Genomic DNA, 250,787 nt, shown 5'->3' on the forward strand with positions numbered 1-250,787 from the left:
CCTTTTAGAAGAAGAAAATGAGTAGGGAGTTGGTGGGAGGTGGGTGTCTTGAACCATGTGATAAAAGAAGGCACAATTGAGTGGGGGCCGAATAGCTACAGGGAGAGATGTCAGCTCAATATAAAGAATGCTTCTGAATCAGTGCCATCAAACGGGATGGGAAGCACCCCAGACACATGAACTGGAGTTTCTATTAGCATGTGACCCTAGCATTCCTGAAAAGACCTCCTGGCCCTTTGAATTGGACTCAAACTATAGCAGTGAGAGGAGACATACAGATTTACAAATGCCTCACAGAATAGAGGGGCCCCCTAAGCAAGGAGAAGCTCCTTGCTCCAAATTCACAGGATGCCACCAGTCATTAGAATAGAAGTTCTTAACTGGGGACCATGAACTTGTTTTTATAAATAGTTGGCAATTATTTTCATGAAACTGGTTTCCTTTCTAATCTGATATAAAATTTTATTTTATTAAATTAAAAACATGAATCTGAGGACTCCAAAGACTTCTCCAGACTGCCAGGACCCTCAAAAAAAAAAAAAAAAGACCAAGAGGTCTCCAGGTGGTGGTGTGGCTAGAGGGCCAGGCCTCTGACACTTACTAGCTGTGTGACCCTGGACAAGTCACTCACCTCTGCTCCCCTACCTTTCCTCATCTGTGAAATAGAAGGGGCAATAACAGCACCTACCTCCCTGGGGGGGGGGGGGGCAGCGAGATAATTTAATGCACGTGCTTGGTAAACTTTAAAGGGCTAGGTGAGGGACGGGCAGGACTCTTCTAGTCTGTGAAACAGGGCTCTTCCTGCGGTGCTCCCACGAGTGACCGTGAGGACAGGAGGCGGTAAAGGTTCCTATTTCCACAGCGCTCAAACGTAAACGGGGCACTGTCTCCCCCGATCACCGACGGTTTGGTGAGGAGCGGTAAAGGCAAATGTTTAACCACCGGCTCTCCGAAGAAAAGGACTCAAAAGGCACTTTTAGGTTTAATTTCCATCACTGTCTCACTTACACAGTAAATCGAAACTCTGTTCGTGGCATCTGCTGGCCCTTACACGGCCTTCCCCGGCTCCTTCCGTCTCGATCCCCAGCACCCCCCTCCATCCTGCGGCCGGGGCGCCCCCCATGACCGCGCCGTGGCCACCTCCAGCTCTCCGCCTGCCATGCCCGCTGCCCGCCATGGGGCCACGTGCTGCCTCTGGTGCCTGGCACTGACTGGCATCCGAAGAAAACTGTGCTCTCGGGCCAGAAGGCGGCCGCCTCCCCGGAAGCGCTGCGGGTGCCTTCCAAGCCTGACACGCCGATCCGAGGCCCTCGGGGGTTCTGCAACACCGCGGGCGCTTATGAACGTTCGAGGACATTCTGCAGACCCGCGCACGTGGCTCGCCAGCCCAGCATCCACGTGACCCCGACGCTACGGTCCGCGCAGGCGCACTTAGCAGAGCCTCGGCTTGGCCCGCTCCCGGGTGCGCGTGCGTGAGCATGCGCAGAGCCCGCTCGCCTCCTCCTTGAGCAGGTGCAGGTGCCGGCCGGCGTGCGGACTGGATGGAGGCGACTCCCGAGCTCAGAGGCTACGAGGAGGCAGCGGGAGCGGCGCTGCTGCTCTACGAGCGGGTCCATTTCCGCCACGACCCGCGCTGGCTGCTGCCTCGGCCGCCGCGCCTCTGCCTAGCCTGCGCCCTGGAACTGCTGCAGCCCACGAGCGCCGTCTCGGTGCGGCTCTCTACCGCGCCTGCGCCTTCTGAGCCTCCCTTTTCCCCTCCCCCACCGCTCCTCACCCTGGCTTTCGGCCTCGGGAGCTTCCCGACCCACCGCGCCTGCGCCTTCAAAGCCCCTCTCTCCTGCGGCGCAGCCTGGTTTCCTCATCTCTAAGGCTCAGGGATGACTCCATCGGCTCTGGAGCTCTATCGATCTTTCTGTTGATCATGTATGTGCCTGCGAGCATGGACGTGCACATGTGTGCTTATGCACACATACAGAGTTACATTTTGTGAGCCTCATCAGCAAAAGAACGCAAGTATTATTGGTATTATCCCTGCTTTACAGATGGGGAAACTGAGGCTCACAGAGGTGGACTCCCCGAGGGGCACACAGTACGTGACTGCGGTGGGATTTGAGCCCAGGTCTTCTGTTTCCAATCCACGTATCAGTAAACCTGGAGCCCGCTTGGACAAGCCTCAAGCCCCTCCTTTTCTGGCTGAGCCCCTCAATGCAGCAGCCCTCCAGAACCTCACTAAACCCTTTAGCCACTGCTCAGAGGCTCTGGGAACTTTGTGTCTCCCACCCCAGCTAAGGCCTTCTGCCTTCCCTTTAGCCTCATTCCGAGCACCCCCAGCCCAGCGCCTTGCTCGGACCCAGTCTTCTCAGGCCCAGCTCTCCCTGCACTTCCCACTTTGCTCTTTCTGTAGACCTTCATTCAACAGGCCGGTGCCAGACGCTGTGCTAGGGACCCAAGTTGCTGTCAGTATTCTGTTCTGCCATGTGTTGTGTGCAGGGGAGATGGAGATTCCTTGCCCAGTACTTCCCTTAGTAACTAGTTCACCTGACTACTAAGCCTTCTCCTGTCCTGTTTTATTTTCCCCCTTAGTCCCTGGGCATCCATTCCCTACACCATCTAAGCCACTTTTCAGTGTCAGCACCCAGCTCTCAGTGCCTCCTTTCATTCAGACCCTGGTGTCCCTTCAATACTCAGTCAATTCCTCAGCCTCTTTTCCCTTTCTGAGTCCTCTCTCCCCAACAAAGTCTGCTCTCATAATGATTTCCATCATAGAGATGAAATAGATAGGTGAATGACCATAAAGGGAAGAGAGTTGATAAGAAGGGCAGAAAAAAAGGAATCCTAGCCTCCAAAGTAGCTTGAGCTTCCACGATTTAATGCCCAGACAACTTTTCCCATTAATTGATGAGATGGGTTCAGCAGCCAATGGATTCCTGTTTGGGTTGACTCTTGTCATATCTGATTTTTCAGGACCCCATTTGAAGTTTTCTTGGCAAAGATACTGGAGTGGCTTGCTATTTCCGTCTCCAGCCCATTTTATAGATGAGGAAACTGAGGCAGGGTTAAGTGACTTGTCTAGGTCACTCAGGCTCAATTTGAGCTCGGGCCTTCCTGACTCTAGGCTTGGCTGCTCTGGTACCGGTGAGCTTATGAAGTCATCTGGTTCTCTCTCTGTCTCCTGGAGACTTTTACACTTTTCACCACAAGGTGTTACTGCTGCTCCATTCATTGCGTCAGTTGTCAGCATTTGCTTTGGGATTGTGTTTACTTTTGTTGGAGGCTTCCATTGCTCATGGGATTTAGAGTCACAAAAGATGACAAAGAGAAAAGTAGGTAACAGATTCTTAACTTGGGGTCCATGGGTAGATTTCAGTGAATGTGGATGGAAAAAAGTTATCTTTATATTCAGTAATGGTTGGTTTTCTCTGTAACCTTATGTGTTTTGTGCATTTAAAAGCATGATTCTGAGCAGGGGGCCTTAGGGTTCATCAGTCTGACTGCCAGAGGGGTCTGGGCCACACAGGGAAGAATCCCCTGCTCCAGTCACTTTCAGAAAGCAAATGAATGCGGTGGGGTGAAATGACTTCCTCATGTTCATGTGGGTGTTAAGTGGCAGAGCTGACGCTTCTAGACCCAGTCTACTTCTCTGCCTACCTCCTGTGCCATCTCCTTGTCACATAAGTTGTATAGAGTATGCCCAGTGTAAAATGGGGAGCCCTTTGAAATGGTGGCCCATCTTTTGAGTTTAATTAGATGGTTTCTTGTATTTAACCCCAACATCCCCGTGAAATAGAATCTTAAGTCAACAATTAGCATCCATTAAGCAATGGTGCTTAATGCTGGATCTGATCCAATTCCACAGACATTTATTAAGCACCTAATATTTGTAAGGCAAGTATTCACAGATAGAAATGAGAGTCAGTGGGATGAAGTAGACAGAAGGCTGGCCTTGGAGTAGGGAAGCCCTGGATTCAAACCTGCTCCTGACACGTATACTGTATTTGTGATCACAGATAAGTCATTCAGCCTCTCCTCCTATGCAACTCCACACAATGCACCAGGGGCTTCTCATCAGCAGAGGGAATTTCTGCCTTTGGAGTTCCCAGTCCCAGACTCACTGTCCTGACTCCCATGTGCAAAGGCCTGCCTTGCATTAAGTGTCAGTCACAAGGTGACCCACTCTATGCCATCTTGTGATGAGAGTATGAAATGGGAGGAGATGAGAGGAGCTGCTTCAAATGTAGCCCTTGCTTACTTGGCCATGGAACTATTTTCTTTTTCACCCTCAAGGTGGTTCGCAAGAAGCACATGTTGTCCTGCTTCCATGATGCCCTCATGAGGCACACCACGTCAGTCACACAGCTCTTGACTCAGAACGAGACAGTCTGCACCCACCTCATAGGCATCCTTTTTGGTGAGCAACAGCGGGTGTCCCGAGGGGACCTTCAGAAGCATCTGACCCATCGGGCTCCTTGGAGATCACGGAGAACTTGTGTCCAAGCCCATTGACCATCCCTGGCTTTGGTGGAAGGAGGAGGGGGAGGTACCTAGAACAAGGAGAGGGCTGAGAGATGTCTGTGTTGAGAAATGTCTGTGTTTCTGCCATGCAATGACCCCCTCCGGGGATGTCAAGTTAGGGGATGTCAACTTGGGTGCTAGAAAGGCTGACTTTGTGACTAGCAGGTAGTGAATTCCATCCCACTTGACAAAAGTAATATTAAATATCTACTCCTAAGTGGTTGTTTAATTCTGCAAGCACCTGCTGCATGTAAAATACTCCACTAGGTGTAGGAGCTTCTGTCCTGTTGGATGCTACACATAGAGCTGTAGGGAAATCTGAAGGAATTGGAGGGAGGAAAAGATGGGTAACAATTGGAGGAACCAGGGAAGGTTTCCTTGAGGAGACAGGGCCAGACTGAGCCTTAAAGGGAGAGGCAGAGAAGAGGGAGGACATGCCAGTCACAGGGCCTGGCTTATATCAATGCACAGGGGCAGGAGAGCGAGGTGGGGGTGGGGGGGTCCAGAAACTAGCCAGCACCACTTGGGGTGAAAGAGAGTTATATGATAAGGCTGGAGACGTATGAGGGGGCAGAGTGGGGGCGGCCTTACATGCTGCACTGAGGAATTGCTTCTTCATCCAAGGGGCAGTATAGTCAGGCCCACACCTTAGGAAGAGTACTTTGTCAGCTCTGTGGAAGATGGATTGGGCAGTGGCTGTGTGGATGGAGAGGAAGGCAGATGCAGGCAGCTTTGTGGGGGCCGGATTGTTTGTAGTTTTGGAAAGTATTTTATTTATATGCTTTGTTTTTTCCATTGCCTTTGTTTCTGAATCTCTCCTTCCACTCCCGCAGCTGTGGAATTAATTAGAACTTTTTATCCTGAACCTTTCCTTTTCTCACTCCTGTCTCCTGTCACTCACTGAGGCCTGGCTGTTCTTTTTGGTTCTGGCTGCACCACCTTCTCTTTAATTCACTGGCTGGGGTGGGGGAGCCCGGATGCTCCTTGGTCACCATGGCTGCTTCTAGACTCCCAGAAGTGGCCATTATTTAGTGATTCCTCTTCTTTGAGGTTCACCCTGTCCAAATTTACTCCCCAATCCAGAGCCTAGTGACCATCATCTACAGAGCTCCAGGATATCCTTTCTTCTTCCCCCATAAAGTTAGTGCTGGCCCCACAGTTTTCCATCCCTACCCTCAAACTATGGATTTCCTCCTTCCTCCTACATTTGGACATTCCCTTAAATATGCTAACTTCCCCATTCCTCTGTCTGTTCAGCTTCTGTGGATTACTTTTCCTTTCCACTTCAGTTACACACAAGGATGGTCAGACCCTTGATTTTGCTCTCATCCTCAGTGTCCCATTTCCAGTTCTGAAATTCCTTTATCATCATTGTTTTTTATCATTCTGTCTTTCCCTATGCCTTATGACCTCCAATACCTTTACACCCCTGTATCTTCCCAGACAGTTGCCCTCCTCTGGCTACACTCTCTTCCTTCCCAATTTCAACCCCACACTCCTCTGATCTTTAATCCCTTGCCCCGTTTTCTTTGCTTTCCCCCTCCTCTTACAACATATATTCACAGTCAGGAAAAACAAATTCTCACATTGTTGTGCATCTTCTGCATCTCTAATCCATTGTTTCTTTGTCTGGAGGTGAGTGACATAGATCAGCAGTCCTCTGGAATTGGGTTGGGCATTCAACTGATCAAAGATCTTAAGTCTTTCAGAGTTGTTTGCCTTTACAGTGTTGTGTAAGTTGTTTTGGCTCTGCTTGTCGCCCTGTAATAGCTCATACAAGTCTCACCAGGTTTCTCTGACCCATCCCTTTCATCATTCCTTAAGCTTGCCCCCTACCTTGCCAAAACTAAGCCCTGGATTATGCCTGTCATCTGCCTCTTTCCCTCACACGCAGCAGAACAGAGCTGGAGGAAGTTGTGAAACCTGTGAATCTATGTTAGCTGGTCTCACCTGGACTCCTGTGGCAGCAAGAAAACCTCCTACTCCATGAGCCTCTGTTCCACAGTGGCAGTTCCAGACTTCCTCTTCTCTCCTCAACCTTCTCATAGCCTTGACCTTCTCATAGCCTCTTTACTGCCAACTGGTCAGCTCAGGCCCTCACCTTATACTTCACCACACAGATTAAGACAGTTTACTGAGAATGTACCCTTTTGTTTTCATTGTACATCTCTCTGTCATCTTCCCCAACTGCACCCTCTGGTCTGTGATAAAGAGCTAATCCTTGTCCTTGCCAAGGCCAGCCCTTCTACAAGTACTCTTGAACCCATCTCAACAGACTGCCCCACAATTGCTCCCACTCTTTAATATTCAGTTCTCCCTGTGAATTTACTGGTCACTCGCTGTTACCTACAGACATACCCGAGTCTCTTCATTCCTGAAAACCTGCCCTAGACCCCACCCTCTCCACTAATTGCCCTCCTCCTCCATCAGCTAAACTCCTTGAAAAGGCTGTTTAATTTGGCTTCTTACTTTACCCTTTAGTGATCTACTCTCTCCAAATTTACTAATGATTTCTTAATTGCCAAACCTTCTGTTATTTTCCTGATCTTCCTTCTTGGTGACTTCTGGGCACCATTCAGCAGAATTAATGCCTTTTCCTCCCGAGTCCATTTTTCATCCCTTTTTTTCTTTGCCCCCTTGCCTCAGTTGTCTGACATGGGACTTTCTTCAGAGTCTGGGCTTTATCACCTTGGAACATCCATCTTGGCCCATAGCCTCCTCACCCCAGGACATCCCTCTGCCAGGTCAGTCCCCAGCTCTTACAGGCAAGAGGCCTTCGCTTTTGGGGGGGCCCTCCCAACTCTACTTCTAACCTTCCCAACTTTGGTGCCAGCCGGGTGTGGGTCCCTTCCCCGCTTCGACTCCCTTTTGTGTGTTGGCTGTGAGCCACTGGAGGACAGGGGCTGTCATTCTTTTTGCTGGTATTGCTGGCCTGGTGCTTAGCACACTGCCTGACTCTTTCTATAAATGCCTTTTGCCACCTGCCTTTTCTCCTGAATACTTTTTTTCTCTGTGTTTCTGTGCTTTGGCCTCTTGGTTCTCCTTCCACCTTCGTGTCTTGCCCACTCCTTCCCTGTTTCCTTTGCTGGATCTTCATCACAGTCATGCCTCCTAACTTTCGATGCCCCAAGGGCTCCTCCTGGGACCTTTACTGTCTCTCCTGGCTATCATCTGCTGCCATGGATTTAGCTGTTATCTCCATGCAGGGGGAAGACTCCCAGGGCTTGGTACTTACAGCCTTCCACTTTCTCCTGAGCTCTGGGCTGGGATCATCAACAGTCTTTTGCACATCCCAAACAGAAGCCATCCTCTTTCCTTCCTGACTTCCCCAGCATCATGGAAGGTACCATCATCTTCTCAATCACCAGGCCTTTCAGTGTCACCTCCTCACTCTCCTGCACCCCATGCACCACTAAGCTGCCAGATCTGGTCATTTCCATGTTTGCCTCCCTTGTGCATGTCCCCTTCTCCTCATTTACCTGACCCCCATCCTCATTCAGGCCTACACCACCTCTTAGTGAGCTATCTTAGTGATTTTTGTAAAGTACAGAGCTAATCCCATCACATCCCTCTGCTCAATAAATTCTAGCGACTTCCTCTAAGGACTGGATCTGGGATCTTATTGATATAGGAAACTCCCTGGTAAGGAAACTCCCTCCACCAATGCAGGCTGGTACCTCCTCTGCACCTTACAGTCTTAGTGATATCTGGAGCCCTGAGAAGTCAAGTGACTTGCCCAGGGTAACACATCCAGGATGGGTATGAGGAGGAACTGGAACCTCTGAGGTCTTCCTGGTCTCAAAGCAAGCTTTCTATTCATTTGTAACACTCCATCTTCTTATCAAACTCATGTTTGGCATAAAGATCTTCATAGTTCTTCTGGCTTTTCCATCTTGTATCGTGAATCCTTTGTATTGACATGAGGGATGGTGGTGCCACCAGCAGAGATAGGGAACTTTGGAGAAAGAATATATTTGGGGGGAAGATGATGGATAATGTTCTGGATGTGTTGAGTTTAGGATTATAGATTTGAGCCCAAAAAGACCTTCAAGGCCATCAAGAGCAGCCCTGTCATTTTATGGATTAGTAAACTAGGGTAGAGAGGGGTTGTGACTTGCCCACAGTCACATAGCTGGGCAGCTGTCTTTGACCTGTTTGACTCTTTCCTACTTATTATCCACCGAGCTAGGAGGAGGCTTTGTGGTAGGGTATGGACCAGTCAGCCATGTTGGTCTCCCAGAGAATAAGGGCTTTTGAGTCAGGATGGGAATTCATCAAAAGGCTGGGTCTGAGGTATTGCACAAGGGACCTTAAGTGCTCTGTGGGAGCCTCTGCTGAGGGTGTTGTTATCCTCCTTGGGGTTTATTCTCCCGTTCTCCCCCCAGGGCTCCTGCGCAGCATAGACGATGGCTCCGTGCTGGAACTCTCCATGGAAGGTGAGACCTCAAAGCTGTCAAAAACCAGGCTGAGACTTCCACAATGGCACACTACTGTTATTTCACATACGTTTTTGTTTTTGTGGACATCCTTTGTCTTAACATCTTCATTTCCACTGTGTCCCATCCCCCAGCAAGCCAGCCTTCAAGCAATAAGTAATAATAAGTAAAAAGTGATTATTACTTCAAGTAATAAGAAGACAGAAAAGGTTGTTGAGCAAAGCCAACCAGTGGAGCCTCTGAGTCAGACGGTGTATGCAGAGACCTCCACCTCTAAAGAAGGGAGGGAGGTGCATTTTCTCATCTCTCCCTTAGGGCTAAGCTAGATTGTTATACAGGGTTCCATTTAGGGTTTTTGTGGTTGTCACAATGACACTTTTGTGGCCCTCGTGTGCATTGTTTTCCTCTGTTTACTTTGCATCATTCACATAAAAGTCTCCTAGTGCTTCTCTGTTTCACCCACATTTAAGCCAACCTGTTTCTGTGCTTTTTAAGCCCACCCTAGAGACTTGAGTTAGAAGGGACAGAGGGGATGCTCAAAGTGGGCAGGCACTGTGGCAGCATTGAGAATTGACAGCTGATAGTCTGAAAGCAAGGAAGAGACAGGAAAAGTATTAAATGGATGCAGAACATCTGAGAGCATGAATGCCACAGTAGGTCATGAGGGTATCACTGCATTATTTTACTGCAGGATATGCAATGTTCATAAGGATGATCTCCTGTCATTGAGAAAGAGCATGGTTGAGGGCTCTTTGGACCCAGGCGGGAGGAATGGGCTAGTCTGCTCCCCTACCTGAGGTTTTGGGTGGAAGACTGCATGGCCTAGTGAAGAAACCCTGGATTTAGAAATGGGAGTACTAGGTTTGAATCCTGCCCTGCTCCTTATTACTTGTGTTACCAAAGGCAGCCCCTGCAGCTCCCACATGGAGTGTGGGCCCAGCTTGGATTAAAGTCATAATTTGGCAAGAAATAGAAAAATTGAAGTTGAGAGCTATCTCTGATAGTCTGCCCTGTCCCCTTGTCCTTCTCACCCCTTGTCAAGTGCTCTCCTCATTCACTCACACTAGTCTGTTTAGATTTTCGCTGTTTTACTCTGTTCTCCCCCCCACCCCCCAACCGCTTGCCAGATTAGGGGATAAGTTCCTTGAGAGAAAAGATCATGTCCCATGACCTACCTTTGTTTCTCCCGCAGTGAGTATGGCAGGTGTTTGGCTAATTTAATTCTTTCCTTTTAGTTCTCATTCAGCTCATCGTACAACTGAAGCTGGGGCCGTTTGTCCACTGCTTGCTAGAAGAATGCCAGAAAGAGGTCAGTGATGTGTGTGTTTCCTCCTTGCTTCAAGCAGCTGCTGAAAATTTGCTCCCAGATGATAGATGCAAGTCAGCCTTTGCCCCTGCCACCTGACTGCTGGCATTTCTTTCAGGGTGCCATGTCTTGCAGAAAGCATGCCTCGATCTGCTCCCCTAGGATTGAGTCCTTCTTACCTTCTGATTTGTGCTGTCATTCTTAGGGTGCCCATCTGCCTCAACCTTGGCATTGGCGCTCTCTCACATCTTTTCGGTCTTGGCATGCCTAGGACCTGGCACCCTGCCCTTCCCTTAGCAGATACAGTAGACTGCACCATCAGTTCATGGTTTTATCCCATGTTTTTTTTTCTGTTACTTCCATGGGCCCTGGACAGTTGTCTTTGTTAGTCTTACTTGCATTAGATACTCAGCTGCTGGAAGACAGGCTCTGTTTTGTGTGTGTGTACGTGTATGTGTGTGTGTACGTGCGTGCGTGCGTGCATGCGTGAGAGAGAGAGAGAGAGAGAGAGAGAGAGAGAGAGAGAGAGAGAGAGAGAGAGAGAGAGAGAGAAAGAGAGAGAGAGAGAGAGAGAGAGAGTTGTCCTTACCCAGTTCAGTTAGGAATGTAATAAATGCTTTTGATGCAATGATGGACAAGCTTCCTGGACTTACAAGGTGACCCAGGCAGGTCTCTGTGGTCTTCTCATTTTCTGTCTTCCAGCTCACTGGGGCTTGAGATCTGTGCATCTCAGCAAACTCTGATGTGCCTGGCATTACCTGTGAGGGCCTCTTCCACCACCTGGGCCAGGTGTGACCTGGCATCTTGGCACATTTCTTCCTTTGGAATGGACCTTACTGGGATGTTTTATCTTCTTCAATCTGTTTCTTTCTCTGAAAAGTGGGAAAACGAGTCCTTGCCCACCTACTGTCCTTTACAAGGTTGTTGTGAGGAAAGTGCTTTTTCAGCCTTAAAGTACTAAAGAAATGAGAGCTTTTGCTATTCCTTCCTTCACAGCTTTGTAACATGCCCAGCATGAGGGGCAGCCTGGCCACAGTGACCCTCCTGGGCAAAATGGCCGATGCCATCCCTTCTCTGGCTGAGATTCTTGTGATAGAACATGGTGAGTGCTGCTTCTCTCCCTGCCCTTGAGGTAGCTTCTGCTTCTCCACTGTCTTCTGTTCCTCAGTATATGTCTCTCCTCTGAACCTCAGTTCTCTAGAACTGGGTCATAAATCTAGGAAGACTTTTAGGAAAACACTTTGTAAACTTTGAAAAGCATTGGAAATGGGAGCTCCTGTCTTCACCATTTTAATTGGGTACCTGTTCATATGGTTTTTGGCAAGTGCTTTTACATTTTTTCACATGCCCCTTTTCTGTCTTCATTAAAGTTGCAGATTCCCTGAGATGGTGAGGTTAAGAGGGAAGAGTATTGAGGGGCCTGGGAGGCAAAGCCCCCTCTGGTGCTTCCTGCCTCAGGCAAATCATTGGCTGATCACTGACTTTTTAGCCTTATTTGCCTCCTCCCTAGAAATGTGGGAAGGGAGTATTGAACTAGACGCAGGTGCCTCCTCTCTCTGAAGCCAGTCCTTCCCCATCTAGAACCCAGGGCTTCTGATTCCCATCAACTTTCCTTATGAGATTTTAGAATATCAGTAGTTTCCTCATCTGTAAAATGAGAATAACATTGATTCTACCTCGTTAGCAGAGCTGTTGGGTGAATGTTAGATAACAGGGTGATGATGTTTTTGCATGTGGTCTGAATGGCCATCACTCCTACCAGCATCCATGGGTCCGTGTGCTGTTTCCTTGGTCAGGTAATCTCGTGGAGCATCAGTTGAGGGGTCTGATGTACCCCAATGAGGCAATGAAGGCCGCAGTCTGCTATCTGTATGGGAAGCTGTACTCCTCCCCAACTGTGGCAGAAAGATTGGCAGGCCATTTCAAAGAGAAACTGTGTCCTCTGTTCCTGACAACGCTGGACAAGGCCCAGACAAAGGAGCTGCAGATGAACTGCATGGGTGAGGCGTGTTTAGAGAGGAAGAAGCTGAGGACACCAGAGAGCTTTTTGCCTTAGGACTTCTGCTGTCATCCGTGTGCAGGACTTTGGGGGGCAGACAAACTGAGAAGGCTTCCTTGGGTGCCATCCAGGTGTCTGATCTCAGATTGGAGGTGATCCTGGGTCCTTGGAGGCAATGGCAGACGAGATAAGCGGTCATTTCAGGGTGGAAAGGCTTCCTTATAGGCTCAGTGTCTGTCGTTGGGGGCCAGCCTTGCTTAGTCAGGAGAGGCTCACCCCAGGACTGGTCATCAGCTGCTGTCAAACAAAGACCTCTTGGAGTTGAGATGACCTCTGTTAGGGGTGGGGATGACCACATGAATGAAACCAGGGATTTTCTGAAGCCTTGACATATAAGAGGGGGCATCCAAAGAAAGAGAAGGAAAGGTTCTAGAGTGCCCAGTTCCTTTCTGATTGGACTTGCCTTGGCGATCAGACATTAGCTCCATCAGTGTGACATGGTGGTACCTACTTCTGTGTCTGGAACATAGTGGGCACTTCGTTGAATTGTATTGAGAGTGAGTAGACTGCTTGAAAGTTTATTCCTATACTGGAAGCCCAGGAGGACCCATTTATCCATTCTTTCCTTCAGAAGTTTATGGAGTGCAAGGAAGTGCTGTCCTGAGTGAGGGTAATTGGGTAGAAAGCCAGACAGAGTTTTCCTCGAGGGGTGGCTTTGGGGGTTTTGACATCTTGTCCTCTCAAGTTCATGCTCTTCCTCTTTATTTTCCAGGTTTACTGAGACAGCTACTAAAGTATGACCTCTTTGTATCCGTTATAATGAATAAATCAGGGCCAGTGGGGATTTCTGAAAATACTGAAGTACTACAAGAAGAAAATATTCTGCCTTTAGCGCTTAAAAAGGTAATTCCTGTGCAGGGCTCTGGGTTTACTGATCAAAACCTGTCCTCTGCTGTCACCATCACGAGCTGCTTCCTGTAACTGTTTACTGATTCTGTTTATACTGGCATTCTGGTCTGTTGAGTTCTCTCTGATCATTCTCTTTTCCATGCAGAGACACTGGGGAATTCAGGATAGAATCACCCAGATGTCTCAGGGTCTGTGCAGGCTGGCTATCTCTGGACTCATACTCTGGAGTTGCTAGTGGAGACTGGCATTAGGCACAATGGTCACTTTTGCTGGGATGTAGAATCCACTCAACCCATGTACTTTCAACTTACGATTATTCAGTCTTGTCATTGCAAAAAGGTTTTTGTTTACTGCACTAAAATTATCCGTGTTATCCTCTGTGGTGACTTCTTTTTTATAGTATTTTATTTTCCCCAATTATATGTTGAGACAATTTTTTAGTATTCCTTTTTACAAGATTTTGAGTTCCAAATTTTTCTCCTTCCTTTCTTCCCTCCCCTCTTCCTAAAATGGTAGGTGATTTGATATAGGTCATATATGTACACTTCTGTAAAACATATTTCTATTTTAGTCACAGTTGTGAAAGAAGAAACAGACCAAAAGGGGAAAAAACACAAAACAGTACACTTTGATCTGCATTCAGAGTCTATGACTTGTTTATAGGGATGTGGACAGCACTTCCCTGTGTGAGTCCTTGGTGCCTGTCCTGGATCGCTGTGTCGCTGAGAGGCGCTGAGTCATTCAAGTTGGCCATTACATGCTGCTGCTGGTATATGCACAAGCTCTTCTGGTTCTTTTCACTTCGCTTTGGATCAGCTTTTTCTGAGTTTACTGTGCTCATCATTTCTTATAGCACATAGTTTGCCATCACATTCATACACAACTTATTCAGCCATTCCTTAAATGATGGGCATCCCTTCAATTTCCAATTCTTTGCCACGATAAAAAGAGCTACTGTGAATATTTTTGTACATGTGGGCCCTTTTACCATTTTAATGGTCTCTTTGGGATACAGTCTTAGAAACGGTGTTGCTGGGTCAAAGGGTATGCACAGTTTTACAGCCCTTTGGACAGAGTTCCATATTACTCTTCAGAATGGTTGTATCAGTTCACAATTCCACCAGCAGTGCATGAGTGTCCCAGTTTTCCCAGATCCTCTCCAGTATTTATCTTTTTCCATTTTTGTCATGTTAGCCAGTCTGATAGATGTGAGGTTGTTTTAGTTTGCATTTCTCTGATCCACAGTGATTTAGAGCACTTCTCCATGTACCTGTAGATAGCTTTGGTTTCTTCATCTAAAAACTGCCTGTTCATCTCTTTTGACCATTTATTCATTGGGGAATGGCTTGTATTCTTATAAATTTGACTTAGTTTTCTCTGTATTTTAGAAACAAGCCTTTTATCAGAGACACTTGATGTAAAGATTGTTGCCCAGCTTTCTGCTTTCCTTCTCATCTGCTTGCATTGGTTTTGTTTGTGCAAAAGCTTTTTAATTTAATATAATCAAAATGATGTGTTTTTCATTTTGTAATGCTTCCTTCACATAGATCTGACATCTAGACTCTTCCTCACTCTTCTGATTTGCTTATGGTGTCATCCTTTGTGTTTAAATCACACACCCATTTTGACCTACTCTTGGTATAGGGTGTGAGATGTTAGCTGTGATGACTTCTGGCCTTGGTTCAGTTAGGAATTCTAGCTTTAGTTGGAAAGCTATCTGCTCCTCTTCTCAGATCTGTGCATGCTGTGGCCTTTTACACCCTTTTGGAGCTCATCGTGGTGTATGGCACAAGGTGTTTGTCTAACCCTCATTTCTCCCAAATTGACTCCCAGTGTCCCCAGCAGTTTTGTTGAGCAGCAGATCCTTACCCAAGGCTTGGCATTGCCAGTGTTACCATTTTCTTTTGCTCCAAGTCTTCCTAATCCATTGAGCCACACTTCTGTTTTTCTGACCAGGTGGTTGCTTTACAGTGCAACTTGACTCACTCATTCCCTGTGAACGCAGGACTGGCTGATCAGTCCACACCTGGAACCTGCCCTCTCTCACAAACTCAGCTTCGTTTTCTCCTTCCACCTCAGGCTGCTCAGTGACTGCTCCAAGTTCCTGTTTTCTCTTTCTGTCTCTCATGTCTCATGCTCTGGTTCCTCTTGCTCTCTCTATCTCTGCTCCAAAGTCCTGTCACAAACTGCCCAGGCCCACCACGCTGAGCCACAGTCAGTGCCCCCATGAGGCCAGGATGCCCCTTTATAACCATGGGGTGTTAGTACTCAGATGCATCTGTCCGAATGCTGCATATTCCTTCTGCCCTTGTCAGCCTTTCCTGGGGGCTCTCACCCACAAGAGCTGCTCACAGCCTGAACCCTGAAGACCTGCCTTTTCACTGGGTAGCGTGTGGGAGGCTCTGCTGGGGTACCCTTCTACAGGGCAGTAGAAACAAAAGCCTTTGGCATCCTCCACTACTCTGTCCCTGCTGATACAATGGAGGCCTGGCAGCTGAGTCCTGTTCCTGCTCTGCCTAGAGAACTCTAGACTGCCCACCAGGCCCAGCAACAAACAAGCATGTGCTTGCTGGCAGAGCTGCTGCTGGGCCTGGTCAGATAGGGCTGTGCCTGGAGTATGCAGCCTCAGAAGGGTGCTTTCACCCTTCTTCCAGGGCATTGTGGGGACCTGAGTCCCTGCATTTCAGCAGCACCCATCCCTGGACTTGCAGAACTCATGACTTTCTCAAATTGCCACATTGTGGACCACCTGTCTTCACCCCCCAGCCTACATGGGCATGCACCTACAAAATTGTCTGCTTGGCAGCTGCCTTCTCCCCCAAATACTTTTTAACCCTGGTAAAAGAAGGCCTCCTTACACACACCAGCATGTGCAAGGCATGTACTCCATCCTGGGCACAAGACCATAAAACCTGACTGTCTGAACTCAGAGGGTTTGTGCTGTAACAGGCAGAGGATGAAAGACCAGAGACACCCAGATAAAAATAATGTAAGGCAGGATGCAGTCCCCCGAAGGAGGGTCAGAGGCCTGTGGGATGACTCCTCTAAATTAAGGGATTGGGATTGACCTCGTGGAGGAGGTCAGAGGAAATGTGCATAGCTAGAGATGGGGGAGCAGAGCAAGCGATTGAATGGGGATGGGAAAGAAAGACCAGAGGAAGGCCAGGCAAGTAGGTCCAGTTTGACTGGAATGTTGGGAGGATGTGTGTGTGTGTATGTGTGTGTGTGTGTGTGGGGGGGGGGGTCACTGAAATTATCCTGGAGAGCTGTGGGAGCTGGGTCAGGCCAACCTGCGGTGTTTGTGCTTTATTCCACTGGTGATTGGAAGCAGCTTAAGGTTGGCAGCGCTCTGTGTAGCTGCCTCCATGATTAGGAAGACAGGTTGTGACTGAAAAACAGTGGCATGATGTTGATGCCTTCATGGTACGCATGTCAGAGAATATGTCAGGTGATGGCCAATGAGGAGGAGAAATAGACAGAGTTCTGGAAGGAACTTCGTGAAGTTCATGCTGAGTGGAGCACCAGGTGGGAGGGAGGCCCAGGGCTCAGCTGGACTGCCTAGAGCAGAGGGGAGTGGATGGGCCGAATGAGGGTCCTGGGGGATGCGCAGACAGCCTGTGGGGAAGCCAAAGCGTTCCAAAACACCTTAGCTGTGCTGCTGTTCATTACTCAATTTATAGCAAAATCATTTATTTTTAAAAAGAGAGCTACCGAGGGCTGCTGTGATCAGGCAGATTTTGGCAGTTGGGTTAAAGAGGAGGATGCTGTAGGGGAAGCTGGGTGACACAGGGCACCAGGCCCAGAGGCAGGAAGACCTGAGTTCTAATCCAGCCTCAGACATTTCCTAGCTGGGTGACCCTGGGCAAGTCACTTTACCCTGTTGGCCTCAGTTTCCTCATCTGTAAAATGAGCTGGAGAAGGAAATGACAAACCTCTCTGGAATCTCTGCCAAGAAAACCCCAAATGGGGCCATGAAGAATCAGACAGAACTTAAAAAGATTCAACAACAGAGGAGGCTGGAGTTTGCAGCAGTTTAACTTAAGGGCCCAGAGAGGCAGGGAGTACCTAGACTGAGGAGGTGAGAGTAAGACTGTGGAGAGGGATTGTGTATGTTTTCATTGCCTTTGTCGTGAACTTACAAAAACAAATTCTTCAAACCCTTAGTATTTCAAAAGATAGAAACAAATGAGTTGACAATGGACAGGCCCCTTCCAGATGTGTCAGAAATATGGCTACCCCTGAAATGCGTATACTGGGGGGGGGGGGGGGCGCTTTGTTTCCCGTCTGTGTGATTTCCCATTCTGCCTCTGCTCCCCATCCCTCTTTACCATGCTGTTCCACACAATCTGTTGTAACAGCAAGTGGTCTCTGACCTGCCTGCTCCCAATGTCAGGAAACCCTTCTCTCCTTCTCCCCCCCCCCCCCCAGGGGCATTTCTAGGAGCTGCTGCCTGAAAGTCACAGAGAAAGTTTAGAGCCTCTGTTGGGGCTAGGGTAGAAATGACTTGATTTCCAGCCTCTTGGGGGGGGGGGGCATCCTCCTGAGGCCCAGTGCCACAAGTGCAGGGGAGCCTTTCCCTTCCAGCCACCTTGGTATGGGCCCGCATGCCCAGCTTCCTTTCTGAAAGTTCTGCACACCAGATGCTATTGGCAGCATTAATGGGTTCATTTAGAATGAGCTACTTCTCTGGTGGTCCGTGTGTGTGAAGTTGAGCCGATGCCACTCTCCTTACAAGTTCCTTTCCATAAGAAATGCCTGTGTCTTTCTAACCAGGGGCTGGCGGTGACTCTAAGTCATGTGCTCTCTGTCTTTTTGTTAGCTGCTGCTGTCCAGAGATGAAACCTTGCAGGTGGCCAGCACTCACTGCATGGTGGCAGTGTTGGTACATTCGCCTGTGAAGTATGCCCCTGCCTTCATCCACGCAGACATTCCAGGTAGGAGGCTGGCTGCCTTCTTTCTGTGGGACCCTAGGCCCTGGTGATGGACATTAAGGTGAGGTGGCAGCTGGCTTCCAGGGGAAAGCCTCACTGACACCATCCTGTGTGATTGGCGCTCAGGCTTTTCTCTCTGGGGACTCTCACAGAGGAAGCCCTGTGGAGGGAGCCCAGAAACACCCTACCTTCTTTTGCTTTTTTACTGGCCTGTGTTGTCTCTTCATCTAAAAGACTTTATTTCCCTGCTTTAATGTGTCTTAGGCTAGAAGGGACCCTGGTCATTGTCTAGTCCAACCTCCTTTATTTGATAGATGGGTACACTGAGGTTCAGAAAGGGAAGGGACTTTCTTGAGATCACACAGTAGATTTGAGGATTTCCAGGCAGCAGAAGTCAGACCCCCCAAGGAACATAAAATGTAAAGCAGGAAGTGACCTTAGGGGTTATCTAGAGAAACTGCAAGAGGTTAGTGGGAAGAAGGGATGATGGGCTGAGTCAGGAGAGACTTGGCTTTGAGTCCTTTATCTTCTGTTTGCTGGCTGGGCTGCTCTGGGCCTGTTTCCTTGTCCCCAAAATGGGGACAGTGGGATCAGTAGTATTTCCTCCTGGGGTTGTCATGGGGCTCAGCTATGGTCAGGTAATGTCCATGATGTGCCTTATAAATCCTGAAATGTTCCGTGCACCTGTTATCTGATGCAGTCCTCACATCTCAGATTCAAAATACAACAGAAGGCTTAGGTTGGTGCTGTGGCCTGTCCAGGGTCGGCTGTACGCATGGTAAATAGCAGGGGCAGGGACTCCTTTCTCCTCCCCTTCTAATGTCCTTTTAACTACAGGATTACATTGCTGGCTCCCTTTTCTTTCACTTGAATAAAACAATCTGGATATGAAAATGCCATCTGGCTTCCAAAGGAGCTCATTAGAATAACAGGATAAAACTTTCATTTGGGCACAAGAAGCCTTGATGATAACTGCTCCCCAAGAAAGATCGAGGGTGGGGCCCTGCCCTCCCCCCCAAACCAGCGATGCCATTTGGGCATTGCCTCCAGGAGCCCTCCCTGCCCTGGACACAGTCCATGTTTGGCTCAGCTAAAGGATGGGGGGTCAGGCTGGCTGTTTGAACGGGAAGCTCGTGGGGTGGGGCCTTTCAGGGGCCCCTTCGCCTGACAAAGCCCTCTCCCTTCCACAGAGTTCCTGTTTGAGCACCTCTCCTGCACCAGCGAGGCCCTCCTCTGGGCCTCCTATAGCTGCTTGTTGCTCCTGACTCAAGAGCGCCTCCTCTTCTCCAAGTGTCACACCGTGTATGGTCAGTGCCCGGCCCCACCCATCCTATTCCTCTCACTCGCCACTTCCTTTCAAGGTCTCTGGGTCATGCCCTTTCTGCCCTGCTGCCCTGGTCCAAGTCCTTGGCAGTTAAAACAGTCTAGGAATGAAAAGTATGGGACCCTGGGCCTGGAGCAGGGACAGTGGAGTTCAGATCTGTCTTCGTGACCTTGGGCAGGTCCCTTCATGTGTGTCTGCCTCTGTTTCCTCATCTGTAAAATGGGGCCCATAGCCACACTTCTCTCCCAGGGTTGGGGTGGGGATCAAATCAGATAACACATGGACAGCATTTTACAAACTAATGTGCTGTTGGTGCCACCAGGGCTCACTGCCTCCACGCCATTCTCTGTTCCTCACCCTTAGTACCCCCTTTGCCAGAGGGAACTCCACCAGCGGTGTTGCTATGGACCTACACCCTCCAGACCAGATGGGCAACTTAGGAAGTGCCCCCAGTCTGCCCCAGGGGCCATGGGGGACTTCTAGTCCAAGCCAGCAAACACTGAGCACATGCTGTATGCCAGGCATTGTGCTAAGCTCTGAGAATACAAAAAGGGGCAAAGAACTGCCCCTGCTTCCATGGAGCTCCATCTCTACAGGGAGAGACAGTCTTCCAGTACCATTCTGTAGACAGTGTACATGGTGGACACATGCAGATTTATCCAGAAGAGGAGGGCTGTAGCATGGGAAGGGGGGTGGGCAGTCAGAAAAGGCTCCTTGTAAAAGGTGAGGTTTTACCTGAAACTTGCCAGGAGTAGAGATGAGGAGGCATGGGGGATGTAGGGGATGCCAGAGCCAAGAGAGGGCACTCTGAGGAGGCAAGAACATAGAAGGTGTGGAAAGGGAGCATTGAACACCAATGGATTTTATACTTGATCCTGGGGTTGGAGTGGGTGTGTGTGATTGTGGGGATGAGTGTGTATGTGGGGAAGTGAGTGTATGAGTTAGTGGGGGTGAGTGTGTGTGAGGGGACAGAGAGAGGCCCCTCACTGTTCACTTTCTTCTCCATCACCATCCCTGTCCTGCCTGGCAGCCCCTTTGAAGGGGCTGGTGTCCAGGGTCTCTCACTTCCCCAGGATCCCACAGGTTGTCTAGAATGTTTGCCTTGAGGCCCAGGTTTGTGAAGCTTGTCCCAGGTCCCAGGCTCTGTTGTCTGGGAGGTGGGACCAGAGTCCTCTTTGTGTCCCTCATGCCCTCAAAGATAAAGTTTTGTGAAGTTGCCAGTTATTGGTGAGAGTCCCTAGAAAGGAAGCTACCTCTCTGGGCCTCAGTTTCTTCATCTATAAAAAGGGTTGAGTGACCTCCATGAGTCTTCCCCACTCTGGATTTGTGATGCATTGATTCAGAGATGGCAGGGTCCTGAGATGAGCCCCTCTGGCCTGCCCCCCCCCCACATTTATAGGTGAGGCAGCTGAGGCCAAGGAGGGTTGTTCCCAGAGTCCACCAGGCCATACACAGAGAGATGCCCAAGCAGCATTGGGTCCTTAGATAACACAGCTTGACAAAGGCCTGGAGTTGGAAGGGACCTGGGTGGGGCTGACCTGTCTGATCTCTTCGTTCACAGAGGAGGAAAGTGGGGCCCAGAGCAGGTATGAACCAGGCCTTCTGACTCCAGAGCCAGTCCAGCTTCTACCATGTTAGGTGGCCGCTTTGGCCTTAGGTCTTGCATACAGTTGGTACTTCATAAATGTTAGTTGAATTGACTTGGTTGCCCAGGTATGTTCTATTCTTTTTTTTTTTTATTTAACTTTTAACATTTATTTTCACACAATTTTGGGTTACAAATTTTCTCCCCTTTTATCCCCTCCCCCCCCCCAAACCCGAGCTTTCTGATTGCTCCTGTGACTTATCTGCTCTCTCCTCTATCCTCCCTCCCTGCCCTTGTCTCCGTCTTCTCTTTTGTCCTGTAGGGCCAGATAGCTTTCTTGACCCTTAACCTGTATTTCTTGTTACCCAGTGGTAAGAACATTACATTTGGTCCTAACACTTTGAGTTCCAACTTCTTTAGCTCCCTCCCTCTCCACCCCTTCCCCTTGGAAGACAGGCAATTCAATATGGGCCATATCTGTTTAGTTTTGCAAATGATTTCCCTACTAGTTGTGTTGTATAGGACTAACTATATTTCCCTCCATCCTATCCTGTCCCCCTTTACTTCTATTTTCTTATGGTCCTTTCCCTCCCCATGAGTGTCGACCTCGTATTGCATTTTCCTCCCCATGCCCTCCCCTCCATCCTCCCCCCCACCCTGCTTGTGCCCCTGTCCCCCACTCTCCTGTATTATGAGATAGGTTTTCCTATCAAAATGAGTGTGCATTTTATTCTTTCCTTTAGTGGAATGTGATGAGAGTAGACCTCATGTTTTTCTCTTGCCTCCCCTCTTTATCTCACCACTAATAAGTCTTTTGCTTGCCTCTTTTATGAGAGATAATTTGCCCCATATAACTTCTCCCTTTCTCCTCCCAATATTTCTCTCTCACTGCTTGATTTCATTTTTTTTTTAAGATATGATCCCATCCTCTTCAATTCACTCTATGCACTCTGTCTCTATGTATGTGTGCGTGTGTGCATGTGTGTGTGTGTGTACTCCCACCCAGTACCCAGATACTGAAATGTTTCAAGAGTTACAAATATTGTCTTTCCATGTAGGAATGTAAACAGTTCAACTTTAGTAAGTCCCTTATGACTTCTCTTTGCTGTTCACCTTTTCATGGTTCTTCTTCATTCTTGTGTTAGAAAGTCAAATTTTTTTTCCAGCTCTGGTCTTTTCATCAGGAAAATTTGAAAGTCCTCTATTTCATTGAAAGACCATTTTTTCTCTTGAAGTATTATACTCAGTTTTGCTGGGTAGGTGATTCTTGGCTTCAGTCCTATTTCCTTTGACTTCTGGAATATCCTATTCCATTCCCTTCTATCCCTCAATGTAGAGGGTGCCAGATCTTGTGCTATCCTGATTGTATTTCCACAATACTTGAATTGTTTCTTTCTAGCTGCTTGCAATATTTTCTCTTTCACTTGGGAATTCTGGATTTTGGCCACAATGCTCCTAGGAGTTTCTCTTTTTGGATCTCTTTCATGCGGTGTTCTGCGGATTCCTTGAATATTTATTTTGCCTTCTGGTTCTAGAATCTCAGGGCAGTTTTCCTTGATAATTTCATGGAAGATGATGTCTAGGCTCTTCTTTTGATCATGGTTTTCAGGTAGTCCCAGAATTTTTACATTGTCTCTCCTGATTCTATTTTCCAGGTCAGTTGTTTTTCCAATAAGATATTTCATATTATCTTCCATTTTTCGAATCTGCGTGGTATGTTCTGAGATATCTGTCTTTCTCATAAAGTCCTTAGCGTCCATCCGTATCATTCCAGATTTGAAAGATCTATTTTCTTCAGTGAGCTTTTGAATCTCCTTTTCCATTTGGTTAATTCTGCTTTTGAAAGCATTCTTCTCCACATTGGCCCCTTGCACCTCCCTTGCCAGCTGAGTTAGGCTAGTTCTCAAGGTGCCAATTTCTTCAAGATTTTTTTGGTTCTCCTTTAGCAGGGAGCTGATCTGCTTTTCATGCTTCTCCCTCATCCCTCTCATTTCCCTTCCCAGTCTTTCCTCCACCTCTCTAACTTGATTTTCAAAATTCCTCTTGAGCTCTTCCATGGCCTGAGCCCATTGGGTGGGCTGGGACACAGAATCCTCGATTTCTGTGTCTTTGCCTGATGGCAAGCATTGTTCCTCCCCATCAGAAAGGAAGGGAGGAAGTGTCTTTTCTCCGATAAAGTACCCTTCAATAGTTTTATTTCTTTTCCCTTTTCTTGGCATTTTCTCCAACCAGTGGCCTGACCTCTGAATGTTCTACTCACACCCACCTCGCCTCCTGGTCCTCCCAGCCAGCGTTTGGGGACTGATATTCAAATGCTGCTTCCCGCCTTAGGGTTTTTGGCGGGGGCAGGGCTGCTATTCAGTGTGAGAATTAAGTTCAGGTGGTCAGGGGCAGGGCTGCCTCTCTGGCTCTGTTCCCTCAGGGGGTTTATGCACAGACCTTCCACAATGGATCCAGGCTCCAGCCCGTTTGGGGAGCCCCTGTCTGCAGCTGCCTCTCAGCTTCCATCTCCTGGGGGGGCTCGAGCCATGGGAGCACCCCACTCCCCTCTCAACCCGCCAAATAGACTCTCTCACCTACCCCCGTCAGTCACCTGTTGGTGGGGGGGCTTGTGCCGCTGCTGAAGATCCCGTCTCTGGAGCCCTCCCAGATCCGTGCCTCTCGGAGCCGCAGCCGCCGCTGCCGCCGCAGGTCCGGGCTGGGCTCCGCGTCTGCAGCGCGATGGACCTTTTGCGAGAGGTTTGCAGGTCCCTCTGTGGGTGGGGGGACCCACGTGGCCGCTGGAGATCCCGTCCCCGTAGCCCTCTCGGATCTCTTCCCCTCGGTGTCGTGGCCGCAGCGGGGCTGCACTCTGCTCCCCGTCCCGGCGCCCAGTCCACAGCGCGAAGGACCCCCGCGAGAGGTTTGCAGGTCTCTCCGGAGCAGAAATCTCCCTCGCTCCAATACTCCGTGGTCTCTGGGTGCAGAATTCGCCCTGGCTTGGTCCCCTCTAGCCGCTCTGTGGTTTGTGGGCTCGGAGCTATGTGTATGTGCGTCTTTCTACTTCGCCATCTTGGCTCCGCCCCCCGGTATGTTCTATTCTTGTGAAAATACCCTGTCCCTTCTTGCTCATGACCCTCTTTTTGGAGGGTGGTGAAGGGAAGCCTGCCCGAGGTAGGGGGCAGCTGGGATGGGGCCAGCCTCCAGACCTTGTCCACATCACTGCAGGGATTGAGTCGCTGGTGCGGAGCCTCAAGGGGATCCTGCAGCTGAACAATCCAGAGCTCCTCAAGCAGGGTCTACTGCTCTTCACGGAGATTCTGAAGAGGTGACAGCTGAGGGTGGCCCTGGCTGGGCCAGGGGGGTACAGGGGGCGTAGGACAAGAAGCAGGACTGGGAGATGGCTCCAAACAAATCACTGCATCCTTTGTCACTTCCCAGGCAGCCAGAAGAGATCAAGCTTTTTCCAAACTCGGCCACCTGCAAAGATGCCAGTAGGGTTCTCCAGGAGGCCATCAGCAGCCCTGTCCTGGAGGTCATGGTGGAGGCAGTCAGTGCTGTGGCAGCTTTTTTCAGGTGAGGAGCTGAGGCTGTGGAGCCTTCTCTGCCATACATGGTCCGAGGGTGTCAGGTAGCTTTGGTTTCTCTCCCAGCCACTTGGGTTGGCCCGTGAGCTCTCCTGCTGACCTTTGACCTGGGGTGTTTAGAGGAAGGCAGAGTTTGTCTGAACCAGGGCAGCCTTGTGGGATCATAACTCACATTTCTGGAGCACTCTAAGCTAGCAGCCCTACTGGGAGGTGAGCTCCCTGTCAGGTGAGGTGCTCAAGCAGATGTTGGAGATTCAGCGCATTAGTGGAGTCCTATGGCAGCGATTCTGCTTCAGTTGTACATGACTGTTCAGGTCGCTTACAATCCATGAGATTCCTGGTTACTTTGGTGGATCAAGTGAGAGTACCACTGTGGAAATGGTGAGGATGGACCTGCTGCTTCAATGGCTCAGGGATTCCCTTCATCCCTTCATCAGTGCAGATCACACCCCCTCTCCCCCTGGTCTCTACGAGAGCCGCCCAGTCCAGTAGACACCATCCTCTTGTCTTTCAGTGGCCTGGCTGGCTGTTTGGGTTCCTTCTGCTCCCTGCAGGTCCTGTTTCATTGGCACAGTGCTTCCCCTATGGATGAGTGAGGGCATGGGTGTGCTTGTAGTGGGGGTGACAGGGCCCAGGCCCTCCCACCTCTCCTCAAAGAGAGTAGTTTTGTGTTTAAACTGAGGATCACTCTGCACTCTCTCTTTTTAAAAAATGATTATTTATTTATTTTTAGTTTTCAACATTCATTTCCACAAAATTTTGAGTTCCACATTTTCTCCTCATCTCTCACCTCCCCCACACCAAAACACCATGAATTCTGATTACCCCTTCCCTCAATCTGCCCTCCCTTCTATCACACTCCTCCCTTCCCTTATCCCCATCTTCTGTCTTTTCTCATAGGGAAACATAGATTTCTATACCCCATTACCTGTATTTCTTATTTCCCAGTTGCATGCAAAAAACAATTCTCAACATTCGTTCCTAAAACTTTGAGTTCCAACTTCTCTCTCTTCGTCCCTCCTCAGCCATCCCCACTGAGAAGGCAAGGAACTCAATATAGGCCATATATGTGTAGTTATGCAAAAAAACTTCCAAAATAGTCATGTTGTGAAAGACTAATTATATTTCCCTCCATCCTATCCTGCCCCCTATTTATTCTGTTCTCTTTTGACCTTGTCCCTCCCCTAAAGTGTTTACTTCTAGTTACTCCCTCCTCCCATTTGCCCTCCCTTCTATCATCTCCCCCCACTTATTCCTTTCTCCCTTCCTTTCCTTTAGTGTAAGATAGATTTTCATACCAAATTGGGTGTGCATGTTATACCCTCCTTAAGCCAAATGTGAAGAGAGTAAGCTTCACTTTTCCCCTCCATTGAAAAAGCTTTTTCTTGCCTCTTTTATGAGAGATCGTTTGCCCCATTGCTCCCTTTCTCCTCTCAATATATGCCTCTCTCACCCATTAATTTTATTTTTTTAGATATCATCCCTTCCTATTCAAATATATATATATGTATATATGTATATATGTGTGTGTATAATCCCTCCAACTACCCAATACTGAAAAAAGTTTCAAGAGTTACAAATATTATCTTTCCATGTAGGAATGTAAACAGTTCTGTTGGGGTCCCCTAGACCATTTCGAGGATCCCCAAAACCCGAGCCAAGGCTCTTGTCCAGCAAGAGGCCTTGATCTAGTGAGTAATGAAATGAGGCGGGAGACAAGGTGGTGAGAGCTCCATTTATTCCAGCTAGCTCACATGCATATATAGTCTTAATTACGTGAACATTCCTAAGCCCATACATTGAACCTATCACCTAACATTATTCCTTATATGGGTGTCTTCTCCACTGGACATCCGGAACTGGACAAAGAACTGCCACGTTGCCAACAAAGACGATACCCTTCCTTCTGAAATCCATCTAGTTCCACCCCTACTGACAAGCCCCCAGGTTATCTAGGCAGGCCCTCAGTGTGGCGTCCTGCGATGGACAGGGGTCAGCTCTAACTTGTCCCGTTACACCTCCCTCTTTTTGTTTTGGTACAGTTGTTCTTTCATAGCCAACACAGTATGCTTAGTGGAGAAGAAGGAATTACGAATTGTCAACAATGTTTTAATAATATTGGTATAATAACAACTAATATAAGCAATGTTAGTAATCCTGATCCCAATGAAATTAGCCAAGTTTTTAGTGAGTGCCAGGGATCAGCATGTTGGAAAAAATCTAAGATATGTTGAGCAGTTTTTTGTGGAAGTAGGTTTTCATGGGAAGCCTGATTGATATATTCTGCCAATTGAATCAATTGTTGGAGCTCTGAGGTCATATTATCATTGACTACACCTTGTAATTGAGCCCGAATCTTTTCCCATGTTATTTCAGTTGCATTATATTGTTTTGGAGTAAGACAAAAAGTATTGTTTACCTATAATCACATTGCAACTTTGATTGTAATTCTAGATATGCAACTTCATGTCCCAAGAACAGTATTGCTTTCTGTAAAGCACGAATAGCATTGTAAAATTCCTTATCCATTTGAGCCTGACGTTGAAATCCTTCTGAGACATTGCGCATGAGATCATTAAGAGCACTCGCTTCTTGGACCCTATTCTGTATGTTAGAGACAGACATTGCGAGAGCAGCAGAACTAACAATTAGCTCAGCTAATAAGGTTATACCTAACACTACACATGAGATACATCTTTTGAATCGCATCAAACTTGTTATCTTTTGATCTAATACTGACATAATATTGTCAGCCTGAGTGCGATACCATCCTTGTGTTTTCACTACTGTGAGTGCATACTTTGGCCTAGTAATGATGGAAAGCCTTCCTTTATCAAATTGTGGCCCTATGCATTCATGTACCGAACAATTCGGACAAGTTAAATTGAATATCCCTGTCATATTCATATGTGGCACGAGTGTAGACTGACTTGCACGATCCCACATAAAGGCATGAGACGATCCTAAACACACTCGCGCCGTAAGACTAATATGGTTTGTAATTATAGTACCGTTTGGTGCTACAATAATAAATGGTCCTACAAAACTTTGTACTGTCTGTCCCCCAATAGCGGCAATCACCCGTTCAATCCCTGCTGTATAAGGACCCTTGTTAGTAACATATCTAGGACTAGGATATCCTGAGACATAGCGATCTGGACTAAAATATGATAGGTTGTGACAGGAAATAAGGCTGTCATTATAATGCTCTAAGAATAACACAGTCTGTTGACATTGATGTGACTGACAATCTTCAAATGGTACGAAACCTGAATAATTACGATAAATGGAGACATAAGGATCATTCCTCTTTCTACCTTGTGGTCCAGATCTAGAAATCACTTCTCGTTTTTGTCCCATGTCTCGTGCCCCATTCATTTTTGTACAATATGGTCTATTTCTCAAACCTAGTTCTTGTTTTAGACCCATATCTTGTCCCTCAATGACCCAAGTCCATAGGTGAAAGAGTCTAGAGTCCCCTCGATAAGCTAAAGTCTCATGTCCCAGAGTTATGTTTGCACACCATGTCATATTGGCCGCTACATTATTAAAAACCCATGTAGTGCCAGTCCATCGTCCATCAACCTTCTTTTGAAGACAGAGCGGTAATCCTGCGATCAATCCAGTAAAGTTCATCCTTGGCTGTGAACCATTTGATTTACCTATAGATTCAAAACCTGTACCCCCAAACATGTGTGATAAACTGCCATGTAATACTGGTGTTGGTATCTTTTCACCCCATCTTATGACCCTCACCCATAGAGGATTCGGGATGAACGCCCAGTGATGGGCATTCCCACTTGTTTCCTGGGTCGGAGTTGGACGTTCTCCAACCCCAAGAGTCAGTAAGAGAAACAGAATCAACCTCCTCATTTTGAAGACAAAGACTCCTTATTTGTTCTTCCAGCTTCTTTCTCCACTTTGCTGCTCTCAGTCTCTTGCCCTGTGATTTTCCTCCCGTTGTCTCTTTTTTCTGTTGGCCGAAGCCTGCGTACTGGGACCCACTGTTCTTTCTCTTTTCCTGTGGAAACATAAGCATAACCCTTTCCCCATATGATTATTTTTCCCGGATCATGCCATTGTCCTTCTACATCGTGCCACATTGCCTGTTTTCTTTCATTCTCTATTTGTGTTTTTTCTAGAAGTGAAGTTCCTCTTGATGTTTTTATAGCAATAGCATATTTCATGGCTGCCGAAAGATTCTTATCATCGAATTTTAAATAATTTAATGAGTATAAGGCTAAATTGAGAGATGCCTGAGGGCCTTGTGTAATTCCCCCTTTTTGTTTTTGCAAGTAGACCTTGAGGGAACGATTTACCCTTTCAGCAATGGCTTGGCCTGTAGGGTTATAAGGAATGCCAGTAACATGATAGATGGAAAATTCATAGCAAAAATTTTTAAATGCAGCTGATATATAGGCTGGGCCATTATCTGTTTTACATGTATATATTGAGAATGTCCAAATGACGAATCCATCTGCCAAATATCGTTTGGGCAGTCACCTGTAGGATTTTTTGGGTGTATAGGTGGTGGTGGAAGAAACGGAGCACATTGGGTGCATGCCTTTACAATCTGCCTTGCTTCCCTTTTTGTTATGCCAAATAAATGTCTAAGAGATCATTCAGACAAATGAAATTTGGAATGAGCTAATATTGGAGGTGACTCCGCATGAAAAACTTGCAAGGCTTCATCAGCAATTGCATTGCCTTCAGTTAAGGGATCTGGTAAATTAGAATGTGATCGAATATGTAAAACATGGAATTTATTAAATCTACCTCTAATAGCCTTTTGTGTTTCTAAGGTAAGATGTGTGATAGAATCCTGACGTGTAGGAATATAGACAGTCTCTAAATTAGGTATTAACCCTGATACATACTTACTATCTGTGATAATATTAATAGGGACATCAATTAAAAGAGCTTGAAGCACAGCAAACAGTTCATTTTGTTGAGTAGAGGTAAATGATGTCTCAAACACTTGTAACCTCTTTTCAGATGGTATGTATAAAGATGCTTGTTGATGTTTTATGGCATCTGTAAAAACATTGATCCCTACTACAGGCGACTCAGAATGCTTGTCTGACCAAGACCATGGCCACGCAGTGAGTTGATCAGCAAGTGGCACAGGATTGCCATAATGATAATCCTGTCCAATTATAATTTGCCAATCTACATCTTCCATAAAACATTTTTCTAATTGTTGAGAGGTATAAGAAGTAAAAATACTTGCAGGGTCCATACCACTAAGAGCTCGTGCCTTCTGTATGCCTTGCCAAATCACCTTAGCCACTAGGTTTGTATAAGGAGAACATGTTCTGTTTTTTACCTGTGGTAAATGAATCCACTCAAGGATTCCTAATTGCTGATGTAAAATCCCAGTTGGTAAGTTTGGAGTGAAAAGTATAGTTAAATTTATTTTCTCTCCCTTATCATATCTTTGAGTGGTTTGTTGTATGAGAGTATTTTGAATATTCTTAATACATGTAAGAGCTTCAGGGGTCCAATCCCTACTTGAATTAAGGTCAGGAGAGCCTTTCAATAGTTCATATAGTGGTGCTAATGCAGAGGTAGAGATACCAAGCCTTGGCCTGCACCACTGAATTTCTCCTATCAGTTTTTGGAAATCATTCAGAGTTTTGACCTTTTATATATCAAAATTTGGAAACTTAACTTGAATCTCTTTATCTGATAACTTATACCCTAAGTAATCAATTGGTAGTGCCTTCTGTATTTTTTCTGGTGCTACCTGTAGCCCATGCTTGCTAAGAGTTTGTATCCCTTCCTGTAACATTTTTTCTAGCAGTTCACCATCTCTGTGTGCTGCCAAAATATCATCCATGTAATGTATTATTATGGCCTCCTTATATTTCTCTCTCATAGGTTGAAGCACTTTATGCACATACCATTGGCACAATGTAGGACTATTCTTCATACCTTGTGGCAGTACTTTCCATTGATACCTCATATAGAGTTCCTGCAAATTGATGGAAGGTATGGAGAAAGCAAATCTCTGCCAATCCAGAGGATGAATAGGAATACTGTAAAAACAATCTTTAATGTCTATAACCCATATTTTATAATCTTTTGGTATCATATTTGGTGAAGGAAGTCCTGGTTGTAATAAACCCATAGTAAGCATGGATGCATTAACTTTTCTTAGGTTTGTTAACATTCTCCATTTGTCTGATCTCTTTTTAATAGCAAACACAGGTGAATTCCAAGCACTGAAAGATTCCTCTATATGTCCTAAACTAAGTTGTTCTTTGACAATCTCCTTTAAGGCTGCTATTTTATCATCACTCAAGGCCCACTGGTCAACCCAAATTGGTTCATCATTGATCCATTGTAATTGTGGAACAGGTATGGGTTGTGCAGCCATTCCAGGGGGCCCCACTAAAAATTTTCTATTGTAGATATGGTAAGGCCTATTTGTGACAACAGATCTCGACCCCATAGAATGATTGGGAGTCCTGGTAATACATGTGGCCAAACCTTTCCTGTTTTTCCTTCAAATTCCCATCTCAACGGCCGTTTTGCTTCGACCGCTGCCTGAACACCCCCTATACCATATAAATTTTGTGCTTGCCCTAAAGGCCAAGCAGAATTCCACTGCTCTAAAGGAAAGACTGTACGATCAGCCCCAGTGTCCATGAGGCCTGTACATCTCCTCCCTTCTATAATGACTGTAAGTTGTGGCCTCTCCAGAGTAATTTGCTGTGTCAAGAATACTTGTGAATCTGCCATTTTTGGAAATAGTAATAACACTGCTATTTTTTGTCCTGCATTTAATAAACTCTTCATATTAGTAGTATTCATCATTGGAATATATTGAAACTCCATATCAGGTGGAAACATATGTGTTATGGGTATCATGCCTGTATATTCATGAGCTGCGGGTGCTAATAGTATTCCTATGCTATCTGGTTTGAGCTTGATTTTTTCCTGTATGGGAACCATGACTGTAGTCATTGGATTAATAGAAAAATATCCAGCACTATGTAGGTCCTCTATTTGAAAGGACACATTCCCGCCAATTCCTGATATCTCTGGCACAGTGCCATTGTGCTGGCATTGGGATTGTCCTGCCATTGGTCGGCAGAGGGTGGTAGAAAGCCCATTCCTCCCCTTTGTTCCTGGCCTGGGGAGGGGCCTGTTAGGGTGTTTAAATATTGCTGAGGTGGGCCATTACGACATTCTGACGCCCAATGCCCCGGTTTTCTACATTTTGGGCAGGGTGTCTTGGGTCTGGCTCCCCCACTTTGTGTCGGCCTTGCTTTGCAATCCTTTTTGAAATGTCCCAACTTGCCACATTGAAAGCGTTTTTTGTCTGGTTTTTCAGTTGGCCTATTTTTCATATCATGAAATGCCTGGGCTCGAACTTGTGCAGCATAGACCTCACTACCCACTATCTCACATCTTTGTAACATCTCTTCCAACCCAGCATCCTTTTTCAATCCTGTCATGGTCTTTTTGCAGTCTGTATTACAACTGTTTCTCAAGATATCCTTGATTACAACTACAGTCCCTTCTACTTCCCCCATGATCTTTGTCACAGCATCTTGAACTCTTGCACAAAAGTCAGCGAAAGGCTCATCGGGTTTTTGCTTTAAAGCACTCAATGAAGTTTTACTTTCTCCTTTAACTGGCAACTTGTCATAAGCCCTCTCTACACATTGTGCTAGCCGCTCATATAATTCCACAGGGTGCTGAATTTGTGCCCTATCTGTGCTATAATGTCCACCACCGAATAACATCTCATAATATCTTTGAGCATTTTGAGGGTTATCAGGATTATGGTGTACTGCCATTAATCTGCATTCTTCAGAAAACATCCCTAACCATACTACCATCTCTCCTGGCATGAGGATGGCCCTCATAACAAGCTTGCAGTCATTGGGGGTAAGTACATGTGAGGCCAAGTCTTTAATCCTGACTTTCACATATGGTGATTTAAGTCCATAGTCTGTTATGGCTCTTTTGAGCTCTTTTATCAGATATGGAGACACCATAAAGTGTGTTCTTTGTGCCGGATTATTATCATCTCTAGGTGTTTCTAATACAGGGAAAACATTTTGAAAGCCAAGATGCTCTAGAACCTCGTCTTTACCTTCCTTTTGTAATTTCCTTATCCCTCGTTGTAATGGCGACAAGTGCTCACTAGGGGTCTCCTCATATTCCTTCAAAAAATTCTTTTTCTGTAATACCTCTACTTGTCCATCAGATGTCTCTATTCCTTTAACCAGAATTTTTTCCTTTTGCAATGTCTTTACTTGTCCACTAGGGTTCTCCCTTGCGCTCTCTCTCCCTGGAGACCGTGCAGGTTCCCTTTGTTTCCCGCTAACTTCTGCTCTTCTCTTTGTTTCAGTGTCCTCCCTTCTGGCAGGAACCCTCGCTTCCTCCTTGAACTTAACCAATTTTTTCTTTTCAGCTTCTAAGTCCCGTAGTCTACTTTTTAGCTCATCTATCTCCTGTTGCATTCTTTCTCTCTCCTCCTCCCTCCAATTCTGCTCCTGCAGCTGCCCTAAATTAGGATAACTTGAAGGTGGACTGGGAGAATTCGCACGGGATAGTTCGGGGGAGGAATCTGGTGAAACGGAAGGTGTTGTTTGTGCGGAGGCTGGGAATTGCCTGGGTTGCCAGTCACAACAGCCATCCGCAGCCTGAAGGGCCGCTTTTACTATATTATACAGAAAGAAACTTGTTAGCTCCAGATCCCCAGGATTTCCAGAGTTATAGCTAGTTAACTGTTCTCCTACAACTTTCCACGAGCTTATAGAGACCGGAGGTCTCTCCTTTGTCCAGGGACAAATTCTTTCTACTTCCTTTAAGAACTCCCTGATCACTTTCAATTGAATGACGACCCCCTGTGTCTTAGCTGATTTGTAAATTATCTTAACAAAAGTTTCTCTGTTGGCTGTCTCTATTGATTCTACTAGCCCCATAGTAAGATTTCTTTTCTCTCTTACTTCACTGCACAACGAACAGGTTACTGACAGATTGCTGTCTCCCTTTCCTTGTCCTCCTGAGGTTGAGTGCACCAAAATTCGTCTCAGACTGGTCCTGGTCCCGAGGCTCCTCAGGGCACGCAGATGTGTCTTTTCCCCTGCTAAAGGACTACACTTTTGACCCTGCACTGTGTTCTGTAGATTTTTTCCTCCCAGCATATGGGCGCCAGTTGTTGGGGTCCCCTAGACCATTACAGGGATCCCTAAACCCCGACCCAAGGCTCTTGTCCAGCAAGAGGCCTTGATCTAGTGAGTAATGAAATGAGGTGGGAGACAAGGTGGTGAGAACTCCATTTATTCCAGCTAGCTCACATGCATATATAGTCTTAATTACGTGAACATTTCCTAAGCCTATACATTGAACCTATCACCTAACATTGTTCCTTATACGGGTGTCTTCTCCACTGGACATCCGGAACTGGACAAAGAACTGCCACGTTGCCAACAAAGACAAGATCCTTCCTCCTGAAATCCATCTAGTTCCACCCCTACTGACAAGCCCCCAGGTTATCTAGGCAGGCTCTCAGTGTGGCGTCCTGCGATGGACAGGGGTCGGCCCTAACTTGTCCCGTTACACAGTTCAACTTTAGTAAATCCCTTAGGATTTCTCTTTCCTGTTTACCTTTTCATGCTTCTCTTGACTCTTGTGTTTGAAAGTCACATTTTCTATTCAGCTCTGGTCTTTTCATCAGGAATGCTTGAAAGTCCTCTATTGCATTGAAAGACCATTTTTTCCCCTGAAGTATTATACTCAGTTTTTCTGGGTAGGTGATTCTTGGTTTTAATCCTAATTCCTTTAACTTCTGGAATATCATATTCCAAGCCCTTCTATCCCTTAATGTAGAAGCTGGTAGATCTTGTGTTATTCTGATTGTATTTCCACAATACTCAAATTGTATCTTTCTAGCTGTTTGCAGTATTTTCTCATTGACCTGGGGACTCTGGAATTTGACCACAATATTCCTAGGAGTTTTTCTTTTCAGATCTCTTTCAGGATTTGACTGGTGGATTCTTTCAATATTTATTTTTTCCTCTGATTCTAGAATATTAGAGCAATATTTCTTGATAATTTCATGAAAGATGAAGTGTAGGCTTGTTTTGATCATGACTTTCAGGTAGTTCCATAATTTTTAAATTCTCTCTCCTGGATCTGTTTTCCAAGTCAGTTGTTTTTCCAGTGAGATATTTCACATTATCTTCTATTTTTTTCATTCTTTTGGTTTTGTTCTGTGATTTCTTGGTTTCTCATAAAGTCATTAGTTTCTATTTGCTCCATTCTAATTTTTAAAGAGCTACTTTCTTCAGTGAGCTTTTGAACCTCCTTTTCCATTTGGCTAATTCTGCTTTTTAAAGCATTCTTCTCCTCATTGGTTTTTTGGACCTCTTTTGCCATTTGAGTTAGTCTATTTTTAAGGGTGTTATTTTCTTCAGCATTTTTTTGGGTCTCCTTTAGTAAGCTGTTGCCTCTCTTTTCATGATTTTCTTGCATCTCTCTCATTTCTCTTCCCAATTTTTATTCCACCTCTCTTACTTGATTTTCAAAATCCTTTTTGATTCCATGGCCTGAGACTGTTGCACATTTTTGGGGGGAGGTTTTAGATGCAGAAGCCTTGACTTTTATGTCTTCCTCTGATGATATGCATTGTTCTTCCTCATTCAAAGGGATGGAAGAAAATACCAGTTTACCAAGAAAGTAAACTTATGTAGTCTTATTTTTTTCCCTTTTTTGGGCATTTTCCCAGCCAGCTATTTGACTTTTGAGTCCTTTGTCAAGAGAAGGGTGTACTCTAGGGATCTGTAACTTCTCAGTTCCTCCAAAGTGGCACAATCAAGGGAGAGGAGTTTACTTCTCTCCTGGCATGTGCACTGGTCTGGGAGCAGCCAAAAACTTTCCTGCTCAGGATCTGTGAGTAGAATTCCCTCTCTACAACTGCCTCCAGCTCTACCACGCTAGCACTCCTCCTCATCCCAGGGCTGCCACTCAGGGCTGAGATGCAGATCAGCCACTTAATTCCCCCAGGGTCTTTAAGCATAGGGCTCCAAAAATGGATGTTGCCACTGCAGTGGCTGCTGCTGGCGGGGTCAGATTGCATTCCCTTCTCACCCAGGTGAAAGCGCTTTCTCACTGAACTTTGTAGCTGTCTTTGGCATTTATGGGTTGAGCAGTCTGGGAACCGCAACTGCTGCCGGGGATTCAGACCCCTGAGACCTACTCCAGTCCTGTCATGCTGCCCTGGGCTGCACTCCCCTCAGAGCTTGGTGTGATAGACTTTTCCTGTCGGCCTTCCAGGCTGTCTTGGGCTGCAAATCTCTTTCACTCTGTTGTTTTGTGGCTTCTGCTGCTCTAGAATTTGTTTAGAGTCATTTTTTCAGGTGTTTTATAGGCTATGGGGCAGAGCTTTTACAGGTCCATCCTTCTACTCCACCATCTTGGCTTCGCTCCCCCCATGCTGCACTTTCTTAAAGGAGAGTTTGTCCTGACCATGAGCATTATGCTCAAATTGAGTCAAGTTATAGTTTCTTCAACTTGACAAACAAAAGTAATGCCCTTTAGCACTGATTATTCAGTAAACCTTTGACTTGCAAATAGGACTGGGCACAACCTGGTGATTTGGCAGTCCTCTGCTGCTGTGGGGGAGCACAGGAACAGCAGGGAAGATGGGGGCGGCCTTAGGCCCCTACAAAGAGGCAGGGAGTGAGAGTTTGAGAATTGTCCCCTATTATTTCCAGAACTAGAGACAGTGGTGGTAAGCACTTAATAAATGCTTGGGACTTGACTGATGACTGACTGAGACCCAGAGGTCCTAAGAACATAGAACGTGAGGGCTGGAAGGGTCCAACCCCCTCACTTCACAGGTGAGGAAACGAAGGCCTGGAGGAGGCAGTCACCCAGGTAGGAAGGAGTAGATCTCACTTCCTAGAAGGCCAAAGCCTGTGACCTTTGAAATGAGGCACTTCCTTTTCACGCCTTCCCTCCAGCAGCAGGACCCACTTCCACCTTCTGACCCTTGGGGTGAGGCTCTGGGATGTCCTTCTTCATCTTCAGGACAAAAACCACCCACCTGCCTTTGGTTTCATACACATTCAGAGGCCAGAATGTGGCCAAAAGGGCCATGGGTGTCCCCCAGCGGGCATCTAATTCCAGTCCAGGCCTGAACCCCACTGGGCACATGCCTGCTTTCCTCTCACCTCCACAGGAAGCACCACCTGAGTTTGCCACCAGTGCCTTATGGAGAACTGCAGGCCTTGGTCCGAGCCCTGCTGGACCGCTGTGCTGACCTGTCACCGCCTGTGAGCCAAAGGCCTTTCCGTAGCTGTGGTCTGCTTCTCCCAGGGGTAATGTGGGGTGGAGATAGTCAGAGGGCTCCCTGATGGGCATGGGCGGGGCAGTGGGGGGCATACTATGTGGTTCCATTGAACCACCCTTCCCTTCAGGAAGCTTCTAGTCCCATAGGGGGTGAGTGTGAACAGCAGTTGGAAGGTTCCCATGTTTATGGTGCTGAAGATTTAGAGCTGAAGGGAGCCTCGGTTGAGCCAGTCCAACCTCTCCTACCCCCACCCCCAGTTACGGTGGAGGAAACTGAGACCCAGTGGGGCAAGATGACAGACTTCCAGTCCAGGTCCCCTTGGGGCTCCAGATCATCTTCCCTTCTCCAGTGCCCCACTGTAGCCATGTGCCTTGTCTCCCCAGTTGTACTGCAGGCACTGGGAGGGTAGGGGCTAGGATTCTCTTCCTGAGGCTGAATCTCGTCCTGTCACATCATCCCCTTCCAAGAACTCCTCACTGCCAGCCTGGGGATGCTCGTGAAACAGGTGGAGAACAGCCCTTATAACTTGGCCAGCTTTACAGATCACCTCATTGGAGCCTAATAGACCCTGGGAGTGAGGGCCTGGTATTATCTCAATTTTACAGAAGAAGAAACTGATCTAGTGAGCACCTGAGGGAGTCACATTGGAACCCAAGTCTTCCTGACTCCAGACCCTGTTCTCAATGAGAAGGTGCTGTCCCAGGGGAGAAAGGCTGGGCTTGGCTCCAGGCCCAACTGTCCGACTTGGTCATTTCCCATCTCCTTGCATGGATGTGAACCTCATGTTAGGGCACCAAGTCTGGCATGCTGGAACTTGGAGCCAGAAAGCCCAGGGGCCACTGAGCCCAATCCTCTCCCTTCACAGATAAGCAGACTGAGGCCCAGAGAGGTTACTCAGGGAACCAGCATGAGCACCAGAATTGGACCCCGAGCCTCGACTCCCACTCCACCATTCCTTCTCTCCCACCAGGCCCTTCCTTCTATCTCACAGGGGCACATGTCTCCTTCCAGGGCTGCCCACCCAGCAGAGGGCCCAGCAGAGCTGTGCGGCGGCAGGAAGAAATCCTGCGGGGGGCCCTTGAGGGCTTCCAAAATGCCTGCAGGTAAGGGGTTCGTGTTGTGTGTGATGACTATCTCACCTTGGTCACATTTCTCTGGTTCTTCAGATTCTCAGAGCTCTTTCCTCCCAACTCTGGGAGGGCAGCAGGTGGTGTAGCATGTCTTTATTCCATCTGACAGAGGAAGAAATTGAGGCAGTGCATGTGCTCCCAAGAGGGGTCACATTATGGGGCTGGTATCCTTGGAGCTGGATAACTCTTCTCTCTTGTTGAGATCCTCTGATGCCTCACGTGTTATGGAGGAGCCCAGGGGTTCTTATAGGCTACCCCTGAGAGGCCCAGCTGGCTGGGGGAAAGGGCTTGGAGGACAGCTGATGTCAGATACCCAGTGACACCCCTACAGGCTGTAGGAGTTTGATCAGCTGGTCGGTAATCATGTTTATAGCCATTCCAGTCCTGAAGCTGTCTAAGGAAGTAAGGCCTTGGAGGGAATGTAATTAGGATCAGTGGAGGGACCACACACCTTTAGAAGGGTGGAATAAGCTATTGTTTGTGTTCATGAACACAGACTGGTCTTGTCCAAGTGATACCCAGGGAAGGGCTTTGCTGCTTTCTGCTTCCCAGACTTGCCGTGGAGTTTCAGAATGAGCCCTCAGCCCAAGAGAACCCCTTTACAGCTCCCAGCACTGAGAAGGAAGACACGTTGGAGACCTTCTGCGAGTTCCTGCTGAGTACCTGTGACTCCCTCTGCATTCCCACTGTGATGGTAGGGTGGCTGAGCAAGGCTAGGGGCAGAGATGGTGGAGGAAGGAACCTGTGGTCTGGATGGCAGGGTCAGGAGGCCCTGAGGCCCAGAGGGACAGAGGGCAGGGTCAGAGGTTTTGCTCCTGGCAGGTCGGGTCCATCCTGACTCCCTGGCTCGAGGCCCAAGGGTCTTGCTTACAGTGTTGGGTAAGGGGCTTCAGGGCCACCTCCTCATTTCCTAGAATGATTTCCAAGTCGAATTATGTTTTCATTGTTTCTTCTGGTTTGTATCTCGGGTGGGGGGAGCTCCTGGTATGAGAACTTCTTCCACTGGAGCATGCACCTCCCCCAATTTATAGGTGGGGGTCTGGGCCGAGGTCTGGGCCCTAAGAAGTCCAGTGAACTGCCATAGGTCACACAGCCAGCAGAAGGCCAAGTTTGGTCTTGAGACTCCTAGGCTGGCTCTCTACCCCCTAGGTCACACTGCTTCTCTCTGCATTAAGACTTAAAGCACTGGGGAAGCCCTGGGAACATGGGACTTTCTTCTGAGAGGAGAGGATGTGGTTGATGGGTTGGTATCTTAAGTGGAAGGCTCTGTGGGTGAGTAGCAGAGTGTGCTTGATCCCAGCAGCCCACTGAACTGGCTCTTTGACCCAGGAGGTCAAGGCTAGTGAACGACTAAGAGCCTGACTAAGTATTCTAATAGACAGTTTGGTTAATACAAATGTATTCAGCCCTGCCTGGGTAAAAGCAGCTCTCCAGGCAGGTGGGGAAGATAAAAAGCTGCCAGCAGGAAGTTTAGAAAGCAAACAGTGAGGAGGACCCAGGAGTGCCCAGCCAAAGCCCTAAAATCGCTTTTCAACCCTTCCTGGCCCAAAGGCCCCCCGCTGGTCCTCACATCCAGACCCTGGGGGCAAAGTAACCCCAAACCACCCCAGGTCTGCGCCACAGCTTCCTGGACTACCTTGGTCCCTGCTGATGCAGTGGGCATGGCAGGAAGGGGAAGAGGGGGGTAACTGCTGCCCCCTCAGTTCTGCCAGAATCCTGGCCCACAGTGCACTTGGTATTTGGAGGGATGGGGAATGTCCTACAGTGACTCAGAGCAACAGCCCCTGGGGGAAAAGCTAAACTTAAATCTAATTTTGGTGGGTAATTATTTGTTTGATAAAGGGCCCTTTCTTTAATAAAAGTATTCACCCCAGGGTTTCTCCTGTCTTAGGCTTCCCTTGTTCCTCTGACCTGGAGCTGATTCTTGTTTCATTGACAACTTTTAGGAGATAGAGCTGTTGTATCCAGGGAAGCCTGCACTGCCCAAGGACTCCACTGGCAGGGGGAAGCCTGTGTTTGGGCTGACCTTGGGCACTGGCAGAGTCTAGTGAGCTGGGCTGGTTGGCAGCAGTCAGGCCTAATTCCACTGGGCACTCTCTGCAGAACCAGTCCAGATGGAGGCTTGTTTCAGTGCTGGTGACTCTTCCTCCTGGGGTTCCGGGGTCCCCAGAAGCTCAGGCATAAAATCTGGGTCTCAGGATGACTCTGGTCAGGAATGTCCTGCTATGTCAGCCTTCGGTGATTTATGGCTCTCTCCCCATCTCTCTTTTCTCCCTCTGCCTACAGAGGCATTGTGAACAGGCCACGAATCCTGCTCTGATGGAGATTTTCCTCTCAGTTCTCAACAGCTTATTCATCATTGTACCTCACATGAAGGAGAAGTTCTCCAAGAAGCTGGGTAGGGAGCATCGAGGCCCCGGGCTAGCTTAGGGGACCATCCTCAGCCTGGCTCAGCCCAAGCCCAGCTCAAAGCGCTCTTCATTCATGTAGGAAACTTCCCAACAGGGTGGAAAGGAAGTTGGCTGTGGTTGTCATTTGACTGTTCCTTGTCAGAGTTCATGGGTTCACACTTGTAGACCTGCCTGGGATTCCAGAGTCCCTCTCTTCCACCTACCTCATTTTGGAGAGAGGAAGCCAAGTTAGCAGCTGCCTTCCTCCCAGGATACGGAATGGAGAATCTTGCAAAGCTGTTTGAGCTTAGAAAGCATTTGGGGGATTGATCAGTCTGTACTGACCCAGTGGTTTGGGTCCGGGTCACCAAACTAAGGCTGTGACTTTGATTGGAACCAGGGCAGCATGTAGGACTGTAGAAAATGCCCCTTCCTCAAGAGCGTTCAGAGACACAAGCCAAAGAGTGGATTTCTCCACCGTCTCCTGACATCTGGAGCCTCTGCTTGTCTTTAATAAGGACCCAGGCCCTAGTGCACCAAGTGGGATGGGAAGGGGCTAGGGGGGCGGGGCTCATCTACTGGATGAGGCTGAAGGGATATTGGGGGAGGCTTTGAAAACCCACCACTTGGAGAGCCCATCATCAGAACAGTTCATTTCCTCCTCTCCTCCAGCCTCGTCTTCCTTCATCAGACTGAGCCTTGAGCTGAAGGCCCGCTTCTGCAGTGGACAGAGGTAGGTAAGTCCCCAGGGCCTCCAGAAGCCTGGGGCAGGAAGGAGAGGGAGCACTCCCTGCTCTAGTCTGTCAGAGTGGGGTGCTAGCCATGGTGTAGGATGCATCAGGATGAGGGGCTTGGGTCAGAACTGAATGAAAACTGAGCTGCTTTTGGTATAACTCCTGTGCTTTTCTCTTGGGGCAGCAGAGGCTCTGGCCTGAGCCATGGCCCCCCTACGTCCTGTTGGCACTCAGCCCTCCATTATTTTCCCAGCTGCCAGCCCTTGGTCCTTTGTGGGTTCAAACCATATTTTTATGAGTCCATCAGCCATTTCCTACCAGTGGTTGTTGCTTCTTAAAGCAGCCTCTGGTACAGTGGCACACCTCTACAATCCCTGCCCCTGGGCAGGCTGAGCTGGGGCTGAGGCTGGCACATCACTCAAGCTCAGGAGTTCGGGGCTGTACTGAGCTAAACCAGGTGTCCACACTAAGGCAGGTGCCAACCTAGTGAGCCCCAGGGAGTAGTTGACCACCAGGCTGCCCAAGGATGAGTGAGAGGCAGAGCATATCAAAGCTCCCAGGCTGATCAGCCCTAGAATTGGGCCTATGAGTGGCTGCTGTCCTCCCAGTCTCAAAAGAAAAAAAATTAACCAAACAAAACCCAAATCAGCCAACTTCTAAAATGGCTGCTTCCTTCTCCATCCCCTTCTTGCAGGGGTTCTGTTCCTCTTGCCTTCTCCCTGGTACCTGGTTTCAGGAACCCAACAGATCCAGCTGTGAGGCAGATAATCACTAACTGCCAACCCCCTGCCCACCCCTGCTGTGGGAAGTAGGGCTGGCCAAAGTAGGGATCTTAGACATTTGGTTAAACTGCTGTAGAGCAGTAGGTTCTGCAGTGACAAGGAGGAAGAGGTAGTGGGATGATTGAGGGGGAGACAGAGGTTGCTGCTTCAGCTCCCATCTCATTAAATTCCTTACAGCCTGTGCCAACCTTTTATGAGCTGGTCCCTGCCTCTCTGCTTACAAGATGCCCAGTGTATTCTGGGCCATTTGGAGGCTATGAGGTTAGCATAGTTAGTAACCCCTGCTTAGGAAACCCAAGCCCTTGTGGACAGTATTGTAGAGGAAACTCTGCCCTTGAATGGATCAGGTGTCTCTTGTTTGTCCTTTTGCCCTCAGCTTTGCCTCAACCCCATTCTTGCCCCTAACCAGGGCACAACCTCCCCGACCAAAGGAAACTTCACAGAGTTCTCCTTGGTTGAAGGCAGTCAGAGGCTACCAGGTGTATAGGGCTCATTGAGCATGAAGGGAGAGCTTAGCAGGTCTCTAGAGGGTTGTGACCTACACACAAAAGGTGTCCATCAAACAGAAGACTTCCCAGCACCATATTAGGGAATGGTATCTAATAGAAGTTTGATCCCGTCTCTCATCTAAAGAAGGTCACGAGCCTGGACCAAGGGAGACTTTTCAGGGGCAGGGAGGAAGGAGGTGGAGGAGAGCCGGCCAAAACCCTGCTGGTTCCTCTTTGTGAATGTGGGACAATGTGGTGTTGTCTGTGGGGAGTTTCTAAAAGGCGTGCTCTGTGAATGGAGCCAAGGATTCCCAATCTCTCTCATTCTCTCTCTCTCTTCTTCCACTAAGTCACCCAGCCCTGAATCAGGCTTGTTCCAGCTTCCTCTACTCCTTGTGCCTCAACCTCTTTTCAGCTATGGAGGAGATGGGACCACCACCCAGAGAGGGTAAGATGCACAATGTTCCCCTTGGGATGGTGACCTTCCTTAGAGGTCTGAACACCCACGTGCCTACACTGGGATTCCCAGATTGCTTCGGGACCAACATTTGCCCCCATTCGCTGCCTCATGATCTCACCTGAACCCCCACCCCTAACCTTTTTAGTGAATACTACCTTAATTTATAATATAGGGAGGAAGAGCCCCACCCAGTCGGTAAAGGAAGCGACAGGCTCCCTGACTGGCCTGCCTGTACACCAGCACTGCTCTACTACTGTACAGTAGTACTTCCTCTACAGTACTGTATACTGTACTGGGTACAAAGGCAAAACAGGAACCAAGCCTAGAACACAGTAGGTGCTCAGTAAAGGGTTATTGACTGGAGATGACAGCTGTTCCACAGCTGAGTATAAATAAGGTGATTTGAGGAGAGATGAAACATTCCTACCTGGGAGTGATCAAGAGTGTCTTCCTAGAGGAGGTGGTACCACAAAGGAGGCTAGGGATTCTGAGAGCAGGGAAGAGTAGGGAGGACATTACAGGCATGAGGGATGGCTTGTGGGGGTCAGAGCTAGGAGTCCCTTTGGGAGAAAACTGTGTGAAGGGCGTTAATGTGAGGATATGCTGGAAAGGTTGGTGACCTGTGAAAATGCTACCAGCAGAATGGCCGGTGAGTTCCTGTGCTCAGTTCAGACTGTGCCTGGACACTGCAATCCTCCAGGTTATGCTGCTGTACTCCCAAGGTCACTAGCGGCTCCTGATCTGTTATGGGGTGGTTTTTTTATGCTAAAATAGGCTGCTAAGAATAACAGGCCCTAGGCTTAAATGTCTGGATGAATGAAGCCCTTACTTTGTGCCAGGTGTTGGGGATACAAATACAAAACCCTTTATTTCAGAGAGCTCACCTTCTCCTAAGGAGAGACAGTCCATGTAGGAGGGTGCCCTGATGAGACCTGGGTGTCCTTGTTGGCTGGTCCAATGGCCATGCTCTTCGATCTGGAGGGTGTGGCAGGTGGGTGGATGGCAAGGCCCCGTGGTCTACCATCTTCTGGGAAGGGTTCTAGTTGGTGACTCCCTGCTCATCCCCACCATGTGAGCATCCATGTCCCTGACCCATAACTGTTAGGAAGAAGGAAGTGGGTCTGAGGGTCAGAGTGGACTCAGCCTTCTTTATAGATGAGTTTTGAGGCAGCATTATCTTCCAAGACCATACCATAAGTTTCCACCTCTGCAAAAAAAGGGCATTCATCATTCAGCTGTCATAGCATGGGTGCAACATTGAAGGCCTTTTTTTGTTTTTATCATTGTAAAACTGCTGATTTTCCTTCAGAGTTGTGTGTGGGGTCCTATCCATTTCAGGGAACCTGGAATGAACTGTCTGTAAAAGATCCTCATTCCTAGAAAATGTTCCAGAGCCTTCATTCTCCTGGCAGATGCCAGTACTGGTGGGCTGACACACATGGTGGGTCTGTTCCTGGCCTCCCTGGAGCTGGCCCACTCCCCCAGGAGGGGCATGGAGTGACCACAGAGGTACCTTCCTGCTCTGAAAGTGAGTGACTGTCTCTGGCTGTACTTCCCGATGGCCTGGTTCTTGGCTGAGCATCCTGCCCGCTGGGCATTGTGCCCACAGGGCAGGGTCATCTTCACAGGTTTCCCTGGTTCCACAGCCCATCAGCCTTTCTTCCCTTCTATCATATCCATCCCCTTCATAGGTTTTATTGCAAGATGCAATTCTCAGACTTGTGGTACAGAACATGGATGATAACACGGTCACTGAATGTTTCTGTGTGATTTGCTCTTGTCTACAATGAGAAAAAAAATCAGGCCATGTCTAGTGACTGAGAAGAGACTCTTTTTGTTTGTTGCTATCCAGTCGTTTTTCAGTCATGTCTGACTCTTCATGACCCGATTTGGGATTTTCTTGGCAGAGATCCTGGAGCGGTTTGCCATTTCCTTCTCCAGCTCGTTTTACAGATGAGGAAACTGAGGCAAACAGAGTCACGCAGGTAGTAGGTGTCTGAGGCCAGATTTAAATTCAGGAAGATGACTCCTCCTCACTTCGGGCCATGTGCTCTGTCCACTGCCCCACCCAGCCTCTGAAACCTCATTAATCTTGCTGGACAGTTACATAGGCACTAATCAGTTTGAAGGCATCACCAGATCTCATGGTGGCCAAGCTGTTCCACAAGGCTGCCATGCATGGCTCCTCCTCCTTGTCCCAGTAAGATGCTGTGGCCCTGCTATGGCCAGTTAGGTCTGAATCCAGCCAAAATATCTGAGATCCGGGGGACAGAGACCTGGCTGACTGGGGAATGGACACCAGGACACAACTTGTCTCCTTTTTTAGAGACACTAAAAAGAGATGGGAAAAGACTAGGAATACCTAATGAGTTCCTCATTAATATTCATTGTGCTCCTTCTTGCAAAGCCCATGTCTCTTATTTAATGAAATCGTGTGTACACAGTAGCATGCTGGGTAGGGGGGTCTTTGGGACAATGGCAGTTGTGATGTGTAGGCAGAGATCTCCTGTGGCAAACTGTGGTCCTCAGCGGGGACCCCAGAGAACAGACAGAAACCTTCCATTCCTTCTGGGGTGCTTAGGTGGGCCTGACTCCAGTGACGGGATCTTGGCTCAGTGCTCAGGACAGGCTGCTTGTTTTGAGGCCCTTTTTTGTACCCCTGTATTGGCTGTGTCCTGGGATACTTCCTATGTGGCTTTAATCCCCCCTTGTAGGGGTAACCTCCCATTGCTGCCACTCTCCTTAATGTGGGGATCAAAAGACCCCCTCATTTCTTGGCCTGATGCCAGGAAGTGTAATTAACTGAAGCCCCAGAATCAATCAGCATTTGGGTCCTTACCTTTTTCCCATTTGGGTGGGGACTCTCAGCCAGCTCACTTCAACACTGTCCCTTCCTCCCCATCCACTGGGCCCCAGGCCTAGTGCCATCCCTTGTCACCTCCCACCTGTGCTCTAGGAATGGCCTCTGGAGCCACAGGCTACTTGTCCCTTCCCTCTGCAGTCTGTTCTGCACATAGTTTGGTCATGTGAGTTTCCAGCTCCAGAAACCTCCAGGGCTCCCTATGGCCCCAGGATAAAATACCAAAGCCTCAGCATGGCATTTCAAGCCCTTCACAACCTGGCTCCAACCTACCTTTCCAGGCTTATTGCCCACTGCTCTCTGGCATTCTTTGGTCTAGTCAGTCCAGCCTATTTGCTTTTCCCCTAAGTAGGCATTGTGTTTCTCACCACCGTGCCTTTGCACAGGTTATTCTTCATGCCAGATGTGTATCCCCTCCCTAATGGCTGCCCCTTAAAAGACTCCCTCCTGCCAGGAACCTCTTCAGTCCCCAAGTAGTGAGTGTTTTCTCTCTCTCCTCCTGCAGTCATCCTGTGTACATGTCATTTCCCCTGGTGGGATGGTTTGTCCTAAGGGAGGCACCTTTTCATTTGGTCTCTCTATCCTGGCTTCAGTACGACTACCCTATACACTTTGGGGGTCTTCAGTGCCTGGTAGGTTAGACTGAATGTGCTGATGTTGACAGAGGGCCTGCCTCTTCCTTTTCCATTCTCGTCTCAGTTACTTCCCTGACCAGAACTGTTGCCTGATCCTCCCTCACCTTTCCTTCTCAAGACTTGTAGAAGAATCCTTCACCTTGGGTATTCTTGTCTACACTACACAGTAGTCAGGGCATCAGAGTGTGCTCCCACACTCTGGAATCTGGGACCCAAAATGAACCCCCCCCAAGGGATTCTGGGATCATATGGACCAGGGTCCATTCTAAGGGCTCAACTTCAAAGAGTCAATTTCTCTCCTTAGTCCACTGCAGGAAAGTCTCCACTACCAGGGTATGTTCATGTTTGTCATGGTTCGGTTATTTTCAGTCAGATCCAGCTCCTTATGACCTCTGTTGGGCTTATCTTGGCAAAGATACTGGAGTGTTTGCCATTTCTTTTTCCAGTTCATTTACAGATGAGGAAACTGAGGCACATAGGGCTAAGTGACTCACGCAGGCTCACACAGGTAGTGAGAGGACTCTTCCTGACCCCAGGCCCACCTTGCTCTCCTGTGTTCATGTTCAGGCTGTCCCAAATGTGGGTGTCAGGGTCACCTGTGGGTGCACAGAGCCCTAACATTCGAGCAGGTTCAGGTTGGGCTGGACATAGCAGCTGTGGCCTTGTATCAGTTCACACTGCTCTTGAAAGGCTAGGGCCCAGATGATAAAAAGCATGGTGGGGAGTGAGTAGACCACCCTTGCAGTCCCCACTTGTAGCCAAACTGATGGGGAAAGGCCTGTATCTATTGTGTAACTGGGGTGCTCAAGCCCTAAGAAGAAGGGGTACTTTTATTCCCATGTCAGAAAACTCGCTGAACTGTATCTGAGCAGCCTGGTTTTCAGAGATGGGCCTTGAGGAGAAGGTGCCATGTGCAGCCCCAGCATGCCAGAGGCCTAGGAGAGGAAAAACCCAACAGCCATCCCTCTGGCCCTCTCAGGGAGGAGGATTAGGTTTTCTGAGCCTCAGTTTCATAGTCTGGAAAATGGACATAGTAGCATCTGCAATGCCTACCTTATGGTGCAAGCAAAGAGTTCGTGAGAACCGCAAGAGACAAAGCATCTGACTCACCACACAAGGGGTCAGAGGCTGATGATTCTGAGAAATGCAAGCTTGGTTTGTCCTGTTCCCTTCCCAGCTCCTGGCTCTGGCTCTCTCCTTGCGCTCATCCATCCCCAGCTGGTGGGTGTGTCTGCCTTGGCAGGACTGTCTCCTCTTGCCTTCACTTACTCCCTACCCATCCTCCAAGGACCAGCTTTATTCCTCTTTCCTCAGTGACGCTGTCCCTGACCACTCATCATAATATTACCTTGACTTCCTAACTCTTGTTATAGAGCCAAAAGGAGCTTGGGAGTCATCTGGTCCTACTGGGAACCCCCTCTGTGCCCTGCCCAACAAGTAATCATTCAGCCTCTTCTTGAAGACCTCCAGGGCTGGGGCACTCAGTACCTTTAAGTATCCGAACACTTCTCCTAATGGGGGAGACTGCCCTTTTTCTGCTTGGCTGCAGAGGGTTGTACTTGGAGGATCATATGGGGAGGAGGAGGAGGAGGAGGAGAGTTACAGAAGCAGGCGGGTCCTGGCTTTCTCTAAGGAAGGCCTTTGAGGTATCGAGATCATCTGCTTTAAAGCCTCATTCCCCTTTAGACATTGTTCTTGCCCTTCTTGGGATGCCCCTGCCCCTGGGTGACCCCTGCCCAGAGCTCTTTGTAAGGGTCTGACACTCACCCAGTCAGCAGACTTTTTAGACACAGCCCTTGTTTATTTGAGTTTCTCTTCAAGCCCTGATGCAGTGGAAGGCAGAGTGGGACATGCTGGGAAAGTGGGGGTCTACCTCATCTCAGAGACCTTTCTTTTTCTGAGGGAGTACCTGGTGTGCTGATGATGCAGAGGTGAAAGGTCAGACTCCCTGTTGTCCCTGGAGTTTGAATGTTATCTCCTTTTCTGGATCTCCAAGCCTGGCATGGACCTCCAAGGTCTTGCATGAACCTAACTAGAACTCTCATCCACAGCATACCCAATAAAGTGTCATCTGGCCTCTGCATGAAGACCCCCGGGGCAAAAATCAAGGCTTATCAGCCCATGGGTCTGTATCTGGAAGAGACTGTCATCTGGTCCAATTCTTTCATTTTACAGATGAGAAAACTGAGGCCCAAGGGTGATAATTTTCACAAGTAAGGTCTTACTAGCCTCCAAAGGAGAGCATGCCACTTGAATTGTTAAGTTTTTCCTTAATAGAGCTAAAGTCTGTCTCTGTAACTTTTAGCTGTTGCTGAACATGTCTGATCCTTCTTTTATATGACAGATAGCCCTCAAGTACTTGGAGAATTCTCTCCTTTCCATCCCCACCTAGCCACACATATACACAAATCTCCTCAGGGCTAAATACCCCAGGTTTACAGAATGCTTTCTTCTCAGCCACCCTGTAAGGTATCAAGTGCCAATATCCTCCCTATTTTATAGGCTCAGTGAGGTTTGGGAATTTGCTCAAGGTCACAAGGCTGTTGTCAGAGCCAGGTCTCTGGACACCAGGGCCCAGTCTCTGGACACCAGGGCCCAAAGTGCTTGAACGGCCTTTCTCAAGGCCCACACGAGCCTCTGTCTCTATGCTTGGCTTGTTTCTAGGACTATCCATTGTGTCCAGCATCCTACAGCATAGTCTACCCCAGGTAAATACTGGACGCTCCGAAAGCCTGGTGCTTCTGTCTGATTCCCTGTATGTGGATGAAGCAGCTCGTCAGCGCCAGTACTGCCTCCTCCTCCTCCTCTACCTTGCTTATATCCATGAGGACAGGTGAGCCCAGAGCGAGGTATGGTGTAGGCACCCAGAGGATGGGCAAGAGAAAAGTGGCAGCCATGCCAGAGGGCATTACTTGGGCCTGGTATTTCCTTAACTGCTCCTCAGGGGAGGCTGTGGGCCCAATGGAGAGACCCCCTTTCTGGTCAGCAGGGAACCTCTTGGGAGTCTGGTGACCTGGGGGACTGAGGAAGGGGCTCTTTCTCATCCTGTCTCTTGTGTTCTCCTGCTTTGTGGGTATCATTGGCAAGGTCTTGTGCCCTGCTTAAGGTCTTAGGCTCGTGGAACAGCAGGACTGAGCACTGTCATTTGGGCTCTGGCAGCAGCCTCCTTCTGGACCTTCCTTTTCTCTTGAGCATGCCCATGTCCAATGTGGGGGACTCTAGAAGTTAGTGGCCACAGGCCATGACAGGTTGGCAGGGCTGAGCAAAGCCCCCCCAGCTGGTCATTCTTACTGGCTCCACTTTGGTTGTCAGGTTTGTGCCTGAGGCTGAGTTATTCTCAGCTGTGAGAAGCCTGCTCCTGTCAGTCCAGGACCAGGGTGAGCGTCCTCCTCCTGCAGTTTTCCGGGCAGCCCTTTACCTCCTCACGATCTGTCAGGACAAAGCAGAACCATTAGATAAGGTATCGCCAGTTTTCTTTTGGCTTACCCAGCCTGTGGAAGGTGCAAAGTCCCCGGAACTGGGAAGAGATCTGGCATTTCCAGCACTGACTGGCTGCCAGTCTTTTCCAGCTGGGGCCTGTCCCTTATTACTGGGAATGATAACTGGGGAGAGTAGGGGGAACATGGAGAGTTCAGGGGAGGGAGCCACTATGTGAGGCTCCCTCTCTGCAATCTTGAAAGAGCAGCTATGTATAAATACCAGGTTATTGTTATTTCTGCCTCCCATAATAAAGGTCATGGCAGCCATGGCAGCCACCAGTGCTGTTCAAAAAATCCTCCTTGAATGAGCTGCCTTTTCATCCTTGCCCTGAGGGCCTTTCCAGGCCTCTCTCCTTTGGCCCCTAGAAGGTTCGACTTTGGGGGTGATAGATGGCCTTCAGGTGTTATTTGTGGAGTGTAAGGAGGTCTTCTTGCCCCCAGAGGTCCCCTGCAGTCCAACCCCGTAATGTTCCACCTGAGGAAACAAGCCAGGAGAGGTCACACAGGGAGTGCCTGCATGGGGATTTGAACCCAAATTCTCTGACTGAAACCCAGTGTGTTTTCTTTGAGTAAAGGACCTAATTCCTGCCACAATGTGTTACCCTAGGAAGGGTTAAATTCCATTAGTGGTCAGTTAGTAAAGAAACATTGATGAAGTACCTACTATGTTCTAGGCACTAGTGCTGGGGATACAAAGAAAGGTGAGAAACAGCTCCTACCCTAAAGGAGCCCCCAGTCTACAGGGGAGACAGCCTACAAATGCAGGGTACAAAGGAGCTTGAGATGAAGAAATTGGAAATAATCACCAGAGGGAAAGCAGGAGAATTAGGGGAGTCAGGGAAGGCTTCCCGTAGGAGGGGGGCTTGAAGGAAGTCAGAAGGGGAAGATGAGGAGGGAGGACATTCCAGGAGGGATATGCCGGGAGTTGTCCCTGAATTAGAGGGTGGGTGTGAGGTGTAGGATGACTGGAAGGCCAGGAAGGGTCAGATTATGTGTGCCAAAGTGAAGGTTTTATGTTTGATCCTGAAGGTTTGAGTAGTGTAGAGAGGGTTGCCATGCTTAGACCTACACATTAGGCAGCTCATTTTGGGAGCTGAGTGGGGAGATCTTTGGAGCAGGGAGGCCCAGCAGACAAGATGATGAGTACCTGCCCAGCATAGTGGCAGGTAAAGGGGAGCATATAGAAAAAGTGGTGTGATGATGGGCAGGCCTTGGCAAAAGCTTGGGGAGTTCAGGATGACCCTGAGGTTGTGAACCCAAGTGTCTGGGACCACGCACTGTCTTCACAGTGATGGGAAGAGAGAGTTTGGGGGGAAAAGCATGACATACGGCATTTAAGTTGTTCTTGTACATTCATTTGGAAATGTCCAGTGGGTAGCAGGAATGGATATCCTTCCCTCCCATCAGAGATGGCCCTTCAGTGAGTTTTGGAGCATAGGGCACAAGGTGCCTTGCTCATGGGCCCCAGCAGCCTCCTCAGAGCATCCATGGCCAATGGTCTTCTCCTCCAGGTTCCCCTAAATGCCATCAGAAAGATGCTAGAGGGCGTTCCAGACCTCCGCCTGGTCTACAGCCACCATCCCTGCACCCTCAAGTTCTTCCTGATGTACCCAGACTTACTTAGTAGATTTGGCCACTGTGTGCTGGAGCTTTGGCTGTCCAGGGAGGATGGCAGTGGCCAGGAAGCTGAGGACCCAGTCTCCATCACACCTGCCAGGCCTCTTGCTCTTGCCAACCCTGGGGACCCCTTGCTGCCCATCCTGAAGAGTAGTTCCAGTGTCCTGCTCATTTTACTGGTAGGTGACTGAAATGATAAGGGGGACTGGCCCCCTTTTACTTTCTTCCTCTGTTGTGAAGGAAGTACTGGGGCTCAGGCCCCGCATTCTGGCTCTGTGGCTCTTGCTCAACTAACCTGAGCCACCAAGAGGCGTGGTTTGTGATCCATAGAATTCAGGGGTAAGGCATGAAGAAACTGAGACCCAGAGAAGGCATGGGGCTTGCCCAGTGTCCCACAGAGAGCAGGGCCAGGGCCAAGGTTTTAACACACTTCCTAGTCCTCTAGAGTCCTGGCTCATTCATCTGCACTGACCTGCTTTCTAATAGGGTCAAGCTCTTTAGTCCTTGGGAGTCCTCAAGCTTAAAGAGCGTCCTCAAAATTGGGGGCAGGACTCTCTACCTTACAGGAAGCGTGACTTTCTGAGAGTGACCAGGGTCACAGCCTCTCTCTGGCCCTCACTGTGATCTTCTTTCGGCCAGTGGTTCCCAGCCAGAAAAGCCGAACATAATTCCCCGTTCACAGCGTTCCAGAGGAGGGGAACAAGACCCAAATCCTCATTTGAGGAACCTCTAGTGCCAAGGATCTGAGAATCCCTTGTGGTCCCAGTGTGAGGACTGCCCCAGCAGAGGCCCTGCCCTCCCAAGTCCTCTGGCCTCAGGCTCCCTGTGGTGCCTAAGAGGGTCAGGGTCTCTCTGTCTCTCCAACTGCCTGCCGATCATTATTTTCTTGGACAGTCCAGTCTCTAAAAAGTCCTCCAGATTTTCAGGCTCTCTCTTGGGTGCAAGACAAGGTTTAAAAAAATCCGACAAGCTCCAGACCCTCCTCAGTCATTTTTTCATTATGGTGAGGAGTCCCTCACTTCTAACCCAGCTGCTGCCCTCCATGGTTTCCCCAAACAGCAGCCCTGCCCATCATCAAGAATACACCCTGGGCAGGAGCCTTGTAGCTTCTCCTGTTACAAAAGTGGGAAGGCAGGGGGAATTCTGATGGGATGAGATGCTTCTGTTCCCAGCCCTAATTCTGGTGGGATGGAATGTTTCCACTCCTCCACCTGGACACATGAGCTCACGTTGCCCATCTATCTGTGTAGACATCGCCTGGGCCCAGCCTCCACTCTCTCCTGTTGTCTTAACTCATGCCACCATGCTAATTCTCCTGTGTGAGTAAGAGGGTGATAGAAGCAGAAATTGTTCTAAAATAAGATATGTGTATGCACATGTGCGTGTGTATATGTGTGTGTGTGTGTGTGCGCGTGCTGGGGGTTGGGGTGAGGAGTGGGGAGCACTTCCTTTGGAGTGACCACTATCAGGCCACTCTGGATGCCTTGCCTTGACCTGGCCTCTGATGCCCTCAGTCTCACTGCATTGTATTTGCAGCCTCTCTCAGATCCCTCCTCTCTTTTCTCTCCTTCCTGCTGCCACCCTTGGACACACTCCTGGCCTTGCTACCCATCTGGCTTCTCCTAGCCCCTGGCACAGAACTGGACCATCCCAGTCTCCTGGTTCTCCCCCAAGGAGCCTCTCATCCTGTCTATGCCTCCTGCTTGGCTTTGACTTTCTTACTGTACCAGAGCTTTCACTGATATAGGGATCTCCTGGGAAAGAAACCCCCTTCACCAGTGTAGATCACTGCCTGCCCTGAGCCTTGAGGACACTGAGAGGCAAAGGACCTTCCTGCCCAGGAACACGTCCCACCAACTCCTTCCATACTGGACACTCTCCTGCTAAAACTGCCTAACCGTCCCATTGTCACACTGTGGGTTCCTACTGAGCTTGCAGGGCGCCCCATCTCGTGTGGTTGTGAGTTTTGGCCCTGAGTGCCCTCCATTTTGGTTCTGTCCTTTCCAGTCCAAAGAGCATTTTCCTGAGCAGAGAAGCCCAAGGCAACATAGAAGTTGGGCAGCCCTGTCTGCTCCTCCTTTCATTATTCCCTTTTCCCTGATCTAGCCCAAAGACTCTTTGTTATCCTTAACTTTCCTTTCCAAGCCTAGCTCAGTGGGAGTGTGAGAGTTTCTGACACAAGGCTCATGCGCTGTGTTTGTCCTTCGTTTTCAGAGGATCATGACATCAGAGAACTGATGACTTGCACTTGACTTTGTTTTGAGTGAGTGAAGGCTGTGCCTCACTTTTTTCTCTGAGCCTTCTGGGTCTAGTGGCCTGATATTCATCAGGATGACCAAATCTAGGCAATTTGGGAAGGCTCTTCAGAGGTGTGGAGGAGATGCAGTCTCCCTTTCTGGAAGGAGCCCCCACAGGGTTGATAAAATTGCCATATGAGACAATTTGGCCAATTCTGTTCGAGTCAAAGGAGGCAGATGAGGAACCTGGGCCAAACTTACGGCTAAATGGAACTTATTCTACCTTCTACTCTCTCTGTCTCTTTCTGCTGCTTCTTTTCCTTCATTTTTCTTCTTTTATCTCTCTCTCTTCCATTATTCTCCCTCCCCCACAAATTTCTTCCCATTCTTTCCTCGTCTTTTCTTTCCCCCCACCTTTGTCTTTCCAGATGGCACAAGCGTCCTTCTCTTCCATTTCTCCCCAAGTTACAGTGAGTGATTTTCACTACGTCTGCTTGCTGGTCTCCCCCAGCATGTATCTCTGATCATGCATCAACAAAATAGCTTGTGGGTTTAGAGCTTTTATCTGTGGCTATTTTTCTTGATGTGAGGCAAACTGTCTGCTGGGGGATTGATCCTGTGATCCGGACTTCATTAGTATCTTGTGTCTAATAGGACACATTGGACAGCCATGTGATCCAAGAAGCGTTCTGAGCTTTTGGATCCTGCTGCTGCTGTTTAATTAAATAAAACAGCTTTTAAAGTGTAATAAGAAATAACTCTCTTTTCAACCAGCCTGTGCTCCTAAAAGCTAGTGCAGACAGCCAGAGAAAGGTTGTCCCCCCAGGACAAGAGGAGATGGAATCTCTTCTCCTCTGGCAGACCACTGGGCCTCATCCCTTCTGCTTTGCTATCATCGTCATCGTCTGCCTCTTCAGCAGCCTCTCTGCCTTTCCCTAGAGCAGGGGGTCTTACCCTGGAGTCCACAAAGTGACTTTCTCAAATATTCTGATCGTTGTATCTTGGTATAATTGGCTTCCTTTGTACCTTTATGTATTTTATTATATGCATTTTAAAACATTGTTTCACAAAAGGGTCCGTGACGCAAAAAAAGTTAAGAACTTCTGCCCTAGAGCTTTGTACCAGACAGGAGTCAGTAGACTTGGCTTCAGGTCCTGGATCTGGGATTAATTCCTTAGAGCATTAATTCGATGTGCCCTATTCTCAGATACCATCTGAGCCAGCTGTTCAGTTCCCAGACCTGCCATTCTCTCCCACTCTGCTACTTCCCATTGGTAGCTGTGTGAAAATTCTACTTGTGCCCCGCTGTCCTCCATTTTTGGATCAGGACTTTGTCAGGCATTCTTGGGTTTTTCTCTGCTTTCATTTTACCCCTTATGGACCACCCGAATTAGTTTGACAGTCAGTCAACAAGCATTGCTTTATCATGCTCCTACTATGTGCCTCTGCTAAGTACAGAGGAGTCAAACAGAGAAATGATCCCTACTTACAATGAGTGTAAGTTCTGATAGGGGAGAAGACAGGCCTCAGGAGGCCCTCTAGCGCCTCTAGCAGACCTTTCTGGGTCTTAGTTTGCTAATCTGTGAGATAGGGGACTAGACTAAATGACTTTGAAGGTCCTGTTTACTGTTTTATCTTCTTGTGAGAGAACAAAAATACTTGTTTTTTTTTCTAGAGAGCTCAAAGCACTTTACATCTTACTTAGATTTTTTCATTTAAAAATACATAAAGGTATCTTCCAAAATTCCCAGAGAAGAAGGACCTATTTTAGTTTCAACTTACCTGTAAGGAAATCAACACAGAGGAGCTAGATCACTCGCACAGGTATGGAAAAGACACTCTATCCAGAGTCAAAAGATCCGAGTTTGTATCCTGCTTCAAACACTTAGAGGCTGTATGACCCTGGATGAGTGTCATTTAACCTCTCTGGGCCTCAGTTTCCCCATCTGTAAAACTGGGGGTTTGATTCCCTTCTTAGTCCTATAAACCTAATGAATTTGAAAAGACCTTTTTGGCTTTAAAAACCACATATAGATGCTGCTCTCTTGACCCTTTTGCTGCCTCCAAACGTTGATCATGTGAGCTGTAACTTTGCTCTCTCCTCCTTCTCAGGACCTTGTCTATTCCAGTCCTATGGACATAGCCCGAAAAGTGCTGATGGTCCTGAGAACCTTCCTTGAGGAAAATGAGAACATTCAGGTGGGGAGCCTTCTCCGGGGCCATTTTCTGCAGATCTTGCAGCAGCTACTGGTGGACAGTGGAGCTGCCCCACTGCAAGGTGAATTCCTGTTTGTCCTGAGGCCTGTGGGCTCATGGGAGAGCATTTAGAAAAGGCGGAGCTCTCTGCTAGGCCTCCTTTCTGACTTCGCCTTCATTTTTGAGTGTGGCACCTGGGACATTCCCTCACTTTCACCCGAGTCTTCCTAGGCAGACTGTGCCAAGACCCTCTGGGTCTGTATTCACTGAAAACTGGAGCTGGTGTACCCCCACTGCTAGACTCGCTTTCGCAAGTCAGCCAGAGGGCACCATCTGTTCAAAGCAGAGACATGGAATGAAATTGTATGGGAAGAAAATTAGCAGCAAAACGCTTCTCCTATAAACCTGTGGCTCACTTTTCCACAAATACACATGCCATGAGTGGGAAGAGGGGCTGTACCCAGAGAGTATTTGTGGAGCAACCCATGCCCCTGACAATCCTGGGCTGCCCCCAGGCTGATCCCCCAGGAGGGTTCAGAGGCCTTGCCACTGGCACCGCTTGATGGTCTTTCCTGATTACTGTGGGGCCCTGGGCTGCTGGATTGATGGTGCAGAGCTGCAGACGAGAGGGATGGGAGAGCTGGTTCAGATGGGAATGAATTCACTTAGATCTCCTCTGTAACCAGTGGGAGCTTTATTGATGCAAAAGGAGGGGGTCAGAGATTTAGGATCTAAACAAAGGCAGTGATATAGGAAAAGGACCAGACATATACATAGAAAGGATGTAATTTTTTTGGTTTCTAATGGTGTTTGGAGATTTAGGGACAGGATGAGGAAGATGGATGACACAAGATAAGGGGGATGGTAAACTTTACAACCCAGGATGGGGGAGACAAGGAATTTTATGGTCCAGGATAAGGAGAAAGTTTTATGATTTATGACACACACAGACACACACATACACACAGACACACACACAGACACACAGAGATACGCACACAGATACACACATACAGACACACTCATAGACACACACATAGACACACATACAGACACACACAGACACACAGAGACACACACCCACAGACACACACATACAGACACACATACAGACCCACACAGACACACATACAGACACACGCAGACAGACACGCAGACACACACAGACACGTAGACACACTCAGACACACATGCAGGCAGACACACAGACACACAGAGACACATGCAGACACACACGCAGACACAGACACACACATAGTCACACGCAGACACACACAGACACACACATGCAGACACACAGACACATGCAGACACACACACGCAGACACGCATATAGTCACACACACAGACATACTCGCAGACACACACAGTCACACACACAGACATACTCGCAGACACACACATAGTCACACAGACAGACACACATGCAGACACACACATGCAGACACACACAGACAGACACACATGCAGACACACACATGCAGACACACAGAGACACATGCAGACACACAGACACATGCAGACACACACAGACACACGTGCACACACAGGCACATACACAAACACACACAGAGACACATGCAGACACACACAGACACACGTGCACACACAGGCACATACACAAACACACACAGAGACACATGCAGACACACACGCAGACACACACAGAAACATATACAGACACACACATAGTCACACACGCAGACACACAGACATACACACACAGACACACATATACAGACACACACGCAGACACATGCAGACACACACGCAGACACATACAGACACACACATGCAGACACACTCAGACACACACATGCAGACACACTCAGACACACACATAGACACACACGCAGACACACACACAGACACACGCAGACACACAGACATACACGCAGACACACACATAGTCACACACACAGACATACACACACAGACACACACACATATAGACACACACGCAGACACACACAGACACATGCAGACACAGACACGCAGACACAGACATATACACACAGACACACACACATACAGACACACACACAGACACATGCAGACACAGACACACGCAGACACACGTACAGACACAAACACACACACAGACACACACACAGACACACACATGCAGACACACACACAGACATATACACACAGACACACACAGACAGACAGACACACAGACACATGCAGACACACACAGACACATACAGACACAGACACACACATGCAGACACACAGAGACACGTGCAGACACATGCAGACACAGAGAGACACATGCAGACACATGCAGACACACATGCACACACACAGACACACATGCACACACACAGACGTACACATAGACACATACACAAACACACACACAGACACACACACAAACACACACACATACACAGACATACACACAGACACACACACATACCACACCACAAAGGGTCTGAGTCTGAATAGTTCCCTGGGCCTCCAAGATGCTTTGGTTTCCCTAGAACATCCTCCCCAAGCCTGACCTTTTCTCTCACTCCTTTGATCCAAATTCCTAATTTTATTTTCTGTCTGTGGAGCGTCCCAGGCTCCCTGAGGCCCCACAATGAACATTCCTCAGTTGTTATTCCATAACAAACAGTTCATGTCTCTTTATTGCTTCTGGGGCAGCTAACTTCCCTGAGCCTCAGTTTCCTCATCTGTAAAACAGCCTGTCAGCCATGTGATCCTGTGATTCCCATATCGCCCCCAATTTACAGAGGAGGAAACTGAGGCTCAGAAACATAAATGACCTGCTTGTCAGGGTCAGGGTCAGGGTTTCGGGCCATGCCAGACAAGGGAGGTCGAGGTCCGTGCATTTCCCATAGCTTTCCTCACCATCAGTGTGAAATCCGCAGCAGGTAGGACCCTGTCTGTTGGCCCCAGGTGCCCTTGGGAACACTTTGTTGTTTCCTCTTTGTTTATTTATATTTAGTTGTGTCTCCGTGTGTATGTGTCTCTGGTTCCTTACCTGTCTTTTCTTTCTCATGGCTTGTGCTCTGAACCCCAGCTAGAAGAAAGAAAGAGCTGCAGGGGAGGGAAGCCTCAGGTTTCTTGGCAGAATAGAGAATGGTTTCCAGGCCAAATTGGGCCTCTCAGTGGTAAAGAAACTCATTCAGGCTCCCTTGCCCTGGGGAGTGGGGATGGCTTTAGTGAAGTGAAATTGTACAGGTTTGTTTAAAAGAGAGGTTGAGGTTTAAATCTCCCAGGGAATTCTGTCTCTTGGTCCTAAAATAAGATGAAGACTTCCCAGCTCAGGAAGCTGTCTGAATGGCTGCTCCTGCCCCAGGAGCTGGACCTTGTGTGAGGGATGGGGAGAAACAAGGGAGGAAAGGAGTCTGGTTTCAATAAGTAGGGAATGCAATAGGAGCCATCCTATGATAGCTGCTCTGGCCAGCCCCTTGAGCTCCCCTCCAGGAGAGGAGAGGCCAGGCGCTCCTAGAGGCTGTGGTCAGGGCCTGGGGCCTCTCCCTTCACTTTTCTCCTCTGGTCCCCTGTCTCAGCCAGCAGTAACCTGCCTCTACTGCTCAGTCTGCTCTTTTTGGTGCAGCCAAGGAATGAGACCCAGAGAGAGCTGGACAGCACAGACCTGAAGCTGCTTCATCAGGGTACGTGAACCCTTTGGGTGGTGGGGACCTCTCAGGGGGCAGAGACCTCTCATGGAGCTCTTGCTTGGTCTGTGTCAGGGATCCTTTGGTGAACCCCATGAAACCCTTCTCACAATAATGTTTTCAAATGCATAAGTACCTAGGATTACAAAGGCAATTCATCGTATCAAAATACAGCTATTGAAATATTGACATGCAAGTCTATGGCTCCCAGATTAGAAGGAGGCCTCTAGGAGGCCATGGGCCAGAGGCTCTCCAGTGGGCTTCCAGGACTCTTTCCTGGCCCTTTCTGTGATTCCTAAAGAGGCTCCCCTGCCCCCTGTCCAGTTCACCACAGCTCTTGAGTTATCTGAGCCCCCTAACATCTCCCTCCAACCCCCAGTGACTGACTTTAGATCAGCTATGGCTCCTTCATGGCAGGTGAGCAAGGGAAGGAGGGGAACCGCAAGCTGACTCATTTAGCAGCAGCCAAAGTTCAATGGGAGAGGTTTAACTGAATGCCTCAAATATAATTTGGGGATCCCTCATAGATTTCACCTGTCTGCTCCCCTCCCCTGTGTTTCTGACAGCTCCTGTCCCTGCTTAGAGTTTAGGCTCTCTTGATTAATGAATGAATGTCAGTCTGAAATGCAGTCCCTAGAGATGAACCACAGGACTCTCTCCTTGGCCTTTTATAGACTTAGAAGACCATACCTTACCAAACTTGAGGTTGACACTGAGCTGGGAGAGACAGCCAACATATTGACTGAGTCAGGATCCCAAAATACTTTCATAGGCTAGAATGATGGGCTAAAGTTAATGGGTGAAATTCAGTGGGTGTCACTGTAAAGTTTTGCATTTGGCCTAAAGAAAAAATGATCTGTAAAAGTAGAGGCCTGGGGGGACCTGAGTGAAAGAAGAGCTTAGGGTCTTAATTGGCCACAAGCTGTGGTTTGACATCACAGAAGCTAAACAAGCTAACAGGGTCTTAGATGGGTCTGTGGTCTTGTCCTGTGCACCTTCCTCTGTCCCACTTCTGCTCTGCTCCTGGGAGGGTCTTGCAGCCCCCAGAGCCTGTCCCCACTCTCCCTACATTATCTGCCCCCCTCCCTTTCTGGCTTAGGCACCCTGGAACATGGCTACAGTTTATGCAGCTGCTTGTGCCCATGTCCTGAGCCTTTGGTCATGGGACCAAGGAGGCCTCCTTGCTCCTGCCTTGGATTCTCTGTTGCCATTTGGGCTCTCTGTCATTAAAAGATTCCTCTGAGCTGGTGCGGGCCCAGGGATCACAACTCTAGTGCCTAAGAGGGAGAAGAATGATGTCAGATAGATGAGCATCCTTAGAAGCCCAGCACAACCTCCCTGCTACCGCCTTCTCCCTCCTTCCTTTCCTCTTCCCTCCTTCTTCCTGGGCCATGTGTCAGATGCCCCCTTCCCCAGACACACGTGATGCTGACTCCCTACCTGGGCTGGAGTTTTCTTCATCCTCCATCCTCGTAGATGTGACTTTGTTGAACTCTGAAGCTGGGAAAACAAGGTTCAGCCTTAGTCTGCATTAAAAGAAGCTGAGGGTCTGGGTTAAGGGAGGAAATTGTGTCCCTGAGACCTGCCCTCACTGGCCCCCAACATTGCTTGTTAGCAAGGCATCACTTGGTAACAAGAACATGGAAAACTTAGTGTGTTGGGTTAGGGTGGAGAAAGGGGCCCTGAGCTTGAGGGGTCTGGAAATTGTGTGTCCGGCGAACCAAGGTGGGGGAAGGAAGCTGAGGGACTTCACTAAGTTGGGAAGCTCAGTGGTCAACTCCGCTCCGTGGTGTAGGCAGAGAATGGATGGGGCTGGTGCAGTGTTGGGGGAGGACACAGTGACCAGGTCAGAAATGCATCCTGCATTCATCCTGTCAGGACATGTTTTCCCACAATCTTCCCTGGCCTGTCTCCCCCTAGCCTTCGTGGTCATACCAGGCTGTCTAGGAGCACAGCTAGCACAGGCCTGGGTCCTGCCCCCACACAGGGCAGTCCTCTGCCTGCTGCCTGCAGGTTGTTGTGGGAGGCTGCCCCTGTTTTGCAGTGAGTAACCTGTGTGGGAGGTGCACCCTGGATCATGCAGAGATGTTGCTGTCCTCCTTCAACTTATTGTACTGCAGTCTCCACCAGACCACCCCCAGCAGCCGGAAACAAGGTACCAGAGAGTCCTGGCTGGGGCTGGCTGAGGGAAGGGGACGGTGCTCAGCCGTGGGGGCAGGAGATGCCCGCCTTGTTCAGGAAGGCCCTGCCTGAAGCCTGCTACCCACCTCTCTGGGCCAGCCTGGCAGAGTTTTCTGAATCACTGAGTGTGGGGAAGCAGAGCCATGTGAGGGAAGGAGGGCTTGGAGATCTGGTGCCTGAGGGAGAGAGGGTTGGGCTCCAGATTCTTGCACACTGGAGCCCTTTTAACTCTAGCAAGAGTGTACCTTTGAAAATGGGTACAAAAAGGGACAGCTAAGTGGTGCATTGCATAGAATACCAGCCCTAGAGTCAGGAGGACCTGAGTTCAAATCTGACCTCCATACTTACTAGCTGTGTGATCCTGGACAAGTCACTTAACTCAATTGCCTCCAAAAAAAAAGAAAGAAAAGAAAAAAGAGAATGGGCTCAAAAGAGGGAGTGCATTTGCACTGAGGCAAAAGGGCAAGAGGAGGCTGTCCAGTGGCCAGGGTTCCAGCTGGGCTATAAGCATGAAGGCTGGAAGGGGAGGCCTGCAGAGGATGGCAGGAAGTCTGGAGTGCTGGGGTCATCACAGCAGACACCGGGGATTGAAGGTGGGCTTCCTGCCAGAGGTGTTTTCAAAACATTCTGGAATAATAGAGCAATATAAGAGAAAGACCCCTGGACTCAGTGTCAGAAGAGTTGAGCTCAGATCCCAGCTCCATGGCTCATGAGCTCTCAGGTACATTCTCCTTCTGCGCCTCTGTTTTTCTCATCTGTAAAATGAGACTCCGTAACTCACAGGGTTTATGTGAGGAAAGGGGTGGGAGGAGGCCTCTGATTTCACGGGCACAGGGAACTCCTGGATGAGGATGCCCCCTACTTTAGAAGGTCAGCACCTTCTTGGTAACTTACAAACCTTGGGAGTTGCTAGAATACCAAGGAGGTAAGTGATGTTCCCGGGGTCACATAGTTAGTCTGTGCTCAAGGCAGAATCTGAACCCAGCTCTTCTGGCTCGGAGGTCAGCCTTGCAGCCACTGTAGACACATAAGCTATAACTGTGTCACATGAACTTTTCAGAGACCTCCTTGTGGGCAGGCGTGCTCCTCACTTGGGAAATGAAGAGGGTCTTTGGAATGATTCCTGTGCCTGTTCATTCAAGTAGTTACATATTTATTTACCCAGACTCAGACTATCAGAGCTGGGAGCTTGGGAACATCTGCTCCCACAGCTTTGGTTGGCAAGTGAGCAAACAGAGGCCCATGGAAGTGATGGCATTTGTCCAAGGGGGGATCTGAATCCAGGTTCTCTGGCTTCGAACTCAGTGCTCATTCCACTGTGAAAACAAAGGCATGGGGAGCTTGGGACATGAGATATCAGTAAAGAATATATAGTTTGGAGATGGAGAATCCTGGCTGTGACCGTACTATCTGTGGGATGACCAAGAGGGAGCTGAGATTGAATTATCTCTCAATCAATCCTTCCCAACTCTAGAATCAACCTTCCTTCCTTCCCTCCTCCTTCTTCCCTCCCTCCTTCCTTTCTTTCCTTCCTTCCTTCCTCCCTTCTTTCCTCCCTCCCTTGGATATTTACTGAGTGTCTGTTGTGTGCCAGGCACTTGGCCTGTGTTTATGCCTCCAGTCCCCCGGGTGCTTTCCCTGGCAGCTGTGGCCTTGCTCTCTCATGAACATGCCGTGTCCACCTTCTCCTTCCACAGTGGTGGCCGTACTTCTGTCTAGCACCCCGCTTCTCACACTGCTGCAGAAGACTCTGAGGCTCACGTGGATGGAGCCAGTCCCTGTCTCTGCCCTTCCAGGCCCCTCCACAAAGGAGGCAGCCCTCCTCTGCTCCAGTTGGCTGCTCACGGCCTCTCTCTCTGCTCAGCAGCACCTTGGAGGCTTGGAGGTGAGTCTCTTACCTCGCCTTCCACCTCAACCCCCAGATCATTAGCTATGGGGCTAGAAGGTGAGCCCTGGGAGAGGAGAGGCATCAGGCCTATCTCAGAGGACCAGCCAAGGATAGCACAGGGTCCTAGGAGGGGGGCCTCAGAGGTCCTAGAGTCAAGACGGCTAAGGCCCAGAGAAAGCCAGGGACTGTGGCCTAGGGTCATGTGGGGAGTGGGCACTGAGGCAAGCTTGGGACTATGTCTGGGCCCCAGCCTGTGGGCTATCAAGCACCTACTATGTGCAGATTTGTGGTGCCCAGTAATCCAGGAGGTGCAGAGTCCCTATTTCTGTCTTCAGGGAGCACCAGGATGCCACATATATAAGTCTGATACACAGTCAGTACTTGAAAGGCACTGATTTCATGCAGTGTGGGCATGTGGTCCTGCCTGCAGGCCTCAGACCCCTCTTTAGGCTCAGCTGGAGGGTCTCAGGGGTGGTCTGAGGGCCCCTGAGGGTTGCTGACACCCTTCCAGGGGCTCCTGGAGAGCAAAGTGATTTGCATCATGGTACTAAGACATCATTTGCCTTGTAAAATACTCCTTCCTTTTCCAACTCCATGTCAGTGTGAGGCTGGGTTTTCTTCACGTTACTTCAACCAGAATAACTCATCCCAACAGACTGAAAGCAGAAGCAGAGAGTCCAGTTGACTTCTCTTAAGCTAAATGTTAGAGACCTTGGCAAAAGTCAGTAAAACAACGCAGTGCTTCTCACTGAAACTTGTTTGGAAAATACAGTTATTTTTCATAACAAATGTGATCTATGTATTTTATTTTTCTGTCTCTATTACTTGTTGAATTGAATACAGTGGAATTTTAGGTTTTGACCTCTGAGATAGCCAGCATGCAGTGGTTTCTTTGACACAGTATCACTGAATCTACCGTGCTGTTGTGGAAAATCGGTCAACATGCATTCATTAAGTACTTTGTAGGGGCCAGGCAAGACTTGAACCCAGCTCTTCCGACTCCATCTCCAGAATTCTTCCTGGCAGCACTGAGCATCAGAGGGAAGCTCTGAACCTGGGTCTTCATGATCCCAAGTCCAGTGTTCTCTCCTCTGCCATGCAGCCCTGGTATGATCAGTGGTCCTGGACACTGGGGGCCATAGCCCTATAGCTCTGTGTTTGGGAACCTAGATGAGGAAAGAAGGCTGCCAAGCCTTGGATTAGACTGGACCCTGAGGAGAGAGATGACATACTTTGGAAAGACTGTGGGAAAGCACCTGGGACCTTGAAGGATGGGCCAGTCTAGGGGCCAGAGAGAGGAAGATGCATTGTCAGAGAGGAGGGAAGGATGGTTCACAAGGGAGCACCCAGAGATGGAGGAGGTGGGGGAGGGAGACCTCTCTGGGGCCTCTTCGCCAATTTCTGGATTCTTTCTTGTCGATGTAGGCAGAAGGGAAGGGAGGCAAAGATCTGATCCATGATCCCTGCAGACTTCTCTGGGTTCTCTATGATGCCTGGTCTGGCTTTCCTCCTTTTCTCCTTCCCCCACCTACCTCATGTCCCCCTCCCCCCCATTGGATGGTGAGCCCCTTGAGGACAGGGATGCCCCTGCCCAGGGTCTTGCACATAGGGAGCACTCCCCTTACTCCCTCTTCATAGCTGGGTCATTGATCTCTTCTCTTTGCTCTGAGCAGGTCCACCAGACACTCATAGTGGAGCTGGATAGAGTGCTGCACATCCTCACTTTCAGGAAGAAGAAAGCAGCCTTGTTCTCAGGTGCGAGGTGGGAGGAGGGCGGTGGGGAACAGCCTTCTGTCCTGGGTACTCACAGTAACCAGCTGATGTGGAGGATGTGTGGTCTGGGTGGGTGTCGGTGGAGGTGAGGCTGCTGATCTGGGGGCCTGAGATGGAGGATGGTATTCTCTGTGCAGCCAGCATCCTCAGATTCCTGCGGACAGCTCTGGAACAGAATTTCTCCTCTTCCCTGGTGATGCTGGTCAGCTCAGACTTAGGGCGGTTGCCCTCTCCGGAGGATTCTGCCCTTTCCCCACTGTCCCTTCAGCAGATCCTGTCCCTTGTGGTCAGCCTTCAGAATCTTCTGGTGCAGGTAAGTGCCTGGCGCAAGAGGGACACAAGGCTTCTGTCTCCTGCCCACTGTCGAAGAGCCAGTGAGGCCTTGGGTGATTGGTCTTTCCAAGTCCATCCTTTCCTCTAGTGCTGCTGAGGCAGATCATTGCTCACACTTGATTCTGAGGACTAGAAGGGCCATTAGCAGCCCTCTTTTACAGATGAGTAAACTGAGGCTCTGGAAAGGATCTAGAGCTTTTGATATTATTAAACCCTGGGCATTATCATGAGCAGGAGAGAGTGAGGAGCTCCCCCAGGGTTGAGGGAAGCTTCATTTATTTAACTAATCCAGCAAACATATATTAGGGGCCTTCTGTCAGCAGAGCACTGAGGCCTCTCTAGAGGACACACAGCATTTCAGATAAGCTCATTGGACAGGGGAGACTAAAGGCCTGCTTGTGGTCAACACAGATGAAAGGTCCCCCCCAAGGGGAAGGCCTTGGGAGAAGGGATCCTCAGAAGCCAAGAGCGGAGGGGGAGTGGGAGGTGGGACTGACTTCTGGCATGCCTGCTTGGGCAGAGAGGGCAGTAACAGGGGCCGAGCTGGGCCCACATTGTAGAGGGCCTGGGTCTCCTTGGTAGGGAGTTCCTGAAGATTCTGATTAGAGAAGTGCTATATTAAGCCTTAAGTGAGAGACAGATGGTTTTGGTAGTCCTGTGAAAGACTAGAGGGAGGAGCAAGTGGCAGGAGCTGGCAGGAGCTTGCAACCCATGCCAGGGGCCCTGAGGGCTGAGACTGGTGACCAGCACAGGGAACCTGAAGAATTGAAAGGCAGGCCCGTGAAGTGGGTAAGGAAGGGATCAGAGGGGGAGGGACAAAGGATGCCCCATGGTTTGGGTGAACCCAGTGGTTGAAGAAGATCATTAGGGCTTGTGGGAACTGCAGGTGTCCTTGCTGATAAGCCAGTGACTCAATTTGAGAGCTTAGAAGTAAGTTTCTGCGTCAGGGATGCGTTGGGAATGGAGAAGTGTTATTCACCATCCTCCACAAGCTACTAGAAACAACCAAACATTTCCTCTTTCTTTTTTTTTTTCATTTCCTCTTTCAGCTCCCATCTGCATGTCTCTGCTGCTCTTGGCCCTTGACTTCCTGTTCAAACATGTCCACACCCCAGAGAAAGCTTAATTGGTGGGGCACAAGACAGACTGGCGTGTGGAAGGGGTGTTGGATGTGTTCTGTTCTCAGAGGCCAGAACAAGGAGCGGAGGGGATGTGGAAAAGAGGCAGATCTGGGCTGGAAATCAGGAAAACTTCCCAACAGTGAGAGCTGTCCTAGGGTCCAGGCTGCCTCTGGGGCAGTGGGTTCCTCCTCAAAGGCCTTGAAGCATAGGCTGGAGGACCCTCTGTTCTGGTTGGGGTGGAGCAGCTGACCACTGGGGTCCCTCCCACTTCTCCAGTCCTGTGATCCTGAATCTTGTATGTGCCCAACATACCAGCCTGTTCAGCTACTCTGTCCCCAGGAGAATTTCTTCCAGGAAACTTTCCCTGGCTGCTGATTTGTTTTTGTTTTTGAAATCTTGGGCTCAGTGTCCTGGTCTCTTCCATGCTCAGCCTGTGAAGAGGAGACTTTCGGGGCTCCCTTCACTCTGTCCTTGCCGTTAGGGACATTGTAGAAATGTGGGCAGAGCCTTGGCCTTGGCCACTTGTGGACAGGGTTCACATCCTAGCTCAGGTACTTTAGCATCGCTTGGTGGCCCTGGGCAAGCCAATGAGCAGCTTGGAGCCTTGGTTCTCCTTGTAAAGGTTTTGTGGTGGTTGTTTGGTTGCTTTTCAGTCATGTCTGACTCTTTGTGACTCCATTGAGGTTTTCTTGGCAAAGATACTGGAGTAGTTTGTGTCATAAAATTAGGGGAATAATATTGACATCTTCTACCTCCCAGAGTTGTGCAGAAAAAGTCTTTTGGAAACACAGGTAATTATTATCACTGATGACACTGTCATGACTAGCCCTCTTGGGGGCAATCTCAAAAAGGAGTTTGTCTTCGGGGCAGCAATTAGAGTGAGGGCTGTTGATTGCCTCAATTAGACAGTCTGTCCCCTGGGCCCTGTTCCCTTTCAGGGCCCCTTAACCTGGTTCCCCAGCACAGTCAAGCACTCACCTCCCAGGGCAGCTGTATGGGTGTCCCAGATTGAGAGGTGCTATTGCCTCAGCTTAGCTGGAAACATGTTTGGGGAGACAACGATGACTGTCCCCAGGGTCACCACACTGAGGAAACAATGCACAGTGTTTTTGAACGCATTCTTTCACTCATAAGCATCGAGCTTTCAGACTTCAGACTTTGAGCTTCCAGGACTCTATGAACTGTCATCTCCTTTTGAATGCCTTGCTCCTTGCCCTGTCCCTCTCATGTGGTGCCAGACCACATGCTTGGGTTCCCCCACAATCTTCCTTCTCCACTCCTTCTCGTGTATTTCTAAATATTACTGGAGAAGGCTGCCCAATTGGGCCAATTGAGTCTACCAACAGACATCTGTTATCTTATTTTATCTCCTATCACAATAGGAGTCTTTTCTCAATCTCCCCAGTAGAAGTTCAAACCCTTTTTATCTGATCAAGCCCATTCCACATTTCCTCTTGCCTCTCAGATAGACAGGGTAGAACAGCCACTCAGAGAGAGCTAGGGTTGGGTCATAGGTTCCCAAAGTGGATGATACTGCTCACTGAGGGGTACTGGAAAGTTTCAGGGGGCAGTAGTAGCCTCAGGTACAGTTGGGGGGGCATTGAATAAAAATAAGGAAGTGGTGGAAGCATAAGGAATGAAAAGAAGGTAAAAACATTTTGAAAAACCATTCATACATGTTTCATCTGTTGTGTAACAAAGTTAAAGTCACAGTGATTACATTATTTTCCACATAAACCCACAAAATGCAAGTTATAACCAATCAGTGTTAAAGTCCACTGAGAGGTCTTAATAAGCAAGTGTTGGCAGGTAAGTGTGTAGCAGTTCCATGTGCATGGGTGGGAATATGTGCGTGAGTGATTTATTTACAATATGATACTGTACAGTTACATGATGTGCTATTGCATCATCAAAATTTCAATGAAGGAAAAAACCCAAAAATTCACACTAAATTGTTAAATTTAAGATGTGTCATTTAAATAAATTTATATATTTTAAAAATGATGCCAAAAAATGTTAAAGGGGTAAAAAAAGTAGATTTCCAGGGCTGCACTGAGTAATTTTTTTTAAAGGGGGCAGTAGGCCTAATAAGTTTGGGAACTTCTGGGTTAGGTGATGAGCCTTGTGCTAACTGAGTACCGTGGAGAACTTGCCACTTCTCTCGTGCTTGTACTCAGCAGAGGAGAGCATCAGAATTGCCAGGATGAGTGGGCATGGCCCTATTCCTGAGCCTGCTGATTAAACAGGAGCAGGTTAGTGGTTAGCAGTGCCACGTGATGTTCAGATGTGAAAATAGAGGCTGTCATCAGCTCCTCTGCTATTCCACACCTCAAAACCCCTCTCCATCACTCTCTTTTCTCTTTTTTTTACTCCAGTCTTGGAGGAAGAAGTGATTCCTTTCCTTTCCATGGTCATCCCCTCTACTTTGCCCTTGATTCCACACTTTCCTTTCTTCTCCATACTCTGCCCCTCACCCCGTTGCCCTCTCCATCTATGTCTCTTTCTCTCTCGCTCTGTCTCTCTTTCTCTCGTATTCAATCTTTTCCCATCTGCTGGCTCCTTCTCTTCTACTTAAAAAGAGAACCAGGTTTCCCCTATCCTTAAAACCCTTTCACTCGGCCCTGCCATCCTCATCCCCACAAGCCATTGTTTTATGCCTCTTCTCCCTTTCTTAGCCAGACTCCTGGGAAAAGTCATCCATACTGATTTCCTTCACTTCCTCACCTCCCACTCACATCTCACATCCTAGCAGGCCAGCTTCTTTCTGACCATACAACAGGACTAAAATTGCTATCTCCTAGGTTACCAATGATCTCAACTCCTAAAGCAGATGACCATTTCCTAGTCCCCATTCCAGCTGTCTTCTCAGCAGCTCTGGATACCACCAACTAGCCCCTCCTCCCCATTACCATCTTCTCTCTTGACTTCCATGGCAGTGTTTGTGGTTCTCTTTCTTCTGGTTCTTCATCCACCTCTTACCCCTCACATGGGAGTGTCCCACCAGGTAAAGTCCAGGGCCTTTTTTTCTCTACATAGTTTCTCTTGGTGATTTCTATGGATTCAGTGAGCATATTGTGATCTGAACTCTCTCCTGAATTCCAGTCCCACTTTGCCAGCTATCTCTCTGGTATAACCACCTGGTTATCCCATCAGTGTCCCAACACAACATGCCTAGACCTGAATTTATCTGCCTTTCCCCTAAGCTCTTCCCTCCATCAAAGTTCCATGTTCTGTTGAGGGAACCACAATCCTTACAGCCACTCAGATTTGCAATCTAAGAGTTCTCTTTGGTTCTCCTCTGTTCTTCTGTTGCCAAGTCTATTAATATCATCTCCGCAGCTTCTCTCTCCTTTCACTGCTCAGTTATTTGGAGTCTCTTCCCTTCTTGCTTGGACTGTTGTTTTAGCTGCCAAGGAGCCCCCCTAGCTACTACCTAATTCTGTTCAAAGGAAGGCTCAGGACCCGTGCTCACCCTCATAGTTACGTGCTTTGCCCACTCTCCAGCCAAAGTCTTGGGAAAATACCAAACTTACTTCATTTCCCCTGATCTGTTCTCTTCCGTCCAGATGGCTATGACAGCTCCTCAGGCCGGGGATATGTTCAGTGTGCCTTTGACTGATTGCATTCCTCTGAGACCTTATCCTACCAGAAGCCCCTAACCCTAACCCTAAATGCGCCCAAGTCCCAAGATCTCAGGATAATGGAACCAGCTCTCCCTTGGGAACAAACAGGCGTGCTCTTGTACTGTATGTAGTGTTTCATTTTTTGCACTGAATCAATGAAAGTATTAAAACAGTATAGAATGAAAAAATCTGTCACACATGCCTGCAGCTTCTCCAAACCAATCCAACTTGCAGAGAGTACGTAAGTCAAAAAAGTTCTAAGAAAGGTTCCTCTCGCCATGGGCAAAGAAGTATAGACAATACCACACCTATTCCAGATATTATTTGACCTGTGCCAGAAGGCATGAAGTAAAGACTCAGGGACCCTGGACCCAGAATGTGACTCCATGAGGGAGGTCATGGGCTTGGGCTCTGAGCACAGACAGTGAGGGCCTCCTGGCCGGCTCGTTGCTTCTAAGCTGAAGTACCTCTTGTTGTCTCTTCGAGTCACTGGCTCCTCTTTGGTCCATTCTGATTTCAAGGGATCTGTTGTTTGGGGAAGGTCTTGTGCCTCTTGGGCCAAACTGTTAATTCTCTGTAGTCTGTTTCTTTTCCTTTCCACTTTCCCCCTCCTCCCATTTCTCTTCCATTTCTTTCTCCTAGTGCTCTTATTGACAGATTTGTTTGAAACTCTCTTAAGAAAAATCAAACCTCTTCCTCTCTTCTAAGAATTTTGGTGGAACTTGTGCCCAGGTTGTGTTGTGCTTTGAAGCTCTGCCTGAAGATATTCTGGCCTTCTCCTCCTCAGGGCTTGTCTTGGGCAGTGTTGTTCATGCTGAGGTTCTTTATGGCTTTGTTTGTTTGTTCCTCTACCTTCCAGATTGGGGACTTTATATTAGGGCCAGGCTCCCCCACTTCTGCAGGGAATGTGTGGCTCTGTTCAGTATTGTTCTGTGTTCTCTTGAGTCCTGCTGCTGCTTTCTTAGGGTATTGAGTGTAGTGCTTTTCCAGAACCTCAAGGACAGCTTATCTTGTAGACAGTGTGCTTCAGGCTTTCAGTGTACCCAGAGCATTTTGATCCTGGGTGAAGTCTGAGGTCCACCGCTCCTAGTCTGAGCTTTGCACGTTCCTGATGTGGGTTTGCGTTTGAGTAACACAACCGTGGGCTTGACCTAGTCAGACCTCCAGTAGCCTATCTGCTAGGTGAAAGGCCCTACAGGTTCTGCGTAACAGAACCTGGTCTAGGCTTCCTGCCCTGGTATTCTGCTACAGGCTTCAGATGAAGCTGGTGCTGAATCTGACACCCCATTCTGCTCCCATAGTCAGAGTCACACAGGTGATGCTTGCTTTGGGTCATTAAAGGCTCCTTGCCCTGGACCACCCTGCTGTTCTCCTCTGCTGACACATCCCCAGCATGTGCCACTCTGGATCTAAGCAACAGAACTGCCACTTGGTGCTTGATCCTGCTTCGGGCACGAGGTCAGGGACCTCTTCTTGCTTTGTGCACAGCCTTGGGAAGGCCCTCTGTAGTGCCTGACCTGGAATGTTCCGCATGGTCACTCTGGGCTTGGACTGCCACAGCATCCACTGACCTGTCAAATGATGCATTGTGATTTTTTTCTTGAATTTTCCCATCGGTTCTCAGGCTGGTGCTTTGTCTAGGTTTTTGTGGAGGAGTTGTGGGGGAGAGCCGCACTGAACAGCTTCCTGTTACTTTGCCATCTGGGCTGGTCTTCCCATCTTGTTGCTTCTGGTGCTGGAGGACAGACTGCTGGACCCCACAGCAGGCCCTACTGGGAAACTCCTCTGGTCACCAGCTCGCCCTGGCATCTCCCTGACCTTGAGACCTTTGCCTCAGCTTCGTCCTGCTGGGTCATTTCTGCTTGTCCCCTCCTTCTCCTCCTCCCCCATCTCAGAGCCAAAGTCACCTCCCTACCCAGAAATACAGGAGAGGCAGGTGGTTGGGGGAGTGCTCCATCTGAATAACGGAGTTGGTCTCTAAGGAACTCAAAATCTCTGCCCCAAGCGTCCATATGATTTAGGGTTAGAAAATCTTCCTAATAATACCTGTTTAATTCCCTGCTGGGCACCTTGTGCCCCCAGTACCATTTTAGGGGACTCTGGCACACTCCACAGGAGCCGGAGGGGTCTGAGACCCTTTGATTGATCCTCACTTCAGTCCCTTTTCCCAAATTCCTGCTTTTATTGTGCATTTGTGGCTGGCAGCAAACTTCCCAGGCTTCATGCCATTCCATACCCATCCGCTGTCCTAGTCATGCTCTAGTCTGTCCATGGCCCAGCACTGAGTGCAGCCAGTCTGCCCCTCCCTTGTTCTAGACATGCACCATTGTGATCTGTGTTCAAAGCCTCCCTGCTTGTGGAGCCTGGGTGTGTCCACTTCTGTGGCTTGCTGTCCCTACCCAGAGGGATCCTTTTGGAATCACTCACCTGGCTTGATTTTGCAGGCTGGATCTGGTTGTGTTGACGCTATCCCTGTTACCGCCTCTTTTTTCCTTATCTTGTCACTGAGTATGTCTGGTATCTCTCCATTTGTTCTCCATCTCCCAAGTGGTTCTGCGGAAGCTGGGCTGGGCTGTGCAGATACCCTCCAACTCCTGTTTCTGAAAGGTCTCCCAAGGGAGTGGGGAGCTCGGGGTTCTGAGTGAGTGTTCCCCTGAACTAGGACTCCAAGGAGGGGGCAGCCCCACCCCCTACTTCTGTCCCTGGCACTGAAGGGGGCATTAGCTGCTGGGTCACAAAGGTGACTCCTGCTGAGCTTGGAGTCACCCACCCTCCCTCCCCAGGCTCTTTGTTCAGCAGGCCCCCCCCCCCCCTTATTACCTTCATCTGTTGGACCCTCTCCTTTGAGGTGAAGAAAGTGAGGCACAAGTGACGTTCCTGTGGAAGTCTGTTCCCCCTCTATGAATACAGATTCTGTGTGCTTTCCCAGGGTGCCCACCCCTCTGGGCCAGAGTGCAGGGCTGTGGCCGCACCTTTCTCCATCTCCCAGCAGCTCCTAATACAGGCCCTGTGTGTCAGTGATGGACACTACCAGAGGGGGAGTTTCGGCTCAGCAAGCATTTGGGAGGCCACCAGGGCATATGGACTGAGAGGCAGCCCTCCAGAAGTCATGGAGCATGGCCAGAAAAATGAACCAGCCAGCCCTCCTGCCACCTGCCTGCCTGCCTGCCCCCCTGCCTTGGCTTTGGGACCTTGCTTCAGTTTACCCTGGTCCTCTTCCATCCTGCCAAGGAACTCACTTCAGACAAACCAAGCCAGCTCCTACAAGGTTTGATTAGCTGTAAACATTGAGCACTGACTGTAATGCAGGATCCTGGGCCAGGGCAGTGGAAGAGCCCTAGTTCGGGAGGCAGAGATGATGCCCACAGCACCAGACGGCACGTGCCGAGTGCCCCAAGTGGAGCAGGCCATGAGAGGGAGCCTACAGGGCTCCAAAGGGGAACCTTTCTGGATGAGGGGCTGGGGTGAAGGAAGGCCCTCCAGGGAGACATTTCCCCTCTGCCATGTCATGTAACTTCTCTTCAAGCACTCTTGCTAATGTGTGAATGGGCTGGGCCAGGTCTGTTTGTAGACAGCTCTGATTGTTAGAGAGGGTTCAGATGAGAGACAGTCTGGAGGCCAGGCCAGCCTGGCCTTTATCCAGTCTGGCAGTAGAAGGCGCTGAACATTCATACAAAGACAGGTTTTAGGAAGATGAATCTGATGCCTGGGGATCCGTGTGACTCCTGCAAGTTTGTTCCGTTCTCTGGGCCTCAGTTTCCACATCTGTGAAAGGAAGGAGATGGGCCAGATACTTTTCAAGGTCCCTTGTGATTCTGAATACCCACAAGCACTTCATTCTGAATGTAATGGGGAGCACCCAGCAGGCCCAGCCTTTCCTTTTCATGATAGAGCCCATCCCTGGGCTAGGGGACATTCCTTCTTACAGGCTCATCTCCCTCTCTTCCCCACCTCCTCCACACAAGAGAAAGCACTCAGTAGGAGATGCCCACAGTCTGGGGAGAAGAAGGCGGCAGGGAAGAACATAACTAGGATACAACCCCTGGAGACCTTTGGAAGGGCTAGATTCAGCCAGGAGCCAGGCTCTGGGTATGGGACTGGGCCCAGTGTCCCAAGGAGAGGAGGTGTGTCTCCTGGCCTGGCACCTGGGCAATGCCAGGCTTTTCCTGCTGTGCTCAAGTTGGCACAGGCAGCCCTAGGTCCAGCCCCTGGAGCAGAAATCAGCAGTGGGCACCATGGGGAGAGCCCTGTTGCTTGGTGTCTGTGTGACCTCGGGAGTCACTTGACCTTTTTAGATCATGGTTCCCATTTGGAAAATGGGGAATTGGCCAGAGAACCCATGGAGTCCCTGTGGCTCTGAGCCAGTGAGCCCCAGGTTGCCTTCTGATACCAGGAGCCAGCTGCTTCTGAGGGAGAGGTAGGGTCTTGTCACCTGTGGTTTTCCCAAGTCTGTTGTCATCAACTATGGAGGAAACTGGAAGTTCTGAGCAAGGAAGATTCTAGAAGGGAGGGTTTGCAGGGAAGAGGCAGGCTGAGCTGGGGACATCAGACTGAAAAAGGGGCTTGTCTAAAGTAGAGAGAGCCTAGAAAGCCTGCGGCTCTTCAGACTGTCACAGGAGACACAGGAGACCCCTGGGATAGTAGCAAGGCCTGGCTTGTGCTTCTGGCAGGAAGGACACTTGGATTTTCTGTGTGAGGATGTCTTGGAGACAGTCATAACCATAAAAGGACTGCCCCTGCCCTGCACCCTGCCCAAGGCAAGGCAGGCTTGTGGGCACCCAGTGAAGGAACCTCTTCCTCCCCATGGCTCTGGCCAGGTCGTTCTGGGCACATTTTACGTCTTCATGCAGTTTCCTTTCACCAATTTAATTGGTGTCTACCTAGGTTTGCCCAGTGATCTTCCAAGAAAGGGATGTTGTTGAAGGTGTCTTTCAGAAGCTAAAGGAATTAAAAGTCCTCTTGTCACATGGGCTGGAGAGAGGTCTCGGATAAGCCTAGGAAGAAATCTCTGCAAGTTTGGCACATGTCACCTCTGAGCAGCTTGTCAGGCCAAGACTGCCTTGAAGTGGACCTGCAGCTCAGGCTTTCTTCCCTGGGGAGATCAACCAGGAGCCCAGACCTTTTCCCATCCAGGGGAGCAGCCCCAGGGCAGCTGCCACCTCATGAGTGGTGTCTCCATTGGAGACTGTGGCCCAGCAACCTCTGCTTGTGTTGGAGTAACCAGGGACATGGAAGGGAGAGCCACCTTGACTCTGTTTCTCTAAGGGACTAGAAGCTCTTATGTCACTTGGTCACTGGACGCAGGATTACAAGAAACAATGTCTTCAGCCTGCCTTATTAGAGGGCAGATTAATCGTTAGAGGAGGGTTCCTGGCCCTGAAGGGATGTGAGACACTGGAAAGGTTTCCCTGAGAATCATCTCCCAGGGATACAGGTACAGGCCACACAACTTTCTGCATTTAGAAACCCCTCTAGCAGAGATGTTGGAACAGATCTCAGAGTTGCCCAATCAGAAGAGAGCTCAGGGGCCATCTTCACCAACAAACCCCACCATCTGCCCTTTGCTTAAGTACCTGGAATGCAGCCTGCCCAGGTACATACCAAGGAATTCTATGGAGGAGATAAAAGCATTGAGGAAATGTTTTACCAGCTGTTTCAGGAGACAATGGAAGCCATTGTCGTTCAGTTCTGTCCAACTCTCCATGACTCCATTTGGGGTTTTCTTGGCACAGATCCTAGAGTGATGTGCCATTTTCTTCCCCAGCTCATTTTTCAGAAGAGGAAGCTGAGGCAAGCAAGGTTGAGCCCAGGGTCATACAACTAGTAAGTGTCTGGGGTTGGTTTTGAACTCAGGCCCCTGCTCTATCTATTGTATCACCCAGCTGCCCATGGATACTATTAATGTTCCCCACAATGGAGTTGAGAGGACATCAGTAATTACCCTACCACATGCCTGCTTTCTTGTCTTTATAAAATTTTTACAAGGACATCCTCTGTGCAAATCAAGGATAGCCTGTGTGAATGCCATGTGAATAGCAATGCCAGAAAGGCATCAGAACACAAGGCTCTGCTGTGTTCATAGCTTATTGATTACCAAAAAGCATTTGATTCAGCAGACTCACTGAGGACTGTCTTCCAACTGGGAATCATACAAGACTCCTTGCAGAAAACAGCCACAGGCATCAGCCTGTGCACAAACAATTACCAAGTGGCTGCTTCCATCCTGGGCACTGTGCTAGGCTCTGAGCATACAAAGACAAAGGGGAAAACAGCCCAGCTGTCAAGGAGCTTTGATTCTCAGTTGAGTCTCTGCAGTGACCTCTCTTTAGTGACACCAAGTGAGGCCTAAACTGGGCACCCTACATATGCTCACCAAAGGCAGTCACCACTGTCATCCAGATAGAAGAGAGACTCAGTATAGTTGGCAAACCACCCCAGTCTCCTGCCAAGAAAACCCCAAAGGGGGCCACCAAGGGTCGAATACAACTAAACTGCAACAAGTCCGTGTAGTTGGGGAGGTCCTCCAGACGTCTCTGTCTCCACATGATTTCCTGCTGATTGTATCAAGCCCTCAAGCATGACAGGGTTTTCTCGGTGATAGGCCAGGAGGCCTAAGGGGGAGGTGGGGGTTTGGTCTGTGTAGCACATACCAGTACAATGCAGCTTCGGTGAGGCTAGTTTGCCTGCTCTTTAGTGGCAGTATGGATGGACAGTAATCCATGGGAATATTACAGTCAAAGGAAAAATTCCCCAATGATCGGAAAGTTGGACAAGTAGGGGTTGTTGTAGAGGGCAATTCTACCCAAGATGAGTTGGACTAAATGTCTCCTAAAGGCCCTTCTAATCCTTAGAGTCTGGGAAGGGCCGTTGGAGATTTGACAGATGACGAAGACAATGGTAATGACCCATGGACCCAGAGTTATTTAGGGTGCCAAACAGGCCTAGAACCAAGGCAGCCCGAGTATACACACTCCCCAGTCTGGTGCTCTTGTCCTTACTACACTGCTTCCTTAATTCCTTGGGTGGGAGATAAACTCTTAAGTTCAAAGGCCCCAGCAGAGAGATTCCTGGGAAAAACCAAGCAAGGTTCTATCAAGACAAAACCAACAGCATTTATCTGGGGCCTTCAGGGCCCTAACTACTGGTTTACCTTACCATAGGCCATACCTTCTCTAGCAAATATTTTTAACCCAGGCTTCTGATAGAGTTTCCTTCTTTCCCAAAGGGAACATCATTCTGATTTTATAGTGGAACAGAAAAGTCATTCACTCTGCCCCCAAATAGCTTTACAGGTTGTTTTATTAGGTAAAGCAAAGGATACTCTAGGAAGCCAGAGATCAGATGAAAGTGAGGGATGAATTTCAGAATCAGAGTAATGGGAATCTTCCTTTCTGTGCAGAGTCTGGGGTCCAGTGAGTCAACAGGAACTCAAGGCTCTGCCACTGAGAGATGAAGGCTTCTGGGTTTATACCTACTTAAGGAAGTAGCTAATCAAGTGACTATCCCCAGCTGTCTTTCAAAGTTGCTCTTTTGGAAAAAGGGAGTCAAAATGGAGCAAACCAGTCTGGCCATTTAGCCGTTAACCACAAGCAGACTCTTTGCGCCTCTGTCTTCCAGCTCTTATAGAGCTCTATAAATCAGGGGGGTGTCCTCACCTCTTAGTAATCTTTCTGTGTGTCAGTGTGAGCCCCAGGGTCCTGGACTCATTCAGATTGGAATCTCTTCATCCTGCAATGGCAGCTGAGGATTTGCCTGTTTCCTTTGTTATTTTCAGGACACCATGTTCCTGACTTCAGAGATTTCTGCTCACCAAGCATTTTGTTAAATGCCTACTCTCTTTGAAGTGCTACTATGTTCTAGGTGCTAGGGATATTCCATTATGCTAATGGATCTATGATATCGTCCAGGTAGGCTTGCCCATCCCCTGAAGGTCTTGTTCAGGTCCTCCCTGAGGTGCTGGGGGCCCACCAGGCACTCATCCCTCATTCTTCCTATGTGAACTGACTGAACAATTTTTTTTTTCTAATCATACCCCTAAGGTGGAGAAGATTGAAAGACAAAACCAAAATAGTCCCTGCCCTCCAGGAGTTTATGCGAAGAGGTCTTTTGGCTGGAGCTCCTGGCAAACTCCTTACTATTGTCTCACTGCTATAGGAATCAGGCTCTTTGAGGGCAAAAGCTGATTGTTTCTTGTGTGTGTGTTCCAAGTGCCTACTACAATGTGTGTCCTAGAGGAGACCCGACTTATAACAGGGACTTCATGAATGCCTGTTGATTGGTTAACTCACAGTTAGTGAAACATGGTGGGGTATGATTGGTAAAATGCTGAACTTGGTGTCAGGAGACCTGCCTCACTTATTATCTATAAGACCATGGGCAAGTCACATCCTCTCAGAGTCTCAATTTTCCTCATCTGTAAAATGAAAACAATTATTCTTACACTTACTTTATAGGGTTGTTGTGAAGGAGACATTTTGTAAACCTCAAAGTTCTATGTAAATGTATATTATTAGAACGTCTCCCCTTGGGTTTTACTTGCCCAACTCCTCCTGCCACTGACAGGTTGGGGCCCCAGAGGGTGGCTGTTCCTAGGGATGACACTTTCAGAGCTCTCCCCTGAAACTAGCTCATGAGCCTCCACCGTTGTGCTTTTTCTTCGTCAGTCAGTGGATTCAGTTATTTGGCAGAACCCTGAGAGCACTCAAATGGCATGGCAGGGGCAGCAGTGACAAGGAATTTCTTCTCAACATGAGGGATACCCTCTCTTGCAAGTATACTCAGAGAACTGGAGGGGGGATAGCCTTGCCATTTAGTCTATTGCTCAACTAGTGTCTCCAGCTGCCTTTCACACATCTTGAATTGGAGCTTAAGTTCAATATGTCCAAAATAGAACTCGTTACCTTTCCCTCTAAATCTTTCCCACTCCTACTTTCCTTATTAACTATTATGGAGAATGGCACCATCCTCCCATCCCTCAGGCTCCCACCCTTGGAGTCAACTTGGGCTCCTCACGCTCTCTCACTCCCCCATGTCCAAGCTGTTGCCAAAGCCTGTTGATTTCCCCTCTTCAGCATCTCTTGAATACACCCCCATCTTTCCTGACACTGCCCTTGCCCTTGCCCTATGGCAGGCCTCATCACTGCATGCTTAGATTATTGCAGTAGCTAGTGGTGGCAGGGTGGGGTCTGCCTGCCTGGACCCTCCTTACTCTAATCCATCCTTCATTCAGCTGCCAAAGTGATCTTCCTAAAACACAGGTCTGATCATGTCACACATACCCTCTCCCTAACTTAATAAACTTCATTGGCTCCCTCCCACCTCCAAAAGCTCTGTTTGGCATTCAAAGCCTTTCATAACCTAGCCACCTTCTACCCTTTCAGTCTTCTCACATCTTGCTCTCCTACATGCATTCTTTGATCCAGTGACATTGGCCTCCTTGTCTTCTGCAAACAAGGCACTCCTCTTGGTTTTCGGTGTTTCCTCTGGCTGTCCTCCGTGCAAATCTCACATTGTATGGGAAGCCTTCCACAGCCCCTCTTAATGCTGCTAATGATTTCCTGTTTATCATGTATAAAGCTTGCTCTGTCTATATTTGTTTGCAGTCATCTCTAGACTCTGAGCTCCTTGCAGGCAGGGCCTGTCTTTTGCCTCTTTTTGTACCCCCAGGGTTTAGCCCAGTACCTGTCACCCTGTCACATAGTAGGTGTTTAATAAATGTTGATTGATTAGGCTGGGCTGACTCTTTGCAGGGTTAGCTCTTTTCAGGATAGTATCTCTGCTGAAAACACTGGCACCTCAGCTGGGCTTCTAATCTCTCTAATCCATAGAGACCATTCTGCTTCTAGGCCAGATGAGGCATTTGGGGGCTGCCCTACTACTACTGACCTGGATCAGAGGGATTGTTCTGCCTCTGGGACCAGCAGCTCTGCTTGGCAGGTAGATCCAGTGATTGCTCTTCAAGGGCAGTAATGGTCTTTTTTTTTTTCTCTTTTCTCCCTCTGTCTTCTGTTACTGTCAGGGCTAGAAGGTACCGATCTTTCTTTAGCTAAAGTATTAGCTCACAAAATGCAAAAGCTTCTTTCTTTTGATGCCATTAAATCTTTAGCTTTGAAGTCATTTGTCACCTGGAGGCCAGAGGTATGGGAAGGCTAGCCTCTCCAAGGTCACTTCCGTCTTTAAGGCATTGGATGTTGGGTTAGGTTGATTGGTTTCAATTCAGCCATTTTCACTTCTTATGGGAATGTTACCTAGATGCACAAGTGGCTAGGGATAAAAGTATGCCTGGAGTCTGTGACCTAGAGGTGTGTTTATCATCTCACTGGCCTCTTCTGGTGCACTTAACCCTTTCCAGGGTGGAGAATGTCTATTTTGCATCAGTATTAGAGTTAGGAAAGCTTTTGCCTTTACTTTAGTCTCATCTTTTAGCCTCTGAAGATCTTCAGCTTTTGCTGAAGTCTTACTGGGACATGGATCACACCATGAGTTTTGAAAGCAACTCTTTCATGTGAAACATGACAGAGGGAATCCATTCAGCATGGAGGCCAGGTTGAGGAAATATTTCCTATGAATGGAGAAGTCCTTCAGATGCTGCTGGATGACATTATGTTGATCACATCAAGCCCCAAGACACAAAGTTCCATCAAATAACTGTTTAACAGAATGAGAAGTCAGCACAAAGAAGACAGCCAGAGAGCACTGGCATTGGTGATGTCAGGAAAAATTGAGGAATGCCTCCCACATGTTGAGCAATCCCTGGGGATGGGGGATGGGGTAGGATTAGGAGATCATGGACAGGAGTTGAACTGGATGGGCAGGCATAGACAGGGTTTGATCTTCTTCACTGGAAGGATCTCCTGAATTGGCAAACCATGGATTGATTGGAGGATTCTGAGCATCCCCGTCTCTTCCACTGTGTTTCAGCCAGACTGGACTCTTAGCTTTTCCCTTGTCTCTCTGCATCCAAGCTTTCTTGCTGAGCATTTCTCATATGTGGAACACAACAGCCCCATCATATGTCTGCTGGTTATAATGATAACTTACGTTTACCCAGTGTTTAAAGATCGACAGGCACTTTCTTTTCAAGTCAGGTAATGCCAACATGATTACTCCCATTTTACAGATGATGAAATAGGCCCAGAGAAGGGTAGTGACTGGATAAAGATCACACAGCTAGTGAGAAGCAGAACTAGGATTTATTGAAATCCAGGTCTTCAAATTGTAAGCTAAATGCAATGCCTTCCAGATTTTCAAAAAGGGGGAAAGAGTGGATTCTGCACACCACAGGCCAATTAGGTTGACTTGAATTGCTAATGAAATTCAGAATATATCATTCAAGAGATGGTTGGTAACTATCTAGAAAAGGCAGCAACAATTCTAAAACCTAGAATGCCTCCATCGAGAATAGTCAGATTAGATGAGTCTTGTCCTTTTGGACAAGCTCACTAGACTGACAGATTAGGGGATTGCTATAGACAGAGTTTACCTGGATTTTTGAGAAACTTTTGACTGAATCTTTCATGCTCTTTTTGTGGACGAGATGTTGGTATGGGGACTAGATAACTATATGGTGAGGTGGACTCAGGACTGGTTGGATGGTCTATTGGAAGAAGGTCTCCTGTAGAGTTGTCCAGGATACTACGCTTGACCTGTGCTGGTTCTCATTTCTAATGGTAACTTGGATAAAGTCTTAGATGGTGTGCTTGGCAAACTTGCACATAACATAGAGTTTGGAGGGATAGTTAGTACTTTGGATAATAGAGTCAGGAGCCTAGCAGGTATTGACAGGTTAAAACACTGGGCTGAGTCTAATAAGATGAAATTTAATTGGAATAAATGTAGTCTTACACTTGGGTTAAAAAAATTCAACTTCAGAAATACAATTTGGGAGAGGCATAAGTAGACAGTTGTCCTAACCACTGGATGAAGAGCTAGGGTTTTCAGCAGAGGGCAAGCTCAGTGTGATTCTAGAGGCTAAGTGTCTGACATGAGGGGTGTAGAGACGATTTTAAAAATGATTATTTGTTTCCCTTTAACATTCATTTTTCTAAATTTGGAGTTCCAGATTTTCTTCATCCCCCAACTCCTCCCCCAAAGTTTTACTGGGGCCTTTTTAGCCACCTTAGTCATTACTGGAAGAAAATCCCCTGCCCCCTCCAGACTGAACCTTTCCTTATGACGATAAAAACCATTAAGTGGAAGCATCTGATTGGGTGTCTGCATCTGACTTCCTGCCCTGTGAGGAAGGAGGCGGATTTCAGGACCTTTGGTGTAGTTTCCGTGGCGCAGAGTTTAGTGTTATTTCAGCCGTCCTTTCACTTATGTTGAGATGGATGACAGTACCTTGTCCTCTTGTTTCTGCATATTTCACCCTGGGTCTATTCACACAAGCCTTCTCAAACTTCTCCAAATTCCCATATTTGTCATATCTTACTGCACAATCATATTCATTTGTCTTAATTTGGGGAGTCGTTCCCCTCCTGATGGCACTCACTTTGTTTCCAGATCTTTGCCATCACAGAGAGGGCAGTTGGGAAATTTTGGGTCCATGGTGGATCCTAAAGGTAGAGATGCTTTAGTCACATTCCTTGCAAAATTCTGAATTGAAATCCAGGACAGTCAGAGCAGCTCATAGCTCCAGAGGCTAACTCACAGCCCCTCCAATGTGAATGTTTCTATTTTTGTAACCACAGCCAATCTGAATCCTTCCAGTTTAGGTTTACATTTTGTGTACTTTTATACAGCCTTCTTTCAAATGGTCATTTATTGTTTGTAATTCTTTTAAAATCTCTTGGGTCATCTCCTTCGACCACTTAATTTTGCATCAGATTCATTCACTCAGTAAACATTTATTAAGCACTTGGGTGCCAGGTACTGTACTCAGCCCTGGGGATACAAAAAGAAGCGAAAGACGAAAGACGGTGGAGCCCTGCCCTCAAGTAGCTCACAGTCCAATGGCAGAGACAATACACAAGCAAGTACATACGAGGCATTCTGTAGATAGGAAAAACAGGAAATAATGAAGAGGGAAGGCTTTGCCTCTTGTCAGAATCCTCCCTCCCTCCCTCCCTCCCTCCCTTCCTCCCTTCCTCCCTTCCTCCCATGCCAAGTCTCCCTGAAATCTTTTTGGATCCTCCCAGACAGAAGTGGTCTTGCCCAGTTCCTTGTATTGTTACTTCTGTGACATGGTCTCCAGGCCCTCAACCCTCCTGGTTGCCTTTCTCTGGACATTGTTATCCTCAGGGCCCGGAACCAGGCCCAGAACTTCAGATGAGCGCTGACAAAAGTAGAGGACCACGGGACTCCTACGTCCCCCTTCTCAGAAGCCTTGCAGCCCAAGATTGCATATAAACTTGGCCAAGGCCATAGACCCAAGTCTCTAGGCCCACAACGAGAGTGTCCACAGGACTTCCAACCCTCTGCCTTCCATATCTACCCCCTTCTCATCTCCCTACCATGCACTGCCTGTTCTGTATGGATGTGGCTGTTCTAGATGCCCAGAAGTCTTGGGATATCCACAGTCCCCTCCACCTGTCCTGGAGGTCACTGACCAGAGCCCTCACACAGACCACTCTCTCTCTATTCCAGAAGGACCTGCTGCTGTCACAGGCTGTGGTTGGCTGCCTGGAGGCCCTGGTGGACTTCCTGCAAGCCAGGAGCCCGGATGTAGGTAAAGCCCCTTTGCCCTCTGCCCATCCCCTAGGCCTCTGGGATCAGGACACAGTGATGGCCAAGACTAGTGCTAGACAGCGATTTCAGCTAGACTGCACTGAAGGCCTGTGTCCCTGAAGACAGCTGATTTCCCTTGATTTTGATCCTTTTCTCTTTTGTTCTGTTTTATCCCTTCCTCACCATTGCCCCTTCCCTCTCCCATGCCCTGTTCCTCTCATTGCTGTGAGTGGGTTTGGACTGTCTGCCCTGCCTATGAAACTAATCACCTGCAATTAAGGGGGTGCTGGAAAGAAACAGACGGCAAGACCAGAGGACCTTAAAGGTCTTCTAATAGGGGGAGGGTAGTGTCTGAACCTGTGGTTTCATCATTGTGCCCTGCCTTCTGAGAGTGTCATCAGGGACACTGAGAGGGGCACTTTTCTGGATCATGGATCATAGACCCAGAGCTTCTTGGGGCCTCAGCCCATCTCATCCAACCCCCTTATTTTTCAGAGGAGGAAACAGGCCTAGAGAGACCTAGCCTTCTAGACTTTTGACCTTGCTCTGGCCCTGTCCAAATGGCCTTCTGGCCATCTTTACCACCATCTTTACCTCCAGTCTTTGTACACATTGTCCTCCGGGCCTGGTGGGTCTTCCCTGCTCCCCTCTCAAGCCAGCCCCCTCCCCCTCTTACCACCTTCCATGAATACCACAGGGTCCCTCCCCAGGGCTCCTGGAGGACCAACACTGACTTTTACCTTTGCTCTCCTAGCCTCAGCTTCCAGTATAGTCCTGGCACAATGCTGGCCCTTAATCAGTTCTCGAGGGTAGTTTTAAATCTTATAATCTACAATCATGATAGCCTTTGAGCCTCACAGCAACTGTGTGAGGTGGGTTCTCCCAGTGTTACGGCAAGAGGAAAGGCCGCCCATCTAGTGGGTGTCAGGACATTCCAGCCCTGTGTCCCGGCCTCTTTGAATGTGTCCTAGTCACCCAGGGCCAGATGATAGAGGCGATTTCTGCTCATCTCCTGGGTAATCCCCACAAACAGGGAAAGGGTCTGCCCTGTGCTTAGGGTGGTAGGCTTGGTATGTTGCTTCCTGCAGCCCTGCATGTGGCCGCCCAGCCCTGGAATCGATTCTTGCTGTTCACCCTTTTGGATGCTGGAGACAATTCCTTCCTCAGCCCTGAGATCCTAAGACTCATGACCCTGGTGAGTGCAGAAAGGAGCAGCCTGAGGGCCCCAGGACATGGGGCATCCTGGCCACCTGTGGGGACTGACCCTGTTTGTCTGCAGCAGGAGGCAGGTTAACTCTCTCTTCCTCCCCTCGGTGGCCCAGTGCTCTCTTCCTCCACAGCTGAGGTTCTCAACCTTTTTGTGCCATGGACACCCTGGGTAGTCTGATGAAACCTACGAATATTTTTTTAAATTCATAATCAAAGGAAATTCTAAATTTCAGTTAGAAGTTAGTGAAAATAAAAATGTAATTTCTTTCTGTCCAAATTCATGGACCCCTTAATTGGGAGGACTCCAGTTAAAAACTCCAGACTCTATAGTTTGGGGGTAGGGTGAGCCCAGCTAGCCAAGAGAAGGGGGAGAAAGGTCTGGGGGAACCATGGAGGTATGGGGTGATGACTCCATTCCTGGCACCCTGGGAGCTTAGCTGCAAAACCATTCAGATATTTGGTTCCAAGAATGGGTTCTGTCTGTGGCCTCCTCAGTCCAGGGCAGAGGGGGTGAAGGGCACTAGGCTGAGAACACAGTTGTGGACATCTGCCTCCTCAGCACTTCTGGGATGGCCAGGGGTCCTGGAGGACTGTCAAACCAGATATGTGATCTCTGCCTTGTCTGGGAGAATCAGGTGCCACACACGTTACTGTAACACATAAACATAACACATAAACACAGGTGACACATGCGTGATGGGGGACCTGTTGGAAGGAGGGGGATGGTCAGTGTCTGTGGGGCTGAAGGGATGATGGAACTGCCCTCCCTTCCTGCCTCCAGGGCAACTTTGGGAGCAAAGGCCTTCCTGCCTTATTAGCATTTACCATGTGGGGTCCCTGCCCCCAGGCTGACCAGAGATGCCCACTGGCTGGCCAAGCCATACTCACTTGAAGGTGTTTGGGGCTTTCTTTCTGGCACAGTTTGTGAGGTTCTGGAGGAGCGGCATTCTCTCCCAGGATGACATTGGGCATGTTCTACAAGAGACGGCCAAGGTCAACTTGTCTGAGCTCCCAACAACCACGCTCCAGGCTCTGTCCTGCTTCCTCCAGCAGGTATGACAGGGTGGGAATTTCCTAGAGAGGAAAGGGCCAGCCAAGAGTGTGGGGGAGGGTGGGAAGGCACTGAGAGGACAGGGCAGCCACAGCTCATGACTCAGCTGCCTAAAGTCAGCAGGGTGAGGATGGAGGGACAGGTGTCCTGGGAGGAAGGATGGGGGTCTCTGCAGAGACTGGAAAAGTAGGTGTGGAGTGGGACGAGGTCTGACCAGGGTACTGCCAGAGTGTGTGTGTATGTATATGTCTGTGTGTATGTGTGACTCTGTGTATGTGACTGTGTGTATATATGCTCATGTCTGTGTGTGTGACTATGTATATATGACTGTGTGTCTGTGACTGTGTGTATGTGTGCATGCATGCACATGTCTGCGTGTTTCTGTGTGTTTATGTGCGTGGCTGCCTTTTGCCAGTCTGTAACAGGAATGACAGATCCTCCACGTTCTAAGCCTCCCCTCCTGTGGCAGCACTGACTGGCCCCAGGAGGGCATTGGAGGCAGGCAGAGGAGCCCCCCCACACCCCTCTCCGTGAGCTGTATTCTCTATGTGGCCTCCCCAGTACTGCTGTGTCCCTCAGGGCCAGTCACCCGCTCTAGCCAGTGAGCTGTACAGCTCTTCAGACCCAGCTCACAAGGCAGGTACGGGGCTCAAGAGGCAGGGCCAGCTCCATTCTCTGTAACACTTTCTGTGCTCTCCTTCATGGGTATCTGTTCTCTTTTTTAGCATCTTTCTCTCACTGCATGGAAGGAGCAGATCCAGCATCCCAGAGAGCTGTGGCATGAGGTTTCAGGGCTGGGATGAGGAGGGAGCTCTGGAGAAGGAGATGCCCATCTGTTGGCTTGTCCTCCTCCCTCTCAGGTCCAGAGTACAGGCCTTCTATCTAATGCAGTCCTGTCTACGACCATTCAGACCTTGCTGGAGACTCTCTCAGAAAGAAATTCTACCCTGCCACCCCAGCTGGATTTGGTGTATCCTTTTCTGCAGTAGGAGGGGGCTGGACCTAGGCTCCTTTTCCCAGAGGGCCCTCAATTTATAGGGAGACCCCTGATTTGAGGCTGGCAAATCCAGGCCAAGCCAGAGCACCCTGAGTTCTAGACCCAACATAGGTGGATAAGGTCTGTGATGCCAAGGCCAGGAGAAGCCAGAACTAGGGTGCAGAAGATTTCTATGTGTAAGGAGCAAAGTAAGATCAGTATCTCCCCATGCGTCACTGAGGTATCAGTGAGGATCGATTAGGACTTCCTCCCTCATCCCTAGGAAATGGATAGAACCATCCAATCCTGTGCCCTCCCAGAACACAGAGCTCCTCCCTCAGACTCTGGAGAGCTGTCCACAAGAACATTTGGTCCAAAATGCTGCCTTTAGCTACCTTTAGTTAGGTCTCACTTGCTGTGGAGTAGGACCCACATGTTTTGCTCAGCCCCAAAGGGCAGAAGCAGGAATGGGGGGCTTGGGGGTGCAGGTTTCAGTCCAATAGAAGGAAGACCATTCCTGGGGGTCAGAGCTATCCCTGGGTGGGCAGGCTGCCCTCAGAGGTGGCTGCTTCCCTTCCTGTGCTCCCAGGTTTCCAAGGAGAGGTCGGTGGCCAACTCTCAGGAACATTGTCCAGAGGATTCGTGGACTAGATGCTTAGGGGTCCCTTCTGATTTTGCCCAAAAGGAAGATGCTGGGGAGCTCCTCCAGACCTTCCTGGGCAGTCTGTGCCTCACCCCCACCAGGCCCCTTAGCTAGAGGCAGATCTCCTGCCCCCAGGCCTATTCTTGTGGTTGTCCTCTCATGCCCATGCTATCAGATGTCTTGGAGGGGTGGCAGTATCCTTTTCCCACATCCGAGACTGAGCCAACGCCAAGGATCCAGCACCAGGTGCAGGGAGCAGAGGGCAGCATTCACATCTTGGGTACCTGCTTGTGCTGTTATTTGATGGCAACAAGGAAATAAAAATGAGACATTCTGTTCTTCTCCCATGGCCTCTCTGATTCTTTGGGATGGAGAGAGAGCAGCACCATGGCTCTGAGAAGTTCCACCAGGCTTTCTGAATTCCCTGCTTGGCTGGGTTCTGAGCCTGGCAGGTCAGGGAAGGCCTGATACCATGGGTCTAGATTTCATCAAGGCACAGCACACAGTGTTCCCCAATCTCTTTCCAGAGAGGACACAAGGCTGTTTGGTGTCTGAGGTTATAGGATTGCAGATTTAGGCCTGGAAGGGATCCAGCCTCCTCACAGAGCTGAGGGGTCCTGCCTCAAGTTGTCTTCAGCCCTCTGGTTGGATACCCCAATGGAGCTGTTGAGTAATGGACCCATAGCAACTTCTGGGATATGTCCTCGGGCAGTGTCCTTGGACCTGTTTGCAGCCCACTTGCTTATCCAGCTGTGGCCAACCCAAATCTAGGAGCTAGAGCTAATACTGAGAATGCCATAGACTGGATTAAAACCATCCTGGTGGGTGCTGTCTTGAGTCTCTGTGGGAGTGCTTTCAGGGATGGTCCTTGGCACTGGGGCTTTGGGGCGCAGACTAGGAGGATGAGGAGGGCACCAGAGATCCTTGACAGGAGGAAGGGGCCTGAAGGGCTGATCATCCAACCCCATCATTTCACACAACTGGAAACTAAGGCCCAGCCTGGGGAAGGGACTTGCCCAATATTGCAGAGCCAGCACTGTATTGATTACTCTGTGCTGCCTGCCAAACTTTGGCTCAACTCAGGAGATGGTAGCTGGGATGGATGGAGAGCCTGAAACATTTGTGAAGACTAGTTCTTCCTCGCCCAGGAGCTTCTGTTGCAGCTAATAGCATGCCAAGAAAACAACGTAGTTCCTACATGAAGTCCATTGTCCCACTGTGTTGGGTGATTCTAGCCAGACTGAAATATTGCCGCAGATTCTACAGCCCACTTTAGCAGGACCTAATGCAGTTATCAGTTGTTCCTAGGAGGGGGACCAGGGTGATGATGGGTCTGGAAGCAGAGAGATAGCAGGGGATGATGGGAGCAGTCCCCAGCTCTGAGATTCTGGACAGGTCACTTTGGCTTCCTTCTGCCTCATTTTCTTCATCTGTAAAATGGGCATAATAATATGCACACCACCTACCTCACAGGTTTCCCCCTGAAAGTACTCTGGAAATGGGAGTCCTTGCACTTCCTGGATGAGAAAAGTCAGCTTGAAGCAGGGACTCAGAGTCTGAAGTGACTGACAACTCCAGATACTCAGATGCCTGTTGGGCGGAGAGATGCTTCAGATGGAGACTAGTGGGAGCTGACAAGAAAAAAGACTTTTAGCTCGTCATAAGGAATAAAAGTGCTCAGAGGGAGGATGGGTTGCCTGGGAAAAAACAAAGATGGTGGTTCTTTCCTTGGACATACAAGCCATTAATCAGTAAATATCCATGAGGTGCCTATGGTGTGCCAGATGCTGTGGTGAGTTTTTCTTGTCAGAGGATTCCAGACTGGACTAAACCATGAAGGCCCCTGGTGTCTGAGCCCACAGCCTCCCTGGCAGGGAGGAGGCAGGAGGGAGGATGGCCGACCCTGCCCAGGGCACTTTAGCTCTCTCACTGTGGGCTGGAGGTGGGCAGCACAACCCAGCCCCTGAGATTTTGAAACTCCAAAGAGCTGGGCACTGACTTGGCTTGGTCTTTGCCTTAGGACTCTCCTTGGTACTGATGTGGCCTCCCCTTCCTTTCTCCTCAGGCAGGAACCAAGCCTGCCCCCTACCCAGGTGTTGTCCAGTCCTGTCTGAAGCGTGGCCTGTGATTAGGCAGGCTGCCAGCCTAAGAGGCAGAGGCCAGGTCACATTCCCATGGCAGAATTTGTCCACAGGGAGAGCACAGAATAATGCCTGAGTATGCACAGTTGGACAGCTGGATTCAGCAGTGAAAGTTGGGGCCAAGGGGAACCCGCCCACTGCTGCTGACTTTCATGGTGTCACCAAAGAGTCAGCCTCCAGCCATTCAGACCCTGGTTTACCTTCTGTTTTCAGCATGAGTCCCTTCCCCCTGAGTCAGGACTACAGGCCTCTCTTACAACTTTGGTAGCACTGACCCCAAGCCTAGGATCAGAGACTGCCAGAGCAGGGCAGGAGTGGGGGTGGGTGCTTAGAACATGGAGTACCAGAGCTAAAGGTGCCTTAGAACAGGAAGTGTCAGAACTGGGAGGGAGTTTAGAACATGGAATGTCAGAGCTCAAAGTACCTAAGAACACGAGATGTAAGAGATGGGGGAGACCTTAGACCAGAGGATGTTAGAACTGGGGAGGTTTGGGGGGGTGGCAGACCTTAGAACCTGGAGTGCCAGAGTTGGGGGAGTGACCTTAGAACATAGAATATCAGGTGTGGGTGGGTCAGCTTGAGAACTCACCCCAAGTGGTAGATGGCATGAGGGGCCAGAGCATCCTCAGCCTGGGAACAGTCAGTGAAGATGAAAGAGGGTGATGGAGTCAGGGCCAGTGCAGCAGAATTAGAGAGCTCATGGAGGTGAGTAGAAAGGTAGGAAAGGGCCAGGGTTGGAGGAGCTCTAAATGCAGAACTTTTTATTTGATCCTGGGGATGATAGGGAGCCATGGGTGTTCCCAGAGTGAGCAGGTTTGTGGTCATCAGACTGCTTTAAGCAGATTCCTCTGACGTGGAAGTGGGTTGTGGGCTATTGCAGCGGCCTATGGTGAGAATCCAGGTGTAAGGTGATGAGAGGCCCTACTATGGGCCCTACTGGGTGGTGCCTCTGGGAAAAGAGAGAAGGGAGGGAGCCCTGAGGAGGTAGCAATGACCAGATTGGCCCACATGTTGGACAAGGGGTCAGCTTGAGGGAGGAGTCCAGGCTGACACTGAGCTTGAGAGCCTGGCTCCTGAGGATGGTTGGTGCCTGCAGCAGGAAGAGTTTGGGGAAAAGATACGGCATCTGTTTTGGGCATCTTGAGCTGGATTTTCCATTCACTCTGCAATGTCCCAAAGGCAGTTGGTGATTGTGGATTATAACTCAGGAGAGAGTCCAGCTGGATGCGGAGGTCTGGGAGTCCCCGCATAGAGCTGAGGAGGCTGACCAGTGAGAAAATATAGATGGAAAGAGAAGTGGGCAGAGACGGCCTGGGGGGTGGGAATGGGCAGGGCCCAGCAGGCATCATCAGATGACATCACTTCCAAAGAGAGGTCCCTCCCCCAATTTGGCTCATATCAAACTTCAGCATGAGCAAGCACTGGTTTTATTTTTCAAGATTATAGTTATATGTTCCTCCTAAAGAAATCTTATTTTAGCCATGGTCTTACCCATCTTTCAAAAGTCAGCAGATCGGTAGAATGGAAGGTCCGTGAGGGCAGGCCTGTTTCAGTTTCCCAGCGTATCCCAGGCCTGGCACATTCTGTTTTGTATTTAGGCCTGTGATTTCACAAGAGCTGGCAGTGAGGAAGCTTCTGTTACCAGGAGAGCAGCAGCTGCTCTTCACAATCTGGCCCAAGACAGTTTTGGAGGACAGGGAGATGGGCCTTCTGTGGCTTGCCCCATCCAGTGCCCAGGGTCACCAGCCAGCACATGGCAGAGGCTGGAATTGAGTCCAGGTCTTCCTGACTTAGAGGCCAGGGGGTCTCTTGATCAGCATCTAGAAGGTGCTTTATACATGTTCATGGAAAGGCATTTTCTCATAGTTGGGCCTTTCTTCACTGTTGGGGTGTAAGCTCGGTTTTCATGTAAGCAGTCTCCAGTCAGGTAAAGGTGAGGGCTTCTAAATTGCAGAGCTCTCACGAGGTCCCCCAGGGAACAGCTGGGAATTGAGGAGTGAAACATGAGCTATCTTGTTTTTCCACCTCTTCTCAGTGGAAACTTGCTGGGGAGAGCATCCCACCCTTGAGATTGGTCCGTTGTCTGAGCACACCTATTGTTAATTAGCTAGGGGCTGGGAGCATGCAGTGTCCACCAGCAACTATGCAGCTGGGAGAGCTTAAATGGGGACAGGAAAGCCTGAGGGTCCTTTTTCCTTGCTCCTTGGGAGGGAGAAGGGGGCTCCTGTGGGGAGCACTAGCCCTGCATACTGAGAGGGGGAGGGTTCCTCTCTCCTCTGGAAAGAGAAGGGGGCTCCACGGGGAGAACTCGTCCTGCATGCTAACATGTAGCTGGTATCCGGAATAAAGCTTACACTTGTTTGACTCTGGAGGTCTCTTCTCTAGGATGTTTATCTGGCTGATCCCCAAAGACCTGAGTTAGGTAAGAAGGACCTGGCAGTTAGGCAGGACACTCCACCAATGCAGATTCCCTGCCCTTCATGTCATTCGTGGTTGGACTTCTTGTGATATCCTACACAACCAAAACTAACAGAATATTTGGAGTAGTGGAAAGACAAGCAGATTTGGGCCCCAATCTTAGCTTCTCCAGGTACTAGTTGTGGGACACAGGCCTCAGTTTCCTCCTTTGTAAAATGACTGTTTCCTTCCAGATTCCAAACCTTGGATCTTTGGGATCCCCAAAGTTCTCCCCCATTAACTGAGCTTTGACTGAGACCAAGGAGCCCAGGAAAGAAGGGAGAGAAAGAGGAGAAAGAGCATTCCAAGTAGGGGAGGGACAGAGAGTAAAAAAAAAGGTCCCCTTTACCCACAAATATGAGTGGTGTGGGTTTAATTCTAGAGCAGGGGGCCTTTTTTTTTTAATAATTTTAATAATTAAAAAAATTTATTTTTAGTTTTCAACATTCACTTCCATAAGATTCTTGAGTTTTAAAGTTTTTCTCCTGCTCCCTCTCCTCCCCCCACCCCAAGATGGTGGGCAATCTGATGTAGGCCCTACTTATGCATTCATATCAAACATTTCACCTTAGTCATCTTGTAAAGAAGAATTAGAAATAATGCCATGAGAAAGAAGGGACTAAGCAAAACAACAGGAGCAGAGTGGACAGTGCGTTTCCATAGAGGGGGTCTTAGTCTGGGGTCCCCGAATGGGTTCCCTGAAGTGTTCAGACAGCTGTATTTCAATGGCACTGGCAGTCTTGGCCACACTGTACCTTTAGTGTTCTCCATTAAACATGTTCTGAGAAGGTGTCCATGAGATTCACTAGAGGGGGCCAGGCTGAAGTGGAAGAGGCCCCCTGCTCTGGAGGGAGCTGCTGCAGACTCCAGGGAAGGTCCTGGTGCTTACACCTGTGTTTGGGGTTTGGAGCTTACTTTGGTAGCTGGAAGGAGCTGCTGTGCCCAATGTGACCGGTGAGCAGGTCCTGGTCTCAGAGTCATGGCAATGCAGAGGGAAAAGGAGGGGATTGGATCTAGGAGGGCTTTGCCTGGATTCAGCCTGGCCTTCCTCAGCAGAGGGCTCCAGGTGCAGCCCCCTGGACCCGGCAACTCTCCAGGATGCCAGGAGCTGATTTGCATCAACAGGAGTTTCTGTGCTGGGAATTTCCCACACTGATGAAATCACAGGTCCACACCCCAAAAGGAACCAGTCATTGCAAAAGAGAGGTGAGCCCAGAATGGGCTGGGAATGTGGAGGGACCAGAATTGTGCTTCAGTTGGGGAGATGGTGTGATGGGAAGGGTGCTGACTGAGGCTTGTGACCTATGTGTAATCCCTACTTCCTCCTGAGCCTTCTGGCCTCTGATGAGAGTCTGCCTCGGTAGCTGAGCAGGCCTTGAAGGAGGCTGGGACAAGCTCTTTTAGCAGGTGGTGTTCCAGGGCAGAGCAGGAAGGGAGGGTGCAGCAGTATCCAAGGAGGGGACCCTGGAAGCCAAGATCTGGAGGTGGGAGAAGACGCTAGACTGGGGCTGTCTGAAGGAAGGCAGCCATCTGTTTTGCCTTTGTATTCAGAACGCCAGGCACCAGGCTTAGTAAATGCTGGTGGATTGACTGGTCACCCTGGGAGTATCTGGAAGAGTGAGATCTGAACTCTCCTCCTCCGACCCCATTTTGCAGTGGTTTCAAGTGGTTGAATCTGGCTATGGAGGCTCATGGCTGGGGATTAATCTCAATCCAACTTTAAATTTCTTTTTTTCTAAAACATTTTTTTCTAATTACATGTAAAAAGTTTTTCATTCTTTTTTTTTAAATTTTGAGTTCCAAATTCTCTGCTTCTCTCCTCCCTCATCAAGAAAGCAAGTAATTTGACAGTGGTTATACATGTACCATCATTCAAAACATATTTCTATATTGATCATATTGTAAAAGAAAACACACAAAAAACTCAAGAAAAATAAAGTAAAAACCAGTACGCTCTGAGCTGCATTCCGGCTCCATCAGTTTTTTCTGCGGTGTGGATAGCCTTTTTTCATCATAAACCTTTTGGGATTGTGGAGGATCACTGTACTTCTGAGGAGAGCTAAGTCATTCACAACTATTCAAACAAGGTTGCTGTTGGTTCTGCTCGGTTCACCTTGCACCAGTTTGTGTAAGCCTTTCCAGGTTTTTCTGAGTGCGTCCTACTTGTCATCTCTTATAGCACCACAGTAATCCATCAGATCGCATGCCACAACTAACTTTGATGCCTTCCTGTTCCTATCCTCTGACCATTTATCAGCTGAGGGATGGCTTGTATTCTTATAACGGACTCTGTTGCCTATATATTTGATAAATGAGGCCTTTATCAGAAAAACTTGCTATGTTTTCCCCCTCAGTTTTGGAAACCAATGGTTTGTGGAGAAACTTTTTAAAATTTAATGTAATCAAAATTGTTCATTTTATGTCCTGTAAAGCTCTCTCTTACTTGGGCTTAAATTCTGCCCTTATCTGTCTGAGCCCTCCCATTGCACAGAGGACTAGGGACCTGAAGGTAGGGGCGTGGCCAAGAGCACCTGGACTGAGACCCCCGCCCCAGTTGACAGCGAAGGGAACTGAGGCACGGTGTTTGGCCAGGGGTCACCCACACGGCTGACTGCGAGGCGGGGTGGGTGGCCCCGGACCGGGCTCGGCCGCCCTGGGCGCTCCCGGCTCGCACGCACCGCGTGGCTGCGGTCCCAGCTGGAGTTGGGCTGAAACTCACAAGGGGGCGGAGTCCCGGCGCCCGGCGGGGGCGGGGCGGGCGGCCTGGGCCGGGACTACAAACCGGGGGCTGTCGGGAGGACGGGGCGGGAGGAAGTGACGTTGGGGCCGGCGCGCAGGCTGGACCTGCGGCGGCGGAGCGCGGGAGCGGGAGCAGCAGCACGCGGGGCTCAGGGTAGGGGTAGGAGGGGCTGGGGCCGGTGACCCCCCTTCCCGCCTTCCCGCGACCTCCGGCGGCAGGGGCCGCTGCCGATGGGCCGGCCCTGGGGGTGGAGATCAGCGCCGGAGAAGAGGCATTCGGGAAAGAGCGGGGGAGGGGCGGCGGCCGGCGGGGGTCCCCGAGCCCCCTGACCTCCGCACCTCTTTCCCTGCAGGCCCTGCCCACAGCTGGGGCGCCGTCGGACCCCGCTCCGCCTCCCCTGCCAGCCGCCCGCGGTAAGTCAGGGGTCCTCTCTGGGCCTCGGCTCCTCTTCGGCCACAAGTCTGGGCAGGAGAAGCAGCTGGCCGGCCCCTGCCCCTGCCCCCTGCGGGCGCAGCTGGGCGTGCCCCCCACCCCGCGCTACCAGCGCCCTCCTTACGCGCTTGCTTGGAGTTGCGTGGCACCTTTGGTCTGCGGAGGGCCTTCTTCATGGCCCACGAAGGCAGAGGTGGGCACTAGTGAGGGTGTCGACTGGTGCTGTAGGGGTGACAGGTAAGGGAGAAGGTGGGATCGAGAGCTGGGGACTTTAGAGCCACCTACCCCAGCCTTCATTTTACATCCAGGGAAACTGAGGCTGGGGGCAGTGGAAAAGACATGGCCAAGGTCCGACAGCCAGCCATGGTGCAGGCAGGGTTCAGACTGTAGGAGGGGAGGGACCAGGGCCCCCCTCCTCACATGGGGCTCCCACTCCCCGTCTGCCTTCCAGGGCCTCGCCATGGACCTCTCCCATCTGTGTGCCTACTGCTCGATGCTGATGCTGGCTGGCACAGGGGCATCAGACCCGGACCCCAGCTTGGAGATCTGTATCCTTCCTTCTGCGGTGACTGACCTAGCCCTGACCCAGAGGGAGCTGTCCGGAGGGCGGCCAGGGCCAGCCCCGTCCTCCCCTCCCAGAGAGAAGACATGTGGCCCCATTACGCAGAAAAGAAAGTGAGGTCCAGACAGGCAGGGATGTGGCCAAGGTCAGGAGGCTCTGAAGCCTCGGGGTGACTCAGTCCCCTGGCCTCAGCCTGCTTTCCCACCAAGGGGCTGGTCTGGCTACACCGTGCTCCCTGATACACTGGGCCTTTTAGGGAGTGCAAGGCGAAGGTCAGCTCCGGCTGTCCCAGGCCAGGACAATCATCCTGCTTGGGGGCTGTTGCTGGAAGTTCCCCCCAGTGGAATGTGTCCAGCATCCAGAAGGGATCCCTGGAAAGGACCTCAGAGGCCTTTTTGACCAGCCCCCTTCATTTTACAGAGGAGGAAACTGAGGCCCATGTCACACAGGGAGTGACAATCGGAGGGCCTTAGACCCTGGAGCTCCCAGCCTTTTCCCCTGTACACTCCGCTTGCTGAGTGCCAAAGTTCAAAAAAGAGCATGAGCCCAGTGGGCGCTGGAATAGGGAGCTCTGTTCAAGTTCTTGCCTCTGGTAACTGGAGATACCCGGGGTAAGTCCCACCCCCACCCTGGGCCCCAGTCACACTCCAAGGTTTGCAGAGCACCTGAAGGACATCACCTCATTTGGTCCTCAAAACCTGGGTCCTGGTCCTGGGAGGGAGGTGCTTTGGTTATCTCCATTTTACCGTTGGGGAAACTGAGGCAGCCCAAGGTGAATTGGCTTTTCCAGAGCCACCCAGTTAGTTTTTCTGCACCAGGTCCAGGCCTCTGTCCACCATGGCCCCAGAGGAGAGCAGGTAGAGAACACAACACGTTCCTGTCATGTGGGTATAGATCAGGAACTTAAGCCCCTCCTGTGTTACCAGGCCCTGTGCTAAGCACCAGGGCAAAAGACAGCCAGCCCAAGAGGAGCTCACAGCCTGATGGGGAGAGATGACCTGCAAATACTGTATGAACAGGCCAGAGGTGGCCAAAATTGGAGATTATTAACAGAGGGAAGGCACCAGAAATAAGGGGATAGGGAAGGGCTTCTGTATCAGGGGACATTTTAGCTGGAACTTGAAGGAAGCCAGGAGGTGGAGATGAGGAGGGAGGGCATTCGAGGCAGAGGGCACAGCCAGGGCAAATGTCAGGAGATGGAGGGTCTTGTTTGTGGAAAAGCCAGGAGACCAGTGCAGACTAGTCCAGCTGTCTCATTTTTCAGATGTGGAAGTTGACCACAGAGGGAAGGAATCTGTCCAATTGAATCCAGGTTCTCTGATGACTGAGCTTGTACTCTTTCCAAAGGACCAGGCTCATGTTTTCCCCAGCAACCCTGTGAGGTAGCTACTTCAGGTAGGAAGTATGATAATGGGCCTTAACCCAGGCCTCAGATAAGAAGCTGTTTGCAGTGAAACGCAAGGACCAAATGAAGGCCCTGAAGAACCTCATTGAGCTGAATGATGTCCACCAGCAGTACAAAATCATCGACGTCATGCTCAAGGGCCTCTTCAAGGTGAGCCCCCAGATCTCCACTGCCCCCACCCCATCAGGCCCAGAGGAGCCTGGGAATTGGCAGGAAAAGGTCTCGAGAGTGTAACCTCCTAGGATGGTGACTGTTCTTATTGTCCTGATTTAATGAATGAGAAAACTGAGGCCCAAGAGGGAAGGGGCCTGCCCAGGTAGTCCTCTCACTCCAAGCTGCCCTGCTTCCTTTGGGGACAGGCTCAGGGCCTGGACAGAGCCCTCCCTTAGTTCAGTAAGCATTACGCACCCACTCTTTGCCAGTAATTATGCCCTCACGGGGTGGGGGAAGCAGAAAGCCCCAGGTATAAGAGGCAGCCCATGAACTAAGCCTGGAAGGAAGCCAGGGAAAGGTGAGGCCAGGGGGAGCTGCTCAGTCATGGAATGGCAGAGAATCCCCTTCTGGGGGTGTGTCCAGTATGTGATGGGGCAGTCAGGAAGGCAGCCCAGACTACCTTCAGTGACTGGCCCATGGTGAGCTCAGCCTCCCTTCTGAGGCTGATTGGACCAGCCATGACCTGGGTGGTGCTCCCAGGGCAAGGGGCCCAGAGCACTGCCCTCCTGGGGAGAGCCCCCCCCTGCTTCCTCCCTCTCCCTATCACACACACAAAGGCTGTGGCCTCTGGAACAATGCAACTTTTCCTGGCCAACCCTATTGTTCTTTCTGCCTGTTCCCTTTTACCTGTGATCTTAAAACCTACCAGAATGAGAGCTGCGATTCTCATCCAGGCTCAGAGTTCGAATACATTCCCCCTTCTCTGGAGAGCCTGTGCAGGGTAGGGTACCCTCTGGTTCTGGTCGCCGCCCCCCTGCCTGCTCCCCCCTACTCGAGGGGGTGCCCAGCCTCTTCCCCCTTGCTCTGCCTAAGTTAGCAGGCAGAGAGCAAGGGCTGGGGCACCTCACAGGGTCTGCTCTGGCTTCACTCACTGTCATAAGAAATCTTGGGGTGCTGTGTTCAAGGTGAGAGTGAGACATAGGAGGCCCTGGGTTCCAATTCTGCCTCTGAAGCTTCCTGTGTGGCTCTGGGCAGATCATATCAGTCCCTGAGCTTCAGTTTCCTCCTTTGTAAAATGGGGTTGGAGCCGGTGGCCCAAGTCCTCTTCTAGGCCTAGGTCTGTGGCCCTTCTGCGTACAGCAGGGACCTCAGAGGAGGGGGAGGAGCAGAGGGGAGGCCAGGGTGCTTACAGAATTCTGGCCCCTACACCAGGTCCTTCTAGCAGGGCCCTCCCTCCCTTCACAGCCCGAGCCCTTGAGCCTTGGCCAAGATGAGGTAGTTCCTCTTTGCCTCATGGATTTGTATCTGTAGCTTCATTAAAAACCTACTGTGTGCTGTGCTATGTGCTACAGAGAAAGGAACAGATGGGGTCCTAATCTCACAGGGCTCATGTCTCTCCTCCAGGGGCAGTCTGGAGGCAGGTCCAGGCGTGGAGGTGGTTAATCTTCCCCCTTGGAGAACAGCCTCCACCTCTCTCTCCCTCCTCCCTAAGCCCCTCCTGCACGTGTCTCCTAGGTGCTAGAGGACTCCCGGGCTGCCCTCCTGGCAGCTGATGTCTTCCCTGATGGGCCCTTCCCAGAGGATGAAAAGCTGAAGGACGGTAGGAAGGGCTGGGCCCCTGCACCTTCTCCATCTCCTTGCTTGAACCTAGTCTGAGCATCAGCCTTGGGTCCTAAGAGAAAGAGGGAGACTGAGACTCTGGGCTGGGCTCTGCTTTGTGCCAATCTGTCTTACTCTCGTCAGACCCTGGGCAAGAACTTGCGATGACATGGAAATCTGGAGTCCAATTCTAGCTCTGACGCTATGACTTTGACCTCTGTTTGCCTCATTTCGCATGTGTCAAATGGGAACAGTGACAGCACTGACTGGGCAGGGTTGTTGTGAGTGCCAAGTACTATACAGAAATGCAGAACTTGGAGTCGGAGAATCTGAGCCCTGCTGGGAATCTTGGCATCTCGGAATGCTTGAGAAACCTTGGGCCTCGGTTTCCTTTTCTGTCAGACAAGGGAGTTGGACTCCATGGGCGCTGTGGCCTTTCTGTCATTGGTTCTTGCAGACTCATGTCTTGGCATTAGAGCAAAGCTTTCTGACCCCAAATCTGGTGATTTGTAAAAATTATTACTAATTTATTTTTAGTTTTCATAAGCTTTTGAGTTTTAAATTTTCTCTCCTTCCCTCTCCTCCCCCCTCTCCAAGATGGCATGCAGTCTGCAAATCTAGTGCCTTTACCATTTCCCATTCCCCATCCTGCCTTCCTCAGGTAGGGCTGACACCTTTGGATGACCCCCTTTCCCTGCTTCCTTGATGGGTTTTCTTTAAGGTGTAAAAGGTGTGAACATGTGTAGCTGGTAAGGCTGTGGGAGCCTGAGAAGGACACACGGTGGGAAGTCAGGTGTAGTAATGTTTGCAAATGGCAGCCTGGAGATACCTCTGTAAGGACTCCTGGTTCAGGTCCCATTCTCAGCTTCTGGGGGGTGTGGGTCATGCAGGGTCAGAGCAGCAGCAGGGGTCCCCTCACCCTCATCATCCTCATATCCCAGGCAGATGCTGCTCCAGCTGGGAGAAAGCACACACAGTGACTCAAACAGGATCTGTGTGAATGGCGCAAGTCACACTTTCCTAATCTCCCAATTCCCAGCCTCCTTTTGTGACTGTATTTCGCCTTCCTTTTACTAGCTTGTTTTTCTGAACTTTTCCCTCTTGCTTCCTTTTTTCCTGGGTGCACACACTAAGTTAAACATCCTCATTCCAGACCTATAAATTGCAATTAGGTCTTTTTGTTAAGTTTTGGTTCATTTTGACTTTCTCTCCCTGCCTCCATGTGGGGGAAAAGTACTGATAAATCCTTGTAACAGTAATACCCATAAGTCCTTTTGACACATACGAGTAGTCAGGCAAAGCATTGGCCACATCCAAAAATAGACATTTGTTCTGCCCCTGAGTCTGTCTCCTCTTTGCCTTCTTTTTATGGTGTCTTGTGGCTCTGCTCACCTCCTCCTTCATCAGTGATGTAAGCCCTCCCGGACTTCTTCAGATCTGTCTGTTATATCATTGCTTGTAGTCCAGTGTTCCATAATAGTCATAGGTTGTGATCATTCCCTCAGTTACAAAAACAGTTGTACCCATATGGACAAAAAAATATATAGGTATTTTTGTACACGTGTCTTTTTTCTCTTTAATCTCTTTGGGGTATGTGCCTAGTAGGTCAAAACGGTATGCACAGTTGAATTAATTTTGAGGCATGGTTCCAAATGGCCTCCCAGAATGGCTGGATTAATTCACTGCTCTACCAACAGTGCATTCATGTGCCTGTTTGCCCACATCCCCAACATTTATTTTCTAATCTGATGGATATGAAGTGGACACTCCGAGTTACTTTAATTTGCATTTTTCCTATTATTAATTTGGAGCATTTTTTAAATGTGGCTGTATATAGATTTTATTTCTTCCCTTGAGAATTTACACCGTTTCTCAAATGGGGAATAGCTCTCATTCTTATAAATGCGAATCTGTTCCTCGTATATCTTGGAAATGATACTAGGCTGCGAGCCCTGAAGGGCCTCTTTGTAGCCCCAGCGCTTAGCGTGATGAAGCTTTTATCTTTTGCGATCCTTTCGCTGTTTGTTTGGTCATGGTTTCTTCTTGCTGTCCTTAGGTCAACAAGTGAATTTCTTCCTTGCTCCTCTAATTTGTTTAAAGTGTCTTCTTTTATGTTCTCCTTTGGAGCTTCCCTTGGGAGGTGGTCTGAGATGTTTACTCTGTACCTAGTTTCTGCCAGATGACTTTCCAGTTTTCTAGCAGTTTTTGTCAAATAATGAGCTCCCCCCTCAAGATGGGGTTGTCAGACACTGCGTCCCTTTGCTTCTGTATGTTGAACAAATGAGTGGTTGGTTAGTGGAAGCCGTGTGCTGAGCCCTCTGCTCAGTGTTGGGGATGTAAATACAAAGTGAGATAATTGATGCTCTGGATGATTTCCCATTCTGATGATGGAGGCGTGCACGCGTGTGTGTGATGGGTGTGGTGTATGTATGCATGTGTGTGGTGTATGTATGTATGTGTGTAGTGTGTGTATATGTGGTATATGCATGTGGTGTATGGGTATGTGTGGGGTGTATGTATGTGTGTGTGTGTGATGTGTGGTGTGTGGGTGTGTGTGGTGTATGTATGTATGTGTGTAGTGTGTGTATATATGTGGTATATGCGTGTGGTGTATGGGTATGTGTGGGGTGTATGTGTGTGTGTATGTATGTGTGGTGTGTGTATGTATGTATATGAGTGTGTAGTGTGGTGCATGTGTATGTATATGTGTGTGGTGTATATACATGTGTATTGTGTGGTATATGTGTATGGTGTGTATGTGTGGTGTGTGGATGGTGTGGTAGTGTGTATGTATGTGTGTTGTGTGGTGTATGTATGTGTGTGTGTTTGGTGTGTGGGTATGTGTGTGGTGTGGGTATGCATGTGTACGTATATGTATTATGTGGTGTATGTATGTGTGTGGTGTGTGTATGTGTGTGATGTGTGGTATATGTATGGTGTATGCCTAATCTGTTCCTGAGTCTCATTTGCTTTCTATGAACCATGGCGATGGTCATTCCTGCCCTGTTGGGTTCCCAGGGCTCTTGGAGGATCAGAGACGACCACGGATGTGCCAGGTCTTGGCACACTCTACCACCTCTTGCATCATGCCTTCTTCATGTGTATGATCATGAGGCAGACCCTTCTTTGCATAGTATTCAAGGTCCTCACTGCAATAACCCCAGAGTGACTGATGAGAAGGCATGGCAAAGGAGGGTGAGGGGAGGCTGTCTTAATGCTCCCATCACCCACCATGGTGGGAGCCCTACTTGGGAGAAGCTCTCCCCTCATCCGGACATCATGAGATCCCAGATCTAGGGCAGGAAAGAACCCCAGAACCTGGCAAGTCTGACTCTTCTCATTTTACAGATGGGGAAACTGAAGCCAGAGAGAGGGCCAGAGTTCTTTCCCCAACACAGGTTGCCTACTGACCTTTAGACCAGACTCATTTGTTATACTCCCAAAGGGAGTAGAAAGCTAGTTTTTTTTAAGACCCCTGGGAGAAAAGCCTTCCTTAGCCCCCAGACCCTGATCAGCCACACCAGGAGTTACGAGGCATGCTGTGCCAGGAGAAGGGCATGGCTGGCTCTCCTTCACCCTTAGACTTATCAGGTGGCCACTGTGTCCATCCTCCCAGGCACAGACCCAGGGAAGAACCCTGCTACTGCTTTAAGTTTTACAGAAAGATTTCTTCACAGCAGCTCTCTGGGGATGGTTGGGCATATACCCATTTCCCAGATGAGGTTCAGTGTGGTTAAGTGGGGTCACCTCCAGTCACCTAGTGAAGTTCTGAGCCTGGTTCTGTCCATGATTAGGGGGTTCCCAGCTTCCTGGTCCCAGACCCTTCCTTGGGCTTTCCAGCTCCTTGGATTCAGCCTCAGGGGTGGGTCAGGGTACCTTGCTTCCTCAGGGCCCTTTCTCTCGCACCAGACACCCAGAGCTTTCAGCCTCTGGCACTGAGAGGCAGCAGGTGGTATTGGCATTATTGTGCTGGGACCAAGTGTCCCTTGGGAGGTGTTTGTGAGAGAACCAAGAATAGTGGGTGCCATAACTCCTTACACTTGGCAGAGAAGCCTCGTGGGACACCCCCCCTACACACACACAGCCGCCGGGTGGGACTGTGAGCTGCCCCCATAAGCTGGCATGGACTGTAGCCAGGAGCCCCAGCCAGGGCCACTTACAAAGCACCCACTGTGTCTCTAGAGCTCCGTGCTGGCTCTCCGTTAAGACAGGCTCCTGCCCTCCAGGACCTTCCAGTCTAGCAGGAATAAGACAGACTGAAAGGCCAATGCCCAGAACTAGGAGTCCACTGGAGAGGTTTGAGATGGGGCATTTGGGAGGAGCACGTTCAGGAAAGACACATCTTCTGAGAGAGCCATGTTCAACAGACGACTAGGAAACGTATTTTATATTAATAAGAACCGATGGAAGCCAAGGGGGGAAAATGGGGCATTTAAAAACCAATAATTTTTTTGTTAGTTGTTTCAGTCATGTCTAACTCCTCATGAGGATCCCTTTTGGGTTTTCTTGGCAGAGACACTGGGGTGGTTTGCTGTTTCCATTTTCGTCTCATTTTACATGTAAGGAAACTGAGGCAACCAAGGTGAAGTGACTTGCCCAGAGTCACACAGCTATTAAGGGTCTGAGACTGGATTTGAACTCAGATTTTCCTGACTCCAGGCCAGGGACTCTATCCACTGCACCACTCAGCTGCCCCATTTCAGTAGTTAGATGGTGTAATAGAAAGCCCTAATCTTGGAGTCAGGAGAACTGGGTTGTGCCCTTTGGCCTCTCTTTAGGGCTCAGTTTCCTTCTCTGTAAAATGGGGAGGAGGGGTTAGACTAGATGACCTCTGAGTGCTCATGGAGCTCTAGATCTGGAATCCCACGATACCATGGGACATGACAGCCTCTCCTAGGCATATCTGGCCCTATACTTAGGCAGAGTAGGAAGCCATCTCCAAGAGGATATTGGCACTAGACTTGCCACCCTCCACTGAGGAGGTGATGGACCCTTAGTCCCCTCCTGTGCTAATATCTTGGGAGTCTCTGAGGCCCAGAAGACCATACATAGCATTTGCTATTCTCTGTGATGGGGCAGTTTTGGAAGAGCTTGAGGCACTGGGCAGTACTGGGGCTCACTGGGCCAGGGTTCTGGAGTGTCTGGACTTGTCTCAGGAAGGGTTGGTTCTGGTGGACTTGGTGGAAGCTTTGATGCAGAGGTGGGAGGAGCCTTGGGCTTCCCACACTCTGATCCCTTGGAGGCCAGAGGAAGGAGCTGACCCACTTGCTCTGGGTGACCCAGGCAGCCCTGGAAGGAGCAGAGCTGAGATTCCAATCCATGCCCTCTGCCTCACCCGTCCGGCTCTTTCTGCCATCCATGCTGAATTTTATGTGAAGATCATGGAGGAGCATAGGCTAAGCCCAAAGGAACCTTGGGGGTCATCAAGGCCAAGTCCCTATTTTTACAGATGAGGAAATTAAGACCCAGATAATTTAAGGGACTGGCCCAAGTTCCCTGAGCTCCAGTCAGGATCTAAACCCAAGTCCTGTAAGGCCTCTTGTATTTCTGGGTTGCACCAACATGAAGGAGACGGTGGGTTCAAGCATCAGTAGGCATGAGGGGTCTGGGAGATGAGGGGTTGGCTTCCCCAGACTTGGCACTCACCCCAACCTCCTCTCCCAGCATTCTCTCATGTAGTGGAGAACACTGCCTTCTTTGGTGATGTTGTACTCCGCTTCCCCAAGATCGTCCATCACTACTTTGACCGGAATTCCAACTGGAACCACCTCATTCGCTGGGGCATCAGCTTCTGCAATCAGACGGGCATCTTCGACCAGGGCACGTACTCTCAGCTTCTGGGTCTGGTGAGTCAGACCTGAGGGGCAGAGGTGGGAGGTGGGATGGGACCTGGCTGCCAGCTTCTCTACTGGATGGGTTTCCGCCATCTTCTTCAGCCCAGGGGCCTCTTCACTGAACATCACTCAAGGGTTCAACCCCTCCCCCCTAGTCCTGGATGACCTTCCCCCATTTCTGCACCTCCCATACCCTCTGCCTCCTCCTCTCCCTCCTCATCCTTCCGCTCCAGGATGTGGAATCCAGGGTCATGACCAGCCTCTCTCTGAGCCCAGCCCCCTCTGTAGTCATGAATGCAGCAGATAATATAGCCTGGATTTGTCTGGTGCTTTAAGGGTTAAATCCGGGCTCTATCATGGCCCCCATTTTACAGATGAGAAGACTGGTCAGAGGACCTGACTTCGACCTCTTATTAGTTGTGATTCGAACTTAGGTCCTCTGCCTTCCACAGCAGCGGCCTTCCTGCCTCTTCTAGAAGGATTTCTGCTGTTTATTAGCTGTGGGATCCTGGGCAAGTCACTGCCCCTCTCTGCGCCTCAGTTTCCTGGTAGACAGGGTGACCTCTGAGGACCTTCATGGCTCTAGGCTCTAAGATCCAATGACCTGCCTAAGGTCACAGAGCTGGTAAATGTCCCAAGTGCTGCGATTTGAACCCAAGCCTCCTGACCCTGAGTCTAGAACCATTTCCATTGTCCTGTGATGCACACATTTCCTAGGGGCAGCCCCTCCCCCATGTGGTGCTGTCGCCATCCCCTGCTCAGCCTTGATGCTCTCTTTGGGATTCTCTGCCCCCTGGGCTTCCCCCCCTCCCCTCCCCTATCTCCCTTCCTTTCCCTAAGCTCATCACTAATCATCCTGCATTTACATACTGGCCAACTGCCCCCTCCCTTACTCCTTTATCCTTTTGTATTCACAGATGTGCGATTTTAATAGATTAGAAGGGGGGAGCCACTTTTAGGGCAAGGGATCTTTTTAGAATTAAGTCAGAAGGAGAGGGACTGGGTTCAAGCGAGGGACCAGAGCAGAGACAATTGGGCAGGTAAACTGAGGCAGACAGCCATCATGATGCCCTTGCTCTTGTGGCCCTGCAGATGGCTCAGGAGCTGGGGATTGGTGAGAGATCCCCAGACTACAGGAACCCCTTCACAACGGACCCCTTAGAGGTGAGTTGAGGGTGTCTTGTGCACAGACCCACCCTCCCATGTGGGCTGGGGATGGGTGGGAGGAGTGAGAGAATTATAAAAAAAAGAGTTCATTGACCCTGGTTTTCCTCAGGCTAAAGGCTCTTGAATAGGGGATAGTGATGGAAGCTGTGACTTCATGGAGAACTCATGCAGGAGGGCATTCCCTTCACCATACCAGGGCTGGTCCTTCTCTATAGCTTCTGGTCCTTGAGAACTGCCCAGAGCACTGGGAGCATCAGTAACTGGCCCAAAGTCACATCACCCAGTGTGTGGCCAAGCAGGACTTGACCCCAGGTCTGCCTGGCTCTCCCACAGCTACACAGAATACACAGCCAATCCTATTTGGGGTGGGTGGACCCTGTTTGGGTGGCCTGTCTCTTTCCCTTCCTTTGAGGAAGGCTGCTGGCATTAACAAGCCCCAGCCTCCTCCCAGGAAGGGAAGTCCAGGGGTCAGCCCTGAAGCTGACCTCTTCTTTCCACTGGTAGTCTTTCCAGGGTACTGACTCCTTCCAGAAGGCCCTGAAGGAGGAGGAGAGGCGCCGGAGGAAAGAGGAGAAACGGAAGGAGATCCGGAAGGGCCCCCGTATCTCACGCTCCCAGTCAGAGTTATAGCCCTAGACTTACTCCCAGGATGGCGGGGCTGGGCTTCTAGAAGAAGAGGGGACAGATAGGGGAAAGGGGCTCCACTGCATTTGGAGACTGCCTCTTACTTCAGGGGGACAGAGGATGTCCTGGCCTCCAACGGGAACTTGGCTGTCCCAGCGCTTCCCAAGAGGGCAGACAGCTGAGAAGAGCACCTCATTCTGAGGTGAGGACCAAGGGTCCACCAGAAGGGGCCCATGCTGCCCTGTTCAAGCCCAGGACCTTAAGAAGTCTATTTTCTCTTCGAAGAATCTCTTGCTCTGCCAACCAAAGAAGTGGGTGGGGCATCCTAGACCGAAATGATCCAGTCTGGGGCTTCAGCCTGCCATCCCCTTGCCAAGAGAGGAAATCTGCTGGGCCCCTGGGAACAACCCCACCTTACCAAATAAGCCACCTGCCCCTTTTGCAAAGACAATAAAATAAGCAGATTCTTTGGATACATCCTTGGCCCCTGATGGTGGATCAGGAAGGGGCAGGGATGCTTCCAGGAATCCTGGGCAGAGGGGGCATACCTGGTGATGGAGGAAGAGGGAATCTCCAGGGCAGGCTTCTGGATTTGTACCCCTTACCACCTCACTAGACACTGTGTGGCACACAGCAAATCCCCATTCAAAGGCAGTGGCTTTTCAGATGAAATAACATGATTTTATCCAACCATTATCTTACTAAACCTCTACTGTGTGCATAGTATGTAGGCTGCAAAGATGAAAAACAGCAGGCCTGCCCTTCAGGCAGGGGGGCTTAGCCTGAAGTTCATGGATTCCTCAAGGGCCCAGGAATAGGTTCCATGAGGCCTGGAACTTTGAGGAGAAAAATGACTTTATTTTCACTAACCTCAACAAAGTTAATCCATAAGCATTTATTAAGTACCTACTATGTGCTAGGCAGGAAGGCCAAGCTGGCCTCTGCCTTCCAGGGGCTCACAATCTAACCTGGGTTTTTTCTCATGTTTTTAAAAATGGAGGAGTCCACAAGACAAAAAGTCGGTATTGGGCAGAGGTTCTCAGAATCCCCAAGACTCTTCAGGGATTACACAGAATCAAAACTATTTTCTTAGTAACACTGAGACGTTTTAATCTTTAATTTGGCAGCCCCACATAATCCAGAGAAAAGACCATTTGCTTCTGGGAGGGTGCTCAGCGTGATCAGATGACGTCCCAAGCTCCTGGAGCCTCAGTTTCCTCCTTCGTAAAATGAGAGGGTTGGACTTTCAGATTTTGGGTCCCATATGTGCATGGAGGGAGAGGGCCTTGCAGATTGGAAAAGGTCTCAGCTGGACTGGAAGGAGTCCAGAGGTCATGAAGTGGAGGCCACTTCTAGGGATTTTCCAGTGATCTTTGACCTTAACGAGCCAGCCTTCAAACATTTGTTGAGCCTGAGGGGCAGTGGCCCAGCTGGAGCTTGGGAGTCCAGAGTCCAGCCCAGCAAAGCTGGATGCTGCTATTGGGCTGACCTTGGGTTGACCCCTTCCTTTGGCTTCAATTTCCTTACCTGGAAAGAGATTTTTAGTAGACTTAAAGTCCCTTCCATCTCAAACTATGTTTTTGGTGGTCAAGGATATCTGGATTTGAGGTGCTCTTACACAGTTCACTTAAAGTCTGAGACTGAGTTTATCTAAAATGAAGGAGGTGGTATGAGACCCAGGTTCTAAGTCTTGGAGTGTGGACCTCCCTAGCAGTCTGGTGAACTCTGGAGCCCTTCTCAGAATCCAGTTTTTACAAATAAAAATAAGTTTACAAAGAATACTAATTACATTGAAATACGGTGATGAACATATTTCATAACCCAAGTTCAGGGTCCCAAGTTAAGAACCCCTCCAGATGCTGAGTCCCACCCAGGCATGACCACAGCATAGGAGCTCTGAGATACAGGGATCAAGGACTGCTTGGTTACTGGCCTCCAGGAATTTGTGATCAGTGACTGTTAGGGACGTTGGTACTGAAAGTGACCTTGGGACAGAGGAGAGATTTTGCTTGGGCCTGATGCCTGACGGACCAACCTGGTAGGAGATGGTCTTGGCTTCCCTAGGGATGGGTCTCTGCAATGTGACACATTGTGGAAGGTGCTGTTTTTTGGGGGGAGTCAGAGGACCCGAGTGTATTTCCTGGTTCTGCTACCTGGGTAAATTTGAGCAAATCATTGGGCCTCAGTTACCTTCTCTGCAAAATGTGAGGGATGGAGTAGATGGCTTCTGAGGTGTAGCTCATGGGTGACTTTGGTTAAGGTGAGGAAAGGGAGTGGTAGGTGTTGAGGGGAAAAGGCTCAGATTGAAAGAATGCCAAGGGGAGAAGGAGGGGGTTGGAATGGCACCATGTCCCAAAAAGTCTAGGCTAGTTTCCTGCTGGGTCCTAGAGGTTCTGAGGCAGTTTTCTCAGCCTTTCAGGGGTGGGTGGGAGGAGGAGAGTGTGGGTGATCCTGGCGTCACAGACCAAGACCTGATGACTTGTGACCATCACCCATTTTACAGAGGAGGAAACTGAGGCACAGAGGTTAAGGGACCAGCCCAGGGTCACCCAAATAGCAAGTGATGGTCTGAGATTCTGTGCTCACCCCCTCCCACATCAGAGACTGTCCCTGAAGTTCATGGGGCCTGGAATCATAGGGTCATTATCTAGACACTATTTAAAAATTAGGATATATGACATACATGTAAATGCATAACGTGTCTAGGGGTACGCGTAGATTAACATGGATTTAGAGCCAGGAAGGATTTCAACACTTCCATTTTACAGAAGGTACTGAAGCTCTGTGAATTTAAATGCCTTGCCCAGGGTCACACCATCTTTAAGGACCAGAGGCAAACTTCAAAGCCAGGCTTTCCTGACTCCAAGTCTCCTACACTATCTCTCAGCTAAGTTGCTTCTCAGTTGTTTGACCAGGGCCAAATTCCTTCACCTTTCTAGACCTCATTTTCCTTCTCTGCAAAGTGGGGAGATCACCACCTGCACTTGTGAAGACAGTAAACCTGGTGGCCAGAAACCTGTTCCTCTGAGGGCTATCCTGCCTCCAGGCCAAGGCAGAGGCCTGTCACAGCCAAAGCCTTTTGCCTGTTCAGCCTTGGCCCCAGCTAACCCAGAACTCAGAGCAGGCTAGAGCTAGAGTGGGCTGGATCCATCCCCTTGTTCTTTAGCTCAGGCCCAGAGAGGGGAGGGGACTAGCCCTATGTCCCACAGGAGGTGACTGGTCTGTGACCCTCCAGTCACAGGGGACTTAGGGGGAATTTGCTCTGGAGGAAGAGGCAGGGGGTACCAGGAGATGCCAAGTGGGCTGGGCCGAGAGATCCAAGAAGAAAGAAGAGAATGAAGGTTCTAAACTCTGGGGATGGAAATAAAAGAGAGAAGGAGCTTCTGGAGAGTAACTGCCTTCTAGAGCCCTGGACTGTGGGAGCTGAGAGGGAAGGTGGAGACTACCTATCCTGCCCAGAAAGGGGAAGAGCCTGCTAGCAGCCCTCCGACTCTAAATGCCCTTGGGGATCATCAGCTAGGCCAGCCCCCCCTGTTTCATAGAGGAGGAAACTGAGGCAGGCAACGTGACTAGCCCAGGGTTCCACAGAGAGTGTCAGAACCCCAGGGCACTGTTTCCAAATCCAGCCTGGGTTTTCATGATATCACCTTGCATCAGAGCAGTGGGTAATTAAATGCATCAAACCAAGTATATTTAAAAACAACTTTTTTTTCAATTATCAAGCATTTATTTTTTTTTCTCCTTACCTCCCCTCACTGAGAAAAGGAAACACAATGCCTTGTTAAAAATCTATCACATGTTCAGGGAGGACTAGCCCCTCTGGCAGAAGGCCTCATCCACCTTCCCTGTCCACCTTCACCCAGTTGTCCCATGGCTCCGAGAACCTGGAGCATGAATAGCCACCGTACCCCATAAAACTGCCTTAGTAGACAGGCTAAGCCAGGCTGAGGGTAACCAAGTTAGGGGGATGGCCAGCCTAAGCATGTGGAGACTTCTGGAGGAATGGCTGAAGCAGGTGCTGTGGAACACCTGAGCTTGGTCAGACACGGAAGAAGCCAAGGTTGTCCTAGATCCCGGGCCATCGCCAGGCGGCCTGACTTTTGTCTGGACTGCGATGACTCAGGAAGAGACAGCCAGACGGACAACTTTGCCAAACTCTCTCAAATCTAATTTATGAGCGAGTCAAGACGTCACATCTGAGAACGAAGGACCGGCAGCATATGGTCAAGCAGGGCAGCGGACTGCCGGGGCCGAGCCCGCGCTGCCCCAAGGTCGTGGGGGAGGTTAGTTCCGAACTCATCAGAGTAATGAACTCTTCCAAAGCAGTTTGTCTTTACCGTGTAGTGGCTGCTGTAGGCGCGGTTCTGCTTCTCTCTTCCCACTGAATTAGCTGGCACAAGTCTTCTGAAGTTTCTCTGAAAACTCTTTCAGGGGAAGTATGGGCAAAGCCTCAGCACCGTGCCTGTCCCGTCCAAGGCACTCCTCCCTCCCTGCTTTCCTTTCAACAAAACGGGATAATCAGTGGTCCGGGGTCTGCGGCCACGGTAAGGCGGAATCTTTGCTTAGGTCACTCCAGTGCCATTTAACATTAATAAGGGGGAGGGAGGCACGGCTTGGATGCCCAGGTCTGCTGATGTGCCCGTCTCTTCGGATCCAGGACCAGCGCGTGAGGCAGCTTAGCCCGGGGCCCGGGGGCAGAACCAGGAGTATGGGGGGGCGGGGTGCAAAGGGGCGGATGGAGGCTCCCAGTTGCCCCAGCAAGTCCCGGGCTGCTCTCTCCCCAGAGACAACGGCCTGGCGACCACGTGTCGGCCCCGGGCCGGGCGGACTAAGGCCCCCGAAGGCCCCGCCCCCATCCGTGCCAGTTTCAGGTCGGCATCCCCTCCCCCTCCCCGGAGACGCCTCGCTCTGCTCTGGTCCGTCAGGCCGTCGACCCGGGACAGGGTTCAACTGGATCGGATCCGGGCCCCGAGGCTGGACCGGGCGCTACGAGAATCCCGGCCCCTCGGGGGGTGTTAGTGACGCTCCGTGCCCGTCTCCCGGACGAGGACAAGGAGGCCAGGAAAGTGCCAGAGTGGGGCTCGCGGGGGAGGGGCAAAGGACCCCGGCTTTTCCCTACGAGCTACGGGCGTGTCCCGTACTCCCAGGAGTCTGGGCAGGGGAAGGGGCCGCAAGGGAGGAGTCCACGGAGCGTGGGAGCGGCAGGAGCGCCGAGCCCGACCTGCCGCGTGGGGTAGGAGGGGAAGAAGGCGGAGCGGCCCCTTTAAACCCGGGCGGGGGCGGGTGGCCGAGCCCCAGCCGCTTCCCGCTCTGATTCGCTGCGGGGGGGATGGGAGGGTGGTTCCAGGGGAGGGCGGGGCCCTGTCATGCAAATAGGAGCTGCTGATCGGTGACGCACCATCACCCCACGCGCCGCGCCGCCCGCCCATTGGCCGCTACCAACCTGGTCTCATTGACAACAAACAACGGAGCGCGCGGCGGGGGGGCGGGGCCTCAAGGGGCGGGGCGGGGAACCCCGCCCGCGAGGCCCCGCCCCCTCCCCGAGACATCCCGGGGCCGCGCGAACATGGCGGCGGCTCGCGCTGACCGGTGAGGCGGTGCCGGACTGGGACGGAGCTCTGAGCTCTGGGACATGGGCGGCGGCCGCATCGGCGCCGCCCCCGCGTCTCGCTGAGGGCCGGGCGGGAGCAGAGGCTTGGGGTTAGCCGGGCCATGGAGGCGAGCGGCGGCGAGCTGGGCGCTCTGGAGACCATGGACACCCTCACCGAGCTGGGGGACGAGCTCACCCTGGGGGACATCGACGGTGAGTGGCGGCCGCGACTGCGCCTGCGCGGGGGTCCGCGCGCCCTGCCCCCTCCCCCGCCGCCGCCGTGCGGGGCACCCGTGCCCCCCGCCCACGCAGCCTCGCCCACGTGCGGCCGCCCCCCACGTGCAGCTGTCACTCGGGGGCGATGCCCGGAGCGGGGTGCCCGGCCCGGAGCCGCCCTCGCCCGGGGAGGGGGGCACAGCCTCCCTGGCCAGAAGTCCCCGAGGCTGCCAGGGGACCCCGGAGAGGAGACCACTGAGACCCTGAGCGGGCTCCGGGCCCCGGGCCCCTGGGGGGTGGAGGGGCCGGCTCTGGGCTGAGGAGCCAACAGGAGGAGGCTGTGGGGGTGAGAAAGGCCCAGGCACGAAGGGGAGGTCACGGTCATGGCCCGGGGCGGGGGGGGCCGTCATGAGGACCCTCCCCGCCACCCTGGCCCGCGGGAGCCCCGCGCCCCGGTCACCCCTGACTCCGCCCGGGTGCTTGGCCAGACCGGCCGGGTGTGGTGACCTGCGGCCGGGGCCTGGCCACGCCTGGCTTCCTCTTTACTTTCACCCACTTTGGTGTGTCCTCCCGGGCTCCCCACCTCACCCTTGACCATCATTCTACGACCCCCGGAGTTTCCCCGGGCGGAGCTGCTGGGGCTCCGTCCAGCCCTTCCTTCTGCACCAGAGAAGGCAGCCCCACACAGCAGGGGGGCACTGGGGAGACCAGGTGCACGGAACAGAAGTGGCATGGGGTGGTGGGAGCGCCTTGGAAAGTGGGCCCTCCGCCTGCACTGACGCTGTCCCGATCCTGTTAGCTATGGTTCCATGGAAGGGGCCAGCAGAGAGGGAAACTGAGGCCTGGCAGCATTTAGTGCACAGAACTGAGATGCCGATCTGGGAAGGCCTCTGGTCATCTCAGGTAAGGTGCCACCCACAGGGCGCAGCCTCAGGGCTGCCTCCCACCACCTTCCACTCAGTTACTGAGTTTCCGAGGTCAGTCATTTTTTAACTTGGGCCTACAGGTCCCACAGCCTGGGCCTCCAGCCATCACTCAGACCCAAAGCCCTCATTTTACCAGTGAGTGGCCTGAGACCCATCGAGAGAAAGTAGAGGTTTGCCCCGGGGCACATAGCCAGGGCATAGCATCTTGCTGAGTAGAGATGAAACACTCTTCGTCTTCTTTATTTCTACCCAGAGGCAGGAGATGGAATCTCCTGTCCCCAGTTCCCCCTCAGCCCCAGAGCTCATTGAGGGGCCTGAGAGCCCATTTTAGGGAGGAGAAAGTAGAGGCCCAGAGAGGCTGCCTCTTCTGCTGGGTCCCCACTACCCCATGTTGCTTCTGCCTTCTGCCCCTGGGGCAGTGGAGAGAGTCTGGTCTTCTGGCCTCCATTCTAAGTAAGAAGAGCTGGGCATCCTTTGGGCCTCAGCCCCAGTGGATTTAGCCCCCTTCCAGGTCTGGATGCAAAATCTGGGGTTGGAAGGGGCCTCAGAACCCATTGGGTCAACCCTTCCTCATTCTCCAGACCCCGAGAAGGGCACAGACTTGGCAGGTGGTAAGGGGGATTTGAACCCAGGCCCTTGTGACTCCAGAGCCACCACCCTGTGCTGTGCTTCTGGATGGCTTTCTCTTGCCTGGTTCCTTTCCCAGTACAGCCCTCAGCTGATGGCAGATTGTCACTATGGCAGGCTTAGAAGCTGCTCTCAGACCACTCAAGCTGGCACACTCCACATCACACCCTAGGCAGTGGAGGGAATAAAGCACTGGATTGGGAGTCTGGAAGAGCCAAGTTCAAATCACTGCACCTCTGTCTGCCTCAGTTTCCTCATCTGCAGAAAGGGTTATTGGAAGGATCACATGAGATAACCTATGGCAAGTCCCTTTCACAAAGCTGAAAGGGAAGGTGTGTGTTACAACTTCACGAGTCTCCCCATTACAGTGTGAGCTCTGGGACGGCAGGAACTTGGTTTTTTCTGTCCCTTTTCCCTGGCGGGGTGTGAGTTTGTTATTGGGGGGAGGTGTGGACACCATGCTTTAATAGTTTAACGCCCTTTGGGGAATGACTGGCGTCTGGATTGGTGTCGATGAAGGTTTTTTGGGATTGTGTGACCAAACAAGCTTCTGCTGGAAATGACTCTTCTGCCCTTGATACCTTGCTTGCTTTCTGGGGCCTCCTGTGTCCACAGGGCCTAGGGCTGGGGAACCTGTGTTCTAGGTTCATAAGTGACCCTGTATCTTTGGAGCTCTAGCCCCTTCATCCTGAGGTCCTCCAGCTCTTGGCTCTGCCGCCCTGTCATATAGCTGTCAGTTCAGAAGGCAGTCAGATCTTTCTTAAACATCTACTGTATGCCAGGCTCTTGGGTAAGGGCAGGGGGAGCCCTCAGGGGCTCCTGTGGCAATGGGGAGGTGCAGCCTGCACCTTCCAGGAGCTTATACTGGCTGTTGGGGTGTGGGGAGGAACCTGAGGGGGCTGCAGGCCCCAGAAATCCAGGCAGTGATCCCAGCCTTAGAACCCTGAACTTGTTTCCAACAAACTCGGTCAACTTGGGAATCCTTTTTGTAAAGGACGATTCCGGAACAAGTATTTATAGTTCAGCTTTGAAGAGAGGCCTGTTTTTGGTGGGAGTGGGTGGGGGAGCTTGCTCACAGAAGGCCTAGTCACTGGGCCACTGAGTCAAGGATTCCGCTGCTGTCTCCCGGCTCTGAGTTCTAGTTGGTGTTGACATTGTGGGATTGTCAGGGAGTGGCTCAGATTCCAGGCCTGGGTCTAAAAGGTGGAGTTCACAGGGAATCTTATGTTCCAGCAGGGAGCCTGCCCTTTAAAACAACAGCCTCTGAAAATCTCTCTGATCACTGAGCCCTGCCTGTGTGGAGGGTGGGGGTCTTAAAGGGCCTCAGAATCACAAGACAGCGCACGTACACTTGGACTGGTTTGACTCTGGGTCCCTGGATCTGAGTTTGCCCTGTTGAACAGGTCTGCCCAGTACATTACCTTGTTTTGATCCATGATAAAAATTAGAGGTGGTGAGGAAGCAGATTGTGAAACTCGTAGTGATCCTCAGGGCTTCCCCCAGGCCTCTCCCACCCTCTGCCAGAGGTGGGGAAAGCAGCCTGGGCCGGAGGAACAGGGGAGCCACTGGTCTGGGGCAAGGAGAGTCTGTCTGCAAGTAATCCTCCTTTCACCCTTCCTCAGAGACATTTTTGAGCTGGGAGAGGCCTTAACCGAGGCTCCTGCCCGCATATTCTGTGGATGAGGAAACTGAGGCTGGAAGAGTGATCTGCCCATGACTCCTGGCAGGCAGTGTATGCCTTTCTCTGCTCTTTCCCTTCTCTTGTGGTGCTTAGAAACACTCCCTCCCCCAGCACTGATTCCAGGCATAGACCCTCCACGTCAGAAGGGACCTAAGGGGTCTACCCCCACTCTCTTTGAGGAGTCCTTTCTTGGTTTTCTGTGCTAGATACCTTTCCATGCCAGTGAAAGCCAGTCGGACTGCAGGATGGGACCCTCATTGTTTGTCAAAAGGCTTTCCTCTCCTGATCTGTGCTTTGACCTTCCTGATCCCAGCAGGATGTCCAGGGAGGTCCTCAGAGCCTGGGACCCTGGGAAGGCCCAGCAGCTCCCCAGTGGCATTTGCACACAGCATTCCCTCAAAGACAGGCAGTGAGAAAGAAAGACACATTTGGACTCTGTGTGAGCTGGGGTCGGCTTGTGCCATGTCTCCAAACACTACGCCTCAGTTTCCTCCTCTGTTTCCTCCTCCGTTTCCAACCCCCTCACGATGAGGGGATTGGATTTCTCTGAGCCTGTGGTGCTGCCAAGGAGAGTGTCCAGTCCAATTCCCTCATTTTATGGATTAGAAAACAGAGGCCCCGGCAGCAGAGGCCAGAAGAGGGACAAGATGCCCAGGGCATTGTGAGAGATGATCCAGGTGGAGAGATTGTCTAGTCTTTCAGGAGACATATAGGGGTAGGGGAGTCCAGAGTGGAGGAGGATGCGTTGCTGAAATGCCTGCCATAACTGGGTCAGTCCAGACCATTAAGGAGTCTGAGGCAGAACAGGGAGGGAAGAGAGGATTTGGAGTAGAATGTGCTTGGGTGGAAAGAAGAGTCTTGGGGGGCGTTAGATCTGGGAACTGTGAGGGGCTTGGGAAGTGACTCTGAATGATGTAACAACAGCAACAACTCATTTATCTAAAGCTTTTAAAGGTTTGCAAAGCCTTGGACTCACTCTCCCCATGGGTATTATCCCCATTTTACAGATATAAGAAATGAGGCCCAGGGGGGTTAAGTGACCCTCGTGACTAGTCAGGGTAGCAGTATCTGAGTTCTGGGTTACTGCATTCTTCCCTGGGGGAGCCCACTTCCTGAGGGCTGGCCTAGACCTTGGGTGGCTGGAATCGAGTGGAGTCTGAGGTGCTGGGAGGAAGGCTCCGAGCTGAGGGACCAGGGTGCTACCAAAGGCAGCACCAGTTCTGAAGAAGCTCCTGGAGTAGGGCAGGGCACGGCTGGTGGGGGGCAGCTCCAGCACCAAGGACAGGGCCACCTCAGCCATGCAGTTGATTGGGCGTGTGGGGGAGGAAAGGCAGGAAAGGGGAAAGCTGAAAGAAAACCCTCCAACTTTGGAGTGAGTCTGTCAACAAACATCTATTAAGCACCTACTCTGTGCTGCTCACTGACCTAAGCTCCTGGGGATACGCAGAAAGGCAAAAAGACAGCCCCTTGCCTCAAGCAGTTCCCAGTCTGGCGGGGGAGATGGCATTCTCCATGAACAGGGGAAGGTGACAAGGACCAGAGAGAGAAGGCACTGAGGTTAAAGAGGACTTTGGATGGTTGGAGGGGATTTTACACATGAGGAAATAGGTTGGGAGGTTTTGGGTGCTTTTCTGACAATCACACATAGGTAGGAAATGACAGAGGTTGGATTCGAACTCAGGTCCTCTTGACTCCAAGCCCTGCCTGCTTTTCACTGTGTTCTGAAGTCAGGATTGGGGTGGGGGTCAGGAGAGCCGGAAGAAAAGGCCAGGCCTAGAGACCGTGAAGAGTGGAGTCAGGATTCCAGAGCTCTCAGGAGGTGTCTGGGGAGCATTGGCTGAGCTGGCCCTAGCCATGATGAAATCTCACATCTGTCCTGGCCAGGTGCCTTGGGCCAGGGGATGTAAAGTCAATTCAGCAGTCATTTCTTAAGTGCCTACTGTGTGCTAGGACCCATGCTTAAGTGTGTGCCTTGGGGCCCCAGAAAGATTTTAAAAAACTGCTCGTTTATGGAGAGGTCTTTTAGGTGGAATCTGAAAACCCAAGGCCTTGCCTACAGCTCACCCAGTAGGCCGTGGCTTCTCTCTCTCTCTCTCTCTCTCTCTCTCTGTCTCTCTGTCTCTCTGTCTCTCTCTCTCTCTCTCTCTCTGCTAGTAGCAACTTGGCTTGGGTCCCTCCTCTGCCACTTCCAGGTCATGTGACCCTGGGCAAGTCACTTACCTGTTCGGAGGACAGAGCTGGTGTTGATCTGCATTTGGTAAAGGGCCGAAAGGAATCACTGATCTGGACTTAAAAGTCCCATCTGTGTTGGGATTCATCACTACTTCATGTACAGTACTGGTGCCATCCGACTCCTGTGCCTCAGGCAGGCCTTGTACTGACATTCTGACTGTACGTGGGAGCTGGCGAAGACTCCCGGTGCATCTGTTCTCTCCCAGGGAAACTGGCTTCCAAGTGACTTTGTTTAAATTGAATTTTGTTTTATTTTCAAAGGAAGGTCCACCTTCTGTCCCACCTGGAGGAAGCTGGAGAAAGCCAGGCAAGGGTTGGCCTTGATGCTGGGGGCCTCCTTGTGTGTGCTCCTGGTAGCTCCTCCCCTGTGTGGGGCTCCTCCCCTGGCCAGAGTTTCTGAGGCTTTTCCAGAGTTTGCCTTCTTTGTGTAAATCGTTCCCTGAGGTTCTTCAGGCCTTCTCCTACATGTGGGATGGACCTGGCCTCCTCATGGGCTCTAATGTGCAGGGGTCATGACCTCGGGGCTCTTCCAGTTCCACTTTATTTTGTTTGGGTTTGTTTTTTCCTAGACATGCTGGGGGGGCCTGCTTTGTTTGGAGGCCTTTGAGTCTGCCCAAGGAGTGGGGAGTATGAGAAGCAGTTGAATGTCGGGGTACTGTGTGTCCCTCAAAGGGCAGGATTAAGGAGGAAGGATTACTCCAGTACCTGAATAGCTGAGGTTGTGCCCCAGTGCTGATCACAGCCCTTCACAGAGGCTGCCCCCTCTGCTTGACATTCAGAGCCTTTCCTTCCTTTCTGGTGTTTGAGCCCCTCACTCCCCCTGACACGTTCTCTTGGATCCAGGGACGTGGGCCTCCTGGGTGCTCCACCAATGAGACCCTCCATTTCTGGGTTCCTGGCTTCCCTTATGTCCCAGCCACATCCCACCTTCCCCAGAATCCCTCATGCCAGTGCTTGCGCAGTCCTTTCTATGACTCCTGTCCCCCATTCAGTTGTAAGCCACTCAAGAGCAGAGAATGTCTTTTGTCTCCTTTGTGTCCCTAGCACTTAGCAGAGTGCCCGGCACATAGTAGGTATTTTATTAATGCTTGGTATCTGACCAGTAAGAGACGTCTTCCGGCCCTTTGCTGGCAGTTTTCATTTTGAAGTGCAGCCTGCTCCTGAGGAATCAGGTACGTTGCCCAGCCTTCAGCTTTGGTCCTGGGTCTGGCCAGCTGCTCTGGGCCCTGCCGGTAGCTTCTGAACCGCTGTGATGACAAGGGAGTTGAGGGGCTCTGTCAGAGAGATCTTTTGTGAGCTGGGGGAGGGAGTAGAGCTCAGAATAGGTTTGTCTAGAATGTACAGTAACTTGGAGTCCATCATAGGGCCTGTATTCTAATCCTGGGCTCTGAGACCTTGGGAAAGTCCCTTTCTTTCCCTAGGCCCCAGGGGGACAGTGGACTGAGATGCCTTTTGGGGTCCCTTGTGGTTCACCTTCCTTTGGGGTGCTCCCCGGGTGGGCACCAGACGACTCAGACTCAGGAAGAGCCGGTAACAGCAAGAGCTTTCTCAGGCTGGGTCAGTCCCCGGCAGCTGCCTCTGAGTCACAGGCAGAGAAGGTAGAATAAAGCCTTCTTGTGGAGGGTAGTTAAGGGACTGAATCGGGGAAGTGTGCTGTGGTTTGGGGATGGAGAAAAGACAACAGAGAATGGAAGCCAAATTGGTCGTACCCACTGCATACAGGCTGCAGGAGGCTAGATCCCAGGGTCTGGGTTTAAATCCAACATCAGATGCTGACTGCATGACCTTGGGCAAGTGGCTTAACCTGTCAGCAGTCAGTAAACATTGATTAAGCATCTATTATGTGCTAAGCCCTATGCTAAGTACCAGGGATACAGATGGAAGGGAAGGGAGGCACCTGCTGGAGGGATGGGGAATGATTGTCAGGTTGGTGGGGCTGAAATGGAGGTGTTCATGATGGCACTTTCCTTACTCCCAGGGTGTTGGGAGGGACCCAGGGGCCCATAGGTACTATGGACAGCTAGGGCTTTGTTGCTGCTGTTATAGACTGAATGATTAGACACCTGAGCTGCCAGGAAAGGGCAGGAATCCCCCTACCCCAGGGAGTTCTGTGTTACGAATGCCGAGGTCAGCAGCCTAGCCCACCTTATACCCAAGGTTGCATACCCAGGGTTGGCAGGAGGAAAGAAAGCCAGGAGGGGCCAACTTGCCATCATTTCTTTACTTTTATATTTAATTGAAGTCTTCAAAGCTCAAGGGCATGGCATTTCCAGGGCCGGAGTCCAGGGTCTCTTCTCCAGGTCCAGAGAAGCGAGCTCCCATATGCCCTCTTGTCCCTCATGCCAGGAAGCCTAGCAGGCTGTGCCAGGCCGTGTGCCAAGCCCTGTGGACAGATATCACTTCATCTGATCCTTTCAGCAGATGGGTGGTAGGTGCTACTGTTATCCACATTTTATAGTTGAGGAAACTGAGGCAAACAGGGTGAAGCAACTTGCTCAAGGTCCTACAGGCGGTGAATGTCTGAGGCTAGATTTGAACTCAGATCTTCTCTCCACCGCACTCCCTAGCTGCTACTGATGAGAGGAGGGCCCCCCCGGGAATGAGCTCCTCCAGAAGGTATTTGAAAAGGGTGTTTTGCTGTATTTTGCATCATTGAGGAAAGGGGTAGATTGAGAAATAGGGAAGAAGTTACAGTACATGGGGGGAAGGGGGAGTTAAAGCCAGTTTCAGATAGAGTCCTCTTGCGGCCTGCCCTGACACCCTGAGAATCACACTCTCCCCCCAGGGCAGAGATGGGCAGCTAGGGGGCACTGACCTGGACAGTCCAGGGACTGGGGAGGGGAGGCTCCCTTGTGGTTTCTGTACAGCCAGACTGTCCCGTGCCCCTTATAGAGGATGAGGATACCGAGGGCTGGCCACCCGCCTAAGCAGACGCAGCTTTGCAGCAGCTCCCCTGCATGGGCTTACTTCGTAGTAAGCTGGTGGCGGCCCCTCTTCCGGCCCAACGTGGCTCTCTTACTTTGAAACCCTAGTCCAAGGGCAGCATTGAGGCCCAAAACTGCATCCATCTATGCCCACCCCAAGAATTTCCAGACTCAAATGCTTAATGATAAAAAAGGAGGAGAAGCTGGGGGTCTCATCCTGAATATTCCTCCTGAATATTCCTCCTCTAGCATCCGGTCCCTTAGGTTGGATGCTGGGTCATGGTGTTAGCTCTTTGCCAATACTTGGTTTTCTTTTCCCTCTGAGGAAGGGAGGTGTCTGTACAGAGAGGACTGATTTTAATGTTAGCCCCCCCTTTCCCCCATCTCTCTCTAGGCCTCCTGCTGGAGCATCCACTCCTGGGACCTCTGTGGTGGGGAAGGTGCCCAGGCTGGCTACAGTCCCTTCGCTCCTCTCTGGGCTTCTTTCTCCCCCCTTTTTTGGACTGTTCCTCCATTAGAATGAAAAGACCTTGAGGGCAGGCACTGACTTGGTGCTTGGTTTTGTGTGGGTACCCAGTACTTTGCCTGGTGTTTGACACTTGATAAGTGATTGACAAACAGTGCTTGATGGGACTTTGACTCAGATTTCCCACATTCTGCACCTTCATTAAGCTTTTCTAAGAGGTTCTCATGCCCTGGCCTGCCTGTGCATTCCCAGAACCTCTCAGTCTGCTACCTGGGGTTCCTTTGAACAGGTATTTCTAGTTAGAACATTACACAGTAGTCCTCGAAATGACGGGAATCTGGAGGGAGGAGGTGCCCATTAGCCCCATGGGCAGCTTCTTGGGGAAAGGGGTAGGGCAGGGGTGAGGGCTTGGTCATTGTCTCTCTGTGGCCATGCTGCTGTGGGACCAAGTTTCCCCAGCAGGAATGAAAGTGCTTTGAGTCACTCGATCTGTCCAGTAAAGTCTGACGTACTTCTCCCAGCCCTTAAGGCCTTCCAGGGTCTGGCTGCTCACCGTGCAGACTCTGCAGTCTCACCAACCTGGGTGACTTACCCGTTTCTGTTCTGTGCTGTTGCTTGGGGCCTTCCTGGCCAGGTCCCTGCCCCCAGATCTCCCTGCCGAAGACTTGCTGCTGATCCTTCCAGAGGGGTGGCCGTCCTCTCCTGAAGTCTCCTCTCCAACCGTAGCCTCTTTGGTTTTTAGGAGTATTTGTGTACATGACTTCTATCTCCTGATAGAAATCTAACCAGCTCCCATCTTCCCACATCTAATGATACTCTGTGCATTTGTTGGCACTGAGCTTTTGGGGCTTTTCATTTTTTTTTTTGGAAAGAAACACCATGAATTCTTTGTGTCCCTCCTACAGTACCTAGAATAGTGCCTTATACCCTGGGAGAACACTCCTGGAACAAATGACTCACCTAAGTTTTTTCCAAACCTCCCCCATGTAAATGCGACAAGTTCTGGGCTCCCAGATATTCACTTCATACTTGACGGCTTCCTGGCTGACCACTGACTGACTCCCTTTCTTGATAAAGCAGGTACCTCCCACTTTGGGGATCTGGCCTTCTTCAGGTGTCATTAACAGATTGCCTCACCCGTGTCGCAAGCACGGCTCCTGGCTAATGTCTGACCTGGGGAGTTGGGAAGGAAGCCTAGAGGTCATGTGTGAGCATGCCTCCCACCGTACCCAGCATCCCAAACTGTTGCTTCTTCAGCCTCTCTCCAACATCTCTCTTGATGGGGAGCTCCCTCTCCGTGGAAGCACTTATCTTGGACTCATTTTCCTTCTTGCCCTCCTTCTGTCTGGGGCTGAGCTGAATCTCCAAGTCCCTCTTTCAGGGAATCACCCTTCATGTTTTTGAAGATGACTTTGTTTCACTAAGATCTATTCTTTAGACTAAACACCCCCCATTCCTTCACTTGGTCCTGGTCAGTTACCTGCTCCTTCCAGCTTGCTGATGTATTGGACACACCACTCCAAGGGTGGCCTGACCAGAGCAGGGGACAGAGGGACTGCGCGCCTCTGCTGCTTTTGGACACTGTATCCTGGGGGCACGGGAACTTTTCTGGCTGCCCTTGTGGTAAGTGTTGCCTCACTCTAGGCAACAAAGCCTCAGCCTGACTTCTTCCTGATCTGGTTCCCTCCCAGACTACCCTTGCCAGCTCTTTCCAGTCCCCTTCAGCACATGGTCTAGATCCATGTCCCAGCCCCCTTCCTCACAGTCCTCCTCTCTAGCTCTCCTGTTAGGCTGACATCCCCTCCCACGGCCCAGGACCCTCACCTATAGTGGATCCACTTCCATGATCCAGAGCTGTGGCACTGTGCGTCTTCTGCTTCATTCCTCATTAGCCTCCTGATCCTCCTTATGTTCCCATCTCCCTCACTTCAGTCTTGACCCTGGGGCTCACAGATTCAACCAGATGTTATCAGCTGCCCTTGGACCAACACCAGTCTTGTTTTGTTAGACATACTTGTCGGCGCATCCTCTGCTCACATTCTGTGAAAGTCATGAGACCAGGTCAGCTGGATTTATTACAAATTTGTGTTTATTCATCTCAGCTGGGCCCTTCCCACTGCATGGCAGGCCTTTACTTCTTCCCTCATCTCCCCTGTATCCCATGTTCTCCTAGGACCTCCTCCAGGATCTCAGCAGAGGAGCTCTCCTCCTGTACCTCTGAGGACTCTTCTGTTGAGAGCTTCCTGTTCTCCCCCACCCCACTTAAGAGCATCCCCCTTCCCCCACTGGTTCTCTGCTCACCAAGGCCACTCCCTCTACTTGTGTTCTTGGTTCTGCCTCTGAGAACTTGGTCACATGATCCATTTGTTTAAGTTCCATCTCTCCTGATCTACTAGCTCCTTCCTTGCTGCCTGTTCTGACCACAGCCCTGACTGCCAGGCTTTCCTTCCCCTTTCCAAAGCTCATGCTCCATCTGGCCATCCTCTCTGGCTGTTGGTCTTTATCTCCGTTCTGTTCCATTTCCTCACCTTCTCCCAGACACTGCCACTCCAGGGTAACCAGTGATCTATTAACTGTTGAATCCAGTAGTTTCCCTTTGGAAATTTCATGATATTTACTTATTTGTATCTACAAATGAATGAATAAAAAGACATTAAGCCTGCCTTACATGCTAAGCGTCTGGGTTAACAAACAGCTCCACGGTCCAAGGAGACTGAAGGAGACCAGCAGACTTAGAACGGGTCAGCTGGAGGGAAGCTGGAAAAGCTTGGTGGGCCTAGGTAGCAGGGGCAGGTCAGGGGTAGTTTGCCTTGAGGGGCAAAGGGAGGGTTGGGGTAAAGAAGCGAGCTCAGTATGATCAGGGCAGGGTGAGGGGGCAGGGCCCTGGAAGGCCTGGTCTGTCCTGTGCTGGGTGTCCTGCTACAGTAAACGATTTCTGTAACCCCCTCTTATCTTCCCAGGCTTTTTGAACTTCTCTCTCCCTCTCTGTCTCTGTTGCTCTCTCTTTTTCATACTCCGCAATCCAGTGAAATGGGCTTCTTTGCTGCTCTTCAAACAAGACAGTCAATTTCTCATCTCCAAACATTTTTACTGGCTGTCCTTCATGCCTGGGATATTCTCCTTCCTCTTCTCCACCTCGTGGTTTCTTTGGCTGCCTCCAAGTCCCAGCTAAAGTCCCACCTTTTGGAGTTGTGAACTGGTCCAACCATTCTGGAGAACAATTTGAAACTGTTACCAAAGGGATATAAAACTTTGACCTAGCAATACCACTACTAGGTCTATATCCCAACTAGGTCAAAGAAAAAAGGAAAGGATCTATTTGTACAAAAATATTTACAGCTCTTTTTGTGGTGGCAAAGAATTAGAAACTGAAGAGATACCCATCGGTTGGGGTATGTGATTGTGATGGAATATTATTTGGCTGTGAAAAATGATGAGAGGGATGGCTCAGAGGAGCCTGGGAAGACCTCCATGAATTGATGCAAAGTGAAAAGAGCAGAAGCAGGAGATCACTGTACACAGTAACAGCAACATTGAGAGATGATCAGCCATGAATGACTTAGCTCTTCTCAGCGATACAATGATCCAGGACAATTCTGAATGGAATCTGACTGAAAAATGTGACCCACCTCCAGAGGGGGAGCTCTGAGTGCACATCGAAGCAGATCCTCTTCACTTTGTTGGTTTCTTGCTAATTTGGGGGGGCAATATGGCTAATATGAAAATATGTTTTGCATGACTTCAGATGTATAATTGATAACACATTGTTTGCCTTCTCAATGGGCAGGGAAGATGTGGGAGGGAGGGAGTTTAAAGAAAGATTGTTAAAAATAAAACAAATTTAGAAAATAAAATCCTACTTTCCAGAAGAAGCCTTTCCTCTCTCCCCATCCTCTGTTGGTTAGTTCCATTTGTGGTATCTCTAGCTTATTTGGACTGAGCTGTTTGCTTGTTGTCTCCTCCCATTAGCCCATGAGCTCCTCAAGGATAGAGAGTGTCTTTTGTCCCCCTTTATGTCCCCAGCCTTGTGTCCCCTACTCTCTGCTAATACAGACAGTACTGCTCTGAGCATTTGGGTGTACGCTAGATCTTTGCTTATGTCTTTGACTTCCCTGGAGTCTATACTCAGGACTGTTTCATCATTTTGGTTACAGGATTCCAAACTGAAATCCAGAACAGTTTGACCAGTTCACAGCTCCACTGTCTGGGTAATAGTGGACCTGGCTTTCCCCAGCTCTGCCAACATTGACTATTCTCATTTTTTGGATGTCTTTGTGAATTTGCTGGTTATTTAGCCAGAATTTGAACCTAAAGTGGTCTTCTGACTTCAGACCCATCTCTCTGCTGCCCAGCACTGGCAGCCCCTCATGGATGATCTCATTCTAGACTGAGTATCCCCGTAGAGGATTTGGGGGATACTTGGTTTGGTCTTGGGGAAGCCCAAGGTTGGTGTGTGCGTTAAAACAAAAAAAGCACAAATGTGGTTTCTTGGGGCATCATCTCATTAATTGGCTTAGGCACTGAGAACCAGGAAAGTGACATTGTGAGGGAGTGAGGACCCATCTACCTGGTGTTTCTGGGAGGTTATCTTGGGGCTTTGAGCTCCTCCCTCAGGTGGGCCCTCATTGGAGGAGGCCAGAAAGAATCTTGAGCAGAGAGGGCCCCCTTCCTCAGCCCCTCCTAGCAGGTCCAAAGTATATTATGTGTGAATTGAAAAATTGAAAGCTTAATAAAATCCACTCCGTTCCCCCCTCTTCTTGGTTCCTTAAAGAGTGTCTGTAATAACCACAAATGTTCAGAGCTGGGAAAGGACATGGAGGTGGTTATTAAGCTTCCTGGAGTTCTGGGCTGAGCCAGAATTGATTCTCATTGGCTTGGTCTCCCAGAGCTCAGAAGAAGCCCCAGGAAGGTGAGGGCCCTAAGCTTCTCTGGGGTCTCAAGAGATCAGCCCAGCAGGAGCAGTGCTGTGGCCTGAGCACACGCTGAGGAGTCTCTCCTGACTCCTTCACTTAAATAATCTGGCTTAGTAGGAGGGTTCTAGCTGTGGAGCCTTGCTGCTGCTGCTGCTGCTGCTGCTGCTGCTGCTGCTGCTGCTGCTGCTGCTGCTGCTGCCGCCGCCGGGGATTGTTTTCAAGTACATGAATCTGGCAGACTGCTGTTTGCAAAAAGATTTTTTAAATAAACTTGTCATACTTTACAAACTATCTTCACCATAACTTTTATATTTACACAATCTCAGATGCCTATTAAGTAGCTAGGTGGCTCAGTAGGCCTACACAGGGCCTGTAGTTCAAACTGCTGGGCAAGTCGCTTCACTTCTTGCCTCAATTCCTCATCTGTAAAATAAGCTAGAGAAGGAAATGGCAACCCATTCCAGTGGATAGCATTGGTGTGCTGGCTGACTAACAGGAGTCTATAATCCCATGGCTTCCCGCTTGGAAGGGGTCTCCACGTGAGCTGGTGAAAGGATAGATTTACTGCTGGAAGAGGCCTGAGGTCATGTGCTACAACCCTCTCATTGTAGATGAAAAGCTTGGGGCCAGGGAGGCCCACAGTGGGGAGTGAGCTCCTTTCTGATGGGTGGGGCCATCCTGGGATGTCACATGGTGTCATCTGGGGAACTGGGAAGAATTTAGTGACCCTGTATGTGGCAGACTTTGGGCCAGTTTTTACTCCTCCTGTTGTGGTAGACTCTACGAGAACAAAGCTGAGAGTCAGCGTCTGGGGTTTGAAAATGGGCCTAACTGTCAGTGTGTGGTAAGTTAAATTTGCCAAGGGCTCTTCAGCCTATCAGCTTCTGCCCTGGAAGCTCGAACTCATACTCTAGCATCTGATGTGCTATGTGGAGAGCTCTATAGGGAACCTCCGAAATTGCCCCCAGCCATCAGAATCTACAGCCCCCCATCAAAAATGAGGTGCCTTTAGAAGGGAACTATGTAAACCTGTCCTTGGTATGGGGGTGACAAGCACTTGTCTGGTGAATTCACATTGTGTTCTTGAGGGCTGACTTATTGGGGGTGGCGGGCGGAAGGTGCTACAGTTGCTTTTTCTGGAGTCCAAGTTTGTAGGTATCTGCTGTATGAGGAGGGGGCAGAGGTGAATGGTGGGCACTGGACCCAGGGATCCCAGGGACAGCACAGGAGGGGACTCATTTCAGAACTTGGATAGCTTGGAGCTGAGGCTCCAGGCTTGTGGTGGGCATTGGTCTGGGAGGACGAGAAAGGATACCCTGGTTCCCTGGGCACATAAGCTCAGAGGGGCAGTGTGGTATAATTACCGTAATGAATTCCTTGAAGGTGTGCAAAGCAATTCCCTTAAGAGTAACTCTCAATTAGAGTTAGGTTGGGATTATTATCCCCATTTTACAGATGAGAGAACTCCTAGAGTTTAATGACCTGCCCAGATCCCCACAATTAGCAAGTGCCTGGTGCAAGGCCCAGTGCTCATTCTGCTAGAGGGCAATCATTACCAGCTGTACCATGTATCTGCCCTGCCCCTGACTAAGGAGCTGGGACCTCTCTGACAAGTCCTTTCCTGGGCCTTTCCTGTAAAGCCAGGGGTTTGGACAGATGAGGCCCCTTCCAGCTCTTAGCTTGTGAATATTGTATTGTTTTGAGTGAGTGATAGCAATGACAGTTAACATTTACATAAGACTCAGTGTGCACTGGGCCATGTGCTTAGCACTTTACAATTATGATCTGAATTGATCCTCACAACTCTGGGAGGGAGGTGCTATTATGATCCCCATTTTACAGATGGGGAAACTGAGGCAGGCAGTGGCTAAGGGACTTGCCCAGGACCACCTAGCTGTCAAGTGCCCGTAGCTGAATTTGAACTTAGGTCTTCCTGACACCAGACGTGGTGTCAGGTGAACATAGTGAGTCTTTGGGAAAGTGACTTTTTTTCCTCCCACGCCTGTTTCTAGCCATTGATGGCCATATTAAACATGGCTTCCATCTGTTTTGTTCACAGAGATGCTGCAGTTTGTCAGCAGCCAAGTGGGAGAGTTCCCAGACCTCTTCTCTGATCAGCTTTGTAGCAGCTCTTTCCCAGGAGGCAGCGGGAACAATCCTGGCTCCAGTGCCAATGCTGGTGCCAACACTGGCACCAATGCCAGCACCTTGGAGAGCCCCTCATCACGACCCTACAGCCAGGCACCGATGGTGGGAGCAACACCAGTGGCATCGACAGCAGGAGCAGCAGCAGCAGCAGCAGCGTCCTTCCCTCAGACTCCGCCTGTGCAGATTAAAGCACCCCCTGCCCCAGTGTCCACCCCTCCTCGGCCTGCTCCCCTACTCCAGCCCCGCCTGCAGCCACAGCCCCAGCCCCAGCTGCAGCAGCAGACTGTGATGATCACCCCAACCTTCAGCACGGCCCCCCAGACCAGGATCATCCAACAGCCCCTACTGTACCAGAACTCGGCTACCAGCTTTCAAGGTAATTCAGAGGAGGTGTGCTAGGGCCAGCCCTTTGGGCAGGGGCAGGGTGGTCAGTCTGTCTTCATGGAAGCCCACTCCCTTGAAATGCAGTCATGGAAATGTTATCCAACCAGCCAGTCCTACGCAAGTTCACAGGCCTCCTGGGGTGTTACTCATTGTGCGGGGTCATGGCCAAGCAGTCACAACCACTGGGGGCTGCTGCCCCTCCTGGGTCGGCCCTGTTAGAACTGGAACTCCCAGAGGGCAGGACCCATTAGCCCCTGTGCTACTTCGAATGGGAAGCACAGTGCTTGGCACACTGGGAGCATTTAGGGTTAGCATGCTGTCGGTGATTTTCCATTCCATTCTCTTGATAGGGAGACTAAGCCCCAGCTAAGGGAGGTGATTCACCAGAGTCACATGGGGCCAGCAAGAGCCAGAGCCAGAACTGAAATCACCCCTTCCCTGACTAGGCTACACTTAATGAGAAACGAGCGTCCAGTGGCAGGGACACCAGGAATCTCCTGGTTGTGTCAGGAGACAGAGGAGGGGGCAGAGCCCAGCTCCAGAGTGAAGGCCAAGAGCTGCTTCCTCCTCCTCCTGTGCCAGGTGAAAGTCCTGGAAGGTCTGTGATCCTGTGTTGTAAAACCTTATCCCAATCTAGGGTGCCTTGATCAAAAGTGGCCAGCTATAGGATCACAATTGGAGGGCCAACATTTGACCAAAGAAGAAACTGAGACCCAGGGAGGGTGTGACTGACTGCCTCAGGTAGCCAGTGGTGGAGGCAGGATCTTGTGGCTGATGCCACATTCAGTCTTCTTTCCAACTCACCTTCCTGTCTCCTTCAAACTGTGAAGCAGGTAGAAACACAGACAATAAAAGCTTGGGGTTGACTTGGGAATTTCCTCGCCATCTCCCCACATCAGCATCTGGCTCCTAACCACTTGCGCCTTGTCCCCCTCAGAAAAAGCCTTCCCTTCATCCTTTCAGACTTTTCTCTTGACCAGTGTGGAGCTCAGGGCAAAAGTAGTATTAGGACTGGTTCAGAAGGTCTGGGCAGAACCTCCTGGAGTCCAAAGGAGTCCCAAGAGCTGGGGTGGCTCCCTGAAATGCTCCCTCCATCCTGGAAGCAGAGGGTTAACCTGTTAGACCCAGGGAGGGAGACCACAGCAATAAAATTGTCTGTAGTAACCCTCTGGAGTGCACATGTTCCTTGTAGGGTGCTCCTGGGATGTCGGCCCATATGTAAATGGCCAGGGAGCTGGCAGTGTGCTGGTGAGCTCCATCCTCTGCCAATGGCACTCGCTTTTCCTTCATGTTTCTCTTCTCTCTTCCTCAAGTCCTCCAGCCTCAAGTGCCGAGCCTGGTGACATCATCCCAGGTGCAGCCAGTCACAATCCAGCAGCAGGTGCAGACAGTGCAGGCCCAGAGGGTGCTAACCCAGGCTGCCAATGGCACCATTCAGACCCTGGCTCCAGCGACTGTGCAGACTGTCACAGCTCCTCAGGTTCAGCAGGTTCCAGTAAGTAATCCGTGGGGGCATCAGGGTAGGGTTGGATTAGGGGAGCTCTCAACTAGTCCTGAGTCCCCTGAAGAGGTGTGCATGGAGCAGCATGGGGGCAGGGATTGAGTCAGGGAAGCTGAACATAGTCATTTATTAAACACCAACTGTGTTCTCGGCACTGTGGAGACAGGCTGGTTTCTGATCACCCAGTAGACTGCCGCTTTCCTACCCCAGTGTGCTATGCCTGGTCCTGGGCTGAAGGCTAGAGGCAGAAAGGCCCTCTCTGGCCTCATTCTCCTGGTATTTGTTCCCTGTGCAGGTCCTGGTCCAGCCTCAGATCATTAAGACGGACTCGCTAGTCCTGACCACACTGAAAACAGATGGCAGCCCAGTCATGGCAGCAGTGCAGAACCCAGCCCTCACAGCTCTCACCACGCCCATTCAGACCACGGCCCTTCAAGTCCCTGTAAGTGCCTTTCTTGTGCTTGTCTTAAGAGGTTGACTCTGCAGGCCTCATCCTTTTTTTTCTTTTTCTTTTCATTCAAGTTCTTTTTTTATTTTATTTGTTTTCAGTGTTTGACAATCACTTCCATATATCTTAGATATTTTTCCCCTCCCTCTCCCTCATTCCCCCCTTCCCTCTCCACTCCCTCCCTGAGACAGCATACAGTCTTATATATGGCCTCATCCTTTCTCTGAACTGACCCTCCTGTCTCTGAATCTCCCATAGGGAGGGCCCCTTGGGCACCACACATATAGGGAGTCATTGGGTGTTTCACAGGTGTGTCTGTCACTCCTTGAGCTAAGGGGGCTCTGGGAGGGGATGAAAGGAGGAAATAGACAGTAGCAGCCTTTGACTGCCTTCAAGGGTCAAGGGCAGAAGAGTTCACCCTCAGTGCTGGGCCCCTGGGTGTCCACTGTGCTGCCCAGGCCCTGACTTCATGTTCCCCGTGTCTTAGACCCTGGTCAGTGGCGGCAGTGGGACCATCCTCACCACTATGCCTGTGATGGTGGGGCAGGAAAAGATGCCCATCAAACAGGTGCCTGGAGGCGTCAAACAGCCAGAGCCCCCCAAAGAAGGGGAGAGAAGGACCACCCACAACATCATCGAGAAGCGCTATCGATCATCCATCAATGACAAGATCATTGAGCTCAAGGACCTTGTCATGGGGACAGATGCCAAGGTATGATGAGCCCAGGACTGGGTCAGGACGCTGTCCTGCCCAGGCTTCCCTTGTCTGCGTAGCTCATGGAGCTGAGCAGTGCCTGGCCCTTTGATCGGCGCTGCCACTGTGTTGATGTTGATATCCAGAGCTGAACAGCTGGACAGCCTGTGTTTCTAGGGGCTTCAGGCTCATGCCTGCTGCTCACAAGGGGCAAGCCTCCAGGCTGACTGGGCTCTGGACAGCTCACACAAGGTCTCCTTTCCTCGCTGCCTGTGGCGTGGCCACTTGCGGGAAAGATCCAGAGTTTGCTTTGTATGGCTTACCTGATCCACCTTTTTGGTTCTTAAATGATGCTTCTTAGGAATCAGGAAAGCTTGTGCTCTGAAAAAACAGCATGTCTGGTGTAGGGCAAGGAACCCCGGAGGTAGAGTCCAAGGGGACCTGGGTTTAAATCCCAGCTCTGCCCCTACTGCCTGTGACCTTGGACAAGTCATTTTTCCTCCTGGACCTCTCAAAGGAGGGGGTTGGGCTGCATGGCTTCTGAAAGCCCTTCCCATTCTGGCATGAGGATCCTCCTCCTTTGTAGGAGAAGGTACTTTTCAGAATTGTAGCCATGGAGTGATAAAGGTCCTTGGTTCCCCACCTCCTCAGGTGCCTCATCTGGGGCCCTGGTCCTTAACCCGCTGCGGGCTAGCCCTTCACTGCCCTCTGTCTGTGTGTCCCCTCGATGTAGATGCACAAGTCTGGGGTGTTGAGAAAGGCCATCGATTACATTAAGTACCTTCAGCAGGCCAATCACAAGCTGCGGCAGGAGAATATGGTGCTGAAGCTGGCCAATCAGAAAACCAGTAAGTGAGGTCATTGTTGTGCAGTGCCTCCATGGACCATGAAGGCAGAGGCCTGGTCTGTGGAAGGGCCCGGCAGGGGCTTCTGAGCCTGGGAGGGGTGGGGACTTTCCGTGTTTCAGTTCCCTTTGCTGTCCTATGTGCTAACTACAGGGGTCTGAGGAGGGGCCTATAGACCACCAGCTGGTGAGAGCCAGGACAACCTGGCTCTTGGAAGAGTGAGCCAGTTGCTCTTGGACATGACCAGGGTGACATGACTCTGATTATAACAGGGTTGTGGGGTGGGAAATAGGGCAGGCTTTTACTAATCAAGAAACACGTAATACTAATTTTTACTAAAAAACCCCTGTAGATTTTTTCTGTTTGGCCACAGAGGCCTGGACAAGAGTGATTGAAATTGTAGAGGCAGAGATTTCGTTGAGAGATGGGAGAGTGGGGACCTCCCTGGGGTCCTTTAATGGAGGCTGGATGACTGGGGTCTGGGATGATGTAGAAGGTCTTCCCCGGGGGGGGGGGCAGTTTTGGGGACCCGTGGAGGCCCTTCTGGCCCCGAGATTCTGTGTTTCTGCTTATCCAGTGTTTGTGAGGCTCCCATGCTGGTTCCCATGGAGTCCCAGGGAAGAGGGCGGGCATTGAAGGGAGACCAGGAGGGCCCCACTGTGGCTCAGGGGAACAAAATGAGAGGAGCCAGCCATTCACTGCCCAGCCGTCTTCTCCCTCAGAACTTCTGAAGGGCATTGATCTGGGCAGCCTGGTGGACACCGATATTGACATGAAGATGGACGACTTCAACCAGAATGTTCTGTTGATGTCTCCCCCTGCCTCCGATTCAGGGTCCCAAGCAGGTTTCTCCCCTTACTCCATCGATTCAGAGCCAGGGAGTCCTTTGTTAGATGATGCTAAGGTAAGAAGAGTGTACTTGGAAGCCTCTCCAAACCCTGATAGGGAGCTGGGAGGGAAGAGGGGAGGGAGAAAGAAAATGAATAAGAACGCTGGTAAAGTCACCCATCGAAGGAGCCACATGCTGTACTAAGGGCTGGGGGTACAAAGGAAGGCAGCGATCATGTCCCTCGTCTTCCAGATGTCCACATTCTAATGGGGGAGATGCCATGCAGAAAGCTGTGCCTGTGCAAGACACCTAGAGAAGACAGAAAAGCGTCTGGGGGAAGGCATTAGGCCCCCAAAGAACATGGGCAGAGCTGAATCTTGAAGGAGGCCAGGGAAGTTAAGGAGCAGATGTGAGGAGGGGGGCAGCCAGGGAAAGGCATGGAGGCTGGAGAGGCAGAGTCATTTTCCAGCAACTGCAAATAGGCCAGCAGTATCTCTGCATCATTGAGTGTGTGTGGGACAGCATTAGGCACAAGAAGAAAGTCAGGCTGGAAGAGCTTCACGTGCTGGACACAGGCATTCTGATTTGGCCCTGGAGCTGAGTGAGTGGTGAGTGACTAGAGCAGACACGTTATGTTAGAGAAATCTCCTTGGGAAGGCGAAGGCTGTGTGCACACGCTCCAGGGGCCTGAGATGGCGGAAGGTAGAGACAAGCCTGGGGAAGTACAGAGGGAGTACTGGAGAGCAGCTATGGGTGACATAGGCCTGGGCAGCAGTGGGTATAGACACCCTGAGAAGCGGGGGTAGACAAGAGATGGGGGAAGATAGAGACAAGCCTGGGGAAGTGTACAGCTGAAGGTGACGCAGGCCTGGCTGACAGGCTAGCCACATGTCATAGGATGGTGGCGTTTAAGGCCAGGGCTGAAAGAGCAGGAGAGTGAGGTCATCCTTTAGGATGCCCAGGGGGTTGTGAAGGATGTACCCAGGAGTGACTCTTACTGGGCAGCCTGGTGTTTGGAGCAACAGGACTTGGTTTCCTCTGCCCTGTCCCACCATGGCAGGCCTGCAGGCACATTCTTCCCCTCTGGGCCTCTGGCCCCTTCTCTCTAAAGCATACAGCATTCTCTCTGGCTCTGTCTGTGGTCCCCTAAGATTAGCCATGTCCTCAGGCAAAAAGAGAGAAAAGGGGCCATAGTTTCTAGGGCTTTACCAGGCCTGGCTAAAGGGCTTGTCTTTCGGATTAGGTGTCCCATAGAGGAAGCAGGGATGTGGTGGTCACTGGGGAGCCAGGGGAAGCTTGAGGGGCTGAATTCTGCCCTGGCGGACCAGCAATGGACATGGGCCTGCATCAGGCCTTGGGATAATGCGGTCCAGTTTGCAATCCAATAGAAAACATCAAAAAACCAAGGACAGAGGCAAAAAAAAAGATCCTCTTCGAGGTTGACTGAATAGAGTGACTTAGAAAGAGGAAGATTGTTATTGGGCTGTTTGAGGGGTGGGATGGGGGTGGGGCTCAAGCTACATTGGGATAATGGCAGCTGAGTTAGCATTTCAGATTTCCTCAGTTTCCCTTTAGAACATTTTTTAACAAAATCATTCCTTTGAGGTTGGGGACAAAAATCTCATTAAATAAAATGTAACTTGGCAAATTGGGGTTTTTTTTCTTAAAACAAGCCCTATAAGTTGCTTCAACAAGGAGTCTGAGGAGTAAAGGTAATTCTCGAAGGGGCTTCGTTGGCTGTGAAATTGAAAGCTTTTCACTGAGAGGACTTGGCTCAGGAGGCCCGGGCTCTCATGTCAGCCCCTCTAGGTGGCTTGAGGCCAACCACATCTTTCCCTCCCAACTTGAGTTGTATCCAAATGCACAAACATAATTTGGGTCAGCTGCTGCCTCCATCTAGCACCAAAGGGACCCTGGGGCCTTGAAGGCTGTCTTAACAGAACAACGTGAGTGAGGCAAGTTTGGAAAGGCCTCTGGTGTACATCTGTGGGTCATGGACCATGCAACTGGTGTTGGATAGCCAGCTTGGCCCCATAGCAGTTGGTGAGGATTATCTGTTAAGGCGTAGATAGGTGGTGGTCTACACCTACGGACAGGGCATGAATCATCCCCATGTCAGCCTTGCCATCTTCTAAAAAGTGTGGCTCACATTTGTTTGGCACTTTGAGGGGCATGCTGCGTTCCTCCCAGAGACCCTGTGAGGGCATAGGCAACCTAAGAACAAATATCCCTATTTTACAGATGAGAAAGTAGGGCCTGAGTCATCCAAGGACTCGGCCAGTAAATGTTGGAAATGGGCCTCTTGAGTCTTGAGCTCAGCACCATTCACTGTGCTGTGGAGAAACAGATTGAAACATGACTTAAATAAAGCACATACACTAAAGAGCAGCCAAGTAAACCCAGAGCCAGCATCTGGGAGGGAAATGAGATGCTCAGGCTTGAGCTGTCCTGCATAGGGATTCAGGATGTGGCCTTGGCTGGTCCTGGACTGCAAAAGACCCTCTCCTGCTTAGTTATGGTGGCATCTTTTCTCTCTTTTCTTGGCAAGTGAATGAAAGAAAGGAAAGAAGAAAGTAGGAAAGAGAGGTGGATAGATGGATGGACAGAGTTGGATGGCTTTGGATGGCTGGGTGGATGGACAGAGGTGGATGAATGGATGGGTGGATAGATGATAGAGATCCATGAATGGAGACACATGTGTGGATAGAGAAATAGAATTTCAGTGCTTCCAGTGTGCTGGTCACTGATGATAAAAATAAAGTGAGATGATCCCTGTCCTCACAGAGCTCACATTGTAATGGGGGCAGTGAACCCCAGTTGGGGAGCCAGAGTTAGAAAGAAAGGCTGAGATGTCCTTGAGGACTTGTGCATGGCAGCAGGCTTAGAGTTGCTGGGAAAGTGGCATTTTGGCTTGGTGCTGGGTGAGACAGGAGTAGGAGATGAAGGACAGAGAGGTGGGCTTGCTGGAGGTCTTCCTGACCTTGCCCTCCCCTGGTGTGAGTACTTGTCTCTCCTGTGAGTCATTGCCTTGGTATATAAAGTGACATGGTATTCAGGGAGGAGGCTTAAGCTGGGAGGCCAAGTAGCCCTCTGTTCTCCTCTGTGGGTGCCCCATACAGTTGCTTGTGGTCCAAATCCAGGAGAGCTCATGTTTCTGGAGGGCTGTGAGGTGCCTTAGATATCTGAGCTGTTCCCATTGACTGCACTCAAAATATCGTGACATGCACCCATGAAGGCCGTTGCTAGGACACCAAGTAACATCAGATTGTGTTACAGAGGCACTGAATGTGTTTGGAACTTGACCTTGTTGTGGTTTGTTCCTGGCCTCCTTTGTGTTGAAGGTCAAAGACGAGCCTGACTCTCCGCCTGTTGCACTGGGCATGGTGGATCGCTCTCGGATTCTGCTCTGCATGCTCACCTGTCTGTGTCTCTCATTCAACCCTCTGACGTCTCTGCTGGAATGGGGAGGGGCCCACAGCTCTGGCCAGCCTGCGCCTGGGGGCTCAAGCCGAAACATCCTTTCCTTTGATTCAGGTGGGAAACTGCCCAGATGGCCTACCCTTCCCCTAATGAGAGCACTCTATCTGACCTTGTGTCTGGCTGGGGCTGAGGCCTTGGCTGACCATGGTCACAGAAGCAGTTCTAGCAAGGCCTGGTTGTCTGTCAGTTGATGAGCAAAGGCCCCAGGGCAGGAAGAACTTGGGAATCTTGGGTGGGGGCGTGCTCCTCTTTCTCCATTTTCCATGCTGGCCTGGTGAGAGCTAGAAACCTGACTGGGCTGAGTTTTGGAGAGATGGCAGTGTGGGGCAGACAGAATCTCCCCCCAAAGCTGGAGCTGTAGAGTTGGGATCAGCTGTGAATATCTGGTCACTTTCTCTCTTAGCCTGTTAGATGTTGGTCTTGTTTCATGCAGCCATTTTGCTCATTCCTTGTCCTGACCCTCCCAGAGGAGCCTGCAGTGGGGGTGAGCTCTGTCCTGGCTTGCTTTTCTCCTTGGACAGTCTGGAGTCTCCCAACAATGGAGTCAGAGGCCTTGGGTCTGACAATCCCCTTTGCATCTTGGGAAATTTGCTACTTTTCTCTGGGCCTCAGTTTCCTCCTCTGTTGGGGGTGGGGGGGTTCACTCTGCTGGCCTCTGATGAACTTCCACTCTTGAGCAGCAGGGCTTTCCCTGTCTGGGCGCAACTTGGCCTCAGTTTGCCAGTTTTTGTCTCTCTGGAGTCAAGGCCCCTTTCTCCACCCTCACTCCCCAGGTGCTGGTGGCTGGTTTGACCGGATGTTCCCAACCCTCCTCCTGTGGTTCTTAAATGGCACTATTGTCTTGAGTGTCTTCATCAAGCTGCTGGTGCACGGTGAGCCCGTCATCCGGATGCACTCGCGAACCTCAGTGACGTTCTGGCGCCATCGCAAGCAGGCTGACTTGGACCTGGCCAGGGTGCGTTACCTCCTCCTTGTCTCCAAATCATTTTGAGGGCCTTTTACTGTTACAAGTGCCCATCTCTCCTCTGGCCTGTGCTAGGAGGACTGAGTACCAGAGCGCATGGTAGAGGGAACTTCAGGTCTGGGCCCCCAGTGATGGGACCAGCCCAGATTGCCCCTTCGTGTCTCCATGGTTTAGTGAGCAGAACTTACCGGCAATTTCTCAAGATGGGGAAAGGTGCAGCCCAAGGTCATGCCTCAGGTGGCTAGAGGTTTTTTAAAGTTTTCTTGTTAAAGTACGAATGTGAAAATCTATGGACTTGAAAATTTGAGTGTGCCAAGAACACAGACAAGGGGCTGGTGTATGAAACTCTGGCTGTTCCTGTTCTGGGGAGCCTCCTTCTGCTCCTTTTTGCTTACTTTTTGTGCTTGACTTTTTGAGTTTAGTTTAGGCCTCAAAGCCAGGAAGACCTGGGGTCACTTCTTTTGCCTCTCATTGCTCCGGTCAACTCTTGGAGACTGTTAACCTGTATCGGCGGAGGGGCTTTCCATACCTGGAAGTTCCCTTGTACTCCACAGGTTCAGTCCTTGTCCTTGTCAATAGCCCCCAGTTCTTCTCCCTCCCTCCCTCCTTTGAGAAGTACAGCTACACCCAATAAATCCCCACACCAGCTGCTCTCCCCCCTCCTCTCTGAGCCTCCCACTCTCTCTCTGAACACAAATGGGCCACTGCTTTGATCTGAGCTCTTCTGTCCTTCTCCTTCGTGTCATTGTCTCAGTGGTGCTCCGGGGCTTTCTCTTCTCACCTCTGCTTCAGTTCATTCAAGACTTCTAAGTTTTCTCTGAAATGGTCCCTATTGTCACTTCTTTTGGCATAGTAATAATATTCCACTGCATTAATGGAATGAAACATCTCCCCCTTTGTTTCCACTTTTGCAGCTGGAGTTTGGGTTTTGAGGCTGAGCCTTTTAAACTGAAGTGACCTGGTCCCAGAGGAGGCAGGGTCCCAAGTCCTGGAGTCAGGACCTTTGGCCATCCCAATTTCCTCCCTCATTATAATCCAGATCATCAGAGTGCAGGGTAGGGGCTGGTCTTGGAGCCCCAAGGCAGAGGACAGGGTTATTCTAGTCTGAATCCCCTTCCTCAGTACCAGATCCCTCCCAAGATATCCTACAGTAATGGAGACCATTGTCAGACAATTGTCACTGAGTTTATAAGAAGGGTCTTTCTTTTCTTTTAGTTAAATTAAAAATTTTTTTCAACTAAAAATCTGTTTTCTTTCCCTCATACCTGTCCACTATTTTTAAAAAAAAGAAAAAAAAGCTTATATTTATTATATGCATAGTCAAGCAAAAACCAATTCCCACTTTTGGCTGTGTCCAAGAAATATAGCTCCTTCCTCTTGAGCCCATCTCCTCCTCATCATTGGAGTCTTGGTTGTTTCATTGACCAGAGCCTCAAAGTCTTGTCTTTACACCGTTGTTATCACTGATGTCCTGGTTCTGCTCGCTGCCCCCAGCATCAGCTTGTATAAGTCCTCTTGGGTTTCTCTGAATCCATTCCTTAGGAAGCTCTTTTATCAGTGGAGTCAAAGTCTGCATCCCTCAAGGAAACCCTATAGGTGACAGTATTGTCTTTTCTTCTCTCCTTCACCAGGGGGATTTTGCTGCTGCAGCCTCTAACCTGCAGACGTGCCTGTCTGTCCTGGGCCGCACGCTGCCCACCTCCCACCTGGACCTGGCCTGCAGCCTCTCCTGGAACGTGATCCGATACAGCTTGCAGAAACTGAGGCTGGTGCGCTGGCTGTTGAAGAAGGTCTCGCAGCGGCGGCGCCAGGCGGCTGTGGCTGCTGGCGGCTTTGAAGACGAAGCGAAGACCAGCGCTCGTGATGCTGCCTTGGCCTACCACAAGCTTCATCAGCTGCACATCACAGGTCGGTCAGAGGCAGCTGATTGATTCTCTCCTGGGGCTGATGCCTTCATCCTTTGTCCTGCTTCTCCCTTGGGGTGGGAAGGCCTCCTGCCCCCTGGCCGCCTGTCTGCTTGCCTGCCACTAGAGGGCTCCGGACTCAGCCAGAGTTGAATTTTTGAAGTTTCTTCCTGTCTTACTTGTTGCCTCCCAGCCTTGCCTTAGCCTTGTGGGCAGAGCCCAACCCCTGACCTTTGTTCAGGTGACACTTACTGCACTAGACCCTTCTCCCTGTCACCATCTGTAAGACTGATGCTGCTGCTACTGTCTGATTTGTGTGGCTCTGGGCCTGTGCTTGTGGGAAGGCATCAGTCTGTCCAGGGGTATCTGTTGAGTGCCTACCGTGTGCCAGACGCTGTGTGTCTGAATACAAGGGATGAAATGATTCTGCTTTGCTCATGGGGGAGAAAGCAGACATACACTGACATAATGTATTAGGCTTCATAGTAAATATTGTGTTAAAAGTACAAACATATACCAAGAAGTTTTGGAGGGAGGAGGTCAGGGCATGGTGGTGCATGTTGGGGGTCAGAGGATGAAAGACCTGTGGAGGCAGAGGTGGAGAGGAAGGGCATTTCAGCATGAGAACAGCCTGGGCAAAGGTAGGAGACATCATGTGGGAGCATGGAGTACAGCAGGGGAGGTAAGGTCCAGTGAGGCTGGGAGGTGAGGCCAGGCTGGGTACAGCTGCGGATGCCAAGCAGAGGAAATGATGTTGGGTGCAGGAGGTCACTGGTTGAATAGAGAGGGGAATGACAGGAAAAATCCTTTAGGATGTAGGTTGGACTGAAGTATGGAGACTGGAGGCAGGGAGACCAGTCAGGAGGCTGTGGCAGTGATCTAGGGGAGAGGAGACAAGGGCCAGGACCATGGAGGGGGGTGGCTAGGAGAGCCAGCAAAGGGGTTGGATGTGAAGCATGTTGGGAAGGTAGAAGTGGGAACTGTTTAAGTGGGGGTGGGAGGAGGGTTTGGGGGAGAGATGATGGTTCTGTTTAAGACAGGCTGAGTTTAAAATGTCTTTGGGGCATTCAGCGGGCAGGTGGTGTTGTGTGTGGAAGGTCAGGGAAGGTGCCAGTGAATCCCAGGGGAGCTCATCAATGAGAGGAGACGGGAGAGAAGAGGACCCAGGACGGAACATGGGGGAAGCACTCACAATTAGGGGGCAGGGCATATGTATGTACGTACACAGACGTATATATGTGCCTTCGTACATGTGTATAGGTGTACAGGTTTGTATGAATGGAGGTGGATGCCGATATAATCTGACAAACCTTTTTAGGTTAAATGTACCTGGAGGAGGGTGAGGGGTAGATAGTTTTGGTGGGACCCAGGACCTCTGACTAGAGCAGTGTTTGACTGGGACCAGAGGACTTCAGCAGAGACAGGCCAGTTGAGGTCCCTGTACCCCACAATGGCTTCCCATAAATCCCCAGTTAGACAGGATTCCACAGAGATCTTTCAAGAGGCTCGGCAGGGATGGACCCCAATGGTCTGGCCCAGGACCCTCAGTGTTTGAGGAGATGTGGCTAGTAGCCTATGGTTTTTGGCTCCTGGGCCCTCCCTTGGGAAATCATGGACTGGGCCGCACCCCAGGTTTGTTGGTTCAGATCTCCATCTTTCCAGCTCTAGAATCCCATGAAAACTGAGGAAAGGGCCATGTGGCCTGCATACTTTGAACTCTCTCTGGCTGCCTCTGTCAGGCAGTAAACTTTTATTAAGCCCCTGCTGTGTGCCAAACCCTGTGCCAAGCTCTGGGGATACAAAGAAAGACCAAAGACAGGCCCTGCCCTTGGAGTTCGTGAAACCCAGGGGGTTCACAAGAACACAGTGTAACCCAGGGGCTTGAATTGAAGTGAATTAAAGCTCATTTTAAAGAATGATTGGCTAAGTGGAGATGGCAGTGGGCGGGCTGGGCCAGGAACCTGGGAATCCTAAAAATTCAGAGTTGGCTGGGGGCTTCTGTGAACTTCCAAGCCTATTCTGCTTTCTGGACGGGCCCCTGGCTGCCTGGGGAAGCCTGGGGCCAGGTTTTTAGAGGCAGGAAATAAATTACATGAGATTATAAAGAAACATGATTATTGAAATGTTAAAAAAAAAAGTTCGTGGATGCGGGTTCAGACCCCTGGCCTAGGCCAGTTTTCCGTGAAAGCAGCAGCTTTCTGTGCAGTACAGTCAATAAGGGTTCATCTAGACCCCATGCAAAGACTTCCTCAGAGGGAGATGTCCCTATGGGGACCCAGACGAGTCATTCTTCCCTGGTAGGACTGCTGCTGTGTTCTTGGAGCTATTCTAAGAGATGTCAGGTTTTGTTCCTGTTGGCCTTGGATGGCGATGGCTGGGCCTCTCCTCCCCTTGGGCCTGGAGGCTGGCCCTGTGCTGTGCATGAGTGAGTGACTGGCTCTCAAGTAGGTGTCCCCTTTTTGCAGGGAAGCTCCCAGCTGGCTCCGCTTGCTCTGATCTGCACATGGCCCTGTGTGCTGTGAATCTGGCTGAATGTGCTGAGGAGAAGATCCCCCCAAGCACCCAGGCTGAAATCCACCTGACGGCAGCTGTGGGGCTCAAGACCCGCTGTGGAGGCAAACTAGGCTTCTTGGCTGTGAGTACCTCAGGGCTTGGTCTGCTGGCAAGGAGAGAGCAGTGCCCAGTGCCTGAGTCTCTGCCAGGTCCCAGGGGAGCTGGTCTGCCAGCTCTGCACTCCCCAGTGCAGCTGTCAGCCCTGAGCCTGGAGCTGGAGCAGCTGCTGTCATTACCTTCCTCTGTGAAGGGATCAGGCATCCCTGTGTGGGAGGAACTGGATCTGGCTCCGGGGGCCATTCAGCTTAGCGGTAACTCCAGTGGGCAGTGGACAGAGCCCTGGGACTGGAATCAGGAAGACCTGAATTCCAGTCCAGCCTCAGATATTTCCTGGCTGTGGAATCCTGGGCAAATCATTTCACCTCTGCTGGCCTCTCTTTTCTCATCTATAGAATGGACATAGTCCCAGCAACCACCTCCCTGGTAGAGTGTGAGATTCAGGTGGCACGATATTTGTAAAGTGTACTCATTACCAGTCCCACATTCGTAGGTCTTGGCCTTGTCTGACCAGACCGCCAGCTTGCCATCCCACACATTTGTGAGAAACCGATAAATGTCTTTTCCTTTGTTTCTGGTTCTGAGCTCTGGGGCCGAGGCTGTTTACTCCGGAGGCCTCCAGGGAGTGCTTACTCCACAGCATCCTGGAGGGAGAGGGAGGTAGTTGAGAGGTAGTCCCTGCCCCTGGTGACTAAATTGTGTAGCAGAAGTCAGCACCAAGCTTGTGCAGAGACCCTATGACTCCTGTGCCTGGCAGCAGCTGGGGCTGCCCCTTTGGGGGCTGAGGAACACCCTCTGGGCAGCCAAGCAGTCCCATGAGGCAGGGGTGTGCTAGCTGTCACACCTGGAACTTGAACCCAGGTGTCTCCTGACTTGGGGCTCAGTACTTTTCTCAGTCCCAGGCTGCCTCTCTGGGAGAGGAGATGAACTAAGCTGAGTAACTGAGTCCCTTTGAATGCCCGTTCCCAGATGGCTGAAGGATCAAGGGTGGAGGCCTTCTAAGTGTTCTCAGAATCCCATACACCCTGGCATGGCCTCCGTGTTGTGGGTCCAGTTCCACATTCGTAGGTCTTGGCTTTGCCTGACCAGACTGCCAGCTTGCCATCCCACACATTTATTGGTGGGTTCACCCTCGGTGACTCCCTTCAGGTTGGCCACAGCAAGCACACACTCACCTCTCGCCCTTTGTTCTGCCCTCCCTTCACAGAGCTACTTCCTGAGCCGAGCCCAGAGCTTGTGTGGCCCTGAGCGGAATGCTGTCCCTGACTCTCTACGTTGGCTCTGTCATCCCCTGGGCCAGAAGTTCTTTGTGGAGCGGAGTTGGTCGGTGAAGTCAGCCACCAAAGACAGCTTGTACTGTGCCCCAAGAAACCCAGGTGCGAGTCTTCCTGGCCCCTGTGGGGTGGGGGGTGGGAGGGGGAAGGTGGACACCATTGGCCCTGCCCTTTGGGAGCCGGGATCTTGGGGACCCAAAGAACAGAAAACAGAATCAAGGCAGGGTAGGAGGGCTCTGAAAGTGTGGAAGGCCTTCTCTGTGCCACTGACCACTGATGAGAGAGGACACCTCCTCACTGGCATGGACAGCTGTGTTTGTCCGCCTGCCTCACTGCCCTTCCTACGTTCATCAGAAGCATTCTGCTCCCTGGGTGTGAGAACCTTGTGGACTCCCAGACCTGACCTGGTTCCTGTCCCAGGATTTCTAAGGCCCCTTCTCCTCTTTCTCCCTTAGGCCATGGTGCCTGTAATTCATTCTCTAGGGCTGCTCTTGGATCAGGCATTAGGCCCCTCTGGGGGCCTAGGGAGCAGATGGAGGCCCACAGGCTGCTGCTCCACAGTGGCATGGTCAGGGATGGGCAGCTTTCTGAAGTGGCCAGACCCTGAGGCTGCCCTCCTGTCACAAGGCTCTGCTGCCTTTTCCCTTTTTGAGAGCTAGGTTTTCTCTGCCCTGGAGGTAGCGGCTGCTCCTTTTGAGGCTTGGTCCATTGGGCTTGAGAGGTTGGTGCTGCCAGCCACCTTCTTCTCTGCCTCTGTCCCCACCCTCCTCTGGCCACCCAAGGCAGGGCTGGCTAGACGCAGCCCACGGCTCTGGGCAGGCCAGGGAACCGAGGCTTGGCCAGTCACACACGCTGGGGCCACTGCCAGAGCCCCCCTCCAGTGTAGACGCTGGTGCTTTATCTCTGCATCATCCCCACTTCTGAGGGGAGAAGACAGAGAAAGAGTACCTCCTGCTGGGCCTCCCTCTGAGGCTGTGTGCACCACTATCTCCTGGTAGCCCTAGGGCCTCATTCACGGTGTGATGTGCTGTGGTTCTGCTCTCTCTGGCATCAGCTCCTCAGAGTCTCCTGGCATTTCTCTGAATTCCTCCTAGGTGCCACTCGGTGCCACCCAGTAATGCCCCTCACCTTTGCTTGCTGAGCTTCATCCTGCTGTTCCCACTGAATTAACAAACATTTATATTCCTGCCCCTCCCCCCATCTTTCCCCAGTTGAAAAAAAAAAAAACCTTTTGAACATATGTGTAATTAGATTAAGATACATTTCTGCATTGGCCCTGCCCCAGAATATGCTGGTCTTTTGGAATTAGCCTGGGTCACTGCATTGATCAGTGCTTTGTTTTTGTGGCAGTGTTTCTGTACAAGGGGCTCTCCTGGTACTTCTCACCTCACCCTGTATCTCAGAATCATCCCTTTGGTCATTTCTTACAACATAGATGTAGTCCTTGTTGTCTGTGTACATAACGTGTTTCAGCTTCTGCCCCTTGATTGGTGAGCACCCCCTTGGTTTCCCCACTACCACTAAGAAAGCCACCATAAAGACTTCTGTAGATATGGGATTCTTTCCTTGTCCTTGAATCTCACTGGGGCGGCCTTGGATCCAAGGGCATGTGTGTCTGCTGTCACATTGCTATCCAGGGGGCCCGAGGACCCCTCCAGCATCAGCACTGCCTTTTGGCCCACCTGATGAGATGGATTTCTCCCTGGTGGTTTTTATAAGATGTGTGGAGTTTTGTTCTACCCTGTTGGGGGTGGTTTGTATCTACTTGAATGCCTGGTACAAAGCCTTCTCCACCACTCACCTTTGGCAGCGGACCCCATCGCACAGGTACACCAGGCATTTTGCAAGCATTTGCTCACGCGAGCCGTGGATGCCCTAGTGAAGCCCCAGGCCGAGCAGAATGAGGAGACCTGGTATGTCCTGGGGGTGGGAGAATGCCTTTCCTCATTTGTGAATAAAGGGGTCGGACTCGGCCTCTGAGGTCCCTGCCAACCCTGAAGCCCTGAACCTGGGAGACTGGAAGGGTCACATGTGGCCACATTGTGGGCAGCCTTCTGTGGCTAGCCAGCTGAAAAACTTGGGTGTGGTTGAGTGGGTGGCCCTGGGAGGTGTGCACACAGGTGGCATGATCAGAGCTGGACTTGGTGGGATTTCAGCTGGTGGTGATGTGCAGGGTAACCCAGCAGGGAGCGTGGGCTCCCTGGGAGGTCCTCGAGGTACTTCAGCCATCTTTTGGGCAGATGGAACAGAGCTCTGGCAAGAGTGTGGACTGGGTTGCCAGGGGCAGTGGGCAGGTGGGCAGCCCAGGTCTAGGGACCTGGCAGTCAGTGCTTTTTCCTTTGATCCTTCTCAGTGAACTGTCTAAGGCCCTGGAGTACCTGAAGTTACTGAATTCCTTTGTGGATTCTGTGGGGGTCATGGCCCCACCTTTCACAAACACCTCGGTGTTGAAGTCAGCACTCGGTGAGTCTCTTGGGGGTGGGAGTTTGTTTTCACCTTCATAGGTCATCAGAAGCAGGGACATAGAGACAGCGACCTTCGGGGGTCTCCCGATGTACTGAGAAAGCCCAGCTCAGCTGCCATCGCTGGTGTTAGACCCATAGAGTGAGCAGTGCTGGTGCCCCTGCTTGAAGGCTGCAGGTCGGGCTGAGCCTGGCAGGGAGGGCATGCTAGGATGCTGGGAGGGAGGTGGGTCTGAGCCTGGCATTCCATGCCTTTGAGGGGCTAACAGCAGTCTGTTCAATTAGTCTCCTACAGTTCTTTGAAAGCTGGGGTCTTTTTTAAGGGAGTTCTGGTCCCTTGGACAGTCAGTTGATAAAGCCTACAGGCACCTTGTCAAGAGTCATGTTTATCAATGTGTAAACTCAAATCCTCAGGATTACCAGGGAGAATCACACTGGAACAGTAACATGTTTTCAGAGATAAGTTAATGGACTCTGTAAGTCTGCGCACATTCACAGAGCCCTGGTTAAGAGTCCCTGTTTGGGGGGATAGATTTTGTGTACTTTAAAATAGATTAAGTATTGATGATAAAATAAATAGAACAATTTAAGAATACTTTTAAGGCGTTTAGGTGGCTTGCAGCTTAAAGACTCTAGTTATCGGCTCTCTACTTTCACTAGTTCATTTGCCCAGTCATGTGAATGTGCTTATGGTCCCCTCCTCCTTGAGCTCCCAGCTGGCCTTAGGATGAGGCATTTGGGGAACAGTAATGTTTCCTTGGACGGGAGCCTAGACCGTCCTCTCCTTTAGGCCAATGACTCTTCTGAATGGGGTTCGTGAGTACCAGAGGACTGTATTGGCTGCCCCCTGCTGCTCATGACGATGGCATCACTCTTACCCGCTCAAGGAGGCGGTCTGGGCATGAGTGTTGTAGTAACTGACCCCCTGTCCTTACTGCCCTATCCAGGTCCTGACGTCATCTGCAGGTGGTGGACATCTGCAGTCTGGATGGCTGTCAACTGGCTTCAAGGGGATGATGCAGCCATGCGGTCACGGTTTACTGAAGTTGAGCGGATCCCCAAGTCCCTAGAGATGGCTGAGTGCGTGGCCCCTTTCCCTTCTTCAGTGTGTAGTCTTTGGTGTTGGGAGTGGGGAATGGGAAGAAGGACATGCTTGCTCACTTGTGCTAGCTGGGACAGGAGGAGTCAGAGCGGACTGCCATTGGGTGCCTGGAAGAACCACTGTGAAGTGGAGGTGCTCAGATATTAAGTTTAAGAAATAAGTCCAAAGCCTCAGGGATTGCTGATGAAAGTGAAGGCACATAATTGCGGGGGGGGGGGGCATCAGCTTGGCCCAGCCCAGTAAGGAGAGAGCCAAGTCTGCCAGGGCTGAATGAACCAAGGACTGCCCTTCCTTCCTGTTGGGATGGAGCTGAATGTGGTGGTGGAGGAGGAGCATTGTCTCCTCCCCCCAGATAGAAGGTGAGGTGAAGGCTGTGATCACCTCCTCTTTGACAGAGACCCAACGCCCTTTGGCTCAGTGAGCAGCCCCAGCACCCTGGGAAGAAGCAGCTTGAACTCTCCGCCACTGTAGAGCCGACTCTGAGTTGTCCATCTGAGTTCTGGAGGATGACCCCAAGGTCAGGGCCAGCAAGCCTCAGAGCAGCTGGGCCATAGAAAGCCACATGGTGGCACCATGGCCCCAGGCTGTCTGGATGGAGAGAAAAGGCCTCTCTGTCCAACTGACCAGGCTCTGGGTGTTGCCACCAAAGTGAGAGCATCCATGCAATGTTCCCGGCTTGAGCCATGCCCAGGAATGAGGGTGGGCAGACTAAGAGCAGTGCTACAGTAGTGGGTTGTTGTGAGGACAAGCCAGTCAAAGACTGGAGAGGATGATGGTTGACAAGGAGCTTCAGCCAAGGAAAGGGTCTCTTAGATGCAGAGCACAGAACTGCTGACTCTTGGACCCCAGGAGAGGAGACTAGGAAAAGAGCACCCTAGAGCTCGAGAAGATGTGACTGAGCTGTGGTCTCCTCGTGGTGCACATGCATGAGAGTGCCAAGGGGCTTGTGGCTAAGGAACCTCTGCTGCCCTGGGCCAGACTTTGCATCTCGTCTGTGAAGGGCTGGAGCATAGTGGGTACCTTGGGAATGCCCAGTGGCTTGGCATGCTGACGTCTGAGGTGCCTTCCAGCTGTGAATTTATGAAGAAGCCGAGATTTTCTGGTTTTCAAAAATAGAAAGGAGCATCTAGGACGTGGGCGAGGGATGGTTGCTGAGCCACTAGCCTCAGGCTTCGGACAGTTGTAGGAGACAGAGAGCTGTGGGCTGGGCCACAGCATTGCTCATACCTTTGGAGCCCCAGGCCATCAGGAAGGGCTTAGCATTGGGCCTGTCAGGGTCTTTGCTGGCTCAGTGACCCAGCTTATCCTACGGAGCGCACCTCGCAAATGGACAAGATGGCTGGAGCTGGGGCTGGTAGCTCCCATGCTGGACAGCTGTCAAAACCCCAGGAGCATTTAGCAGCTTGGACTTTGGGCCAGACCAATTGAAATTAAACCTGACAGATGTAAATGTTGAGACTCACCCTTGGGTTCAAAGAAATCATCTTTACATGGACAGATGGGGCTGTTTGTGGTGGTGGTGAGAGGCTGCCCTGAGATATTCTGATGCTTCCTGGATGTATAAAGGAGGGAAGGGCTGCCCATGCTGAAAGTATCTTCAGGACAGCGGCCAGCCCCAGCATAGGGCCCCTGGAACCCTAGAAGAAGTGAAGACCTAGAAGGGGAATGTGGTCACATCTTCTGGACATGCCCCGGACACAGAACCAGAGGAAAGGAGGGCTAGGTGCCTGAAGGGGTTAACCCTCAATTGGCAGTGCACTTGACCTACAAACCATCCTGACTGCACAATATGTTCCAGAATGGAGGAGGCAGCCTTGGATTGCTTCAGGCCCAGGTTGGACATGTACTTGGGACAGAGGGGCTGGTGTTCACATGGGTGCGACCACATGGCTCTTAACATGCCTTGATTCTGGAGGCTACAGATGGCATCCTCACTGTCCATATGAGAAAACCAAGTGCCTTTTGGTTAAATGACTCATCTGATGAGACCCCAGGTAGTGAGAAGAGACCTGCTGTATCAGTGCTTTTCCCACCGGCACCAACGCTCATATTTTGGCAGCTTTGGGCTCAGCGCAGTAGAACTTCCTCTCCAGGGGGGCTGCCTCTGCAGGTAGTGAGCTCCCTGGCCCTCCTTCCGCTTGGACTGAGTTCCATAGAGACTCTCTGGTCTTAGTTGGGGATGTCATAGAAGGGGATTGTGTGTCAGGTGGCAGGGGGTTCAGCGCATCATCCACTCCTGGCTTCATGCTCCGTGGCCTGTCGGCACTTTGGATCAGGACTCTCAGGGCTGACTTGCAGAAGTGGAAGCGGATTCTTGGAGCACCATCCACTTTTGTCAGCATGGTCTTAGGGGATGGGGGTCCAGTGCCCAGAATGCTCAGCTGAGGGCAGGATGGTGGGGAGGAAGGCCATGGGTGCTGGCGCTCTGCCTGTCCCATTGTCATTGGATATAGGCTGGGTAGTGTTAACCAATGGCTCCTTCATTTTACCCTTTATTGGGAGGGCAGGGGAAAGGGACAAGCCCCTTAAAAGGCTGAGAGGAAGCCCACCTTTGTCTCCTGCCTCCTTCCCAGGAGCCCCCTTGTGAAGGCTGTCCTCCACATCTGCCGGGCCATGCATGCCTCACTCTCAGGGAAGGCTGAAGCACAGCAGAGTTCCTTCGGTCACTGTGAGAGGGCCAGCGGTCACCTGTGGGGCAGCCTCAATGTCAGCAGTCCGGCCTCCGATGCGGGGCTCACCCACGTAAGGCTCTGGTGCTCCCAGTGGGAGGGGGGAAGCCCTGCTGGAGAGGAGAGCCCAAGCCTGGGGCCTGACTGTCTGACCTCCCCCCCCCCCCCCCCCCTCCGCCCCCGCCCCCGCCTCCCCCACCCACTCCCCACCAGGAAGCCTCGGGGCACGCGGTCATCAGGGCAGTCGGGCACAGCCCCCTCGCCTCCCTGCGGGCGGCTGGGGTGCATTGTAGTTGCATTGCACGTCGTGTCGGGCCGTGCAATGTTCCCGCAGTGCATCCCGGAGGCCCGCACTGCTGCCGCCACCCCTGCCGCCTCTGCCGCCGCCTCCCCTGCTCCCTTCCGAGCTCTCCTGTTCCAGCCCTGGCGAGGTGGCAGAGACTCAGGAGGGCTAGGCCTGAGCCTGCTGGGGGCCAGGGGCCAAGCAAAGGGACAATGTCACAGAATGGGGAGGGGTGAGGTTCCCTAGCGTAGCACCCTCCTGCTGAGGCATGGCTGCCTCCCCGTGTAGAGACGTCCCAGGAGTGACCCAGAGCAAACTCTGCCTGGCCCTCCACTGTCACCCTTCAAACACACACACGCACCAGGGTGTGGAGGCCAGCTGTCCCACCTCTAGGACTCCAGAGCCTCTGTCTGCTGGACCTGGACTCCTGTGCCCGGGTACAGAATGGGGTGTCCTTGTGTGGGGAGAAGATGTCTGCACGGAAGCTGTTGGTGAGGTGGGCAAGAAGCAGCTGTGGTCAGCTGTCCATGGAGGAGGACCAGGAGGAGAACAGCCCTAAAGCCTAGGCCCTGCTGCCTCCCACTCTCCTCAGAACAAGCCCCAACCTGGCCTCCTGGCTCACCGGCCAGTCCTCAGTCTATGCCAGCACCAGTCTGTTTGCTGCTGGTACTGGCATAGACTGTTTGGTTGTCTGGTCTGACAAGGCTCCTGTGGAGAGGAGTGTCCCCAGGGTCCAGGTTCCCTGCTGGAAGGACCCCCCAATGCCCCTGGGCAAGGATGAGGGTACTACATGGCTGGCCTCTGCCCCCTCCCCTCCCATACTGCTCCCTGGGCTCTGGAGCACCCCAGCCTGGGCCAGGCTGCTCACTGCTTCCCTCCTGTTTGCTCTGGCCCCCTGCAGGTGATCCAGCTGCTCACCTGTGACTTGCTGCTGTCTCTCCGGACTGCCCTGTGGCAGAAGCAGGCGGGCTCCAGCCCAGCCCTGGGAGAGACCTGCCACGCCTCAGCCCCCGAGCTCGCGGGCTTCCAGAGGGATCTGGGCAGCCTACGCAGGCTGGCGCACAGCTTCCGGCCAGCCTATCGAAAAGTAAGAACCAGGGGCCCTTCTCCCTTTCCCTCTGGGTCACGTGGGACTCAGTCTGAGGGTCTGGTCTGGCTCCCTTAGCAGGGAGAGGATGACCTGGCAAATTGTTACCACAGTAGCCATCACTCTACAACTGGGTACCCAGCACAACATGAGACACTGGAGGAGAGGGAAAGGCTGTAGTAGAATGAGAATACCAGCCCTGGCTCCAGTCATTACTGTGCCACCTGCCAGCTGCATCCCCAGGGCAGGCCATCTCTCCTCTGAGCCTCAGCTTCCCCACCTGTAAAGCCAGTTCCGTATCTCTGCAGCCCCTTGTGAGGAAGCATGTGCAGACCAAGTCGGTCTGAGTCCCAGAGCTCAGGCCTTTACAGGATCATCAGATGGTCCTCCTGCGGCAAGCGCCAGCCGTCATTGTGTACACAGCGAGACAGGGAAGCCCTGGGGGCTTCCTGAGGGGCCCCACCTCAGAGCTGGTCCAGTAGGCATCCTCACAGAGCTCTGGGGCCTGTGGAGCAGGGCGGGAAACCCATGGCTTGGCCTTCGAATGGACCCAAGCTGCAGTATGGCCCACACAGGGCCTAAGTGGGTAGCAGGAAGGAGGTGGCCCAGCCTTTGGTTTGACAGATGAGGGGGAGTGTCCTCTCCCTTACTTTGGACACCCATTACTGAATGACCTTTGGCCTCATTTTGAGTTTCTTTTTCCCTTGGGGATTGGCGTTTTTAAAGAGCCCTGTTTGGAGCAAAGACCCCTTAGGCATGGGGTAGGGGTGATGTTGGAGCATAGATTGAAGGACCCTGGACGTGTCCTTGCTCAGGCTCAGGGGTCCCTCCCTCCTGCCCCCAGGTGTTCCTGCATGAGGCCACAGTGCGCTTGATGGCTGGCGCGAGCCCCACCCGCACCCACCAGCTGTTGGAGCACAGCCTGAGACGCCGCCTGGCCCAGACCAAGCATGGTGAGTCCTTCTTGGGACAGGGGAAAGGAGGATGGCTCCCTGGAGGTTCTGGGTAGGGAGGGGTAGGTGTCAGATCCTGAGGCTTACCTGGGGTCCCTCTGTCCCTCCTTCTTGCAGGAGAGGTGGATGCCCTCCCTGGGCAGCGAGAACGGGCCACCGCCATCCTACTGGCGTGCCGCCACCTGCCCTTATCCTTCCTCTCATCCCCGGGTCAGCGGGCGGTGCTGCTGGCAGAAGCTGCCCGGACCCTGGAGAAAGTTGGGGACAAACGTTCCTGTAGCGACTGCCAGCAGATGATTGTCAAGCTGAGTGGAGGCACTGCCATTGCGGCCTCCTAACCTGGCCCCTGCCTCCCCTTTCTCCTCTGCTCAGACCCTCACTTGTCTGTCTCGGTCTATGCCACCTGAACCCCTTGCTTGCACCGTCTGAGCCAGGGGGGTTGGGGCTCTCAAGCTGCTGGTCATTGCCCCCTCCACTGCCAGCCTCTGCCTAGTGTCCCTTCCTTGGGCTCCCCTGCTCTAGGACCACCCAGGAAACTTGGAAAGTTTCATCTTTCATTGAGGGAGGAGAGTCTAGTGGTCTGGTACCCAGATGGGGACCTGGAGGAGAGACTGGGGGGCAGCAGGCAAACCCCAGGAGAAGGGCAGAGGCCCTTCCTGCAGCCTTCAGACCCTCCAGGCATCGCTCAGTCCATCCGTGCTGAGCCAGGGATGCTCCGGATGCCTATCAAAGTACGTGTTTTGGAAACACGACGGTTTTTACTCTGGCTTTGTGTGTTTGGCTTGCTGAGCTGTGAGGGGGGCATAGCCAGCCCCCTCTTTCTCTTGCTCTCTGTCTCCTCTCCTGTCTCTGACATAGCTGTTAATTATTTTTCCTGTATTAGAAGCGATAGCTGTGGGGTGAGTGTGGTAGTCCAGACCCCAGCGCCAGGGGGAGTTAGGGGGAAGGGGGGGCAGTCCTCAGGGCAAACATGAAATAAAATCATCTTTTTTTAATTTTCTAAAAAAAAATGGTATCTTCCTTAATTTTCTTCCTCCTTCCCTCTCTGTCTCTTTCTCTTGGCTCTCTGCAGCAGGGCCAGGACACATGCCCAGGCAGTCAGGATCAGAGTGGATGCTGAGGGGGAGAGTGCTGTGGGTCATGGTACAATGGCCCAGGGACACTGTCACTGGAACCATCTGTATGGTGGGAGTGGGGAGGGCCTCGTTTCCATTCCTTGGGTGTCCTGGTCCTTGTTCTGTACTTACCCCAAATTCTTCAACTGAAGTGACTGATGGGGCCCCGGTCTGCCCAGCTGCTTCCCTGGGCCTGTGCCCCCATCCAGGCCTCTTGGCTCTAGAATGGGCAGGAAGGAGGCTGTTTTCAAGGACCCTCTACCTTCTCCCCACATATGAGAGGGGTGTGCCCAGCCGGGCCCTCCTTCTCTTGGGACAGAGATGCTGTTTTCTTCCCTTCTTGGGCCAGGGTGGAGGCCCAGAGCTGGCTTTACCCTTCTGGGTAGATGCCTCCCCCTGCCCTTTTGGCAGCTCCAGGGGAGTGTTGGGGGAGGTCAGGGTTTGTGGGCCCTCATCATTGCTGGCCAAGGTAGGTCCTCAGAGCATCACAGACATGTCCAAAGGCACTAGTGCCCAGGCATCTTCACCTACAATCGCAGGGTTACTGCATCACCAGGAACCCTTGGCTAGAAGGCTCTTCCTTACTGCCCTGGAAGCCTGGCAATTCTGTGGCTTGGCAGACCTTGTCTCCTGTTTGCTGGCAGTGACCAAATGCCCTTGAGAACCACAAACCAGTAGCTTTGGTTTCACTGTGGACCAAACATCTTCCTTGTAGCCTTGTTCACCCTTCAGGGTCTGTGAGTCAGCTGCCACTTCCTAGAAACTATTTGGCCTCTGCAGCTTCAGGCTTAGAGGAGGAAAGGAGATCTGGGAAGTAGTGCCCAACCCCACCTCCTAGGACAGAAAGAGAGCCATAGGGCAACTGGAGGCAGGAGTGGGGCCCCGGGAAGACTGGATCAGGCCAGCCCCTTAAATGAAGGCCCTTCCAGCATGGTGGGTACAGCCCAGAGTGGGACCCTCCACCTTAAGATACTTTGGTGGAGGGCCCAGGCAGAGCCTGCTGGCTATTCAGCAGGGAGCAGGACAAAGGAAATGGAACCTTGTACTGATCAACGGCCTGCCCCAGGCCACCTGATGCCCTTGCTGATTTCTTCCATCTCAGGCTTCTCCCCAGCCCTCCGACCACATCAAGGGTCTGTGGACTAGTTTTATATTCTGTGTTATTTATGGGTTCAGCGGCAGTCCCAACCATTGTTTGTTTTATGTGTGTATATATGTGCCTTGTTGTTTGGGGAGGGGGATGGGGGACAGGTTTGGGTGTTGGAACTGGGGGGCTATTTAGCCCCCCAAGGAAGGCTGGGGGCTCAGCTCCCAAGAGTGACGTCTTTCATGTTTAATCACCTTGTCTGACGTAGTCAATAAACACAGTTTGGGCCAGGGGTGTCCTCTCTCCCCTTCATTCATCTTCCATCTCCCATGGGCTGTTGTCCCCTCCTCCCCACTTCAGGTTTGAATTTACTTTTGGTGGTGAAGAGGACAAGGTGGGGTTCCCAGCTGACTGGATCTTGACGTTTCTATGAAGAGTGAACCTCCTGGTGAGGGCTGTAAAGACAGGAGTTAATTGGGTTGAATGTCTTAAGAGTGAAGGTGTGTATATGGACACGGTGTATGTGGGGATGTAGGCAGACACTACGGGATCCCTCTCGAAAAGTCCCGTAAGTAGCTCAGCTCCAAATGAAACCACTATCCTGGACTAATTCTGCTGGAGGTTCCAGATGGTTTGAAGGGACCGCAAGGCCAGGGGCCCAGCCCCTTCATATTACAGGCTGTATTTGAACTCAGGACCTTGTGACTCCAGAACCAGTAGTGAAGTAGACTATGGGAATCTCCTATAACCAGAGTCTTGAGAGGGAAGTGACGAAGCAAGAATTGTCTTCATCCTTTGTACTTCCCAATATTTGGCACCGTGTCTGGCATGTGGTACTTGCAGTGCCATTGCAGATAGGAAAGAGAGGTGGATGGGTGGGTTTAGCTTCCACCTGAGGCTCCCAGAGGGCAAATTTCAAAAGAGGTCAGAGAATTGACTGGGTAGGATCCCTTGGTCTGAGACTAACAAAACCCTGGTGATGAAAATGATTTAGATTAGGAAAAAAAGGGTGTGTGGGGAGGAGGAGGGTTCTAAAGAAGCTGGGATATTTGGCTGGACAGGGAACTCTGACCTTAAAGCCTGTGCAGAAAAAGAGGGAGCCCCCTGGGGCCCTGTGACAACCACATTTGAGAAGGGACCTTGACAAGCTGGAGCCTGCCTCTAGGAGTTCAGGTTAATATTTTTTTTAAGCATCACTTAAAGGAGTTGCCTGTTTAACCTGGAAAAGGGAAGAGTAGAGATGGGGGAGATATTGTTGATTTTTAAATTTGAAAGGTTGTCAAGCAGAAGAGATGATCGTCTTGATTTCCCCCACACACGCACATACAAAAACAAGCGGTACTGGGAAAACCAGGTGAACATTTCAAAGCAGTTTGAGGCCAAAATAAAGAAAATCTTCCCGAAGATTGGAACTGTCCAAAACTACAGCGTCATTTCAGTGGACAGTGGAGTCACAGGATCGGGTTAGGTGAAAGGTAGATGACCACTTGTAGGAGGACATCAATCAACATTTATTAAGAGCCTACTGTGCGCCAAGGATATGATCTAATGAAAGTTTCAGTTGTTCCCTCTGTTTTGAGTCTTGTACTTCTGCCTGTTGGACAGCCTCCAAAGCTGAAAAGAATGGGGCAGGGCTCAAGGGAGAGAAGGCTTCCTGGGAGCAGAGGCATGTCTTTCTCCAAATGTCTGGAGGGCTCCCTTCTAATTCTGAAATTCCGTAAATTCAGCATCTGCTCTCTGGCCCCACCCCATCAGCCTGTTTCCCAACTCCATCTTTGTGTTAATGAAACCAGCAGGCTTATTCAGGCCCAAATCACCTGAATCATGCATAGGATCCTGGATCTTGGGTGGCCCAACCCAACCCCCTCCTTCTAAGAAAATCGAGTCCCAGAGAGCATGAGTGGTTTTTCGAAGGTCCCCCAGGTGGCAGAGTTGGTAGTCGGACCTAGGTCCCCTGACTCCAAATACAGCATTGTCTGGAGAGTGCCACATTAGAGGATTAGCCCCTTGAAGGCAGGGCCGGTCTTTTCCTTCTTTGTATATCCCTGATGGTTAGCACAGTCCCTGGCACATAGTAGGCGCTTAATTAGTGTTTATTGAATAGAAATCTCAACTGTTTCTTCCTCCCCGACATGAATTGGATTTCTGGGAAGCAGAGCTATCCACACTGGGACCCTCACTCTCTCCACCAGGATCTCTCCCCTCTACCATCACAGTAGCCTTCCTGCCTCCAGTCCCCTCTCCAGGATGTCCTCATGGTCACAGAAGTCATCTTCCTAAGTCACAGGTGGGTGCAGGTCACTCCAGAAGCCTTCACTGACATCCCCTCACCTCAAGGATAAAATGCAAATTTCATGAGCTTTTTCTTCTTTAAAAAGTTACTCTTCTTCATGCCCTTCTTCCAGCTCTGTGGGACTGGTAGCTGTTCCCTGATGTTGGCCTCATCCCTCTCACCTCCTAGCCTGGGCTCCATCCCTGCAATGGGGGCACTCTTTCCTCACCTTTGCCTGTTGAAACCAGGATTCAGAATGGGAAGGGACTGCAGAGACTACTTGGTCCACTTTGCTCAAGGTCACACAAATAGAGGTGGGATTTGAACTCAGGCCCTCCAAATCATCATTCCATGGTTAAGTCATGTTGCCTTAGGGGCTATGTCTTTCCCACTCTCCTCTATTGTGTATTAGGCAGGTCTATATTAGTGGGCAGCTAGCTGGCACCATATTGCACAGAGCACTTGCCTGGAGCCAGGATGGCTCATCTTCCTTAGTTCAAATCTGACCTCAAATCTTCCTAGCTGTGTGACCCTGGGCAAGTCACTGAGCCCTGTTTGCCTCAGTTTACTCATCTGTAAAATGAGCTGGAGAAGAAAGGAAGGATGCGAGGAAATGGCAAACCACTCCAGTATTTGCCAAGAAAATTCCAAATTGACTCACAAAGAGTCAGAAATGACTGAAAGACAACTGACTTAGATTTCTGAGGGCTGGGAGTCTGCTTTCTGCAAACGTACCTCTCCCCATTGCCTGCAAAGTAGGTGTTTATAAGAATTTGTTGAATGGAACAGGCAGATGTCATGATTCCAGAGGAGTTTGGACTAGCCGACTTCTGACCTCTAACCTGTCTCCAATGCTTAGGATTCCATGCAGTGGTGTGGTGCAATGGAAAGACCACTGGAGTTGGAGGAGCTGAGTTCAAGTCTTACCTCTGGTACTCCCTTATCTGTGACCCCGGGAAGTCAAGCCTCAATTACCTCATTTGTTAAATGACCCAAAGTCTTATTTTGCAGAGAAGAAAAGTGAGGCTTGAAGAAGTCAGGGAGATGAGCCTCAAACCTGGGCCGTCGGAGTCCAGGACGTTTCCCTTCTGTTTCCCTTCTGAGGTGACCTCTCAAGCCCACACTGTTCTGGGGTGCCTGATCCCTGTGTTCCATCATGTGCAGAGGGGTCTTGACGCAAAGGCATGGGATGTGACTGGGCTGAGTGGTGCTTCCTCCATTCTCTGGAGGAGAATGTCACCCAGGTTCATCCTAGATTGGAAACCCCCGGAGGGAAGGGTGCTTGTTGGTGGGGAGGTTCTCTGGCCCTTTACTGATGAATATTGTTTCAGTGGCTCAGAGCCGACCTGAGTTGACACATCCAGTACGGGCCTAATTCTGGCATATTGATACCAGTGGCCACCAGGGGTCAGCAGATCCCCAACCAGCAAGAGACCAAATTCCACTCCAGTCCCTGAACCTTCTGGCAAATGTGTAAGATCCCAGCCACCTTCAGGGCCTGTGGTCACCCAAGGGTCATTTCTGTGCTTTCATTAAGGCGTAGAAAACCACTACTAGGAGACACCTTAGAACTCAGATTGTCAGAGCTGGGAGGGGCCTGAGAGCAGGGAAGGTCAGGGCTGGGAGGGGCCGATCCAAAGAAGGGGGGAGGGGGGACTTCCTCGATGTATTATGGCAGAGCTCCAGTTTTTCTCCTGAATCTGCTCTAGAGAATCTCAGCCCTAGAGCTGAAAGGGGCCTCAGAGGCATCTACCTTAGCTCTGTCTTACAGATGAGGAAACCAAGGCTCAGGGAGGTTGCCTCTTACAACATCAGTGCTTATAAGCAGCTCTCGGGGTCCACTGCTGAGCTGCTGGCCATTTTCGTGGGTGACTGGGGGGCACAGTCCCCAGACCTTTCCCGGCCCTTGTCGTCTGCTCCTGGACTGGCTCCAGCTCCTTAGGTTCTTTCCTGCCCAGAACCGTGGACGGTCCTCAGCCATCCTCACTGTCACCCATGCTGGGTGCCTGCGTTAGGAGGGTGGCGAGGGGTAGGCGGGGGGGGGGGGGGGGGGGGGGACCCTGGGGGTGGGTGACATGCCCATTATTCCTGCTGGAGCAGCTTCTTGTCTTTGGAATATGGATGAGTCAGCCTGCCCGCCCCCAGCTCTCCAGAGCTGAACCCCAGCTGCAGGGGGTGGGGGAAGACAAGACAGCAGGGGGTCTGGGCCCCCGGGTCAGCCTGTTGTTCCATGAGGCCAGCCCAGGAAGCTCCCTGCAACTCAGAAATGCAGCTTGGTACTCCCTCAGAACTTGGGCCCACCTGTCACCTATCCCTGCCCTGCAGGCCGCCTGCCGACACCTCCTCCCTTGTGGGTGACCAATAGTCTGTCACAGTGCCCGAGGTTCCACCATTAGCCATTCATGAAGGGGGAACACAGATTGAGAGGCAGGAGATGGGATTCTTAGCCCTTATTAACCTAACTCAGGATCTGTAATTCCTCCAATAGGTTCCCAGAAAATCGTAATTTCAGAGCCCTTCCCATCATTGTAAGTGCCCCATGAGGGAAAATTAGCTCAACCTCACTCTTTAAATGTGGCAGCTGGCCAGCTCTGATGCCACCCCAAAAGGATATGGCCCAGAGCAGACAAGACCCTGCTCGGGCTTTTGTCTCTTTCTTGCTGAGATAAGGAAGCTCCACAAGATTCCCTAAGCTTCCTCCCTTTGTGTTCTAAAGGTCCCCCTAGCCCTGACATCCCCTGTTCTAAAGCCCTTCCCAGCTCTGACATTCCATGTTCTAAGGCCCCTCCCAACTCTGACATTCTATGTTCTGAGGGTCTTCAATCTAATGTTTAATGTTTTAAGGTTTCTCCCTATTCAGACAATCTACGTTCTAGGTCTTTCCCAGCTTTCTGATCTCTGGCTCTTAGGAAACTGACCCCAGGCCCATCATGCAGGCTGTATTTCTTGGGCGTGTTGGGGGGCAGGCTATCCTTTTGGCAGATTGTGTGGAATCCTGCCTTGTTCCTCTTGGCAGGCTCGGGCTGAGCACGTGAGGTCACACATGTGTTCCCTTCAGTTTCACTGCTTTCCTGGGGTTCAGGGGATCCCTCCTGTCCCTTCTATCCCCCTCCCACCTTTTCCCTTGGATGGGAAGGGGAGGAGCCCCACAGTTGCTCGGGTGCTGCCTGCTCCTGTGGACACCAGCTGTCAGCCAAGCAGATGGCTCTGATGGCTGCAGTGCCTTGTTGGCCTGGAGCCCGAGATTGGCTGGGGCCTCATGCCAAACCACCCTGCTGCCAAGAGAACAGGGAAAGAGGTGAGTTATAGAAAAGGAGCCAACCTTCCTTGGGGGCACGGGGAAGGTGGGGGCACTCAGGGAAGGGGTCCCAGGCCATGTAGGAGATGGCGCTGAGTGTGGACTCACTACTTGCCTGGCATTCAAGGCCTTCTAAACTGGCTCTAAGCAGACCAGACCACTTACCTTTTGGCACTCCATCCTTCAAGAACTGGCTGAAACATTACCTCCTCCAGGGAGTCCTGCCTGACCTCTCTCAGGAAGAACTGGTCTTTGAATTGTCTGGGCCCTCACCACCCTCACTACCACTACAGCTCATGTGCCCTGCTGATCACAGACTGCTCTAATAACACTTTTCATGGGTGACTCTGGTCTCTTTAATGAAACTGTGAGCTCCCTGTGGGCAGGGACCTTGATCACTTCACCCCAGTGCCCCCCCTCCCCAGCGAGTCTAAAGGGTATTGGATTAGTGATTGAGGGAAGAAATTGACTGGGTGGGGCAGAATGGAGAGAGAGACAGACAGACAGAGACAGAGAGACAGAGAGAGAGAGACAGAGACAGAGAGAGAGAGAGACAGAGAGAGAGAATGACAGAGAGACAGAGAGAGAGACAGAGAGGCACAGAGATACATAGAGACAGACAGAGAGAGAGAGAGACAGAGAGAGAGAGACAGAGACTCCCTGAAGGTGATGTGGAAAGGAGCAGAATGAGGATTTTAACAGGATTTTCTTTGCTGTCATACTGGGGAAGTGGGGGGGGGGGGGGGAGATACCAGGAGACAGGCTGGCACTCTGCTCCGTGGTGCTGCAGGGCCCTTTCTCCTTTCTTCGGGTGAGACCTTGGCCCAGACCTCCATCATGAGGCTAGGCCAGGAAAAGACTATTCTCTGAAGGGAAACACCCATTTTGGGGAAACTCAGAAGGAAAACCCTTAGACCACCATAATTAGCTACCAGCCAGCCTCCTCTCCTGGGGAGGACATGTTTATTAAGGAGCAGAGGTTAGATTTATTTACAAAGGAACAAGTAGGGACCCTGGGTAGATAAGGCTTCCTCTTTCTACTGCCCCCATAGCCCCCCTGCCCCCTTTCTCCCATCTCTATGCCCCCAGCCCCATTTCTCCTTCTGGCTCCTCCCCTTAGGCCTAAGTTTGAGAGGGCCCTTGGAGAGAAGGGGTCTACCAGCCTAGCAGGGTCCGAATGCCACCAAGGGCACTAGTCTTTGATACTGGCAACGTGAAACAGGCCATTTCTTGCTAGCCCAGAGCCCACCAGGGAGAATTTTAGACCTCTCCATCCCAGGATTGTCTGACCTTGGGCTGGGAGAGAGCACTGCCCCTGACTTAGCAGGCTGGGGATAGTTCAGAAATAGAAGGCAGCCAGGTAACCAGAGAATGGAACTCTAGGGTACATTCCCTGGTCCAGCCCATCACTCTACAGGGGAAGGACCCAAGGTCCAGAGGGGAACAATGTTGTCCAGGGTCTTATAGACAAGAAGCAGTGGTCAGGCCTAGAATCAAGCTCCTTAGACCCCAGATCTGAACAGTCTGGGAGCCCAGAGGGCTGAAGATGCCAGACCAGATGCTCCCAGCCTGGCCCCTCCTTCCACCCCAGTCCTGCACTCCCTTCTCAGGAGGAAAGTGACATCCTGGAGCTGGAGCCCTCACACTGTGACCTCAGCCTTACTATTGGTGGTCAGGTGGCGTGCCCCCCCAGGGGGTTGGTGGCTGAAGGCCTCACTCAGCTGCTCTGAACTGAATTGATGCTTGGGCACATGGCCTGGGGCCCGTCGTGGGGCTGGGGAGGGCTGGGCCCGGGGTCCATGGGGGGTTCTAGGAGGCACCCGGGAGGTGGCCCAGCTCTGGCAGCTGGGGGGCCCCGGGCTCGGCCCTGCCGCGGACTGCCGAGTACCACTTCTTAGCCCTTTAGCCCTGGGGCCTGGTGTGGCCCAGGGACAGCCGTCCAGCAGCAGGGGCAGATCCTTGTGGTGCCTGGGGACTCGGGGTGGGAGGGACACGGTGCTGGGCACAGGCACATCCACCGAGGGGAAGCGTTTGTAAAATTCTCCAGAGGTACTTTCTGTGGGAGTGGGGGGGAGGGGTAGAGGGAAAGAAATCCAGGTCAGGGGGCATGAACATCCTAAGGTGGGAGGGTGAAGAAAGGGGGCTGGCACTAGGTATAGGCCTTGTGAATGGAGATGAGGGGGTGGGGATAGACTCGGAGCTGGCAACCATGGGAGACTGAGCTGGATGCATTTGAAGAATTAACTCAGGAACCGGCAGGGCTGTAGGCAGGGGGTCTGACCTGGCCAAGGCAGAGAACGTGGGGATACCCCAGCTGTGGAGTGGTTGGGACAGAGCTCTGGAACCCCAGGTGAGGGGAACCGAGATGCTGTTGTGTGGGGGCAGAGAACTTGAGAATCCCGAGTCAGGATTCAAGACTCATTGTCCTGGAGGGATGTCCTCATAACATTATGGGATGGCAGGGGGACAGGCCAGAGTCACCTCACCTGGCAGGGACACTTACCAGCAGTCAGGGTGGCATACTTGGTGTAGTCGGGCTGCAGGGTCATGCTGTTGCCCAGGGGCAGCCGGGCTCCGTGGGGAGGGCCAAGCCCCAGGGAGGGCAGCATTGGAGTCCCCAGAGGGGCGTTGTTCAAGTGCTTTTTGTCTGGAGAAGAGAGAAGAGGAAAAGTGGGCGGGGGGGAGGGGGTGAGAACAGGGCCTGGCATTGGGGTCTGTCCCTTCCGGGGCTCTTCCCTGTTTCTCTGCTAGCTCTCATCCCCAGGGCTACAAGAGGTCAATCAGTTGGCATTTCTGAAGGTGATTGTGTGTGTCATTGTTCTGAGGCTGAGGATGCAAAGAAACCAGAAAGATGGTTCCTGCATCCAAGGAGCTCATGCTCTGACGGGGAGTATTCAAACACTACTTATACACCAGACAGAGAGAGTAGGGAGAAGGCAGTCTCAGAGGAGAAGCATTTGAGGATTGGGGAAGAGTAGAGGGAACTTGACCCACAAAGGCCTTTGGGGGAGGTAGGGGCCGATCTGGAGACAGTGGAAGCCAGTAGCCCGAGAGGTCAATAGCATTGGGGGTGGGTGCAGTCAGGCAGGATGGCCAGAGCCAGGGGATAGGGGGGTTGGTAGAACAGCCAGGGGGTCAGGAGCTCTGGGCTGAAGCAGATGGGGGAGTGGAGTGTAGCAAGATCGAGAAGAGAGGGAAGGTTCTTGACCTACAGAGCATTCATTCTGCATTTGCTCCTGGGGACAACATGGGGCCAGTGGAGTTTATTGAGTGGGGGTTTGACGTGGTCAGATCTGTGCTTCAGGAAAATTCCTTTGGTGGCTGAATGGAGGGGGCACTGGAGGGGCAGAGACCTGAGGTAGGCAGACTCCCCCCTCCCCAACTTTGCAATAGTCCAGGTGTGAAGGTGAGGGCCGTGGCCAGGAGAATTCTGGGAAGGTCAAATGGACAGGAGTTGGTGATGACTTGGATGTGGTTGTGAGCCTAGGGGACAGGAAGGATGGTGTGCCCTCAGCAATAATAGGGAGGGGAGGAGAGGGGGAGGGTTTGGGAAGAAAGAGCATCTGCTTTGGATATCCTCCATTTCAACTTCCTTGGGTCTTCCCTTTTCATTAGGCTGGCAGAAGCCTGAGACTGGAGGTCAGTAGAGAGATTAGGTCAATAGATTGACAGGTGAAAGGGGCCTCAGAGGTCAGCTAACCCAACCTGCTCATTTTCTAGATGAGGAAACTGAGGTCCAGAGTGACTTGTCCAAATGGAATTTGACACTCAGGTCCTCTGACTCCATGGCTCTCCCATTGTACCCTGCCCTAATTCAGAAGAACTTGAGGAGCAACCGAGGGTGAGTTGGGAAGGGCTAGCAGGAAGGAGAGAGAAGCATCTATCAGGGGTTTCCAGTTGGCCCTAATGCCCAATTCTGAATGAGCCCCCATCACAACATTCTGTTCCAGTGTAAACTGGGAAGTGCTGGGTCACACATTCCTCCTCCAATATGTCTGCCCCATTCACTTATAGACTATCCCTCAGCACATTATCTGAGGGAGCCACTTCCCTTGAGCCCCAGGGAAGGGCCTCCCACCTCAATTTCCTCTCTTTCTGTGCCCTCTCCCCTTTCCTTCCCCACTCACCTGTGCTGTTTCGAGGGGATCCCCGAGAGAGGCTGTCCCCCATCTGCACCTGCATGCTGCTGCCCAGGGGTGGGGGTACGGGGGCCGAGGGGCTCTGCCCAGGCTGTTTCAAGAGGTCGGTCAGAGTCCTTCAGGGAGAGAAAAAGTCATCATGAGGTGCCCTGTCCCAGTCTTCCATCCTGCCCAGCCCTGCCTGCACTGGGTCCTCCTTCCTTTCCCTTGCACTCAGACCTTCCCTGAATGACAGATTTAGAGCTAGAAGGGATCTCAGAAGTCTGTCCAATGCCCTCATCTTACTGAGGGGAAATGGGAGGCCCAGAGAAGGCAAGGAACTTGCCCAGCATCACACAGGTAGTAAAAGATTGATCTGGGATTCGCATCCAAAGCCTTTGACCCTAGGTCCCACTGCCCCACACTACCTTTCTCATGGTTCTCCTACCAGGTTTAAGTCTGACCCTGTGAAACTGACAGCTGTTCCTACAAGCTCAGCCTGGGCTGATGGAAGCCTCAGTCCTTAGGCAGGGTACTCTCTGGCCTGTGCATGGAAAGGCCTGAGGTGGATTCCTCACTTAGCCACTTCCTGGCTGTATGGCCTTGAGAAAGTTGCAACTTCTCTGGGCCTCAGTTTCCCCTTCTGTAAGATGCTGTAGAGGGCCATCACCCCTACCTCTCTTGGTAAATGGAGCAGAAGCAGAGAAATACAAGTTTCCCAGGGGATGAGGGGGTCAGTCAGCCCCATCAGAGCACCCTAGATGGCCAGCTTCCATAGCTGGGCCAGGGCCAGTCAGCCTCCCTTCTCATGTGATCAGCAGTTGATGGAGAAGAGGGGGCTTGTGAGCCCAGAGGGGTTGAGGCAGAGCAGAGAACACCTGAGCTGTAGCCCTGGGGCTGCTCTGATTGGAGGATGTGACCAGCCCAGACCTTCAGCCCCAGTGTTTCCTTGCCTCTGTCTGGCAGCCCCACACTAGTGCATGTGTGGTCATGTGTGCATGGGTGTGTGTGTGTGTGTGTGTGTGTGTGTGTGTGTGTGTGTGTGTGTGTGTGTGTGTGTGTGCTGGCTCTCGCCGACGGGCCTGTCGGGTCCTGTTCCTAAAAGAGGTGATGGCTGCTTGCGCCTCTCCTCCCAGCTGCTGCCCTGATTAGAAACCAGTGATCTGCTCTGACACTTAGACCCAGAGGAGGACGAGGGAGGCAGGGAGGAGGAGGCAGGGTGCCTACATTCACAGCCTGGCTCCCACACCATGACCTGGCCTACACAGGCTGGGAGGGAGGCTGGGGAGCCTGGGGGGAGCCACTGAGTCCAATCCCCTTGTTTTAGAGATGGGAACACTGAGGCCCAGAGATTTCCCAAGGTCACATGGCTGAGAATTGGCCCAGAGAGTCTGCAAAGTCATTTCCTCCAGTGCCAGCTCAGAATTCCTTCCCCTGCTCTGAGATTCTCTTGGCATGTTACATGTATGTGCTTCCCTTCATTCCTATACATGTATTTACTGGCATGTTCTGACTGACATCAAAAGTGTAAAAAAAAAAATCGAAAGCATTTTTGTAGACAACATTTTAACAGATTTTAAAATGAGAGCCGAGTATGTGCTAGGCATGGCCACAAAGACAAAAATCAAGACTGTCCTTTGCCCTCAGTGAACTGACATTACCAAGGGAGTAATGAGCTGAGGTTATAGTGATATAGGGGACTCCCAGAGGACACTTCCTTTACCAGTACAAGTTGCCACTTTCTCTCTCTTGGAGGGTCATCAGGGCCAGACTCTACATCCACCCACCCACACTCCTTGCCTCCACCTCACCCTAGAGACTAGGATCTTGGATCTTTCTTGAGGAATCATTGGATTTTAGAACTAGAAGGGACCTCAGAGGCATTGAGTCCAAACCATTCCTGAACAAGAATCCCTCCATCACATCCCTGACAAGAGGTCAGCCAACCTCTGCTTGAAGAAGTCTGGTGATGGGGAGCTCACTACCTCATAGGGCAGCCTTTTAGATCTGTGGGCAGCTCTAATTGTGAGGAATTTTTTTTCTGATATTACGCTGAAATCTTCATCTCTGCAACTTCCCCATACTGTGGGAAGTACTGTACCACTGTACCACTGTGACCTGAAGCACATCTGGATACCTTCCCCGTTTTCTGGCTTCAGGCTATTAGCTCCTGGCTTCCTTTGCTGAATCGTGGTAGGGCTGCAGCACCAGAAGTGAAGAGGACATTGCTGGAGGGAGCCATCCCAGGAATGCTGGGGTAGAGGCAAGGTTTTTGTATGCCCTAAGGAAGGCAGAGACTCAGCCCCCAAATCCAATCTCCCGGCTCTCTTTTCCCATTCTCTCCCTTGACTTTTGGCTGACATTTTCATGTGGCTTTAATCTAAATTTGTTACGGCATGTTATCCTTAAAGGTGTCACTTTCGGGGAGATGACTCTCAATGGCCAGTAGAAACAAAAGGGGAGACCATGAGTGAGTGCCTGAAGGACTCCCCCCCAAACACCCACCCCTCTGCTTTCTAAGGAGCCCTTATTTATTTTTGGTCTGGGGCTGTCTCTGCCCAGTGGGAGATTTTGAATCCAGACCCTGGAGCTTCCCATGAGGGTCCATGGGGCACAGCCATTGTAAGGTAGGAAGGAGCCCTTGTCATCTTGAACTTAGCACAAAACTTCAGAGGACTGTTGAGGCTGAAGCTGGTAACCTCAGAGGCTGGTCTCTAAGGAGCTAGTTTTATCAGTAAGCATTTATATGAGTTTGCAAAATGTTTTACCAATATGATCGTGCTTGATCCTTAGAACAACTCTGGGAAGCAGACACTTCTCTGTCTGCCTCAGTTGCTTATCTATAAAATAATCTTCTCAGGGTTGTATCTGATTCTTTGTGACCCCATTTGGAGTTTTCTTAGCAAAATTACTGCAGTGATTTGGAGAAGGAAACTTCTCCAGATAATTTTACAGATGAGGAAACGGAGGCAAACAGAATTAACGGACTTGTCCAGGGTCATGCAGCTAGTAAGTGTCTAAGGCCAGAATCATACTCAGGTCTTGCTCACTCCAAAGCCAGCATTCTAGCAGTTGCATCACCCAGCTGCCAATATTTACCAAACCACAGGTAGCCTGGCACGGAAGCCTGATGTTTAACACCCGAACTGGCAGATTGACTCTCTCTAGGCAAGTGGTCTGGGTCGTTAAAAATCAGTTGGTCAGAAATGCTGCGTTTTCCCAGCTAAGGCACCTGGGGCCAGGCCAGGTCTGGTTAGCAGTCTCATCAGCGGACAGTGGTCATTTCTGCCTAATCTGCTGCTCTGACAGGTGCTCATTTACCAGAAGACATCTCTCCCCAGTGATACGTGGGGCTAAGGGGAGAGTTTGTCCACCTTTTTAGACTTAGGGATTGTTGTCAAGACTGTTGCTGTTGTCCCCAGGGGCTTGGGGTTTTTAATGTATATTATTTTTACTTTAAGGTAACTGCAAATTTAAAAACAAAAACCAAATGCCTCCGTGTGTTTCTACATAATCTGGTTGTTTGTTTGTTTATTTATCGATTTATTTATTTTTCTGCATGATAATGCCTAGACTTGATCAGGAAAAGGATTAATTTTAGATTGATTTAGAGTCACTTTAAAAAAAGCAATGGCATATTTGAAACCTGGTTATTGGAACTTGCCATTTTTAGATGCTATGGGACTATTAAGTGACTGTTCTGAGTCTAACTCCAGGTATGGGTAGCAAGAAAGGCAATCTGAGCCTCCAATCCATGATGCCAGTATGCTGGTGAGATGCTGGTATGAGCTGCATAGGTGATCTCAAGGGAAGGGCGGGAGAGTGGCTGTTCAGCATGGGCTTAGTTGGGATTCTCCTGACTCAATCTCCCCACTGACACCTGGCAGACTTTAAGCCTGACTGAATGCAAGTGGGTAATCTAATCCTGCCTGGAACTGACATGAAGTTGGGGAGATATTGTATCCCTGCAGTATCCCTACTCTTGGTGGCAATTTCCTATAGTCAAAAGGTTTGTAAGCTTAATACCAGATCTATTCAATTATAGATTATTGGTAGGGGAACATCCGAGGTTAAGTCTAAAATTAAGCTATTAAGCACAGGACTTTAGACCAACAACAACAAGTTAGGGTCCTTTAATTCTTAGTAATAGTGTGGAGACAATTAGATCAAGAGCTTGTGAAGTTAGCAACGTAAATATTATCTGTGTCTCAGCTGTTAATGTTTAAAAAAAAAATTCTTTTGTGGTCCATATTGTAAATGCTTTAAAAAGAAGTATCACCTGACCAAAAGTTGGAATTGCTTTATCTGTTATAAACTGTGTTAAAAATAAATAATAAAAAAAATTTAAGAAGCAATGGGAATTTTTCAGTAATTAAACACTGAATTATCTTATTGGACACTTTGAGTAGAGGTTTTTTTCCTCTTTCTTTTTGAACTGGCCAACTAAGAGGGAAAAAGGAAAAAAAATAGGGGGAATCTAATGCAAAAATGCTCAGCCAGGAGGTCTCTCCCAATCTCAAGATTTTGTTGCCTTGGACAGAGACTGTAGAAGTCATGAGACATAATCTTTGGGACTCTAGATTTCCAAATTATGATGGCTACTTTCATTGAATTTCTTAGTTGAGTTTTTTCTTTGCTTTTTTGGATAGACTTCTCTAGAGTTGTTTGGAAAATAAGATTTGGGGAAATTTGTGTAAAAATGCACTCAGATCTGAAAGCACATTCTTCTTCTCCTCTTTCTCTTTCTCTGCTGATCCGATGAGTTCCCCCTCTGAGGGGGATGGAGTTTGGGAGTCTAGGAGGTCCTTCAAACCATGTACTAACTTCACTTAACTCCTAGGGGGTAGGAATACATTCGTGTGTTCAGTGTTTCCCCTTTCTGTGGGCCAAGCTTCTAGAATGGAGAAAGGTATTTGATCTCAAAACTGTAGAGTGTGATTTGTGAATAGAGTCTGTTTCATGTCTATCCCCGTCAATCTAGCAGCTAGTAGAGGGAACCAATTTTCATTTTTCTAAAAACCATTTGTATGTTATAAAGTGTCAAGCCAGCTCTGAGGCATTTTCCCATTGTCTATTAATATTATTTTCTGCAACTTTTAACTGTATCAAGACCCCAGGGAAGCGCCCAGCTGTCCACCCCTGGACTGTGGCCAGGATTGGGAGATCTTCTAATGATTTATTTTTATTCATTCATTCATGCATTTGTTTGTTTGTTTTTGCTTAATCTCATAGACACCTCGATCTTGAATCCTCTCTTATAGCCATGTCATGGCTACAATTGGGAGGGGAGAGGGAAGCAATGTGGCACCCCCTTGCTCTGGCAAGTGATTAAGTCTGGCATGTCAAGAGTAAAACTGTTATTGGAAAAAATACAAAAGCCTTTGGAAAGGCTGAGTGTCTGAAGGAGTTTTTGTAAGAGGAGAAAAGAAAATCATACAGTCTTCCATAGACCTGCCCTTTACTGCACAATCCAAAGAATTTCTGAATACCATCATTAGAAAACTGGGCTTTGGATTTTAACGTTCCTGATTGTGCCAGCATGAATTTTGCATACCTTCACACCAGCTTTTGAGTTTGATTTTTTTTTTTTAGCAATTTCCCTCCATGTGAAGGACTTAAAGAGTCTCCCACATACCTACCACATCCCTCTCTCTACCTGACAAATGGGAGAATGGTATTTCTATAGCCGTTTCTTAAGAAGGGATATGTCCTCACATTTGACCAGGTCTTCTGATCTCAATATCTCTCTCTCTCTCTCTCTCTCTCTCTCTCTCTCTCTCTCTCTCTCTCTCTGAAAAAGCTGAACCCAGAATCCACTCTCAGACAACTAAACACATTCATGAGAGCAGGTGATGTAGTTCACACAAGCCCAGAATATCGACCACAGAGTTCATAGACATAGGGTGTCTATAAAAGGAATGATTGGCAGTACTCCATTGGGATAATTGCCTATTACTTTCTTTGTGCCTGCTCTGTAGCCTGCCCTTCAAGGTACTCACTCAATGTGATCAGAGTCCTAGGGCACAGCATCTTAACCTGGGGTTCGTGGACTTGTTTTAAAAATATTTTGATAACTTCAGTATAATTGCTTTCCTTTGCTAAGCTTCTGTTTTTGATTTTATGCATTTAAAACCATGATTCTAAGGGATCCAGAATCTTCACCAGACTGACTGCCCAAGGGGTCCGGGACTGCTCTAAGGCAGAAAAGAGGATGTTTGGGACGGTAGAATGTACCTACATTCTACATTCCAGCAGCCACTGGACATGCCCAGTGCCCCGTGGCACAAAATGAGTCCCCATTTTCTCCTCCAATTGGCAGTGTCTGCACCCTATCTCTGACTCCCCCAACTAAGGAGAAGGAAATGCTCATCACCCTCCAGGGCTGGTGGAGAGTGATGAGCCAAGGGGAACTAGAAGCTTTCTTGCTGTCATGGTAGCAGAATGGCGACTTGTCCATGGAAGTTGGCAGAAATGTAGTAGCAAACCATCTTCCACAGCCCTGGGCATCTGTGACTCTGTCCATCTCCTCCCAAAACTTAAATACTATTTTACTTGAAATGATTTTCTTTCTGGACCAGACATGGATGGGACTGTTAAGCAGAAGTAGAAGTAGCATGCGTACTTGTCTCCCAACCTTGATATGGGTTAAGACAGAGGGACAGAGGGAGAAGAGCTGTGAGGGTTGGAGAGAATATGATCCATGGAATCTCCTCTATGGTGGGTTGTGGTGCTGTGGTCTCTCCATTCTTGGTGCTTGGTGCTCCCCTTACTAGCTCTATGCAAATGTGTGTGTGTGCACTTGTGTGTGTATCTTCCCCAGCTAGATATAAGCCTTACTAAAAATAGCCAATACTTTCTAAAACTTGCTTCACTCTGTAAAAATGACTTACACTTTGTAATGAAACAAATTATTTTGTGATACTGTCTTACAAAAACCTGACTCCATTTACTTCAGCCCACTGAAATGACTTGCTCTCATCACGTCCTGTCTAAGATCTCACAATGGCATTGGCCATCTTTATAATTTCTAATTTATAGAATTCGTTCTCATTGGGCCATGTTAAGCTAGAATAGAGAAGAAGAGAATTGGATGTTTTTAGAAAAGATTTTGTATGAGCTTCACAGGTTACAAAAAATGGATATTTTCAATGATTCTTATGTATTGCTCTCTATCCATAATCCAGTTTCAATATCAGCCCATATAAATGTTATCTTAAAAATAACCACTTCTTGATTCACTTGTAAGCAGTAGAACTTGCTGTGGGAGATGGAATATCTTGAGGTGCTAAACCTGATTCATCGATTGCCTATAATCTTTGCATTCAGGTAAAATGCATCGATGCTATTGAATTTAGCGATCTAGCACATGAGGGAAAATGCCAACAGCTGTCTAACAGGAATGCTGTCTAGCACCTCCAAATGTTGTAATACCTTCAGGTGGATGCAGATTTCTGGGAGAGTTGGGAAAAGTAGCTTTGCTAAGGCAGTTGCAGGACCTTCCAGACTCAGTTTCCCCATTTTTCTGTTTCCTCTTTAAAAAGAAGAGTTTCCCACCTGCTAGACCATGACCATATTCCTTGAATAATGAAAAGTTCTGATCCAGTCCAAAAACACTGGTGATCTTTACCTGGCACCAAACAGAGCTAAGAGGTTCTTGTCCCATCATTCCTTTAATAGGCCAATCCATGACTTTCAGATTCAGGCTTGACCCAAAGTTTCATATTATGGTTGTCAGATCCCTCGTCTTCTTCCTGCAGAACATTCCTCTAACCATGGTAAGAGATACTCAAATGTCTTATGATGACTTAATGCCTTTATTACTATGCATCACCGAGTAACCAATGATGGAGATAAAACCCTATAATAATTATCCCCTTCCTACTAATTGTATGTATAAATGCTTAAGGAATACTGGATGAGCCCATCTGGTGTTGCAAAGAAGAAAGTAGGGAATTTTCCATCCATGAACCAATTCAGAGGGTCCCCAAAGTCCCATACTGATTCTCCTGCTCTCCCATAAAACCCAGAGGTGGTTCAGCTTATGTCTCCTACCCACTGAACGTACAGTATGAAATCGGGATGTGCCACTAGGGATGGAATGTTGTAGGGCCTGTGACCACCGTGATCATTTGTTACAGACTTTCTGTGACCTCTTCTAATTCTGTGGACGAGATGTTTACTTTTTGTAAATTTGTAGCATTCTTCCTCATTCCTGCTATAAGACATACACATAAACACATTTATACATACCTAGAAATCACCAAATATACATGAATACACATATATTTGCATGTACATATATACATAATTATATATAGATTATACATGTATGCCCAGATACATACATGAACATAGATAATTGTGTATATGTATACAGATAGATACACATATACACACTATATATGTAAGTATAAATGTTAAGGTCCCTTTCCTCTTAGGATCTTTCTGTGTTAGAAATTTATTTTCTTTTCTCTGTAGAATCTGAAATGGTCTTCCCATTATAGAATCCTAAGAGGAAAAGCATATTTCAAAGCCAAATTCCTGGCACTAACCAGTCAATTCAAGAGGTAAAACTATCTGGGTATAAACCTTATGCCCATATTGATCGGCTAATATCTTGTAAGTGTTAATAGTTTCTTGATTTCACCCCCAAACAAGAAAGTTTTTTGCTCTTTCCCAAAGTAATAGTTTCATAGATGAGTATCTACGTAATCTCAAATAGCCCATTATCATCTGGAATTATAGATAAAACTCTCCAGAACCTTCCTTCTCCCTAAATCCTCTGTTGGCTTATCTTAAATAAATCAGGACATAACCCAGTTGCATATTGTAACTCCCTCAACTGTTATTGCCCAAAGCAAAGATCAGGATCTGAGATAACACCTTTCTCTTACCAGTGACCATCCTAGACTGGGAAAAGAGGGGACATCTCTACCCCATCAGAGTTGGGACTTTTCCTTTACAAAAGGGGAAAACTAGGAAGCCATCTTTGACAGAACTTGCATACCATCGCATCGTCCCACAGTCCTGTATCCCCCACCATCTCCAGCCGGCTGTCCTTTATTATCCTTTAATAAATTATCTTTGGGGGAAGAGAACTTCCAGACCTCAAGCTGTATTATAAAGCAACAATCATCAAAACCATTTAGCATTGGTTAAAAATAGAAAAAGCCGATCAGGCCAGAAAAGGAAAACACCAAAAACAATGAAACTCAATCACCCAGCATTTGACATGCCCGAAAACATCAATTACCCGAGGAAAAAAAGCCCCTGTTTGACAAGAACTTCTGGAAAAACTGGAAAATAGTCTGGCAGCAATTAGATTTAGATCAACATTATGTAACATAGTCCACAATAAATTCAAAATGGGTGCATGACCATTAAAAAGAAAAAGAAAACTTGAGCAGCAGCAGACCATATACCTTTCCCAACCTTGGGTATGATAGATTCTTGACCAAACATAGATTGAGGCAATCACAAAAAAACAAATTGTTTTGATTATGTTACATTGAAAAGCTTTTGAATGAACAAAATTAATGCAACTAGAACAAGAAGGAAAGTGTCTGGTCAAAAAAAAATCTTTGTATCTAATATCTCCAATAAGCATCTGGTATCCATGATAAATATAAAACTTATAGAAATATGTAAGGCCAAAACCCATTACCCAACTGATAAGGAATGAACAAATAATTTTCAAAATGAAAAGCATGGACAAACTAACAACAATATGAAAGGATGTTCCAAACGAATAATAATAAGAGAATTGCAAGTCAAAACAACACATGATGCCCAGTAAATTGACCAGGATGACAAAAATAGGAATAGTCATTGTTGGAGGATTTGTGGAGATGATAGACACACTGATGTTTTGTTGATGGAACTGTATATTGGTCTAACCATTCTGGCAAACAATTTGTAGTTATACAAAGAAAGCAAGCAGCTAGGTAGCATAGTGCATAGGGCATAGAGCCTGGAGTCAGGAAAATCTGAGTTCAAATCTGGCTTCAGACACTTACTAGCTGTGTGACCCTGAAGAAGTCCCTTAACTCTGTTTGCCTCAGTTTCCTTATCTGTCAAATGAGCTGGAGAAGGAAATAGCAAACTACCCCAATATCTCAGCCAAGGAAACCCCAAATGAGTTGGATATGACTGAAATGACTGACAAAGTAAGTGACTCAAATATCCATAACCTTTGATCTAGAGATTTTACTGTTAGATACATACAAGGAAGTAGATGATTTTTTTTAAGCCCCTATATGGCACAATATTCATAGCAGTACTTTTTGTGATAAGAAAGAAATTGTGCAACATGAATATGGTGGAACATTACCATGCTGTAAGAAATGTGATGAATTCAGAGAAGCCTGGAGAGAGATGAACTGATGCAAAGTGAGCTAAGCAGAACCAGGGAGATGATATTCCACTGTAACTGCCAACAATGTAAGTGGCAGGAACGCTAACAAAAGACTCGAGTTGAATGCTAGGAAACGATAATGGCCAAGTTTAGTCCCAAAGAAGAGAGAGGAGCACAGAAATCTCTCCCTTTGTGCCACTGGGGGACTGTAGCCATGACTGAATGGAATATCAAACCGGTCTGAAATATTTACTGGTTTTGTGAATTTTTTGTTTGTTTGTTTCTATCTTTCCAAAAAAGTTTCTTTTTTGACTGGGCATGGTGATGCCTGCCTGTAATCCCAGCCACTGGGGAGACTGAGGTTGGAGGGCCTCCTGAGCTTGGAAATTCAGTGGGTTAAGCCAATAGGGTGTCTGCATTCCATTCAGTATTCATATGGTGGGCAACCAAGGGGAGTAGGGCACCAAGTCACCTGGGAAAAGCGGAGAACCAGATGAGGTCAGAAACTGAGCAGGTCAAAGCTCTGGGGCCAATGAATGGATGGGGCCTTTGAGTACTACCTACACTTCCTGCCTGGGTGAGATAGGGAGTTTGCTCTGTGACCCCATTTGGGGTTTTCTTGGAAAAGATACTGGAGTAGTTTACCATTTTCTTCTCCGGTTCATTTTACAGATGGGGAAACCAAGGTAAATGAGGTTAAGCCACTTGCCCAGGGTCACACAGCTAGTAAAGATGAATCTTTCTGACTCCAGGCCCAGCACTCTATCTACTGTGTTTCCTATTTGCTGCCAAATGAAGCAATTGAAATGGGTGGAAGAACCCACACACTTTCCCTTTCATTTTTAAACTCCTTGAACTGAGAAGTTTAAGCAAATAAGTTCTGCAAAACTAACCAACATATCAAAAAATCTGTTGCTACATGAAGTGTTTTTTTAAAAAAACTTTAAAATATGCTTTATTTATTTTGTTAAATATTTCCCAATTACATATAAAAATTTTAGCAATCATTTAAAACAATTTTTGAGTTTAAAATTCTCTTCCTCCCTCCTGCCCCTCCCCCACCTTAAGAAGGCCAACAATAATGATCTAGGTTGTACATGTGAGGTCAGGCAAAACATATTTCTATATTAGCCATGTTATTTCCTGTGGCCCTCCATCTCTGCAAAGAAGGGAGGGGGGAATGCTCATATCTTTTCTCCTGGGCCGAGCTTGGTCATTAGCATTTTTTAAAAATTTCTTTTGGACATATAAGTCATGGATATTTTGAACCCCAACCAATCCCCTCTTCCTTCAGCCCAATGTCTCACCCAAATCCCTTCAAATTGCTCCTTTTCTAAAACTTTAATCCTTGCAGCAATCTACCTCTGATCCCTTTCCTTGTCAGCCTGGAGCAGAAGAAAAAGCCCTGTCCCTGGGACTCACTTGGCAGGCATGAAAAAGATGGTGCTACCTTTGACAGAAATAGGAAAGTTAAGAGGGGAGGGTTGAGGGGAAAGATAATGTTTTTGACAGGTTGAATTGTGGTGCATATGAGACATCTGGTTGGAAATAGTCACTGGGCAGTTGGTGCTGCATCCCTGGGGCTCTGGACAAAGACTGGAACCATACATAGAGATCTGGAGTCCTCTGCATAGAGAGGATGATCCAACCCATGGACTCCAGTGGCTTCCGATTGCCAAGAAGATGAAATGCAAATTCCTGTGACTTATAAAGTCCCAGCCAATGTACCTCCAGTCTGGTTTGATGGGCTGATTATGTATCAGTGCATCCTGACCTACATTCCTAGAATGCACGTCCTTCTCCCCACCACCTTGTATAGCTGCTTGCTTCCTTTTAGGTTCAGCCCAAGGGTTACCTTCTTCCTGAAGCTTCTGATTCACCCCAATGACTAGAATCTTTGCTCCAATAGGATGGAAGCTCCTTGAGGGCAGGGTGCCTGGCACCCAGTAGGAGCTTAATACATGCTCATTTAATGAACTCTACATCCTATGTTCTTTGTTCTAAAAACCCTTTCAGCTCTGACATCCTCACAGGGATGAAGAGCAGGAGGAGAAGAAGGATGAAAATAACGAGGATGAAGAGGAAGAAAAGAAGGAAAAGGAGGAAGGGGAGGAGGAAGAGGAGGGAAAAGAGGAGGAAGAGAATAAGGACAAAGGATAAAGGGGAGAAAGAGAAGAGAAGGAGGGGGAAACTTAAGGCAGTCTTTAACAGAGTGGAATCCACAACAGTAGAGAAGATACCTTCTCTAGTCTGAGTTCCTGAGGGGCTGAGCCTTTACTAAGCACCTAGTGTGTGCCAGGCAGTGGATCAGCACTTGCCCAGCACCTTATAGTTGCACCTTGGGGAGTTACCAGGGCCAGGTCACACAGCCTGTTTGGGGCAGAAGCCAGATTGGATCCTAGATCTTCCTGCCCCTGAGGCTGGTCCTCTAGGCACCAGCCCCTTGGGTGCACTGGAGATCCAAAGACAAAAAGGGAAATGGTTCCTGTCCTCCTGCAGTGTATTTACACTCTCTCTCGACATCAGGCAACAGGTCTGGGGTTCCCATGGCCCTGAGGTCTGGCTGGAAATGGTCTCCTTCCTATCTGCAGGAGGTAGAAGGGGAAAAGGAGATTAGAGTAAAACTAAGGGCAGTCCTGGGGATTTGAGCAAAGGGAAACACAGAAGTTAAACCCCTTCTTCTAATCCTGTCATTTCTGTCCATAGGAGCCCCTCCATCCCTCTCCTAACCTCACACCTGGTCTTTCCTTGGGTTGGCTGACATCAGCTAATTAACTGAATGACCTTGGATGTCACCTTGACTTCCTGATGCTGTTAATTCTCTGTAAAATGGGAATCATGATTGCTGTACTCCTCCCTAATAGAAGCATTGGGAGCATTTTGTAAACCCAAGTGTACAATCCTTCTGGTCACTCCTGTTGTGTGACCTTGGGCAAGTCACCTCCGTGGCATCTTCTCCAAAGTGAGAAGGTTGGACTGTATCGTTGCTAAGGTCCCTTCTAGCTCTGACAGGCTTTAGTCTATTCTAAGGCCCCAAATGATATGGAAATTTATGTAAATTGGCCTGTCTCCTCTTGAACTTTGGGAAAGGGGAATGGGGGAGGGCTGGGAAGGAAGAGAGAGATTTCCAAGTGGAGCTAAGCCTTGCTAAGCCTCTGAGCCCCTACCAGTCATCCCACCCACCCCTTCCCTTGCTCAATCCCCATCCTGCTAGTGATCCTGAATTCCTCTTGTGGTCAGAGAGAACAGCAAGAACCTGCAGGTTCCTGAGAACGGGTTCAAATTTGCTCCTGCCTGTACCCTACCTGGAAATGTTTCCTGTGTCAATGCCCTCTCCCCCAACTCCTCCAAGATTTGATAGGGAATGTGCTGTGTTGTGTCATGTTGTGTGTGTGTGTGTGTGTGTGTGTGTGTGTGTGTGTGTAATGTGAAGGGACATGGAAAGAGTCGGCTGGACTCTTACCAGGTCTAGGAAGCCTTCCATCCACCCTGGAACAGAAAGGGCATTTAAATTGTTTTCCTGGCCTGTCACTGAGCCTAAAAGACCACCAGAGAGCAAACTTGTCTGTTTTGTTTTTGTATCCACTGGTGCTTAGCAAAGCACCCAGCACATAGTAAGTGCTGAATAAATGTTCACTTATTTCTTCACTCATTCATTCATCACTGACCAATATGAACTGGGCACATGTAACCAGAAAAAGCATCTAAGACACAAGGATGGGGACGAGTGCTCTTCAAGCATTTAAAGGCTCCAATGGAGACCAGGGCTTGATTTGTTGTCTTTGGTCCTAGGGAGGAGAACAAAACCTAACAGGCTGGATCTAGAACTGGACTGTTAGAGAACTTCAAGGTCTTCATTTTACCATCGAGGAAACTGGGGCCCAAGATGGGAGCAGGGGGAAGATATTCCTGAGGATCCTGGGCTTCAAGAAGCTTCATTTGACCCTCATTTTTACAAAAAAAAAACCAAATGAATTTTTACAAATTTCTCAAAGAATAGAATTTCTCCAGAGCCACAAAGATGTAAAAAGTCAAGCCAAGATTGGGACCTGCCCTCCCGCAACATACACACACACGCACACACACATATACACATACACGCACGCACACACGCACGTGCACACACATACATACACAATGCACATACATGCACATGTGCACACACATACATGCATACACATACATACACACTCAGAAGTCATGTGATCAGCTCCATTTGGGGCCTGCTGAGATCCAACGACTAGTGGAGACATTCAGATGGAAGCATCTACAAACAGCTTGAGAGGTAAGTCCAGAACTCTGAAGAGAGAGGTCAGGGGTGCAGACAGGGATCTGAGAATGATTTCCCAAGAAGTAGTAGTTTGCCATGGGACAGAGTAAAGAGGGAGAGAGAAGAGGCTCCAGGAGAGAATCTTGGGAAATCTTCACATTAAAAGACTGGGAAGGAGGACAGAGAAGGAAGAGGTGGGAAGGTAGGAGGTAAGCTGGGTGAGCGGACATCTCAGCACCTGGAGAAAGGAGAGCATCTCGGAATGTGAGGAGCGGTTTGGGAATAGAAAGTGCAGATTCATCAGCTGCAGGAAGACCAAGGAGGCTGAGAAAAGCTCATTGGATCTGATTGATGAGAAGGTTCCTATTAATCTTTGAATGAACAGTTCTGCCAGCAGAATACACAGCAATTAAATTAAGTACCATTATTTATTGAGCACCAACAGCATACAAAGGCTTTTGCTCAGTGGAAGAGTAATAAAGATGAAAAATGATATGTTTTTTTTCCTGTCATCCTGTCATACAATCTATGGGGAGGAACCAGACATGTGCACAGCTAAAACTGATGCAAGTTAGAATATAAAAGGGTAAGAAAGATGAGGTGAAATCTAAAGCAATAACATGGTTATGGTTAAAAGTTAAGAGGGAGCTCTGACCTGGTATTCTAGCAAGCATTTTGGGTAGAAGCTTTAACCCCCTAAGAAACACAAAGAATAAAGAATAAATGAAGGTATATAGCCCATGAACCATAAAATACAATTCAAAATACAAGAAAAGTGAAACAACAATAACCAAAGAAAAATATCTCAGAAAAAAAGTACAGTAAAAAAAAGCAAATAAAATAATTTAGAGGGAAGACAGGGATGGATTTTGAATTAATCACTTAATTGAGTATGGAAAGAGAAAGGACAATTGAAAAGGAGAAAGAGATAACTAAGGAAATGATAGATAAATAGGAACAGGGAGAAGATAGTCTGTGGGGATAAATTAATATCAAAGTTTAAATAAAACTAATTGCAAAGGCAAAGTACATCAGTACTTTTTTTGAAGTCATTAAAAGAGGAAGAAGATTTTTTAAAAAGGATTACTAAATAAGCAAACAGAACGAAATAATAACCTAACAATCATAACATTAAATGTGGATGGATTAAATAATCCAATAAAATAAAAGAGAATTAAAAAATGAAAGAGAATGACAATGGCTAAAAAAAAAATCCAATAATCTGTTGGATACAAGGAACACATCTAAAAATTAAAGACATACACCAAATCAAACTGAGAAGCTGGGACAAAATTTACCATGTATCGTGAACCCCAAAGAGTAGTAGTTATAATCATACTATTAATAAAAAGCAAAACTAAAAAGTCAAAATATCAATAATCAAGGAAATTACATTCAACTTAAGCAATAGCCATACTAAATATGTGCATCACTACATGTTTTAATGTGTAGATAGTAACATAGTAATAATAGGGAACTTTAATATTCTCTCAAAACTGGACAACTGTAACAGAAAGATAAATAAAAGGAGAAATATGGAATTGAACAAACTGATAGGGAACTTGAGATCAAAAGACTTAGGACATCTTCTGATTGGGAACATTAAAGAATATTTGTATCAACACCACAAAGCACCTTTTTAAAAAAATAGATAATTTACTAGGGCACAGAAAAATTATAAAGAAGTATAAAAAAGAAACGAAGTATAAAACACGTCTTTTACACACTACATGGAATTAATATAGGGAGTATAATCAAAAGATATAGACCTAAGTTAAGATTTAATAATGACATAATGAATGGTTTGAAGAACAAATCATAGGAATAATTAATAACTATGTGAAAGAAAATGATAATGATGACAGAATACACACAATTTCAGAGATACAGCTAAATCAATCCTAGGAAGAATACTTATATCCCTGAGAATATACAAAATAACAAATAGAATAAATCCCTAGGAATAACGAAAAGGTAAAAGATAGGATTAATGAATGGAATAAGAAATTGTTAAAAATTAGAAAATATACAAATAAAGCCCAAAATAACCACAAAAGAAAAATAGATAAATTGGGAAAAAATTAAGTTATAGACCTTATAAACAAAACTAAAATCTGGTTCCTTGAGAGGAAAAAAAATGGATAAACCTTTGGCTAATCGGATTAAAAATAAGAGATAAACTAACAGAATATCTAGCCTTCATTTCAAAAGTGCATTAACTCTCCCCTAGCAGTGTTATCAAAGAATCCAACAGACCAGAAGTATCTAGAAGGTGAATGGATAGACCAGAGTTCCACAAATTCCCTGAGCCATGAGAGACTGAGCGGGAGGGGGAAAGAGGGAGTTGGGAGAGCGTGCCCTCAGAGACTCCACTCTGGACCATCTGGACATGGAACAGAAGGATGGCCCATGACCATTCTTTAATTGATGACTACAAGTGGTGGACTGTGGAGGTGATCATATTGGGAGTGAAGCCGAGTTGTTGTTGGTCACGTTCAAGGAAGATATAAGTAAGCTTTATCTGGCCAAAGAAACAAAGGATAGATTAAGCCTAAATCACACCCAGCGGCTGGTGAGACTCTTGACAGTTTCATAGCTCTTTGCTACCCTCTCCATTCCTGGAGCAAGAGAGCCTCACCTTTTTTTTTTTTTTTTTAAAGGATCTACCTCTTGTTTTCCATTTCTCCATTTAATCGAGTGGAAGGAAAGCTCTCATGACCTCCTTGACTGTAGCCAAAGCAGTCAAATTTTAGGAGTTTTATCTCCTTAATTAGAAGCAGTGTGGTACAGTTAGGGAACTAATCTCAAAGTCAGAAAGACCTTGGTTTAGGTCCTGCTTCTGACACATATTGTCCCATTCCTGTTGGAAGAAACCTAAATCCCTGCTCCACCCTGCCCTTTAGGTCCATTCTCCCCTTCTCAATGGTATCCCACTCCAGGGCCCTCACCCAATGGAGCAGATATCCCCATGCACCCCCACAGAGTCTTGGGTTTTGCCATCTGCTTCCTGATGCAACCTTAGGACCCCAAGACATTTCCATCCATCCTGCAGCTGTACTATCCCATGTATACTATCTCCCAAATTTAAAGTGTGAGCTGCTTGAGAGTAGACTGTCTTTTTTTTTTACTATTTGTATCCCCAACACTTAGCAATATTCTCCGTTGGCTACGTGGCTCTGAGCAGATTACTTAACCTCACAACGCCCCTAGATGACTCTAAGATGACTAGAGTCAAAGTGCCAATCTTCACTGAGTCTTCATCAAGAGTTCACTGAGGCAATGAGATCTCAGGAGTGGGGGTGGCCTCCGTTTTACGGCTGGCTGTGTCTCTAAAACTGTCAAGATGAAATGCATTGTCTTAAAAAACAAAACAAAACCTGGAAAGACTTAGATGAACTGATACAAAGTGGCATGAGCAGAACCAGGGAAACATTGTAACAGCAACAAATGTAAATGAGTTAGCCATTCTGTGCAAGGCAATGATCCAAGACAACTCTGAAGGATTTCTGAAAGAACAGACAGTCTGAATGCAGATTGAAGCAAACTCTTTTAAATGTTCTTTATTTTTCTTCTTTTGGGGTTTGGTTGGTGATGTTTGCTTTCACTACATGGCTAATATAGAAATGTGTTTTACATGACTGTAAATGTGTAATCTGTATAATCAAATTGCTTTCTTTCTCAAGAATGGAAGGGGAGAGGAGAAAGGGAGGGAAAGAATTTGGAACTCAACATTTAAAAAAAATGAATGTTAAAAATTTTTATGTGTAATTGAAAAATTACAAAATATAAAAATAAATCTGTTGAGACTGAGCCATCCACTCTTTTTTGCCCTGCTCCTTTTGGCTACTCTTATCCGCTGTGTCCAGAGGGCAAAGATCCCAATTTATCCACAGCATGGACATCATGAACCAAACTGATGAGAGGTGAAAGATTTCCTTCTGCTCTCTCTCTTTTCTCCAGGTTCCAAGAAATGGGCCTTGGGTGTTTGTTTCTGTTCTGTGTTATTTTTCCTTCTCAGTTTCAGGTGCTGGGGAGGACCTCCACAGAACCCTGAGGTTCAAACCATGATAAGTCAGGACCTAGGATAGCAGGTGGGATGATACAGATAGCCAGCCTGGCACGGAAGTCCTGAGGAACTAGGGTACCTAGTACTCAAACCTGGGGGCTTATGGGAAGCAGGCTATGCTAATCCCCAATCTGTCCCCAGAGACTGAGGTGGTACAAAGGGCAGGGGGGTGGCAGAGGAGTTATGCCTTCCATATTGGGGGAGTGAGTTTGTGTATTTGTGATCATACCTTGTAAAGCAAATATTTCTGTGTGAAAGCTAATCTGACTACTAGGGGTTAATGAAACTGGGACCCTTCCCTGAACTTGGGGAAACAACATTAGTGGGGCTAGAGCCACTTGCCTAGATATCCCCAAATTCCAAGGGTCCTGGAGAATCCTGAGGGAAGACTGGTAGCCTGTGTTACAGAGGAAATTAAATTAGTCGTAAAGGAACTACCACATGAAAAAAGAAAAAGAAAAACCCTAGTCCAGAAAGATTTATAGGAAAATTCTATCAAACTTTAAGGAAAAATTCATACCTATACTATAGAAATTATTCTCAAAAATTCAGAGAGCCCTTTACTAAACTTCTTTTATGAAAGAAATATAGCCCTGATCCCTAAACAGGGAAAGATAAATAAAAGAAAGAAAACTATAGACTAATAAAATTAATAAAGAGTAATTTGAAAATTTAAATGAAATTCTGACAAAAAGGCTTTGATAATATCTCCAAACAATTATGCAATGTGATCAAGTTGGACTTCAATTAAGAATACAAGGGAAGTGAAACATGAAAACAAGAATACAAAGGGAGGTGAAACACGAAATGTATTGTATTGTATTAAAAACAAAAACATATCAAACCATATGATAATATCAATAGATACAGAAAAGTCTTTGATAAAGGAGAGCCCTCATTTATGTTAAAAACTCTACAAAGCATAGGAACATTAGGACATTTTAAAATATGATTAAAAAGTATGTACACAAAACAGAAAGTAGCATCCTATACACTGTTTCCAGTTATTTGACATTCTAGAAAGTCTTTCATAACAAGGGTGATGGAACTGAACATCGTGTTGGACCACTTCCACACATGTGCTCTGACCCCCTAAAGGACATACATAACCAGATTCTCCTGGTTGATCTCTGATCCATATCTGAATCCTTTTTTTGATCGGGTGAGGGGAAAGAGGAAACTGTGCCAAAGATGACTAGCACCTGGACAAGGAAGAGCCTCCCACCCGGTAATTTTTAAAAGGACAGGACAAATACCTGCTTGAGCATTTGGTATTCCCCTTAGTCTTTCATACACACATGTATATGTTTATATGTAGTTATATGTATACACACATGCATGCATATATATGCCTATGTATCTAATTGCTCAGTCATCTCTCAGTTGTGTCTGACTCTTCATGATTCCATTTGGGGTTTTCTTAGCAAAGACACTAGAGTGGTTTGCCATTTCCTTCTCTAGCTCATTTTACAGATGAGCAAACCGAGGCAAACTGGGTTAAGTGTCTTGCCCAGGGTCACACAGCTAGTAAGTGTCTGAGGCCAGATTTGAACTCAAGAAAATGAGTTTCCCTGACTCCAGACCCAGTGTGTTATGCAGTAGGGTGCCACTTAGTTTTGTGTGTGTGTGTGTGTGTGTGTGTGTGTATGTGTGTATGTGTGTGTAACAAGGATATCCATGATAAAAAGAAAGGTCCCATACATGACAGATTATAGCAGCATCTTTTGTAGTAGGAAGGAGCTGGAGACAAAGTAGATGTCCACTGATTGGGGAATGGCTAAATTGTGTCACATAAATATAACTGGACAAATCATAGGATCGTAGATGTAGAGCTAAGAAGTCATCAAGTTCATCCCCTTTATTTTAAACAGACAGACCAATGGAAGTTAAGTGACTTGCTGAAGTGCTTACGGCGGAATTTGAATCTGGCTCTTCCTGACTCCAAGTCCAGGGTATCCTGACACCACTAAAAAACAATGAATATGATGAATGTTCGGAGAAGCAGAGGAAGATGTATAAACCAATGCAAAGTGAAATGAGCAGATTCAGGAAAACAATAAGCCCAAGGACTCCAGCAATGTAAACAGAAGGAACAACTACCACCAACAAAACCACTGAAATCAGATATTTCGAAATGATAATGATCAAGCTTGGCCTCAACAAAGGGCTGTGATTCTTTGTGAAGATGGGGAAGGGTGTGGAACACTGGGTAGCAGGTCAGATTTTGTTAATCTATTGGTTAGTTTTGCTGAACTGTTTTTATTAACTTGATTCTTTGTTACAAGGGGGCCAGGTGGGATTTTTTGGGAAGTATAGTTGATGTAAAAACTAAAGATATCAATAATGATGTAAAACACTTGAAAAATAAGTCAGTTCTTGAAGGGTGCCCAGCTCTTTTCTGCCAATCTATAGTCTGAGATACTGGGAAGAAGCCTGGAGGACAGAGAACTGCCGGGGAGATACATAATGTGGACAAAGCTAGGGCCGGGGCAGAAGCCTGGGTAACCTGAACCTTCACTCTGAGGACATCATGATACCACTTTATTAGGAGACTTGCTTGGCAAGGAACCTACAAGTTAGCAGAGAAAGATGTAGCCTAGGACCAGGCAATAAGGTGAGAGAAGACCAGAGACCATTGGGCCAGAAACTCTCCTAGCCCAGGGAGATGCCAAGTCTCACAGTGTTCAAGACTCCTCTCTGAAGGACTTGGCAGGTTGGTGTCCCTTTTCCTCAGCTCTCCCCTCTCTCTGCTTGGCCTAGAGGGTAGAGCTAGGTGCTGAGAGGAAGATTTAAGGTGAAAGCAAATTTCCTATTGGTGAGAGCTGCCCCAAAGTGAAATGGGCGCCCAGGGAGGTAGAGGCTTATAAAGCACTTCCCAGCAGGGTGTGTCATGGATTGCCAGAGGACCACCCAGGGGCTGGAGGGGCTCAGCCCAGAGGCTTCACTACCCTCAGGCTGACGACTGGTGCCCTGTGGGGATGATGCTCAGCATGCCAACCAGTGCAGCTGCTGATGCCTGTCCCTCAATACCCTGAGGAGGGGGCTCCTTGGGTATCAACCTCACAGAACTTCAGAGCCAGAAGGGAGGCCCCTGGTCCAGTCTGGATCTGATCAAGACTTCCCCTCTCCAACAGTACTGATAAGGCATCATCCAGCCTCTGCTTGAAGCCCTCCAGTGACAGGGAGCTCACTACCTGGAATGGGTTTCATCATTCAGAAGGATTTCCTGATGTCAAGACTAGACTGATCTCTCTGCACCCTCCCAGCCCCTTGTCCTACCCTCTGGGTCCAAGCAGGACCAGGCTAAGCCCTCCTACTCACAGAAGGCCTCCAATCAGTTGCACACAGGCAACTATCGTGCCTCTGCCCATCCCCAGCCCTGTCTTCTCTTCCCCAAGTGAAGCATCATCTGTTCCTTCCACCAGTCTTTATATCACATACCTCCTCCTCTTTGCCCTCCTCTGTATCAATGACCTTGTACTGAACCAATACTCCAGATGGGAGCTGAGTTGAGCAGAGGACAGATTCTCATCTCTCTATTTCTGGAAGCTCTAAAGTACAAGATTGAATTAGCATTTGGAGGCCCATCACGCTGATGACTCATGTTGAGCTTGCAGTCCACTGAGATCCCCAGATCTTTTCCAGACAAACTGCTATCCAGCCAGACCTCCCCCTGGTTTGTTTTGTGAAGCTAATTTTTTTTTAATCCAAGTGCAAAACTTTACATTTATCTTCGTTGCATTCATTTTATTAGATTCTACTAAGTGCTGTGGCCTGTCCTGATCTTTTTGGCATGTTCAAAAACACACTGGCTCAATCATCATCTGAACACTGTATGAGACCATCAGAAACACACAAGCCCCCCATGAAGCAGGTAGCATTTTGGCTGTACACACGTGTGTATGGATGTCCCCATGGGATCGTGCTCATGTGCACAATCATGCCCAACCAATGCATTTACTCATGCTGGAGAGCTCCCCCTTCTCCCCTCTTCCCCGCCTATCTCTCCCTCGCCATTCCCTCCCCCACTGCCTCCTCCTTCATCCCTGTGTCACATGAAGAGCAGGCCCCTCCCCCTAGTCATGCACAAATAATCCCAGTCCCTCCCGGGTTCTCCAGTAGATTGCTCTTCTCATCCTCACTCCTACTAATATCTTTCGTTTCTCCTTGTCTAGTGGCTATTTTCCTATTGCCTTCCAACATACCCAAGTCTCTCCCATCCTCAAACGCCCCTCACTTGATCCTTCTATGGAACTTTTGTCCTGTATCTCTCTGGTCCTTTGTGACTAACTTCTTCTCCTTCAAGGTTCCACTCAGGGGCCACCTTCTCCATGAAGCCCCCCATGAAGCAGGTAGCATTTTGGCTGTCTTTAGCTTTTCCCTGTCTGGCTTTCTCCTTCTTATCCCACTAGATCCTGCATTTCCTCATCAGGGCACATGTAGCCCTCCAGCAGAATAGAAGCTCTTGAGGGTAGGACTTAATTTATATTTCTCTAATGCCTTGTTTCTTGAATAGGTACTAAACAGAGATTGAATTGAAAGGCTGAAAACTGAGGGGAAAGGAGTGGGAAGTGGCTAGTAGTGTGTGCTGGGGGACAGGTCTCAGACTCCCCTGCCCTCCAGGGATTCCCCCAGCATTTATGTCACTTCTGTGTATGCAGAAGATCCTGTCCCCCCAGAGAACCCCCTCATACCAGGAGCACACCTCCCTGGCCCTGCACCAGCTTCTCTACCGAACAGAAACCAGAAGGCACACCCTAAGCCCCCTCCCCACTGGAAACCCATGCAGCATCCTCCAGAGAGTCAGGTAGGGTTATGTGTGAGCACATATTTCTCCTCCCAACATCAACTTTCATTTCCATCTCTTGGACCAAACACAAGTCAAAGTGGTGACAGAATTTTCCCCTAGACCTCCATCCTCTGCCCCAGGTTACCTCATACATAAGTGGAGTTACTTGTAATCAGTTCTCTGTACCAGGAAAGGACCCTTTCCTATCTTGTTGGATAGGAATCCCCCCCGCCCCCTGCCTAAAGGCTAGACAGATATTGAAACCTTGATGAGAAAGAGTATTCCCTCCCCTCCCCCTCAGAAGGGAAAGAGTTGATCTTTGCTCTGAGTCCCATGGAGAGGCCAGCTCTGAACACTGGGCTAGGAAGGTCAAGAAGATGTGGAGGGAAACAGGGTATCAGCTATCTTGGGCAGAGAGCCCAGGACACAAGGGAGAAAGGTGGGGGAGGGGTATAGGGAAAGCAAGAAAATGAGAGAGGAAGAGGGAAGGAAGGAAGGAGAGAGAGAAAGGAGGGAAAGAAGGAGAGAGGAGGGGAAAGAAAAGAGAAAGAAGAGGAAGGAGGGAGACAGAGTGAATAGGTGAGAGAAAGCCAGGAAAGGAGGGAGAGATGGTAGGAAGACAGGCAAGGAGAGTGGGAAGCTAGCAAAAGCAGGGAGCTAGGGGAAAGAATGAAGGAAGAAACGAAAAATGAGAGAGAAAGAAAAACAGGAAAGGACCAGAGGAGAGGGGGAAGAAAGAGAAGATAAGGAAGGAGGATGTTCCAGAGAGGGAAAACGGGGGAAGGAAGGGGGGAGACAGGGAGTGTGAGAGGGAAAGGGAAGGAGGGAGAGAGGAGAGATTGGAAGATCCAAGGGACAGAGAAAGTGAAAAAATGCAGGTAGAAGAGGGAAGAAAGAAAACAGAGAAAGAGGGGGAGATGGAGAGGTAAAGGAGGCCGAGGAAAGAGGGGAGTGGACGGCTGGTGGGTTTTGGAGCAGAGTGCAGGGTACAGGTTCCTAGAGGTTCCGGGTTCCGGCCACAAGCTCCGGCCACAAGCTCCGGCCAGGACATCCCCGGGGCCTGGGCTACTCACCTGGCCACAGCGCGCTCGGCCCGCGGGCTGTGCGCCTTGTCCAGCCCCAGGCGGGTGAGGATGGCGCCGAGAGCCAGCAGAGCCACGACCCCGCACACACTGTAGACGGCTACGTGGGCACGGTCTCGGGTCGGGCTAGGCGCCCCAGGGCTGCTACCGCTGCCGGTGCCGCCGTCCGAGGAGCCTCCGGAGCGCGGAGAGCCAGTCTGCAGCCAGCTGGGCGTGTCGTAGTTGGAGCAGCGACTCTGGTCCAGGCGGCGCTGGGCATGCCGGCAGCAGAAGCGGTAGCCACACGTCCCGCAACAGTAATGGTACGACCCCGTGCTGCAGTTGAACGGTGGGTCCCACTGCCCCATCACGTCGTAATAGCCCAGGCACCGGTCTCCGCCCGGTCCCGGGGGCTCGCTGGGCGCCTCCAGCGCCTGTTCGGGCCTGGGGCTGGGGCTGCCGTCTGCACCAGACTTCGTCTCTCCCTTGTCCTGAGCCCCCGCCTCGAGAGGCGCCCGACCTCGCGTCCCGCCCGACGCCAGCAGCAGCAGCAGCAACAGCCCGGGGAGCGGGCGCCAGGGCGCTGCTCTAGCCATGGGCATCCACCCGGCCTCCTCAGGGAGGCGACCCCGGCCACATTAAGAGCCCCCTGGCATGGCGCACCCACTGTGCCCCAGCCGGGAGCACGGGGAGGCCTCCAGGACCAGACCGGCTCGCTCACTAGGCTCTCCTTCCCCTGCGGTTCTCTCTCCCCCCTCCACTATTTCTTCCGTCCCTCAATTCTGCTCTCCCATTCTACCTTTCCTCAACTTTCCTCCTCGTTCCTTTCCCTCTTTTCTGTTTCTTTGGATCCGACAAGTCTTCTCTCCTTTCCACTCTTTCTTTTCCTCCTCTCCAATCTCACCTCTCTCCCTGGATCTTCTCTCCCCAGTTCTCTCTCTCTCTCTCTCTCTCTCTCTCTCTCTCTCTCTCTCTCTCTCTCTCTCTCTCTCTCTCTCTCTCTCTCTCTCTCTCTCTCTGTCTCTCTTTCTCCTTCCCCAGCTGATGACCCTCTAGCAGGGACCACGGTCAGGAGAGAGGATTGGCCGGGCCTTATGTCCCGAAGACCCCCTTAGGCGGCCCCCCATGCTGAAAATCTCCCAATTCTCGATGTCTCTGTTCCTCGGCTCGCCTTCCTTTCTCGCTGGCGCTGGCAGAGACACTGAGTGCTTCACACCCGGGAGAGAGGAGAGGGAAGGGGCGGGGGAGTGGGGGGGAGAGGGCGGAGGAGGAGAAGGAGGAGACAAGGGAACTGAGTAAGGGCAAGCGGCTCCCTCACCCCCTCCCTGGGAAAGGAGGGGAGGGATGCGTGGAAGTTACCGGGATGCAGACACTAGCTCGGTACTCGCAAGATCTTCTAAGGACTGGAGCTGTCCAGCAACACTGGGTGGGGGGCCGTCCCCAGGGAATGAATCAACAGAGACGTTGGCTTAAGGGGAGGTAAGGGATGTGTGTGTGTGTATGTGTGTGTGTGTGTGTGTGTGTGTGTGTGTGTGTGTCCCAGTCCAACAGAAGCTGGTGCTTGGCATAATAGGCTTCTCTCCTTCCCATTCTCACCCTAACTTGTCCATGTTCCAGCTTTCTGCCCCCCATGTTTGAAATAGCCCACCCCAAGCCATTCTTTTCTGTTGAGGTTCTTGTCTCCCTTTCCAAGGCTCAGAGAATGGGAAAGACAGGAAGGGGTTCCCTGAGACCCTGGTGCCCCAATTACCATCCTAAATCCCTTCCATTTCTCTCCTGGGGTATATGTGCCCAGGGAAGGCTCACATGGTCTCCAAAGACTCTGAAGCCTGAAACCTCTCTTTCATGGTTACTATCTGTGGTCTAGCCTTGGAATCAGGAGATCTGGCTTTCAATACAGACTCTCACCCTTGCCGTGTCAGACTTGTGATCTTAGAAATCATTTCCCCCTCTGATTTCCAGTTTCTTTTCCTATAATGTGGAAACAACCACTACAGACTGGAAAAGGTGATTGTGAAGAATGGATTTCAAAAATTAGGAGACACTGTTCAGTTTCCCCAACCTTAATCCTTGGCTCTCAAGCAGCAACTCACAGGTGCACTTGGAACAGTGACTTCCCCTTCTAAGCTGCAGTTTTCTTTTTATAAAACAAAAAGATTGCACTGGATGATCTCTAAGGCCCCTCCTAGCTCTGACATCTCCTGTTCTCAGCTCCCTCCCAGCTCTGACATCCCCTCTTCTAAGGCCCCTCCCAGCTCTGACATCCCCTGTTCTAAAGTCTTTCTCAGTTTTTTGTTCTAAGATTCTTCCCATTATTTCCATTTTGTTTTCTGAAGTACCTGATATCCTGCGCTCTAAGGCCCTTTTTAGCTGACATTCTGTCCAACTCCACTCACGAGCCAAGCGCCCCTCTGGGAAGGTATAGCATCACCTCTCAGTCTAGGCTGAAGCCTGGGAGTTGAGGAAGACTTGCACTTTTGAAGGGTTTTCCAGAAGGCAAACTAAAGAGGGGGAGGAGGGAGATTCTGCCAAGCACTGTCCATGGTGACCACCCAGATGTCAGCACAGACCATAGGAGGGGCAGGGGCAGTCAGTGGGCACTGACAATCACCAGTACTCAGGGAAGGGAGGTTTGCCAAGGCCAACCCTTGGTCTGTACACTTGACTGAGTGTCACCATCTGGCTCACCAAGGGTGGCTTCTCCAGCTAGCTGACCTGCCAACAAACAGAAACTTTCTACCTCAGGTTGGTGAGGACCCTTAGATTGACTCAGAGAAAAGTCTGTCACCGAGATGGGCACCTGCTCCTTCCCCCCTCCCCCAGCATACTCCCCTCCAAGGGGAACAATCCCTAGGGAAGATAACTAGACACAGTAGATACGGTACCTGTTCCTTGCCACCCAGGAGTCTTCCCAGTGGAATGAGGGGGATAGGCAGAGGATTATGCCCATGGAAAAGGGGTCACAGGAAGAGAAGGCTGTCCCCTACAGCTTTCATTGGCCCTGAGCACTGTGGCATGGCCTCACTCACTCCGCTGAGCAATGAAAAATGCCCATCAATGGGGAGGTCATGCACTGTGGGTTACGTTCATCCATCAAACAGTCAAATAAATGCATATTTCCTTTCTGGGGCAAGGTCATGTGTGCTTGTGTACATGTGCATGTGTTTTTGTATGCATGTACACATGCATACTGTCCACACTTACCATGAGCTTGTAGTATTGGTCACAGAATTCAGGACCTGAAAGAACCTTAGACACTATCTAGTTGAACCCTCTCATTTTACAGATGAGAAAACTGAGGCCCAGCAGAGCTGAGATTCAAACCCAGGACCTCTGGGCAGTCTCAGCATTTCTTTCTCTCCTTAGGTAATGACCATGACAGGAGAAGGTTCTAGGGCCTCTGATCCATAATTACATAGATGTATTCAGGACCATATGTGTATATCTCTGACTCCAATCTCCCTATCTCTTTTTTTCTACTTATTTTAGTATTTTGCTTTTTCCCAGTTACATGTAAAAATCACTTTTAGCATTTGTTTTTAAAACTTTGCGTTCCAAATTCTCAACCGTCCTCCCTCCCCAGCTCCCCTCATTAAGAAGGCAAGCAATTTGATATGCCTGTGTAGTCATGCAAAACCCATCCATATTAGTCCTGTTGTGAAAGAAAACACAGACCCCCAAAAGAATCCTCAAGAAAAGTAAAGTTAAAAAAAGTTTGCTTCAATCTGTATTCAGACACCATCTTTCTCTGAGTCCCAATCTCTTAACCCCCTGAATCTGCTCTCCCCAACCCAGTCTCACATAAATCCCTTCACTTTCCTCCTTCTCTCAAATTTAATTCTGCTTATTACCTCCTACTTACCTCTAGAGCCTAGAGCAGAGAACAGTCTCTGCTGCTCAGAGCTCCATCTCTGTGACTCAACCAAAGTGACCCCAGAGGTCTTGGTCCTAGGAAGAAAATTAATCTTTCACGTCAATACCTGAGGCAACCAGCCTGCCATGGGGTTGAAAATACTGGTATTGGATTCTAGTTCTGACTCTACCATTAATGTGTAAGTTGGGACAAGTTAGTCCCAATCTTTGGGTCCCAGTTTCCACCTTTGTAAAATGAGAGGACTGGACTCTAAGGTCCCTTCTAGCACAGACATTCTCTGACCTAGAAGTTTGTATTTGATCCTGGAGGTAATAAGGAGCCACAGAGACTTCTTGAGCAAGGAAAATGACAGGGTCAGACTTTGGCCAATTTCTTTGGAGTGGGGGGTGAGACTTGAGGCAGGAGACCCTTAGGAGGCTATTACAGTAGCATAGGGTGAAAGTGATGAGGGCTTTGATGAGGATGGTAGCCACATGAGTGGAGAGAACAGGGACAGATGGAAAATGTGAAGATATAGAAGAAATAAGACCTGGCAATCAAGTAAGGGAGCATGAGAAGTCAAGGATAACTCAGGGATTGTGAGGCTGGGGACTAGATGGATAGTGGCACCCTTGACAGAAATAAGGAAGTTAGGAAGAGAGGCAGGTTTGAGAGGAAAGAGAATGAACTGTTTGGGATGCTCAGAATTGGCAATGCCTATGGGGCGAGTAATTTAGGAACATCTAATAGGCAGCTGGTGCTGTGTGCCTGCAGCACAGGAGAGTGGCAAGGGCTGGATTCCTAGATCTGGAACTTGCTGGCATTAAGACGATAAGGGAGCCTTTGGTCTCTGGTGGAAATACAAATTTCATTAGCTTTTAAAGCCCTTGCAATCTGGTGCAGCTTGCCTCTTCAGGCTGATTACGCGCCATTCCATCTTGTAGCTGGACGCTTTCCCCTGGCTTGTTCCTGGCTCTTGAAACACACTCCCTCTACCCCTCCACCATAGAGAATCTCTTCCTTTCTTTAAAACTCAGCACAAGGGCCATGGCCTACATGAAACCATTCCATTTCCTTCCAGTTCCTCGCGCTCTTCACCCCCAAATGACTTTGTATCTGTCTGTGTGTTGTTTCCTTCCAATAGAATAAAAACTTCTTGAAGACAGGGGATATTTCATTTGTCTACATTTCCAGTGCCCGGCACATTGTGGGGATTTAATCAATGATTGCTGAATGAATAATGTCCCTCCAAGATCAGGTTTTCCCTACTCTGGTCTTTTCCATATCTGTAATTTTAAGAGATAAGGACATAGTGTCGACCAATCCAGCTCTGACAGAAATGTACCCTGACCTCAAATGGATTTGGTAGCTGAACATTGAATTTTCTTCCTTTTCTGCAGGATTCGTCCAGCATGGATGTTCCCTTCACTGAAACAGGTTCCAGCCCTTTTCTGTCTGAGCAGATGGTCTTTACATGGCTGAGAAAAATCCATTGTATTCTGGGTGCCCCATCAGAACAAGCACCACCAATTGCAAATGGTGGGCAGTGAGTCCGTCACTGGGCTATGACCTAGGATGGGGGAGGGGGACCTGGGGTCAAACCGCAGGTCTGTCACTTATTGTGTGACACCTCTCTGGGCTTCAGCTCTGTCCTCTTCAACATGAAGGGCTTGTACAGGCTCATTTCTAAGGTCCCTTCCAATTCTGACATCCTTTGGTCTATTCTAAGGTCCCAAATGATATGGAAATCTATGTAAATTGGCCTATTTCCTGCTGAACTTTGGGAAAGGGGAATGGGGGAGGGCATTGAGGGAAGAGAGATTTCAAAGTGGAGTTAAGCCTTGCTAAGCCTCTGAGCCCACTAAGGCTGGTCTGCCATCCTCCCTTCCTCTCCCCTTGCCCAGTCCCTATCCTGAGATGCCTGGCTGCTACAAGGAGTCTGAATTTGCCTCAAGAACTCCCCAACCCCCCAAAACAGGGCTCAGATTTGCCTGACCCCCACACGTGGAAGCTTCTCTTGGCTTAATAAGGACTTCCAACTCCATTCAGAATGCTGGGAAAAGAGGAGCCAGGGTGACCCTGCTAAATAGATTGCTTTTGTAAAAAATTATTTTCATGATGCCTTTATTTCCAGTGCCTACCACAGTGCGTGGCACATAGTAGGTCCTTAATAAAGGCTTGTTGATTGAGTAACTCCTCTCCCTCCTTTATGCCCACTCCAGCCTCTTATTCCAAGGCATTACCCATCAGTGAGAATTGGTCATATTTACCCTGGAGAATAGACCAGGGCGAGTCCCTTCCCCTCTGGACTTCAGCTATCCCCTCTAGAACACGAGGGTGTTGCCCTACAGGAGCTCTGAGGTCCCTTCTCAGCTTGGCTCCCATATATGCCCTAGTAGGGCCATGGTGCCTGTCATATCATCTTGATGTCCTTGTGCATGTGGCAGAGAGATCAGCGCCAGCCCTAGAGAACATACCTGTCAGTGCTGGGTGGATGTTCCAAGGGGGCACAGCTTTGGAGAGACTGAAGAGAAGGAGGAGAAAAGGCCATTCAGTGTAATTGGAAGATTACAAAATATCCTTTGAGTAAACAGTGCCCCAGGGGAAATAAACACACAGCTATTTAATTAAGTTCATTTATTAAGTACCCCTTGGCTAAGATAGTGGAGTGGTTTGCTATGTCCTTCTCCAGCTCGTTACACAGATGAAGAAACTGAAGCAGAAAGGGTTAAATGACTCGTCCAAGGCCATGGAGCTAGTAAGGGTCTGAGACTGGATTTGAACTCAGGTTTTACTGATTCCTTGCCTGGTGCTCTACCCACTGTATCACCTGGCTGCCCAGTAAGAATGATGAACGTAAGAGACACCATTGGAGACATCAGAAAGAAGGAGAGTTTGCCTCTGGGAGAGAGGAGAGTGATCAGGGGAGGCTTCATGGAAGGGGGGCCTTGAAGGGAAAGAAGTGGCAGCTGCAAATGAGGAAAGAAAGCCTTCTGGGCGAGGAAGGAGGCAGAGGACACAAGCTGTAGAGCTGAGGGGGCCTCAGAAAGCATCGGATTCAACCCTCTTTTACATGTGAGGAAACTAAGGCTTAGAGTGGTCAAGTGACTTGCCTTCGGCCACATAGTAAGTGTACAAGGTAGGATTTGAACTCAAGTCTTCCTGACTCCAGGTCCAGCCGCCTAGCTGCTTCCATGCCAAAGGCTGAGTAATTATAACGACTAATCTCTGGGAGAAGAGATGAAGGAGATCTCTTGCCCTTTGGGAGAGAGGCGGGGGACTAGTGGTAGAGAATAACATACACTGTCAAGCCCTGGTTGCCTGGTTTTGCCTAATTGCTTTTCTTTCTCCAAGGGGTTTGGGGGGGGAGGGGAGAGAGATGCTATCCAGGAATGACAGTAATGTCGCAACAAAAGTCACCAACAAAAAATAAGGGCTTCCAGTGCCTTCTGCCTTCCTTTGTTTGGACAGGAAGGAAGGATGTTCAAAGGACAAATGGGGCCAGTGGGGGCAGGGAGACACTGTGGCTAAGTCAGTGACCATCAGGGATGTGCCTTTAATGGAAGGCTATTGGCAGGGGGTAACAAGTCCATGAGGCTTGTGAGCTAGTGAGAAGACAAGCCCGGGGTCACAGAAGACTAGAGGACCGCCAGAACAGCAGCCATCTAAGGAGGTGGAGACTCTTCTCTGGGGAACTTGGCAGGTGCAGGTCCTCTTCTCCTGAGCACTCCCCAAGAATAGTGGGGTGTGTGTGTGTGTGTGTGTGTGTGTGTGTGTGTGTGTGTGTGTGTGTGTTTAAGGCAAAGGTAAGGAGAAACTTTGTACCTGTGTGATCTGTTCTAAAAGGGGAAACGGGCTGCCATGGCTGGTGGTGGGTTTCCCATCACTAGAGGCTTTAAGCAAAGGTGGATGAGCTGCCCTTTGGAGGATTCCCACTCAGGTAGAGGGTGGGCTAGATGCCCACAGAGCCCCTTGAACTCAGAGCTTCTGTGTCCTGCTGTCCCCCAGACAAAGCCCAGGTCTCACAACTCCTTTGTCTAAGGCGTTTCCCAGCAGGGTGGGGGATGGCCGAGTGCAGAGGACAGCCCTGGGGGGCTCCTCAGGGGCTGGAGGGACTGAGGCTCAGCCCAGAGCCTTCACTGCCCTCCAAATGATGCTCAGGAAGCTGAGCAGTGACAACTGCTGAGACCCAGGGTGCCCATTGCTTAGTGCCCAGGGGAGGGGCATCCTAGCCCTGGGACCAGCAGCCCTTGAGCTACATCTTCTTCACAGAACCTCAGAGCCAGAAGGGAGTCTCCCTGGTCCAGCCAGTATCTGACCAAGACTTCCCCTTTCCAACAGCCCTGACAAGGCATCATCCAGCCTCTGCCTGAAGCTCTCCAGTGATAGGGAGCTCCCTACCTGTCACATCATTCAGAAAGCTTTCCCGATGTCAAGCCTAAACTGTCCTCTCTGCACACTCCCCCAACATTGTCCTGCACCCTGGGCCCGAACAGGACCAGGCTAAGCCCACCTACACACCATAGCCCTTCTGAGATTTCAACACAGCCCCGGAGACTTTTTTCTCCAGGATAAACATGCCCAGTTACTCTACTCCAGGCTTTCACTCTCCTCTAGATATTCTCCAGCTCGTCAAATGGAGGCAGCTAGGATACTGGATAGAGAGTCAGAAAGATCCAAATTCAAATCCTTCCTTAGACTATGTAACCCTGGGCAAATCCCTTACACTCTCCCAGTTTTGGTTACCTCATTTGTAAAATGGGGATAATAATTACACCTATCTCTCTGAGTTATTGTGAGGATTGTAGGAGATGATATTTGTAAGATGCTTTGCAAACTTTAAGGCTATTAATATTATGATTATATGTTACATAAATAACATATTGTGTTGCAATTATTTATTATAATAAATAATATAGAATTATATAGAATTTGTAATCACATGAATATATAAATTCTACACATATGTATAAATTTATATAAGATATTTTATAGATAAGTACATTAAATTATATGTTTATACAAATTCTGTATTATAATATTCTATGTAAATAATGTAGTCTCATATTCTATATAATTAAATTATGCATACATTTATATTATAAAACATATCATAGACACATACTATTATACGTGTTATTATACACAGTTATGTAGCTCTTTGTTATTATTATTAACACGTCCTGGGGCTCTCCAGAAAGACTCTCACTCCCATGACCTCTCCCTTCCTTCATCCTGGGATGGCATCAACTCTCCTTGCTGCAATAGTACATGATCCGTTGACTTGTCTTGGGCTTGCAGTCCACTTGAACCCTCAGATCTTTTTCAGAGGGCTGCTACCTAACCATACCTCCCCCATTCTATGGTTGTGAATTTGATTTTTTTTATGCAAGTGGGGAGATGTCTGAGACCTGCCACAGGCTTCCTGCAGAAGGCAGAAAGCTCTGATTCTCCTCCATTGCCTGCGCTCTCCCTCTCTCTCAGACTCCCTGATAAAACCACTTTACATGGGTTGGATTTACTCGCCTTCTCCTCCTGCTGTCTATATTTCTATGGGCACTCTCTTGGGTCTCCCTGTTAGACGAGATATTTATTCTTTGAACTTGTGCAAAGGAACAGTGCCTGGCCCACAGTAGGCGCTTACTTACTGCTTTCTGATAGAGGGACTGATGGTCCTTAGCTTGGGTTTCGCCCCCTCCTTTGTCCCCTGGGGCTAACTGGTTTTCAGGAGACCCTGGGGGAGAATGTTTTCTCATGGACCAAGCAGATCAGTCAGTGCCATGCCCCTCTCGAGTTCGGGGTCCCCCAGTCCCTGGGGATTCACATTCTCACTTCAGTCTCTGTCTCTGGTCTGCAGGCTCTGGGCGCCTCTCCCTCTCTGGGGTGGGGGAGGATCTTTGACAGATTGGGTGGCAGCCTGGACCCCGGGGGAGGGGTCAGAGGAGGAGGAGGAGTGGGGGAGGGGGGTCACCTCTCCAACTCGAGGGCACCAGAAGCGTCCGATCAGCTTTGCTTCTCTGTCACAGGCAGAGACTAATGAAGCTTGACTCAGCCTTCCCCTGCCCGCCCTCCACATATCCACTGGGCTTGCTCTGGCTCCCTGAGGCTCCTGATTTGGAGATGGGAGAGGGTCTCAAGGATAGGACCTGCCCTTTGTTCCTCCCACAGGATCATAGAATCTCAATGCTTGAACGATCTCGGGGGCCACAGGATGCTGCCTGTCGCTGAGCAGGAATCCTTTCTAGCAAATGTCCCGCAAAGGCTCAGTTAGCCTTTGCTTGAAGTCTTACAGTGATACGGAACTCACCACCACCAAGGCAGCTCATCCCACCTGTGGATAGCTGTAACTGTTAGGAAATTCTTCACACCACCCTGAAGCTGGTCTCTGCCCCTCTTGGGTCCTCTAGAGAGAGCCCTCTGGTCCTCTAGCAAACCTTCCCTCTTCCTCACCACCCAAAAAGACACAAAACGGTGCTCTGGAAAGCAATTTGGATCTTGATTCTCATAGAACCTCTGGCTCACAGGATCTGAGTTCAAGTCCTGCTACTGACCATCTTATGACTTTCCCCTCCCCACCAAAAACAAACAAAACCTCAACACCTACTTCATGTATACCATTTATCATATTCATCCATTCATCCATCCATCCATCTATCCATTTATTTATCCATCTATCACACTATCCATCCATCCATCTATCTGTCTAGTAATCATCTACATATTGTGTCCTAGAAAGTGGCAGCTGTTTTTCATTTGTCTTCATATCCCCAGCACAGTGCCTCGAACGCAGTAAGTGCTTAATAAATGCTTATTTAATTGGAAAGAACAATGACTGTGGACTCATGCCTGGAGTTCAACTGTCCCCATGGCCACTTACTCCTTGACTTAGCATCACTACTTTTGAAAAATGAAGGGGTCTCTGAGGTCCCTCCCATCTCTGAATCTTTGATCCTCTAGGCCCTCTGTGTCTCTGTTTCCTTGGTAAAATGGGGAGGTGAACAAAAGGGTCTCTGAGGGCCCTTTCTTCTCTAGAATCCTAGGATGGAGCAAGAGTTCCAGCTTACCCTGGTCCCAGGACTTATGGGACTATATCTTCCTCTTAGTTTTACCCATCCAGGCAGTATTAGAGTAGCATTGGAACCCAACTGTCTCCATGCTTCTGGTCCAGGGTTCTTGGAACTCCTCCAAGCTGGCCACTCTGTTGTAGAGGGCCTGAATTAGGCACCAGGAAGCTGAGGCCCAGAAAAGAATTCTGCCCAGGTTAGATGAGTTGGTTAGTGGGCAGAGCCTTGAAGTCCTATAAGCTCACACACTCCTAGTCACACACACACACACACACACACACCGTTCTCATGCCTTCCTATGAACCCAATCCTTCTTCAATCCCTCCTGAGGTGATCCAGAGATCAGGCAATGAAAGCTGACTCTGCTGGGTGAGCTTGGATGATTCTTGTTACTTCAGTGAGATTAGCTCAGCTCAGATGACTGGTTTTAGAGTCAAAAGTCCTAGGCTCAAATATTGCCTTCATCCCTCACTGCCTGTGCGACCTGGGACCAGACACTGGACTAGGAAAGGAGAGGTGTGGGTTAGATGGTCTCTAAGGGCCCTTAGAAGACTCAGTTTGAAATCTCCTGCCCACCTCTCCAGGCCCCTCCTCCCAGGTCCTGGACCCATACTCCCCCCAGGACAGAGTCAGATGCCAAGTTGAATCCCAGCCCCTCCCTCCTGCTCCCTCCTGCCATCTCTGTCACCAAAAATCAGCCATTGATCCAGGCTTAAAATAACCCCTTGGCATCTGAGTGTGTCAGCAGCCATCAGAAGGGATGTCAGCCCTGGTAGCTTGAAGGGCACCTCCTCCTGCCCTGCTGTCAGAAGGGAGAGGCAGGAAAAGGCAGGGGAAGGGTAACCTGGGAGTCACAGCAAGCCCCTGCTGGGGCCAAGAGCCTGGACCTGGAGACAGGAGCCCTGGGTGCAAATTCTAACACTGCCTAGACCTTGGACAAGGCCCTTCCCCTCTCCAAACCTCAGTTTCCTTCTCTGTAAAATGAGGGGAAGGAAAAGACTAGATAACTGATTGAATTCTTTTCTACTCTAAGCAGAAAAGCTTAGCAAATAAATGATTTATAAATAGGCAGGCTTTAAGTGTGAGTTATGAGTATTATTATGAAACTCTAATATACTATGTTGAGAAGCAGCAGGGTGTGCTGGCCTTGGAGCCGGGAAGTTGGATAACGGGTCAACAAGCATTTATTAAGCACTCACTTTACCATGAGCACTGTGGCCTGGGGTCAAGCTCTGTTTCTGACACCTCCTGGCTGTGAGACTCTGGACGAGTCTCTTAATCTGCAGGCAACTCTGAGACCTAAGTGAGGGTCAGGGGCTGACTTGAGCTGGTGAAGGGAGTTTCCACACCATGAATTCCTTGCTGGGATGAAAACACTGACACCGTCAAAATGAAACGAAACAAAAAAGCCCAAAGCATTCCAGGAGTGGGTTGGAGATGGATGAAGCAGGGTGCTGGGCTAGGGCTGAGGTGCATTCTGGGAAGGCTGGCCCCTGAGCTGGGTGACAACTGAGATCCTGACAAGGGCTGGCTTCTGCCTCCTCCCCAGTGCTGCAGCAGCTCAGGCAGAGACCAGAGGGCCACCAGTGTGCTGAGGCATAGGGGAGGGAAGACTGCCTGGGGTCTCACAGTAACTGGGGGGGTAGGTCTCCTGACTCCAAGTCCACCACTCTTAGGTCTGTAACTCTCCCTCCCTCCCTTCCTTCCCTTCTTCCTTTCTTCTTTTCCAAAGTCCCTGTGATCTTTCCATTGGAAGCCTTTCCTTCTTCTCTGCTTCCTTTTTCTTTCCTCCTTCCCTCCTTCCTTTCTTCTTTTCCAAAATCTCTGATCTTTCCATTGGAAGCCCAGTTGTGAACTGAAAGAAAACCTCAGAGGAGCCAGGGAATGTGACTTCAGGGGGAGACACCTTAGCCCATGGGACTCTCAGCAGGTTCCAGTTCTCAAAGTGACTCACTCATCCGACCACCAAGCTGGAATGGAGAGGAACTCAGGGACCTTTCTATGAGCTTCTCCTGAGACTCTTGCCTAAGTCCTCTTCCTAGGAGGAATACATATACGAAGAGAAAGAGGACAAGCTGAGATAAAGTAGTAGGAGGAGCCTGAGGAGGAAGAGACCACTTTTACCTTGTTTGGGGAGGGGGAGTCACGGAAGGCTTCCTGGAGGAGGTTTTGAAGGAAGGGAATGACTTGAATGGTCTTCAGCAAAGACCAGGAGACGAAAGAGGGCAGGATAACGAGGGGGCTGGAGAAGAGTCCTGTTTGCTTGGGTCCTAGAATACACCAAGGACAGTCTGCTCTAAGGCTGAGAAGGTAGGACTGGCCCCATTTGTGAAGGGCTTTGAATGCCAACTGAAGAGTTTTCTATTTGATCATGGAGGTAATAGGGAGCCACTGGAATTTATTAAAGGGGGATATGACATGATCAGACCTGCACTTTAGGAAAATCACTTTGGCAGCTGTGTAAAGGATGTATTGGAGGGGGAGAGACAAGTCAGGAAGACCAGTCAACCAATCAATCAATAAGAATTTATTAGGTAATCACCATGGGCCCCGAGCTCTGGAAAGTACCAATGAAAAGACAAGATCAGTATCTTAGAGGGGAGGAAAGGGGAGTTTGACCTACAATGGTGACTGTGGGAAGAGAGAGAAAGATAGAGACATCGTGGCTATATAAAAGACGAGACTGAGCATGGCAAGTGAGGGAAATAATGGGGCATGGGGCTGGTGTGTGTGTGTGTGTGTGTGTGTGTGTGTGTGTGTGTGTGTGTGTGTGTGTGTGTGACAACAGACAGACGGAGACAGAGAGAGAGACAGAAAGAGGCAGACAGAGAAAAAAGGAGAGAGAGAGAGAGAGGGAGGGAGGGAAGAAAGAAGGGAGAGAGAGAGAGGGGGAGAGGGAGAGGGAGAGGAGTCCAGGATGAGTATGGGGCTGGGAACTGGGTGGCTTCCTATCTCAATGTGAAAACGGAGGCATAACAGCTGTCTTCACGTATTTAGTGACCTCAAGTCAAGTCACTGACTGTGTGCCTGGCCCCGTGCTAAGTAGTGAGAGTACACAAACAAGCAGAAAGAGAGGCTCTGCCCTGAAGAAGCTCACACTCTAAAGGGAAAACAGCCCAGCCCAGGGGCCTGAGGCGCATGTGCAGTGGGGTGGGGCGGGGTCGGGCAGGTTGGGTGGAGATGTCCCTCAGGGGGATGGAAGAAAGTCAGCAGTCACCAGCGAGAGACGCTTAGCCTGAGGAGCCACTCCAGCCAATCTGAGGGAGGGCCCAGCTCTGCCCTTCATTCAATACAAGGGAACAAACCTCTCGATAATAAGAGACCCAAAGTGACCTCAGTGTACCCAGATATGTCCAGAGCTCCTGCTCTGACCTGTCCTGAGGCCCATGGAGCCGGCTTTCAAGTGATCAATAAGCGTTGATAAAGCACCTACTCTGTGCTAGGGAACACAACACAGCTAAACAATCCCTGCCCTCAAGAAGCTTACTTTCTCTCCTGGGGGTAAATAGACTACTCACCTGTACTCAGTCAATTAACAAATATTTATCAAGCACATGCCATGAGCTGTGCTAATCACTGGGGATACAGAGAAAGGCAAAAGACAGTTCCTGTCCTCAAGGAGCTCAGCCTAACGGGAGAGACAACATGCAAACAGGCATGTGCAAACAAGATCCAGACAGGACAAGGCGGAGATAATCGATGTATGACTTCTTAGTCATTGTTTCGGTCGTGTCCAACTCTTTGAGACCCCATCTGGGGTTTTCTTGGTAGATATACTGGAGTGATTTGCTGTTTCCTTCTCCAGCTCATTTTATAGGTGAGGAAACTGAGGCAAACAGGGCGGAGTGATTTGCTCAGGGTCACACAGCTAGGAAGTGTCTGAGACCAGGATTTGAATTCAGGTCTTCCTGAGTTCAGGCTTAGTACTTGATGTGCTGTGGTCTGCTTAACTGCCCAGAAAATCAATAGACACTCAGATTAAGGAGGACCATGAGTTATGTGTGACCCAGGGCAAATCATTTAACCTCTCTGAGACTCAGTTTCTCCTTCTGTAAATTGATGAAGTTGACCTTCAGTGGCCTCTAAGGCCTTTCTCAGTTCAAGATCTAGGCTCCTGTGGTCCTCGCCCTTCCCTGTGAACAGAGATTTTGGCACTGCTCTTTGTGGAAGTGCCCCTGGACTTGGTGGAAAGGCATAGTGGGGTGGGCTGCTTCAAGAGGTGGTGAGATCCCCATTAGGGGAGGTCTTCAAGCAGAAGATGGCTTTTCTCTTGGTGTTGTTGTAGAGGGGGTTTCTGTTTAGAGACAGGGAGGTATCTCCCTACTCCACCCCAACCCCCTCACCGCATACTTCTCTGTAGACTTGCCTTCTCCTTCTCTCTTCTTCCAGGAAAGCATTTTGAGATTTGAGATCTTGAGAATGGTTCCTTTTTGCCAAGGTGACCCCGATAGCAGTTAGCAGAGGCCACAGACCCCCACCCCATCCCCCACCCTTACCCTATAGTGGGTACTTGGTAAATGTTCCCTGATTAGATGGTCAATGGATTGAGTGATTGGTTAGCTGGTCCATGAGGAGCTTTCCAGTGCTGAAATTCTGTGACCTGGCTCAGTCCCCCAGCTCTTCTGGGGGTGGTGGGATGGAGGACAGGAAGCAACAGGGAGTACTGTGGGGGGAAGAGGGAGGGGAGAGGGCTGAGGGTGGGGAGGGGCAGACTGGGATAGGGGAAAGGGCTGTTGTGGAGGGAGTGAAAACAGGGGCCAATTATGCCTCTGAGTCACCAGGGCAAGGGAGGGGTAGGAGCAGAGGGGGCTACAGCTCAAGCAGAAACCAGCATTTTCCAGGAGATGAACTGGAAAGATTGGATGTGGGAGGATGAGGGAGCAGGGCATAGAGTTTGACTTAGGACCCCCTGTGGGGACGAACAAGCCAGTCCTGCTGGGGGATGTTCAGAGGCTTAGTGTCTGCAGGGACTTTAGAAGCCATCTGATTCGATCTCTTTGGTGAGGAAATTGAGGCCTAGGGAGGTTCCACTTGCCTAAGGTTGAACTGGTAGTTTATAAGTAGTCTGAGGAAGAATTTGAACCCAAGTGCTTGGAGTCTAAAGCCACCAGTTTTAAAGGGGAGAAGGGGGAGCCGTCTCTCCTCCAACTTTTACCCATTCTGGGAGAGGGGTCCAATTCCCTGGATCCTGTGGCAGAGTGGGCTGGCCAGGCTAAGCCAGGAAAGGGAGGATCCCAGGACCATAGTGAGGACTCTGCAAGGATGAGAAGACCAGACATTTCCTTCTCCCCATCTTCCAGCTCCTGGCTCTGGGCTGTTTTGCTGACAGCTCCTCTCTGGGTAATGAGAGGTTGTGAGACAGCCATTGTGCAGGCTCCTGGGTGGGGGCCTAGAGCCCTGAGTCACTGTGCCTGAGCCATCTCCTCCATCTCAGCCCCCAGTCCCTCTGCTGGGAGCAGGGGGTGGGGAGGGGAACCTGGGACAGTTCCCTCTTCTGTCCAGGACTAGAGACTCAGGGCCTGCCCCCAGACCTCCTGGACGTAGAGCTAAGAGGGGGCTCCCGGGCCTGCTGAGCCAACCTCCTCTCTTCGCCAAGGAAAAGAGTGAGAAGTGAAAGGACCTGTTAACAGTTACACAGTGGGAGAGGCAGAATTTGCACCCAGTTTCTCTGATTGCTCTTTCCACACTAGCCCTGGGGAATCCTAGGAAGGGACAGAGGAAGGAGAAGATGTAGAGAGTGCCAGTGTCAGGGGAAGACAGGAAGGGAGAGATTACCTATGGTGGTGATGGTTGTAGGAAGTAATTGGGGGAGGCTTCTAGAGGAGTGGACATTTGCCCCATCTCTTAGATAGCCTCAGGCAAGATAGGGGGTGGGCACATCTTTAGGGAGAGGGAGGGAGAGAGAGAGAGAGAGACAGAGACAGAGACAGAGGACAAAGAGAGAGAGGAGAAAGAGAGGAGAGAGAGGAAGGGAGAGGGGGAGAGGAAGAAAGAAAAAGAGGGGAATAGAGAGGGGGCAGAGAGAAATGGAAAGAGGGAGGAAGAAAAGGGAAAGAGGAGAGAGAGGGAAAGAGAGAGGAGGTGGAGAGGGGGGAAAGAGATGGAGGGGAAAGGAGAGAAAGAAAAAGGGAAGGAGAGGGAAACAGAGGGGGGGAAGGGAGGGAGGGGAGAGAAACAGAGACAGCAACAGAGAGAGCACACATTCTCGAACCCTCATACCTCCGTACACAACTGTCTGGGAGCCTGTGCATTCCTGTGTCTGCCTTTATCTCTGATTGCTGCCTCCATCTCTAACTTTAATGAAGGCTGGGGCCTGTTTCCCGAGGCCTTCCTCCATGCCAGGCTCTGAGCTGGGACTCCTCAGGCTAGGCATCCCAGAATCCTAACCCAGGAAGCTTCAACAGAAGAAGGCTGATCCAGACTCTGAACAGGAATCCCTGAGGCCAGCTAGCCCCGACAGATTCCTCCAGCTTTTTCCTCACATTGATCCCCAATTGGCCTCCGAGTAACTCCCATACTGCCTACTCCTTGTGCTGCCCTCTGGGGCCATGCAGAAAAAGCAGTGACAGCCCCTTAGATACATGAAGATAGTTGTCATGTCTCTTCATCAACAGTCTCTTCTCCAGGCTAAGCTAGCCCAGTTCACGGCCAGAGCCTCACATACCCTGCTTCCCAATTGGCAACATCTGTAGTAACTGTCCTGGCTCCTAACACCCCCACAGCCCCACGTCCTGGGTTTGGAGTCAGCACCTGTCACTTACTGCCTGGGTGGCCTTGTGTGGTCCTCAGTTTCCTTCTCCGTCAAAGGAAGGGGTTGGGCCAGATGACTTCCAAGTCCCTCCCCCTCATCCTGAAGATCTAAGTCTTTGGGCCTGAGAGAAAAGGATCCATGAGCCCATGAACATCAGTACCTCACAGTCTCAGATACCTGAGGCTCAGATATGTCAAGGGCTTTGGCCAAGGTCGTGCAGCTGGAAATCAAGCAGTCCATCAGCAAACGTTTATTAATGTAGTCATCAGGCAGTGAGCTCCCCTAGGGCAGATCCCTGGAGCTTAGCAAAGTTCCTGGCACACAGTAGGCACTCAATACATGTTTACTGACTGGTTGGTCTAGACTGAGTGGCAGACACTGAGGAGACAAAGACAAAACTGAGACTGTCCCTACCCTCAAGGGCTTCCATTCTACCCATGGTAGATTTCAGAAAGGGGATTTTAACCCGGTTCTTCCTGGGTCCAGACCCTTCAATCACAATTCTCATGAGACAATCGCCAATAATGGGTCTCTTGGATGTTGCCGGGGGAATCCAGTCTCTGAGGCTGTGTGTGTTGCAATGTCCCTGCTATCAGGGCACCATCTGGCTCCCTCAGCCCCTGTAGGCCTGGGGGAAGCTGCCTAATTATTGTCATTAAGGGAGAGGGAGGGGATTTTGCTCCTCCTCACAGATGGAGGGTGGGAGGGGGTCTTCTCTGGGGAAATGCCAGAGTGCCCCAGGCTCCCCGGGGAGCCCCCCCTTCTCTCCTCAGCCGTACTCTGCCTGAGAGGGATTCGTCACCCTGAGGCTAGGTAAAAGGTCGCCCAGCTGGGCTGATTGATATACTGACTCGGCCCCCTGCTGGGTTCCATGAGAAGACTCCTGGTGTCCCCTGGTGGCAGCAAATGGCTTGATGGGGTCAGGGGATCAGATAATGGCCCCCACCCCCTACCCCACCCAAAGGCCCAGACATAGGAGTTGTCACACCATTCTCTTTTGGCTGCTGTTAACCTCTTGTCTAGCCAGGTGACCTTCAGCAACAACCACAACCGTGGGGGTAGGTTCAGGATGGGGAGGTGCCACACTGGAGCTTCAGTTTTAGCTCCATGCTGAGGCACTCCAGGCCCACTCAGAACAAGCATCGAGTCTCAGACTCTCTTCCCAGACCAATGGACCCAAACTGAAGTCCTTCTTGTCTAGTCAATGAGTGTTCAGGGAGTTCCCTCCTAAGTACCCACGACAGTGCTAGGCAGTAGGGGGACAAAGTCTACCCTGGGGAGAATCAATCTGAGCTAGGAGGTCCTTAGAGTTCAATCTGTTCCCAGTGTGAGTGTTATGCCTGTAGAGGAGAGGGAGTGACAGGGAACTCATTACCTTTCCAGGGAGCTCATTCCGATGTCAGACAGCCCTAGTTATCAGGCTGCTTTTCTTGGCGTCAAACTGAATCCAGCCACCCAGCATCCCTAGCAGCTCATACCAAATTCCTCCTCCCCATGACAATCCTTTAGACACTTAAAGCAGCGATTCTTTCTCTCCTAAGTCTCTTCTCCAAGCTAAACATCCCTACTTCCTTCATCCTTATGTGATACTGGGGTCATCTCTGCATCCTAATAGTTTCCCCCAGGTGGGCTCTGGCTTTTAAAATCATAGAGGACATCAAAACTGAAAGAGATTTTAGGGGATTATCCAATCTGACTCACCCCCTTTTTACAGATGGGGAAACTGAGTCCCAGAGAGGGAGAGGTTTGATAAGGATGAGATCAATGATTTGGGGCATAGCTGGAATTTTAACTTTCCTTAATTGAAACAACCTGCTGAGGATTTGGAGAAAGAAGTTGTTGAGTCGTCTCGATCATGTCTGGCTCTCCCTGCCCCCATTTGGGCTTTTCTTGGCAGAGATCCTGGAGGACTTAGCCACTTCCTTCTCCAGCTCATTTGACAGATGAGGAAACTGAGGCAGCCATGGTCACACAGCTAGGGAGTGTCTGAGGTCAGATTGGAATTCAGGTCCTCTTGACTGCACAGCACCACCTAGCTGCCCATCAATAAGCATTTTTTGTTTGTGCCATGTGCCAGGCACTGTGGCCAGGCACTGAGGACACGGTTCAAAGAGTGAAATGAGGGAGCTTGAGGCAGGCAGAGGGGAGGAAGGGAGGGCAGTCCAGGCATTGGAGCAGTCATTGCAAAGGCACAGAACCTCAATCTCAGTTTTCTCATCTGTCAGATGGGAACCATATTGTTGGCATAAATGACCCGCCCCAGACTTTATGAAGAAAGTATTTGGCCACCTTCAAGGGACAGAAATATGTTAGCTTGAGGTATGATTGGGTCCAGCTTCCCCATTCTAGAGGTGGGGAAACCAAGGGCCAGAGAGGAAAGTGATCTATCCAAGATCACACAGCAATCTTGTGGCCAAGCTAGGGCTGAAGTCCAGGCTTTGCCTTTCTCTACCCCCTTGTTTCTTGATCCCGCAGGAGAAGAAATACAAGCAGAAAGCCAAGGTCTATAAGGAGGGTAAGGCTGTGACTGCTGCCCCTACCTCTGAGGAATACACTGACCACAAGGTCCCTTGGGCCTCAGCCTGGAGCTGCTCTGGGGTATGGATGGGAGGGGAGCCAGGCCTGTTGGGCCTGGAGCTCAGGTGAGCTGGGACCCTGGACCTAAAGCCTCCAGTGCAAGGGTCTTGAGAAGGCCTATGTCCATTGGGAGTGCTGGGTACCAAGATCCACCTCCCCTTTTGGCTGTAAAGTTGAGGTTGGGGACAAGAGAGCCCTAGAAGCTGGCTGTGCTGGGGGATTTCATTGTACCTTAAATCAGGTGCCCCCCAAGCCTGCCTTGGGGTGTCCCTCCCCAGGGCCTCAGACAACAGGGTAGAGCCCAGGAAGGACATCTGCTGACAAGCCCCCAACCCCTTTATGTGTCTGTCCATTTCAGAGTCCCCCATGGACAGGGAGCCAAGCTGGGTTGCATGACTCCTCTGAGGGCTCTGAGTAGACTGGTTCTCAGCTCCCAACCTACCCAAGACCCAGAATCATTAAAGAAGGAAGATCCTAATAAAGCCTGTATGGAAATGCCACCACTGGGGCACCTAAGCACCTGTCTGAGTCTGTCATTGGTCTAGGGCCTGGAAGGGCAGCATCTTGGGGCAGAGAGAAGCAGGGTAGGGGAGAATGACCAATAGCCACAGGCTGGAGTCCTGCAGATCCCTCCCCCGCCTTCAACAGGAACAGGGCCCCCAACCCCACACTAGCCATTGACTATGAGGCCAACTGTTCAGCCTTGAGGCCGATGGGCTACCCGAGTCTTATCTTACCTGTCACAGGTCTTCGGCGGCCAAACCAGATAAACGTATGAGAGAAGAGACTTTCCAGAGTCGAACAAGGGTTAGGCTTTATTCAGGGTCTTGGTTACATGTGCAGGGTGAATTCTTCCTCAGGAGAGAGGAATCCTCCTCCCAAGGAGGCAAAGATCGTACAGCAAGAGAATGGGAGTGGGAGAGGGGAGGGACCTTCTGCCCTCTAAGGACCCCTCAGCGCTAAGAGCGCCTTCAGGCTTTCCTGACCCTACTTAAGCTCTCCCACCACATAGTTTGCACCTGAATACCGTGCCTGCTCTCAGCCCTTAGCTAGACAACAACAGGTGTGCTCAGACCATGGGTTAATCTCAAGGGTGGGATGCTCTCCCCAGCAAGTTTCCCACGGGGAAGAGGCGGAAATGCACGAGATAGCCCGGGTCTCATGACTCAATTCCCAGCTGTTCCCTGGGGGGCCTCATGAGAGCTCTGAGGTTTAGAAGTCCTCACTTTTACCTGCCCGAGACTGTCCACATGAAACTGAGCTTACACCCCCAACAGCCAACAGAGTAGCAGACCTGCCTGCCAGGGGCAGTGTCCACCAGTCTTTTCCACAAATGATCAGTGCCCCTCAGTGCCCATGCCCACTGGGGTCAGTGCCCATCAGTGGTCATGGCCATGCCCACTAGAGAGAGTGCCCGCTAAGGGTCTTCCAGGGTCAGTGTCCATCAGTGCTTACCAGGGTCAGGGTCAATGCCTGTCAAGTACCCAGGTTCTATCCCATTAACGCTGAAGTCTGCTGTTGCCTTCCCTTTTCTAAGGTTTTTAGAAACCTTAGGGCAGAGCAGGCTGTTCTTTTCAAGTGTCCCATTTCTACTCCAGCAGCCCACCCCTCTGGGCAGGAGCCTAGCTTATACCTGGAAGCCCTGGGTTCAAGTCTTGCTTTGACTCTTGTAGGGGTGCTGACCGCCACACCACTTAGGACGCCACACTGATGGACATCAGGTAAACTGAGTCCCGTGCAGGGAAGGGTGAACAAGATGGTGCTGGAAGGGATGGCCCCACCCTTGTTTTGACCTGAGATTGTATGAGTGTGGTATTCATGTGCTACGTGGCATATCCAGGTACAGTTCCGGGTGCTGGGTGTGGGATTATGCTACATATGGTAAAAGACTAAATGATAGGTCCTAGGAAGGTAGATGGAATGCTTATGTATACTGAATCTATATAACCAGAGTGCTTGCCTGAATAAATCGGAGTTGCTTCCTACCTGCTCTCCCACCAAATTCTTTTACTTGCGAGCTCCACAAGAGGACCAGTGGCCTGCTGGGCAGGCATAAGACTTGCTCCTCTCAGTGTGTTATGCCGTTACCATAGCACATTCTGACTGTGTCACACCTCCGGGCAGTGCTCTAAGGCTATCAACCCTCAGCCAGGTGAGTCCTTACTGCCTGTCATGACCCCTAGCTCCCCTTTTACTTCGGGTTAAACACCCCCAGTTTCTCCATGGGGCAGGTTTAGGACCCTGCCACCTGAGCTTTGATTGAGTTGTCCATCCAGTGACTGGGTGGCCCCAACTACCCATGACCCCCCAGATGCAGTCTTCCCAAGGCTCTTCCTTCCCACTTTGGTGAGAGGGGCCCCTCCCCTTGCCCATGTCGAGCCTGTGGAGCTGCCCCACCCCCATGCTTTTAATCAGGTCAGGACTCTCACACATATGATTTCACTCTCTTAGATCAGGCTCATTGTTCTGGCTCTATGGTCAGAAGTTGCTGCAGCTCAGTCGTTTCAGTCTTGTCTGACTCTAGACCCTGTGTGGAATCTTAATGGCAGAGACACTGGAGTCATTTGTCATTTCCTTCTCCAGCTCATTTTACAGATGAGGAAACTGAGGCCAAGAAGGTGAAGTGACTTGCCTGAGTTCACACAGCCAGTGGGTGTCTGAGGCCAGATTTGAACTCAGGTCTTCCTGACTCCAGGCCTGGCTCTCTATCCACTGCACCACCTATAGCTGACATTCACTACCTGACCTTGCACAAATTTTCCTGGACCTCAGTTTCCTCATTTGTAAATCTACAGGACTGGATTAGACCGAGTTGCCTCTTGGACATCTAAAACTGGACATGGTAAAGCAGGTCTCATTATCTTTCCCCAAAACCTTCCCTTTGTAGCTTCTCCATTCCTGGGAGGACACTTCCCTAATCCCAGGTCCCCAGGTTCAGCATGTCCACCATGCTTGTCTCACCACATTTCCAACCTCTTCTTAAATCTGTGTCTTCCTTCACTCCTTTTGGTTATGGCCTCTGCCCAAGGACATAAGGCCACCAGCCTAGAGCAGGCCCTTATCACCTCTCTCTGGGACTATTGCAAAAGCTTTTAGTTTCCTTGTGTCAAATCTCTCCACCCTCAGCTGCCAGTGATCTTTTAGGGGCATAAGTCCGACCTTTGTCGACCTCTTACCCAGTAAACTTGTCAGTCAGGCCTGACTGGGCACAACTGGACAGAATTCAGGGCTCCATGCTGGCTGCTGTCACTGGCCCAGAGGTGGAGGTCCTGTGGGGAATGAGGCCCACTGCCTTTAGACCTGTTCAGTCTGGAAGAGAGACTGTAGGGGTCATTGAGTGCAGCCCCCTCATTTCTCAAAGGAGAAGACAGGCCCAGAGAGGAAAGGCAGCCTAGCTTGTTACAGAGAGCCCTGGCTTTGGAGGCAGGGAGCATGGCTAGCTGTGATCCTTACTGGTTATAGCAAATCACTGAACCTTTCCAGACTAGAGTTTCCTTACCCGGGAAAGGGAGGAATTGTGACTAAATGATCCTCCCACGGGGTTGCTCCCAGCTCTAACTACTACAACCCCATGTGCTCTCCCTAACCCTGACATGGCCATGTTCCTCCCCTCAGTGCCCACAAGACTGGAAGGCAGGAGGCAGGAGCTGAGAAGTTTATTTCCCATGAGACCAGTGACATAATCCCTTAGCCCAAGGGAAGCCAGGTTAGTCAAAGCGCACTGGCGAGGGGTATGGGCAGGACAGGCCCCTCTGCTATCTGGGCACAGCACAGACCTGGAAGGGCTGAGGGGTTAAGATAAATGAGATGTTGGCCTTGTCATTGGGCAGGGAGTCCCCTGGGGGCAGGACAAAGTTGAAGTCTTGTAGCAGGTTAGTGAAAAAGAGGAACAGCTCCATCTTGGCCAGTGGCTCCCCCAGGCACACCCGGCGGCCTGCATGACAGAGGCAAGCATAAGGATTGGGGGGATGCAGAAAACCAAGATGCTGTCATTCCCAGGCTTATGGGGAGATGTTCCAACCCCCCTGATTCCCCTCTGATTAGCTCTCACAAAGGAACACAGGTTTAGATCTAGAAAGGGCCTTAGAAACCATCAAGTCCAACCCCACCCCATTTTACAGATGAGAAAACCGAGGTACAGGGAGGTGATGCTGGTGGTAGGTGTTCAGGGCCAAGATTCAAAGTCGTAAGATTAGAAGTTTGAAGGTGGAAGGAACTTTAGAAGCCAGCAAGTCCACCCTTCTAATTTTACAGATAAGGAAACTGAGCCACAGGCTACTTGTCTAAGGTCCCCCACATGATAAGTGGAAGACCTTATTCCTAACAAGAGCTGGTTGGGACCTCAGCCCTTCTATTCTAATCCCCTTATTTTATAAATGAGACAGCTGAGGCCCACCTTGCATGATTTGCCCAAGGTCACACAGACAGGAAATGACCATGCAGGATTTGAACCCAGGACCCCTGAAGCTGAATCCAGCTGTCTTTCCATTACTCCCACTGCTTCAACACTATTTCCTCTCCTAGGCTTACCTGCTCTGCACTACAGGGGGGACCTCATTGTATACCACAAAACCAAAAACTTGTTGGGAAATTTGGTTTTTGTGAACTGTACCCTATTTAAAATAGATGGAATGGGGAGGCAGGGAAGCTGGTTATGGAGGTCACAGTTTCCCAATAGGCTGGTGCTTGACACACTTTAAATAGTCCAAGAAACTTCCTGTCAAAGGCCTTATTCTTTCAACCCTAGGAATCTAAAGAACACATTCCCCCAATCTCCCTTTTCCTCCTCCTCTACTTTGCCCTTCCTTTCCTCCTTGAAGCCCAGAATGTTACAGTTAGAAGGGACCTGAGAAATCACCTGGTCCCACTCAGGATCATAGCTATTCAGGCATGCCCTGGATGACATGCCTGCAATCCTCATCACTTCAGCTCCCTCTTTTCCTCCTTAGTTCTCACTCCCTCTCCTTGAGCCTCCAGGCTCTAGAAAGAGCAAGGAATGGAGCCTCCAAAGACTGAGAATGGAAACTTAGGTGCCAAAGACTCACAGACTAGAAAGTCTTGTGGTTTAGAGATTCCTTTGAGAAACACATGGGAATGTGGAACAGAGGAAGGCATATTGGCTTTGGAGTTAGAGGCTCTGGGTTCAGATCCTGCCTCTTTCACCCCCTACTTATTTAAGTCACTTGACCTCTCTGTGCTTCAGTTTCTGGGCTCAGTGACTGAGGTCCCTCCCAGCTCTAGAACAAGGCTCCTCTCCATCCATTCTCAAACATCCTGCTTCTCCCCAGCCCACCATGAAGCCCCAGTATGCCTTCGTTGATACCTCATTCTTGTACTGACTAGAGTGGGCCAGCTGAGGCTTACTTCTAGGCCCCCTAGTGCAACGGGGCCGTTTTACTCCCATCACCCTGGAGACTGCTATCTCAGGCATCACATTCCTCCTTTGGGGGTACTGGAGGCCAGAGGAGAGAGGGAATAGGTCACCCCACTTCTCATCTGGCTGCACCCCCAGATGGATTGTCTCTCCCAAGCTTGTTGACCCTTGAACTGCTCCAGGTTCAAGGATGTCTAATGATGGTTCTGGCCTCACTTCTGGGTGTCGTGGCTCCCCTATTTAATGGCCAAAACTGCCTCCTGGATGTGAGTGATGGTCAAAGTTGAGGAGGAAAGTTGGATACCAATCTTTGGTGCAGAGTGCCTTCTGCTGGGCTAGCACCTGAGTCCTGTTTCTATAGGATTATCCTCACAACCCAGAGGGGTCTGGTAGTGCATAGATGATTATCCCCATTGCCCGGATAAGAAAACTGAGACTCAGAGATGTTAACAGGCACTCATCACAGGTCTGGCAGCTAGCAAGGGCTAAGAGCTGGAATCTGAAGTTGAATCTCCTCCAGGGCTCTGTTGTGCCCTGGGAGCTCATCTCAGGAGCCTCTGATCCCTGAAGGTGTCCCTCTCCCCACCAGTCCTGCCTGTACCTGCAGAGAAAGGTATGAAGGCTTCAGGCTTCACAAAGTGTCCTTGTGCATCCAGGAAGTGCTCAGGGTGGAAGCGGTAAGGCCACTCCCAGCTGGATTCGTCCTTCAGCACTGAGCTCAGGTTGGTGACCAGGGTGGTCCCCTAAAGTTCAGTCCCAAGAAAAGGATGTGAGGAAGGTGGAACCTGGGCCTCCTGGACCCCCTGCCTTCTCCCCAGGTCCCCAACCAGGCCCCAGGAACCTCCTGGGCCTCCTCATCCCTGAATGAAGGTCACTTAATTAGAAGGTCAGAACTGAGGGAGGGGGCCTAGGAAAAAGGGATGTCAGGGATGGGAAGGACCTGAGAACAGGGGTAGTCAGAGCTGGGGCAAGGGTCTTAGAACAGGGGAGGTCAGAGATGGGAAGGGTCTTAGAACAGGAAATGTCAGGACTGGGAGGGACCTCAGAACAAGGGATGTCAGGACTGGGAGGGGCCTTAGAACAGGGGAGGTCAGAGTTAGGCAGGAGCTCAGAGACCATCCAATCCTATCCCCTCATTTTTCAGACAAAGAAACTGAGGCCCAGATAGGGAACAGGCCTCATCCCAGGCCACATGTGCTTGTGCTTCAAGGTGCAGAGGAGGGTCTCTGACCCAGCTGGCCCTGCACTTGGCTTCCTTTCTAGAGCCCAGGGGCTAGGCCTTGGGGCAGGTGGGCACCTTGGGGATGGAGAAGCCTTGGATCTCAATGTCTCGGCTTGCCCTGTGTGGGACACCCAGGGGAATGATATCTGAGAAACGCTGAATTTCATGTATCACGGCGTTGGTGTATGGCATGTGGGCCTGGTCCTTCAGAGTCGGCCTCCGGCTTCGGCCAATCACTTGGTCTACTTCCTCCTGGACCCTGCCTGGAGAGACCAGTGAAGGTGAGGATGAGAGGGGCCATCCCAAGAGAGGCAGGGTTTCTGCTGGAGTCCAGCCCTAAGCAGCTACGTGAACAAGATCACCAGATGGTCTCTCAGGCCCTTCCAGCTTGGACATTTGGTCATCTGAGGGTCATGAGGCATGAACCTTCTCAGCACTGCTCCCCATTCCCCTTACAAAGGAAGGGCTTTTGTATTCCCATCACTTACAATAGTTCCTGGTACAAAGTGAGCATTTAATAAGTGGTTGTTGCTTGCTACAAGGACCCTAAGGGGCATCTAGTCCAAACTGTACTAGCACAAGGGTCCATTCTCTTGCATCAGTTTGGAGATCTCTAGTGGCAGGGAACTCACTACCTCCAAGGCAAGCCAGTCCTCTTTGGGACAACTCTAGCTAGGAAGTGTGTTTCCATTGAGTCAAGATCTACCTCTGTGACTTCCGCACATTCTGAGGGCACCATGGACACACGAGAGGGTGGGCAGGAAGTCCCAGGCAAACCTTAGAGTGTCATCCAAATGCCAGCCAAGAGGGTGAGGTCAGAAGAGGATGGCAGACATTCTGCTTTGCTCTCAGAGTCCTTGTGAAAATGGCATGGGGCTTCCACAAGAGACTGGGAAATTCCCATCGTTGAGAGGTCTTTGCTCTGCTTTTCACCTCCACAATATCTCTGCTATGGGCTTCCTTCAGTCCCCTGAAGGGACTGCTACCAGGCTAGGCTATGGAAGGCAGCCCATCCCACTCTGGAACAGCTCTCATGGTTAGGAACCATTATTCATGATACTTCAGACACTTGTTTGTATCTTTCCTGCAAGGTTCCTGGTTCTGCCCTTTAGGGCCAGTGAGAACAAAGCCTGTCTGCCATCCAGTATAAATGATACTTGGACGTGTGCGTGTATGTCTCTGTGTGTCTGCATGTGTGCGTATGTCTGTGTGTGTGCCTCTGTGTGTGTGTCTGTGTGTATGTGTCTGTATGTGTGCGTATGTTTGTATGTCTGTGTGTGTGCCTCTGTGTGCCTCTGTGTGTGTCTGTGTGTGTGACTGTGTGTGTCTATATGTGTGTGTATGTTTGTATGTCTGTGTGTGTGCATATGTCTATGTGTATCTGTGTGTGTGCATCTATGTGTGTGCCTCTCTGTGTCTGTGTGTGTATCTGTGTATGTGTCTGTGCGTGTATGTCTGTGTGTGTGTGTCTGTGTGTATGTGTCTGTATGTGTGTATGTCTGTGTGTGTGCCTCTGTGTGTGTCTGTGTGTGTGCGTATGTCTGTGTGTATCTGGGTGTGTGTCTCTGTGTGTGTTTGTGTGTGTCTGTGTGTGTGCATATGTCTGTGTGTGTGTCTATGTGTGTGTACGTGCATATGTCTGTGTGTGCCTCTGTGTGTGTCTGTGTGTGTATCTGTGTATGTGTCTGTGTATGTCTGTGCGTGTGTCTGTGTGTATATGTCTATATGTGTGTATGTCTGTGTGTGTGCCTCTGCGTGCCTCTGTGTGTGTCTGTGTGTGTGCGTATGTCTGTGTGTGTATCTGGGTGTGTGTCTCTGTGTGTGTCTGTGTGTGTCTGTGTGTGTGCATATGTCTGTGTGTGTATCTGGGTGTGTGTCTCTGTGTGTGTTTGTGTGTGTCTGTGTGTGTGCATATGTCTGTGTGTATCTGTGTGTGTGTCTATGTGTGTGTACGTGCATACGTCTGTGTGTGCCACTGTGTGTGTGTCTGTGTGTGTATCTGTGTATGTGTCTGTGCGTGTATGTCTGTGTGTGTGTCTGTGTGTATGTGTCTGTATGTGTGTATGTCTGTGTGTGTGCCTCTGTGAGCCTCTGTGTGTGTCTGTGTGTGTGCATGTCTGTGTGTGTATCTGTGTGTGTGTGTTTGTGTGTTTATCTCTGTGTGTGTCTGTGTGTGTATATGTCTGTGTGTGTCTATGTGTATGTCTCTGTGTGTATCTCTGTGTGTGTGTCTGTGTGTGTGTCTGTGTGTGTATCTGTGTGTGTGTGTATATATCTATATGTGTATATGTCTCAGTGTGTGTGTGTGTGTGTGTGTGCTAGGGGGCACACACCAGTAGGGGCTTGAGCTAAAAGTACTAGAGAAGAATCTCTCCTTGATCCTCCGTACTGACCCATCTCATCTGTGGAATGGGAATTGGGATGAGGATAAAGGCTGCCATGACTGTGGCTGCTATCTGCCATGTAAGAGGCAGCACATTGTGGTTAATAGAAAAGTGGTTTCAGAGTCAGTAGGACCTGGGTTCAAGTTCTGCCTCTGACAGTAGCTGTGTGAGCCTAGGCCAGTTACTTAACCTCTAAGAGCTCAAGGTAACTCTTGCCAGGAATTGGCTCGTGTCTGAAATCACACTACAAGGCTAAAGTTAAAATATTTTTGATTTACTAGCTGTGTGACCTTGGGTAACTCCCCTTCTCTCTGTAAGCCTCAGTTTCTTCATCTGTAACATGAGGGGACTGGACTTGATGACCTCTAAGGTCTCTCTCATGCAATAGTCTCTGACTTATCCAAGGTCTCTCTGCAAGTCCAAGGCAGTTTCAGGTGTCCTGATTCCTTGGTAAGCCAGTCTATGAGCTCCCTAGTGTCATGGGGGCTACCTCTTGGATTCTATGCCTTCTCTCCTCCCTAGGGCCCTGTCCCTGAATGCCATGTCCAGGAAAGCACTCGGTGTCCTGGGGAGCCTAGGTACCAGACTGTGGCTTGGCCCTCCCCATTGGGCTCCCTCCCTCCCTGGCCAGGCCTTGTGGGGCTCACGTTGGACATCGGGATGGAGGAGTAGGAGCAACAGTGCCCATTGGAGGGTGGTGGCAGTGGTTGCCATGCCCGCCGTGAAGAGGTCCCCTAGGACCATTCGGAGGTTCTCATGGTTGAAACTGCTCCCTGGGCTCCCCTTGGCCTGGAAGGAAGGAGAGTAGGAAGACTTCAGGGGATGGAGGGTGCATGGGAGTCCTTTCTGGGCAGCCTCCCCAGCTCCCTCCTGACCTGCTGCTGTGGGTCCCTTCCCTTCCTCTGGGGCACTGGGAGCCCTCACCTTCTCTATCTCCAGCAGGAAGGCATCTGTCAGGTCTCAAGGTTGGGCTGGGTCCCAGGTGTCCTTGTACTCTTCTAAGAATTCATCCAGGATATCAAAGAAAGCCTTCTGACCTCGGAAAATCCACTGAGGCAGCCCCGGGATGGAGAGGAGCACTGGAAACTCATTTATCACCTGGGTAGGGAACTGGTTGTCACAGATGGCCCTGTCTGCTGGCTAGGATACCTGGGGCCTGAGGGAAGGGGACTTGGCTACAAGTACGTCCTGCATCAGTCCCATGCCCTCCTTCATGCCGATCTCCAGAAGGTCCAGAAGCTTCTGCAGCTTGTGGTAATCATAGTTGAATCGTTTCCCATATGTCAGGGAGGCAATCACATTGGTGACACAACAAGTCAGGAGATAGAGGGGGTCAAATGGTTGTCCTGTGGGGGAGGCAATGTGGAGGGAAAGGGGCGAGGGGAGGTAGACATCCTAGAGTGTAACTCTGCTGCCCCATTCCTACACAGCTTCGGAGCCCTTTCAGTCCTCTCATTTATCTGCTCCCCTGTGGTGCAGGAGGCAGACTAAGGTAGGTCAGCAGGGCTTTGCTACAGGGTGTTAAAATTTAGAGGGTGCTGATAGGACTGATCCTTTAGCAGCTTAGAAGCAAGTGAACTCAGCCCTAATTCAGCAAGCACCTGGTTTCCTTTTCTCTGAGGCTACTTCCAGGTGAGCTCCAAGGGCACCCCCATCCTCATCCTTGAAGATCTAAGTCCATGCCCCACAAGTGTCCTTGGGTTCCCATCTCCCTCAACTGTAGTTTAGCTGAGAAAGTTGTTCATTCTGGCTCCTCTAGAGGGACACAGACCCACCTTCCTTGGAGGCAAAGGCAGAGCAGAGAAAGGCTGCCTCAGTGGTCACCCACTGCTCCAGGCTCTGCTTTCCCAGTCCAAAGTTCCTCAAGGTGGTCAAGGAGAACCTTCTCTGCTCCTTCCAGGCTTCCCCATATCTGGCTAATATCACACCTGGTGGGGTGAAATAGCTGAATCAGTCAGTTTAGTTTGGACTGACTGTGCCAGAAATGGTGCTGGGCACTGGAGAGAAAAAGTCAGGTAAAATCATGGCCCCAGTACTGTAAGAGGGCTTACCTCCTACTGGGCAAAATGAGAGGCTGATACATAATATGAGACGCCTTCCAAATGGATGCAAGGTAACCTCATGGGGAGAGAAGTAGCAGCTGAGGGGGCTGGGTAGGGGTGATCTGAATGAGTCTCTAAAGAAGCCAGAAAAGGGTGGGGCAGAAGTGGGGGGATCCTCCCAGATAGGTGACACAGCCCCTTCGAATGCTTAGAGTTGGAAATGATGTCCAAGGAACAGCAAACTGGTCCCTGTCACTAGTTGCAGAGTGGATGGAGGGGAGGAAAGTGGATGAAGTCTGAAAGGTAGGAAAAGCTCACATTATGAAGGACTGGATGCCAGACAGAAAAATTTGTACTTGATACTGGAGGCAAGAAGGAACCGCTGGAGGCCCTTGGGGCAGGAAGACCAATGGGACACTACTTGGACAGTCTGAGTGACCCAGGAACTGGGAGGATGGTGGTTCGCTCCACAGCATTTGGGAAGTTGAGCTGAGGGAAGTTTGAGGGGAAAGAGAGTGAGTCTGGTTTTGGATGTACTGAGTTTGACAGTCTATGGGATGGCTAGTTTGAGATGCTGTGATCCACGTGGGTGAGGTGGGCCTGGATATACCAGTCTGGGAGTCATCTGATATGGAGAAAATGATTAAACCCATGGGATCTGGTGAGATCACCAAGGGACAGGGCCCCAAACAAGGTGTTGGGGAACACCCAGGCTTCGTGGGCATGACAAGCAACAGTCAGGTAGGAGGAGGGCTAGGAGAGAGCAGTGTCAGAGAGGAGAGAGGTTGGAGAAAGAGGGTGCAGGGGTCAGGGAGGATGAGGGTATGGCAATTAAGAGACCATGGGTCACTTTGATTAGGCAGACAAGTGAAGCCCTGCCTCCACCCAGAAGCCCTCCTTGACCACTCCACCCCACACTTGACACCTTCACTGTTGAGTTGAGATGCCCACCCCCCACAAGAAGTGTTGGGCGAGTGAAGCCTCCCAGAATTAACTGCTCTGGGACTCAGTTCCCTCTGAATGATAAGAAGGTTGAACTTGATGACTTCTGAGGGTGACCAAGCATTGCTTTTGAAGACAGTATTCTAGTGAGTAAGGCTACCCTGGGGCACCTGCTGGGTCAAAGAGCAACTTGCCTTGGGAATTGGGCCCAAAGTCCAGGTACTTGTTGACTGGTAAGGATGGCCTGTCTGAAGTCTCCTCAGACTTCTGCACCAAGGCCTCCCGGACAGCCTCTGGTCCATTCAGCACCACTACAGGGGTCCAGATCATCTGGAGGCTAAAGACATCCCCAAACTTCTTCCGGAGCTGTGGAGGGAAGGGAAGTCATGGGCAGGAGGAGAAGGCAAGGCCAGGGACTCCCTGCACCATGCTGACCTGGAGTCCCTACCCTAGAGTTCTGAATCTTGGCCCCAGCACTTAGGTACTACCAGGAGGAGGAGCATCCAAGCCGGAGGGAGCAGGAGATGCTGCCCACTGTGCCCATCCAGATTAGAAGAGGTGATGAACACCCACATAGCAACTGAACCAGGAACATAGATGAGATGTCATGTGTGCAGATTACAGAAGCTGCATGCTTCTTTCATAGGCTCAGAGAGTCAGAGCTGGAAGAACCTTAAAGGCCATTGAGTCCACCTCATTTTACAGAGGAGGGAAACTGAGGCAAACAGGGGTTAAGTGACTTGCCCAAAGTCACCCAGGCAGAAAATGGCAGACCCTGAGATTTGAGCCCAGGCCCTCTGACTTCAGTTCCAGACAGTGCTCCACAAAAGCAGCAGGAAATCCTAGAAAATGTAGTTAATATAGGAGCTGGGGCTCTCCCCTGCCTTCAAGGAGACCCCCATCCTATTGTCTGGTTGCAACAGAGGGAAGGAGGGAGGGGAGGCTGGAGGGGGCGCCGGAGTTCCCGCAGGCTCGGTAGGGTTTCCTGCACCCAGACCCAGAGGGCAGGGAGGCACTGATGTGAGGCTGCCCACTAGGGAGAGTCTGGGCGCGTTACGGAAGGATTGGCAGGGGAGAGGCTGAAAGCAGGGAGACCAATTGGCAGCCCGTCGGGGAAGGAGTGGAAAGGAAAAGAGGGGTGGGAGGTGGGGGGGCCAGAGATAAAGCTGTCAGGGATGTGACAAGCCCAGGCCCAGTGGAGAGACTGCGGACTTCAGCACCGGGGCGGACTCTGGCAGACCGCGGCAGCGTTGGGGTGAGGGGCAGTGGAAGGGGCACTAGAGTGGGCTGCACCTTGACCCCAGGATGAACTTTGAAAGAAGAGTTTGTTTCTCGAATCCCCGGGATCGATTCCTAAGTACTTTTGGCTAACCTGTCACTGCCCAGCAGGCACTGGGAGACTGGGGGCGAGGATCCGCCATCTGACGTTCACAGGCCCCCAGGGTGGGGGTCTGTCCCCAGCCCACCCTGTCCCAGCCCCGCCCCAGCCGGCCCCCTTACCTGTCTGAAGGAGCCGTGGAGGTTCTTAAAGTCTAGTTGGAGTATGTTTCCCAGCAGGGGAATCGAGGCGGGGCCCGGAGGATAGCGGGGGGGCCTCCGCCACCGTTTTGAGAGCTCCAAAAGGAACAAGAAGACCATGAGGGCCAGGACCATAGTGGTCAGGGTCTCCCTACTGAACAGCTGAGCCGCGAGTGCCATGATCTTCCTCCGTCTCTGTCCCCGCTGAAGACGCTTCTCCTCTTTCTGGAAGGCTGCCCCTGACTTTCTATCCAGCTCCCGGGGTTGGAGTCCATGCCTGGGCTCCTCCCCAGATGGCACCTCCCCTCTCCCTGCCCCATCTGTAGCCCGGCTCCTCTTAAAGGGGGAGGAGCTGGGCAGCTACAGCTACTGGAAATCCCTCCAGACAGGCTGAGGGATTTAATCTAATCGAAAAGGGAGTCGGGGGGGCAGGGGAGGGAGGAAGAGGTCCGAGAGAGAACCTGGGGTCGGATCTTGCTCTGACCCCTCCTACCTGGAAGTCACTCGCTGAGCCTCCCTGCCCTCCTCTGTAAAATGGGCACAATCCTCAGTACCTCACCTACAGTAGGGTTTTAGTGTTGAGCCTCACAAAGCATCTCCAGCCCCAGAGTGTGATATCTGTTAAGCCTCTTGGGGGCAACCATGGACAGAGCAGAGGGGAGACCGGGGTTTGAGCTCTGTCTCTGACTGAGGTCCTCTGGAAAGTGACTTCCCTTCTCTGCATCTCAGTCCTCTTTTCTGTAAATTTCTTTCCCAAGGCCACTGAGTGAGTTTCAGTGCGTTAGTGGAGACTCCAGCCAGCCCAGGGAATCCTGGTTTCCAGGCCAAGGCTTTTGACATTACTCTGTCTCTGGACTGGATAGCTGGAGCGTGTCCAGGGGAAGTAAGCAGGATGGTGAGAAATAGATAGAAGGAAGTGGACACAGGTAGCTTGGGGAAGGGAGTGGGATGAGGAGGGGGAGGGGAAGGGCATGGCAGCTGTGTTTAAGTTTGTGAAGAGCTCTAGTGGGGAGGAGGGATTGGACCAGTTCTATTTGGACTCAGAGGGCAGAAGTGATGTGGGGGAGGGTTGGAAGGGGAAGAGGAGACAATCAAATTTTTTAGAATTTAATAAATTAGAATTTAGAAAAAAATGGGAGTTGCCCTAAAGTGGATTAGCTCACCTTAGGAGGTGGTGGGTTCCCCTCCTTTGCGGGGTCCAAGCAGAGACTGGACAAGCTATGGTCAGGTATGTTAAAGAGGAGACTTCTTTTAGATATGGATTGGAGTAGATGGCCCTAGGTCCCCTCTAATTCTCTCAATTTGGGTCCTTGAGTAAATCTTTTCACTTGTTTTCTGCAAAATGAGAAAGCTGAATGAGAAAGGCTGCTGAAATTCTGAGTGAGCACTGGAGAGTCAGCTTTCTATGGGGAACAAGTCATGGTCTGCTCTTTATTTCCCAGCTTCTCTCTCCCTTCCTCTCAAGAGGCAGAGGAGAGGGCCCCTGCAGGGAGCAGGCAGGGTCATCATAATTCAGACTCCTTTACCAAGAATAAGGACAGAAGAGGCACTTGTCATAGAAGGAACCTTAGGACCAATGGAGGGAGGGTGACCTGTCTAAGGTCACACGAGTGGTGAAGAGCATAGCTGGGGCTCAAAGGTAAGTCTCCTGGGTCTGTAGCCAGGCCCTCACCTTCTCTACTCCATCCCCTCCCTTCAGTTTCTCCAGAGTCCCTGGCTGACTTGATCACCTAGACCTGGGCAAGAGGCCCACCATCTTCTGGGGCACTAGCCCCTCCAAGGAGCCAGGAAGTCCCAGGTTTTCAACATTGGGAGCTTGCTAGAGTTCACCAGATCTGGAAGGCCTTCTCCCAGCCCCCATCTCAGCCTCTGGGAGGTCCCCAGCCATGGAACCACCTGCACCTCCTGAAGTCTTACAGACCTTCACCTCTCATGACCTCTGCCCTTCTCCTCAGACTCCCCATCTCAGAAAACATTGATTCTTAACCCTCATTCCCTTCTTCCCCTGTCAGATGCCACCCCCCCAAAAAAACTCAGAGGACAAATGTTCAAGTTTCAGCTTGACCATTTCCTGTCTGGGTGACCTTTCCCCCTTTGAAGCCTCAGTTTCCCCCTCTGTAAATGGAGGGGGAGTTATACTAGATAATCTCTAAGGTCTCATTCAGCCCTAAAAATTCTACAACTGGCTTCAGTTTGGACACCTCCTAACTTTCACATCCTTTCCAAATTCTATAGAATAGCAGAGTCAGACTAATTAAAGTCTTGAGGGGCCCTTCCAGCCCTGACCTCCTGCCAGGTTTACAAGGAAGTCAAGAATACAGAACTAGCAGCCCCGGAAAGGCCCTACAACTTTCTAACCTTCCTTTGAGCTAAAAGGCTCTGAGGGTCTAGTTTATCCCCTGGCCCTCTGGCCAGGTTCATTGGATGAATTACCCTCAGCCAAGTAAGAAGTTTCCTGATTGAAATCCTGCCTATCCTGTTCTTTACCTAGGTGGCCTTGCTTACCTGATTACCTTGGTCACCCCCCTAGACCTCAACTTCCTCACCTGTAAAATAGGAGGGGTGGATTGGACTTGGTGGCATCTGAGGTTCCTTCCAACCTCAAGTCTATGAGGCCATGACATTACGATCATCAGGGGGAGTAGTGGGGGTGAGTTTGAGTCATCCAGGTTTCTGCTTTGTTCCAGATTAGTCAGTATCAGCAAACATTGATTAAGACCCTACTATGTTCCACGTACTGCACCAAGCTCTAGAGATACAAAGAAAGGAAAAAGATGGTGCTTGCCATCCTGGAGCTCCCTGGTATTGCAGGTGATGCCAAAACTAGAAAACTCACTCATTCGAGGGCAAAGCAAATGCATCCAACCATTTGAGGAGACACATTATCTCCATCCCTCCTTCCCTCCCCAGATATAGAATATGACACAAAGACCTGGCTATCTGCCGCAAGGGGACAAACAGTGGTGTGAGTGTGGATGTGTGTGTGCATGTGTGTGTGTAAAAGCATGTCACTAAACCTCTGTAAAAATGAGGGCTCCACATTTGAGATCCCTCAGGATCTCACCTTTGGATGTGTGATAGAAGGAGGAGGTGGGCATGGCAGTGGTCCAGGAGGTCCGGGTCATAGACACATTGCCTTTACCTGGTTCCCACCCCCCAGCAAAGCAGCCAGACTGCCCCCCTTCCTCCCTACCTTCTTTTAGAGGGGAGGAAGTGAAAAGGACCTCGGAAAGTTACAAAGGGAACCAAGACTTCCCCAGGTTCCCCTCTCTCCGCCCCTTGGGGCCTCCTGGGGAGGCCAGCCTCTCCTCTGCCTCCCTACAGGAAAATCCAGCAGCAGACATGGGGAGGGGTATCTCTTGGCTTACTCTTAGGACATCCTTCCTAGCATCTAACCTGGTATCTCTGCTGTGGAGAGAGCTCTCTGACCTCTCCTGGAGGACATGGAGACCATTTGGGGAGGGGGGATGGTGTTGGGGAAGAGAAAAGAGAGATGTCTAAAGCAATGAAAACAAAGAACAGAAACTGAAACAAGGAGAGAAGTCAAGCCCAGAGGTTGCCCAGCCTCGTGACTTGGCCCCTTGCTTAGAGGTAGTCCTAACCACCTCCCCTTCCTTGGGTGGCCTTGGGGGTCACCCTGGGCCCTCGTCCCAGGCTGTCTCCCGATCCTCAGCCCAGCAAAACCCGGAAGAGCAGCCTTCAAGAACGAGGAAAGCACGAATAATTCAGGGCATTGGATAATTCAAATCCCCAAAAAGTACAAAAGACTGGCTTTCTTTGGCTTTTTCCCCAATTCGCTGGATGATACAAAAGACTCTTAGTCTTTTTCCCATTGTGTTAGGCACAAGGTAAGGGTCTGCCTCCTACAAAGCTGAGGCTTAGCCCAGCATAGAAGAAATGTAATGAATGTGCCTGGATCTGTCCAGGTCCTGAAACAGTGACCCCTCTCTGTGTGGAACAAGGATTTATCCATTCTAGAAGACAGAATGTCAATTTTCATCCTGGTTTCCAAAGCACCTGTTCCAGTGCCTAGGAATCAACAATACACACTTAATAACTATTTATTAGATAGAATACAATAAAATCCTGAAGCAACTTCTGGAGCATGGAATTTGGGAACATAATGGCCTAGAAAATAAGATCCTGGTGCCCAGAACTAAAGACAAGGGATTCCTAAACCTGGATTTTCAGTCCTGGTCTCAATCAAGTCCCAAGCAAGAAACAAAGTAAAAGTTTAATGTGTTCTGGAAGAGAAGGGGAACTCTTTAAAAAGTCAGATAGAAGATAAAACTATTTGACTGAGAAGAGATGGAATAGAGAATGTCACTAATTTATTGCACTGTTCTGATAAGCATTTAATGATTCAGTGTCACTCGAAAAAGTCATTAGCAAATAAAGTTTCTTCCTGAAAATTCAGTCATTTCATTCTTTTGTACATATACATGGGGAATTCTAGAACTGATTTCTTTTATATTGAATAGGGAGTAAAGGATGCTGAAAACCAAGGGTTATGAAGACTGAAAACCAGTTTGGAAACTTGTCTTCTAGATTCCTGTGCACCAGGTTAGGGACCAACAGACTGCCACAGGTGGGCAACTGGATTGCTCTAAATTCCTGTGTTCTAGAAGACCATGTGATAGAACTCTATACTCAAGAAGTTCAGGGTCTAGACTTCCTCAGACTAGAAGTCTATCTTCTAGACCCATGTCTTCTAAGAATGAATAAAATGCTAGGATCCCATGTTCTAGACTTCTATCTGGAAGGAAATCTTATAGTATGATGATGGGTTTCCTGGGGGTAAGTAAGGCATGAAGGAGATGAGCAAGAGGCTGTTTCTTTCACGTTTTTCAGAGGCACTAGAACCCCCACTCCTTCCCACTACCCCCACTGGTCTCCAAGCTGCACCTTTTGTCACTAACACCATTACTTCGGCAATACTTCCATAAGATAACATAGCTATATACCAAATATTCCCTGAGGATATTCCTACTCTGCGTTAGACACCTTTATTCTAGAATAATGTTTTCTAGAATATCAATTCCTAAAGCATAGAATTCTAGAGCACAGGAGGTTAGCTCATCACCAGAGAACATGGAATCCTAAAATATGGAATTATCATAGAACCCTGGAGGGGTTAGGAAGTTGGGGGAAAGGGATGGGGTGGCAGCAAGGAATGAGAAACCAGCTGGGAGTGGTGGGTCAGAGAGAGCTGCGGCCAGAAGTCCCTTCCAACTAGGGCCATCAAGGACTGCCAAGTCCCACAAAGGGGGCCCCCATAGAGACTAGAATTTAAAAAATAAAAAAATCTTGCTTCTCATTTGCATATCCCTAAACAGGTTTCTAGGGAAGAGATCACCCACTTATAGACAGTGCTTTTGCCCCCAAAAGTTCCAGAAATGCCACCATCACCTTCCCCCAAATGTCAGCTTCCACATTTCTATTTAAGAACCCACCAGATGGGTTCAAATTCCATCTCTGATGTATAACTGTCTGTCTGACTTTGGCTAAGTCATTTCCCCCTCTATAAAACAAGAGGGTTGGACTAGATGGGGGCCTCTGGGGACCAGGCTGTCTGTGTATTCTAGGCACCATGTAACTGCAGAGGCACCTGGGTGGTACCACAGTGCATGAAGTTCTGGTTCTGGAGTCAGGAAGTCCTGAATTCAAATCCAACCTCAGATACTTACTAGCTCACTTAACCTATATCTGCCTCAGTTTCCTCATCTGAAAAATGAGGATAATAATAACAGAATTGTTATATGAATCACATGAGATAATATTGTAAAATGCTTTACACATGTTAAAGCATTCTATCATTGGTAGCTATTTGTGTTATTAAAGGGTTTACTATCAGACAGGGGTAGCTGCCAAGGAGAGAAAAGGGAAGGTCCCAGCTTTGTGTTGAGAGCCTCCTTCCTATACCCTTGGAGAGAGGACACTGGGGCTTACCCTATCCCACCCTGCATCTCCCCCTGTAGATATTAGGTCTGTGAGGATGAGCCACCATGGGATGGCATTGTTGGGTCAAAGGGTATGCACATTTTCATAGTCTCTTATAGTTCCAAACTGCTCTCCACAATGTTTGGATCAGCTCACAGCTCCAACAACAATGAATTAGTGTTCCAATTTTCCCACATCTTCTCCAGAATTTATAATTTTCCTGTTTTGTCATGTTAGCCAATCTGATAGGTGTGGTATGGTACCTAAGAATTGTTTTGATTTGCATTTCTCTAAGCAATAGTAATTAGAGCATTTTTTCATATGACTATAGATAGCTTTAATTTCGTCCTCTGAAGACTGCCTGTTCATATCCTTTGACCATTCATCAACTGGGGAATGACTTGTATTCTTATAAATTTGACTCAGTTCTCTATAAATTTTAGAAATTAAGTCTTTATCAGAGATATTGGTTGTAAAAATTCTTTCCCAGTTTTTTGCTTCCCTCTTAATCTTGGCTGCATTGACTTTATTTGTGCAAAAACTTTTCAATTTAATGTAATCAAAATTATCCAAAAAATGAACTCTTTATTGAAATCTCAAACTATAACAGTCAGCTGGGCACAAATAATTCACATTGCACATATTTTCAAATAACCCCATTTCACACTGAACCCTTTAAAAATTATGTCAAGATTTGCACATTTCTTTCCCCAACATCCCTGTTTTTAGATACAGTATCATAGAATTACAGAAGCTAGATCTGGTTATGGCTGCCAACATCTAGCCCTGCCTGTGACTGAGCTGAAGGAGCTTATCTACCTGAAGAGGCCATGAGAGGTCTACAAGACTTGAAGGAATATGAATAACTAGGTACCAATTAGGCCCTCATTCCTGATGGATTTTTGCTTAATCCAGCTTGTTTTCCTTGTTTTGTTTGAAGGAGAAACCCATCTCTTTTTCAATTACAGGAGTTCAAGAATCTCCCAGGGCTCCAGGACATCTTTGCTGCCAAAAGCTCTTGCCTATGTATTTGTGACTAATTGGAGAAAAGTGATTGATTTGCCTCCTTGAGATTCTTAGTAAATTCTTGGTTTGCCTCTTCTAGCAATCATATGTATGCATGTAAGTATGTATGTATGTATGTGTGTATGCATGCATGCATGTGTGTGTGTGTGTGTGTGTGTGTGTGTGTGTGTGTGTGTGTAGAGAGAGAAGAGAGACTCCCCCCATGTGGAGACTTTTGCATAACAGTCCTTCATAAAGAAGGACTCTGTAGGGGATCTGTGTCAGGCTACAGAATCGTGAATCCTTGGCTTCCAAGCAAGTGAAGGGTTTTTGTTGGGTACCTGACCCACTTTTCTTGTCTAACTCCCTGCACTTGGAAGCCAACCTCAAATAGCTTATTACCTTGTCAAAAGCTTCTCAGTTGCTTGGCTACTTTGTAAAGGCGAGCTGACATTTTTTTCTCTCTCTGAGAACATTTAGAACCTTGAGTGAACCCAACTGAACTTCCTGAAGCACACCTCAGCTGTTGTTTCCTTACAGTTGTTTCCTTACAGTTTCTCGGTGACCACAACTGCTTCTGAGACTTGCCTTTGGCCAGAGGCTGCCTGGGACCATGTTGTCTCAGGAAATGAATGAAGGGCAGATTTTCTGGCATTGCAGGATTTTGAGCTGGAAATGGACCTTGGGAGCCACTGAGGTCACGGTGTAGGGAGCTGAGTCCCATAGAGAGAAGGGGACTTTCCAAAGGCCATGTCTCGAGTTCAAGGCACTCAGGGAACTCAAATTCCCTGTTATGTAATAAGCATAGAACAGACTAGAAGGAGCAAAGATCATAGAATTTTGGAGTTCATTTTACAGAGGTGGAAAATGAGGCAATGAAAAGTCTTGCAGGTCGCCAGTGGCAGAGCCAGGATCAGACTCAGAAATCAGTCCCCTTTTCATTTCACTCCACTGCTCCCCAGGACAAAGGGCCAAGGTGAGTAAAGGAGATGAAACATGAAGGAAAATCTGGAAACTGGAGTGAAAGGCCAGGGCCAAAGGGACCCAAAGAGTTGGAGCGCCCTGACCATTGTCTTTGTACCCCTTTCCTTAAGTATAGTGGAGGTCTTCTGAACCTCAGCCCGACCTTGAAAGCATTTCTGTGCTAGGGCTGGCCAAGGGCCAGGGTTTAGAGCAGGGTTGTCAGGGAGAAGGGCTTGGAAGACAATCCAGGAGGGATCGTCCACTTGGAGATGGAAGTTACTTTACAAGTATTAAGCTCTCTGCCTCCACACTCCTCCTGCCCCATTTCATTTAACCTAGGAAGAAACTAAGGAGGAGAGGAGAAGGAATATGCCCAAAGTCCTATAACTATCAGGGAGCAAGATTTGAACACAGCTCTTATGAGTCCCATTGCACACTGCCATCTCTGCAAGTAGTTCTGGGAGGCAGGAGGTCCACAGGCCCCCTGGGGAAGGGGGCTCATAGTCCCTTGCAAGGAAAAGAAGAGAGGGTTCCCAAGCCCCAGGGGAGTGGGTGGAGGGGCTGGAGCCAGCCTTGTCCTAGCCAGGTCCTGCCACTACAGCTCCGTGGTGATGGTCTTGGTGGTGACAAGCTCCATGGCCCCCAGCTCTGTGGCGGGCACAGGGAAGCTGTGACTGGGTGCTGAGGGGAGCTCAGGAGCACCATCACATTCCTGAAAAGGATGTTGGTCCTGGTCTTCACCCAAGTTGCTGTTCTGGGTCTGTAAGGCTTTGGGTTCTTGGTAAAGGGGGAGGTCGACCCCTGGGAGGAAGGGTGAGAGAGCTGATGAGAAGTGGGGAAGGGGGGGAGGTCCAACCCTGTGGGAGGAAGGTAGGGGAAGGGGAGGTTGAGCCTTGGTGGTTGGGGAGAGCAAGAGCTGATGAGAGGTGGGGAGGTAGGGGAGAGATTAGGGCTTCCCTCCGCCCCATTCCCTTTTCTCTTCCTCCCTCCTTCTCCTTCCCAGTCCCTAAGCTTCCCATTCCAACCCCCGCAGGGTTTCTGCCCCACTCCCCAGTCCTAGGCATCTCCTCTTTGTTGTAACTGGCTCTGTTGACAACCAGGAGTGGAGACAGCTAGGAGCCTTAAGTAGAGCTCCAGAACTGGGAAGTCAGAGGACCTGAGTTCAAGTCTCCTCTGTGGGCCCTGGTTTCTTCATCTACAAAACAAAGACAAGATGAACTAAAAGCCCTCTCAACTTCCTTCTGGCTTCTCCCATCGGGCCATGTCCTCAGATACTGGAGAAGTCACAATCTCTGTGACTTGAACAGAGACTGATGTGGAGGTTGTGACTTCCCCCCTCTGGGAACCGAGACCCGTAGAGGAGGAAGTGTCTGAGTTTCCTTCTGACCCTGCGACTCTGGGATCTGATCCCTGAGATCCCCTGTAGACAGAAACAGCCTGGGGAAAGAGATCCCTCTGGGAACTCCCAGCCAACCAAGCTGACCTATCAGTCAGGGCATCTGGAGCTGCAGGGAGCCTTAGAAATCATTGCCCAAAGACACAGAGACTGGGGAATGGAGTTCCGAGGATTATATTATATTTTCAGATCCTATAGCTAAAGATAGATTGGACCTCAGAAGACATCGAGTCCATCCCCTTATTTTTACAGATTACAAAACTGAGACCCCAAGAGGTAACATGATTTTAAGGTTTTCCCACTTCAGAGATGAGATTTGAACCCGAGTTATCTGACTTCATAACCAGTTTCCTTTCTACCGTATTACCCAATCTCTCTTGGTCTGTCTCAGTCTAGGGCTCTGACTGAGCAAGGGTTGGGACTGGCAGCTACCTCCTCCTTGTGTCCTCCCTGAATATGGTCTCACTCACCCTGGACTAGTTCCCTGCTGGAGCCAGCCTCCTCGTCAGCGGGGGCCCTCTCCAGGCGTCTTTGCAGCAGACACACCAGCAGACCATACAGCATGGCCAGCACTATTGCCAGCCCTATGGGGATCCCAAGGAGGAGGTATGGGCCTGGAAACATCCTGAGGAGTGAAGTTGTTGACGTATTGGACACTTGGGTCATCAGTGTGACTGTCTCTGAGGAGCTGGAGATGTTGTCTGGGAACATAAAGAGGCAGATACCCAGAACCTGAGAGGGTAGAAAGTAACTTAGGCAGAGGGAGGTAGAGGAAGACAGAGGCTGAGAGCTAAAGAGACTGAGACAGAGGCAGAGAGAGGAGATAAAGGCAGGGAGATAGATGGAGAGACAGAGATACAGAAAAAGGCAAAGGAAAGAAAAATAGACAGAAAGGAAGGGAAAGAGAGAGACTAAGAGAGAGACAGAAAGGCAGAGTCAGAAAAAAAGAGAGACAAAAGTGGAAAGGGAAATATAGAGATAGATGGTAACCGACAAAGGAGAGATCAAGAGAAAGTAACAGAGGGACAGAGAGAACACAAAGAAATAAACATAAAGACAGACAGGGAGACAGATGTAAAGAGACAAAAATAATGTGGAGAAAGAGACAAAGACAGAGAGAAAGCGAGGAAGACAGAGAGACAGAGAGGAGATGGGGGAGGGAGGGAGAGCAGCTCTAAGCAAGGTTTTATGGTCCTACGAGATAGAGAGGAAAGGAGAGATAGGACAAAAAAGACAGCCAGAGGGCTACAATGAGACAGAGAAAGATGGGACAGAAAGTCCTGGATGGAGGAGGAGCTGACGCCTTTCCCCAGCCCACATGTTCTCCTCTTTCTCTCTCCTCCTGAGTGGGAGGATTCTGGAGGGAGCCTGGAATGCAGAAGCCCCCAGAGCCAGAGGCCCTGAACAAGGCAGCAAAGTCACCTCTGTAGACTTCCCCAAGTTTTCTGAAAAGGCAACATCCCCCTGGGCTTCCTCTCATGCAGGAGCCCACATTCAGGTGTGTTCACACCTACCTAGGTGAATACACCTCCCCCCATGTACATGTTCGCTGCCTGTAACACAGGGGATACTCCTCAGGTGCCTGGGCTGAAGGTTTGGGAGGTTTTTTTCCTTCTGTTACATAAAGTCTTATCTGCTCCAGCTCATCCAGGACATCTCAGGAGAGAGACAGAGAATGAAGAAGGGAAAGACAGATTTTAGGAGTGGATGAGGAAGAGTAGAAGGTAAGGAAGGGAGAGGAGAGGAGATGGGGGAGGAGGAAGAGAGATGGAGGGAGGAGAAGAGGGGAGAGACAAGGGAAAGGAGAAAGTGACACAAGACAGGTAGAAGACAAAAAAACGGGCGAGGGAGAAAGGAGAAAGGGGGTGTGAAGGAAGGAGAGAGAAAGGCAATTTCTCTCCAGCTGACTGAGCCCCCCCTCCCCCAGACATAGACCTGGGATCCCTGAGTACCTGCTTTCCCAGAAAGCACCTCCCTTGATCACTACAGCTCAGATAATGATTCTCTGTTCTATTGTTTGCTCTACCCAAGCCAGCCTGTTGTAACATCACACCTTGGGGTCCCCTGCCTGCTCCCTGGTTCTGTCCATTGTCATGCTGGGGCCTGACTGGCTCATGTATCTAAGCAACTCCAACTGTCCCATAACCCAATAGGCTGCTTTGTCCCAAGGGTCTGAGAACAGGCTGGATGAGCGTCCCTTAGGGAAACTTTAAAGGGGACTCCTGTCCTGAGTGGAACATTGGACTAAATCGTCCACAAAGTCCCTACTAAACAAGGATCTGTGATTCACGCATCCCAGAAAGACAATGGAGGGAGGCAGATAAAGGAAGAGGAAGAAGAGAGAGATAATGAGAGATAGGAAGGGAATTGAAGAGACAAAGTGAGAGACATTATGAGAGAGACAGGTGGAGGCAGGAAATAGAAACAGTAGGGTTTTCATAGGTGGGAAAGAAGAGGGGGGACCTGTGGAGGGGGTATGAGAGGGCCATAGAGTGAAACAGCCAGCCGTTCTGCAAAGGTGTCTTTGCTCTCACCCACTCTCTGCCCTGTTTCAGAGCCCTTGGTCTTTGCTTGGCCCTCCAAGCCTTCTTTTGGATTCCTGTGGCCTGCAGTTACTGCCTCCCCTCCCCCTTCTTCGACCTGAAGGTGTTGACCAGGCCTCATGGCAGATGACCTCTCCCTTCTCAGCAGTCACAGTACAGCTCCCTCCTGGTTCTCCTCCCCTCTCTGATTGCTACTTCTTGGTCTCCTTTGTGGGCTGCTCTTCCTCACATTTCTTATCAACAGTTCGAACCTTGAGGCTCAGCTGCGGCTTCAGTTATCACCTGCATTCAGAAGACTCCCCAACCTCCTGCACCCCTCACACTCTCTTCCCAAAACTGCAGCCCTGTCTCCACCCACCTCTGACCCTCTTCTGGGGGGCGAGGGAGCACAGGTCCTGATCTCCATCTCCTAACTCCTCTTTCTTTCAGAGACTCCAGCCCTTCCCAGACTCCCATCGTCCTTCATGGACTCTCCACTTATAAGATTAGTCACAAAGGGACCTCAGAGACCATCTCCTTCAATCCACTTGTTTTGCAGAGCAAGAAACTGAGGCCCAGAGAATGAGGTGACCTGTCTAAAGTCACACTGACCACTCCCAGATTTGAAAGCATGTCCTCAGAGGCCGCTGTTCAGTCATGTCTGACTTTCTGTGACCTCTTTTGGTGCTTTCTTGGCAGAAATATTCAAGCATTTTGCCTTCTTCAGCTCATTTTACAGAGGAGGAAACTGACTTGCTCAGGGTCACATAGCTAGTTAGTATCTGAAGCTAGATTTTAACTCAGACCTTCATGACTTCAGGCCTGGAGCTCCTTTGGCTTCCAGAGGTAGAGCATTTTGCAGGTCTAGGATAGTCAAGCTGGAGACTTCTGTCTCCATTCTCATTCTGCCCTTTCCCTCCTATCCACATTTGCTCATGCTGTCCCCTATGCCTAGAGCTCCTACTCCCCATCTCTAGGAAGGAAACCCTTCTTCCACTGAGGGCCAACTTGGACGATACCACTTCCATGAAATCTTCCTTGGCCTGCTTTGTCCACATCCCATGTGAAAACATCTTCTCTCTCCTCAGATTTCTCTGAGCACTTTGATCAGACCTCTCCTCCATACTTATCTCCCTTTCTCATTAATTGTGGTTATGTATAGATTTGTACTCTGTCCTCTACCCCTCCCCCCAAATTGTAAACCTCTAGAGGACAGGATCTATGTTGGGGTACCTTGGGCTGGAGTCCCTGGGGCAGAACTCTTTCTAAGGAACTTTTCCTTATGCTAAGCAAAAATCAGGATCCGGAAGCTCTCCTCTGATCCTGGTTCTGCCTTGGGGGAGCGGAGGCACCAAGTAGAACAAAGCTATTCCTTCTTCTCCAGGACAGGCCTCGGAATTCTGGAAAACAGGCTTCAGTTCCAAGCCCCTTTGGTCACACTCAGCATGGAATGCAAGAGGACAGAAGGGAGAGGATAGAAAGGAGAGAGAAGGGGAGAGACGAAGAGAGAAGAGGGAAAGGGGGAGAGAAAGGGGAGGAAAACGGAGAAAAGACAAAGGCACCAAAGGAAAAGAGGGCAAGAGTAAGGAGGAGATGGGGAGAAGAAGGGAGGGGGGTAGAGCCAAGGAAGAGGAAACTGAAGGGGAAGGGGGGAGGTGTCCCTACCAGCTCCAGTAGCCGTGAGGGTCTGGTACAAATTGCATGGCAAGCACTTCCTGAGGAGTTCATCAAAACACAGTGGAGGACATTTCCCGCTGGCCCCTCCAAACCCTTGCCCCACCATCCTTGACTGTCAGCCTGCAGCTGCAGCTACTCAGTTGCCCAGGAGGCTTTTGAAGGCAGGCAGGCTGGGAACCCAGGAAGGAGGGGGCGGGTTTGGGGGCAGCTTTCCCCTCCCTGGCCGGCTCTTTGCTTCAGAAGTCACCATGACCCTCCCCCATCCCCGACCGAGCAAGAACGTACCTGGGGCCCAGGGACCCTGACTGGCTGTACCCACACCTTCCTCAAGTCTCTGACTGTGTGTCACACTCTGTGTCCTCCTCCTCCATCCCTAGGGGCCCCTCACCATGGAGCCTAGCCTGCTGAGGTCAGCACAGGAAATTAGGAGGGCCTCCAAGTGAAGAAGCTTTGATGGCAAGTGAGCTCCTCATCCCTACAGGTGTTCAAGCACATTTAGAAGTGTTCTCCACCCTCGGTGAGCGGTTGGACCTGATGATCACTAAGAGATTTTTACGGAGAGAATCTCTTCTCTGACAGTCTATGATTGTCGGACCCCAAACAAGAACAAGAGAGGCAGGGAAGATCCAGTAAGGCAGAAAGGGAAGTGCAGAGAAAGACACAGAAAGAGGCTAAGAAAGAAACCCATCTGGAAACAGGAAGGAAAAGAGGAATGAAAGTTCTGTGGTCCTAGAGATAGCTTGACCAGAAACAGGAATCGTCTGGAGCAGAGATAAAGGCAAAGGCAGGGGAAAGGCAGAAAGGGTCAGACAGAGAGAGATAGAGAGACACAGAGAGAGAGACAGAGGCAGAAATAGAGACAGAAGAAGAGAAAGAAAGGAACAGTTGGAGAGATAGAGACAAGAAACAGAGAGAGAGAGAAAGAGAGACAGAGAGACAGACAGAAGGAGAGAGAAAGAAAAAGAGAGAGAGAGACAGAGAGACAGAGAGAGGAGGGAGAGAGAGACAGAGAGAGTGAGAGAGACAGAGAGAGTGAGAAAGAGAGACAGAGAGAGTGAGAAAGAGAGACAGAGAGAGAGAGAGGAGAGAGAGAGAGACAGACAGACAGACAGACAGACGGAGAGAGAAAGAAAAAGAGAGAGAGAAAGAGAGAGAGAGAGAGAGAGAGAGAGAGAGAGAGAGATGAATACAGAAAGAAACAGACAAAGGCAGTCAGAGCCCGAGATAGCATAGCTGACCTCTACTCCCTCACTCCTAGCCACACCAGGGACTCTGTTTGCACCCCCACCCCCACCCCCTACAGACATGGTGTTACCCAATCTCTTTCCTTTCTCTCTGCCTTCTCTCAACCTGGTCAGCTGATTACATCCTCCTTCCATATCAGCTCTGTCCAAGCAAAGAATCCTTTTCCGGGTCTTCACCTCCTGGACCTCTACAGCTTTCAACAGCTGATCATGTCCTAAATGGAAGGGTGTATAAGAGCCCAAGCAAGGCCCGATCTCTGGAGGGAGCGATTTGGGGTCTGAGTTCTCTCCCTTTGCTTCAGAGCTGCCTCTTGCTCCTGGTTCACCTCCTACCCCCCTAACTATTTCTCCTCTGCCTTTCCCCCTGGCTCCTTGTCAAAGGATCAGAAGGGAGATCCTGGGACTGGCCCCACTCCCTAAATGCGGGTGGGTGTCCCCCCAGGTTCTGTCCCCAGCCAGAGGCACAGCCACGAGGAGGTCTCCCAAGCTTGCCTACATCTCTACCTCTGACCTTGTAGTGAGCTCTCCGGGGACTCTGATCCTGAATGGTAAGAGGAGTGAGCATTTCTATGGGCTTTCAAGTTTGCAAAGTGATTTACAAGAATTATGTCTTTGGAGTTTGACAACCACCCTGAGAGGGAGGAGCTGCTATTATCCCCATTTGGGGATGTGGGTATGCTGTTCAACAAAGTAGACTGCAGCCCAGCCCTGACTGTCCATTCTGTTCTCCCATGGAGTCAGTGCAAGGGACCTTCCATTGTGCTGGGGCCCTCCCCAGGTTACATGAACCAGACTGTTGTCACCTCCTGCCCCCCAGCCCAGCTGTAGAGTAGGCACAATGAATACGCACTGCTGCAGCTATTTTTTACTAAGCCTGGGCGCCTCTTCCAGGAGGACATGTCCGTCACACTGCCCCCTCCCCCTTCCTTCTCTGACTCCCGTGGGAGCCTCTATCTTGCCTCCCCACCCAGGCCAGGCCATGGCCCATTGACTTGACACAGGAAGGTGCGTAGGCGTCCTGTCGCTGAGTGGGTAGGCTGGTAATCCAGAAGTGGGTTTGAGTTGGTGGGGGTGGGCGTAGCTGGGAGGGTGTGGGGGCTGGCAATGACTGAGGAGGTGATTTAGGAGGGAGGATGTGATGGAAGCTGGGCATGGACTGCTCATACCCTACTCCTCTCTGGCAGCCCCCGTAAGGAGGGTGAGAGAATCCTTCTCATTTGACAGGGGGAAACTGAGGCTCTGGGAGGTCAGTAACTGCTACAAGATCATCTATAGAGCTAGCATTTATAGAAAACTTTATGGTTTTCAGAGCACTTTAATACATTATCTCATTTGGTTTTCACCACAGCCCTGCAAAGTAGAAAAGTTCTTCTGTTGTCCCCATTTTACAGATGAGGAAACCAAGGCAGGCAGCAGTTACATGAGTTGGCCAGAGTCACATAGCCAGTGAGTGTCTGAAACAGAGTTCTAAATCAGGTCTTTCTGGCTCCGAATTCAGCTGCCTAAACACCAACCCACCCAGCCGGAAGTTCAAGCTTAGAGAAAAGCACAAAGTCCAGTCTTCATCTTCTAAGGGAGTGGCTGTCAACACAATAGGATCCTTGATGGAGCCTTGATGGTGAGCAGGGAGGGATCTCAGGAGTCATCTGGTCCAACCCCCTTGTTTACAGATGAGGAAACTGAGCCCATGGAGGGGAAGGGATTTGCCCAAAGTCAGAAGTGGCAGAGCCAGGGTTTGAACCAGCTTCTTGTCCACTGTGCCAGATGTCCACTTCCTTCACCATGCAGGTGAAGCCCATGGGGCCCAGAGAGGTTAGGGAATTTGGCCAACATCACGCAGCAAGGTGAGCAGAGCTAGAACCAGCTCCCAGGCCTCCTGAGCTCCCTTCAGTCCAGGGTTCATGCCTAGACATCATATTGACTTTTGGAGAATCTCAGTGGCCCAGGACAGAAGAGACCTTGCTACTGAAATGGGCGCCATTTCCAAAGAGAACTAGTGAGAAACAATGTGAGTGATATGGTCCAAGAGAGAAACTGAGAATTAAACATGGGGCCAGGAAGAGGCACTGAGACACAGGAGAGTGGCCAGGCGGGCAGGGGGCAGAGCTGTAGAGACATAGAGACAGTCACAGAGGAGAGTAAGATGAACATCTACAGCTCTCATTCATCTACCTATCCATCTAAGCCATCTATCTAGCAGTCTACCTATCTATCCATCCATCCTTCTGTTTTCTATCTATCCATCTCTCTCTAGCTATCTATTCATCTATCTATCCATTCATCCATCCATTTCTCTGTCCATCCGTCTGGCCAGCCAGTTAGTGAGACCTATTGAGACAAGAGCCTGGCAGAGACAGCAAACAGCACAATCATACACAGCCCCCCCACCCCCACTGCCCACCACCTACCACCCCCAATCGCTACACACACACCACACATTCCACACACACACAACATGCTACACCACACACACACCACACCACAATACATACACCACACACACAACACAACACACAACACAACACACACAACACATACACCACAACACATACAACACACAACACTACACACACCACACAACATACCACACACACCCCACCCCACACATACACCACACACACCACACCACATGTGCAACACACCACACACATACACACACCCCACACACACATATACCACACACAACACAACACACACACCACAACACACACTACACCACAACACACACACCACATATCACACACCACACACAATCTCACACACACCACAACACAACACACAACAGAACACACCACACACATCACACCACAACACAACACACACATACACCACAACACACACACACACCATACCATACACACATACAACACAACACAGACAACACAACACACTATATCATACACACACACACCACACACACCACCACACATACATATACCACACACACCGCAACACACACAACATACCACACATACATACACACACCACACACCACATCACACACACACATACCACACACAACACACGCACAACACACACATACACTGCAACACACACCACACATACACCACAACACACACAACATACCACACATACACACCACACATCACACACACACACTCTTATACACACACCATACCAAACCACAACACACCACACCACACACACACACACACACACACACACAGAGTGGGGTAGAGACTTGGTTCTGAGGTCAGGACCATCTCTGATTCCCTCCTCCCCTTCCGGAGCCAAGTCCCCTATCCCTGGGGGATCAAGTGAGGTTGGCAGAGGGGAAGGAGAAGCGATGTATTCAGCTTTCAAGCAAGGTGCCCATTTCCAAAGTTGTCCCCAGACCCTGCTGGCCTCCTGCAGGAAGTCCTGGCCCCCTTACCAGCTGTGCCTGCCATCCTACAATAAGGAGGGGAGGACATGAGGTTGAGGAGACAGAGACTCAGAAACTCAGCACTGACTGAGGTCATGAGATCCTAAATCCAGAACTGTAAGGAAGATTGGAGGTCATAGATTCCAACTCTTTCATTTTACTCTGAGGGTACTGAAGCCCAGAGAGCTGCCCAAGGTCATGGGTGGTGAGTGTCAGAGAACCCAAGTCTACTAATTCCTTTGAGAGCATCTAGGCGACCTCTTCATTTAGTAGGTGGGGAAACTGAGGACCTGTTCAAGGTCACTTAATAAGTCATTGTGAGAGCTGGGTCGAGTTAGATTCCTGGTCTCCTCCTTCCCATTCCAGGCAGAAAGCCTCTACCTGGGACCACGAAGGCTCTGGACAGAGAAAGGAGTGAGGACAAGGCTGGGCTAGGGCCCAGTGAGGCAGATCATGCCATTATCAGCCGAGCCTAGAAGAATCTGAAGTGGAACCAGGACGTCCCAGGCTAACTCCTGGTTCTGGCCATGGGGGGTAGGGTGAGAGAGGAAACTGAGCCCCAAGCCTGGAGGCTTGTCCTCACTCAGGTGGGACTGGGATAGAATCCATTTTAGCTTCTACAGTGGGGGAATGAGGAGCCAGCCCTGCAAGCTGGGGGTGGGGAGGGGGTCTGGGGCCAGAGATCCTGAGGTCAGACACCTCCTGAGGAGCTGAGCTAGGGGACGGCCACCAGCTCTGCACCACACACTGGTACCTCCTTTCTTTGGTATTCACAAAAAAATACATGTGGCCATGTATCTGTATGTGTATGTGTGTGTGCGTGTGTGTAATGTGTATATATGTGTGTGTATGTGTGTGTGTGTGTTTGCACACACAGACTAGTCATGCTCATCTGACATCAGTGTGTTGTATAACCTGAGTCCCAGGACCTTTCAAAAATATGAGGGTTTTCTAAGCCCCTGCTCCATCCCCTGTTCTAAGCTCCTGCCCAGCTGTGCTGTTCCCCATTCTAAAGTCCTTCATAGCTCTGAAATTCTAAGGGCTCTCCCAGCCTTCGCATTCTAGGACACTGTTTCTTTAGGAAATAATGAGATGTGTAACCTCATGTGGGATGGGGAGGGGCATGTAGGTGGACAACCAAGGACATGTGCACAGACCAAGGAAGTGGGCCCCTCTTCCACCTTTCGTTCACCTTCCCCCCCTTCCAAGGCCAGCCCCTAGGGAGGCCAGAGGCCTCAGGGGAATTTGGGCTCAGCCTACGAGCCTGCAAACAGAGCTGTTTTCTTTCAGGAAACACAGGCCCCTGAGAGCTCAGCCTTTCTTGGCAGGGTCTTGGGGAGTGGTACTGGGGAGGGAATTCTTGGTTCTCAGCAGCCCCAGCATCCATGTGCTTTCCCTCCAGGACCTTCTTGATGTGGCCAGGCCTCTCTTGGGGCCGAGGGTCCTGAGAGTGACGAGGTTTAGACCATGGCTCCTAAAAGTGGTAGAAAGCAGCCTTTTTCCTTCTTTTGGTTGCAGCTTTATTACACTTCATGTTATTTTTTTTTCCAATTACATGTAATTTTCAATATTCACTTTTAAAAACCATTTTTATTAAAAGTTCTGAGTTCCAAATTCTATCCCTTCCTTCCTCTCCCCTCTCTGAGACAGGAAGCAATCACATATAGGTTACACATGTACAACGATGTCAAACGTTTCCATATTCGTCACTTTGTACAAGAAGACTGATAAAAGAAAAGAAATGAAGGAAAATGAAAAGAGCCTCAGTCTGCTTTCAGTCAATATCAGCTCTTTCTTTGGAGACTGTCCGTATGCTCAAGTCTGAGTCCTTTGGAATTGTCTTGTATCATTGTATCAAAGAGTTGTCTCAAAGTTGATCATGGTATCATGTGGCTCTCATTGTGTCCAATGTTTTGGTTCTGTATCCCTTACTCAGCATCAGTTCGTGTAAGTCTTTCCAGGTTTTTCTGAAATCCACAGGGCAACTTCTTGACTCCTTGAGCGATCTGCCCCCAGACCAATATGAGCTCAGAATGCTCTACTACAGATTGGGCACAGATAGTCCCTGCGAATATTTGAAGTGGATATCCCAAATTTGTGCATTCTGGGTTAACTTTGTGCTGTCTCAATTCTGCTTTGCTCAAAGAAACCCTTTCTGATGTGGACACGCCATGCTGAGCAGTCCTGTGCCAGTGTCTCCCACGTTGCGCAGTCAAATCCAAAGTTCTTGAGAGAGACTTTGAGAGTGTCCTTTTATCGTTTCTTCTGGCCACTGTGTGATCACTTGCCCCATGTGAGTTCTTTATAAAATAGTCTTTTTGGCAAGAGTACATTTTGCATTCAAACTACTTGGACAGCCCATCAGAGTTGTGCACTCTGAAACACAGTTTGAATGCTTGGCAGTTCAGCTCGAGCAAGGACTTCAGTGTCTGGTACCTTATCCTGCCAGGTGATCCTCAGAATCTTCCTAAGACAGTTCAAATGGAAGTGATTCAGTTTCCTGGCATGGCGCTGGTAGACTGTCCATGTTTCACAGGCATCAGACAATGAGGTCAGCACAATGGCTCTGCAGACCTTCAGTTTGGTGGTCAGTCTAACACCTCTTCTCTCCCAAATCTTTCTTCAGAGCCTCCAAAACACTGAGCTAGCTCTGGCAATGTGTGCATCAATCTCATTGTCAATGTGTACATCCCTGGAAAGTACACTAACAAGGTAAGTGAACTTATCCACAGCATTCAGGACTTCTCCATTTGTTGTAACCGATAGTTCCAAGTATGGATGGTGTGGTGGTGGCTGATGTAGCACCTGTGTTTTCTTGGGGTTAATTATTAGGCCAAAATTAGCACAGGCAGGAGAGAATTGATTCATATTTTGTTGTATCTCAGCTTTAGAGGCTGCACAATCATCTGCAAACAGAAAATCATGCACCAACACTCCCTCCACTTTGGTCTTGGCTTGTAGCCTTTTCAAATTGAAGAATTTGCCATCTGTACTGTAGTTGACCTTGATGCCTTGTTCATCCTCATTGAAAGCATTTGACAACATGACTGAAAACATCATGCTAAAAAGCATGGGAGCAAGCACACAGCCCTGCTTCACTCCATTGGTGACTGGGAAGGCACGAGACCTTTGTCCATTATCCAGAACCCGGACAAACATGCCATCCTGAAATTGATGTACAATATTGATGAACTTCTCTGGGCAACCAAATTTTGACATAATTTTCCATAAGCCCTCACGGCTAACAGTGTCAAAGGCCTTGGTCAGATCTGCAAGTATGGTGTACAGACCTCTGCTCTGTGGATCAGCCTATTAAGGAGGGCTCTAGCAAGAATCTTACCAGCATTGACTAAGAGAGACCCCTCTGTGATTGTCCCAGGACAACCTATTTCCTTTACCCTTATAGAGATAGACAATGGAGTCATCCTTGAACTCCTGGGGGATAACCTCCTCTTGCCTATAACCTGGAAAATTTCAGTCCCCCCTCCTTGTAAATCTCAGCTGGGAGAGAATCAGCACCAGGTGCTGGTTCAGGACAAGTGAAATCGCCATGCTCAGGGCCAACACAGCTGGTATGTTTCTAGAGGCAGAATTTAATCTCCAGCAGGTATTTGGAACCACAGGCTCAGTTTCTAAACCTTGATGTTTTCCCATTGTACCACACCATTTACTTGGGCCTGTGTTTTTAAGGTTCCCTCTGGGTCTGCATACCCAGTCCTACTCAGCTTTTCTGTGTGCTCCATAGCAGAACAACAGAACCGGTATGTTCTACTTTGTTATTTTTAACTACTTTGTTATTTTTTTTCTTTTAAATAGTATTTTATTTTTTCCAATTACATGTAAAGAAAAGTTTTAACATTCATTTTTTAATAAAATTTTGAGTTCCGAATTTTCTCCCTCCCTCTTCCGTAAGAGAGTAAGTAATTTGATCTAGGTGATATGTGTGCAACCATGTAAAGCACATTTCCATATTAGTCATGGTGTGAAAGAAGAAACAGAACAGAAGGACAAAACCAAGAATAAAGAAAGTGAAAATAGCCCGCTTTGATCTGCCTTCAGACCCCATCAGGTCTCTTTGGCTGTGGGCAGCCTTTTCCATCATGAGCCCTTTGGAGTCATTGTCTTGGATCATAGCATCGCTGAGAAGAGCTAAGTCTGTCAGAGTTGATCATTGCACAATATTGTGTTCTGTTGTTTTTAATTTGAAGGTATTTTGTTGCCTAAAAATTCAGAGCTTCCTGCAGTCCCCTATGCCCACCCTTCTTTCCCTGCCCTCCCCCACCCTGAATAGCTGCACTGACCCATCCCCTTCCTCCAAGCCAGGAGCTCATTGACTAGCAAAGCCAGGCCCAGCGCCCAGCCAAAGTCTCCTCTCCCATTAGAATGTGAGCTCCTTAGGGCAGGAATGGCATTTTGTCTGTCTCATATCCCTGGCACCCAGTGCATTGCCAGGGATATTAATATATACACTTAATCGATATTTTTGACTGACTAGCTCAATCAACACATGACCTTGCCCTAGAGTTTAGAGGCTGCCGTCTCCTGACCCAACCCTCAGGTCTCTCCTCTCACCTCCCTAATGAACTTTGCAGGAAATTCTCAGGATGAAGAGAGACAAAGATGGGCGGAAAGTGATTGAGACATGGAGATAGGAGAGGGGGGAGAGGGAGAGAGAAAGAGAGAGGGGAAGGGAGAGGGGATGAGGGAAATCCACAGAGAGAGACAGATAGACAGACAGACAGAGACAGAGAGAGAGACAGAGAGAGGAAGAAAGGGAGAGGAGGAGAGGAAGAGACAGAGAGAGACAGAGAGAAAGAAAGAGAGGAAGGGAGAGGGGGAGAGGGAGAGACACAGAGAGAGAAAGAGACAGAGACAGAGAGAGAGGAAGGAAGGGAGAGGGGGAGAGGGAGAGACACAGGGAGAGACAGAGATAAGAGACAGAGAAAGAGGAAAGGGGGAAGAGTGAGGGAGAAGAAAAGGGGCAAACAGGAAAAAGAAAAAAGGGAGAAAGGAAAAACATGAGAAAGATGGGAGAGAAGAGGGAGAAAGAAAGAGAAGAAAAAGATAAGAAGTAAATGGGGAAAGAGGAACAAGAGACATCAAGAAACAAACAGAGAGCAAAGGTCATTTGTTTTGCATTTCTTTGAGGGGCAAAAACCAACCAACCCCCCAGTGTTGAGTCTCTCAATTGAAGGAAGACTCGAATGACGGCTGGAAGGATGAGGAGGAGCCAGACTTGGCTCTCGGGCCTTCAGTCATTTGTGTGTCCCTGCCAAGAAGGTGATGGTGTCAGGGGAGAAGATGGAGGAGAAAGGAAGGAAAGTTAGAAGTTAGAAGAGGAGGAGGAGGAGGGGCAGGGGGAAGAAGACGGGGGGTAGCACTTCATAGTTAATAGTGGAGAAGTGCTGTGTATGTTTTTTCCTGTGCCACCCTATGACTATAAGCCACAGTTTCCCCAGAATCCGACCAGGAGGTCACCATAAGGCAATGGAACTGGACTTAGCTGGTCCATAATCTGACCACTGATGACATCCTGAAGGAGCAGAGAAGGAATCCCCCAGACTTGCCCCGAGAAGCAGAGGGGACCCCTACTGATGCTTGTCCACATGTGAGACGGAGAGAGGCTCCCTAAGCTTTGCTGGCCCCCAGGGACATCTTGGTTGGCTACCAGCATGCTGGTAGCGGGGAGGGGGGCAGGAGGGGCAGTCTCCTTCCAGAAGGTCAGTGGACAGAAGAGCTTTGCCCCATGAGAAGGCTGAGGTGGGCTCTGGTTCACCTGCCAGGAGGTGGCAGATCCAGTGATAAGCTGGAGCATTGAAGGCAGAGCTCAAATGTTCCTGGGCTCAGAGTCCAATGAGTTGCCTCAGACATGCTGTGCACACACCTGCCATTGCAGTCTCACCTCCCTGCCTCAGTCGTCTCCTTTCTCTGCCTGGCTTTCAAGGCACATCTACAATGTACAAGGTGTGATCTCTACACAGAAAAACAGTCTTGTCCCTGGAAAGTGGGAGAAGGAACGTCTACAAAGTCACTTAGGCTAATAACCATAATAACCCCTAACAGAATGAAGGAATGGGGCCAAGTGACTCGTCAGAGGGGGCAGTGTAGTCCAGTAGAAAGTGCTGAATTTGGAGCCAGAGTATCTGAATTCAAATTCCAGCTATACTGCTAGGTCACCTATGTGACCTTAGACAAGTCACCTCACCTTCCTGGGCCTCAGTTTCCCCATTTAGAATGAGGAAGTTAAACTAGGTGGTCTCTAGGATCCAACAGCTTTAAATCTTTGAATGTCTCTCCAGGCTGGGCCCCCTCAGGGAAGAGTTTCTCACTGGGCAGACAGTTAGGGAGGTATTTGAACAATTCCAGAGGGGCCCTGAATGATCCAGGGCTTACAGAAGCACCCAGAGGAGCCCTTATCCTGGGGCAGCTGCCCTCTGTGTGGACCCTGTTGGGACAAGGGTTTTTGGGGATGGACTTGGCCATTGATGCCCAAGACTGAGCTCGACATCCCCTGGAGGCTCATGGAAGCAGCATTCCCAGTTTCCAGCTCAGTTATCTACCACATAGTAGGCCCTTAATCATCAAGCATTTATTAAATATCTACTGTATGCCAGGGTTTGTCCCTTATTCTAGAGACTATAAACTAAAGGGAGGCAGGAACTATTTCTCATTTCAATTTTCTCCCTTCCACAGGCCTAGCAGAGGGGTCCACCTAGAGAGAAAGAAATGGGAGGTGGGAACTAGAGCCACAGGACCTGGATTCAAATCCCACAACTGCTACTTACTACCACCCACGGCTGTGGGATGGGATCCAGCACCTGGCACATGGGGGCATTCTGGCTGATTGAGGAATCTGACACCAGAAGGTTCCTCGTTTTATAGACGAGGAAGCTAAGACTTCTTGACCAAGGAATAAGTGGCAGAAGCAGGATTTGAACCCAGGTGCTGTGGGTTCTCCTGCTCTCCAAGAGGCATCCCTGGGCTGGGGAAGCCAATGGGCAGTTCTGGATGTTAGAGGACATCAGGTCCTTCCCCAGACACCCTTGTCCTATTTGCAGGTCAAGGGGGCTCCTGGGTGGGCAGTCCCAAACCAGAGAGACCCAGTCCTTTGGGGGTGGCTTTCTTTGGAGGAACTCCAATCACCTTGTAGACATGGACACTGTCTGGGTGACTCTGGGAGGCAGCCCCAGGGTCAGAGATGAGAAGTCAAACCCAAAACAAATGAGGCTGTTCAGAAGGCTCTGCTTCCAACCTTCTTGTTACCCATGGACCTCAGGTGAGCTGAGCAGCCAGAGAGGACGTGAAGGCTGGGGGCTGTTGGCACAGGAGCCAGCAGAACCTGGCGCAGGACCATCTCCCTATTCCCTTCCCCTTCCCCCAAGCTAGTGAGGGCATTTGGAAAGTGGAGCTGAGCTGGGCACTTCCAGGGCTGCCGACCGTCCCCAACGAGCCCCTTGGGCCAGTTGTTCAGCAGGCCTTGCTTCCTCTTGGGGGAAGTGTCTGGAAATTAAGCTCTCCCACCATGGAGGGTGACAGGTGCCCAGGGACATGTAGCCTAGAAAGGCAGGAGCCGGGAAGGGGCTGGTGGGAAGGGGGGGGCACGCAGCCAGGCATCTCACCCCACCCCCAGCCCCAGATCCTTTGTACAAACGTGCTATCCAGTTGCAGCACAGACTCCCAGGACCGAGAGAGGCTGGCAGACCATTCCGGAGGAAGACTCAAGACCACTTTTCTACTGTATCCACACCCAGTGCCCCAGGGTTTTAGTGACTGGCAGAGAAGCAGCTGCTGACATTCTTTCAGTACTTAGGACCCAGCAGCTGTTAAAAATCCAGTTTCCATGTCCACAGTCTTTTGCCTCCTCCGAGAGCAATCCCGTTGTTGGGGAAAGGGGAGGTTCGAAGCCTTCTCTCTCTTCTTAGGGGCCTTCACTGGTCTTTCCATCACTCAGAGTTCAGCTTCCTTGGAGTGATCTGCCCTTTTACAGGACTACAGAATCAGTCTCCTGCTTGACTTTCTGCACTTTTCCACTTGCATTCATTTATTCCCATCTTTCTGGGTTTCTTCACATTCCTCAGGGCCCTCATTTCTCAAAACACAATAATGTTCTGCTAGGTTTGGGGGCCATTCCCAGTTTCCAGTTCTTTGCTACTACAAAGGGAAATGGATATTGCGTCCTAGGTTGGACCTGACTTCTTGAAGGGTCTAAATCCAGTTGTGGGATTGTGCAAGTGTATGGATCACTTAATGAATTTTCTTGTAGTATCCCAAAGGGAAATCCACCATTGTTGGAGCACTTTCCAGCCCCCCTAAGCACCGCCAACACCCTAAGCCTTTCCCAGCTTTTGGCATTGGTGTTGTGAGATGAATTGAACTTTTGTTTCCACAGAAAATGTCATATCTGTAATACCAGTGATAATCATTTAATATCATTTTTGAACCCTCAATAAGGGTCTGTGCCTGAACTAATCAACCAGAAGAACAGCTTGGACCTAACAGTCTCTTGGTTCTCTGAGTAAACTCAGAGAATACCTCCTCCTCTGTCAACAAGGCCAGATGGGGCTGACTTAAGAGCATTCTTTATGAGACCTTAACCCAAGACGCTATCTTGAATAATGAGATGTTTTCTTAATATTTTATGGACGCATACTATGCTATGGCATGTTAATGGTAAAGAAAATACAGATATCCTGGGTCGGAATTTCAATGGACACTTTGTGAACTCTCCTATCTTATTGTATTTACCATCTATTCGATTAAGATATCATTTAGCCTGTTTGCCTTTTTAACCAAACTTTCAGGTTGATACCAGAAAGATTATACATCAATTAAGGGAATTCCTTTAAAATAATTTATATTATATTGTTCTATAAAGAAAATGAGGAATGTGGCAGTAGTGTAGGTCCACGTGGGGTGGGGTGAACTCTGGAAGGCTGGCCAATGGGAGGCAGGTGGAAGGTTCGAATTTCCCAGAATTCTACAGAATCCCAGAATTTTCTACAGAAATGGCATAAAAAGGTTTGCATTAGTCTAAACAAATGTAGCATTTCATTAGGAACTACCAGCTCATTCAGGGAGAATGAACGTTAAAATTAATAAAGCTTTTCTTTACTCACTCCTGTGTAAGGTTCTGCTTTTGGAATTTTCCAAGTGTTAATTTATCTGGTAGAAGGTAAGACCTCATTTGTTTTCTCCAGTCAGCATTTGGAACACATTCTCATGAGCTCATTTCTAGTTTGTAAATTAAAAAAATTTAAATTTGTTTTCTGAAAATCACTAACACCAAATAACAGAGGGAGGATTGTGCATGAAAATGTAGATCCCAATTCTGCCCAGCTCCCTTTTCAAGTATAGAATTATCAAGTCCTGAAATAAATCAGTCAAGGGTTGAGAAATAAAGTGTCTTTAATTGAGGTAACAGGGCAGCAGATCTGCCAGCCTAGGGGTGGCCAGTGGATTTCCCAACCAAAGAGACCCATGAAAAAGTGTTTCTAGTTTTAGGAGGAGAGGGAGAGGCAAGGCTGGGTCATGGGAGCCCAGCGGCCCTTGGCAAGGGAAGCCACTTCAGCCTGGCTGCTGTGCCCTTCATGCCATGCATACCAAGGGGAGGGGGCAAGAACATGAGAAGCTGAGATCAGCTGGGCTCCCCCCACATGGCAGGATTCCTGGCTGGGGGGATCTAATCTCATTCTCTTAGGGATAGGAGTATAAGAATGTTACTGAAATTCTGACATTGTCATGATGACTGAGAGTCTATATTAAATCAGTATTAACAATTTTCTGTCATTACATTGACAATTATATGAATAGTTTTGTCAGGATAAAATCCACTATGCCAGGCCCCAGCTGTCCCATTGGTCTGTGATTCCTTTGGGCCTTCTTTCTGTTTTCTTCTCGACACTGATGGAGATTTGTGACTCTTCTCTTAAAAACCATTCCCTGCCATAGAAGATGGCACCTTCCGAGCTGCTCTTGGGGTGATGACAATATCCCTTCTCTGTGTGCTCAGAGGCCAGACTTTAATTGGTGAGATTTGACTAGAACCCTGCCCCCCACCTCCCTACATACACAGACACACTTACAGACACACACATACACTCTCCCTTACAAACACACACATACATATGCTCTCTCTCACACACACATTCACACACACACTCACACACATATACACTCTTACTCTCTTAC

General features: G+C 49.8%; 6 protein-coding genes across 17 annotated transcripts; 3 read left to right on the plus strand and 3 right to left on the minus strand.

Moving 5' to 3' along the window:
• Nucleotides 1-1,482: 1,482 nt before the first annotated feature.
• Nucleotides 1,483-88,326, plus strand: MEI1 (meiotic double-stranded break formation protein 1). 9 transcript variants are annotated; one of them, XR_011964268.1, is made up of 31 exons: nucleotides 1,483-1,709; nucleotides 4,285-4,408; nucleotides 8,898-8,948; nucleotides 10,184-10,257; nucleotides 11,251-11,356; nucleotides 12,051-12,254; nucleotides 13,026-13,156; nucleotides 17,982-18,096; nucleotides 19,284-19,400; nucleotides 24,210-24,309; nucleotides 24,423-24,557; nucleotides 36,771-36,909; nucleotides 37,893-37,984; nucleotides 38,564-38,705; nucleotides 40,298-40,409; nucleotides 41,074-41,134; nucleotides 42,756-42,853; nucleotides 49,025-49,193; nucleotides 49,673-49,820; nucleotides 51,351-51,635; nucleotides 55,806-55,971; nucleotides 59,414-59,518; nucleotides 61,566-61,676; nucleotides 63,400-63,587; nucleotides 65,264-65,345; nucleotides 65,501-65,676; nucleotides 84,025-84,106; nucleotides 85,194-85,300; nucleotides 86,236-86,367; nucleotides 87,091-87,335; nucleotides 88,160-88,326. XR_011964268.1 is itself a non-coding variant. In XM_072656288.1 (31 exons), exons 1-31 carry the CDS (start codon nucleotides 1,542-1,544, stop codon nucleotides 88,203-88,205), a joined length of 3,876 nt encoding a protein of 1,291 aa, XP_072512389.1. In that variant the 5' UTR covers nucleotides 1,483-1,541; the 3' UTR covers nucleotides 88,206-88,326. The 9 variants fall into 9 exon arrangements, 7 of the variants coding, with proteins under 7 accessions (XP_072512389.1, XP_072452376.1, XP_072512390.1 ...); XM_072656288.1 differs by having other exon boundaries at nucleotides 87,226-87,335; XM_072656289.1 differs by having other exon boundaries at nucleotides 1,508-1,709; nucleotides 36,771-36,864; nucleotides 87,226-87,335.
• Nucleotides 88,327-95,382: 7,056 nt separating this feature from the next.
• CCDC134 (coiled-coil domain containing 134) lies at nucleotides 95,383-108,422 on the plus strand. 4 transcript variants are annotated; one of them, XM_072596278.1, is made up of 8 exons: nucleotides 95,383-95,475; nucleotides 95,675-95,991; nucleotides 96,206-96,302; nucleotides 97,750-97,871; nucleotides 99,390-99,474; nucleotides 105,138-105,319; nucleotides 106,400-106,471; nucleotides 106,979-107,804. In XM_072596278.1, the coding sequence occupies exons 3-8, from the start codon at nucleotides 96,215-96,217 to the stop codon at nucleotides 107,102-107,104; spliced, it is 675 nt and encodes a 224-aa protein (XP_072452379.1). In that variant the 5' UTR covers nucleotides 95,383-95,475; nucleotides 95,675-95,991; nucleotides 96,206-96,214; the 3' UTR covers nucleotides 107,105-107,804. The 4 variants fall into 4 exon arrangements, with proteins under 4 accessions (XP_072452379.1, XP_072452381.1, XP_072452378.1 ...); XM_072596280.1 differs by having other exon boundaries at nucleotides 95,675-95,947; XM_072596277.1 differs by having other exon boundaries at nucleotides 95,389-95,475; nucleotides 95,675-95,735.
• A 4,223-nt stretch (nucleotides 108,423-112,645) lies between these two features.
• On the plus strand, nucleotides 112,646-154,806 carry SREBF2 (sterol regulatory element binding transcription factor 2). Its single transcript, XM_072596276.1, has 19 exons — nucleotides 112,646-112,901; nucleotides 128,733-129,197; nucleotides 130,519-130,700; nucleotides 131,002-131,148; nucleotides 131,642-131,866; nucleotides 132,582-132,696; nucleotides 133,416-133,597; nucleotides 136,864-137,056; nucleotides 137,776-137,957; nucleotides 139,598-139,874; nucleotides 142,336-142,505; nucleotides 143,688-143,856; nucleotides 145,565-145,667; nucleotides 146,108-146,217; nucleotides 147,164-147,296; nucleotides 149,892-150,060; nucleotides 151,172-151,357; nucleotides 152,202-152,310; nucleotides 152,428-154,806. Exons 1-19 carry the CDS (start codon nucleotides 112,811-112,813, stop codon nucleotides 152,646-152,648), a joined length of 3,429 nt encoding a protein of 1,142 aa, XP_072452377.1. The 5' UTR covers nucleotides 112,646-112,810; the 3' UTR covers nucleotides 152,649-154,806.
• Nucleotides 154,807-161,722: 6,916 nt separating this feature from the next.
• On the minus strand, nucleotides 161,723-189,342 carry SHISA8 (shisa family member 8). Its single transcript, XM_072650433.1, has 4 exons — nucleotides 188,753-189,342; nucleotides 164,210-164,337; nucleotides 162,586-162,729; nucleotides 161,723-162,138 (listed from the first exon to the last, which is right to left on the minus strand). The coding sequence occupies exons 1-4, from the start codon at nucleotides 189,340-189,342 to the stop codon at nucleotides 161,723-161,725; spliced, it is 1,278 nt and encodes a 425-aa protein (XP_072506534.1).
• Nucleotides 189,343-212,625: 23,283 nt separating this feature from the next.
• Nucleotides 212,626-223,544, minus strand: LOC140496493 (cytochrome P450 2D14-like). Its single transcript, XM_072596283.1, is given in 9 exon segments — nucleotides 212,626-212,919; nucleotides 214,961-215,102; nucleotides 215,657-215,844; nucleotides 218,613-218,754; nucleotides 218,890-219,063; nucleotides 219,151-219,311; nucleotides 219,741-219,893; nucleotides 221,144-221,315; nucleotides 222,450-223,544. Coding segments are annotated over 9 exon segments (1,509 nt in total). The 5' UTR covers nucleotides 222,648-223,544; the 3' UTR covers nucleotides 212,626-212,740.
• A 5,428-nt stretch (nucleotides 223,545-228,972) lies between these two features.
• TNFRSF13C (TNF receptor superfamily member 13C) lies at nucleotides 228,973-236,586 on the minus strand. The gene is made up of 3 exons (XM_072596282.1): nucleotides 235,959-236,586; nucleotides 232,242-232,472; nucleotides 228,973-231,176 (listed from the first exon to the last, which is right to left on the minus strand). Exons 1-3 carry the CDS (start codon nucleotides 236,074-236,076, stop codon nucleotides 230,971-230,973), a joined length of 555 nt encoding a protein of 184 aa, XP_072452383.1. The 5' UTR covers nucleotides 236,077-236,586; the 3' UTR covers nucleotides 228,973-230,970.
• Nucleotides 236,587-250,787: the final 14,201 nt, after the last annotated feature.

Source organism: Notamacropus eugenii, chromosome 3 (genome assembly GCF_028372415.1).
Source record: "Notamacropus eugenii isolate mMacEug1 chromosome 3, mMacEug1.pri_v2, whole genome shotgun sequence".
In the NCBI taxonomy this organism is placed as follows: Eukaryota; Metazoa; Chordata; class Mammalia; order Diprotodontia; family Macropodidae; genus Notamacropus; species Notamacropus eugenii.

Bases quoted from the DNA above. Each gene is read 5' to 3' on its own strand.
- MEI1 (XM_072656288.1), top strand. From the start codon at position 1,542: ATGGAGGCGACTCCCGAGCTCAGAGGCTACGAGGAGGCAGCGGGAGCG. The intron at 1,710-4,284 runs GTGCGGCTCTCT...TTCACCCTCAAG, and splicing joins AGCCCACGAGCGCCGTCTCG to GTGGTTCGCAAGAAGCACAT. The intron at 37,985-38,563 runs GTAAGGGGTTCG...TCTGCTTCCCAG, and splicing joins GGCTTCCAAAATGCCTGCAG to ACTTGCCGTGGAGTTTCAGA.
- CCDC134 (XM_072596278.1), top strand. From the start codon at position 96,215: ATGGACCTCTCCCATCTGTGTGCCTACTGCTCGATGCTGATGCTGGCT. The intron at 96,303-97,749 runs GTATCCTTCCTT...CCCAGGCCTCAG, and splicing joins GGACCCCAGCTTGGAGATCT to ATAAGAAGCTGTTTGCAGTG. The intron at 106,472-106,978 runs GTGAGTTGAGGG...TTCCACTGGTAG, and splicing joins TCACAACGGACCCCTTAGAG to TCTTTCCAGGGTACTGACTC.
- SREBF2 (XM_072596276.1), top strand. From the start codon at position 112,811: ATGGAGGCGAGCGGCGGCGAGCTGGGCGCTCTGGAGACCATGGACACC. The intron at 139,875-142,335 runs GTCGGTCAGAGG...CCCTTTTTGCAG, and splicing joins TCATCAGCTGCACATCACAG to GGAAGCTCCCAGCTGGCTCC. The intron at 152,311-152,427 runs GTGAGTCCTTCT...TCCTTCTTGCAG, and splicing joins CCTGGCCCAGACCAAGCATG to GAGAGGTGGATGCCCTCCCT.
- SHISA8 (XM_072650433.1), bottom strand. From the start codon at position 189,342: ATGCCCATGGCTAGAGCAGCGCCCTGGCGCCCGCTCCCCGGGCTGTTG. The intron at 164,338-188,752 runs GTGAGTAGCCCA...CTCTCCCTGAAG, and splicing joins GCCGAGCGCGCTGTGGCCAG to GACTCTGACCGACCTCTTGA. The intron at 162,730-164,209 runs GTGAGTGGGGAA...TCTCTTCTCCAG, and splicing joins ATCCCCTCGAAACAGCACAG to ACAAAAAGCACTTGAACAAC.
- TNFRSF13C (XM_072596282.1), bottom strand. From the start codon at position 236,076: ATGGTGGGGCAAGGGTTTGGAGGGGCCAGCGGGAAATGTCCTCCACTG. The intron at 232,473-235,958 runs GTAGGGACACCT...TTATGTTCCCAG, and splicing joins CCTCACGGCTACTGGAGCTG to ACAACATCTCCAGCTCCTCA. The intron at 231,177-232,241 runs GTGAGTGAGACC...CCTTCCTCCCAG, and splicing joins CAGCAGGGAACTAGTCCAGG to GGGTCGACCTCCCCCTTTAC.